The sequence below is a fragment of the Vanellus vanellus genome, assembly GCF_965231255.1.
Source record: "Vanellus vanellus genome assembly, chromosome: 2".
Classification (NCBI taxonomy): Eukaryota; Metazoa; Chordata; class Aves; order Charadriiformes; family Charadriidae; genus Vanellus; species Vanellus vanellus.
In genome coordinates, this window is record NC_138906.1 from 17,000,853 (window position 1) to 17,264,765 (window position 263,913).

Below are 263,913 nucleotides of genomic sequence, written 5' to 3' on the forward strand. Positions count from 1 at the left end.
GCCAGGGCTTTGTCTGTGAGCGGTGGCTGCTTGGCACCACTGGAATGCCTGGGGAATTTCTGCCTTAAAACCCACCCTGGCTCCAACGCAACCAAATGCCGGGAGGAGAGGGACCAATTAGAGGGGTCCATGGAGAGCAGGAGAGGCTGCAACACTATTCACTCGCTGTCACTTCAAAAAGGTTTTCTTTTCTCTATGTTTAATATGCAAATATTTAATGGGGTGTATTAGAGCATAACAGCCATAACTTGAGACCTTTCAGTCAAGATTAAACAGGTGCTGAGTCTTTCTTTTCAAGGCCCGGCACAGCTGCGAGCCTGCCCTCCCCGGTACGTGATTATGGGATGCTGCTGGGGCCTTTTCCACATCCCTCCCCCACGATGTCTTACCCACTCCCGCAAAGACCCCTTTTTTTGTCTTTCTGCAAGAGACTGTCCTCGCTGTTCAAAAGGAGCAGGAAAAAAGAATCGTGATTTATTAGCTCTGGCATAGAGGGCAAGGTTTTGACCTCAGGTGTGAATCTGAGAAAAATATTATTTTCCTGACAGCCAGCCCTCTCGGAGTGAATTAAAACTGCTATTGTGCGGAAATGGATTAAAGCCATTTCAGCTTTTATGACAATATCAAGGCGGTTACTTTATAGAGCATCTAGGATGTAGGCTCGCCCCAAGGTGCTTTATAATCATCGGTTTAAAGGGAGAGAATTTGCCTGCAGAGATGAATCAATGGGCATGTTTTATGAAACATTAATGACTGCTTTTGTAGATGTAAATTTGGGGGTATGTGCCTGCATCTCTCCGTGCTGTCCTGCAGCTGCAACTTAAGCTCCTTTACTGTTAGTGAGGATCATAATCCAGCAGCGCAGTTTTGCTGGAGGAGCTTTACATCATCTTCTAATGTAAACAATATTGTAAGAGAGCCCGACAGCCCCACAGGATTTTCATTGAGCGATGATTGATGTGGAAAGGGATGGAACTGCAGTGATTCTACATCAGTCACAGCTCTCGCTTGGCTCTAAAACTGACCCTGTTAGCACAGCCTGACTTGGATCATTTGTCTCAGAAGTACCAAGGGATTTTAAAACAGCTGTGGATTCAACCATTTCAAATGGGAACATATTTTTGGTTTGTGGTAAGAACAACATAAACCGTATGTGTTTCAGAACTCGGGCCTCAGCATTCCTGGCTTGTTTTGTCAGCGCGTCTTTGCTCTCCTCGGCAGCATTCGCACATGCAGCTCCACGGCAGCTTTTTTTTGTTTGTTTTGTTTTTCCACTTCAGCTCTTCCTCCCTTTTTTTTTTTCCCTCCCGTCCCCAAAGAAAGACAGAAAGAAAGAAAGAAAATGCATCACCTTTGCCTTTTACAGCTGGGCAAGATATAAGCTGCAGGAATGCTAAAGCAAAGGAAGTATTTGTTTTTCAGCCTTTGATGTATCCCCCATCTGATGTGTTTTCTCCTAAATGCTATTGATCATACAAGTGCCAACTGGTAAAAGCAAGTACCAGACGTCATGGCAGAGCCCTGTGCAGTAACTGTGCTGCCAGCTCTCTCTCTGTGTCCAGATGGGGTTCCTATTTCACTAATGCAAAATTACTCTGATTTTCTGCTCCTCTCCCCAGCCCTTTCCATCACTCTTCCCCTTCTCCTTCAGCAGGTTCCTTCCCCACTGACATCTGTTCCAAGGAATGATGAACGGAGCTTTGGAGCAATTACCACAGTTTGCATTTCCCGAACCAGCTTGCAGCGTGTGTATTAAAAACACCGGCACTAAAAGTCAACAGGGTGTAAAAGGTAACAGAGTCTCCCACCTCAAAGCTAATGATGTTTTGCCGTGTGAACGAGAGCTGTGGATCTTAATTTGCCACCTTCTTTCTCATTTGTACACTTTTCAGCCGTTGCTTAATGAAGCCCGCCTGGTTCCCATGATGCGATATTATATTATCACGATGCTCATGTTAAAGGCCTTATATTTCACCCCAAGCACCTGTGGCTGCTCAGCAAGGATGAAAGCTCTAATGTGCCAAGTTGGATTCAGATTTTGCAGCAGGAAAAGCCTGATTTTGGCAGTGCTCCTCCTCCTTCCTTGTGGCCGAGCACAGCAGGGGTTGGGGAGCCGACGGGCTGCTCGGGGTGCCTGCTGTCCGAGGCAGGCTCTGTGCTACAGCCAGCGGCTGGGGATTAATATCACAGAGAGAGTGAGCGCCGAGTTATTTCCGCAATCCGTTCACATAATGGATGTGAATGTCAAGATGCCGCCATCTGAAGTATGAGCACCTTGGAACAAAACAAAAAATTACTGGCGGTGTCAGCTTTCAGGAATGCTTTTCAGAGGTGGTGGAAAGCTGCACATACAGAACCGACTTTCTTCAGCATCTTCCTTTCTGAATAAAAGGTGACCTCAGGCCCTCTCCTCTTCCTCCACAGGCAGTCATGCACAGATCTGTTATAAACTAAACCCTGTGCACACTTACCACAATGCGAGCAGCTTTTCGGCAGGCAGTTTCTCTGGCAGGCACCCTGCCCGGGGTGGATTTGCGGCTCTAGTGTGTGTGGACTCTGCCAAAGGGATGCGAACAGACCAGAGCATCTACAGACCCTGTCTGAGGTTTTATCCTCCTCATTGCTGCAGACTGCCCAGAGCTCGTGTCGGACATGAGACATGGGATGATTTGGCAGTGTCCCCTGTGCAAACACCACCTCTGGATCTGGAGCTCCAGGACCAAACTGAAGCTGGAGCAGGGTTTAGTGTTAACCAGGAGATGGCTGTAATCACCCTGGTACTGAGCTGTGCTCATGAGCTTCCTGGCTGGAGGTTTAAGTACTGTCCACGTCATCACCATCACCACGGTTGGTCAGAATAACTTACTCTTAATGTGAGCTCTGATTACACTGGAGAGCCGTTTGCTCTCAAGCTGTTAAAATACTTCTGTCTCAACCTGGGGACACAAGTAGAGAAAGCTGCGTCGCTCACATCTTGGCCTTGGATGTCCAGCAAGCCTCAGCCCGCAGGGTTGTAGCACTGCTATATGGCATTTTGACCTGTATTTTCCCTAGAAAAATGCTACTGACTGTGCAGTGGGTCAGCATGTGGGAGATCGCTGCTCCCTGTTTGGAAGAATCCCAGCCCAAACCCTCTAAGAGCTTTGTAGTAAGGCCATGGAGGCCAGAAAGGGAGTTTTCCCAAGAGTTCCTATATTTGGTGCCTAAACTGCCCAGTGACTGATGTCTTGGAAATTAAATAGCCTGGCTGTTACATCAAAATAGCTGTGAAAATGATAATTTTCTCCCATATAGGCACTCCCACCCAACAGTGTCGCCTAAAAATTTTGTTGGTAGAGAACCCTCAAAGCCTAGATATCACTCCTTCCCTGCCTCAAGTCAGCTGCAAGGTGATCAGCGATATCGAAAATGCAAAATAAGTATTAGATTCTTGGATCAGACCCTACCCATGGCCTCTCAGAGTACTTCAAAGGCTGACCAGCATTTCCAGTCTCCCACCCCATGTCACCAACTTTCCCATCATGTAATGAAGTTTCATTTCTAGGAGAATGGGAGTACCCTGGCATTCAGACCCGATTGCCTGATTTGAATTTAGATTATTCCATCAAGGTAATAACACGATTCGGGATCACAATCTGCTGGAATAATTTAGTAAGCCATGTGAGGTCACTATTGCTTCTTACAAATATGGCTCAGACACAATTTACCTGGCAGTAACTTGACCTGGAAGAGAGAGGTTTATCTTCTTGGCATGCTGTGTCTGGGTAGCTCGACAATCTTTACATAAATTTGAGATCTTTCATTCTCCAGCTGGTTGTTATTACTTATAATCTCTTAATGCAAAAAGTATTCCTTCCAGAGGCCCCTTTCCTTGCCTTTCTTACTTTTTTTTTTTTTTTTTTAAAAAAAGATTTATTGCCTGTTATTTTGTCTTAGGATCTTCGGCCCACACCCTTGCAGCCATTATAATTTGGCCATTGCACCAAAAAATCTTTGTTATGTTTTAGGTGCCTCTTCATGTCTAAATATTACGCTATATTATAACATACAATTTTCAAGAAATACTGATTAAAGGACCTATGTTGAAAACCTTTCCTTGTGGACGTATCCCATAGCATTGCTTAGAATCCCTTTTGGGGGGAGATTAAAAGCAGAACATGGGAATTACAGGATTACACTGGAAATGGTGGAAAATTCCTGCAGGGATTCCTGAGGGAGGTCTGATCCTGGTCTCTCTTGGGGTGGTTACTGTGCAGCTCTTACGCATCCCGCTCCACCCCTCCCTGGGCATCTGAGACGGGCAGCGGGTCAGTTTCTGCCTGCACGGTGCAAGTGCACTGCCCTTCTCTGTGTCTTGGGACAGCCTCCCCATCCCTTGTCCCCTTCCTTGGTGCCAGCAGGGACTAAGCGGCTCCTCATCATGGCCTCAGCCTCCTGCCAGCTGCTTTCTTCTGGTGTCTGCAGTGCAGTCCCTTCTCCCACACCTACCGCTGCTCTTAGCTGAAGCACCGGGGGATTTCTGCTGCCCTTTGAACCTCTCTGGCTGCTGGAGCATGAAACACCCCCTCAGCATTTCCATGTTCTAGAAAGGGTGGTTTCACTTCTCTTTTGGGCTTTTGGGTTTTTGAACCCCAGGAGGCAGCCCACTGCAGGTTCCGCTTCCTGCTCCTTTACCAGAAAGAGCCAGCGCTGAAGAGCTGCCCCGTCCTCGTGACCAAGTGCTGTGGAAAGCCCTGCACTGCCTTCAGCACCGTAAGGGGAGGGAGGGAGGGAGGGACAAAGCACAGCTGGAAGCGAGTTGTGCCTCTGGTATCTGCCCATCGCTGGCACGACACGCTGTGTGAACTGACTGACTGTCCGTCTGTCTTGGTCACCGATGGTCCCACCAGCACGTGGTGGCTGCTCCTGTCTGGGCACCAGTGCTTCCCTGGGGGAATAATGGAGGCGTGGCCCACGGCCAGGGCACATGCAGGGTGAGTGCCCAGGGACCAGGATGCTGGGGAGCACTGCGGGGCCAGCCTGCCCTGCTCCACAGACACAGCCCCGGAGAGCTGGAAGGTGGCAGACCCTTGGGGTTTGGGCTCAGCTTTGCTGCCAGAATAGAGGGTCTGCGCCTTGACATGTCCAGCACCAGCGCTGGGCTTAGAGGACGGTCACCAAAATGCAGTGACACTAGAAGGCAAGAAGAAGGTCTCTGGAAATAGTACTGTTCGTTTGGCAGAATATATATGCCGTCAATTAAAATATATTGCAATGCAAACATCCAGTTTGACAGAGACATTATAGTTGTTGTCTTGGTCTATGCAGTTTCTCTCAACAATCTTTTACCTTTTCTGCTATGATTATCTGGACCCCAATCATTACCAGTGCCTCCTTCTCATTATTGCTGTACCGCATTTTAGCAATGTGATGAACAGCGGCAGCCTCAGAAATGCCAGTTTTAAAGAGTGACTAAACCCTCACCCACACTTTTAAATTGGGACAGATGAGAAAGAGCTTTTATGTAAGACGATGCAGAGCATTACAGCCATCCCCATCGGGTTGGATTTTTTTTCTCTCCCCCCTCGCCTCAAGACGCTGCAATTTTAGCTTGTATTTGCTTTTTTTCCAGCTCATGACTCCACTTCTGACTGGAAGGCACAGCCTCCGAGCAGGGCTCTGCTGATGTCTGTAACATTAGCGCAAGGCTGTCAGGGAGCAGACAGCATGTGATCAGGAGAGGCTAAACTGGGACGCTGTGATTCAGATAACCGGCTTCCCTATTTCTGGCGCTGCATCGAGGTCCAGGTTCTGCTGCTCCTCATCTCACAGGCAGGTGTGCAGGCCCACCGCAGCCCACCACAGCCAGCAGCCGGTGCCCAGGACCATGTAGAAGCAGCATGTGCATGAAGCAGGGCATTGGCTATGGAAGAAGAACCAGCAAGGGGAGTGGGCTGGAAATGCCCCAAGAAACAAACATTTTTAGTAATCCCATTGCAGAAGCTGAAGCATTTCCCGATTCTCCAGCAGCGAGGAACACTCAGCCCCGCGTGAGGGAGCTGCTCTGTTCCCTCTGGCTCCTCTCCCACTGCTTTTGCTTTTCTGTGTGTTTCTCAGCAACTCTCCCAACAGACTGTCATCCCCAGCCCTTCCTCCCGCTGCTTAGTCAAGTGCCTGTGACGGAAGGGAGGTGGAGGGGAGGGCTCCTGGGGGATTTATCCAGCCACCTTCGAACTACACAGAAGTATACAACTTCAGCAAAATTTTAATCTGCCCCTGGAAATTGTAGGTTATTTTTTACTGAAAGAGAGATTCAATTGAAAATTCAGGGCTATGCCTCCCGTTGGGCTATTACTTATGATAAGTGTAATCACTTAAAGTGAATTTTACTTTTAAATTATGGGGCAATGTCATAGGAAAGGAGCATAATTTCATTCCCGTAAGAGGGATGCCCACACACATCTGAGAGAGATGCTGTTCCTGCACAGCCTGCCAGAGGCCGGCACCTGGAGCGCATAAACCTACAAGAGGCAGAAAGCAGAAACAAAACTGTTGCTCACCAATCTGCGCTGCTCAAAGTGCTAAGAAAAAAGGGTTACTTAACACAAAACACCTATTTGAGTCTCATCTGCCATTGTAAATATTACCAAAACACCTATTTAAGGCCATTCTGCTACTTCATGATGGCTGATGACAAAAAATGGAGTGGGATTAAAACTATTCTCATTTGATGTTCAGTAGGTGGCTTTGGAAGAAGCAGCTGCTGCTCCATTCCCACAGGTACATCATAAAAGCTTTAATGGGGCAAAAACCAGCGGCAGCCCTGTGCCATGGTGTTGGTTGCAGGTGGTCTCTCCCTGCCCCAGCCAGCAAGCCCACAGCACAGGCAGACTCTCGGGGTACAACGTCTGCCTGAACTTCGCAGCTTCTTTAGCCCAAAGCCTCAGCCTAAAGCCTGTGCTCAAAGACCACACCAGCCCTGTCTCTCTTCCCAGACCTCTCTCCCTGCTGGTCTCAGTCTGCTCCTGGCACAGGCCTCGTTCCCTTTCCCCCCTCTTTTCTTCACAATTTCTGTCTCTCTTGCTGTCTGTGCCCTGCCAGAGGTGTCTTCTCTGCAGCATCTCTCCCCTTTTCCTCCATCCCCTCACCAAATTTCTGTGCCCAAGGAAATGGCACTTGCTGTGGCTGGGCTGCTTCATGCCCTCCCCATCAGCTCTGCCCAAATTCTGTTGCTTCTTCCCTTTCATTCTGCCCTGTGACCTCCCACATTGAAGACCAGCCTCACCACTGCCTCCCTGTGTCTGCATTTGCCTCAGGGAATCCTCCTGCTTCCTGGGGGCAGTATCAAACTCGAGAAGACCCAAAAAGTGGACATTTGGGTATCCCTCCTCTATGAGCAGATGAGAAGAAGTTTCCTAGCTTGACCTGTGAGGACTCCTCTACTGCCTTCACCGTGGACATTTGCTCTAGCAGAAATGGCTTTCTCTCCTGGCTGCTTCTCCCCCCGGCTCTCTTCAGTTGTGCTCGTTGCCTGTGGTTTATCATATTCTTCCCTATCATCCCCTCATCCACCAGCTCCTTCCCCACTGACAGCCTCCGTGGACCACCGTATGGTTTAACAGTAACAGCATCGATTGCACTGCTGCCTCTCAGTCACAGTCATGCTGTGCCATGTGTCCTCTGCACCTGCCCAGCATCACCCCATGCCTGATAAACGCGTTTGCCTCCTGCTGTCGCTCTTTGACTCAGACCAGCCACCCATCAAGGTGGCAGGATAAGCCCCGAAAAACAGGGGGAAGGAGCTTACCCTCAGGCCCCACCTGGCCTTCTCTTTGCCGGGCTTTCCTTTTCGCCCACTCCATCACAGACTGTGTGTATTAACGTGCCCTGTTTTGATTTTTCAGTCCTCTCTGAGGGGTAGCTGTTCAGTCCTCTTCTTGATCTGGGCTGACTATATATTCTCAGGAATTTTTGTTGCCTTTTTAGCAACCTTTCTAGCTCTCTCCAGCTCGTGCTTTCCTGTCTGCCTCTACCCCTGCCTCAAAGATCTTCTCCCATTTTTTTTTCCCCTCCCTCTGGCATCTTATGCTCAAAGGCATATTTAGATTAGAAGAATTGGGGAAGCTTGTGCTTTTTAATTTTCCAGCAATGCTCTGGTCTTGGCAGATTTCAGTGATGTTGTAACAGATTAATCTATTGCCTGGGAAACCGAAGCACCCCACCTGCGTCCTGTCCTGCCCTTGGTGGTGACATGCACTTGGACTTGGCTGGGTTTGATGTAATTATTCCTTCAATATGTCTCTCTGGGCTTGTTATTTATCCCATGTAAGATCTACTCTTACCTTTTTACTTCTGACACTGACCACATCTCTCCTGCCATGCCCTCTTCCTTACCCCCACGTCAGCAGATCATTCCAGTTCATTTCTTAGCAAAAATTATGTGTCTTCATAAGTCTCCACCATTCTGCTTCTCTTTCCAGTCAAAAGAAAACAGAGGTGAAATGAAACTGAATTACTTTGGGTGTTTTCCTCTGCACATTTGTAATCTCATACTGAGGAGCACTTAAAAAAAGTTACAGAAGAGCTTGTGTTGTCTAATACAGACAATTAGCACCATACTCATTTAATACTCTGTTTTAGGAAAGAAATTGCCACTATATCAAGCAAATTTACCAAAACTCCCAAAACACTAATCATCCCGACATCAAGATATCAGTTGACCTTTTCTCTCCACTCACTTCCTGCTATATAACCTGGTTATATGCAGCAAGTCTGCACTTGTGAGCCTTTTTCTTAACCAGAAATAATGGTTTGCCACACCATTCATGAAGAACAACCCAGTCCAGGAGCTTTTCTCCAGCCATATTTGGTGTTAGAAGGATTCAGAGGAACGTCTAAGCTTCCTTTGCATGAAAGAAGGCAATTTTTTCCTGCCTCTACCTGGTAATGAAGTTAGTTACATGCTTAAGGAGGAAGATTGCCTCTTGTGTAGTTTTACAGTCCCTAGTGTAACTAGAGGTACAAATCTTATTGTTACCAGTACATGGACTCCGTGCTTTTGGTTTGACTGTCGAAAAAACCGCTAAAGCCTTATCTGAGTGGAAAGCTTTCCCTTGTCCCTGTGGTTTCGGGTGCTGTCTGTCTTCCATCTTTCTCCATTTCCCCACACAGTGCGAGGTGGGGGTGAGCCGGGCATGCTCTGCCGTGCCTGCAGCACGGAAAACCCATTTTTAATTCATCTTGCACCAGCGCGGTGGTGAGGAGTCAGCTGAAGCTATATCGGGAATGGCAATGATTTTATGTACTGTGACTCCAGAGGAGAAACACATGCTCCAGCAAGTACAGGGTCTAAAATACTAGACACTAGGGGGAAATAAAAGCATGTCAGTAGGTGGACCATTAAGCCCACACAGCCAAAGCCTGAGAGGTCCTAAGTCCTCACAAGTAACTCCTGTTGGATTCAAGAGGACTTCAGGTGCTCACCTCCCTTCAGGATCCGGCCAGAGGTATTTTACTTAATAAAAAGGTCTCCACTGACTGGATGGAGAGCAAAAGGTTTTTGAGCACAACAAAATTATTTTTCTGGATTTGTGGAGCAGGCAGCATGGATTGGGGTTTGTAACGGCAGTACCTGTTCCCCTGGAAATGGTGGTCATGACTTCTGGTGCTGGGAACACCTTGCTGCTTCTGGACTCGCTGCAGCAAAACAGCGTGTAAAATGGGGAACAAAAAGAGCTGCTGTCAGAAAGGCTCATAGGTAGCAGATGCTTGTGTGGCTCTCTGGAGGGAGGAAAATCTCTTAATTCAGATGGCTTCGGACTCCTGACTCTTCAACAAACCGCTTATTTTACACAACAAAACTTATATTTAAACAGAAGAGACTTCTTTGTTTCCACATGTTGTGGAGGGCTCCCCACATGACTCTTCCCAGGGATGAAAAGCCATTGCTAATAAAACAGCATTTTAGTGCTCATGCATCCCCCAAAGGGCAAATCTTTACCCCGAGACTGTCTTAATATTATTGTTATAATTTAAAGACACTGAACAGAATTCCACTAACTTGAAGTATTATTTTCAGTAGTTCCAACAATGTCTGCAGCACACCTGTTCTCTGTGGTCATTTCAAGCCAGCTCCTGCTCTGTTGTTATTGGCTCCTCACCAAGAGCCAGCAAAGCAAAAAATTTTTCACTTAAGCCCAAACTTACTGTTCTCCCGTCAGCTTCCCCGTAATGTATTACTTCACCATGTCCTTTGACCTCTTGCATTTCTTTGTAGAGAAATATAATTAATTGTGAGCCGCAGCTTAGCTCTGGGGGTTCGAAACAGTTTCACGTATTTACTCAAAACATTAACTTTTTTACTTCTTTTTTAATTTCCAGGCAGAAAAGGTGATGAGGGTTAAACAAAGCATCGCTCCTTCCAAGAGCTCCAAACCCCAGCAGGGCTGCAAAGAGCTGATGGGAGGGAGGAGAGTGGGAGGGATGGACAAGAGGGTTTCTCAGCCAGACCCCAGCAGGCAGAGTTGTGCCTGGGAGCTCAGGTACAGGAAGGAGAGAGGGACAGCTCTGCTGCACAAATAGCCTCAGCCGCAGAGCAATAAAAAGGAAAAGATGATGCTCGAGAACAAACACATACCATTCTATGGTCATCTAGTATGTAACTACCTAGGCTCTTAAATGGGTATGGGTACAATGCTGCAGGCCTGCAAGAAGCTCTCACCATGCAGGACGGACAGTGTGGTTCGAGATCCCACCGAGAGAACCATAGGGGACCAGCCAAGGTGTGCAGCACCAAGCAGCCCTGGGAGCTCATGGTTCAGGTGTACGGCAGTAGCAAACTTGTCTCCTGGGCTTCAGTGCGCAGCCTTTGCCTTCTGGCTCCAGAGGGTTGCGAGCAGGAGACCCAAGACCAAGCTTGCAATAGCAATAACCTTAGATGTATACTGCCCAGTTAGGCTGCAAACATCATCATGGTTTTCTGTGCCAGCCTGGGGACCTGGCAGCTGAAGGCTGGGGCAGCTGAGGGCTGGGATAAGGCTGCTGCATCCGAGCTGCTGATTTTCCTTCTCTTAGCACCATGGGGGTGTAGGTGATGGTGGATCTCTGCAGATCTTTCTGTGTTTTGAGGGAATATAATAAGCTACTGCTGCCAACAGCAGCATCATCACTTGTCCTTCTCGTGTGGGCTCCCTCATGGGGAGAGCTCAGCTAATACAGTGACAGGTCCCAGGGAGCCAGGCCGACACCAGTGTCTTTGCTTCTCACTGAGAAGTCAGGACACAGAGGAGGTGTTAAAGTGACCTGCCACTTTCCTTATTTGCACATTAATTCCTGAGGATTTGTGATACAAATGATGATAAACTTCACCAGTGGAGGAAGATCTTATTTACTCAACACACCGATAGGACCTCTCTAGCAACTCTATGATACTGTAGGAATCCTGCTTCATTTGTGGATTATCGTCAGAAGACCCAAGGTGTTTCTAGAAGCCTTGAAAGACTCAATTAAGCAACTTTTTCAATCCTCTTTCTGCTGTAGAATCATTTCTTACGTTGCGGGACATGCTCACAGCCCATCTGAGGGCAGCTGCTGCAAATCCAACACGTGGGTGCTGTTAATCCCACAGGAATTTTCTTAGGAAATGGAGGGGGAAGGGAAGTTGCATATAGATACAAGAATAAACACAAAAAAAAACTCTTATAAAGCTTCAGCAGATTTCTGTTTTTCAGGCACCCAGAGCCATCCAGCACTGTAAGCAACCAATAACTGGAAAGAGAGATATTCAGCAATGAGAGATGCACTTTCAAAGGGATGTGAAGTTTCTAGTCCTTATGAGCTTAACAGTAGTCTCCTAGCTGCTAGTCCACAGAAAGCCCTGATAACCCTTGGCAAGCCCAGTCAGTACCTTTGAAGTCAATGGCAACATTGCCACAATAATAGCTCTAAAAAGCTATGTTGGCTCTTAGATTGCTGAAAGACCAACTGGTTTGTACCACTCAGGTTCTTTGAACACCACTCCCCAGGCTTACAGCACCTGACACGTCTGCCATCAACCTTCTTCACTTCTTTCTTACTGCTTCTCCCAAACAAGCTCTCCTATAACTTCATTTTTTTACTGCTTTTAATAGAAAAAAAATTGGTTCCATAATAAACTCAATGTCTAACTTTGCAGGAATGTTATACAAACAGCCCTGCTGGGATTGAAGCAGCAAGCAATTGCTGGAAATCCGTGTTTCTACATCCTCTTACTCGAACTCCTTTTCCTCAATGCAGTACTGAAAATGCTCTTGCATGGAAACTAGCAGAAAAAAAGGTGTAGATTTAATATCAAGAAAGGTGCAAAACTAGTTGGAAAACAGACTGTGTGTTGCTTCTTTAAAAAATCAGCCTTTAATTGTCATATTGGGAGGATTTAGTAATGTCCCAATAAGGTTTGTCACAAAACTGGCGCAGAGTAGGCAAAGGCGGCAGCCAGACACTACTCTGAAAGCCAAAGCTGGCATGTAACATTGTGCATCAGCTAAAAAAACATGAAATCTCACATCACAACTTGAATCTAATCATGATACATTTGACAGCTGGATGCCAGAAAGTTCTTTGCAGCTTACCTAATGGCGTGACGGAGTACCAAACTGGCAGGGTGATGCCCTGCCCTGCCAGGCCTGGCATGGTGCGCTCAGCCTCGAGTCTACGGCAGAAACCAAACATTCAAGGTTAATGCATGATGCTTCCCACAGGGAGGATGTAGTAAGCTGTATAAGATTGCATACCCGAGGGTGATCTTGCCCTTGATCATTTTCTGTGCACATAATGAGAAGCCGAGTGCTCAGTCCTGGGCCCTAGACTCGATCCCACTGCACCTTGGCTGCTGCTCACCACATACCATACTGCCTCAGTAACCTGAATGGCAAACCCAGTACCAAACCCAGCTTCGAGGACACATCACACCTGCTCCTTAGCAGGAGTGGAATAAAAACCAGTTCTGGAGTAACTGGTTGTAGCCAGGGACCAGGAGGAGCAGCTCAGGAGGCAGCAAGCAACCTGTACTATTTCTTTTATCTGAGAATTGTCTGCTAAACATCCAAACCTTTATGATATCTAATAAGGATACAAAACAAATATTAATTTAGCTGAAGCATTATGGTCTCTTGGGTAAACTAATTCTCCCTGACTCTCAAACACAAGTCTATACAGCTAATGGAGATTGGCTACTCTTTTAGAACACAAACTAAGATAACTGATCATCTTGTCCGTGAGTCACCTCTACCATTTCCCAAGGAAGACAAGGTTTGGATTCAAATTGATCCTGAAAAGCACAAAGGAATGGCCAGAAATCAAATAGATGACAGTAAAAAACACTTAAGAGGGAAATGTCAAATGCAAAAGTCCCCAACAAGCCCAACCCGCGGCACCTGCCAGGCAGCAGTGTGCAGAGAGGGACCCACAGCCTTTAGAGATCCAGAAAATGTGGAGTCCTTGGTCTTGTCTGCCCACAACACAAGGAAAGGCAAATGTCGCCCCGGGACACACCTGCAAGAGTGTTTTATGTAAGACAGAAGAAATTATTGTGCTCTACTTGGCGCCAGTGTGGTCTCAGCTGGAGTTTGTTGTCCATTTCTCGGCACCATGCGTTAAGGAAAATGGAAGTTGGATAAGGTCCAAAGGAACTCATATGAAAGACAAAAGGTTTAGAAAATGCAGCCCGAGACAAAAGGCTGATGGAGTGGGCGTCTTCTGTGTGGAAATGGGAAGATGAGGGAAACCTAACAACACTTAACTGTCATGCAGAAACCTGGCTTCTTTCTGCCTAAACTGGTGATGCGAAGTGTGATGTCTTCCACTCTCTGCTTTCATTTGATAGGTATGGTACAGCAGGACTGCTTTTGCAGTGAAAATTTACACCACCTGTTAGAGCATTTTCAGGCTTTTAATATGTCCTTAGAGGAACCAGACCTTCCTCAGATCAAAGTCCCTCAAGATTCCCTGCAGGATCCAGTTTTGTGGCCGGCGTTCATCACCACCACCTGCTTTTGAAGACATCCAGTTGTCTGGAAGATTGTATGGCGTAGCCCTGCCTTAGTCCTACGATTAGGCTGAGACAAGCTCTGGGACACGATGGTTCTTACTGAGCAGCATCAGTCTGCCCAGTGACTTCTTGCTCTAGGAAACACAACCTGCACAGACAGAGCTTGAGTCTTTTCCAACATGGGCATCTCCAGTGGTGTACCTGCCAAGGCTGGCGGGTACGACACAGGACCTACAGAAGACCTGCATGTTTCTGGACCAGCAGTTGGACTCAGGTGGCGCTTCCTAGGGGAAAATGGCAACTAGCCTGGACTCAAGCAGCTGAATTGTGCCCGCTATCCAAGCAGAGGAAGAAGCATTGGAACAGCAGTGTGTTTATTAAATCACATATAATGAGCACCCAGTGCACGGGTAAAAAATTACACAATGCTGCAGTGACACTACTGGGCAGGAGATGGGGTTTCTGTCCATCCTACAACAGAGGCTCCCAAACTGAAGCCTGAGGCATCCACAAGCACAACTTGTCCAAGGACCAACTGCAACGCAGTGCCCAGCGGGGCGCACATGTGAAAGCCAAGGAAGGCAGCAGGACAAGGGGAATGGCTGGGACAGGGGCTATTTCCCCAGCACGTTCCTGCAGCCGCGTACCCCTGCTGGACCCCTTCCTTTGCTGGAGCCGTTACTCCCAAACCCGCTGCTTGCCCAGGGTGTGGAGCTGGCACAGACCCCCATCGACCCCAGATCCTGTTTCTGGGCCACGCTGACCAAGAGTGCAATCATGCACACTTCCTTCCACATTTATGCAAAAAGCATCCACCCCACACGTATCTCCACTGTATTTGAGGCCTTGTGTAGTCTTGGCAGAAGTGGATGGATTTTGCCCAGAATACACAATTTAGTGCTAATTATCCCTTCCTGCTGGGCTTTAGAGGACAGAGCTTTCAGTTCAAGAACAACAACCACAAGAGCTAATAGATTGCTCTGTTACCAGGAAGCAAACCCTTTGCAGAGCACGGAGGATCCTGCCCCACCGAAGGTCCCAGGGAAAGCTCAGCTCTGCAACAATAGGAGGACGGAATTTGTTAACTCTTCAGGGAAGGAGAGAGCGTTGCCAGTGTTGTAATTGCCTTCCGCCAGTGCTGCTGGGGGGAACACCCCAACGCAAAAGAGCATCTCACCCCTCCCAAGGCACAGCAAATTATGTGGTAAAAGTAAGAGAAGAAAACTCGCCTTGTCAGGTCAGTGAGAGGGTGTAGAAGAGGAAAGGAAGAAAAACCTGTGGCTGAGATTCATTCCCTTCCATGTCACATAGAGTAAAAGTCCGTATTTTCTGCTCTCATTTGGGTTGACCTTATAGGACGTGGATTCAGCTGTTGCTTTCCGAAACCCACTTCTCATGGGCATTTATCCTACGTCCGGGATGGCCTATGGGCTTTGCTGCCAGGGCTCCACTGACAAACCACTTCTTTTTTGGTGATACTCCGAGATGAAAAAGAGCTTTGCACCACTCTGCTGGCAATTCAGCCGCAGGTAATGAATTAACAGCATATGGTAGTCACACTTGGAGCCAATAATAATTTCATTCACCTGCATTGGCACTTAACCATCCAGCAATAACCATTGCAGAACTGCTCTCTGCACAGCTAATTTAGGAGCTTTATGGACCTACATGTGGTGATCATTTGATTCTAACGCTGACATGTTACCTGAAGGAGAGTCCAAAGTACCTCCTCGCATAGTGAGTATTTTGGATGGTGGTGACCACATCTTAGCTGCTCTTTCAAATGCAGTCTTTTAGGTGTAGCTGCTCACCTACTTGAATATCCTTACAAGTGTAAGAAATAAAGTACTGAAATATAGAGCAGATGCTTCAGTACCTTGGACTAAATCCATTATTGACACAGGACCAGCGCTGCACCCTTCTCAAAGACGCTTTCTCACTTGCTCATATGGTGCACAGATGTAGGTTGCTGGCAGTGATCTCCAAGGCAATGCGGGCAACTTCCAGATATTCAGCTACCCTTTGTCTCCATCTCTTGTGCAAGATTCTGGACAGTTTATTCTCATTTGGGCCTCTGTAGTTATCACAATAAAATAGCCTCATATTGCTGTATTTTGGCTCCCTCTTGAAAACAGGGTAAGGGAAACACTGCTGGATGAATGGAACAACACCCAGCACTGGAGGTGAGGGATGGTGTCCATCCCTGGCAGCGTTACTGCAGATCACTGAGATAATCCTGTGACCTGCCTGCCAACCTGCATAGGTTTTAGTGGCAGCTCTTCCAGAGAGCTTGTTACTACCGGTAGCAAAGGTCTTCATGGCTTGGAATTGTCACTATCGGCACCGAAAAGTAAAAGGCTGTAAGGAGAGAGAATCCTTCTTCCCGAGTCAGTTGAGGAAACAGCTGCACGAAGCCCGATGCCCCTTTGCCGAGATGGTCGCGAGCACCCTCCATCGCCTTCAGACACAGTTTCCTGCCTCTAGAACAAGTTGTCCAGCAGCGGCTCGCTGGGGAACACCAGAAGAAGAAAAGAGAAATACCAGACTGATCCCAGGGAAGATTTCTTTTCTGTGAAACGAAGGTAAATAATTGTGCTGCTTTATGACTGGTGGTTTTACTGTGAGGTATTGCACAACAGGCTTAAATAATGCTGAAGCATGACTGCCTCCACTTTTATCTGGTTATAGTGTTTCTCCTTCGCTCATTGTGTCTCAGAGAAGGTTGGTTATGAACAACAAAAGGCTTTCAGGGCTGCAGGCTGCGTGCACGTGAACCTTTCTCGCCCGACCGCAGTAATAAGCATGTGAAGTACATACTGAAGTCATTCTTCATAATGTTTTGTCTCATAACATTCGAAATCGAAGTAAGCTTTTTACTTTTACAAATAAATATTGAGCTAATTGCATTAATAAACATAAATCAAGCCTGTATATTTTGGCCACTAAAAGGCAGAACGTACTCTTCCTACCCTGCATGTGGATAGCCCCGGTTTCCAGCATGAGCAGATCCGTGGGGGACCAGCACAGGCAGCTGCCGCGGGGGAAATCAAAGCGATTGGACACCCTGTCCCCAAGCCCCCCGGGCCCCCAGCAGGGTGGTCAGACAGTCAATGCTGAGCGGGCCCAGAGACATATGTCTGCTTTTGTGCCACCTCTTCAAGTCCGATGCCCTGGGTGTGCTGCAGCCATGGCAGAGTCGCATCGCACATGGGGGATATAACACGTTGCAGCAAAAGTGCAGGAAAGCTATGGACTGTCTTCCCTTCAGATGAGGTGTGGGATGTGAGCGGTAAGTACAGGGCAGCCCATATTGCACAGGGCATCTGGCGACTGAACGCCAGGCGACCTCCATGCAGCAGGTGATGCTCCATCCCCACCCGCATGGCTACAGCTTTGTTCTCCTGGAGCTCCTACGCTTCACCGGCTAGACATTACCGAAATTAGATCCCACAGCATGCCTGTGGATAATGATTTATACTTATCTTTCCTCTAAAGACAGGGAAACTGGAACAGATACAGGGATTTTTTCCTGCTATATAGATGTTTCAGTTGTTTCCATCGTATCTGACATTTGCGATCCAGGATTTCTGTCTCCCACCCCACTCATTCCTGCACTGAGATAGGATGCGGGCACCTGCCTGTCCCCTGCAGGCAGATCTGCCACCTGGCTTTGAGAGAAAGGGATAACATAAGGCAGGAAGACCCTCTCAGACCCGTACAAAAAATATGTTGGGGTTTTTATTCAATAGGGCAGTACACTGCTTGCCTGGGGGCAGGGGGAATGAGGCTGATTTGGGGAAGTTTTTGGAAGATTGGCTGATCATCAGCTGAATAGCTATAAAAACACTTATATGGGTTCAGGTCTGAAAACACTGCAGGGCCATCCTCTTTGCTGGAGAGATTTTGTACAGAAACTGGGTGAAAACCAGTGAGGCAACACACATTGATGCATTTCTTTTTCATAGTCACAGCTGGTAGAAAGTGATGGTTTATGTATTTGCTGATACGATGTAGACAGCAAAAGCTAGATCTAATGTAAGCATCTGTAATAGCCCTTGGCCCCTCTGGCAGGCACCCAGAGGTCCCTGCTGCCCAGGCACCCAGGGCCACCCCAGAGCTAGTGGGTCAGTGCTTCTCTCCTGCCCAAGGCAACAAGGTGAAGGACACCTAGTTTTTAGGAGATCCCAAAATCTGCTGAGGAGCCTGACCTGCTGGCTGTGCCCAGAGCCCATCTCATACGTACTGATGATTTCTACCCCTTGTGAAACACAGGCACAGCCAATGTTTTCTTCTAAAGCTTGGGCAGAGGAGGGACCCATCCCTTACACAGCAGCTTGTAGGGAAAGCACTCACCAAGGATGCTGTGTTGTGCTCAGGCTGGTACTTGTCATCTGCTCCATCAAGGTGGCTGAACATGCACGGACCAGTTCTTGGAACACAGTGATCAGCACAGGGGCATCTTCTCCACCAAGGGACTGCTGTTCCCATGGGATCAAAGACAGGTTCCCTCTGGCACCTGTGCTTGTTTGTATGACTCTTGTCTCCTTTCTCCATCTTGTCCTTTCACCCAGGTCCTGAAATACTGTCTAAAGAGGAAAACATCCTCAGTAAAAGGAAAGGCAGCACCCCAGCCCTGCTCTGAAATAGCCTGTATCCACTGGGTTACAGTTTTCAATCACTGAGGTGATTGAAAATGGATGGGTGGATTAAATAGGATATTGGGTTCCTTCTCCTGGCATGAATAATTTTACTGTTTGGGTGTGAGCAGGAGCGGGGTATGAAGGAGCACAACGAGCCCTGCCCAGCACTGGTCCAGGAAAATGCAGATGCTCAGGGAGAAACCTGTGTTTTGGAGCATGTGCAGACAGAAGGACCCGAGTGTATCGCCGAGCCAAGGCGGTACCAGCTGATTTACACCACATTTTGGTGCACCCAATTTTCACTTTGCACTTTGTAGCTTCCCAGCAGAGATCTCTGGACTTCATTCCAAGGTTAGGCCCTCAAGCCCTTTCTTATGCCCAGCCTGCGGTCTCAGCGTGATGACATCCAGCTGCCAGTGGCTCATTTGTAAGCAAGGGAAAACCCAGCCCATTCTAATTTTGAATATGCTAAATGACTAATAATTGTGACCTCTGCTCTCCTAACAGCTTGAAAGTGAAAAAGAGATGTTGACGCAATAGGGCAAAGGACATTTTCCAGCTCTGACAATACCTCAGCAGCCCTGACTAAAGCAGCCCTGTGCCTTTGCAGAGAAGGCCCCGTGCCGCCAGCGGCCCACTCTCACTGAGGTCTTGCTCGCCTTCGTAATTTACTTCAGTTTTTGGCCATCAGTACATCATCATTCCTGGCTTCACTCTGGTACCTACCAGAACATACAGAAACCCTGTGATGGTTAAAGCAAACCCAGAAGAGTACAATACCTGTAAACTGGCCCCTACTTATTATATTTACCAAAAGCAGCAGCATGCAGAGCTCAGACACAGGAGTGGAGAAGAACTATTTTAAGGCAACCAGCACAGGAGATGGTTCTTAGCTCAAAATCAAGATGACCTGCTTGCATCAGAAAATAAATGAAGTTTTTAGCAATAGCCGGAAGTCTGTGCAGCCACATGTACAAGGAACAAAAAAAGTTCGTTTACACAACGCTGGTTACACTGCATTTCAGGGTAACAAATGTCAGTGCAGTACTAGGAGCCGAGCAAACCCAGTAGTTTGGGTTTAACTGCGAGCTGTTAGTGCTACAGGTTGCAATGAGAGATCCTTTCCGAAATTGTTTCCCTCCTGGGAAACAGGCACACACTGGGGCATGTGTCTTGGCCGAATATACTGTATAAGTTGTTGCTCTTTGGCAAGCCAGCTTTAAATTAAAGTGGAGAACAATTCAGAAGGGCAAAATCAAAGGAAAGTAGAAGCTGCTGAATCTTATAAGTAAGTGAAAAAACAGCTTGAAAAAGCATTTCAGCTAGATCCGCTACCGGGACCAAACTTCTCCATCCGAGCTAAGTCTTACTTTCAGCAGCTGTATCCCAAACCGCGGCCCTCAGGAGCACCAGCCAGGCGGTGGGTCCTCGGGAGGCAGGGGTGCCCTGCGCAGCTCAGACTGTAGCTCAGCATGTGCTCAGTGCCCACTTCACACCAGTGTCAAAGGAGCAACCCCATGCCCCAACCTTCTTTTGTCTTTCTCCAGCAAAAGCTTTTGTGTTACTCGGTGAACTGATCCAGCTGAAAAATAACCAGGAAAAATGACTGGTTACTTGTTAACTGGATCAGTCCTGATGGGGCTGTACCAACCTGGGAGAGGGCAAAGGATGAGAGGGGGCCGGATTCTCCCTTCCAGCAGCAGCAGCCCTTGCTAATAATGGCTGCGATGGTCGCTGAATTGCAGGCTCAGGGTTGGAAACAGAGTTCTCTGGAGGTTTAAACACCTGCATCAATGTGCTGACTAATCGACCAGAGACCACAGACCGGGTCTTCTTTCACCTGTATCGCTTGGGGACCATGGTGAAACAGGCTTAAACCCACTTAAACCGTTTGGACTGAGCAACACACTGGTGTGGAAATAACAGGATGATCCATCATTATGTCCTTGTTACAGCACTCATGAGGGATACATGGAACTTGTACTCAGTTTTTCCATCTACACGAGAAGGTTTAAAGGCAGCATGCTCTGTTCTGTCCCTTCTAGAAGACAAAGACTGCATTAACTGGATTACTTCTATTTTGCATGCCAGAATTTCATATGTTTGGCTGTAGAGTGAACAAATAAATGTGATTCTTAACCTGTGATGGAGACAAGGGTGTCAGACCTGTTGGCAATGTCCCATATGAATAGTGGCCAGACACTGTAGTTAGTACCATAATTCAAGTCTCTTTTTTAAAGAAAGTGCAACAGTCAAGGGCTAATTAGAAATTCATGCTTGCTTTTATTTATTTTTTCTTTTCTCTTTTGTCCTCTCAAATAACATCATTAACAACAGAGCGACTGAACTGACACCTCTGTCACCTTCCCTACCTTTCTCATCTGGAGCAGCAGTGGCACATGCTGGGGGTGGTTCCGAACTGCCCTTAGGATAGTAAGGGATTGAATAATACCTGCCTTTGCCTAGCAAGGACATTAGTTTGGTCCTCTGCCCTAGGCAGCCAAGATTCACAAGTCACACAAGGATTTTGCGTCTCTGACACATCACCTTTTCTGTCAAAGTTGGCCAGGAATAGTCATCAGGTCAAAATGTATTGTAAAATGAAAGAAGGGAACACGCAGCACAGGCTCACAAATCCCATTGCTTAGGAGATCAAGGCCAAAACCAAGGTAGGTGGTTACAAGCTATTTATAGCAAGGGAATGGTATTTTGCAAGGATACTTCATTTATTGCTGCCATTTTTTTGATTGAGAAATATGCTATTGTCCCAAATTTAGAGCATCCCAGAGATTAAGAGACTCTACAGCTGCATTCTTCCAGCCCTTACCACCGGTGGTCATTCAGCAGAGCACCTCTGCGTGCTGCGGGACGCTGCTGGGTAGCACGTACCTTTTGGGGCAGCAAAGGCGCTGCTTTCCCCAAGGAGAGCTGGGTAACAGCATGCACTCGGCAAACTCCACATCAGCAAACACCACACATCTAAACACCTAGGTAGAAAAAGTGGGCAAAATGCACTTCAGAAGCTACAGAAGGCAGCTCATTTAGTAGAATTATGGGACAAGATAATTTGTGAAATATGAAGGTATTAACCATGAGAAATCCCGCAGAAGGTTAAAATTGGTGTTTAGAAGGAAGACTGTGACTAGACTATGGTGAATGAGGTGCAATGGTCTGGTTGACTGCATAAGCCAGTTCTGCTGTGACAAAGAAGCCTCCTGTTTCGGCGTTTTCAAGGGCTTGCTTTTCCAGCCCTGGAGACAGTCACTGGAACATGCCACGACATGAGGAGAATCTTATTTCCCTACCACAGTCACAAGGGGTGCACACGTGTTTGGGGTCTACAGGGCAAAACTGAGAGCTGCTGGGTAGAAAGTGGGTAGCAGGAGGAGCAGAAGGTGGACTTGAACAGTGCTTTTCAACATGCAGTTTAAAAAATCAGGAACATAAATGGTCTTTCACCTATACATGGTTCTGGTCATGAAATATTTGCATTTTTTAGCATCAGATTCTCCAGCTATTTTCAATTAGTTTTAGATACAGTGAGCTGAACAGGTGCAGATTTCACTGATCCAAATACATTTCAATATCAGAGAGTAAGCACTGCAGTACTGCCCTTCTTAAACAGAGATGGCGAGGCAACAGTTCGGAACTAGATTAAATAATAAACTATAGTAAAGAAGGATTTAAGATTTTGTTTTACTTAACATTAAAAAAACCCAGAATATTTTAACTGCAAAGGAGAAAAAGCAGATCCGACAATGTATTTGCTTACATAGGTAGTCACGAGTTGAGCAATTTCTGTAAAGGAGGCTTATTCATGCATGGAACAATTTACTGCACCGAGGTCATTTTTCCTCTCTACTCCTCTCCTTTGGGGGTTACAGCTGGAGCCCCCACTGGGGAGCCATCAGCACCCAGACAACATGTCCCTGATGGGTGGCCTTTACAAAAAAAACCTACAGGGAACAAGATGATGTATTGGGCCAGCAGGAGCCGTAGAGAATCACCAAAGCTTTCATTCTTTCCCCTCCATCAGCGTCACGGGCAAAACCTGAACTCCCCCCAGACCGAGAGCACACTCGCCACTCCGCTTAGAGCAGCCATCCCGGCATCGGCCCGTGCAGGGAGCAACGAAGCACAAATATTACTGGTTGCTGGAAACAGTTCTGGGATTAAATTGCTAGTGGCAACCTAGCCAAATGTCCCTTTTTTTTGGCATCTGCTGGCCCTGAATAAGATGCTCTTATTGTATGCAAAGCCTGAGTCTTTGCTGCTTGAGCTGAAGAACCGTCCTCTTGACTGCAGCGTAAGAGGATAAGCCTGTCGAGCTGTGTAGCTGCTAAAGGGTGAGCTCCACTGAGCCGCTGAAAATCACAGAAATGCTCCAATTACCATATTCCTTCAGAACAAACGGCATGCTAACAGAAAAGGCAGATGGCTTGCCCATGTTAGCGACCTCAGTTCTGTTCCCACCTGTCTGAATAACCCTGTGCAAGCTATATTATCATTCCTCAATTATTTTTTTTTTTTATCTGTGGGTTGTTTTTTCCCCCCCTAAGACATGAAAACTGGCCTTATAATCAGGGTTGGAGGAGATACAGAAATTGTGATAACATTCATCACAAGTGCCAATGCTAGAATTCCTTGTTCCTTGGTTTATAGAGTGCCTCTCACTAAGCTTCAGGACTCTTTAAGAGCACTTGACACAAGAGAATGTCTTGGAGACCAGGATGCCAATAAGAAGCAGCCTGATTAAAAAGATGAAAAAAAGATTCTAAAGACAATGCCATGTTTTGGGGAACATGAGTCACTCTCAAGAGTTTGTAATTTACAGACTGAGGGGTGGCTCTTCTCCGGCCTTAGGCGATGCAGGCCAGCACCTCCTCCAAAGCATGGCTGCGGGCTCCTGCCAGAGGCATTCTTTGGAGTTGGTCTAAATGGGGAAAAAAGCTGACTCGAGGTCAACTTAGTCAGCCGGTCTTGATCAGAGCCCCTGTTATCTCTGCAACCACAGCTGAGATCATTTGACCTGGTCAGGCTGTAACCATGACCACTTCAAACACTCCCTGGCCGGTAGCAGCAGCTGGCGGAAAGGTGCCGCTGGCAGGACAACCGGCCCCAACCCTCGGAAAGGTTAAATATTCCTCCCCCTCACTCCGACACTTACTGCTCACAAGGACTCAAAATGAAGCATGTAAGAGTCAGACAGCTGTTGGCCTCCCGGTTTGGAGGACACCAGTCGCAGCATTACGTTCAGCCTGAGCAAAAGAAATGGAGGACTGCTGTCCACCGAAACGTTGTCCCATTATTAGGGTGATTTGATTGCAGGGGGTGGGGTGGGAATTCCAAGTATCCTTTTTTTTGTATAGCAACATGGCCTTTCAAAGCTGTTGGAAGCCCTTGCTATTTTCAGAATTTTGCATGATTTTCCAATGAACTTGTTTCTTCAACAATTCGGTCCAGCTTCGAACAATTTGGTCCAAGAAATTTTATTCTTGCACACTGAAAGAGCAAAATGCTCCTTCTACACCTCTTCAATAGCTTACCTGTCATTAAAAATTCAGAAAGCTTCACAGAATTCAAGTGTTCCAGTGATATTCATCAACAGTCATGTGGGATTTGGCCTAAAGAGAGAGCTCCTGAACAGTCGGGGATGGAAAGTGGACCCGGTCATGCAAAGTGCTGTCAGACTTACGGTGTCTTTGGGCCCAGGGTGTGCTAGCAGTGAGCAGACTTTCCAGGCAGAAGAGCAACAGAAATTCATGAGAAATGACACAAAGTTAGTGTAGGGTTTCAGGGGTTTTTAGGGTTTAATTCATTTATCCCCTTAATTCCCGAATTAACACGCAACACAAATCTTGTGATTATTACCCAAACCCTAGTTTACACAAAGATGAGCCAAACCCGCGCACAGTCCCCAATACAGAAATGTTAAAATCTAAAAGCAGAATTGGAGACTCGAGACTTCCCCAAAAAGCACGGGGAAGAGCAAAATGGCATTCTCAATATATTTATTTTAAAGATTACTTCCCACCATCCTCATCATTTTTAAAGGTCTTTTGGGAGATCTGCTAGTGTAGAGGTGAGGTCTTGGAGAACTTTACCTAGTTGTAGATGAATACTACGTGACTTTCACATTCGGCAAGCTACTAGGACAAACTTTGCCACAAAAGTGCTCCTGAAATCAGCACATTTCATGTTTAACCCCAACTATCAGTTTATTTTTGAATTACGGTTTAAAAGAAGAGCAGATTTTTTTTTTTTTTTGTGAAACAATGGAATATATCATAACACATTGTTTCCCCTAGAGTCAATATATATACAATGTGTTTGATAGGCATAATACAAACAATTAAGACGACTGTATGACAGATTAGTGACCAGAGCTCATGAAAGAGCAGAGGGCTAAAACAAACAAATTGTTTATAAATTATTATTTGATCATTTTTAAGAGTTAATTTGATCATCATAGCCCTACTGCATTCTTTTTTTTTTTTTGGTGAAAATCAAGACTGTGCAAATATCATTAGAACAACTGCCCAAGCAAAACATGACCAATAAACGATAACATACAGACTTGAAAGATACTCTAATATTGAATTTCCATTATGAAATTTAGAGATTACTCCAGTGACAATTAAACAAGCTATTCTGCTAAGGAAAGAGAACAAAAATTCTTTTGTGTTTAAGTACCAGAATGTGAATTGCAAAACATACAATGAAATCCAAGCAAAGAACTGTGTACGGACTTACACACCGGTAGTAAATAAATTAAAAAGACCACACTTTCAAGAAGGGCTCAGGACAGCACAGATTATGCATTTCTTCTCTCCTCCTCTGCTCAAAAGCCATCCTCTATCTTCACTACAGCTTCCATGAGCAAACCTGACTTTTCTCATCCTCAAATCCTTACCTTCACCTCTACTGGTCTTCTGTACACCAGCAAAGTATTTTCATTTCTCCGCTATAGACTTCTATGTTGCTTTGGAGTGTGAACTCCTGATCTTTCATCACTTTGATGATAAAAGCCCCAATATAGCATTTTGCTGTGGCAAAAACTATGCTTTTAGTAGTGTCATATTTTGTCTGCTGTAAATGACTTTGCTCTCAAATTGCCACTCAGGCTTGTGGCCACCACCACCCCGGGCACGCTTTGCCAGCACAGTGAAGTGCTGCTTGTACAGACACTGACTGTGGCTTTACCGGCAATAATTGCATTAGAATAATTTTACTCAAGAGTGCAAACACACCACTTGTTGCCTGCTTAAGCAATTTTTAACCTAATCTGTCCGAAGAATAGTCCCTTTTAGGATGACTATACTGCATTCTGGGTGGATATGCCACGGTGCACTCTTTTTCTACTAAAATTTAAAATACCTATTGAAACACACTGGCACTCGGAGATTGGCCAAACTAACAAAACTTCCTGATTTCTTTTTGAGTACCCATTAATTTATCTGATTACTTTTAATTCAATACAATTAAAAAAAACCCCAAACTTTCAAGCATACAGCATTGCTGAGCATTGCCGCGCTACGAATTACACATATGGAGAGGCCGCTCCAGAGAACCAGCAAGTAGACAGCAACACGGCTACGGAGAATTTGAGAATGCCACGAGTCACCACTGGGATGCCACACGGATACTGCTAGCTTAGCTAGGATGAACCACACATGGTGACCACGAGGAAGAAGCAGCCACAGACAACAGCCTGGGCACGCAGAGCGACTGATGCACTCTTCATCTTCTGACCAAAGAAGAGGTCACAGGACAGTGAAGTTTTATTAAACCTAATAGAGCATTTTAATATCAAATATTAATATTAATTATTTATTAAACCTAAAAGAGCATTTTTTTACTGCTCTTTTCAACTTTTATTTATCATCAAAAGACAAAACAAAGGCTTTAAACTTCTGCTTTCATTTTATTTAACGTGTGAAACTTGAAACTCCTCGAAACTGCTTTGCTCTTAACTTACAGAGAAGGTCCACGTGGCTGCAGCTGGACTGCTTCTGGTACCTTGGTGGACTCCTTCACAGGCTGTTCTACACCGGAGGCATCTCACTGATGGGGCTGGAAATAAAGCCTATATCTCCTAAGCACCTCTTTGTTCCAGCTGAGTTTACTCTGCTAAATTAAGATGCATCACAGTTTTTGTGTTTTTCAAATGGATAATAAATGATGTTGTAAGGTCAAAAACATCAGCGGCATCTCTGAGCTTAACAGATGCAAAATTCAATACACCAATCCATTTTGAAGATAAAAATGTTAATAATGGTTTCATAGTCTAAGTAATGGATATAAATTTTCTCCCCCAGACCTATGACATTTCCTGAATCGGAACTGCTTGGACTTTGCTCTCTATCCAAGCACAGTTTTCTCTGGCTTCATTTAAGGTTCTGGAAATGGAAGTTACTGGCCTTTCACGCGCAGCTGTCACTTATGTGAGTAGCCTTGGATTTATTAAAATTCTTTGTTCTATTAATGAAGACAGTAAAATATTATTTCCATCCCATTTTCAACAAATGTCTCACAGGGTTTATTACTATAGACAAGCATGATGTTCCTGGAATATGAAAAATGAAATATCTTAAAATAGTTTCAGAAAGATGCATTTTGTTACCTAGAACAGAGCAGAGCCAGTTTTACCAGTGAGAGATCCTGAACTACCTGACCAATTCTGTTATAATAATTAAAAGGCAACATTCTCGATGCAATATAAATGGTTATTTGTTTGAAAACAGCTTTCTCATGTTTACCTTAATGATGCTACTGAGTCAGGACCTTACGCCACTTAAAAGCGCATATATATTTGGTATACTGTACAGCAAAATACAAAGTAGAACAAGTAATATATGGCATTAATGTTGAGATAGTGAGATTAAGAATTACTGAAAACTTAGATACGTGAATTTAAAATAACTTACATGGTGTTCCACTAAAAAACCCCAAATTAACAACTGAAATCCCCTTTTAGGGATCGTTAAAAGAACAGAACTTCGCTTAAAGAACAGTCTCTAAACTTTGCTTAAACTGCAAAACATTGTAAACACGCACATGTAATACAACTTTCAAGCCTTCATACTTACATTTCTGATATTATATATATATCCGTAATGCTGGTGCCGTATCTTTGGGAAGTTCAACAGCAATATATGTATCAATCTCTGCACTAGCTTACTGCTAAATCAAGAAAACAGTTATAGACTTCCTTCCTTGAAAAGCATTCTTATTGAAAGACAGCATTAAACTGTATATTAGACAGATACGAGAGAACATGAATAAATCACAAAACCACGTGGTTCGTTTTGAAAACGCAATTGTTCTACTAAGGTTTGTAGAATCCATAAAGTCGGGTAGCAATCCCTTTGCCTGCGCACAGTCAACCCTTTCTTTCGCTTATGTGCTGCTTACATACAATCGGAACTGAGCATCGACACCGAAGCAGGAACCGTGTCCGAATAACATCTCGTAGAAATAATTTAAAACCATTTTCAAAATTACCAGAATAATGACAGTAAGTCAGACTTGTTGACGCATTTTATTGTGAGATGGGGAGTCTGGTAAAAAACTAGAAAATGACCATGATGTAACAAGGAACTTAAAAATGAAGTTTCAGATTTGTAACATACATACATGAATACAGGAACAAATTGGCACAAAAATGTTAAACATTGTTCCCAACACTGTTTATAAGATTATTCTAATTTGGCTTACTAAGGAAATGAGAGTTTTATGGTTAGACTAATCTCTTAATAAAACTGCAGAGCATCATGCTATTAGTCACACAGTGAATTTCAAAATTTAAGAGCTTTATATTAAAAACTGGGTAAAGGTAAAATGAATTGATTGCAATTGTAAAATTAATACATTCCCATTTTAATTCTTCTGTTCTACAGTCCAAGGCAAGTATAAATGTTAACATAACACTGTTAAATCAAATCTCAATGCAAGAGAACCGATTGCATCTCTACTTTAAATCTTATCAACTTTCCAAATTTTCATACTAAAATATATTATTGTATTAATACAAACTACAGTATTATACACTACACTGTGTAATAAATAAAGAAATATAAAAATAAGACACATAAATATAAAAGTTTTCTAAAACTAAAAAGGTACATATGTCAGTAAGAAGGGTATTAATACTGCCAGGTTTGAAGACATACAGTACAAAATGTTGCACAGATCTATAAACTAAAAGAAATAAAATAATACTGATAGGTAAAAATCAGCTAACATTGTTAATAAATGGGGTCCATAATAACTAACATTTGAAAATACTTATGAGCCAGATAACATGTCATGTATGTGTCTGAAATTAAAGTAAACCAATAAAGCAATAAAGCAGATTAGAAAATTTCCCTTGTAATTATTGTAGAGAAATTCTGCAAGTCAGGTATTAACCCAAAATACCACCAAATAATTAAATAATGAAACATACCAGTGTTCTTACTTCTCTGATGGCTGAGTGTTTTTTTCCCCATGATTAGTTTAGAAGTTTGATACAAATCAACAAATGCTAGTTATTGTAGGCCACACATTGGATAAAGGCTGCTCAGAGCCTCTGTAATACTGATAAATGGCACTTACAGCACACAGGTCTTGCATAAGGCCAAAGGAGATACAAAGCTTCATATCATATCCTTCATATTGTTACTACATACTCAAAACACAATTACAAACACTGATTTTGACGACTTTGCTGTCCTTACCAGTATTAACACTGTTAGTCCCTGCAATCAGAACTCAACGACAATCTTTTCAACTACATTTTTAATCACATGAGTAAGAAACTTCAGTTCTTCTATCATCTGCTTTCTTAAGGCTAACAATACACTTTAAATGATAATATGCTCTACTACAACATCTAATGTCATAAATCGCTACCTTCTAGGTTGAATTTACAAAGGTAGCCAAGCACTGTTTGCAACTGCATTACAGGTTTCTGCAAAAGGGAATTTTGTAGTGCAGAAGTTCTCACATTTTAAAACATAGGAAAATACTGAAGCGGATTTAGGAAATGTTTTACCATTAAAAAAAAAAAAAATCATATAAATCTCTCCCAATTGTACAGCTTAAAAATTAATCAACTTAAGAATGAAAATTAATACTGATAAAACAAACAATGCCAGATGCTTGTCTAATAAATCAGGTTTCTTACAACCTGTTAAATCTTTGCTTCCAGAGTCACTGTATTTTTCTAATCTGCTTCATGTTATAAACTTGTTCCTAACTTTGAAAACTGTGTGAAAAATTACTAAGTTTGAGGTTCAGGCACACCTGGATTTCTTTTTTTTTTTTTTCTTTTTCTTTTTTTTATATATATATTTTTTTACACAGTAGTGAACAGAAATCACAGTATGCAGGCTACTGTGTTTCCATGAAAAGCATGTATAATATAGAACGAACTTCATTACCAATTTTTTTTTTCCTTATAGAAAAAACTATCATTTAAGCTTTATTCTTTTTTTTCTTCCGACACCTGCCCGTTATTCTGTGTAACTTCTGGTTCTGCATTGCTTGCTTGATTTACAGCTTCATCATTCTTGTTACCTTCAGTTTTGCCTTCTTTTTCTTCTTCTTCTTCTTCTTCTTCTTCATCCTCTACTTCTTGTAGTTTTCTACATTCTTTTTCTTCCTGAAGTCCTTCTACCTCTTTTTCTTCCTCTTCCTCTTCCTCTTTTTCACTGTCTTCCTCTTCTTCCCTGGTTAGACTCTCTCTCTCATCCGAGTCGATCTGCGATGGAGATGCCCTGGCACCTGCATGCTCGTTATTGAGGACCTCCTGGCCCGTCTCCTCCTGTTCCGTGCTGTCACGCTCTTCCGCCTCTCTTTTGCAATAGGAGTAGCGATGATTCATGTGTTGAGAGTAAGACCCCGAGTGTGAAAACCGCTTTCCACATTTGTCACATTGGTAGGGTTTCTCCCCAGAATGCAGTCGCATGTGTTCGATCAAATGGTGTTTGTGTTTAAATGCTTTTTTACAGATTCCACACTCGTGAGGCCTTTTACCTACAAAATAAAGCACAGACAATTGGGCATCTGGTAGCTGAAGTTTTAAAAATGTATACTGTGGGTTTCATCATAAAATGCTGGTGGTGAACATATTGGTAATAAACAACAGTTAATAATTTTATTTAACAAGACGTTCTACTCCACGCACCCTCAGCCTGGGTTTCTCGCCTGAGGCCAAAGGACAAGGGCGCGAGGGTACATTCTCACAATTACAAGGGTAATTTGTAAGTTCTTTGGGAAAACTGAACATAGAAGGACAAACATATTCTCAGATGTAACTTTTAGCACAAAAAAAAGTGCAAATATAAGTAAATTAGAAAAGGAGACATTTTTCTTCCAGTAAACGCCATTTTGACTCAATACCATTTTAACTTTTCTATGTTGATGGAAATTTTAAATCAATGAAGCTTTTGTGTTGTTTTTTTTTTTTGTGTACCAAGTCCTTCTTCCATGTTATAGGTAAAAAGAAAATAATTCTAAAATCAAAGGTTGGCACGAATAAGTGCCTTATGCACAAAACTTGCTGACTACACATGTATTAACTAGAAAAATCTGCTTTGTTTCACTTATCTCTCTTTCTGCTCTGTTTTCCAGCTTTCTACTTTCTTGCCTTGTTTTTCGAGTCTCTTATAAAGACAGCACGAGCCTAGTAACGTTATTTTGATTTCAACACTCAAAGTGGTTACGCAAAACAACTTTACACAGGCTTAGTCCTGGCATAAAAGACACAGACAATAAGACAGCAGTTTTCTGGTCACACTATACAGGTGATCAACACATCCGTGTCAACTTCTGCCAAACAAGCAGCGAGGTGGATGTTGGTCTCTTCTGCCAAGTAACAAGTGACAGGACAAGAGGAAACGGCCTCAAGTTGCACCAGTGGAGGTTTAGATTAGATATTAGGAAAAATTCCTTCACAGAAAGGGTTATCAAGCATTGGAACAGGCTGCCCAGGGAAGTGGGTGAGTCACCATCCCTGGAGGTATTTAAAAGATGGGTAGACGTGGTGCTGAGGGATGTGGTTTAGTGGTGGACTTGGCAGTGCCAGGTTAACGGCGGGACTCGATCGTCTTAAGGGTCTTTTCCAACCTAAATGATTCTAGGATGCTATGATTCTGAACACTGCAGTTAATTGAAAAGCAGAATGGAAAGAACAATTGTGTTATGAAAAAGAGGAGTTAAAAGAGTCTCAGGACAGGAAAGATATGCAAATAGATAGTTTTAATGAATACAACTTGAGAAACTTGATCAAATGGTAAAGACAAAAGGGGTTTTTTAATCTTCTAAATTCTATATGTAGGCCGAAATTAAAACATTAATATGCAGACTATATAAAAAAATAATTAAGAAAAGAATTGTTTTAAAGACATCACAGAAGAAATAAGAGACCAACAGTTATTAAAAAAAGACTAAAGATACCAGAACAGGAGCCAAAAGGAACAACTATGAGAAATTAAAAATAAAAATCGAAGCCAAAGGGATGTTCTTTTGGGGTTAGATTCCACGTCTAATGAATGGTTGTTAACTTCAGACAATTATAAATGTGGCTCGATTTGAAAATCCTTCATGCTAGATAGGTACACTGCCTTTCAGGTAAAGAAAGTATCATACACATACATGATCCTTTTTTCTTCATTTATCATTTTAATTTTTAATTTTGCTTAATTTATAACAAGGCAAGGTAAATTAGAAGTAATAAATCCTTTATTACAGGTTGTGGCTCGTAGATGATTGTCCATGAGCCAGATGGAAGAAACTCCCCTTTTTCTATTCAGGGTTTAGGTCTTACAAATTTAAAGAAACACAGAATTGCAGTTCTGTCAAACAAATATACAAAACATAGGTTTCTAAAGAGAGCTGAGCACAGATGATAAGGAGGACTATGACACCTCCCTACGCTTTCTGAGAACCAGATTCCAGCTGAGATTACTGGTTACACACTACCAATGAAATAACGATCTGAAACTGCTTTTCCTAGTACATACCTGTGTGTTCATACTTATGTCTCAATAACGAGCTGCTCTTCTGAAATATTTTGTCACATAAATCACACGCATACATCCCATTTTCTGTCTTTCTCATCTTTTTCTTTGGGGGTGTTGAATCAGAATCATTTTGATCTTCTACATTCGATACTCCTTCCGAGCTAGTGTCTTGCCTTTCATCCTTTAGAAAATCATGAAAAAGATTGAGTTCAACAAAAAATGCACTGATGCAGCCCACCATTTATAAAATATAAGCTGAAGCTGCACTGTTATTTTCATTCAATTCCATAAAGAGCCAAACAAAATTGTTTAGACTTACAGAGTCAAAAAAAATCTTCCACTGCAGCGCTCTGCTTTGCAGTCCCTGCCACCATACAGATGCCGAATTCTCACTGGGACTGACTTTAATCACATCCAAATTTGACTGTTGGCCGGGTCTAAGCTACACTGACGCATCATGTTTTAGGGCCCATAACATAAATGCAATGTTAGGAAGGAAAAGAAGATTACAGACCTATAAAGTACCTCAGTAAGTTGGAAGAGCAAATTTGAAATCTAACTCCATTTTTCCACTAACGTTTGTCACCCGCATTTTGCTACCTCATGGATTTTATGGAAGTTAAGACTGTATTTTCTGATGAAGTTTTCACAAAAAGCTACTTAAGTTATCATTTGAATTTGCATATTTGACTACCCTCTTCCTTATAACACTACCACAAACACTACCTAACTCAAAATTTCGGGAATTTCAAATGTTTTATTAACACATTTTTTTTTTTTAAATCATAACTGTAGTCTATTTCTAAGCATTTCAAGCCCTGAAGCTCACCTGTAAGCAGCACAGTATTTTCTACTGGTATCAGCAGTATCCCTACGTATGGAATTACTTTCATCATGTATTATCAAATCTGGATATAGAAATGCACGTTAGCTACCTCAAATGTCATCTGTCTGATGAACTTTAACATATAAGTAACCCTGTAACTCTTCAAGGCTCCTCAGCCTCTGGCTATAGAGAAGCCTGCATAAAATGCTACACAGCCAATTTCTAAGATTTAATTAGAAACGCCAAGTCTTTATGCGAACCACTTGTCTGTTCTGCTCTGTCGCTACACGCACAGGTGTTTCTCAGCAGGACTGACAACGCTTAGATCACATCTGGACATACCCAGGGAGGAACAGGGCAGGATACAGGAATGGCAGATGAAGGTAAATACCTGCCCAACTTTCAACTGAGAATACATCTGAATTTTGTTTAAAGTGCCGTTCTGGTGCAGGATGAATTCAGTTATTCTGCAAGCCAAGAAAGCAGAGCAGATGGAAGGGAGTAGCCAGAAGTTCCAAATAGTCTATTTTCTGGGTGTGGGGCAAGAGGAGATATGGAGCCAGCAAGAAAGACAAGCCACGGCCTTACTTTGCTTTTCGATCAGAAGAATTAAACTATCTTTAAAACACTGAGCACTAGTGTCCTAGAAGACACTTCTGAATGACCGAACATAGTGAAGAACTGACTCATCCATGCGCAGAACTGTATAGTTTCCGGCAGGTTGGACTCGGGCTGCCCAAGCTAGTTACCTTTGCAGAGGAGTCAACAGTAACTTCTATTACCCGTTAACAATCAAGCTGAATAAACCTGATAGTTCATATTTACATTTTATTTATCTTGACAGCTTTGTTAGTTCAGTACAGATACGGAATAAACACGTCATACACAACATACAGGAATACCGGGACCGAAGTACCTGATTTCCATTGGCTTGGGTCTGTTTTGGTGGTGTTTCTTGAACTGCAGGACTAACTGTAGTAGAGTATGTATAAGCCACCTGTGGAATCAAAATGGTTTGCTTATTGGCAGCAAGAGCTCTCAAGCATGGAACACTGTTCTGGTCAGCAATGGCAACAATTGTAGGTAACTGGGCAGTGACCGTAGGTATAGCAATATTTATGGGATTGGCACTTGGTGGGATTACATTTACAATAGGATCAGAGTCTGTAATATTGTTGTCCTTTTGTGGTTCTTTTTTTGCACAAGTTAAGTTCAAAGGTTCTTCTTGGACAGAATAAACACTGTTCTGGTAAACACTAGTTATGGTAGATCTCTCCAACAGTTCTCCATGTTGCTTTGGTAGCGAAAGGTCAAGAGGTTCAATTTGTGGCTCTTCTTGTACACCCTCTGCTGTGTACGTATAACCCTGTGAATTTCTTGATGAAGAAAGGTTTAGTGGTGATGGGGATGGTGTACTACTGCGTGAACCATTCAGAGTTGATCCCCCTGGTAAAGTCTGGGATTTTGTTGTACTGACAGGATTTTGTGAATTATTTGTGCTGTTCTGGGGTTCGCTCACATTTGTAGTTGCTGCTTGATCATCATTATCTGCAAGACTGCTTAATTTAACTTGCTCAGGAGAAGATGGTCCAGAAGATTGCACAGAAATTTGTCCAGCTTGCATTTTTTCAAACCACTTTTTTACCACATCCAGTGGTAGGTTTACTGAATCAGCTATTTTTGAAAGCTCTTCTGCACTCGGTTGGGCATTTAATGCATAATACGCTTTTAGGAGCGATAAAAGGTTCTTTAAAGGTGGCTGACCAGGAGATAAGTTGTTCTCCCCAGTTTCTGATGGGACAGGGGAGTCGGGCTTCTCAGCTTCTGTTCCACTGGGCTGAGGAAGCTGAGGAGGATTTTTCGTTTCATAGTGCTTTAATTCTTGAAGTGCATTAAGATCTCCTGGACAGTCATCACAAAGAAGACAAGTGCTATCATTGGTCTCTCCTTCAAAGTTCTTTTCTTTCTCAGACTTCACCGTCAGATCTTCTGGTAATTTTTCATTTTTGCAACTATTTGTAGGAACAGAGTTTTCTTTTTTTAGATTTTGTGGAACAACCTGAAGTTGACTTGGCTGCTCCAAGCTGTAGTTGATGATAATTTTGGTTGTCCCATCTTGGTCAACCAAAGGAAGACTGATAGCTGAAATGAGGGAATGGCCAGCTTGTGGTATAGATGCATTGCTGATTGTTTCTTGTTCTTTGGATGCAAGATTAGCATGATTGTTTTCCAATACTTGCCTTATTACATTACCATCCACTGCCACTTTAAGTACATTTTGAATGTCACTTAAGTTGATGCTTATGGGAGACACCAGACCTACTGTTGGTAGAACAACAGCTTGCACCACACCCTGAGGAGAACTGGTTGCCTGCAAAGGGCTACCACCACTAAAAACCCCATTCTGCAAAGGGGTTGAACAATTAATTCCTGAAGCAACCACTATGGGCTTGAATTCATAATCCACAGGTTCAGTTTTAATTTGGTTAACAGGAAGTTGCTCTTGCAAGGGTTTATTTTCTATCTTTTGTCGTATCTGTGGTCTTGCTGGGCTACCTGGTGATGCAGAAAGGGAAGGGGAGGAGCACTGAGACGTCTTGAGCCCTGACCGAGCTCGACCATTCACGGGCATCAAACCAATACACTTCTTACTGCTTATGTGTGAACTGTATGAACCAGAATGGGAAAAACGTTTCTTGCAGTTTGGGCATTCATATGGCTTCTCTCCTAAAGATAAAAAAAAAAAAAAAGAAGAAAAAAGGCATATGCAAGAGTTTACTAGGTTACAGAGTAACTTCTTCAAGTAACAGCAACTAGAAAAGAATACATCAAAATGACCTCTCAAAGAGTCCTAGGGGAAAAAAAATCTTATACAGTGAATTGAACAGTAACAGTAATTGTGTCATCTATACCTCTGACCCTACGGTCCTTTAATAAGTTTGTGATCCACTAGTAGATATAGGATGGAGCCCACATGATCGTGATACATTCAAGCATTTCCCAGCAACTGTCTACGTATCACATAAATGAGTCTATATGATATTTCCAGATTTCATTGAACTCCATTCAAGTAGTACCACTACTAACTTCAGAAACGGCATAAACTACTTCAGAATGAAAAAAAAATTAGAATATGATTAACCAAAGAAAAAATACAAAAGCCATTAATGCAAGCCATAATTATATAAGGAGCTATGCACATTGTACTGTGGCAAACTCAAATACGATATATCTGTATCTTCCTACAATACTTATCAGCTGAATAAAACCAGGTAAAGCTTAAGTACAGGGAAACGAGACGCATGCAGAAGACAGATGTATGTTTGCCTTCAGAGATGAACGTCAGGTTGAATGGCCAGGAAGATGCACACAACTATGCAATTGTTATACTCATAGCCAGAGTTGGCTTTTCAGGGAATCTGTGCTATAGAGGAAAAGGAAAGAGCCGAAACAGCTGGCTTGCTTCAGATTGAAAAGTATGTTGACTGAGGCTTTCTCACTCACAGGCACAGTGCCACTACCCTCTGGAAATAAAATTGTTTGCTGAAGGAGGACTTCTAAGTGAGGTGCCTTTAATTGTGGTTATCATGGCTGAGCAACTGATAGGAAAGGAAAAGATGGCCTAAAACTTTGTTTTCAGACTTTCTGTCAATAGCTAAATTTGAGTTAAAGAGAAAAATTGAGAATCTCTTTTGAGTGAACACATATTACTTACTCTTATATATTTATATATATTATATATTAAATTACTTACAAATTGGAACTTTTCTTATAAAGTGAAACTTTCGTGACAGTATATCACAATTCCAGACCTGTGTCCTGAGGCTATTTTAATATTCTAATATGATTTTTTAATAAAATCACAGCCACAGACAGTAGGAAGCATAGTTGTTACGTCCCGATTATTATAAATTAAAATTTTCTAGCAAGGCTCCCAACATGCCGAGTGGTCTGCAAACACTGAGAAGAAACAGCCAACTGAAAAAGGACCAGAAGGATGCCCCATTTCTTCTGCCACAAGTGAAGTTTTCCTTAACTGTCAGAGCTTAAGCTGCAACTGTAAATCCTCTTAGGTTATCCTACCTATTTCCTGCACACAGCTGAAGGCTGCAGTCGGTGCTTAAGGAGCCCCAGAAGAAGAAAAAAGAAGACACTAGTATTTTAAACTTAGACTTACAAGACTGATATCACATCAAAGTTATAAAGAGTAGAAATGGAAACAGTAGTACATAATTCAATGCTTGGTTTATTTACCACTGTGGATTCGTAGGTGCTCCTTTAGGTGATGTTTATATTTAAAAGCTTTTCCACATTCAGTGCACTTGAATTTTCTGTTACCACTGGACTGCGTCACATGTCTCTGTAAGAAAGAATTCATAATTATTGCATAGGAGAGCATGATGGAAAAACATCTTGTATTTTCACATTGTAACAGAGAAACTGCCACACAAAACTGAAGAGAATCAATCATAATTTTAAGAGACTGAAGGTGGTATGTGTTATGCATGAAAAAGAAACAAATTAGAAATCAGGTTAAAACTGAGCCATGTGTATTTTCTGAACAAATCTGGCACAGTAAAAACAAAAAACCAAAACAAACCCAAAATACATTTGCCCCTTCTCCTAACTTCAGATGAAGCTTGCACTGACATGTTATGTGAGTAAGAAGTTCCAGGACGCATGCTAATTCTACTTGTGAAAAAACAAAAAAACCAAGAAAAACCCCAAGCCCACCACCCACAGAGTATGTCAGGCAGGACAGAGAAACATTAAAGCACATAAAAGCCTGTTTAAAGTTTAATCAGTTGACTTGATTTTTCCATTTACATGCTTCCAGCGCTTACTGTTGGCCTTGGATTCCTCTATGTAATGATGCCCCAGGATTGCTCAAGAGAAGATGGCCCAGTGACAACAAAGGCACTCTCAGTCACAATTAATTCTCAAAATAAATGCAAAAAACTAAATTAAGATAAATAATATGGAGGGATTTCCCAAGTACACTTCTCCACTACTTGCATTGAAGCTCTGTGGTTATTTTTGTTATATTTTGCCTTGTGAGGGCATTTATTGTTAAATTCCAAATAATTTTTAATTTATCTTATTCTTATACTAGTTTAAAAAAAAGAAAAAGCTAAAACAGACATGTAAACATATGAAGTATATATGTGATATGTATATGCAAGATATATAATTTTATTACAAACTGCGTAGATCTATGAATGTGTATTTTTAAAGACTAAAATGACATACATTTTAGAAGTTGGAGTAGCTTAACTACCAACACGAAATGGAGAAATAAGAATTTTTTCTGTTCAAACAAATTGTTTATTATAAAAGCAGCAGCTCCTTTTTAAGTAGAGCTCACTTTGCAAACAGATACTCCACCACCATTTGGATGCAGCTGCAGATTTTTGGTAACCGGGGCAGGTATTTTCATAAACTCATTAATAGAGCTACCCACAGCATCTGGGGAAACAACCTGCCTACGGGCAGCTACCACAGACCTGCTGACCTGCGTTAACCTCCTCCGGTGTCAAACCCTGGTGGGGAGCTCCTACACCTACTTCTGGTCTCCTGTGGTCGGCTGTGGTGGGCGCAGAGATCCGCGCTGGAGAAGCGGGGATGAATAGAAAGGCAGGATGATGTTCCTGTTCTGATTTATGGCTTTAGATGTGAAGAACCCGCAGCCATGCTATTTGCTGGATGAAAGTCTGAGCACTCTGCTATGAGCTACGCTGTCCAAATTATCAACCCTCCCCGTTCCACACCCCGTCCTCCTTTATTCGATACAGATGCTAACAGAAGACAAATTGAAACAAGATAATCTAAATTACTTCCAAGTACTCTAATTTGACAGTTCCCTTGGGATAAGCTTTTGGTTAAGCTGCAGTTTTCACCTCTCAGCAGATACTGCTCCCACCCTCCTCGAGGTGGGCTCCTTCCCGCCTCCTCCCAGGCTCTGCAGTGAGGTCTCCGCTCTGATTTATCCTGATTAGCACTTGACCCTTATTCCCGGGTTTGTCAGCTGTCTTTTGCTAGTCTACACAGCTTTTCAGCTTTGTTTAACTAAGTCCCTTGAAGATGATGTTCTAGATGATTGTGCCTGACTTGCTGCATTTCACTTTAATGATCCAACTTCACTGAGTCTAGAGGACCGTGTCAGGATTTACTTAAGCCTGCGGAGAGTCAGTTACTACTGTTTGACTTGAGATTATACAAGTTAAAGGATCTCAGCAGATATACAGCTACTGCAGATGCTGGACTACATAAATATTCATACAAAATATTACTGCGTGTATTCCATCTGTCAGAAATGTTTCTGCTCCAGTCTTTAGAATTTAACGTTCTGCTTCCAAGGCATGGAAGCTTACATTTCTTTTACCAAATTTTTAATGGGTTCTCCTGTTTTCCTGGTCATAGGTATAAGATGCCTTGAACTTTATGCTAGGCAGTGTTTCCACCCATTTGGCCTTACCTTCTTATATTTGTAATTCTTTATTCAGCTTTCTTGCTGTCTGTCCTATCCTTTTTTTTTTTTTTTGTAAATCTGAGACAAATTGAAACAAAGGCTGAGGGGAAACCTTATTATGGCATACAAGTATCTAAAGGGTGGGTTGAAGGAGGATGGAGCCGGGCTCTTTTCAATGGTTCCAAGTGACAGGACGAGGGGTAATGGGCACAAGTTAGAACACAGGAAGTTCCGTTCAAATACACGGAAAAACTTCTTTACGGTGAGGGTGACGGAGCACTGGCACAGGCTGCCCAGGGAGGTTGTGGAGTCCCCTTCCCTGGAGATTTTCAAGACCCGCCTGGATGCAGTCCTGAGTAATGTGCTCTGGGCAACCCTGCTTTAGCAGGGGAGTTGGGCTGGATGATCTCTAGAGGTCCCTTCCAACTCTGAAAATCCCGTGATTCCATGAGACATCCTCAGAGTCACTCTCTAAGAACTTCTTTAAAACTAACAGAAATCATAACTCTCTCTAAAGTACCGCCTTTGATATCCTTTCACCTCCGTTTTCTCACATATAAATGCTTTTCCCCTTTCAGTACTGTTAAATCCACTTTTTTTGTCTCTGATGTGTGATATATTTTTTAATGCACTGTACAAAACTGCTGCTTTCCGCTCATTAAAGAATTAACCGCAGCATTCAAAGAATACTCCTCTGCATTCCTTTTATGACTGAAACAAGAAACATCAGCATTAAGGTCTGTAACTAGCCACTAATTCATCCCTGCATCAAATATTTACTGTGCTTAGGACTAAAGTCCACTCTTTTCATAACAGAGAACTGAAACTAATTAATGGAAATCCTCACAAGTTATTTGGAGAACAGGAATTACAGGTACATCAGTGATTTTTCACAGCCAGTTTGACCATGGTCTTCAAGAACTGCCGTTTCTCAGCGGTGTCCATGGCAATATGAAATTTTAACAGACTACATACAGGTGCTGTGTAAGTTGTTGAGAAGAAAAATAAAACAAACATATGAAAGCACTTATTCATACTTCAGTATCTTTTTTGGTGCTTCACATGTGAAAGCAGACAAAACATAGGCAGCATTGCTTCCTACCAACCGTTAGTGGAGCAGGAGCAGCCAGGGGAGCCGTGAGGGATGCCGGGGATGGGGAGGAGAGGGGGATGAAGGAGAAGGTGCCGGGATGGCTGTCAGCTCTCTGCTCTCCGCTGGAGCAGAAGCAGCCGCAGTTTGGTATATTTCCCCCTTCCCGAGATGGAGGCACAGTGTACACATACCTCTTCCACTGCCTTCACTATGCCAGAAATTATCTTTACTCATCGCTTCCTTGTACAGAACAATTACAAAATTGTCATATACTGGCCATTAACCAGCTAACAAAGTTATCCAAATAATCTACTTCCAGGTGAAGTCCTTTAAGATAAGACATTATGTTTTGAAGATGCAGCTGCTTAAGATCCACAACCAGGAGGTCTATACTTTAGTATAAAAAAAAAATTAATTTTCCATTATGCAAACGATGTAATCGTTTATATGCACATGAAGCCAATTTTGAATACATGACAACTTTGTGACAGTAACATAAACAAATACACATTTCAAATTTACCAAATATCTAATCTACTGTAGTTTTGATTCTGGCTATGGCTCTAGAGAAAAAGCACACCTAAACAGGCATAATATTGAGTTCCAGATACTTCATAGTAACAACATTCATCAAATGCAATTGTGCCTTCCAAAGTATAAGCCCATTAAAAGATATCTTCAAGAATACAATTTGAGTTTGTAGCAGTTCTTCTGAGATTGTTTACTCGCTTGGTATTTTTTCTCTTTCCATTCAAACGTCACGCAAATATGGGAAAGGCTTCCAGCCCTTCCAACTACTTTATTTTTCTTCATGCAAATATGGGGAAGGCTTCTAGACCTTCCAACTACTTTATTCTTCTGCTTTTAGGCTTCTAGCTGGAAAAAAATCGAAAATAAATGTGGTAGCTCACAAAAAAGCATTATACAAAAAGGACTCATAGATTTTATAGTTAGAAATATAAGATGTATATAAGACGATAGTAATTTTAAAGTGAAGCCAAGTCAATAAGAGAGCAATACAGAAATGTGTTGTTCATGGGAAATACATTTGAATAAACAGGAACTGCCACGCCAGCATATGCTGGTGAGGTTATTCCAAACCCAGTGAGATAGTAAAATCCCTCTAGCAGGACGGCTGATATTTCTTGTAACAATTTTTCCTATTTAATTTACCCATGAATGTAAACACTCAGGTTTGTAAGCCTGTTAAATTCTTGGACTTAGTGACACTTTATAGAATGGAGGTTAATATGCAATGTCTAAAAAATCATCTCCTTTACTCTGTATTTCAGTCTTTCAGTCTTTACTCAGCCTTTCAGTCTTCTGCAAATTCTTTTGGTATGGAGCTGCAAGAAGTTCTGAAGTACCTTTCCCTTTGCATTCTTTTCACTATTCACTGTTTTGCATCTTTCTGTGATGTTTCTCTCCTGTTTCCTCTCTGAAAAGTACCAATCTTTTTAGTCTGTCCTCAGAGGGGTACACCTCCACGCCCCCCTCTCTCTAACCTGCTGGTTAGATACAAATCTGTATCTTTTTCCTTGGATAATTCCTGACTCTTTCAGTGAGTTTTAGTTGTTCCCTGAGCCTCAGAGTGCCTCTGGTAAGCTATGGAAGCATGTAACTGGGGAGAGATGACAGGAAATTGTGGGGATAAAAGAAAAAAGGAAAACGATGGAGAGGGGAACCTCTACAGGACCTTCTGTAGTGACGAGATAGCTAACTCATGGAAGGCATTTCAAGGAACCGTGCCCTCATGTCAGCCCACGAACCACAGAAAACAAGCTCAGAATATCTTCAGCCCTTTTTTAGTACTGAAACATTGTATTTTATGCACAAATTATTTGTATGTTGTCTTATAGCATGGATTGCATTTAAAAACTGTCTCACAGTTCAAGCAAATGACTCAACACAATGATTTGTTTCTTAAGGGCAAAAATCAGTATAGTAAATTTTGAATTAGCCAAACAGGATTTATGAAAGAAAAAATTAAGTGCTTCACTAATTTTGCGATTAGATTTGAGTCACAATTTTTATGTAATGTTAGCCAACGAGCAGAAAAAAACTAATTACCTATAAATGCAATAAAGCACTTCTGAAAATTAAAGTTTAAACCCAACCTAGATACATGAAAGCACAGGAATTCAGTCTCATCCTTTGACAGTTATGGAAAAGGTCTAACTTGAGCAGGCTGTTTAAGCGCGTACTCCAGGGCTGGGACTTCAGCATATAGATAATCTGATATGAACAGCTTACTTGCTCTGTACATTTTTCTTCATATAACTAATCACAGCTTGTTACAGAGGACAACAAATCCTTCATTCAAAAGCCACTTACTTGATCTCTTCCTGATTTGTGTGATGTCATGTGGCGGTCGAGCTGCGTTCTGTACGCAAACGTGTAACTGCACAAGGAGCAACTAAAGTTATCTTCATTTTTTTCATGGCGATATTTAATGTGTTCCTTCAGAGAGGTAAAACGCTTGTACCCTCGATCACAGTACGGGCAAGTAAGCAGTTGGGAAAACGCATCGGGCGTTCCTACACAGGAGAGACAATACACCATATTTAAATAAATGTAAGCTCCTGGTGTGGTTTAAGCCCAGCCGGCAGCTACAACCACACAGCCGCTTGCTCACCCCCTGCCCCCTCCTCCCCCGCCAGTTGCAATGGTGGAGAGAATCGGAAGAGTAAAAGTGAGAAAAAACCTCACGGGTTGAGATAAAGACAGCTTAATAGGTAGAGTAAAAGTCACACAGGCAAGCAAAGCAAAACAAGGAATTCATTCCCTGCTTCCCACGGGCAGGCAGGCGTTCAGCCATCTCCAGGAACACAGGGCACCAACACGCATAGCGGTTACTTGGGAAGACAAACACCATCGCTCCGAATGTGCCCCCCCTTTTTATTCTTCCCCCAGCTTTATATACTGAGCATGACGCCACACGGTACGGAACAGCCCTTTGGTCAGTTGGGGTCGGCCGTCCCAGCTGTGTCTCCTCCCAACTTCCTGGGCGCCCCCAGCCCTTGCCGGCAGTGCACGGTGAGGAGCAGAAAAGGCCTTGAGAGCTTAGCAACAACTCAAAACACCAGCACACTATCAGAAGTATTTCTCATCCCAAATCCAAAACACAGCACTACATCAGCTGCTAATAAAAGAAGTTAACTCCATCCCAGCTGAACCCACCACAGCTCCAAACTTATTAAAATCAACAAACATGCTTTACGTTTCCATATATTACTGTAAGGAAACATGCAGCTGCTAGAAGCTCCATTTGTTTTAGAAAAGGAATAATGGTAATTTCCCCCCCCCCCCCCCCAGGTATTACGTTACTAATTATAGTACGGTACGGCTGACCCAGCGCACACTGGAGAGAGTCAGCACAATATGATTACCCAAACCCACACCTCTCACAGCGAGTCTGTGGGACTTCCCAATACAGCACTAGAGCTTCTCTCTCTATATTTCTGTTTAAAAAGTGGTCTGAAAATGATGAAACATGGTTTAAGATCTAGTAATCTTTGTAGATCTCATTAGCTCAATCACAGACAATCCTCAAATCCTGTTTACAAATTTAAGTCTATTATTGAAACATTTAATGGTCATCCTGTTTTCAGCTCCTAAGGAATTAATAGTATTTGCAAGCTCCAGAGAATATTTTCCTTTCTCTTTACCTAACACAGAATTCTAAGGAAAAAAAGGAAAAAAGAACTGAAAAAAAAGTTATTAGAAATGTGGTTTACAATCTTTTATCTGGACCAGTTGGAGCGGGTCCAGAGGAGAGCCACAAAAATGATCCGAGGGCTGGAGCACCTCTGCTGTGGGGACAGGCCTGAGGGAGTTGGGGTTGTTCAGCCTGGAGTAAGAAGGCTCCGGGGAGACCTTATTGTGGCCTTTCAGTACTTAAAGGGGTCTTATAAGGAAGATGGGGACAAACTTTTTAATAGGGCTTGTTGCGGTAGGACAAGGGGTAATGGCTTTAAACTAAAAGAGGGTAGATTCAGACTAGATATAAAGAAGAAATTTGTTATGCTGAAGGTGGTGGAACACTGGCCCAGGTTGCCCAGAGAGGTGGTAGATGCCCCATCCCTGGAAACATTCCAGGTCAGGTCGGACGGGGCTCTGAGCAACCTGATCTAGTGGAAGACGTCCCTGCTCATTTCAGGGAGGGTTGGACTAGATGACCTTTGAAGGTCCCTTCCAACCCAAACTGTTCTAAGATTTTGTGATACACAGATATGTACCTGTTAGTAGGGCATACTGTCTGCAGGACAGAAAGGAGAGAGGACATACTGAGTGACAGAAGGGAGAGAGATCAATTATGAGGCCATAAATATGACTCTAATGTGATCTACAGAATCTATTCTGCTGGCTTTCATGAACTTACTTCTGTATCAGCACAGGACAAAGAGAAATTAGACTGAAGCTGAAGATTAATTTCACAAGTCTAGTTCTGAGGAGTCACCATTTATGAAGTTTTCATCTCTTCTTATCAGCATATATTTATCCCCCATATATAGTAACTTATTATATCTTCGAAAAATTAATTTTTTAAAGGATTGAAAAAAAAATCTGTCTTTATAGATTGATAAAAGTGTGTTTAAATAAATGTAGGGGTTGCAGTATTTGATCAAACTATCAATTTTTAAGGTGCGGTATCCTCCAATGACTATAGCACTCCTCCATGCTTCAAGGGAAATGGGAAGAAAATTTTGCAAGGATGCACCTATCCACTGTACTGAGTGAGAGCAGGAGAGAAAGGTGGATTATCATTTTATGCTCTGAAGCACGAGGGGCAAATTTGTACACACTGTCATTTTACGTTGCAGAATTATGAGCATTATTAATACTCATAAAATTAACCAGTACTTGAGAAAGTACTTCTGAATTATTGATCTTCATGACCTCTCCCAGCAGTTATCACCATAGATTGATTATATGCTCTATAAAGTAGCAATTTGTTCTGTTTGTGTGGGATTTACTAACTTTATTTTTACTGAACATGCCATTGTTCTTGCAACAGTGGAAAAGAAGAGTCAGACCAGTTTTCAGTATTACTAAAAAATAACACCTTCTCTGTCACATAGATTCCCTTACACTCGTTATGGTAATAGGCAACGTAACGCTCATATTGCACTGGTTGTCCTGTTGCTCCACCCCTTTCTGCTTTTCCTGGATTGGCGCGGTTGTTAAAAAATGAACCCATCCCCACATGTGTAGACACGGTATGCTTCCCTTCAATTCCCTTTTTTCCATCTACAATTCAATTCACCTGACAGAAAGAACAGTCCAGTTCAGCACAAATACAACTCAGTGGAAACATCAGAAGCACCTTAACTTAAATTCTGTTTCCACTGGAGCAAATGGCTTCACAATGGTTTCCCAAAGCCACTAAAGACTCTAATTCTCTGTCACTTCTCTTGTCCAGCCCCCCAGTTTGGAAGCACGTATCTTTAGCAAATATCACTGTATTTTTGGCATTTTCTGTTCCAAATGATAAAAATAACGAACATTATTGTTCGGTATCGTGATTTTCAGAATACTTCCCTGTGAACTTACTGGGGTAGGTAGTTGTAAAGTTTAGGATGCTGCTGTTAAGCATATATCTCCATTGAATTTTGCAAAACTTGTAAACTACAAAATATTAGTAATTCAGGTCCTATTTCTGTATATAAATAGGCATGTACACAGCTTAAATTTCTCAAATATTTTAATTTACTTATTTTTTTGCTAAAATTTCTAATAACATGAAATCTCTGGAAAAGCAGAACAAAATTGTTAGCGTTACCCCTTTCACTGCTCTCGCTTAGACTCCAGTACAGTAAAACAGCTACAACAACATTTTTTGTTCAATTACATACATTGTTTTAAATGACTGGAGCACAACATCTCCTATACCTTTAGGTAGGATGTTATTTTCTTTTAAAAAAACTTAAATACTCTAATAAAGGCACACAATCTGGTTGAAATGCCATTTTCACACGTTAAGAAAGTGGAACGCTTCAGAAAGCGGTGCAGACGCAAAACCAAACTGAACAGGTTTTGTCTTCAAATATTTCATGATGAAGATGCCTTCATTGTTTCCTGATGAGGAAATGAACTATGACTTCTCATCCCACTGAGAAGAACATCTTTAGCATGAAGTTTACTTAGAGAAAAAAGACATCTACTTAAACGTAACAACAGGTCATTCGTTTTTTCACATAAACATTTTCCTATAAACAATGCCTCTTTTATCTCCACTGTTGTCTTTTAAGAAAAAAAAAAAAAAGCCTATCATAGACTGGCTACCTAGTAAAAGAACTCCTACCTAACAGCTCCTTTTGTGGGTTTTGTTTAGAAATATAAAAAGAAAAGAAATATGTTGTAGCTCCCCCTAAGTTATTCTTACATAAACCCATACTATCTTACTTCATTCCCATTGTATTTAATAAATGTTTGTTCTGTTCATTTCATATAATGCTACTGAATGGATTTATGAGAGCCTGAATTTTTATTTCCAGCTACTTGAGGTTTATCATTTAGGTACCCATACAACTGAATCCCAGTGCATGTCTTGTTTCACAAAATCAAGTACTGATGTTTTTTGCATGATGATCCCATCCCCTCTTAATTATTTAACTAAGATTTAATAATTTCTTTTCCCAAAGCTACACATATATACACTGTTGTCTTCCAAACAACAGAACTTTTGGGTCAAGTAGTTAGTACAACTTATTTCATAAGAACTGAACTGGTGGCAGGTTTACCATTTTCATCCTGACCACTAGCTTCTGGCGTGCCTTGCCTCTGGTCCTCCTCAGGTGCTTCAGGGTAAATGACAGCTGTATCTTCTTGTTGAAGGAATTCTTCAACATTAGGGTCATGGTTTTGTTCATTTTCTGCATCAGAATCACATTCATCTTCTTTTACTAAGCGTGAAAAACAAGATACAAGATATGAGATGAAGAGTTTAAAAAGAACATAAATGAGATTCAGTAATCCACACAGTCAAACCACCCTCTATCCAAGGATTTCAAAACTCTTTACAAAGACTAGTATAGGTCAAGCCCTTTAAGATGCAGGAATAGGCCAAGTTTCAAAACAAAGAACCAATGGCATAATGACATTTAAAAATTTGATTAAAAACACAGTTTGCCTCTTTAACTCAGTGCATTTTTATCATTTTAGATTTATCTGTTCCCTTCAACTTCCCTAAAAATCTTAAACACAACATTAATTATGATTTTGCCCTTGTAGTTTGAAGGCCAGATTACAGTCTTGGCTCCTATGTTTGCAAAAGTCACTTTGTTGCCTTCAAGACATAATCTTTAATGTTATTTAAGACCTGTTCATTAGTGCAAACCCAGAAGATGTTTAAACTCTGAATAACAAGTTTGCCATCTGAAATGAAGTGAACTTGAACTCCGAGCAGCTTGCTCTCTGGCGTCAGATACGGGTATCAAAAAGGTTTCAGATCTAGTTAACAACCTCCAACATTTTCCAGTTTGAAACTTAAGAAAACAATCAATGAACAGTAACTGTATTTACAAGTTAACGAATAATAAATTACATATTTTACTTAATGTTTGTAGGATAAATATTTGCTACCAACTATTTGCCTAAATACATTATGAATAGAGTTTACTTTTACCATGGTGGAACATTCTGAGAGAGCTCTGCCTACGGCACATTAATCATGACAGATCTCCTCCACTATTAATAATGTGAGGTATACTTTTAATAGGAAGAAGTTTTACGATTCATCTTTCAGCGTGAAGTCACACGCTCAATTTACAATTTGACACAATCTTTTTATGATGTGAGACAGCCTTTCTCATATATAGACTGTCATGTAATACATAATGTAATTCTTTGTACTTGTTTCAGGAAACCCGACTTTATAGCCACTAAAAAGAATGCGTGAACCTAGTTTTAAAAGTATCAGTTTGGGGTTTTTTTTTTTTTAATAAAAACGTTACATTTAAAATAAATTTTAAATATCAAACATTAAAAACAGAAGTATAAAAGTCTTTAAAAAAGCTGGATGGTAAATTTTTTGTCAACCAGTGAAATAACAAAATAACAAAGCATCCGTTTTGGCTTGATTCTGAAGCCAAAGAGACATGTTTTATTTTGCCTTCTGTATAATCAGTAGAGAGGAGCTGATAAGACGACACAGGATTAGCTCAAGTTTATTTTGGTATAGTCATTATTAGTTTTAAACACTATCTATTGACCTGTACTTGTATTCTCTACAACTGCGCATAAGATCAGCGCTATTCCTCGTTTTGCTCTCTTTCCTGAAGTCATTAGGAGATGTGGTGCCGCAGCGGCACTGCGGTCAGTGCCGAGGGGACTGCTCGGTGCCACTGGCCAGCTACGCCTCCGGACCCAGGACACCCGAAAGGAGCCCAGGCAGCCCTTCCTCAGCTAAAACACTTTGCAGTTTAAGACCTCTAGCATGGAAGGGTAAAGCCGTTTATAAAGAGAGGTGGGACAACTTCAAAGATTTCCGAAGGATACTCACCCAGCCAAAATTCAATAGCACTTTATGAATAAGGGACTCAGATTAACAAAGAAATACCTGTACATCCAACTTCATCTGTCTGAGCTTCAGGCCCCAGGATTTCCTTTGTTTCTTTTCCAGCTAAAACAGTACATTTCACAAAAAGAAGAATAAATATTAAAAAAAAGCCACACAGACAACAACTTAATATATTTGAGTGATTTCCTCGGCAATTCTTTCCATTTCTGTATTGTTTAGAAGAACTGCATTTAAACACAACGTTCTTCCAAAAATATGGATTCCACGTTATTTCAGCATTGTGTAATTGGTTGAAGCACAAAGATATTCCATGGTTAAAGAAACAGAATCTTAAAAGGAAGCAATACTAAACACTAGCCATTATTTGAAGACAGGTAAAGACGGGGATGGTGTGTTTCTCCAGCAAATATAGAGTCAGCTACTTAAATAACCCTATCTACAAATGCAGCTACCTGATACATAGGAATATTATTTCTAGAAACCAGAGTATCATAAAACAAATATGTTTACATTCTTTTCTCCAATTAGCGGTTTTCAGAAACGCCCGAAGATTTGCTGGTAACGTTTGCAAACAGCTACCTCATGCGCTCTCGTTCTTGTAAATCATCTAGAAACCACTTATAGGCTGCCATTGCTTAAAGAAACATGGATTTTAAACACACGCTCCCCACTTCAGATCAACTCTGCACTACAAAAATGCTTCACCTTTCAATTCCAATATCCAGCATGAGTTTGCAGGTTCCAGACGTCCGTAGAACCAACGCCACAGAGCCCACCTGCCTCCGAAGCGCCACCAGCCCCTGCCGAGCTGCAGCGTTCAAGGGTGGATGTTTTAACTCATTACAGGTTGTTGGTTCGAATCAATAACTGGCTAAAATCGTTCCTAATTTACATACGTTGGTTAGCCTCGACTGGGAAGTTCCTACTGGAAAGGCCACTGCTGTCATTTCTGCCAGTAACTGGCTTACAGCAGGGGTGCGTAGGAAACCTATGTGGGTTTTTTCACTCCTTTATCAGTAGTATGCTATGCCAATATGTGTGAAGTTAAAGCATTATTTCATAGTTTAATTACAAAAACTTAGATGCTTCAGAGCTACACAGCAGAAAAAGACTCTGATGATAGAGGAGGTCAGACTACACAACTGCTACGGCCTGAAACCGCAACTGTTAACTTTTATTTACCTCACTTCACTCTACTTCAGTGCAGGGAAAAATCCTTTGCTTTGGCTAGTCAAAACCTCAAAACATTCCAGCTTTTTAATTAAAGGAGAACTCAATTTCTCCTTTATAGGGAAGATGATAAATTCCAGGACAACCTTAAATTCTCATATTAAAATGGCTTCCTCAAAGGAAAAGACTCTTAATTCTGTCTACCTTGATAAAATCCCACACGCCCAAATATGTGGAAGCTGTATCTGCGAATAGTCACCAACAAGAAATATGCTTAAAAGGAAAAGTAACATTTAAGTGTTACAGTTTATTTTAGTTGCCATCTAAAAAACCCTCCAAAACAGTCCATATATTATTGGTCAATATTGGAATATGAACTAATTATATTTTTGGCTCATGATTTCAGAAACTTGGTTCAGAATCTGTAAGATGGATCACTGCATGCAATGCAAATTTAAACTCAAAATTTAATTTCTTAAAAACAATGATGCAAATACACTACTTTTCTTTAAAAAGGGTTTGTGATTTTTCTCCGTTATGAAATAGCCTCTGCAGAACAGGGGGAATATCAGTAAGTTATTACTCATAGGAATTTAAATTACAGTGTCTCTAGCAAATTCCATTGCCTTCAGTACAAATAAAAGATATGCTTCCCAAGGGAATGTCAAGGAATTGATGGCATTATAGATTAACCTCAGTGAAGTTAAAAACCTTCTCAGTTCTAGTAATCAGAAGCTCTGTTTGATACCGTCTCTACCCAATATCTAAAAGTGGGGTATGAGACAGGGAGAAACCCTCTTCCACAGGGGGTGATCTTCCTTAATGCTGCAGGAATAATTAACAATTTGAAAAATGTTAAGTCATAATGTTAGCTATGACTGGTCAGCATGGGAAGGCAACCTTGCAATTGTGCCCTCAGAAGCCCAACCACCATGCTGCAAGTACAGCTGCCGGGAAGCAACGGGAAGGGATGCGATGATGGGGGAACTGATCTTAAGACACTGTTACACCAAAGAGAAATCACAGCCCTGGATTCCAGAAGAAATGTGAGCTACCTGCTGAATGACTGCTTAAATACAGCTCTCCACGACTAGCATCTAGGGCATAAATATCAATCCTGGCATTACATCTGGGCATACCAGATAATTGTAAAACATGTTCTTGGACTTCTGTATCTCATCATTGCTTATGAGCACCTGCTTAGAGATACGGTGGGACTTCCTAGGGTTAAATGCTAATGATATTCAGACCACAGGCAATAGCGTGTACTGGCAGTGAACGTGCATGACACAATCACTGTGTCATCGGCTGACTGTAAAGATCTCTGCATGGGTAAGATAACTGATCAAATTTAAACCACTAGCAAAATGGAAATTTTGGTTGCAAGCAGAAAGACAAACTTCACGGAAATTTCCACCGCAGTCTTATCTCCAGAGAAGGGAATAAATTCCAAAGCCCATCAAAAGAGTTTCTAATTTAAATTCTTTAGAGCTAATTTTCTGATATACAACTTGCATGCAGCAAGCACTATTTACAGCTTACAGTATTGCCTGGTTGATCAAAAACATGCCATGCTTTTCTAGCCTTCCTCCCAAAAGAAATCAATACAAAATAATGCAGCAATCTTCCTCAGCAACCCACCACACTGAAAGAACACAAGCCATCTTACAGCACACAAACTCAACCTAAAATTTTATAAGTTAAAGGAATTTCTGAGTTCCAGGAGGAGCTTAAACATAAAACGTAACTTCATTAATTAATTTTAAAAGTTATTTCAATGTCTGGACACTTTTATAACATTTTCAGTTTTTCAAAGATATTTTAGTTCCAGGTCTGAGATCTCTAGATTTGCTAAACACTTATAATACATAATAATGCTTTTTAAGTCTATTAATATAATAAGTCATGAAGTTTAACCTTTGCTTTATTTTTTTTAAGTTGTAGCATAGGTTTTACTTTAAAGCAAAAAAATTAAAATCGTATTACAGAATCATTGCACACATGAATGCTGGCACCCTGCCAACAACTTGTGCAGGATACACGTGGTTCACTTTTTCTAACTCGTATGACTGTTTCAGTTAAACCTCTTGAGATACACACCTTATATTTAAAACACCTGTTCCGAAGGTCTTTTAGAAATTCAGTTAGAATGACTGGAAACGGAAGGAAACTAATCTGATAAAGAAACGTTACGTGTGTTGTTTCTATTCTTGGGCATTCGTGAACAGAATAAATATGTAAAAAACTCATTCTGTCAAGTTCAACTAAATCCAGGAACTTTCAGTACTACTCTACCAATGAAACACAACTTCACAACTTACTAAAACTCCTGCCGTGCGTGTGTTCTAAAAATAGTCACCAGTCCTTAAGACGGTATTAGTGTTGCACGGACACCTACCCCAGTACTTTTTCCTGTACGAGAGATCATGTATTCAGTACCCCTCTCTTTGGATTTCTAATGTGCAGCTGAGACTGATGATATGATTTTCAGCTCACGCCTTTCCTTCTAGGAATGCTATAACAAAGTAAATAGTATTTTACCATAGCAAATCAAAGCTCCATAAGACCTAACGTAGCCTTCATTTTTCTCACGTAGTCATCACCAGAAATTCAAACAATTTATTTAAAGAAACCTTACTATCAAATGAAAAACCCTCCAGATTGCTACAAGAGAGTCTTCTGAATACATGAGTTTTACAGAAGAAATTTAGGGGAGTTTGAGCAAGCCTGTACGACACTTGTTTAATCTTTTGTCTGGCTCAACACTGATGAAAGCCCGTCTTCATCAGCACTAACCAAGGCAGAGGAGACATTGCCTACACTGTGACTCTACAATCACAGTAGAATTTGGTTCAAAGGCTTCACTTCAGCAAACAAATTTTAAAAGGTTAGAAATGGCACATTTGAAATAAGGAGGCAAAAAAGATGTCATCACACGTCTAGAGCTCTGAAAAACCCCAGAAGGTTGTCTGAGGCAAGATGCTGTGTCATGACTACCTGTAGGTACATCTCCAGGAAATGTTCTGCCTAAAGGGCCTTGACTCAGCTCCTCTGTGAGCCAGGGCTCTTCTTCGCTCTGTATTTCAGGGTTCCTACACCCCTGCTTGAAGGGTTCAAGAAACAGTCTACACACAGCCCATTTTTATGTAACTGCAATTTCTGATAGACATAGCCTGCAGTAGAACAAAGATATTCTAGGAGAACTAAGAAAATTACCTACCTAATAATTTAGCTCCAAAATACTCATTTCCCTGCACAGCATCCCTTGGCAATAGCAGCTATGTAAAAACAGGCTGAGTTGATGCTATTCTTTGAACTCTCAGCTGCTCTCTCTCAGCTGGATCGCAGTTAGGGACCATATGACTGCTTTCTGTTATTTTAGATGTGAGGTCATGCAATTTGTCTTAAATCACCAGGTTTAACAAGGTGGATGCTAAAGAATTGCGGCTGGAGCTCAGACACAAACAAGGATATGTCGGAAAATATTCTGTATCTTTCAGGGGATTAAGGCCAAATTCCACAATAAATTCCACTAATTTATGCATTTATCCCAATTTGGCTCAAATGTAAGCATGCTGTGTGATATTATGAAACTCAGTATCTGATTCCACAGTAAAAAAGGCCCATTTCCTGATTGCTTCAAATTTTCAGCTTCTAAAGCTGCTGCATAATATGTACAACATTTACCGCCTTCCAGTGTTTTCAAAATAGAGATTCATTATGAGTACAATAGTAAATTCTAAAACTAATAATCTAAACATTACTTTTTCTGGCTATATTTTACAAGGGAAAAGGCAGAAGCAGCTCACAGGCAGTAACTTACATCTGAATATTATTTTGTTTCATGTTTTTGGCTTACTGCTCACTCCCCAAGCTGAGAACACCTTGAACCTTACCGGGAGCTATAGCAGAGACCTGTGATGCAAAAAGACTTGGAAAAACTAAAAGCAAGTAACTAGTCTCCGATCTCCCTCGAGAATGCTGTGTCCACAGATTTGAAGCTCCTGTTTAACTGTGCAAGTGGAATTAATGCACCTTCAGATCCGCCTCAAATATTAAATAAAGAACATAAAATATATTACAATAAATACATTAGAAACCCTCTTTTTTGATTGTGAATATCACGTTATTTCAGTAACAAAGTGACCAAACCAAGTTCTATCAAGTTTTTGCTTTAGAAAACTTTGCTACATTGCATCAGCAGTGAAAATGAACATACCTTCATCTTCCCAGCAACTGTTTGTACTCCCTTCTCTTTCGCTGTTTTCTGGTAATACTGTATGGTCTGTTGGCAAGTCATCTTCTGGCACACTAGCCTCACAGTCTGCTGCATCAGTTACACTTTCTTCTTCCACTATATGCAATTTATCTTCATCGTCTGAATCTGAGTTTGCTTCTACCACGTTATTATAATTGGTGACTGTGGACAGACAAAAAGCAAAATACTGATCAATATACTCTTAATTTACAGCATGGAGGTCCAAAGCTTTCAGTACGGGGGCCAGCTGCTTTATCTGGGGCATCTCTATGGAGTCACGTTATTACTTCTTCTTTGCACATGGGGATGGCAGTGGTTTGTGAACGACCTGGATGCAATGGCGGCACACAAGGAGGCATCTGACAGCTGCTGGGCTTCCACCACTGCTAGGAACCACGGCACCTCTCGTTTCTGCACACCCAGCGTAAGGCCGCACAAGAAGAGGCAGTGGACAACTCCAGAGTTGTCTTCTGGGCACACCGAAGCATCAGGCTTCCCTCCAATTTGGATACCAGCGTGCTTCCTTTAAGAATACTATCGCCCGGCCAACCGTCTGTGGAACACTTAATGCTCATAAATATTTTGTTACAGACAGATGCGTGTACTGAGGATAGGCTGCGCGCACATAGCAATCAGTGGGGTACAGCAGGAACAAAACCGCAGGGAAACCACTGGCACCGAGGACCAGGCGGCCGCAGGCTGAGTGCGCTCCAGAGAGGGCGGCTCAGTCGCTCTTCTCTGGTCCCACGGAGCAATGCCCTGTCTGCAGCTACGCACGCTAGCTCGGCTCACCCTGCCCGGCCTCTCGCTGGCTTTTCTCTAATCGATGCCAGCCCCACGCTCCGAGTATGTGAATTGAGGGGCAATAAATGGGAACAATACAGAGATTTGATTCAGAAGGGCTGAAGCGCTCCTGATCCAAGCTAAGATGCTCTTGTAGTTACAGCCGAAGATCACACTAAAGATTCAGCAGGATAAACGTGAAAGGAAAATCTCAGAGGTGACTTAGAAAGGAAGTCTCACATAACATTTTGCCCAGCCACCATGAAAAGGTAACAACTCTACTTTTCCAGCCTGGAGACCATACTGTAAGAGTCTTGTGGACGAAGGATTACAGGATGATATATATGTTTCTCTCACATGGGAAGAGATTATTATTAAAACAGCCTTAATTTGTAAGCACAAAAGATCAGTTATGGCCATTTCAATTCCAACTGTAAGGATTGTGTATTAAGAAAAAAAATTACTTTCCCAACCTGCTGAAATGTCTTGTTAGTCATACTGAAGTTAAACTATTAAACATTTATGGAAGATCTATATACGTATTACTTCTTTACTGCCAAGTTTGAACTTCTTACTGAAATGTTTCATAATACAGTTCAAGAAAGAGAATAAATGTATCAATGAATAAACTAACAAGACTTGTCTTGGCCACGGTACTCCTTCAGCGGTTATCAGAATGATACCTGGGAGGCACATAATCATGCTACTTTATGATACCCGCATCCTGTCACTGTTAGCACACGAGAAGCCAGACTGATTCTTTCATGTCAAATCCTACCTATTAAGGTAGATAAATAGCAAACTAGACTGCTGCTCTTCTGAAGTTAGCTTTTTTTTTTTTTTTTAAGTAGATATTCTAGTCATTTAAAAATGCATTTAAGCAGGGAAAGTGAGTAACATCACGAATTGGCAAGCTACTATCTCACTTCCTCCCAATTCAGGAGAAAAATGTCTCATCTAAACCATGCAGAAGCATGACAAAGGAACCTTCTCAATTTAAAACAATCACTCCATGTTTCCATATTTTCTACACATAGCATTGTTTGAAAATTGTAGTACACCCTGCTACTCGTGGTATCAACATCTAAGACAACAAATTTAGGCAACTAGCCTAAATACTAGTTTCTGGTCCATTGCAATTGATAAATTGATATTCACTTTATATTCCGTTACTGCAAAGTAATACAGTTACCGAAAGGGATGCTGTAACACGTGAAAGAGAAGACATACATGTACACCCTCACCAAAGCAGAAGAGATTTATGAATTTCTTTGCTTGCGCAAAGGTAAACACAACTTTTAAAAGAGTTTAAGAACAGACACAAAACAGGAGGAAGTGGAAAAGTTATTTTAGCCTCTTACCTTAGCTGGGGTTTTGTGTAACGCTCAGATGTAGAAGATTATTAATATTAAACACCAACGTATTTACCTTTGCCACACGCAAAGGAGATCAGTAAGAGCAGGGATCGAAATTTAACCACTATATAAAGCCATACATTCAGATTTCAGTAACTTAGATAATTAATACTTGATTTTTAAAAAATAAATCTCCCGTTTAGTTTGAGAAATTAAGTGGAATCCCTTATATTAGAGTGGTTTTTTATGGAAAATGAAAAAATAACGAGAAAGTTTGTCCTGAAGAATTACACTTACAGAGAAAACCTCTCTTCCTCATCATGTATTTTTTAATTTTAAATGTAATCTAATTATTATGGCTCTATTTTCTTTCATACTTTCTCACTACACTGATTCCTGGGCTAACTCAGCAAAATTTAAAAACTCCTCGTCCTCCATAAAAAGTGAGAAACAAATGGTCTTTGGGATTTCGCTTCCTTCTGCTGCAGATCAGTTGTCAACAAGGCAACACAATAAAATCAGCATGAAATCTGGCTCTAACATTCCCATTTTCCTCTTCTGGAGAGCTTTGGGTAATCTGGGGGAAATAAACTGCCAAACCTGCATCTAAAAGGGCTCGGCACGTTTGGGATGCCCAGGCAACCCACACACCAAACGCAGCAGAAAGTCGAGCACTGAAACGATGGAAACATCCACATCCACATAGCTGTACACAATTCTAACTAAATGATTACATGCTGTTTTGCCTCTACAGGATCCACGCATCATCTAGTGCAGTGACGGCAAATATGCAGGGAATGCTCAGATTTTTGGAGTGAACCGAGTATTTGTAGGATCCTGCCTCGTTTTTTCAGATTGCAAAGTAATTACACATTCTTCTTATCCCCATCAGCCAGCAGCGTTCCCAAAGCCTCATTTATAGGATGTTAGCCAAAATGGGATTCCTTATTATATATCATATAAGTTATTACGGATTATATACATTTATATGGTTGGCTGCGGGACAGAACTCAGAGGGTTGTGATCAGCGGCACAGAGTCTAGTTGGAGGCCTGTAACCAGTGGTGTCCCCCAGGGGTCAATACTTGGTCCAATTCTATTTAATATATTCATAATGACCTGGATGAGGGGACAGAGTGTATCCTCAGCAATTTCGCTGATGATACCAAACTAGGTGGGGTGGCTGACACCCCAGAGGGCCGTGCTGCCATCCAGCGTGACCTGGACAGGCTGGAGAGCTGGGCAGAGAAGAACCTAATGAGGTTCAACAAAAGCAAGTGCAAGGTCCTGCACCTGGGGAGGAAGAATGCTAGGCACCAGTGTAGGTTAGGGGCGGACCTGCTGGGAAGTAGCTCTGAGGAGAAGGATCTGGGGGTCCTAGTAGACAGTAAATTATCCATGGCCCAGCAATGTGCCCTTGTTGCCAAAAAGGCCAATGGAATCCTGGGCTGCATAGGGAAGAGTGTGGCCAGTAGGTCGAGGGAGGTCATTTTCCCCCTCTACTCTGCACTGGTGAGGCCACAACTGGAATACTGTGTCCAGTTTTGGGCTCCCCAGTTCAAGAGGGACGGGGAACTGCTGGAGCGAGTCCAGCGAAGGGCAACTAAGATGATTAAGGGATTGGAGCATCTCCCTTATGAGGAAAGACTGCGAGAGTTGGGACTCTTTAGCCTGGAGAAGAGAAGGCTGAGGGGAGGCCTTATTATGGCGTACAATACCTAAAGGGTGGGTTGAAGGAGGATGGAGCCGGGCTCTTTTCAATGGTTCCCAGTGACAGGACGAGGGGCAATGGGCACAAGTTAGAACACAGGAAGTTCCGTTCAAATACACGGAAACACTTCTTTTCAGTGAGGGTGACAGAGCACTGGCACAGGCTGCCCAGGGAGGTTGTGGAGTCCCCTTCTCTGGAGATTTTCAAGACCTGCCTGGATGCAGTCCTGAGTAATGTGCTCTGGGCAATCCTGCTTTAGCAGGGGAGTTGGACTAGATGATCTCTAGAGGTCCCTTCCAACTCTGAAAATTCCGGGATTCCGTGATATACAATAGATTATAACCATATAATATATAGTTACATGATTATATATAAAATATATAATTTCCCTACATGGCATTCAGCAGGAATGCTTCAAAACATATAATTAACCATAGTAGGGAGATGGTATCTCCATTTTACAGCGAAGAAACGGGCTACTTAAAAACCAGAGGATTCTTTCGGCAACCGTGGCATCGCCACGTCAGCATAAGGCATTTTGGGCTTTACTTTTCAGAGGACTTCGCATTTCTGCAGCACGTTACATATTCAAAGCACGCTTGCGTTCATTCCACAAGCAGCCGTGCTCCGAGCCCAGGTACATGGGCCTGCGTGCCACAGCAACTCAAAACACAGAGATCACCTCCAAAATAAGTGACCTTCCAGAATCACATAAAAACTCCTTGAAAGAGAGAGAATAAAATCCGGTCCTTCAGCGGAGCTTTCAAATGCCTTAGAGAGCACCCTTTTGATTCCTGCGGCCCTCTACTTAAATTACTACGCTTTTCAGCAATTAAGGAACGGGTTCTGGAGGCAACAGCTGCCTTTAATAAACACCCCTGATTCATTCTCTGGGCACCGTTCCTTCTGTGAAAAAATTATGTGATCCCATAATTAAAGATCTTATCATTATGCATACATGCAAGGGACAAATTGAAACAGTTTGAACAATCTTCATTCTGACATTTTCCAACTTTTCTTTGAATGCTTGACTTTCAAAGTCAAGTGTTTGATTTCAAAGAACGTATTAATATTCTTTAATAGAAATGATGCTTAAAAAAACAATCAAACCCTGTAATTTACCGTACTTTTAGCTAATTAAAATTAAAAACCCATTACATGGTACCATACTGATGCCTGCATGGCTACAAAGCTTAGCTTCCCCAATGCAGATCTGCTCCCAGTGCCCTACGAGACTAAGGGGCGGCAGTAGCAGGCTGCTATCTTCATTTGCTTCACACACCTTTTGGCTACATGTTTCACAGCTCTTAGAAGACATTAAAGAAACCCTGGAACTATGGCACCCGGCATCCAACTCCAGGGGTAACCATCCTCCTCCTCTTCCTTCTCCAGTTCTATCCTAGAGCCAAATGTAGACCTTCCCTATCTCCACACCATTTGGGGGTTTTCTCCTCTTGTCCTCGATGTTTCCTCAGAATAGTCACCACTGAAAGAAGAGGACAACAAGCTCACGAGCCTCGCTTGATGCTTGGCACCACAGCAACTGCTGAAGTTGGGAGGAATAAATTTAATTAAACCTTTTTGGATAGAGATTGAAATATACTCAATACAAACCCATATGTAGAGACTACTGCTTACAAACTCAAAAAGAAATTCAACTGAATATACATAAATGACGACTTCAAAGGGCGTCTAATTTGGTCAAATATTCCTTGCAGGAAAAAAAAACCAAAAACCACATGTAAAACCTCGCTTAGAAGAACAGTTACAGCTTTCCAATGAAGTAACTACAAATATTTCAAACTTCAGTAATATTTACTTTTAATAAATGTCATTTAAAAGTAGCAACTACGTCAGTAAAATAATTCAGCCTGGATCACAGCAAACTGGCACAAACAGCAGTCAGTGTCTCCATGATGAGATGCTGCGCTGTGAAAAGCAAGGACAGCTAGAGAGGTTACGTCACCCTCGGCCACCACCGCTCCAGGGATGGCCATCAGCAGCAGGGGAGAAGCAGCAGACCACTGAAGGGAATCTTATCTTCAACTGTAAAAGCTAAGTCTGACTCGGATCATGAACCATGGCTGTAAGCCTCTGAAAACAGGTCACCAGACAAGCACCTACAACAGACATACAGACCTATTCTCTCCACCATACAGTACGTAAACGTAGCATAAAAATGTACATTCTTATATTAAAGTTTCATAATTGAATTCAGCTTTACTTTCACAGATGCATATAAAAAAGGCCCCATTTTCAACATATGTATTGCAAATAACACTGAAGACTGAATATTTATTCAATAAAAATAATTTTTATATCATTACTGTATGTCTTCTGAAATACTCATTAAAAAACTATACATGAAAAATACATCTCATGAACTTACTTTCCTGTTGATCACTTTCTTGCTACAGTATCCTGATTCTTAAAGAATAAATGAGTATTTGTAATTGAAACTTTCATTGCTCTAAGAGTAAATGACTGCAAAATGAATTGCAGAAAATAAGCTTTGCTTTCTGGATTTTTACAGTCCTAAATGCAGAGAAGATGTATGATGTCGTGCAATTCTAATTAAAAAAGAAATATGTCCAAATGGAATTAGCAATTAAACAGCTAAATCTGAGAAATATATTATTTTGCTGGTTGAGTATAGCTATGAAACCACAATACAATGTCTAGTCAAATTCCAACATGGTATTTAAAAGAAAAAGAATCTTTAGTTCTCTGATTTAAAACCAACGAACCCTGGAAATTTAAGGTGAACACTAATCTTGTGGTGATGAAAGACTGTAGGACTTGCTGTTTCCATAGCATATAATCTAACGGGAGAGTCCCCAAACAGGCGAGTGAGCTGGGTGGCAATAGAAGGAAAGCTTCTCAAAAAGCTGGCAGCAGGTACCTGCTTACCGCTCCCCCATCCACATCTGCTGTCTGAATCATTAGATGACATGAAAGATGACATTCCCAACACAAAGAATGACCCAATCGAGTTCATATCACGCAAATACTGATAGGAATTTACTCAACAAGAAAAAAAAGCATGTGGTAGAATATCTACTGGAATAATTTGAAATCAGGTGGCAACAGCAGAGAACTGCACTAAAAAGAGGACAGGCTTCAAGAGAACTAATCCGTAATCTCTAATACGTATTACCAGGACCTGGAAGCGTACAGATGGAAGGATGCTTTCAAACTGATCTGTTACAATCTTTTCTTCAACACTTGCCAGCAGTCACTGTCTTTTACATAGACTCTGGTCCAACTTCCTACTACCTCTCTCTTTTATAGCTCTCCACGCTTAATCCAAAACCCTACCTACTTCCATTGAAAAAATAACCTTTTAGGAATTTCTGAGTTAACACAAATACCTTTGAATTTGTCAAGATGTTGGACACGTAACCAACACATTTGAGCTGTGTGGGCTCAGGATGTCAACTCTGAAAAGGCTGGAGATCTAGAACAGGTGTGAGGGATTCTGATCTTTTAGAAATCCTACTTCTAACAGCTCTTCCAAGCTCTAATAGAAAAAAACGAAAGCTTATTCATGAATACTGTTAGAAAAGAAACCTTTGATTCTACAAACTGGAACAGCCCCTGTGCTCTGTGAAGTGCATTCTTGGTTCATGGATTTCTGCTCTGACAGCCTACAATCATCTCTTTGAAACCCTTTGCTCTCTTGTCGGCTCAGCTGAAAATCGGCACCCATGTATTATTTTGCTTTAGTCTTAAAAATTTTTTAAGCAAAACATATTGCAAAGGCAGAAACCTGACAATTTAGCATTCAGTATTTTATATTTAGATTTTAGGGTATGCTATTAATTTTGTTACTACCCCTGAATGAAACGCTGTACTTCCACCTCTCTACTGATAAGCTGCCCAGTATCTTTAGTCAAGTTAGACCTTTATGTTCTTTTCCTATTTTTCCTCCCAGTTTAATACATACACTTGACATTAATAAGTACTTTCCATGCAATAATATATACAGACCCATGTTACCATCTGAAGTAGAAACACAGAGAAGAGCTTCAGAAAAGGGAAGGCGTATGTTGATGCTTCTCCTAAAATTCTCTGCCTGTTTTCAGTAGTTTTTTTGGCTCCTGGAATTCCTAAATGAGACCTGTTGTCTTCATACCTAATAGCCTCATTTTCTGTGAATTTGTCTGGTTACTGTTTGAATTCATGAGAATTTAGGTATCCACGTTATTCTGAGGTAAGCAGTTTCACAGCTCTGCGTTGTGGAAAGAGTAAGTTTCTTCTGCTGATTTTGAACCTGCTCTGCACTAGATTCAGTGGGTGTCCCCTAAATCCTCCCGATTTGTGCCCTCTGTGCTGTTCATGACTTGATACACTTCATTGCACAGCCCTCCCTTCCAACATGAGGAGTCCTTGTCCACTTGTTACTCGTAGAGAAGTTGTTCCACTGAACATTTTTGCTGCACCTCTCTGGACCTTCTGCTGTTCTGCTGTGTTTACAGGGGGGAGAGATGACAACCTAGAACTGCACCCAGCATTCAGGATGTACATACATCACGGGGCAGAACAGCAGCATGACGATGTGCTGTTTTCTCCTTTGTCCCTTTTTCTAATATTGCAAGGCATATTCCCGGACTTTTCTTGACTGATACAAGTAATTGAACTGACACTACTACAGGTTTATTTTCTGTAACCCCAGAAGCGCTGTTCCTGAATGGTAACAATCAGCTCAGAACCCATGATGGGACCCTGCTCCTCCCTCCACATACATTCCTTCACTTTTATCCGCCGAGAATTTTATTTGCCTGACTGCTGCTTGGCTATTTGGAAACACCATCATTACTTCCCAAACAAGTACAAGGAAGCCCTAGTGAAAATATTAGTTGCTTCCCCACTCATGTCCTAGCCTCCATCGGGCAGCAGGGCGACTGCCCCGGGCATGGGGACAGCCGGCAGCACTACACTGAGATCTTGTTATGTGGAAAGTGTGAGGAAACTGTATTATACTCTCATTAAATCGTTCAAAATAAAACTACAACCCTGCCAGAGATTAGTTCCTGAAATAATCCGTTTTAAATTTAGTTTAGAAACACGCTTGTAATTTTCAGAAAAGTCATTCTGCTTTTAAGAACAGTATATGTGCTATCACTGGAGAACAGAACTATATTTTATATATAAAAGGTTGACTCACTGTTTCTTGAGACACATACACAGGTGAGTGTGCTCACACAGGAGAAGAGGAACTGGATTTAGTCCTTCCTCTGCTTGAAGGGATCAAACTTACATCTCCCACATGTGTTTATATAAATATATGAATAGCTGTAAAAACATAAGTCTAAATATTTACATGTACCAAGAACATTTCTGATAGTTTTGTTTAACTAATAAAAATCTCTTTCAAAATGTTTTTACGCCTCTTAACTGAATATTAATGTCCAGTCAAATGCAGCTTGACACACATTTGATTGAATGTTCCGACAGAATAAAACTCATAAAATTCAAGAATATTAATATGCACTAAGGTATATAAATCATCTCAATACTCATGTACTGGATTATTTGGTCTTCTGGTCAACTGAAAGAAACTCTGAATTTAAAATAAATGCTTTGAAAGTGGACTGCATACTAAAACGTGCTCTAAATGCTGTACCAAAAGCGAGACTGAACGTTTGGCTTGGCTTCCACAACACACATTAAAATCAATGGTGTAAATACAAATTTTCTGCTTGTCAATGTTAAATCATGGTTTTAAAATCAATCGGTATTTGCCATTAAAAGTAAACTGCCCCTCAGCGTTGAATTTTTCTATTGATATGGCAAAGTCTGGAGCAAAGCCTGATGATCTAAGTCAGGAGCAGCTCCCCAGCATTAGGCTAATGGCTACAGCTCTGGCACTACGCTCAGAGATGACATAAGCGATACTTGGAGCAAATCTGGCAAATATTCCAGCCTCAGTGAATAAATTTTTTTGCTGCTTGCCTTTCTTCATCTGATCATTAGCTTGATTCAGGGTTAACTTGGTCCCACATGCACAATTATATCAGAACAGGACACTTTGGTTGTGTACTATTTAGAAACCCAGAAGCAGAAGCAGCTCCAGGTTTCCCCATGGGGAAGACATGGTGGAGTTTCTGCCACAAAGGTGAATAAAAGCAGGAAGCAGAGAGCAGCAGCGGGGGATTCGGCTGCTTTGGCTGCCCCTGGCAGGCAGCTGCTTTAGCCAACGACCTGCTTTGCCTATGACTAAGATGAGTGCTGGGCAGGAGAATATACGCATTTCCCCCATTACTCCCAAACTATTCAAACTACATACCTAAGACATTACATTTTACTTCTGTATCATTTCTGGGATGCTGAGCCCAACACCAAGTCAGGAGAGGGGTCTGAAAACAAGTCCCACTGATTGTAAAAGATTTGCAAGAGTTGCTGGTTCTGATGCAAGGACAGCGAGCTTGTACCCACGCTAGCAGGCAGGGTGGTGGAAAAGAAGCAGAAATATCTGGTGAAATTGCTGACATTGAGGACCTAATGTTCACACTCTGGGTTTCGGAGCTGTCTCTTAATAGAACTAGCTCTAGTCTGATCTCCTGGAGTGAATTTTCTTTAGCGGCTGCAACACACTTAAGAGTGCTCCCAGAGCCTACCTTCTAATTTCGTATGAAGAGAAGGCATGCTCCCATGCACAGTGAGTGAGGACAATCAGGAGATTCACTTCAAAAATACAATCCTCATCTGAATTACAACACTGAAGGATGTGCACCTACAGCCAAACACTTTTGGAAGGGACACACACTTCTTGCCTGCAGAGTCTGAAGGATACAACTTGCCATTTCTCATTCCATTACAAAAATGATTAAATGCGACTGGCAGCAAAATCTCAGCCTGTAGAGGGGAGGAAACCTCTTGGGCCATCTACCCTGTTCCTCCTTCCTACAAGCAAACAGTTCATATGCTCCCTTTCACAACTTCCTTTTTGAAGGGATCAGTCAGATTCTTGACAGACTCCTGCACGCAGGACATACCAGCAATCAAAAGGAAAGCTATCCGTGGCCTTTTCCAGACAGCCAAAAGCTCGTGGTGACAGATGCTGGCCAGAACCGGTAACCACTGTCTGTTAGAGATGGAAGTGGATGAGGCTGTGTGACACGGATTGAATCCCATACTCCTTAAAGAGTCTGGATCTATACCGCTAACAAACATCTTGACAGAGAAGCTGCAATAGCAACACAGGAAAGCTTGAAAAGGACCTTTGGGAGATAGAAGAAAGATGGTGCAGAAGACGTAGATGACAGTGAGTACCCAAATCACTCAGCACTGCAATGCGGGGTTATAAATGAGTGAACGGCAATGGAGCTCCAGGACTGGTAACAAGTTGTCACATGCAGTACATAAAGTCCAGTAAAAGAGAGACCACCACCACCTCCTCCCTTTGGGTTGCTCCTTGAATGAAAACGTCTTCTTCCACTCACTTGATATATCTTAAGATCACAGGCATGGTTGTGCCCGTCTGCAGTGTTGATTGGCCTCAACTCTGAACCAAGTATCATCTAGCAAGATGGCCTGACCACAGCAACCGTATGGGTTTAGGTAACTCCTGAGATTGCAGACGAGAAGCTCAATCAGGGACACCGGTTTCACACTCATCAGAAAGGTCACCAAAACTACGCAGGCAGACCTCGCAACAAGAGGCCTTAGTACAGAGGACTGTTGGGTGACCATGTGGGACCAAGCTCTTAAGGTAGCCCACAGGCCTTACAGTTTTAACTGTCCATCACCTGAGCAATACAGTCACAGCAGTCGTACACTGGGATACGCTATAAGCCTTTCCTAGAAACACGAGACTCTGCCACTTTCCATGGCTTTCCAGATGCTGTATGGAGCCTTAATGTTACGTGTTAAAAATCTATAGAACTTACAAGGATGGGAAACAACTTTAAAAATCAACTCCAGCGCTCACATGAGAATTTACTGGCATGTAGAATTGAAATGAGTCCAGAGATGAGAAGTAGAGAGTACACAGACAAGTATTACAAGTACTTAGTCTTGGCCCAGTAGTAATTTTAAAATACAGGAAAGCATATTTTTATGTATTTATACATACATATACATACTTACATACATATTTTTCAGGTTTGATAGCCTAAAATTAGATTTGAAAATGTATATCTACATATGTATACCTATACCATCATATAAAAAGAATCTGATTTTGAACTATTTCTCTTATTAGGGCTACTTGAGAAAAGTAACTTAAGAAATGTGATTTTCAGCATGCTTTTTTGAGACTTTTCATTACTCTGCAGCTCTTCTGTGCTAAAAATGGAAGCTTTGTAGCTTTGCAAAACAAACGCTTTCAGTCTTCCAGTGAGACAGAGGGACTTGCAATGGTAATTTCTCTATTGGATTTGCAAATGACGGTCGTTTCTCTAATGAAAAAACTAACTATTGTCCAAATATTCTCTCTCTCTAGTCTCTGGACTGATGTAAATCATGCAAATATGAAAATTCTCTGTGGCAGCATAATTTGAAAAATGGTATTATTACAAGGTGCTTATAGGTTTGGAAGTAGTAAAAATGGCCCCGTAAGAAAAAAATTAACATTCAGAAACAACACAGCCGAAAGCGTATGAGAAAATTAACTGCACCCTTTGCCTGTTATCACCACCGTACAAGCAAGGTTGCAGAGCTTTCTACAAATAAGAACTTAACTCCTCTGTGTAATTCCATGTCATCTGCCGCTGTCAGGAAGTTTTACAAAACCTTAAAGTAAGTTTAATACTTTAAGAAAGCATTTACAAAAACTTAGAGTAGTGAACAAAATGAACCATATCTCCTCCCAGCATATCTTTTTTTAAATCTACTGGCACAAAATAATTCCAATACTTTCATTGCAGTTTTAAACATTTGGCAGGGGAGAAGCCAACCTTGGTTCATTTTTCTGTCTCGCAGCTCTCCCATTCTATATGCTGTTCCTCAGGTAGCCTCATGAAATGCAGAAAAGTGTTCACTCATTATAGGTGACAAAACGTCTCCTGTGCAACATGGAAGTTTTCACAAGTATTTAGATTTGTGAATGCATGTGGACAAAATAAGTATCGACTAGAAGGTGGGGATAGCCACGTAACACACAGGTTGGAACTTTTGACTAAATCTCCTTCTCTCTGCCCATTTGTCTCTTTCTAAAGAACACTCGCAATTTTCCCATAAAATTATACTGACATAAATATCAAATCGATAAAACCTGATGTTTATGATTTTTTTCAAAATATGAATTTTCAAAGAATATACTGCGGGGACCAATTCTGCGTAGGCAGCAATGATCTAGTCATTCTCTGCTCCAAATTAAAGAGGCGAACAGTAGAAACCTTTCCCTCGTGTCCTATTTCATCCCAGGTAAGTTTGCATTTGTGTCACCAGTATTAGTTTTATAGTCTATCATTTTACTCAGAAGACTGGAAAAACCAATCTACGCAGGCGACTGGTGTCCCTCGCAGCTAAGTACAGTCTGAGGGCCGCAATGGTTTACTGCCTCTGAGACAACTCAGCATGGTGATCATTAAAATTAAGCATGAGATGTCAAAATATCTGAGAAGCCTTCACCTTTTAGTACCTCCAATTATTGAGCAACTGGAACAGTAAACTAAACTGAGGAGAGGCTGAGAGGAAGAGGGATATTTCCATGGGTTAAATAGTCTGTTTTACTCTTCAAAAACTATCTGTCCACTGGAGACTGTACTACTCCTTTGAATGCTCAAGATGCTCTATTTATAAGATAACCACATTGTTTCTACACGTTCTACTCCAGATGCTTGACAATTTTTTCCGTTATAAAACTTCTCACATATAAAAAAAAAAAGCTAAGAGAAGAATTTAAAAGGCAAGATCATGAATTACTTTCTCAGAGACAGATTTTTGAAAATAGGTGATTTATTACTACAGCAAAAATTAACTCTTGCACACAGAAGAATGTAATCAAGTTTAAGATGAGCCACAGAAAACTCATCATTAATTGCTACTAGGTACCAATGGCTACTGCTACTAGGTCCCAATGGGTATTGGTACTGGGTACCAATGAGTACCAATCATTTGGGAGAATGTGGTCAGTTACAGGAATTTCCTTGACTGCAGCAAGATGGAGATACTCATTGTAAGAGACCTATAGGCATAAACCACAGACACACACCATAGTAACATGCTTCAAAATTACATACAAGTTCCCTCATACTGACCAACTTGGTAAAAAATGCACGATATCCTGTTTCTGTTCATAACGGTAACATAAATTGAATACAACTGTAATGCAATTGCTTTAGATTTATCCTCATTAAAGACAATCTGAATTACAGTTTGATAGTTACCTGAATCCCTACTCAAAATCTTGACAGCTGTGTTTTAGCATTATACATAAAGACTCAGGTTAGTACAAATTATCAATTGTAACCAAAATCACTCCATGATACTAACTCAATCACTGTGTATATAATTCTCCTCCTGTGGCACTCTTGCATGGGTATCAGTTCCAGAACATCCACTCGTGCCTGAATCGGCCTGAAGCTTGTGCCATTTATTCAGGTATCATTAGGCCAGGTTAATTCTTCAGGAAAACACAGCTGACATATTTACAGAAATGTATATCATATATTTCATAATACCGGTGATTTTATATAACATCATTTCCTAGGTTTATAGACAGTATAAATTTATTTCACAGATAATAAAATGACGTAACACAGGAGTACCGGTTTGGCTTCTAAAGTTTGGAGATCCTCTTAGATAGAAGGCAGAAGAATGACACTGCAAGTGCCCCATTTTATATACAGGAATAGCCTATTACAGCAATTCTTTCTTGCCCCCCAAGTTTTATGACTACCATAAGGTGCCATCAGAAAAGTCTTCAGCATATAGAAAATTATACACATAGTAGAAATACCACCATAATGAATCATACGCCTCATGAAGCCCTGACATTTTCCTTTACTCATTCCTAAGTTAACAGAACAATGAATTATGCAACTTTGAACAGCTACTGCATAAATATAATCTAAATTAATAAATTATCAAAATAAATTTATTTAGAAAGTATGATTATATTTTCATTTCATATTTCACAACATTTTTTCTTAACGTCTAAGTAATTTCCTAAATATATGTCTTGAAAGAGAGCTAGTTTGTCAAATGCATAATGGTCAGCTATTTATTGGGACTATAGGTTTAAAAACTCCAGTATTCAAGTAACTCCCCTGGCTGTCCCCTGCTTAGAGAAGGGGCTTTTTTTTTTTAAAAAAATTGTCTTATAATTTGACACGCTACATTTTGGCTTCACTCTGATTTCCCATAGTAACAGAAGAACATTTTTAATGGTGTTCTAGGTTGCAGTTTTCAAAATATGAGTCCTGACTTTTTGGATTGAGGCTAAGTACTTTGTAGAGATTACACATTATTGTCACGACAGATTGTTGTATCAAATATTCATAATTCACTTTTCCTGAAAATAAGGATTATAAAGTCATGTTAGAGTACCAAAATGTAGATGAACACAGTTTTAGTATGTAATTTGGATGATCTGGTTTTCTTCATGTAGCTTCGCATCTTGAATAACACGAGTTTATTACGCATATTCATATATGACATGCACATAATTTTTTTGCATTTATATTCACAGCTAATCAACCAAAACATTGGCAGTAGAAAATTACTGTCTGGGAGTGGTATGACAAGTTCCAAGTCTCTCCAATTTTTAATTAGCTACTACATTTTTACAACAGTCATTTTTACATTACAGATTTTGCACACTACTGATTTTCAATTCTTTTAGAATACTAAATCACTGACCATTTATATAATTTATTTGTGTGAAGTGGGAAATAAAGCGCCACCTAAATTCTATGTGCGACTTCCGCATTTTGCAAGATAATGAACAGCTATCATTCCCAGAAACCTCCTGCAGTCTAGGAGCATGAATAAAGAGACAGTCAAAAAATACGCAATGGATTTAGAGCGTTTTACTGGATTTCAAGGGTAGACATTCCCTGCTGTTCTATTTAAACAGGTAGCTACCTGAGATCATGAGAGGTCTCATCCTGTTTAATGGAAGTACCAACCTTAAGGAAAAGCTTAGTTTTCAGAAGATGCATTCCATAGGATATCATACATTGGTAAAATGACAATGGGAAATTATGCATTAATGAATTTTTAAATTTAAACATTTAAATAAAACTTTGTGTATTTATACAAATCGGAATGAAACTTAATGGCTATTTCTGACCTTATATTAAGGAAACAAACATGTTTTGCCATACTAACCTCTGTGCTTTGAAAGGCTGTGAATGTAGTCCACAGCACAATTTAGCAAGATCTTGTTTTTCTCTGAAGATCAAGTAATTTATGACAGATGCTTCCAAAAGGCAGGGTTGTTAACTTCTTTAGAACTGTAATCTGGATTTGCACTGTTCCATGCCTGTACACAAATTGTTCACAAATATCTACTGAATCTCCCTGCAAAGGCAACTGCACCCAGTTTTTTGGACTGAGAACTGGACAAACCAGCTCTTCAGCCCCCATGTCGAAGAACAACCCTCATCTAGCCATTACAAAATTTCAGAGACATAGCAAATGCTTCAAAAGAAGTCAGGTTCATGGAGAAGGTGTGCGAAGAGAATGCCATGAGCTTCCAGGATTGCACAGCCGTGCTGACTCTGCCACACCACAGCAGCTCCCCACCAGAGAGAGACGGAGATTGAAGCCAGCGTTGAGAAAGTGCTGCACGAATGAAGAGGAGAATATACAAGACCCTCTTGTTGGAATACAGACTCACAAATGCACTCTAACACAAAGGAATACTAAATTTAGGCGCTAGCCTAAATTAAAAAATTATCTCATTCATTTCTCAACAGAACTGTTTAGACGAACTAGCAAACTAATAGATGTACTAGAAAACTATTTCAGACTGTTTTCCTTAAGAAGTGGAACAACATCCTGAAAAAACAGCACTGTTGGCCTTGAAGAATGATAGTCTATCTCTCCAAAATAGTCTTAATGAATAAGAAAATATCTTGCAAAGCCAGGAACTTCAGAGCAGACGTAACACGATGACATGATATTATCTGTCTGAACCACTCTGTAGAAGAAAATGCCATCATTAAGGAAAAAAGCATCTTACAATCTTAAAACTATTTGAGTAGTGAAAATATTGAGTATATACATGATTCCTAGTATTTTTTTTTAACCACCGAATTCAACACAGAGCTACTGAAAAAAGCATGCCACCAAACAGCACGCAGTTCTACTTAAAGACCTCTAATGCTTTAGCCCTACCTAAAGAATTTATCTAGTTTAAAGAAGCAACAGCCAAGAAAGCGTTTTCCAGCAGAAGAGAAATAGCTTTCCTTACTGAACAAAACTACAGTAATTGGCTCTGTAATGTGATGGAGTTTCAGAAAAAGCCGTTCTGTCCATTGTCATCTGCTGGGCCTCTGGTGAAGCTCCCTCAGCTGCTTTGTTTCATTAAGCCTCACATTTCTTTCTTTATAAACTCCAAAGTAAATTATTCCTTAAACTATTTCAGATTTTCCTGTCACAAAAAAAAACCAACCAACCAACCAACAGGCAAAAATATTTCTAATATTTTGTTAATTTTTTTTTTTTTTTAAATATAAAAGACAGACTGAAGATTATCTATAATTATTATTTGGAGGGACAAATGATGTGTTGGCACAACACAACAGAAGTGCAAACCAAGAGCTTTCTGGACAGGACTTTGAGCAACCTGGTCTAGTGTAAGGCATTGCTGCCCAGGGCAGGGGGCTTGGAACTAGATGATCTTTAAGGTCCCTTCCAACCTAAACCATTCTATGATTCTATGACATTCTTCAGTTAGTGTAACATTGTGTAATATAAGCTGAAGGAATAGTAGCTAATAAGCTAATGATAACACTTTTCTTAGATATTCGTAATTACTTTTTATAATACGCAACTACATGATACACTGAATTGCCGAGAAAATATGCACTCATGTTTGTACAGGATCAACACATGGCACAGGAAAGCTTGTAAAAGGTTCCCAACAAATAAATACTTTAAAAAAGAGTCCAGCAAATGAAGATGATTTATAATATCAGTCCATAAAAGACAACTGTGAGATTTTAACTATGATATTGGAATTTACTGCGCAGCAGGTATGTTTCAAGACTTGTTAATGGTGATGAATAACTGCATTCAATTTAGTCCAACACCTCCAAATTCTCACTGTCTACAGAAGGATGAAGTTAAACATTTTGAGACTTTAATTTAAAAGAGCTTATCTGTTCCATTTGACATTGAAATTCATTGTAAGGTGAATGAACAGCGATAAAGACGACTCTAACAAAGGATCAACTATAGGGTAGCTTAAATAAAGAGATCAGTTTCTAAAAAAAAGGAGAAAATATCCAACCCCATATTTATTCATGTAAATGACCTGATATGCATTACAGGCATCCTTAAACCAGCCTTTTGTAACTGAATGGAAGAGACAGTAAGAAAGTAACAAAGTCATACCTGATTTCAGATAAATACTGAGGAGGACAGTAAGAAACATCTATGAGTCACTTCAAGACAGAGACTTTCTCTTTGTAAAGACTATGACAAAACCAACTGAGCACTAAACAAACCACAATGGGAGTGTCTGGCTTAAAAATAAAATATTTTGTTGAGGAGGCAAATGATTTTCAAGCTTACTGTATCTGGTCTCTTACGAAGAGACAGAATTTCTAAAAGGGGAGAAAAACTTTCAAATGCCTTGCAAATTGTTTTTTACTGCTTCACAGCCAGTCTCTTAGAAATTTCTCAAGAGCTATCTGGTTAAAATTACAAGCCAGAGAGATACTGAAGATAGCAAAGGCACAGTGTTAGCTGTAGCTATTTTAGCTATGATTTTATATTAGCTAATAATTTTATATGCAGTATTTCTATAGGAGATTTTAGTTTTTAAGAATGTTACTTGCTCTAACAGACCAGTCCAATTGCAATTCACTGATATGCTACAGAAAGGAAGAACAGCAACAACAATAATGCTAATAAATATAAAACATTTCAACCAGTTACTCCATTTGTGAATCTTAATAATGGCTGTTAATATCTTAGATATTACACATCTCTTGGCTCCCAAGCATTTATTTCCTAGGGGAAAAAGAACAAGGAAACACAGGATCTGAGAAGAATGAAGCATTAAAGTGTGATCAGACCTGACTTTTGGATCTTCTGAAATGAGAAATGTGTTTTCTAATCTCTGATAACTTTTCCGAGAAGATACTCACACCCATTTTTAAGATCCATCTAATCTTCTACTTCTCCTAAAAATAGTTGAGACATCTTTATGGTTATAAGTGTAACTAAAACAATCAGGATCAGGGAAGGTGCTAAGTCAACCCCTGATTACTTCTGGAGGAGAATTTAGTTTTTTGAAAGCCGCGATGCCACTAGAGAATGGGAGGTGTAGAGAAGTGTATTGAGGATTACGACGCAAGCACAGTCAGTGAGCAGAAGGCTACTGAGAAGTCATCACTGAATAGGAAATCAATATGCCCATGAGAGAGAAACAGCCAAAATGAAGGTGGAAGGATGAGATGAGCAATGTTTAAAAAGAAAAAAAACCCATAATGCTGCAAGGTAGCCTGACAGAAATAGCACTTCTGGGAAAGGCAGGAGCACAGGGAAAGAGATCCATTTCCATCGTGCTGAGGACTGTATGGAAAGACTCCGCGTCTAACAGTTGTGCTAACTTTCCTTCCCAGCAGAGAGTACAACACTCAAAGGTGTCACAGCCAGTATGAAGCACTGCCTGGGAAAAAGTCTAATGAAAAAGTTGAAAATGTGATGGTAAGAGCTGAGTAATAGCCAAGTACGTCCATACTGCTCTTGGGATCCAAACTCAGATGAACAACTGTTCTCAACTTCCATAATTTTAAGAAAGAAAATTATTAGGATGGACCTTTATGGTTAAAGACACTGTGTACAAGCTTGAGACATCTGTTGTGGCCTGGTAAGAACTGAGAGACACACCTCAAAAATCTACTCCCACAATTTTTTTTTTTTTTAAAGCCCAACACGAGACGTATGAGGCGAAATAAATATTCCTCCCTGAAAATACGAGTCAGTAAATTTACCCTTGCCTTCAGAACACCCATCTTTTTGCAAGCTGATATAAATGACATATTGGTTGTTTTTTGAGGATGAGGAAACTAGAAAGATAAAGAGCAAAAAATTAAGAACAGACTTACAAGGATTCACTTTACAATTTAAATACCACATGACTTTAAAAAACTCTTCCATGTACAAATGAAAATCAACTTTGTTTTACCAGCTGAATTTAAATCAATTTGTAATCACTGTACTCTAATAGGAAGCAACTAGTTTTGGCCACTGCAGGTAATCACTGTATTCCGGAAACCAGCAGCTGTAAAAGGTACTGTAACAATACATCATCTGGCTCACTTATGAGGTCTGTTGATTAACAAACTCAAGGCCACACAAGTATTCAGTAAGGAAAGAGGAAAAAAAAAAAGAGGGAGTAGAATGGCTAATTAAACTTTTCCAACCTCAGCGTTACTACACAGTGCATAGAAACACATGTGAATGTTCCCCATGTTGGCTTCAGTCCAGGTTCCTTCTCTGACTTATTACAATGTCGTACTACCACTCCTATCAACTTAAAGCCATTAAAAGGAACCAAACTTCCTTAACAGAAAAACTGTTTGTGACGAGGCGTTTTGAACAATGACAGGTGATTTTTGAGATGCAAAACTTTCAGGCTGACCAAGACGATGAAGAATTTCAGATAATGCCACCCAAGAGTTAGTCAAATCATAATATGCCTGCTGATCATCAATAAATAGCGTACTGAAAAGACAGCAGTACTGCATTCCCCAGTAACATAGAAGTGACGTTAAACATACAAGAGGAGGTCAGAGAAGTTAGAAACCTTGAAGAAATAAAAAAATGAGACATGACAGTACATATTAAAGCCTATCCTACGATGTTCATTTCAACAGCAAGTTCAGGTAATATTTTTTTAGATGAAAAAGTACAATCTTAGGGCATTTTCATGAGAATAAGCCATAAATAAACAATAGACATTCAATAGAAAGCATTTTCAGTACTTGGAAAAACTTACATAGTTCCACAATTTTGTTATTCCAATTTAAAAAAAAAACAAACCAGACAGACATTCTGCCTGTTTGGCAAAGCTCTTTTCTTCAAGCCATAGGATATTCAGATTCCTTTCTCCAGGAGAATTCCCAGGCATTTTGACTGACTACCTACAATGAAAACACTCAACACTACAACCCAGACAAGTCCCGAGTGGAACATCACATTCATTTTGGGCCAGCTAAAGCAAAGCAGCGTTTTGAGGAAGCTGTGTGAAAAGTGGTTTTATCAACTAGAATGGCTGAAAGAATATATTACCATAATTTGAACACATCTATGAAACAGCATCCCTGTTCTGTAAAAAGCACAATCTAGTTCTTAAAAACAGAAGTAATGCAGATTAATTTTACAATATAATTATTTAAACAATATCTAGATCTTAGAGTAGCCCATTAACTCAATGCACTCAGAATACTGATTCTGCACTCTCTCATTTTAGTGCCTTATGGGCCTGTGAAATTATGAGCTAACACTTCTGAAAAGATATCCTGTATGATAGCATTGTTCGTAGCCACTTATTCTATTAAGAATTTTTAAAGGATCTAGCAAAATTATGAATTCTTTCTGTAATCCTACTGTGAACTGTACCATGAAGCATGACAGTGCAGTAGTATCAGTAATACATTCTTAGTAGTAAGCCAATATGAAAACATAAACCGATGAATTTCTGCACCACTCACTAAACACTTTGAATAAACAGTTCTGATGTGCACAGTAAGATTTAAAGTACGTTCAGGTCACTGCTAAGAGAAAATACTGTAGTGAAGAAAAATGACGACCAATTTTTGGCTGCAAGACACTCAAGATGCACATGAAAGTCCTTGGAAACGTCTGACATTGCCTCTCCAACATAAGTCAAAATGTCTGATGTTTTACACTGTCACCATGGGGTGTACAGACCTGCAAGGAACTGCTTATTCCCATAAGCCAAGACACAAGAGTGAACAGGGGCTTTTAATTACTGTTCACCTTTAAAATGGGTCCACTAGGTCAAATGAGATACTAGTAACGGCAGAGCATAAGCCGACAAGTTATTTGTGCTTATCAGCTGTATGCCTAAACACTGAGTATTATCTGATTACCAATCTTGTCTACAAGCTCATTGGTATCTATGTATGTTGTTACAAAAACCTGAATCACTTCAACGTGATTTGCAACTGAGTAAGTCACAGTCCTTTTTTCCTTGATTCTTATTTTTGAATGGCAATGAAAAAAATACCTGATCAGCTTCCTGGGGTTAGAGTTATTTAGAATCCTAAGCTAAGATCAAAACCATCAGAGACCAGTCTTACTCTCATCAGAAAGACAGACGTCTGACTGCTTGATCAAATTCGTTTGGAGCTACTATTCCTATTCAGGAAGAATAACATCTGATTCTTCCAAGTAAAAATTGATTTGTTCACTCTTATTTTAATAATACACTATAGACAGATCATTAGACCCAGAGTAAGCAATTAATTAACCTTATGCAGTTAAAGAAATGCAAAAAAAATGGGTTTCATAATAATAAAAATGTCAGCCACATATACCTGTTCTATGCACTTGTCAAAATGCAGCTTCCCCTCAGAAAAATGAGGTACAACTGAGCAGCATAAACGTTCTAACAGCAGTTTAGCAAACAAGGAGCTGTCAACTTCCAATAAGCTATTATTCACACCTCTTTAATCACTGCCACAGAGTCGATTATAAATAGGCTCATACATTTTTAAATAAGGTCATTCTGAAATGAAACAACAAAGAGGGTAGTAAATATTCCAGTACATAAGCAATTTAAATTCTACAGCATAACAGAACTGTGCGTTCTCAAATACTCGGTTTAAAGAAAGCCAACAAAACCGTTTATTAACTGGTGCAAACAGTGTCAGATGCGTAATCTCTCTGAGATCAATAAACCAGCCCAATTATGTGATAGTTTGCAAACAGATCTGAAAGAAAAGAAACTATTAAGACTTGCTCATAAAATCCAGCTCCAACAGTATTATTTACAAATATACAGTGATACAAATTAAGTTAGCACAATACATGCATTGCATGACTAAATCTCCTACGCAAAGATTTTACGTGAATACGAAACAGCTCCTCTTTGCTTTCCCAGATGCAGAACACAAATAAACAACTTCCGCAGAACCCTGATTCATGAGACCCCGTTTTCTACTCTTCTTGAGATTTTAAATAATTAGAAATGAATACATAAAGAAATACAAGAAAAGAACCGCACAAGTAAGAGCGAGTTCTTTTTTCTTCCTTCTTCAGTTTTTCTTAGGTTCAAGACTACTTGATAAAATGATACGACAAAATAATGCTAATATAAAGTCTTTACAAATTAGCTTAGGGAGAAGAGATAAAAATTAGAAATATTTACAATTATGTGGATTTTTTCTCAGAAACATTATAATAATTGCAAACGTTGACAGCAATTTAAAGAAGTTAATTTAGCACTACCAGAAAAAGAAAGAATTAGAAGAAAAAAGTAACCAAACAGTTCCCATCTTACTGATCCCTTACTGAATTGTTACTGGGATAAGTACTGGAAAGCTCCTTCCTGTTTCAGGTTTTGTTCTTCTAACTTGATACTCATCTTTGTAGACAGACACCGTGTTTTTTCAAAATCATGAAAGAAACGCCTACTGATGCATTGTGCTGCACCCGCCCGAATAACAGTAGTCCTTAATGCTCCATTGGGGATAGTTCATTCCAGAAAACGGGTTCCATGAGCAGGGAACTCCAATACACCCTCCACCTCCCGATCCCTTTCTGAGGTATTAACAATTTGAGCCTCACTTATTTCTTAGATGTAGCCGAAAGGCATTTTGAGCGTGAGGCGAAGTTTATTTAGTTCACAGGCTGTTGTGCATTTGATTCTTAAAAAAAAAAATAACATTTCACACGAGCAGCAAACACACCTAAATCTTCCTGGCTCGAAACATACCTTAATATTACATGTGACAATGTCATGTTTAAGCATTCGTGCATCTGGACAGGCACGGGAGCTATGAGTTCATTCTGCCTATACTCCGCGTTGGCCATGCCCAGACCTGTACCCCCACGGCAGCCCAACAGCGGCTTCTTGCCTTTTCATGTTCTCACCACAAAGTGAGAGTGACCTCCCAGGTACAGGGCATTCAGATCAGTTAAGAACTTCATCATTATCAAAACCTTTACCTACACCCATAAACACCGAAGAAATCGGCGTAAAGGATCCCCTGATGGTTTGTTCTGTCTTTTCCCACCGTAAGGCAGTACTGCTATTCTACGCGGCTATACCTTCTAACTGGATTCCCATGTCCTAAATAAAGCATATTACAGCAGCTTACGCAGTGAAGGGATAAAATTGCAGCTGACCACAGCAAGATCTACATAAAAGCAAGGCATGACTTCAAGGAACAAACTTTGCTATTTCAGTTCCCAGATAATACAGAAGTAGAAAAGGTTCAGATGTCAAAAAGCATCTCAGAATATGTTCCTTTCCACAGTAGGCATGTTACTTTTCCCTCTGTTTGGTGTTATTTCCCTCAGAACAGCCCCTACTGAATACTTAGAAAAGGAAAGACACCAACAAGAAGCTGGCAAATAGTTTATACAAAGAAACACTCCTTCTCAACTTTAATACCACCAAATCTGGTTCGTGCCCCAAAGCTTGAAAACTGTTTTCTTAGGTGTACACCCTCCATCCACCTCAAGTTCTGTAATTTGTTTCTAATAGTTAGGACAGTATTCCAGATAGCTGTAAGTTTTATTAATTGCCCTTTTCTTTTTTTACCTATGTCAGGGACATGGATGAATGACTGTATAGAAATGTTTTTTTTTCCCTCCAAAAAAGATGCACTGTCTTACGTGCTTTAAGTGCATCATCTTCTGTCGTTCTACATTCATTGACAAACCACTCTTGATTTTCTCATTCGTTCTGTAGAAGACACTTTTTCTATACTCCCATCCTAGCAGCTTTTGGTAATGACAAAGTCTGTTACATACTGTTTACAGTATATTCACAACCAGAGTTTTCTGGAAGAAACACAGCGTCAACTATACCTGATTCCTTACTTGGAGGAGCATTTGGGGCGGGGGGGGGGGGGCTGTTCAAACTCTTCTTAATATTGAGAGGACAACTTCATTGAACTATCTGCAACAAAACAGAAACCTTTCTTCTCATTCAATATAGAACAAGGTTTATAACCTGGTAATTGTGAGAAGTAGAGCGTACAGCAGTTGCAGTAGTTGCTGAGAGTCCCAAGACAGTTTGCTTTCAGCTGCTTCACAACCTTGGAGAAGCCATGGAGGAATATTAAGTTCGGATAAGCAGAAGACAGAAATATGACACATTTCCCGCCACAGTGAGAAGAGTATAGTTCAGATCCACAAAATACAACGAACTGGAGAAGTGACAAGTCTGAACGGTGAATATCTTTGAGGGCAAAGCTACACAGCACCATCGTCAGAGATCAAGAAAGTTTCAGTCCCATAGTGACACTCCACAAGAAAGTATGAAAGGATCATGCAAATGAAACTGGTCAAATCCCATGACCTTTGGGTACTGATACGATGCTACATATTTCCAACACCAAAAAAAAAGCAAGTGCACCCCAAAGTACAAAAGGGCCTAGAGCAAGATGAACCCCCAAACCAAGGAAAAGCAGTAAAGACATAAAACATAAAACTATACCTGTTATTTGTATTCATTAGTATCAGAGGTGACCTCTATGAAGAGTAAAAAAGAAAAATACATTTTGAATTTTATAAAATATATATATAAAGTATACACATATATATTTGCACACACATATATACATATAAATAACTACAACTATTTACGAAGTGCCTAACATCCTTGAAAAGCATTGCAACCTATTTGACAGTCAGCTAACCTACAGGGGACACAGTATTATTGTAAATCCTGCAAGGAGGGACCCCTCCCCACTGCGTTTGCACTCCAACCATCTGAGCTGAGAAAAGAAACAGGAATGGAAAAGGGAAGAATGAAACAGAAAAGATTCAAGTCAGCTAAGAACCAAAAGAGTTAAAAAGAAACCCAGCTCTCATGGGATAGAAGAATATTACTCAATATGTTCAGAACATGACATAGTAAGTGCAGAAGAAAGTGATACATATGCACAGATGAAAGTAGCACAATGGCTATGCCTATATGAACTGTAAATGAGAATGAAAACCAATACTTACACAGTAAAAACTTTAAAAACTAGCAGGTGGGCAGCCCACATGGGATGAAATCTCATCTAACTCAATTCAAGTTTAGAGATAACATTCCAAAGAAGATCTTGGGGCACACACGGACACAACCTGCACATGAACGTGAGTTCACTGCAACAGGATCACTGCCCAAAAGCACAGGCCTCCTTTTATCATGCTATAATAAAATTATTTTTAACTATATAAATCAATGCTACTAAATTACCCTCAGCTATTCAAGATAAACTTAAAAAACACACGAGCTGGTCTGTGGACCTCCTTATGAAGAGCCCTGCTTCATTTCTCACTTCTGACTCTCCTCGCTTCAAACCTTTCCCGGTCACCTTACCCGCTGATAGCACAGTTCAAGCCAAACTCTTAGTATTATCAATAGCATATACCTATTCCTTGCTCAATACCTATGTACATTATCACGACTCACTTGGTACAGTTTTGTAGAGATACTAATGCAAATTACATGGAATGAAATAGTTTAAGGGGAGGCATACGTCTCCCAGTCACGATGCAATGCCTGGATTGAGAAACAGTACGTTATCAATTCCACCTTAACGCACTCATGCTCCACTGGATACAGCATCGCAGGAATCGGTAGTAAACAACATCTAAAATTATGTTTTGTTGTTTTATTTTCCTCTTCGGTGGCTATGCCAAGAATTGCACACTTTTTATATAGAATATATTTGGTGTTTCCAGTGGATGCCTGGTGCACTCTGACAGCCGCCCACCGCAGGAGAGGTGGGCTGCCCTGTAGAAGTGCTTATTTCTCTCCAAGACTAAGTGGAATGAATGCAGCAGGACTAGCTCAGATTTCAGTGCCTAAAGTGCTGACAACTAATTAACACAGGTGACTCTCGCCCAGTGTGACAAGGTACCTAAGGAAGACGGTAACTAGGAGAAGATCCTTGGCAACCTGAAAGGAAAGAGATGCTTTTAGGGTTAAGGTGTACCTGAACCTCCACCCTGGACTTAGCAGGTAAAGAATCTGTATTAGCAAACTGAGATAACTTCCCTTGCACAAAATCCATTGGGCTTTCACTTTTACCCCTGGTTTTCTCTGACGTTCTAATTTAAATATATTTGGGAAGAGATATCTGAACTTCCATAATCGTGCAGAAATCGTGAGTCCCAGCTGCAGAAAGTATGAGGGGGGACACAGCATCACAGGAGAGCAATCCTGGCCCAGTTGAACTCATTAGGAGCTATCACCAAAGGCTGTATTACCGTGACTGACCTAGCCTCGCAGAAACCTACGGCATGCTGTATGCTGCACAGAGGAGCCCACCTTTGTACACAGACCCTTCTGCAAGCAGAAGCGAGCTCCATCTGCCCGCGTTCCCGCTTGGCCTGATGGAAGCCAGCGTCAAACCAAAGCCCTCTGAGGTGTCACAGCGCCGTGCCAAGCCCAAGCAAACCCATCCTGCTATTTAGCCTGGCTTATTAGTGCAGGTGTGCTGCCACAGAGATACAGATCACCTATTTCAAGCTAATTCAGAGCAGTAGTGCTGGCAAACTGGAATCCAAAAAATAATACGTAACTAAGAATAAACTTAAGGGGAAAAAGAAAAAGGCAGCCAGATCAGCTAGGAGCTCCTAAAGCTTGCAAACAGCAGCCGCTCTTTTGCTGCAGGTGCCATACGCTGGGCAGAGAGCTCTCTTGGTAAGCCAAGCTTTGCCGCTCAAACCCTCTGCAGACAAATTTACAGCCTGAAAGAGATGAAAACAGTGTCAAGGGAGTGTTCAGACTTATTTCTTTCAAAAAGCCATTGACAGTGTAGGAGAAAGCTTAATTTTGTCCAGCTTTTCTACCCCCATCATCCCTCATGAGTATATTAATGCTTAGGTCCCTAACCCAGTCACAGACTGCTAGGAAAAAAAAAAAAAAACCAACGTGGGAGAAGCAACATAAGGTCTAAAACATATTTAAGATTGAAAGAAGGTTTGAGCATCCTAACGAGCATAATAAAGGACACCATTTTTCTCATGTTTCTTTGACACTGTTGCAGAACTATGAATGAAGACTTGAAAAGAAACTTTTATTTAGAAATTATGACACTGATCAGAAATAACATTTTATAAAGCCATTTTCCTCAATTTGACAAGATCACACAGATATGAGTTTTACAATCCTATTACACCTACTCAAACTGTAGAAGTTCTCTTCAAAAGCACAGGCCTTGTTTGTAATCTCTAGCTAGAGTAAAATCAGAAAATAGATGTTTGGAAATATTCATTTAGATGAGCCTTCGGTCCCCGTATGATCTGCGAGATCTCTGCTAAACAGACTTGCACGGACCTGTGACCATAATTTAGTTTTTCCTACACATATGAAATGTTTCCTCATCATTGGTCACTGCCGCACAACATTTCTCTTCAAGAAGCCTGTAGTGCCTTCTTACCGCATTTTGCATCAGTGATTCCAGGAGGACTCAGGTACAGCGACAGCTGCTGATGTGCTCAAACAGAAATACACGGTGCAATATAGCTGAAGAACTAAGTAGTGCAGCACCAAGGGAAAGGGAACCTTCTCAAGCTCAAAATACCACCTTAATCACAGTTTCTTGTTTTCTAAAGCTTAATTTGCTTGCTTTTGGTGTTCCCAACTGCAACTAAGAAGTGCTCAAATTCCTTCCAGATTTAGAGTATGCCGCTTTCCTTGTTTTAGTGTCTACGTCTACGCCGCTGATGTCAGATGATACACCAGGCACAATGGACGCTTTATCAAATCCCTGGAGAAATGTATCAGGATAACCAAATGATATATTTATTTTATGATGACTTTAACGAAACAAAAAGGTGGCACCTAATCTTCAGTTCTGAATTTCGCTCTTCTACCCTGAGCACAGGCTGATCTGGGCTACTCAGAAGCCATCCTGCATGACCGGCTGCGTTGTGGACGTGTCAGCCCACGTTCAGCTGTCCTGTCACACGGAGGACATCTTCTCTCAGCTTACCGGCGGGGAATTTCCAAGAGAATTTGTAGTTTACCCTGCTGAGCAAAGGAATTAGAACGATGAAAAAAGGATCAGTGACAGAATGGCTTAATGTGGTTCTTGCCAATAATCTGAAAAGATGAGCCAGTTGTCAGAAAGTATCTATGGGAAGGTACGTTTTGCTTTCTAAAGTCATTCCGAATTAGCTACACGCTGCTGCAGCTGGTAGGTCTGTCGAGAAGGAATATGACAGGACAGTTTTTTCCTACTCTATATCTTAAAAGTTATGTATACTCAGGTCCATATTTCAATCACCCTCACTGCCTAAGATGCAAATACATCAAAGGGTGATTTGTATACCTATTTTAATTTTTTTAACTCATTATTACCTCATACACCGAAGACAGTCTACAAAAAGCTTACTATTAGTAGGAAAATGTCAGTGAATTAATACAGTACTCTTGAATTTAACATAGAGCTTCCTGGAGAAAAGCTGAACACCCTCAGCAAGTGTTTTCGGCTCCATACAACCTGACTGCACGAGGAACATAAAACATTGCACTGTTATGAATAAAAAAAGCACTACAATATTAATAGTAGTGCCTTTAGATGAAGGTTCAACTCTACACCCATCCCAGAGATTCAACTAATCTATCGAAAAAATATTTCCGTTCAGTAAACCCAATAAAACATTTCAGACAGTAAATGCCATCACAACTTTTAACAAATCAACTACGTTTGAAATGACTCCGTATGAGTAGAATGTCACCGGTTCCTTCTGTGTTAGGCTTGCAAGGCATAATGAGAAGCTGCATTTATTTTCAGAACATAGAAAAGCATGTTTCAGAGAAAGACAACTTTTCCCGTCTTTGTTTTTTTTTAATTATTCTAACGTTTATAAGTAGTGTTCTCCGACTGATGCCAAAGAAAAGCATACATCTAGAAGATAACTGGGAGCGAGTCTCTAACCTCCCCTCCCAGCTGGAAGGGAGAACCTCACACAGCACAAGGTAGGCGAGGGGTGCCGAGACAGAACACAAAGTTCCCCAGATCTCTGCCAGCTTTGTGCAAGGTGAGAGCCCGGGGCTCCAGCTTCCCGGAGCTCCTGGCCTTCAGCTGACCACACGAGAACAAGAAGAGAGAGTGGGAGGAGGCAGTTTTCTCAATTAAGAAATTAAGAGCTCGAGAAATCCCAGGACAGGTGGAAATGGCAGTGTGAGAGAGGCTTATGCGGGAAGAAAAAGTCTGGAAGCCATGTCTGCAGATGCACACTTATGTTTAATTTATTAATTAGCAGCTCAGCGTTTGTTTTGTACGCATCTGGTAGCTTTGTACGCTTAGGCTAAAAATTGTTCTTAAGACTATCCTTTTACTTCCTCTGGTGAAGCTTCTTCTGGTCGTACTTACATGGCAACTCCTCCTCCCCCAGGTCAGTTAACCAACATCTGTGTACCGAAAAACCTCATTTAAAATGTTCTCTAAAAGCAAATTTGAAATAGTCACATTTAAGCAGATGACAAGTAGACACGATTGAAGGTAAGAAAAAAATTCTCACAACACAAAGTCAATTTTAAACTTGAAACTAAGAATTGATCTCAGAGATCAGAAAAGAGGAAGTGGAAAGGTAAAGGGAAAGTTATTTTTGCATGGTACCATGTGAAATTAAAGGGTTTATTTATGAAATGCTTATACATTAACTTCAGCTCTTAAAAAACCAACAATTATTTTCTCACTTCAGAGAATTTCTAAAAATAGATTAATGATAAGAAATGCCACCAAATAAATTCTTCCTCCAGAATCAGTGACAAGCAGTTAACAGAGCAGCACCCAGAAACGTGCCATCTGCAAGTTGTGCCAATTAGGTTATTTCCAGTAACATAATATCTTCTATACCCCAATCATTAGATCTTTCTTATTTCATCTAACTTTGAACAGTATCTCAATAACACATTATAGTCACAAATCAGTATCGACTCCACGACTCGGAGCGGCTCAGCAGGAGTGGCTGAGTGCTGTACGCTGCACACCCTCTCCTTGCCGTGCCGTCCGCCTACGGAAGACACAACACATGTGCACGCATGCGCTCGTAAATTTAGAAAGCAAATCATGATAGCACTTACAATTTTGAAATCACAGGTAAGAGACCACAAGAAATATTTACATTTGCAATAGGTAAGGAAAACTAAACTCTCCACAATACTGCGCTTTAGGTGTGATAGCGATTTCAAAGCAAAGTGAAATCACGACTGTCACTTCAGCACACGAAGATACAGTCTTTACAGCACTTGCTAGGACTAATTGCATTCAGTAACACAGAAGTCATTTCACAACTGAGAAAAGTTTTCTGGAAGAGTAAAGGAGAAACAGAAAAGGTAAAGTGTTAGCATATGCATGACTAAAATAAGAAAATTTAACATTTTGTCAAGGATGTCTTTAAGCTTCAAGCAGAACAGGAGAGTCACCAGGAATTTTTACTTGTGCATATCTTCAAAAATGCAGTATTCATATGAAAGTCTTCTAATACTCAATATTTTTAGCTACATTAGAATACACATTCATGAGCTTCAAAGAAATTAATGTTACAGAAGTTTTACACCTTCTGTTCCAATGTTAAATCGTGAGAGACATTTGGTTAATGTATACACTAATTGCAGTTGTCTCACCCCATCTGGATGCAATATCCTTAAGATGATTTCATGATATAATCTGACATCGGGTGGGAGGGGGGAAAAAAGCAAACACTTGTATATCGAAACCCTGAGACTTAGCTCATTGACTGTCCTCTGACACGTTTGGTAAGAGTACACTGGTACAGTGTGTGGCTCTTGATGTGACACTATGACCTCACATCAGCATATCTGGGAAGAAATCAAGGTTTCAGCCATTTTATTCAATTCCAATAAAAAGTTCCAAGTGACAGGCCTAATAGCCAGTTAGAGAGTTCACTGATAACAGAATTAAATTTGACCTAGTGAAGTTAAAGAGTAAAAAAACCATGCTGGCTGATTGTAGGTCCTACACTCTATATGCGCACCACCATCATGACAACAAACCATAACAGACTTGAGAAACCCCCTTAAAGCAATAGTTTCTTCTACCACTTATGTTTAATATCTTAAAGCCAAACCATAAAGCATCACAAAACATACTTGAAAAATAATGTTGCATTAGATACTTGAGAGGGAAACTGACCACCCAACTGATGACATTGCAAAGCACAAAATGATGGAGTTTGTTGGAATGATGGGTGGACTGGAAACAGAAAGGGTTTCTTGAGGCACTGCTCTGCCAGTTCCCCCACCCTCTTCCACGGGTCTGCCAGCCTCCCACCTCTGACAGCAAAAGACTCGTTTCCTCTCAAACCTTTAAAGTTTAGGGTCATATTTGTTGCTGGAGTTTTATATGAGAATAGGAAATTGATACAGCCTGAGCGAAGTCTGAGACACGTTACTCTCCTTCAAAGCAGAAGCACATAAAGACTATAGGTGAAGAAGTAGCCGGACAAACCCCCCTGATTATGGAGTAGGCAGTATGCTAGGACAGAGAAAGTAAGCTCTTTACTTCTACTTCTTCCAGGCCTCTGGCTAAATGAATATCTTCTCCAAGACAATGAGTGGCTCTCAGCAGCAAGATGGGTATCACCTTCAAATGCAAGCAGCTTTTCATTGTTTCATTATTCATTCAATGAAATTTATGCTGTCCTGCCCATTGATATTCTGGCCAATTTCTAAGGTTTTGATTAAATTAAAAATTACTTTCAAAATCTATTACATCCAAAAAAATGTGTTCAACAGCCTTGGCTGAGCCAACAAAATTGCTATAAATATATGGGTCCTCATTTTTGGAATGAAGAGAGAACTCCATGTCAGAAGAAAGAAGAAACTACATGCCAGCTCCAAGGAGTGGCTGACAGAAGTGGTCCTGGAGTTTTCAACATTATTAATATCCTGTTTTCAAACCAGCAAGATATAATTCTTATGCTGTACCTTTTCACATACGACGCTATTTTCACATTTCCTGGTTTATTATAGCAATACATTAATGTCCTAGATACTTATTAAAAGCAAAATCCTGTAACCTCTTGCTATGCTGTAGCTATTGGGTGAGCAAGCTGTACCTCAGAAGGACACGAAACGGTCTGAAATTTCAGAAGCTAAAAATACTTGGCAGCTTAAAGCAAAACCAAAATTAATGCTATTGAGCAATTTTTAGCATGTGAAGAAAAAACTGTCATATCTAGAAACATGTATTCTAATTTGGATACAGTACTAAATTCCCAGTTTTAAAAGACATGCGACCAGGCATAACTGCTGGCTTTGAGATGAAGAGCAGAAAATCATGCGCGTGAAAGGAAAAGAAAGTTCAAGCAGGTCCAAGTTTTTGCTTTGTTTTGTTTTTTTTTTTGAGACTCAAAATCTACCTTCAACATTTTTTCTTTAGGTCAGTGCTTTACTTCCCTGTTTAGTTAACATAACTTTAGAAGTTGATTTTTTGAGCTTTTCTGCTGTACAGATTAAACTACTGTTTTCAATACAAGAAAACTATATTGCTACAAGTGTACAACTTCTGGGGTGTATAGGATGGAAACAGGACAATTAGAATAATTATTTTTAAGAACCCTGCTAACGGTATCTAGGAAAACATACTAATGAACTTGAATTCATAATACAGTCATCCGCATCATCTTCAGAAGGATTTACAATCTGAACGTTGAAAGCCACTGGCAGATACCCTTTGCGTGGCATGTGATACATCAATGTTCTGACTAATATGCAGTTCTAGGGATTAATCTGAAAAGCATTGAGACTTGTAGAAGAGATAATAGCAGACTCGGCATACAAAAATAGCACAGATTAAAATAGCATAGATTTAAACAAACACAAACATAATTAGAAGTTAAGTAAAGAAGACTGCACAGCTGAGGGGAAAACAATGGCTCCTTCTGCACCTTCAGGTTGAGTCGCTAAGACAATTTACTACAGAGGTTTCACTTACATGACCACTTGCTATTTTTCCGCGTGACTTCTGTCTCATTCAGCATACAGGACAGGCCATGCTCTCTCACTAGGCAGGCAGTCAGATTTAATTTGCACAGGGATCAGCAAGTGATCACTCAATCCAAAGTTTCTCGCATTCCTTCTTTGTGTCCATGTGCTTAAACATCTTCACTACATCCCTCTGACAATAGGAAGACTTGGCTCCACTTGACAGAGAAAGTAAAACCAGATTAAAAAAAAAAAAAAGCCACAAAACAAAGTGCTCAATAATTTGAAAGTTCTATTTGAAGTACTTAAGTCCAAGTTTTTAAAAGTATTTGTCATTTTGACAGCCACGTATATATGCAGATGAGAACTTCAACAGAGTGCAGCTGCTCCTGTGAACACCAAGTGCTTCTACTGAAGTGACCTGAGCAGCAGCTACACAGCCAGAGCAACCTCTGTTCACTGACCACTGAAGGAGAAACAGATGTGACGGGAAGTACACAGCTGTAATTAAAGACCAGCGTAACCACTACAGTTCAAGTACGGAGTGGCCACGCTTCATATTTTACTTATGCTCTTCTCCTTCAGCTGGTGACCGGGCTGATCTCCTGGATATTGGCTGCTCCGCCCAACGACTGCAATAACTCAATGCTCAGACGGGATCTCAGACTCGCACCCTTCCTTTCTTCTCAACACTGCAAGTAAAGTTGGCAATTTTATTTTGGCTCTCGAGTTACCAATCAGAGAGCTGAAATAACCTGGCATTGAAATCTTCAGAAGATACTATTAATTAAGTTCAAGAGAGAGGTGAATGAAAGGAAAAGTTTGAAAGACAAAGCTTTACCTGTACAGGATTCTCTGGTACCTTAAAACCCTCTGCAAACACTCATGGTCCTCCTGTCCACCCAAGCTTGGCCGATACCAGCCCTGGCAAGAAGCCACAGCCTGCTCCGTGATTGTTTCCTTAGAGCCTTCTCTTCCCCATCGGTTAGCTTGCGGGTTTCCTCTTTCCAGTTCCTTTTCATTTTAATCCACAGAATTCAAAGAGGTTAACGCAATATCAAAGTAATGTGAGAGGCACACATAATTTAATATTCCATTAAAAAATACTACACCAAGACTTTTCTCAAGTGCGCGCGTCATTGCCTGAATAAAGGTTTTGCAGGCAGTTTTCCCACAATTTTAAAACCTTTATTGTTTTATTATTTTTCTTTTTAGATGATATCCCGAGATTATAAGCAGTTAAGGAAATAATGTTGAATGGAACCACACTCATCTCTGAGGGTCAGCAGCAAAATCTTGCTGAGCAGAGTGGTTTTTCAGCTATGGATTCAATTTGAGAGATACTAAGGGCACCTAAAAATGATCATTTGGGGGACTACTGAAATTAGTAGAGCTATTATGATTAGTATCAAATCATACTTCATACATCAAAGCATTACACAAAAAAATTTGTATCATTTAGCTATTTAAGATGGAACATACCATATTGAACAACTCTCTGATGATAACTAAATCTTAACAACAGTACACATTTATAAACTGCACTTGGGGACTCCGAATTTCAAATACAGCATCATCCAGGGCACATTACTAGCCATATTAGAACCTTCTTTCCTGACTCTGAATTTGTCTTCCCTTTGTAACTTCCTTTTGTAACATTTTTTCCATTAAAAAGCAAATGAAAATCCTTAATCAAACCTTACAGAACACTACATTCCGAGCTTAAGACAAATAACTTGCTCAAATTTCACTTCATCAAACTTTGCGAAGTTGTTCCACAGCAAAAAGGAATTTTTAATAGACATGCAGACTAAGGTGGAAACGTAGCAGAAACTCCAGCATGAATACTGAAGTTTTTGCAAAGCAATAAGCAACCAAAAAAACGTATCTTGTTTTTACAAGGTGAAGAGTTACCCAGGTGCTGTATATACTTAATACATATTTTAAACTATTAGTCAGATGTTGGTTCTAAGATTAAATCTCAGAGTCTGGAACTGCCGTTATGAGGAAAAGCTGGTGAACCAGATGTTTAAGAATTGAAAGGAAAAGAACAGATGAGGGCAGTATAGATTTTTGTCAATTAATACTTTAGAAGATAAGGAAATATTTACAGCTATTTTTAGCTACTGCTTCCTGCTTTTTTCCAGACTTACAGTGTTTAAATCAAAGTGCCACTTGCAGGGTAAAGCTGCAACTATGACAACTTTCATAAGCTGAAGCTGTTCCAAGAAAAGGGAAAAAAAAAGCCCAAACAGGATCCTTCTAACTCCTCTTGCCTGAGTGATCTGTGCCATTATCAGCCTATGTTAGCCAGGAAGGATCTCAAAGGGTCATGGTTTTAGTGCTGTAACGTAAAACTAAACACTCAAAAAAAGGGAAAAGGGAGTATCGATTTCTATAGGTTAAAGAGGAGCAAACAAAAAAGTAAAAATAAATGTGTTAAGAAAAAAGTAAATTAGCAAAATTTCCAAGCAGAACAAATTGACTAGTCACCACACTACTCAGTTAAAAATGCTCTATATTTGTCTAAGGAAGTGCAGTGAAATATATTCCGTTTCAGTTTTACAGGTGTATCTAATTTAAAACAGCATGAAACTGATAAATAGGCAAAATCAAATAATCAATTTCCTCAAGACTGTTTGTTACTCCAGTTGTCACATCCAGTTCCAGCTCATGTGTCATGTTAGGAAATCCTAAGCTACTGCCATCAAGACAAGTGTTGTTTTTTTTTTCTCCTGGATTCATTGGAACCAGAAACACAGAGTATTTTTTTTTAAGTCTTAAGAGACAAGAGAAATCCAGAAAAGGAATAATTCTTACATTAGCAAAGGCAGAAGACACAAAGTTTTGCCAAAGTATCTTCTATGTAGTGGCACGTGTTACTGCCTTTTTCCTCCGTGTCACAGGAGGATGGCTTTACTTACCAAAATCAGGTCTTTACAGAGCCATAATTATAAAAAAAATGACATACACAAATACAAACACCTGTGCATCTGTGCCTTTAAGGGGATAAAACTAAAAATCAGTGCACTGAAACGCTAAATTAGTTTTGCACATAGTGAAACCTGGGTAAAAGCAAGTGTAACTCAAATAAAGGTATATGGAAACAACCACATCAAATGCGTTTCTAGTACTGCTACGGGCTGTTGGTAAAAAGCAAAACTATGTTAATGAAGTTTCTAAAACAAAAGTTAAACATGGAAATCAACTTTCATACACCCACATTAATATAGAAAATGAAAATCTTTGCAAGCATCCACATATTCAGTGCTTGATTCATTGAGAATATTTTCAGTGCATTTCATAATAGCTGTTTCACATTTACAGAGCTCTAACTCAAAACAGATGTAAAAATCACTACTCATTTTAACACACTAAACAAAACAATTATGAAGTGTGTGACAGTTCAGGTAGAAATATCGGTTGTTATCCATTATAAACAAAGTAAGTGGCATTTTGGGTAATTTACTACTATACAAAATAGCTGCTATTACCGTTGGTTTGCCACTACAAAATCTCTCCCTACGAGCAAACCCAAACAATTTAGAAAAAGCAGAGCGAAATGCAGGGAGAAAATCAGAAGATCTAAATAGAAAGGCAACACCTTTACACAGGGATGATGAGAAAACTTTGTAGAGTGACACAATATAGCATATTAGATCATACAGAAGACATTCCATAGAGCAAAGATATATAAATCCTTCTAGCTTGACTTTTAATATATGCAGAGATTTTGATTCAGGAAGTTACTGGAGCCACATACTGCTGAATTTGGATGATTCGCTGTTCTCATTTTTTCCTGCTGTTCCCTTAGCATCTGCTATTAGTCCCTATCTTTTGTGTTTTTCTCCATTTATGGTTGGGTATTAGCGTCACCGTAGCAAAATTAAACAGCCCAACTGTTGTAGAGGAACAATAAATTCAGTAATTGACAGGGTTTGGAGGCTAAAATGATCTGGAAGGAGATACCAAGCAGAGCAGCCCTGCCTATGCCCACTGATCCTTGAAGGTGACCAAGGAGATGATCGATGATGTCCAGTGGTGCTCTGCCCAGAAATGTGAGTCCAGGAGGACTTGCTTGAGATAGAAGATTGCGAGAAGGCAGCGCTCAACTTCTGCAGCAGAAGGAGATGCAGCAGGTGGCCTAGACAAGCAGCACGCGATCCACCAAGGCTAGCTAACTATAGTCCATGAGCTCTCTACCCTTGGTGCTACCTGCCAGAACAAGCAGACAGCATGGTGAGGGGGCCTTCAGGCCTGCATGCAGGGATGGGGATTGTGCAGCACGTTCTCACCAAGGTTTCTCCCTGCTCTCTCACTCAATGACCAAGGGAGGTCTAGTTGTTCTGAGAAGCTTTCAGTTTCTAAAGTGGTTTTGGTGGAAGAGCTCAGAATAGTCTTGGAAAAGATCTTTTGATAAGAGGGTAAAGAGCTGCTGGTCATAAATTGAAATGCTCAGACATGACAGTGGAAAGCCCATGCCAGAATGCTGCACGCAATAAAGCCTCCACCACACAGGAGTCTCTGTGGAATCTGGAAGTAGAAGGTATAAACCCAAATGCAGACGCAGACCAGGTCCTGTTCCCACCATCCATTCAGGGGGGAACTCAAAAACCATACAGAGAACCAGCGCAGGACACTCACTAGCTAGATCCTTAGTCTGACTCACTGCAGACAGCCCTTATAATCAGATTTGATGACTGAGTAGCAGAAAAAGAGGCAACAGTTTTGATGAGCAATTTTTATCTTAGAAGACACTAAAAATCCAAGTCGCAGACCAGACTTTACTAGTTTGGCTCTGATTGAACTGCACTCTCTCACCACTAAGGGCGCAAGAACAAAAGGACAGCTGAGGTCAAGAGGCAGAAGAGAGGCTTCAATTATCTTGTCATCATGGTTGAGGGATAGCTCCCTCTTCTAACAGACCAGCGGGGAACCAAGGCATTTGTTGTTATTCCAAGAGAACTGGTTAAAATTGTGCAGGATAGAATGAAACTTGAAGATTTCTCAATACTCAGGTTGCTATTAGAATACTGTATTTTCACTTGCTTATAAAAATGACATCAGCCAACTTTGTTAGAGTTTTGACATATAATCTAATTTGAGGCAAATAGTCAACATGGAGCTTATCTGTCATAAAACAGCCCCAATCATTTCAAGAAACTTGGACAAAAAATTTTAAAACCCGAGCAAAATGCATGTGCACACACACACACACAGAGAAACCTCATCTCTGAGCATGGTGGGTCCTCTACATTTAGTAGAAGGAACTTGGTATGTTTAACAATGTGAAATTTATAGGGTAGGAATTTGCCTTTTACTGGTTTTGTCCCCCAGAGTTTGCCTAAAATACATCTTCAAGAATAGGAAATTTGTGGGAATAGGAAATTTGTACACACTAATGACAAAAAAAAAAAAAAAAAAAAAAAAGCTGAGATCCACAATACCTCATAGCAAGCCTCAATAGGTTTTTTCAACTTTATCAGCTCAGGTGTCTAAAAACTGTGGACACCCCCCAATATTTTCAGGGGTCTCCATGCTCCATTTTCCCCAGAGTAAAAGTTTCCAAGTTACAGCACCCAAACAGTTTTATACAGCACACAGACACAGCCCCAACAACTGAGTACCTTTTGTGCATTGGCATTATCTGAAAGAGTACTGCCACAGTGGCACTAGAAAAAGTTTTGGAACTTTACCAAGGAAAATTTTTACAATCTATCTTTAACAAACATGACTTCAAGGATAAAGTTTGTCTTTTAAAAAAGCGATTCCGCCCCCAGTTTTAGCCATTTGGTTAGGTAAGCCAGAAAGTTTGTCCTGTGCTTTCAACTACTCTGTGCTGACACCTAGGCAACACAGAAAGGAAAATGTGACTAGAATGCAAAGGGCATGAATGAAGTGAGGAAAAGGAAAAAAGTAGCTTGTAACAGATCTGGTGAGTGGGAAGCTGCAGAAAGCTGGCAAGGGAGGATTTGAGCCTACTTGGCAAGGCCAGTGGGAACTGGAGGGAGGGTCAGTGGAAAGCCAAATCATTTGGGCAAAGAAGATGAAAGACAGAGGAGGTGATTGACTAAAAGTCAGTAAGAAATATGGTAGATAAAGGACTAACAGGCAGTTGGATGAACACAGAGAATGGGGACGCTGAAAAGGTGGGAAAATTCTGGGAACAGAAAGAGAGTCACAAGCAGGGACAACCACCAGCGCTGGAAAACTCTGGGAATGCAAGGAAAGGGACATGGAGACGCTATCGCTGGTGCTGAAAGGCAGCGGAAAGAAGACAGATTCATGTAGTTCTTTTCCAGTTCTCCTGATAGACACAGGTGAGGTGAGGGCACAACAAAAGGAACAGAGCTGGCCAGCAGGTCGAGGGAGGTCATCCTTCCCCTCTACTCTGCCCTGCTGAGGCCACATCTGGAGTATTGCATTCAGTTCTGGGCTCCCTGGGTCAAGAAGGACAGGGTCCAGCAAAGGGCTACAAAGATGATTAGGGGATTGTGACATCTCTCTTTTGAGGAAAGGCTGAGGGACTTGGGTCTTCTTAGTCTAGAGAAAAGAAGACTTAGGGGCGATCTTAACAATACTTATAAATACATAATGGGAGGGTGCCAGGTATATGGGAACAGTCTTTTTTCAGTGGTGCCCGGTGATAGAACAAGAGGTAATGGGCACAAACTTGAACACAAGAAGTTCCATCTTAACATGAAGAGGAACTTCTTGACTTTGAGGGTGGCAGAGCACTGGCACAGGCTGCCCAGAGAGGGTGTGGAGTCTCCCACTCTGGAGACATTCAAAACCCACCTGGACGCCGTCCTGTGCAACCTGTTGTAGGTGACCCCGCTCTGGCAGGGGGGTTGGTCTAGATGATCTCCAGAGGTCCCTTCCAACCCTGACCATTCTGTGATTCTGTAAAAAGGGGGAAAAAACTTAAAAAAGAGCTCCAGGGAAGGAAATAAAGAATGGTAGCTAGAAAAAGAGAGAAGGGAGAAGGGAACCAGGTAAGCTTCCACGAAGATACTAATATAGACTGAACAAGAGTGTGATTGATACAGGAACTCTGAATAATGCAGCTGGATATCATGAACAAGACTAAGACAAGCACCAAAAAATGGAGCAGGGGTAGGGGGGATGAAAGCAAGATAGAAAGGAGAAATTTTCATGCTCAGAGCTCCAGGGAAAGGAGCAGAAGCATCTATGCTTTCTAGAAAGACTTCTCCAAAGTTTCTACTGGAACGCGTAAATCCTATACCTTTCTTCTCTTCTAGCGAACACTATACAGCTTGCTAAAAAAACATGCCTTCTCCTACTCTAGGGTGGTGGTCAGTATAACTAGTAGCAACAGCCCAAGAGGTAGAATTTCTTGTGGAATTTAAGGGTTCACAAGCTGCTGATGAACTGCATACAGCCTGACAGAATGAAACTGAAAGTGAAAAGGTAACAGTTGAGGCTGGTGAACTCCACTTCTCCCACTCCACGTGAAAATAAAGTCATATGAAACCATTATTTATGCGGCCCTTCCCACCAAAACTGCATTACTGTTCAGTGTAGAGGATGCCCCTCCACAGGGGAAGAACGAGGATCTGTACGGAACTTTAGCGTCTTTGGCTCATTTACTGCAGAATTCGCAAAGCTGTGAATGACACAAGGATTGCAGTAAGTCAGCCTCTTAGCTGAGATTCCTGCCTTTGCTACGGAGTCTCTGTTAACACCATGCAGGCCCTTCAGATCAAATTTCTTGGACCCTACTAATTATGCTACTTTCGCCACTTTTCAGATATCCAACTTAAATTGCTTTTAAAGCAAACAGCTACTAAATAACCAGCTGTAACTACAGCCAGCGGGAGCTGTTCTTGGTATTACACAGTATTTCTGTGCTTAAGTCACAAGTTAAGCAGGTTGAAGCATTGAAGGATTTAAGAATGCAAGAAGTCACCCAAAATTGATGGAAAACCTTCCCCTTACAATCCCACCTCAAAGGAGCACTGTGAAAAGAGACAACAATTGCGAACGTTTACTAACACCCATTTAGAAATCACTTTTATTTGAGAATAGCATTGAACATTATACTGGAAGACACAAAGCAACACACGGACCAATAAGGTGGAAAACAGTTGCGACTAGCTTTTGCTTAAATATATACCACACATCTGCACTGACACTGGAGTTCTGTGGAAAAAACGCAAGTGATCAGGAAATTAACTGCAATTATTCGTACACATCTATGCACACACATTCACTGAAGAATAGGTGCATCTGTGTTTGGAGGAGAAAGACAGAACAGAGAGGAAAAGCAGTGAGACACAAATTAACTGTGTAGTTTGCCGTTTTTTAACCTCTGAATGCTGACTTAAAGCCATAATAATGTTTAAGATGTAAGAGCGCGTAGATAAAGAAGAACAGGAATTTAGAGGGGTCTCGCTTCAAGGGTGTTTTTTTTTTTTTTTCTTTTTAATAGAACGCGGCTCTCAAGTGCTAGAATACAGACTCCAGGTACTCCATTTGCTGCCGTGCTTCTTTCAAAGCAAATTACATTTGACAAGATTTGGATATCAACAATTAATTAAACCCAAAGTGGTAAATTATGTTCACAGCCCACTTAAAACATTAAAAGCTTCTTTTGATGCTAAAGTTTAATAAGTAAAATTACCAGGAAAAAGCCACCGGTTTTTAAAAGCTATCCTTTTCTGGTCGGGTGCAGGTGTTTGTTTCTTGGTTAGAATATCCACAGATCTGTCAAAGGCTGAGAAGAAACTAATGCTACGCAGGGAACAGGTCATCTCTACCTCTACACTGTGAATAAAGAACGGGTGACGGTGACTCACTTTATATGCATATCAAAGGCATGAGTAAGGATGAATCTCCCTGCAAAATATAGTAACCCTTTGTCCAAAATAAACTTCAGCACCTGTCAATCATTTCTTGAGAATAAATATAAATGAACAGAATTGCTGACACGTTCTCTCCTTTGCTACACGCATTCTTGTGGGCTATATTGGAAAAGCTTGGTCTTAAAGGTTTGACCTAGGATAAAAAAGAAACTCGGAGAAAGATTGGAATCCCACACGTAGTGCGTATTTAGAGTGAGCGTGCTTCATTTGAAACAAGAATTTCCTCTCCTGCAGTTGAAGACCAAACAGAGAATATACTTTAAAAGAAGTTTTCTCATGTGAGAGATAACAGAAAAGGGAATGTTGAAGAACGGTATGCCTCGTACTGGTCTTGAAAAAGAAAGAATTTATGGCAACTAGATGGACTCTCTGGAGTCTGCAGTACTCTGGTTCAGACAGGAGTTGCTAAAAATCCACTGTTCCCATTTTTAATGTTATGTGAAGTCTCAAGGGGAAAATTTGATTTGACAGTGAATTAATCTGTTCTCGGGTTGTTCTTAAAAGAAGTAGTTCTGTGGTAGCAGCAACTGTGTAAAGCAACTATATTGCAGGATTTTTCTTCCTTCTTGCATTACACTTGCCTCTTAGATTGTAATTCTCCTTTTATTGTTTTTGCCCGTTCTGCACTGTTTTTTGTATCATACTCATTTTAAATTAGATTATGCTGGCTACAAACTTGATGAAATGTTGTTGATATTTTCCCTTTGTGTAATTTGGTAAATATGATAATCCGATATATAATGAACTATATAAACCCTTTCAGTGTGCCAGTATCACAATTTTCGCTCAGTTTCATGGTGTGTTATGGTATGCATATCCTCGGAGACGGAGACTAATCACTACTGTAGTAATCAGAACCATTTGCCCCAAATACATGTTTAAAACGTAAATCAAGACTCTAAGAGAAGTCAGGAGTTTTCCTACCACAATTTCTATCATGTTTCACTCCAGTTCCCTCTCTCTAATTCTCACTTTCTATGCTTATGAAATTTTTCTTAACACTGGCAACAGCCATACAGTGTATGTCAGCTGATTTTGTACTTTTGAAAAAATTGATTTTACATACTTGATCTCACAATCAGCTGTTAGAACGCAGTAACATTTAGTTCCAAAACTTAGAGCAAAAAACAACTTGGATGAAACGTCAATTTTGCTTGGGTCTAAATCCAACTGTTTTCCAATTCTGCTTTCTACTTTAGTCTGTGTCTCTATTCTATTTGCCATTTTTAATTTTCAGATTGTCATTCCACTTCTTTTGAACTGTGATTCTACTTCCCATACATTTCTTGCTTAAAACAGTGCCTAATTTGTAAGAAGAAAAAACCACCAGTTTTACTAGTACTACATGTAATATTTATTTTTGTGATGTAGCTGCTACAGCACTTGACTCTTTTTATTCCATGAACATCTGTTGAGAAATATGTTATTTATCATGTTAGATTTTAGTCTCTCTGAAAGATGAGACAACTACCTGTTCTTTTGATGCATGTATTCGGAATCACAGATCAGCTGCTTGTCCTTTATAGCAGGACAAATACTCTGCTTCAGTATTAGAGCTTTTAAATATACTGAATGTCATTTGTCCTTTTTGCCTTTCTAGCATGAAATCTCTGCAACTCCATGTCACCCTTGGTTCTATGACCCTGAATAATGTTACACCGTTAGCAGAAGTTACTCTTTTTACCATCCACTTCCTTTTTCAGATCATTTATAACATTAGCAGTATATTGAATAGCACAGATTCCAGAACTCAGACAAATGCAGACTATTTTATCACCACTCCCTTTTTTCTGGTACTCTCAATTTTAAATGAATTTCTCTATCCGAAGACCTTCCTTATCTTCCTGCAGACGGGGATTTGAGAACCGTTAACAAGGGGTTTGGTTGACCATGTCAACTGCAATCCCCTTGTCCACCTGCTCTGTGACTCCTTTGGAGAAAGCAGGAGTGTGCCATCAAGTCTGCTGGTCTGGAGCTCTCCAGACTCACCCTGGAGCCGCACACTCCTTCCCAACTGTCCCACACTGAAGCAGTCCTGGGCAGTACATTATATGCCACAAATAGCTCAGCCATTTCATTCTTATGCCATTCATGAAGACGACTACATTTGATCTGGTGATTTGTTCCTTTTGTTCACTTTTCCCACCTCCAGACTTCTAACAACCCATTTTAAAGCAGTTTCCTTCTGCCAGGGAGCAGTGCCGGACTGAAGTGAACGTGCTCTACCTCCTACACTGTGAACACAGTTACCTAAAAGCATCGTTGTTTTTTTTTTTTTTTTTCCTGTGACTGTTTTCTTTACGTGCTGCTTCTATACATTAATCAGTTCCTAGTATTGCAGCAAGCTTCTTGTTTCTGATGCTTGAAAAAACAGACTTTAATAGTTTTCATGCACCTTGTAAATTGTGTTCCCCAAACTCTTCTTTTGGACTTCTCTTTGGTATTTTTAGATTAAGCCTACCAGAACCTAACATACTTTCTATTTTCTATACTGGGCACTATTTCAACTTTATGAGAGAAGGTTATCTTCCTCCTTCTGTAGTTCCATTTATTGCACCATCTAATCATACAAACTCTCTTGATCTTTCACAAAAGTCAACCGCTGGCAAGTTACAGGGCAATTTCAAGGCTTAAAAAAAAAAAAAAAAAAAAAAAATCACACCACTTGCAGTTCCCCTTTTTCATTTCTTTTCAGGGTTAAGGAATATTCTTACAGACCTCCCAGTTAGGGGGTCTTCAACACAATGACAAAGGACTTGTTTTGGCCAGTTGCAACATCTCTGCAGGAATGCAGTAAGTCTGATTGCTTAGAACAATTCCTCAGTAGCAGCATTCCCAGTATCTTAACTTGGGTTCAGCACATATTTTAGGACAAGTCAAAACCAGTTTTCCTTGCAAGCTCCCCAACAATCTGGTTCATGATATTTTTGCTGTCTGATGAAAGTGTCAAACTGTGTACTGGGATACTGACAACTTCTTGCACAAACTCACCATCCTCTAAACAGAGGACCAAGCGTGTCTGTGGTCTTTCTGGAATCTGACAGTCTTACAATTTTAACTTAAAATACATCTCCAGATCCTTCAAATTATATTATCTAAAATAAAATCACTGTGGGCAATGATTTTATTGTGACCTTGAGGGGACAACAAAGTTCAACTGGGGACGATGTTATTGTGTGTATGTGCATGTATTTACATACTAATGCCAGAGAATGACAGCAGCCTGAACTGAAAGCTCTATCACCCCCCTTCAGCAATCACAGCTTTTATTTTTGCACTTCTGCAGCTCACTTGTGTACTGCATTCTCCACTGTAAGTACCTAATTAAATACGTAATAATTTTCCCCACTGTATACCATGCTAAAAGATTTTTCAGTTTGTGAGAACTCAGTAATGTTTACAACTAAATTAAACATACCTTTTAAAAACAAATTGGTTTGGGTTAAGTTTGGGCATTAATAAAATTAATTTATTTTATTCAATAAAAGCACAGAAAATGTATGAATACGATGACTCAGGTGCCTCAACGCTGCATTTTCCTTATGTTATTTTTTTAAAAATCATGTCTCCTGTTGAGATATGCAACTAGAATCAGCTTTCACATCAGAAATACCTATGGGAAGGTCCATCTGCATTCAATATTATCCAGGTCAGTACTGACTGATGGGAAGTCACGATTGAAACAGAATTTTTGGAAGTAATAAGCTCCTTATGTCATATTATCATATACATAAGTGATTTCAAGATCAATACATTGCAAACACATTTAACCTTAATCCTACACGTCAGGCTGCACGGTCAAAAGAAGTATAAGGTCATGTCACCTAGCAGAGGTGATATGCAAGTGTCTGTTTACACATGAAAAAAATTCCTTAGGGACAGCTGTATAGAAAAAGAATTCTTACCAATAGCCACAGTCATAAAACAAAAATTACTTTTATGCATCTCAATAGTGTTCACTGAGATTAAACTGTAACTAAAATAGCCTGCTAGCTTTTCTTAAAAAAAGTTCAGAGTAAGTGAAAAAAAAAATCTATTGTCTACTGTAATTTTTACAGAACTTCATTTCCAGACTTGTTATTCATATATATTTAATCTTTTCCTTCAGTTTCTTCAAGCCGTGAGGTAGAATTTGAAGAGATTAGTTGCATGCAGAAAACAAAACAAAACAAACACCTAAATCAAAGCAATTTTAGGACAAATTGACACTAAAATTAAAATTGACAGGCAAATCTTGACGTTTTTTATACACCAAAGGTAATAAAAATACAAATACTTTGCACCTATTTTGACAGGATATCTTGAAGGAGAAGAAACTGTATTCCGTATTTTCAACTACCTGAATCATCAAGGCTTGAACACTGTACTGAACTCTCAGACAGGTAAACACTTTCAGTAGCGGTATGAATGTAAAATATAAAGAACTATAATGTATTCATTAAATCCCATAATCTTTATCAGAACTCCTATTCATCAATTCTGTATTAGCAGCAGGAAATGTTTGCCATACAGAAAAGTCTAATATGCTTTCCAAATGAAGAAAAATATTTTCTTGATTAACCAGTAAACAAGTTAGGAGAACATTATTCTATTAGACTTTCAAGTTGCCTTGATACTACCATGTTGCATTGCTTTTTTCATCCCACTTCTGAAGCGCGTATTTTCATTTAGGGCATTTCTAAACTTCATATTGATTAAAAGAAAATTCCATTAGACTTACAGCTAAGTCACTAAATAAGGAAGCTGATTCTGCTTGATGATAAACACTGGTAATTATATCAGCTTCAATGGAATTTATAGATGAAAATGAAAATTAGAGGGCATCTTTAGAGACAAAAAAAAGGTTAAAAAAAAGTTTGAAAGTTGACCAAAGTTCATCTCTTCTGCTGCATATCTTTATTTGCTTTTGAAGGATCTTGCCGCTAACGTATCTTTTTCTTTTCCTATCAGGATAAAGTTTTGTTTTTGTTTTTTTTTTTTTTTTTTTTTTTTTTTTCTCATTTTAGACTAATGTTTTAATCTGAGTTTACCATGCATTCTTCAACATGACGTGCAAGAGTTCACCAGCCACTGCAGGGAGGAAGCAGAAAGGCTGCCAAAGGCCGGTTCATTGGAAATTACCGAGCATCGGGCGGGGGGCGGGCATGGGAAGGACAGGAGATCCATCTGTGATGGGGGAAGAGTCTCAGTGGCTGGTTAGTAGGGGAAAAGTTGTTGCAGAGCACAGACCAATGGGTGCGCCGCTCTGACACAGCAAAGCGCTATCAGAACAAGAAGATAGCGGAGAACGTTTGGCCAGGTCCAAGGTCTTGCCACAAGTCCTATACAAAACCATCCTGCGGTCTTTCTGCACAACTAATCATACGATCCCAGCTCTGAGGTTTTCAATGTAGGCCACAGGACACTTGATATCGTACTAAGAATAGCTGAAACTATTTATTACGCACACACCCTCAAAAACCAAACCACAAAAAACCCGAACCCCTAAAAACTACAAGACTGTAGCTGATTCACGCGCTTAAGAGGATTAGTTGGAGTTTGTAGTTCGGGACAGAATACCGAAAGCCTCTTGTTAATTTCTAGTGGGCTTAAGTATAGAATTTAGTACTATTGAAAAATAGAAATAGACAAGAGTACGGACGGAAATTTAGCATACAGGAGTAAACACTATGGGCAGCTTATTTTAACTTCACTGTGTTTCAGGGGTTAAGTAACCAGGAGACAGTGAAGATGTAGGACAAAAGAGATTTTCTGTTGACAAAAAGTCCACAGAACCCCTCTTAATCATAAATAGGCAATAAATATGTATTTTACCTTATAACCATTCCATCGGATTAAGACACTATGATCATACTCTATTACCTTTCTTTTTTCAATATAAATTATCCTAAGTAGTTTGGCACTGAACCTTTGCTCATGCAGATGTTCTTATTCACAGATGTTTCAAACCCTCCTTGAAACTTTCATGTCCAAGTTCAGATTAACAGGTCAGTTCTTTTAATATTTTTTTTTAACTTAATTCAGATTTTGTTATCTAGTCTTCCTGCCTATTTACATTTAATTTTAATTTACTAGCCACTCAATTGCAGACAGTCATATCACCAGAAAATTCATGCAATATATGCATCAGCTGTATTGTACTGGGTTTTGCTATTCATTATAGTGCATGTTTTGGTACCTAGATCTAACTATTTAAACAGACAGACATATTTAGTCATACTTCTTTACCTACTGCCAGGAACACCCAGTCTCTTTGATAATGGTTTTTTAAAATGCTGCTGGTTCCTATCTAAACACCTGGAAGCCATCGATATGCCATAACTGTGCAAAATTACTTTTCATCTTTAATCTGAAAGCTAGAAGGACATAAAAACAATGGGGTTAAAATCAAAATTGTTAGTTATCAGGATTTGCTCTGGATTATGTCAAAGGAGGAGGAGGAGAAAAAAATGATCCTTTTTCAGTGCTTGGGGGGTTTTCTCCTTCAACTTGCACGGAAGGAATACAGAGATCTTTTGCAGTATCAAAAGTAGTAACTGGACATTTTATAAAACCAATTTATAAAGACCTAAGAACAAGTTAATAATAGAAAAGTATGTTACAACTGGGGGTTAGGAACAGCTTCATAAAGGGCACAGGAGGGAGGGGAAAGGGTAGGAGATAAAAACCGCTTTAAAAAATGCATTTGGCTAAGGGGACCAAAGAAAACCATCTAGGTGCTACAGTGGCATCTGCATCTTCATAAGTAAAAGGATTTTTGATGGGCTAGCATTCCTTACCTATAAAGTATGCTAAGTGCCTTTTTCTACCTGACCTTTCTAATTTCCTTTGAATTGCCTTATTTAACTTACTATAGCTTCTGCACAAACATGCGTGCGGAGGAAGTATGTAGGTCACAGAAACGTACTGATGTGTAGCTTCAGTACTCAAATACTGAAATACTTGAAGTACTACATTTTTTTACTTGCCTTTAATAATAAAAATGTAGGACGACAATTAGAATAAAATCTGTTCATGTTCATATTATACACAGGTAAGTGTGTAATTAAATTTTGATTTGACAATTAAAATACAAGTACTATGCATATACAAGCTTTTCTCCTAAAGGACTATATATTTGGTAACACAAACCAAGCAAGAATTCATAGGAAAACCAGGATACACAAAGTATTTTAAAGCAAATGGGGTATACAGAGTTCTAAGGTGCAGAATCCCAAACTGCAATATTTATAAGTTTTATAGAAATTCAGAGAAAACATATAGATATCACCTGTGAGTTCTCAGTTATAACACGGCAATTACTACTCACGGCAGCAGAATGTCTGAATACCACCCAGGTATTTATAGGCATATGCACGTTTATATATGGTGCATTTACATCAGGTATTGGCCTCAACAGCATAGCTCTTGAAATTACATTATACAAGCAATATCATGTGCATTTCTAGAAGGCTGAACTCTTAAAAGAAAAATGAAGGTTTTTTATTTTTAATATTAAAATATTAAAGCTCAGCCAGGGCCTGATGAACTTGAATGCTTTTCCAATATGGCTATTACAGGTTGCTTAATTACCGAGAATAAACAACATTTGCTTAAAGAATCGCCTTACTTACACTCAATAAACACCACTGTTGCTTAAGTTTATAATTCCCAGTTCTTAAGCATTACACACTGCTCACATACTCGAAACTGTAAAACAGTCCCATCACTGAAGTTCTCAAAGTAACAACCGCATAAAAGATCCAGACTACTAGTTTAAATAAAGAGATGAGACAAGCACTTTTAAACCACATCCTAGTTTTAGGAAGAAAACCAACAAATCTTAAAAAAAAGAAGAGAATTTGCTTGGCATGCAATTAAAGGGCCAACATGAGAAAGAGACCTTCTTAAGGGTGGCATCGGACTCCCAGGAAGCAGCACCCCAATACAGATACAAGCACATACAACAGCAAAGTTCACTATATTTCTGCATAGGCTGAGGAAAGACTTGCATAAATATTTCCATACAATTCTCTAGGTAGGTCAAGACAGTACAGTTATGTATAATTACTCTTTGAAAAAGCTTGAAACTTCCTGAAGAATCAGAATTGAATTTCCTTAAGCACCTTGAAACAATGAACACAACTTGCACCCAAACCAAATCCAAAAATATAAATCTGAAAGCGAGCTAGAAAATGTTTGAGATCGTTACTAACAAGTAAGCTGTTGACTAACAAATTCCCAAAAGCCACACAAGCACAAAAACTTCTCCTTCAGTGTAAGATCAGGACGTGAACAGCTCTACAGCTCTGAATCTGACCAAAAGAGCTAAGTTACCTCTCCCCCCGCACTGTAGCGTGTACCTTACTAATGACATATCATAAAGATAAATGGAAAGACTATATAGCGTTTGAAGGTTAAAAGTACTGTTTACAAAAAAAACCCCTCCACCTGAGAACTGATGTAGGCATTATTCCTGCAGAACTTTCAGGGATAAAGCTTTCATCCTTGCAGAGATGGCTTAGGCATCTAGTAGTGCAAATTTTAAATCTGTTGTTAAAAAACAGTTTTCTAACATCTCCCAATCCCTTAAAACGCATAAGCCATGCAGAAAAATTAACATGCAGAAATGACGAGCTACAAGGTTTGTCTGTGAGTGTGTGTGTGCTTGGGGGGGGGGGACTGGGGAGGAGGGGAGCACAAGAGAAGTTATTTTAACGTTAATCTGGAGAATATTATGTCAAACTTGGAACAGACAAAAAGATCTAAACATCAGTAAAAAGAACAACAACAGCCTTCCCTTAAAATGGATGAAGTGGAGAACCAGTGTCAGGCTTCAGACATTCTGACGTTGCAAGGGACGTTGCTTTGTGTTTATTCCAGTTTCAGTTGTTCTTCCCAAACCCTGTGTAAAGGGGTTATTGCCTGGATCAAGTTTGTGGCCATCAATTAACACTTGTAAGAAAACGGATTATGAAGTTGTAAAGACTTTCATCTATGGAGCAACATAAAAACAAACTAGAATTTTCTCACACACAAAAAAGATTTTAAACACTAGATACCACAACAAGTAACTGGGGGGAATGTGGGTGGAGGATAAGCAGTAATGAACTTGTTCTGAGTAAAGGACAGATTCTTGTCACAAAATCTTTCTGTTACTTGAAAATGAAGATGCTCATCATACAAAGTTAAGACTGGGAAAGCACCACATCTCCATTTAAATGTCACCCCAAAACATTATTCCTTCACATAAGTTCATCCTCCAGTAATTTTCCTATCTCAAGGAGTACAGAGAACATCAAGAACTATGCTCTCTATACAACTCCAGGAGAAACTCCGGTTCACAATCACCAACAGCTTAGTTTTGCACTGAATGCCAATGCCATCAGCTTCTTACAACACCTACTTACTGCTGAAACTTAGTTAGCAGATATGTAGGACATCCTAAAATGACAAGTTTTCTGAGTTTTATTTTATTTACTCAAACTTAGACATGTCTTATTAAAAAAAAAAAAAAGAGGAGCAAAAAGACTTTTTTTATGGGTAAGTGTATGTGTGGGATTAAATAAATAAATTCACATAGTGCAACCTGCATCAGTACAAATGGCAAGTCATAGGTTCTGTATCTCCTAATGTAACCCACAAGAAACACGCTTTCAGTAGGCTTCCTCCTGAAACACTGATAGCAGGGAGGAGACTTCCAAAAAAAAAAAAAAATAATAAAAAAAAAGGGATTCTGCCTGTACCTGTTCATTCAAATGCTGCTGAAAGCGCCCCTGCATGTTTCTTCTATAAAATGCCAGTGCCAGGTGAGATTGTATTGATTTATGAAGCTTATGCCTAGAAACCATAAGACCATTAACACTTCAACTAAATAGCATACAATTGATAATTTTGGGAACATTGCTAAGATTTCTCTTTATAAAATTGTTTTCAGTTTGTAATATCAAAATATCAAGCATAAAAACTCAAGATTTGTACTTTGTTAGGTTTTTAGTGTAGACTTTTCAGTTTATTTTGGTTCTTACAGGCACAGAGATAGACAACAGCTGCGAGGAAAGGTCTGCGAGTAGTGTCTCGTTTCCAACTTATGGTAACGAGGTGCCCACAGACTCCAGAGATGGTAACTCGTATATTAAACCTACACACAGAGTACACACAAAACTCTTTCACAAGAAAGTTGTATCTAGAATGAGAGGGCAGAAGGTTAATGCTTTACAGCTCCTTTTTGGACAGCTGCGTATTATGAAATAGTATTTAGGGAAAATTGATATTCCCTTACAAGATATTACAGATGAAGTGACCAAAAGGGAAAAACAAGAAGTAATTAAAAAAAATTTACACTGACAGTTTGGAGCAGAAAGACCTCCCCTGACTCTGAGAAATTTATGATCTCCGAGAAGCCAATCCAAGAAAAAACAGAGCTCTCTTAATCAGAAAATCAGAAAAGAAGTTTTACCGTGGTTTACAGCGGTTGCTCGCAGTCCTGTCCCATCCCATTGTCTCCTCCCCTCCCCCCATCTTCTGGCTTAGTCGACACATGCAGCCTTCTGGCAATTCTGTTTATTACATTTGTACATGAGCTTCATAAATCTGAAATCTTCTCGTATTCAGTGGTATCACTCTATCCAGGCATTCGCCTACTATTTTTCCTCTCCTACAGAGGGTAAAAGCCTATCTCCCAAACCCTAAATCCATTAGATAAATAAGAAATTTCTTTAAGCAACAGTTTCATTTGAAGTTTTCTTACAAATACATTAATCTTTATAAGAGCGTATCTATACATACACATCTGTATGTATGTACATATAGATGTGTATGTATTTTATAAACCAGCAAGCGTATGGAGCTCTTGTTTAGGTTGCAAGTTATTCTGTGAGGAAGGGTGAAATGACTTATTGCACACACTTTGCACTATGACCCAAAACTGCAGACTTAATAGGATGCTTATCTGGTTTTTTTACCTCTTCAGTGTAGCAGTAGAAAACTAAGAGACAAGAGAGAAGGTGTTAGCCCATCGTTCAGCAGTTACCCACTTTCCCAAAAACAGAACCTGTGGTGAAGCAGGTATATCACTCCTCCTCACATGTTTATGGAGTAACTATTTCTGGCTACACAGTCAGAATCCACTGAATGTTTAATGTTCTTAAGGAAAGCTGCATGGCTTAATGGCAGTAACATAAGAGAAGGTCCATCCTCACTGACTAAGGCACTGCTGCCACTGACATGCTGTCCTTAGCCCAGAAACATTTATTTGGAGTTGGAAGATGTAGCTAGAACACCACAAATAGGAGGAAAAAGGAGGAAGAAAGTTCAGGACCTGTATCATCTAACAACGATCCTAGTCTTTTTTCTGTTTATTCTCCCTAGCCAAATCACCCAGAATTTTAATCTGAAATGATCCTGGTTCCAAGCCTTTTATAGACCCATAAAATTACCAATTAGGGGTGCCAGGAGCTGAGGGGAAAGGAAAGCCCTTAACAACAATGCTAATATGAAAAACACTTGTGGAATTACGGTTTTAAACGTAGTCTGTTCATCTTAACGTGTTCAACATGCAATATGAAAAGCCATCAGGATCACGAAACATGGGAGTTATCTTTCTGACCCACTTCTGTGTAACTTAGCATTACATAATGGCACAAGGGCAACAAAAGGAGTCAAGCCCTCTCTTTGACAAGGACTATGGCTCATTTTGTATTTGTTAGCGGGCTCAATAAATATCTGAAACAGGGCTGGAAAGCTATGTTAACAGTCTGACATTCTTCTCCACCCTTTCGTCCCTCCCAAAGAGAGGAGATTGGCATGGTTTATTGTTGTTCTGCACAGTAGAGCAATAGGAATTAATGCCATCATTGCACTGGACTTGGAACAACTTTATTTCAACACAGTTTTTAACATCAGTGTGACAACAGTATTGCAGAATCTCTTTACTTAGCGTACAAAACTTTAGCCAAATATTCTCATTTATTACCATCAGTTATTTTCAGCTATGGACAATTAAAGCCACAGATATAAAATATGAACTTTTGCGTCTCTATTAACAGCGAATTTAGAACATATTTTACTTTCTACAAGATTATGCTTTTAAAATATTTTTATATGCCAAACACAAATGCAATAACTGCATCCAAGCCTGTTCCATAGAAGAATGAATGATTTGCTACAAGTGTTCACAAGTTCAGTTCAAAATATGTAGGTTTTAAAAACACTATGTCGGTGGCGGCAGTCTGAATTTGAGACCATCTAGAGGAATGCGTGTTCAAGCTGTACATCTGATCCATTCCCAGACAATGACAACCAATTATAAACAAATAAAATTCCACAAGCAGAAATGCATCAACCTTCTCTTGTGGAAGTCCCACAGCAATGGGCAGATTACAAAGCAAGACCCATGAGCTGCTGTGCCAGGTGGCCCAGGGCAGAAAGCATGATGCAGCAGTTTCCATTAGCACCAATGCTTGCACACATCTTGCAAGAGCAGAGCCTCTTTAAATAGTTTACAAGGACATTCTGTAACTCGTTCAGCAACTGAGATACATCCAGCTTCCTTTCCTCCTTCTTCCTGCTGCTGTTCTACATGCTGACAAGGAAGAAACAAATAAAAAATGGAAGCTAGTACAAGCGATGTTAGCTAACACCGAGAAATACAGTTCATAAGCTGAAAGGACTTTTTTTTTGGTTTTTTTTTTTTTTTTTTTTTTTTTTTTTTTTTTTAAAATCCCTCATAGTCCCAAACTGACAGTGAATATACATAGTGCAGACTTACATCACTAATTCAGAGCACTATTCAGCTGTAGCCTTCAACTGACTTCCATAAGGAGGGAGGAAGCTTATGGAAGTCAGGGAAAAAAATGTTTTAAATTGGCCAAGTAGCTTTACATTTTACACGCTATGCATTTGTACTAGTAATAGACTGAGGAGAAAAAAAACCACAACATTTAAACCTACATTAGACTGTTACATTAGATTAATTGTTTGTGCCCCTTAAAATGAAGCATGAGAAGTTGCATACAAGCAGAACAAGTACCATTTTCCCAGCTTTCTTTCAATCTCTTCTTCATTCTTAACCAAATCTTCTTTTATTTTCTAAGCAATTTAATTGTAAGCACTTTTTCTTCTTTAAACTTGCCTTTTATGTGTTCTTCTAACAATATGTTTTGTTTAATGCAGCTGCTAATTAGTAACTAGACAGTATCTGGAAATGTTACAAGTGAGCAGCAGCTTAGTTGAAAGAAGCACAAACATATGGACCAGGAAAGATTACAATAGAGACACCTAAAGAGTGAAGAGAGAGAATGACTCAAAATTTGTAAGAACAAAAAAAGAAAACCAACACCAAACCCAAGCCCCATTAATCTTACCACAGGAGTACCTTCACAAGCTATAGGACCGCAAACTATTATACTAATATGAAATGCTTGTAAAGCTTAAATATCTACTTCATGCTGCGCTTTGTCACCCATTGATCAGCTGGATTGAAAATAAAAGATGTAAAATTTAAGATTTAGCCAATCTGCAACAGTTTATGTTTTTCTGTTACGGTGGGAGCTAGTCATGCTTTTTTACAAATAGTTTTGAATAATTTCAACTTCTCCATTCAACTAAGAGAAGTGCAACAGCACTTGCTCGTGTACGGTGAGCGCAAGCGCTCAGGAAGGATACCAAAATGTCTGTTCTGCATTGCTTTTTAAGTTTTTCCCTGAAATATAAACACTTTTTGTGGCTCGTGATAAATTCTTCAGAAACTTGATTTGCAGCTGTTATCCGAGATAAGTATGTAGTTCTACACTTCTCTCTGCAAGGAAAATTGCCTTTTTAAGAAATAAAATTCCTACAGCAGGCTACAGGAGACACTGTTCTCATCATGATGGTCTAAACTTTAAATGACTGCAAAAAGACACCTAATGGTAGCACTTTTCAAGAAGATAAACGGAATAAGCTAAATAGTTAAAGATACTACTGTAGGTTACCTAAGCCAAAATGATGCCCAGGAAGATGATGAAAGGCAACAAGCATTACATATATAAGCCTGTAATAAAACATCTCCCCCTGCTCTCCCTGCCTGCAGCCACTGAACAGCCTCCCAAATAGATTGTATATTTAGCTTTATTCAACAATTTAGAAATTTAGACACCAACCGACAGTAAATACCATCACTTGAAGATCAAAATCCCATTGTGAATTGATTAGATGTTGGAAGGATCATCTTTTATCCTGTTAATTCCCAACTTCCCCACAAACAATGCAACTTAGTTAAATCCATGGGTGGGCATACCAGGTTGACCACTAATGCCCATGGATACTAACAGAAGTATCACAGACAGCGTTTGACAAATATTAACTGATATGAGGAGATTTTTACAGAGAATCCAGCATCAGTTTTATGGAAATGCTCTCCCCTTCCAACTTAAAAAAAAATTTCCCTTAAACCTCAAAACACCACCACAAAACTAATGTTAAAATTGAGATCAATACAGCTCAACTTTGAAGAAAGACAAATAGAAGGCTGCAGTTTAAAAAAAGAAAAAAAAAAAGAAAGGTCAAGTATCAGTCTGAATTTCAGTATCTAAATTTAAGTATTAACCTTCATTCTACCCTGTCATTCCTGCATCTCATCTAAATTAGGAGACACAGATCATCACTATTTAAAATGGAGATACCAAGTCCAAAACCAGTTAATTATTTCAGACTGCAAAACACATGCTCTTCTGTGCTAACTAAATAGCATAAGGACTCTTTTACTGGCATTTACACACAACCCTATCAGTTACCAGACCTCTCAGATAAGCACCCAGCACAATGCTGTTACAGATCAAGGCCATCTCCACACGTAACCACAAAAGTGGTCCAACGCCATTACACTTCTACACCTCGCATTTGAAACTTCCCTCACTTTCAGTGTAGTGTAAATACACACCACTCTGCCAACAAGGGTTTAAGGGTCATTAGAAACGAAACATTTTCAGCAAAAGGGGCTGTTATGAATGCCCTTGGCCCACTGGAAGGATAAGCGAGGCAGTGTTAGTGTTGCTGGGAGGCCTTTTCCTCAACAGAATCCCCGCAACAGAATGACCGTCTATTCAATACTGCTTAAAGTCAGGCCCTTCCTCTCTTCAAACTTCCCTCAAGAAACATCCCAAGATCTATGGGAATGCTATTTCAACTTTAATAGGGGGCCTATCTTCCCAGAACACAAAGATGCTCTAATGTATTAGGACACAGACTAGTGTAATTAGTTCAGCAACCTCCTTGCCCTTTCAGAATAGGGGACACGCCTAATTTGTCCTGCTTCCCAGCTCCACTCCCATCTTCGATGGGTAATCACTTACTTACTCTTTCTGCCTCTTCAGTTAATAAGACGACCCCTTAAACTGTAGAAACTATTACTTTGGCTGCTTGTCACCTGGGAGTTCAAAAGCAGGCTCCCAAGCGCAACTGCAACTTCAGTGAACAGAAGACCAGCTGGTAGAAAAAACATGAATTAGTTCCAAACCTTCCTTTGAGGACTGCTAGCGTTAACTTAATTCACGAGCTGGAGTCTTAGGGACACGCAGAAACTGGTGGACACAAAGGGCTGAGGAATCTCTGCAGGCATGGGTGCTAGCAGGTACGTCAAGTGAGCACGGTTCTGCTGTGAGACTACAGAGTCTCCTGCAGAAGTATTTTTCTTTCACTTATTGAAGTGCCTTAGGATGATACTTGAAAGCTTGACAAACACAAACTATTACAGCTTGAAGAACTTGGATAAGCAGAGTATTTCTTTTAAGTTTCTGAACAACTACACTGCATAGCTCTCAGTGACCTTTACGTGTACTAAAAGCTTTATAGCTGACAGACTTCACAGTACAAGTATCTCAAGTTATTAATCATTATTATCATCTCAATAATTTGTCTGTTTGGGTATGCTGTCATTATTTGTCATCCTGCACAGTGTGAGAAAAGGTTATTAATAAAAATAGACACAAAAAAGGTTCATACATTTCTGCATGTGCCTATTTTCATATTCCTCCAGCCAGAGCATTTCTGGATGTGGTCTCGCTATGAAGGTCTCAATTTAAAATCTTGATAGGTATGATTTAGATATATTAATACCATAAAAGCCTTAACTATACTGACAAAAGCTGCCTTTCGAATTTACTTTGTTCAGGAAATACTGTAACATGTACTACCATAAATTATTATTTTGCTAATAGAAACTGAATTTCATTTAGAAGCATCTGCAGTTATTAATAACACCACTTCTAGTTATGCCCCCAGTGTACAGTTGTTCTCCATCAAGAGTATTACTCTGAGTTACACAGTACTTCACAAAACATCTGCAAAACATTCAGGACTCACTCCAGCTCAGTATTTACTCAAACCATGAATGTAAGTTGTTCTGACTTCTCTTCTGAAACTGCATTCATACAGTTAGTCTGACAACTTGTGTCCTTCTTATATCAGGCACCTCTAGAGTGTTGCAGTTGAACTTAATCTAGTAAAAACTATCATTCAAATTCTTATTTTGCGTTTCATTTGGTACATAACCTGGTTCAAGTGCTTTAACCTTAATTTTTTAGGTAAACAAAATAAACTTAAGACCAGTCTTGGCAAAAAGCTTAAAATAATTATAATCAATTTTCAAAATGGCTCTGCTTGAGAAATTGCTCTCAATGGCTCCAGTCCATCACTACCCTTAGATAAACAGCAAAGTTTAATTTCCCCATCACTTTATGGCAGCTTGAGTTGAACTTAACAGTACATTTACTGTATGCAGTTAGCATTTTCTCTACAGCCTGGGAAGATTTTACCATCTTTTGCACATGCTTTCTTGCATAGATTAAAGTTATAACACATCCTACAACTTTTCTCTGAACTTTCAACAAGGAATCCATACACTGAGAAGGAATCAGGGTAGCCTAGAAAGCGCCGTTCACCAAAACCAAGTTTTAACTTCTGATCCTGTATTTACCTAAAAGGAACCTGAAGTCAGAAATGAAGAGTGTCTGAAATTTTTAGAAACTGCTTAGCAGTATTTAGCTTCTGATGCCTTTTTGTTCATTTCTAACTTAAATAGACACATGGAACTTCCTCAAATATCTCTACTGCAGGAAGCTGGCGACTATCTTTGTTTACCAACAAAACAAGTAAGTGATTCCACATTAACCTACACGGTACTTTTAAAGATTATATAGAAATGGCAGTCAAAAGCAGCAACCAATATCCTAAACATTAGACAGGTATGTTCTTGATAAGTACAGAATGCAGATTATCATTATTGTACAGATTTTTCCATAGTAACCTAATGCCTAACAGCCATCTGCTGTAAAGAGTTGGATGTTGCTGACAATACTCAGGGGCTGCAAATTAGCTAAGTTACAGAGTTATATCGAAAGGCATGCTAAATGGGAGATGGTCTACATAAAGTGTTGGTCAAATTGAAAAAACAAAACACAAACAAACAAACAAAAAAACTCAAACAAACAAACAAAAAAACCAAACCCCAAACCAAATACACACTCTTTATTCACCATCAAGCAACCTTAAAGCCAGTGTCTACCGTTATCCTGGAAAATTATTAATTCAGAAGAGGAAGACTTTGATTACCAGAGCCAGATAGTACCAAAACCTGAACACAACTACTCCATTTGAATCTGCTGACAGCCAAGGAGTCAAAGACACTAGGAAAAACTGAAGATGAGATTTATTTTGCCTCCATAGGGTGGACAGATTCTTCCTCATTACTGTTCTTTCAGGGTAGCAAGGAAGAGCAAGTATGTAACTTGTGAGGAAACGGTGAGTGTTTATTACAAGGAGGACACACACCAAACCTCCAAATCCTTCAAAACTGGACAGTTCCAGTAAGGCTAAAAGCAGTCACCTGTTTCACTTTGTCAGCAAGTTCTTTACCCACTCTCACACTCTAGCGGAGAAAGACAAAAAAAACCAAAAAGGTGGAAAAATGACTAACAGAAACAGTAGTGAGATTCAGTGTGAAAATATTGAAGTGGTTAGCTAGAGAAAGCCGGGCTTCCTTACAGCTCAACTTCTGCACCTTGTGAAATTTCTTGAAGAGAGTAATACAAGATAGGCATTAATGTCTTTGACCAGGTAGATCAAGGTTATTAAACACAGGTTGGTTATGATTACTTTAAGAGAACGCTTTCCTTCAATACCACACCTACTCTTCAATACCCTGAGGCAGGATTATACAATGAAAGAAACCCCCCTACTTTAAGTCCTCCTCATGATTTGACCACACATTACATTTGATGCTTCCACAAAACTCTGGCTGTGGTATGCTTCATCCTTTAACTTAGCAGTTTTCATTGTTCAATGTTAGGTAAGACATGAATTTACCCTTTTTCAACATAAAAAAACATGTCTTATTTCTTTCAACTTGAGAACAAAGGTAACTTAATTGAGAATTTTCTGAGACACGGCCATTTCTTTCCTATATCCTTGCTCAAGATGCAAAGGCAGTTCTGCCTAAAGCATTTGAAAGAGCCACTGTAAACTTAAACTCAGGCTTAAGTAAGCCATTGTAAACAAACTCAGGTGTAAATGGCTGTCTAGCCTAACTGAGAGAGGCTTCTAACCAAATCAGATGCTAACAAGCAATAGAAGTGTAATCCTCCGTCCGCAGGAGCTGCTGAGGAGCAGCAACCACGTAGCCAACCTGAATGATTAGAGGTAGACTCAAAGAAGCACACAGATTAAAGCAGTATCATTCCTTCCTAAACAATTGCAGGCCCATACATTAAGACAGATAACACAAAAACCCCTCAGGCTACAATTATTCAGTCCCAGAAGCACCTGATGGACACAGCAGTATGTGAGGAACACCACCAAGAACTCCAGGCAAAAAATACTAAGTCTCATTTTAGCCATAGAAGACTGAGTTCTTCAGTGCACCTGGAACCAACTCTTCTAAACAGGCTGAAAGCTGCTTTAACAAGTATTCAAGCGCTGTACATCTTACATCTTGTGCAATGAAAGTGATAAACAGAATACATATTTCAGCTATTTACTGAAAACATCTGTTTAATCCAAAGACTCAGTTAAACCATACCGCACAAGTAGTTTGCCTGACAGCTTAAAATGATTTACACCTTCCGTAGTTATGCAGAAGTTCTGGACAGATGAGAGCAATGCACCTCTGCCCCTTTAATTCCACAGTAAAGCCCATTCAACATATATACATATACCGCACAGGGAATTCCCGTTCTCAATACACATTAATACATCTGCACAATTTGTGTGTAGATGCTACCTCATGTTGTACAGAAAACAGAAAAAACTCTGTTCTAGTTTTCTAAATTCAATCCTAAAACTTACAGACCCAGAACTCCAAGTTCAGTATTTAAGTGAAGAGAAAAATTACTATCAGGTTAAATTCTGCAGCTGGCGCACAAAGAGGTATCCAGATAAAACATTGTGTATCTTATATGGAAATATGGACCTTATGGTTAAATATACATGAGGTTTTAGATTCAGAAGAAAGCATTATTAGCTTTCTTCTGCTGAGAAACAGAAAATTAAGTAGAAACAGAAAAAAAAAAACCAAAAAAACCCAGGAAAACTCCAATTGTCTGAAGATGCTGATCTCTGTCCACCAGACAGAAGTTCCTAACCTGAATTTCTTCCTCTGATGAGTTCATTTAGATAAATTCTGTGAGATGAAGATGTAGTTTACATGCAAAAAGACAAAAGTTTAATTGTTTCCAGATTCCCTATTCATGACCTCCTGTGAAATTTTGAACAAGGCCATTTCTTCAGGAAACGGTACAACAACTCAACATGTGCAGAAGTGGTTCTGGACACATCCCATCCCCTTTCAGGGGCATCACTGTTCTAAAGTAAAAAGCTTTCAGCAAGGTGGGAGTACTCAACAATCCTACTAAAAGTTTTTAACAGACAATGGATACAGCAGTAGCAGCCAAAAAAGCCTAACAAACAGCCTCACAAATCTCATTTTTATACAAAGTCAGAAATACTCTGGGACTTTACTACCCCCCAACTTTTTTTCTTTCCTATCACAGTCAGAGAACTCTCCCTACTTCTTGTAGGTCTGTTTCATACTTTCTAGATCTTTAGTGATAAAAAAAATATACTAAAGACTGTAAATTAAAGGAACAAGTCTCAACTTCCTCAAGATGTGATGCTATCTTCAATTTACCTTTTTAGCCTGAAGGTATTAATCTTCAGAGTTTAAAACACAGTGAAGAAAGGGCAAAAATCACGCTTTTAAAAAGTTTCCTACTATTCTCTTGGGGTAACCCAAATAACAGGCCAATGTCTAACAGAAATTATCTCTTTAATGATACTCAGTCTCATAAATAGTTTCCTCCAGCACCCCTTGCTCCCATATTCTTAGATGCTTTGCATGGTTTTGTTCACAGAGATATAAAAAGGACTTTACTCCCCAGCATACATGAAGAAGCATGCTCTTCTGGAGTCTGGACCGCTAGGCTTCTAGATCTTGTCTGCTTTACTTGGATGCAAGATGAGGCCTTGCACTATTCTCTGGAAGAGAACAAAGGCTTCAACATGAAGTCTGTCACAAGCTGAACAGAAGGATTACAATAGTGAAGAGGCAGAAGGGGTACAAATATCCCATATACTTAATTTTCCCATCATGATTTGTTTTGCTATACAAAGATCCTCAGTGCAATGGAAAATACAAAAGTCCTTTGTGCAAAGGGCTAGGGTAGCTGAAATAGTGCCAAAAAGACTGACATGCTTTTTGCTCCATCTGCCTGCTAAAGACCACACGAGCAACCAGCCAGCTGTCTCTACTGTCAATCTCTAATATACAGAAGTTCCTGAAAGACACACAAAAGTCCACAAAACCCTACGCACACGCAAAACCACAGCAAAGAAAACGTAATGCTGCTCTCCAGAAGAGACTGGGAAACAGAGGAATCAATGGGAAGATGGCAAGGAACCCCAAGCAACTATTATTTTTGTTTAGCGAGGATGAGAGGGAGCCTTACATCACGCTCCAGCAGCAAGTAACGGTCCCAGCAGTAACTCGGTGTTTGTAACTCAGTGCAGTGGCAGTACTCTTACAATCAAGGAGACTCGGCGTAACTCCAGCACGACATTAAGAAAACAGTACATGCAAGCCACTGTTTAAAAAAGCAGTTATCTCACAGGCTTTTAGTAAATGCTGAGACTTTTATCAACAAACCCTAAAACAAACAAAAAAATACAGGGGGTGGGGAGGGGGGGGGAGATGCCCACAACAAAAATCCTACTGCCACCTTTTCCTTTTGCGAAACAACAGGGCATTAAATAGGATAAAACCTAAACAGACATAAATGTAAAGGAAATCTTACAAATGTATTTAGTCCCACCTCTATAAAACCATATTAGTCCACACTGTTTTCTTCTGCATAAGAGAAAGATATACGTAGCCACTGGAGGGCTCTTAAATCTGAAGACGTACATATTGGTGCTCTACTTCAAGTACTTTTTACTTACCTTTACAGACTTGAGAAGCACAAACTGTGACACTTCAGAATTTACTTAACATTACACTTTCATCTCAAATTTATGTGCATGCTTTGTTTTAAAATTAATATTATCCCCTACCCCCAAAAAGGGTTTTTTTAATAAGGCAGGAGTAGAAGAGTGATCCAGGGTGCTGAACGTTAATGAAGCTGGAATTATGTCTCAGGGCTTGGGGAACAAAAAAAAGCTTTACTTTTTCCAAATTTACACTCAGTTCTTGGCAAAAGAATATTTAAAAAGGAATATCAAGATATAACCCTGTCTGCTTTCTTCATCCCCTCAGGTTCTTTATTTTTTACCTGTAGTGGCTTCAGACTCTTTCTTTGCCACCCAGTTACTAAAAATCAGATTTCTTCTGGGCAGTATGTGCCACAATTCCATGTTCCAACACTTCAGGTGGTGCAAGCTTGCCCATTATATTAGTGATTAGAACTGACTCTCCAATATTTAATATAGACAGATAGCTTGGGAAAACCTCACAAGAAGCTCTAAATTATACGTTCTAAACAGACATTGAGACAGGGGAAAGAAGACTTAAGGAATCCTTGATGTTGATATTAAAAGTAATTTTCAGGCATTCATTAGGCAATGGATTGCCCAAAAGGAAAGAATGACGGTTTTAGATAAAGAAACTGAAGGTATCTATTTTTATACTGCTCTTGAAATGTTACGCATGACTTGCAAAATGATCAGTATAAGAAATAAGCCAAAATACAGGTTAAAAAACCCAAAGCATCAAAACAAGAAAGCAAAAAATTAGAACCCCACCAACTGTGATTTCAAGTTTGATAGTAATACTTAATTTACTTTTTGCTGCAAATTAAGTTTCTTTATACCACTAAATGTGATGAAAATCTCTCAACTAAAGAGCAGCACAACCCAATTGTATCATGATTTAAAGTACTTGATACTTTTTTCCTCCTCTTTTCTAAGTTCTCTGCAGGGTTTTTTTGGGGGTGGGACACTCAGAATCCACCTACTAAATAATTTAGAAGTGCATAAAAGTCTTCAGAAGACTTAACTTCCATAGAAGCGTTATTCAACAGTTAAAGAGGTAATTTTTAATCATATGTTTAAATTAGTCAAGCGCAACTTTTTCAGATTCATGACTTTGGAAGAAGTATGGCTAACTAAATCACATTATGAATGCAGAAGTATGGAAAGTCTATATAATATTGAGTTGTTTACAGTTTAAGCCTTCCAACTTTAGAGTATGAATGAGAATTTTATTTGGACATGAATTATGAAGCAGCACTGTATATGCTTCTGCCCCAAAACTTAGAATCATAGAATACTTTGGGTTGGAAGAGACCTTTAAAGGTCACACTTCCACATGTGCTGCTATTGCCATCCCTCACATGGTTGAACATAATAAAGTATTTTATTGTGACTGGCCGCAACTGAGAAAAAAGGATGAATAAAATAAGAGAGAAAAGTAGAGGGTATTGGTTTCATACTTCTGCTTTAGAAAATTTCCTCTGCATCAGACTGAAGTCTGAAGGAGTTTAGCTCTTGCCGGAGGTTTTTTTTTTGTTCAAAGTCAAAACTCACAAGTTGCTTCCAGCAAGCATGGCGTGTTAATTAGTCTTAAACAGGTCATAAAAGAGTCATAGTTCACATACAAAGCAATTTAACCATTCACTAAAATCCTATTCAATAGGCAATGAAGCTTAACAAATGCTTCTTCCAGAGGTCTAGCAAAGACAAGTTGCAAACACTCCTGAAGTGAAAACATACATATTGACCTCTGTTAGCAAAACACATCCAACATGGAACTCGCAGCCAAACTGATTTCCCCTCTTTGGCTGCCCACCCCCCCAGCAAATGGAGCATTAAAAATCACTGTCAGAAAACTTAAATGAATTTTTCCACAAGTTGCCCAACCATAAAATGTATTTTCAGGAGGAGGAGGAAACTATCATTAACAGTTAACATTTACAAAAAGTTACTGCAAAGCTACGTGTATTAAGGCAGTCTCAAATTCATAAAAGTCATGTAACATCTCCCTCCCCCAAAAGCGGGGAAGCAAATGGATGGAAGACGAAAGAATGGGAGTACAGAAGACACATAGGGAGAGACTCCCTTGAACATAACAGACAGTTCTTAGACTTTTGAATCATACAAATCCAGGTGCTTTAATACAGCTGACACTGATAAGTGTTAGTTGTGTTAAATCTCAAAGTTGTCTGCTTGCTGAAAATCTCATCTTAATATTTTATTCTGTTACATAACGCTTCCTTCACACAAAGCTAAGTTCCAGAATCTTATACCTTTATGTAATAGAGAGCTTACAACCCCCCTCCACAACCTTCCCCCACATTTCACATTAAATTCAGATGAAACCAGTGCACCTCATCCCTCATCCCAGAGGACAGTCTGCCATGTCTCCTTTCACACCTGCTTCCCCGTACACCCCTCTCACTGCAGCCCACCTCCCTAGAACAGGCGCAGCAGCTCTGAAACACAACCCAAAGCTGCTCCTGGCTGCGTCTACCCCACACACTGGAAAATATTCCTACTTTTCTTCACCCGCAGCACGACACAGAATGAGATAAGCAGTTGAGGAGAAGACCCATGGTGGTTGGTAGGGAATGAACAAACCAGCAGCTACACAGAAAATCCTTCAGCCCAGGTAAGTACAAGGGAAATGGTAGTAAAATGCACACAGTAAATGTTTGAGAACATGGCTCCTTCTTCCAGTGCTTTTCTGGTCACATCCTAATACAGTCATCCCCTTCACTGCTCTTTGACTAGCATGATGGCAAACAAGACTATCAGAGAAACACTGAGACTTCAATAAAGCCTACAGCCTCTCAAGACTGTTTATTGGCAGTTGCATACATACTTTCCTTTAGGGTTTTTATGTTCCCATAATGTCTGGGATCATTTCTTCAATATGCATCATGGAGGCAGGAGGTCTTTAGGAAAGACTTAAGAGCAGGAATCTGCTTGGCTTGAGTTCGTCTTACTATTAGCTGACAACGAATGACAGTATTTGAATATTAAACTGTGAGGTTTACTAGGGAAAAATACAAAACCAAGTTGGGCCAAGAAGCATAAAACATCTTATTCCAACACTTTCAATTCTTGCTCAGGGTTGCTCTTCCACATCCAGGCTTTGTAGTGTATGCCCAAACCCATTATGAGCCCCCCCCATTTGTATGGGAGTGTTTTTGTTCTGCTTTTATCAGTCACTATTCCCTCAGAAAAAGCACCACACCAACTACCTGTACTTAAAGTATGACTTCTGATCATTCTTCCTGTTTTTCTCAAGCTCCTTTAAAAAAAAAAACAAAACCAAAAAACAGAAAACAAACCACCTTAGAAGTCATTTTCTTCCCTTGAATTAAATAAAGCACAGCCTTAAGTCCCGTCAGCTCTCCTGCAACAAGCCCGGTTCCCAGCAGCCTGAAGCTTCAGGCCCGCGACATCCCAACCCCACAAACGCCCCTTATATTAGCCATGCTGCCAGCTGCTCTTCTCTTTGCAGATATAAAATAATCTTTAAGCAGCATATGGCCTTGGCTATGTGCGTTATGTTCTGGCAGGTTGAGGCTAGCCGGGTTACCGGCCATTTGTCAAGCCGTATCACATTTCCTCCACGCCCTTCCTCTCGTGAGTAACCCAACGCCGCGCACAGCCACAGCTCGATGCAGGAGCGCGGCCATGACCGAGGGAAGGCTATTATTTGAACCTAGCAAAATATGCTACAGCAAATCGTGGCTATTAAAATAAAGGGCATGACACAGCAGAAGGCAAATTGATGAGACGTTAACGGTTAATCAGGCTTGAGGAGAAAAGCCCGGTTCTGCAAAATCGCAGTTTTATTGGGGTACGGCCCTCAGTTCCCGCGTTCAGCTAGTGGGTTCGACAACCGCTGGAGCTGCTGTACACCAGCACAAAAGGGAGGTCACCCTACGCCGTCCTTCAGACCCACGGGCAAGGAAGGCCGTGCTCCAGGTGCTCAAGAATCCTGTTCCACTCTGTGCAGCATGAGATCTGTAACTGAAAGGCTTTGCCAGTATAATACAACCAGCCAAGGGATGACACACACACAGTCCGCTTAAGAAAAGGACAGTTCTAATAACATTTACTGGCTTATCTTAGTATCTCCAAATGTGTTAGGGGAAAAAATCAGAGTTTTGTCAATAAAAACTCCTATGTGATTTAGGGAACTTTTACTGCCATAGCTGTTTCACTGCCACACCTCTTACCAACACCATTGAAACCACTGTGACCGGGATGAGTTTTCAGTACACTACTATTTCGGCTTTGGTGTCCTACTTGCTTTGAAGTACAGTAACACTTTGGGACAAGGTATCAACGAATGGCTGGAACGTCAACTTCATTTCCCCATCCACAGCTTCACAGACAAGTTTTCTGTACTTCACAGTTAAATCCATCTACTAAGCCAAACTTTTTCCCATCTAAATAGTGCATTTAAAGTGAGTTAATTGCATAGAACAACAGAAATTTCTTTTCTTATTCAAAACAAACACAATAAATCTTTATATTAACAGAACAGGGATGACAATCGTGAGAGATCACACCAAAAGCTTTACCAAGAGAATCATTCTGTTTCACATAGATCAGTGAACAAGTATTTTACAATAAAAACTTCAGTAACGGGACTTTTTCCACCTCTAGGCCAGATACCTTTGGAGAAAAACAATAAATGACTTTTTAGTATATTTAATTATGGTTGAGGAAAGTCTGTGGATGCTATCATACTGGGGATAAAGGCCAATAGGTTTCAGAACTTGAAAAGTACAGGTATTGCAACACTACAGGAATGAGGAAATCCATCTTGTTTACTTAATGTCTCTGAATTTGTTCATTCCTAGATGACCTAGAGGAACACTGAATCAGTGAATCACTGACTGAATCCAAGTTCATCATAACGATTAGGTACTACACAGTGTAAGAATACGCTGTATAAGTCTGCTTAGATATCTACATGGGTAAATATGAAATAAATGTGAGCAGGTGGCTGTGTTTCAAAGTTTTTTGTCCAAATACAGTGGTGGCCTAATGCTTGAGAAACAGTAAAAACCCTTCTGTTTTGAAAACCCTGAGAACACACACCTATATGAGACCACACAGCATATGGCAATATACATGCTGAACAATGAGACACATCAGCACACAGCAGTAGATTCTGGATTTACAATCTATTCCATCAAGTATGGCCTTATTTCTTATTCCAAGTGACTACATAACACTACTTGGACAATGAGAATACATCACAATGTCTAATTTCCTGATCTTGCTGAAAGTTAGTTCTGAGATGCCCTAAAAGAAGGGGTTCCTGTCCTTACACAGGACCAAGCAGTTTTCTGTAGGAAATACTCTCAACCTTGGGATGTGCTACTTTTGGAATTGCTCACCCTATTTCTAATGGAAAGGTTTGAGTTTAAATAACATGATTGAATTACAAAACTTGGCTTCTGAAGACATTTCTGTGCAGAAAGTTTGTGATGAATTGTTAAGTATGCCATTAAAAGCATTTAGAGCACAATAAAAGAACCACAGGAATGCTCACTCAAGATAAGGCTAAGTATCATTCCTACACCTCAAGAAGTTGAGAGTTCAACAGCTAAAGCAGATATAACTTCACTTCCTTGCAGCCCTCTCTGCTTCCTCCACTAACATTCATAAAAGCAGATTAAGTTGGGGGAAGAGCAGAAAACATTAAGAGGCCACCCATGTCCAGATTAGTATTGTCTGGAAAATACAGTCCTTTGGTGCCTTTTGTGTATGCCAAAGAGGCATCCATATAAATACTACAGAAGTACCGAAACACAACCAATTCAACTTCTCAGGACTGCAGTAGTCCTCTCTACTGAGACTACTGATGGCACAGTATCGTAGAAGACAATTACTGATTTTGCCTGTCTCACTCCAGGGGTAGACAAGAAGAAAGGGACAGCAAGTTTTTATAGTTCAATACACAGCAAGTTTTTATAGTTCAATAACACAGGAGCATCACAACATTTCAAGAAGTTTGGTCATTTTAAACATAGTTTATTAGCAAGCTGCACTACAGTCCCCAAAAAGCTGCTAACTCAACAAGGCAAAAGTTTTCAGGTTTAGATCACTGAAAGTACAGCAGCAAAGTTGTGTTCCCCAATACAAAACACAAGTTAAGCTCTTCATTTACAGCTCATGTCCATGGCTAACAGCGGAAGCCTTTAATAGTGCCTCTTGCCATACCTAATATATTTTGTTGGCTGTGCTACTTATTAATATAACAATACCACGTGGCAACCTGGAATCAGAAATAGCAAAACTAATACCAGTGACATTTATTTCAAAATGTGAATATCTAGTTTCTGAAACCCTGAATTACTGAATTGGTGCCTGAACAGCTTCTTACTATCAGCTAAATGCCACATGTTTTGCCTGGAAATGAGCTGCAAAACAGACTGTCAGACATCTTTGCATTAGTTTGCTTCATGGTTTGTTTCGTCTATCCCAACCATATTTTAAATTGGGTTTGGGGTTTTTTTTTGAAGCTCAAAGGTATAGAAATACTCTTTACGGGACTTCTCCCAAACCTCTACACATTGTGAGCTTGGGGGGAAAAGCTGCATTTGTTCCACACTTCTCATACTGGTTACACAGTGGGCTGGATCTATGGTAGTGATAACAGCTTTCGGATAAGAAGTTCTCATCTGAACAGAACTTCTTCCTCTCCCTTAACATTTACTAACTTTCCAAACTATGCTTGACAGTCGCCTGCTTTCTATACTGAAAAACTGTTACAGCTTAGGGTATCAAAAATGTTGTTAAGCATTTAAAAGAAATTCCTTATGGGTCCTTTTCAGAAGTTACTCCCCAGGAAATGCTTTGAACCTACCCCAAAACTGTTCAACTTATTTGAAGTTGCTTCACTTGACTAAACAGCTCTACTAAAGTAAGTGCAGACCATACAGGTTTTAAATGGTGCCTTATCACCTAACTGCCGCTTTTGTGGTTCAAAATAGCCACTGGAAAATAGTGACCAGCTCTCCAGACTCCAGTAGACACCACAGCAGGCGTCTTACTTTAACAAAAATTGCTTGATATACCTTAAAGGAAATCACTGACCAATATGATAATGTTGTTAGCAATTAATCCAGTCACAGGACAAGAGATGTCTATCAGTTACGAAGACTGTTGTTATTTAATATGTTGATTCCACAGCAGCAGGAACTTGCTGCTGTTACTTGGCAGCAAGGGAACTACTAAAATACTGAAGTTGTAAGCAACGGGTTTGCTTTTTACTTTAAAAAAAAACATACATTTTCCTGACTTGTTCAAAGTAATGAGAAGGTACTTAACTCGTTCAAATAAACTCCCATTACAACCTACAGTTATTTAACACAGATGTCCTTGTCTCTAGCCCTTCACACACAGATACAATACAAATCTTCATTATTATGACAGGAATGTACTGGGCCATTACTGACCTCACCGAAAACGTTACAAGTTTAACTCCTGAGCACCATCCTAAAACAAAACCAAGACTTGCTTTCATATTTGTGTATTTGGTATATTCATCACATTCAGCAGTTTATATTGACCTACACTTGCATAGCTGGCAGAAGCTTTATCCTACTTTACCAGAAATTAGGTTTAGACCACAGCTAGTGCTAAACACCCCAGTTAGGCTGGGGAGGGGAGGAGGGGGGAAGATTGGGGAGAAGAGGAAAGAAAAAGGAAAAAAACCCCACACAGTTCCAGAACTGGTAAGGTCCTCTTGAGCCCCAAACACAAAATGCATCCACATTTCATTATCGTTGCAATATAAACAGAAAAAACAGTGAAAGAGCATAGCAAGAACGCCAAAACTGGGAGGAAAAAAAAAAAAAAAAAGAGGAAAAGAGGACACAAGGAACCCTTTAGTTAACTCAAGAAGTAGTTTGGGATGAAATGGATGCAGCATGGTCTCAGCCTGAGTTGAGTTCTTCTAGCATAGATCATGGATTTTTTTTTCCATGTACCTGATCAACGTCTAAGTGCTGAAGTTAGACCAACAGAGACTGTTAGCATTGATGGAGTTCAACTACTGTTACACACTACTGCAACAAGAACAATCACATCCTCCAAAAGTAGGAATAAGTCTAACCAATTTACAAAACCAAAATATTTTCCTATCATGTACGTCCCCACACTTGGGACAGAACAAATACATTAAAATCCCTACAACATTCAGAACTTGACGATATTTTTGGTTTATACTGTTGAAAGCACACATCTTTAGCTGAGAAGGTAAAAGAACATGCTCCCAAAACTAAAAAACAAGCAAACAAAAAAAAATTCAAGTAGGAAACACCTCCTACAGAAATTCCAACTTAGACAAGATGCAGTTGTGGAAAGCCAATGGCACACATGGTGTGTGCTAGTCTAGACCTATGTAAATTTGTTCTTTTCAAGAGTTTATCAAGTTAGGAAAGGACCCGATTTCCTGAACTATAACTCTGTTGCTTGCGGCAAAGTAATTTGTAGAGGTGCAACCAATGACGGAGATTGTAACTTTTCACTGACTTCTGCAAAAAACTACATTCTACATGGAGCAGAATTGAACTGCATGATGATATTCCTCATCCGGTAACTCTTCCTCCCCCTCAAAAAAAACCCCACCTCTGTTCTGTTTCATTTACAGGAGGATGTTATTAAGTAAAGTTATGAAATATTTCTTGTTCATAACCAGTAAAGCAGCCATTGGTTGATCTGTGGGGAGTACTCTCATACAGTATTACTGTCACCAAGTAGAGTCCCCCAGACGACTCCCGCACAATACAGAAAGCAGACAGGCTCCTGGGGCTGGCAGCATTTCAAAGCTGATGCTGGCCAACACCAGTGCCATTTGCCAGCTGTGCTTGCTGTTAAGGGTCATGTTGGGCTGTGCTTCCAGAAGGCCAGGCACCTTAGGTATGCTGAAGCACTGAGTACGTAACAAGAGAGCACACGCATGCAGCAGAAAACCAGCTCAGAGAAAAAGCAAGCATGTTGGATCTGCTGCACTGCAGGTTATATCCATTATATACCGGCTACCAACTGCATTAGCAAGAGCCTATAGAAGACTGCTTCACAAGACGAACGGCAAAAAAATGATGATTTCACATCATCATCAACACTTTGCAAAATAGTTGGCAACTACAGAGTTGCAGAGATGCTGGCTACAAGCAAGCTCCCTTCTCCTTGCTCATCCATTTGAAGCACAGTAACTGCTTTTCTTCCCTTCTGGAAATCTAGCTGGTTTGGGGGGGGGGGGGGGGGGGGGAGGGGGGGGGGGGGAGGGGGAGGAGCAGTGTTGGTGTTTGCTTTAAAATCTAGTACTAGATCTGCACGGTGCTATAAAAAGTGAAATTGCAGCCTTTCTTGCTAATGACAGAGGTTTAAGGTGCGTTGGCACGAGCAATGATCAAACAATCACCTTCAACAGTTATTCCACTCAAACAGCAGAAAAGATCTGCAGTATTAGCAATGCACGCTTTCCCCTTCCGCCCCAGTCAACAGCATGTCATGTTTAAAGTTTTAAAAAAATACTCAAACATCTAGGGGAAAAATAATCTTGTAACAGAGGGACGTTAACAGTACACTCCTTGCTGAGTTTTTACAGCCAACAGCAACTAATACATTGTCCAGTGGGACTATCCATTTTTCTTCCCAATACAACAATCTGGTTGAAAGAAATCTGGGATACCAGGTGTAGACCAAGAGCATCTACAGCTTACTGTGGGCAGTCTGCTGCACATGTGACCGAGAAAGTCAATCTGGCAGCATCCAGCCCCTAGAGAAAGTATGGCCAGGTGCATTACTCAGAAAATCAGAGGTCTGATATCTGAACAGACAAATAATGCAAATAATCTACAGTTCTACTTGAGCAAAACTTTTACTTGCTGTTCTCCTGATATAACCCCAAGAATCCGGACATCCTCCTAAAACCCTTTAGACATCATACACAACTCGATAGTGGAAGTGGTGTAAGAATCAGCTATTGATTCACTTCTCAATTTGCCTGTTGGGGCAAATAACAACCCTTAACATCTCCTAGATTTCCCCAGTACCACCTGTGGAAAGCCCTCACGATACCAGCATTACTTATCAACTCTTTCACAGCAATGCACTTTTGCCACGGGAGAGGGATGCAGGCATATTCATTTTAAGCAAAGACATAGCGTAGAAGATATCCAGTCAAGTTATCATCTAAAATAATATTTAAGAAAAAGGCTGCATATATTCTCCAAACTTGGAGATGAATTACATGGGTGTTGTCTTAACTAAACTGCATCTGAGTAAGTTTTTATTAACTTTTCTTAAGCAACCAGTATTTGGAAAAGTTTCTCAGAACACCAATACTGGAAATTTTGTCATGTAATTCTACACTGTAATTCATTCACAAATGTGTAAAGAACTGTGTTCCCCCTACCCCTGGTTAAAAAACAGATACCAGTGTGATGAGCTAGTCTGATATCTTAAGTAGCACAGATCACAGAAGTTTCACCCACCAACTTGAGAAGTTCACAGTTTCTGGTTAATCTAGAACTTACTATTTAGAAAGGCTTTTTTTTTTAAGCCCATTTAAGAAATTCACTCAGGGACATCACAAGCCAACTTTTGGCAAATTCCCCAATTGTAACTGTCTTTTAAGATCTGGCATGTAGAAGCAGAAGCTATGCTAAAAGTAACTACTGAGAAGCAATATGTACCTACCTTTGCCTGCTAGAACTACCCTACTTCAGCTTTCACATCTTCCTTCCTTTGAGCTATAAGACTTACCACAACACTTCCTAACCTTCTTTCGGGTAAACTCAAACTATGCTTCTTTATTCTCAGCACTAATAGTTCTACTGCAATTTTTATGTAAGTTTTGTTTGTTGGTGCTGGTTTTGGTTTTTTGTCGTTGTTTGGTTGGTTTTGGTTTTATTGTGAACACAGACACAATCTTTCCTGTATATCACGCTTTGCTGGCAACCATTCTGAAGAACGGGCACAAGAAGCAGGCATGATATCCTAGCTCTGGTCTTCACTGGTGACATATACAACTGCAGCACCATTTTCTTGGCATTTTCCTGCAGACAAGGAGCCGCTTCTGAGAGTCCTGGAAGCTCACAACCAGCTAGCCACCATGAACCTCAACATCGTTCAGGACCACCCTTTCTAAGGTATGCACACGTGCAGTGAGCAACTACAGTGTGAAGAACTTTCCAGTGTTTTCTGTAATTACACTCTAGCCGAAGCTAGCTATTCAAGACTGAAATCCCCAAAAGGTCAATATGAAAAGTTAGTGAGCGAAGAATCCTTCTGAGTAGATAATCTCACTTACTGCTATATATTGGACAAATTATTTTCAGGCCAACAGTTTGTTTTATATTACATTTCATAAGTTTAGCTATCAAACATGTGGATTTGAGTTCTTCAAAAGCATATTTGGAACAGCTAAAAATGTTTTTGAAAAAAAAAAAAGGCATTTCCTAAATTAATGTAAATTTTAAGAAGTCTTTAAGAAGATCAGAAGAGAACATTGCAGAGACAATTTTCACTCAAACATCACATTTTCAGGCTACCGAAGGAATGTAGTGACTTCTAATAGATCTTGTATAACTTTAAGAGATTTTGATTTCTACAGAGATAGATTAATATAATGTTTAGTCCATAAAATTAAACTAGTTCATTTCAGTGGCAATTTGGAGAAATTAATGTAGAACTTCCAATATAGTTGTCTAGACAGACTTAGCTCCTGTGTAACTTTAAATCACCTGACAATTCTCAAGTAAAAGTCACAAGGGAAGAAACAGATACAAATCACTGTTTCAAAGTAGGCAGATACTTCTCCGATACAGTTATGGAAAGGAAGAGCAGGAAGCGCAAGGATACTTGTCAGGCTGCATGAATTTGTATCTGCTGAACAAGACACTGAAAAAAAAACCAAAAAACCAGCATGAAGTTTGAGAGAGAAGGGAGTTACAGTCCCCTCTTAGTCTCCTCCAGGGAAACTTACACCTGGAAGGGATGGCTCAAACAATCCCATCACTTGACCTCAGAATCTGAGATTTTTACAAGAGATGGTTACAAGCTGAATTCCTACAGGATACCTACTGTGTGTTTCACCACTCCACTAACTTATTGCAATGGTGCAAGTCTACTCCTGTCATAAAATAAATCTCTTCATCTCTGTAAATAAAATCAAAGAGACTGTAAAAAACGCTGTATGGTATGAACATTAAAAATGGAGGAATTTCAGCTAGAGCTTTGCACAATGTGGGAGACTTAACTAAATCCATGTATTTGTTTCAGCACCATTCTTCAGGTTCTTGTCTGAGTACCCACCCCCTGTCACTTCCTAATTAAGTACAGAATGTATCTGGTGGTTAGTGAGCGCTCTCAATATTGAGGACATGGCAAAATCCAAGCTGTCTGCATATCCAGAGAGATGGCCTCTGGCTACGAAGAAACCTTTAAAAATGAAGTATTAATATAACAGGAAGAAAGAACAAGGGAGTAAGAAAAGACACTTTTGTGTCCAAGTTGCTCAGTTAGACAATTGACTCTTCCTTGATCTGAAACAACTAGAAATTACTCTAACCACATTGGACTCGATGCCATTGCACTGAAAAATCCACTGCTGTTAAAAAAAATAAAATCTTAGTTCTTCATAGTGACATCTCACACTCGAAGCAGCTTTTTGCATTACCAAACCTTCCCGCTCCAATGCCCCACACATCAGTTTCACTTGTGATCATCAATTCAGTATAAAAGCACTATTTAAGTAATCAACAGAAATTAACATTTTAAGTTAAAAGCTAGTTGTGACCAAATGTGCTAGCACATGCAACTGAGTAAGAGAAAACCGAACAATTTCATTGCTGTTTCCTAGCAAGACTTCAAGATAGCATACCGACTGCAAGCAGCTCATTTGTTTCCCGTTATGAGATATGAGAAACCTCACTTGAGTCAGATGGGTCCAGCTACAGCTCAACACCAAGATGTTCTACAGGGAGGTGCATGGGGCAGGGGGACGGCAGGATGCCCGCTTTCCAGCTGAACTGAGATACCAGTCTACGAGTCCCAGAGAACTGAAAGATACTTAAGCTCATATTGTTAGAGAAAGCATTGAGACATGTATCATCTTCGAGATGTAGCTTTTAGCACGCAGGAATTTCAACCATGACTATAATTTTCAAAAGAAAGCAACACAAGAAAGAACTCTCAAGGGGAGCTTTAATAGCAAAAAGAATATCGGTTTTTCAGCTGTTAGAGATAAAAACAGCATTAGGGTAAAAAACAGCTCACAGATAACAAAACCTGGATTTAGGAATTTCTACATCCACTAGCTGCCTAACTTCCTACTATAATCAATGCTATCTAAAGAACTCTTCTCATCCTAAAGCAGATACCTATGTTCAGTCAGCTGAACAGCTCGTCAGGTTCACTGACTAGGTCTCTGCAGACTATAATGGGAGCGCGGGCAATGAGCTCACACCCTGGCATCTAAATTTAGGTACTCCAGTCTGTGAGCCAGCCCTACAGTTTATAAAGCCAAAGTACATAGGCACGCTGACAGGCCAAACATACACATGCTGTAAGCAACTGCTGGGAGAACGGTCCTTTAAAAAACCCTTTTATGAACAAGGACTCTCATGAGAAAATGCTAGCCAGTATAATAAGAAAGCCTGCTAATAGAGCACAAGTTGAGTTCCTGAACTACGTTCCACACGAGTTTCAGTCTTCATGAAAAGCAAATGGTTTCTAGATATACTTAAGGAGGGAGAGATTCTGCCCTACAAAAGTTGTCTTCAAAAATAGCAACACATCCGAATGATTTCCAGCACACAACTGGTCAGGAAAAATATTCCTCATTCATGAACTGTATGAGCAGGGAAGGGCTGACAAGGATTTTGCTTTTTAATAAACAGGCATTATAGTTGTGCTACATTTTTCACCAGCTGCTATATAAATGTACATAGGGCTGGACTTACAAATTAGAAAACTAAATAAATAAAGGTTGAGCCAAAGAAAACAATCTATTATTTAAAATAAGAAAAAACCCTACACCACAAAAGCCAGGAGAAATTGAGTTAGGGCATGCTCAGACACTACAATATGACAACAAAGTACCACTTCCCTGAATTGCTGTAAATTGACCACTTGTTCTTAATCTGTCCCATTTGCGAGATAAAATAAATACAGAGGATAATCTCTGCATCCTACACCTTCCACAGATCCACTTGTTGACAGAGCCAAGGACCGCATCAATTGATTGCCCGTAGAATAATGCTGGGACCACACGTTCGACAGTTCTGCAGGCTAACATCCTTCTCTTAGTCCCTCAATATCACACAGTCACAGAAAAGGACAGAAGAGCAAGAGCACAGGCTACGTTCTTGACCCATGAGATGCCAACAGTTGGCCTACTAAGGTGTTCCTCTGCACCCAGCTTTCTTGGTGAGCAGGATTCTCCAGGGTAGAGGATGACTGACACCTCTCTCTACAATTTATTAGTTCTTTCTCCTTTGGGGTGCCTGCCAGCTTGACCAGGAATGATTTTCGGTCAACTACCAGGATGTAAAAGCACAGATTCAAGCAGCAGTTACAGGGAGATTTGAGTGAAATATTGCTGTAAATAACATGACCTTGATTCTGCATTGTTCTGTCTTCTTGAAGTCTCACAAAATCTACCTTTTCCACACTTTTACTAAGATTTCATCATGACCACCAGAGCTAACACTTTCCCTAAACCTTTGCTTAACAGAATTTTAGTTCCTTCATCTAATACTTTGTCAAGTCATTCCCAGTAGTATCCTTTCTATTATTTCGTCTGAGCACATAAATTTGCAATTATTTTGATTGCCTTGTACTCCTTCTTAGCTACTGGGATGGCATTGGCTCCAAGAAAAAAGCCAAACCAACCAACAAATAAAAACCCGAGAAAACACTTTGACAATACTAGCAGTGCAGAGCTGCCAACTCGTTTAAGTCTTTAGTAGCTGCTACTTAAATGGAATCAAAGTCTGTTTTAAATGAACAGGTGAGGTAGCTTATAGATTTCCTTTTGGAATGAAGTATTCTGCAACATAACCAAATGATAACATTTAGATAAAGCTCACAGTAAGAGCAAAAACCTTGGGGCTGTCAGTAGCCAGACATACTAGAGGGCTCAACTCCACTGCCCCCACACAGCGGGAAACCCGGAGCCAAACCCACTTCTTTCACAGTTTAAGATGAGGCCCTTCACATGTTCAACACACTTACCTTCTTTAAGAGCTCAAAACGATACAGCGGGGCATAGTGGCATTACTGTAAATATAGATTTCAGCACAGTTTGAAGGAACGCTTTACACCAGCAGGCTCCAGGCCTCAGAAGGCAGGCTTTCCAAATTAGCGAGAAGATGCTGCAGTGTGGCAAGTTGCAGGGGCAGGTGAGCTGAAGGACCCCCACATGGCGGGCTTCTGGTCAGCTATTCCGCCAGGAACTGTGGCTCTGAATGCGCTTCTGCCCCTGTCTTTATAGTCTAAACTATTCCAAATTAGATAGCCTTTAAGGAACATTAAAGGTCATTTATTCCCCCAGGAACCTGTGTTTAGGACAGTAAGAGAAATGCAAGATCAGACATGTTAAGTTTATATTTCTGAATTATCAACTGTTGGTATTACTGAAGCATATAGCTGCCACTTTAAACTAAACTGCATTTGTGATCAACTGTGAAATTAGATCAGCAGCACACAGCTAGACTGCTTTGCTGTTTCTGTGACGGATTTTTAGCATTGTATAAGTTCTAAAAACAAGAGTGCTGTTACCTCCTTAATATTCATGCCACTTAAGAAATGCTGCTTAATAGGAGGTTTAACTGGCTGTTTCCTAATCTGCCACTAATTTACTCCCTTGCTTCATCTCTCTATGGCATGTCTTCCCGCCTGAAGCTAGCAGAAGAAGAACAGTTATTCTGATCTTCTTGAAAGACCCCAAGAGCAATTAGGAGATGTACTACTACGCAACTTGGTAGCGTAGCTACCAACAGCAGGTTTGCTTCCTTCGGCATTGCTCCTCCAGTTCAGCCTTTTCACTTCACAGCTGGTAGAGCTGCTTCTCCAAATCCCACCTTCACACCACTAGAAGTTCAAAAATGCCCAAGAGAACACAGCAGATTTGGCAGCGAATAGACTAACCATGGGAGCACTAGTTACTAGAAAACCTCCCTTAACATCTCAAGATTGATACAGTCTTGAAAAGGAGAACACAAAGAAAAGAGGAACTCTTACACAGCATGTAGTTTCAGAGCCTGACAGAAGAGGATGGAAGCAGAAATAAGAGAAGGAAAGCTGCCATTATGCAACAGTATAAATGGCACTTTAAGAAAGGGAGGTTTGATGTACCAATTAAAAAAACTTGATATTGCAAAAGCGAACATTTGACTGTTGCCTTTTTGTTCTGATTAATATAAGCGAAGGATTTTCTGGTATTATTTACAAGTACCCAAGATTAGTAGATGAGAGCTCATAAACAGCTCTGAAAAACATGTATCAGTTTCACTCAACCATTCAGAGTTTTGCTATACTGTGAAACAGTAAACATTATGGCATATATTTGTAGGTGGATATTTTAGAGAAAACGTACTAGTTTACAGCCTGCAAGAGTAAAGGAATTTTAAGATGCAAGTTCTCGCTGCCATTAATGTTCTACAATTAAACTAAGCATGCAATAAAGATGCAAAGATCAGATACATAGGCTTCTGGATGCAGGTTGGTGACACTCAGGTATGTAAGTGCAACATCCAAAGGAGAAGAGTACAGCAGACTGTGACAGTAAAGGACAGGGTGAACAAACTGGGGGGGGGGGGAGGGAAGGGGGGGGGGAAGGGGGGAGGCGGGAACTCATACAAAAAAAGCACAAAGCACACCATGCTCCTCATCCTGTCTGAGATTTTAAGCAAAATTGTCTTGGCAGCACTGAACAAAGGCACTAAACTTATTCCTTAAAGCACCAAGCGATGATGATGATGGTAGGGTCCCCCAAATTACTCTCCTTGGGAGAGTTCTTGGTAGGACTAAGCACACTGAAGGCTGAACATGTCTGTCTCCAACACATGCAAAACTTGAAAGGATGCAGCTAACAAGGAATGAAAGCCATTGCTGAAGCCCTATCAGACTGCATCCTAACCCCAAATACCTCTTTCTGCCTTCCTGCCAGTGGCTACTGCCTCCACAGCACAGGCAGCTAACGCGGGCATAGGTCCAGGCCTCCGGTACTTCATTTTAAAACTGCTCTGCTGGGCTGGAGCCTGTTAGTTCCAGCTCATGTGCCGGGCTGTGACCTGCGAGGCTGAGGACTCCTTCAGTCGCTTCTGCGAAGGAAGCAGGAGCCTGCTCTGGGTGTTCGTGCCCAGCAGCTCAGCCCTGCTCTCCCCAGAGCACTCCTCCTTCTCTCTCCCAAGGTGGACAGAAATAACTCAATTCTCCTTTCAGAAAAACAAACCCCCAAACCATCCAGCTCATCAGCAAGTCTTTGTGTGAAAGCGTTGTAAATCCGAAAATTGGGTGCGGAGTGAAGCACATTTGTTTTCAAGCAGAATGAACAGGTTTTTAAGCACTTAACCACTGAGCTATGAAAAGAGAAAGTAAACAGTGAAACACGTGGAAGAAGCTGAAGGGAAGGGCAGATCTAACACAGAGAGCATCCAGTTTCAAAGTTTAGTTTAAAAAAATAAAAAGCACACTCACGCTTTCAAAATTACTCTGATTAGGCTTAGTTTAAAAAAAAAAAAAAAGAGAGATCTTGTTGTTTAATGTTGCTTTTAATCTCTGAAGTTAATGAGGGCGAGTTATTTCCTGGTTTGGAAGCCCTTAAAAACCAACAACCCCCCTCTTTACTTAAAAATAAACTTTGCAAGGTTTGATTAAAAAGCAAACAGAAGAAACCCAAACAAGTGCACACGTGAGGTGGAAAATACTGGCCGAAGTGTCAGATTAGGAAGCGCTCACCCCGTGAGGTGCGGGGGGCTCAGAGCCGCATTAAGCCCTTTCGGGCAAAGCCTCAGAAGGTGCAGGGTAAATCTACACAAGCTGAAAACCCACAAGTCAGAGAGAAATTTCCCACAAGCCTCGTGTGAAAGACTGCCTCCTTATACTCAAGTCTTTGAATAGTGCTTTTCTTCTGAAACAAAGTGTATGAGGTACAGCGAACAAACTGTAAAGGTAACTAGGCCTTTTGTCATATAGTTCCTCCACCCACTTGTACTTTACCACACAATAGCTCGTTTACAGATTCAGACCACTCCAGCTCCACACAGAAACAATCCTGTATTGTGAAGTGAAGCTACCACAGGAGTAAAATCTAAAAATACTGCAAAAAGTCTATAACAATCATTTAGTAGAACTCTACGGTTCTTCCCTTAGAGACAAAGGCCTTCCCAATTTGAATGGGTAATAACAGACTTAGTCACTCCTTACTTGAGTGTGACTAACAGTCCGCAAAAGCAAAAAATACATATGTACCCTACAGTATATTAAGCTGTTCATCTCTTAAAATAAAATGATCATTTGCACTGAAGCAGAAGTAGTTGTAGTATAAAAATCCATGTTATTTCCCACCCCATCTTCACTGGGGAGAACAAAGCACTGCATAAAACAGAACCCGTTTCTGCATTTGCTACCCAAGATAAGCTATATGTGTCTGTTTATATCAGCAGATAGGTGCGGCAATTACAAAATAGCTGTTGGTAGAACAAATAGCGGATCACATGGATCAACCAGCAATCTGCCTAGTCAGCCGTACATTAATGCAAGTAAATCATGGGAGACCAGCTAGGTTGTTGGGAAAGTCTGGAAGAAAAGACGGATAGCCTACCTACACTCTACTTGCACTTTCACCTCATAGAGAATAGTTACTCCATCCCCCACAAGCCACTATAATAGAATAAAGATAAACGCAGGGATTATGCCAAGTTGACCCCAGGCTTTGTTCTTTCCCTCCAAGCACATTCAGTGAAAAGGTCTAAACACACATCTGATTTGACAAGCATTCAGATTCACAAAGAACGTGGTGAAAGTGAAATCATACTTGGGGCATTCATGGGTCCCTATGTCAAAGGTCACTCAGCAGCGTTTCAGCTGCTGCTTGCTAGGATTTAAAATGAACTAGTTTAAACCCCCATTGCCACAGACAGCAACATATAGTTTGTGCCAGCCAAGAATATTTTATAGCATGTTTATCAAGATTTAGCTCAAAGATAATATATTGTCTGGACAAACATTTAATCCTCAGAACTGGCACCATCTCATCTAGAAAAGACGAATAATTTTTCTTTTTAGCCAGATTCTTGATGTCAACTCTCATAACTCATCTGCAGAATACTGAATTATTATTAGAATGAAGGTCTGAACAAAGCATTTATATGCCTTCTCCCTTTAAAATAAAAAGCCCACAGTTTTTTCTACCTAACTAAAGGTTGATCAGTTGATTCAAGCAGGAAAAAAAAAGTCACATTTAAATCACTTAGCTAAACCAGAAAGCTCAAACAGCTTTATTAAATAACTTTTCATTGATTTTCTCAGTTTATCAAATATTATTCGAGTCTTCCAACCTTCATTAAGAATATTTAAGGAAGATGTATTAGAAACTAACTTCAAACAGTAGCAAGCTGGGCAGCTTCAAGGCTACGAAAAATGGGGGAGCAGCAACTGAAAACCTGCTGAGAAATAACAGCAGCACAGGAAAACAAATGTATTCTTCCAAAGCCTTTGTGAAGCGCGCTCTCAGCTACGGGCAGCACAGTGGTAAGCCCAGCTGTCGATTCAGCAAGCTGCAAGACTGTCACTCCAAAACAGGTCACAGTTCAGCAAACAAGTTGTTATTTGTTTTTATTGCAGATGAAGAGGTCTACTCACTAAAAAGCTGCATTTCTGAGGCAATGTTCTTCTAGGAACAACTACATGCCTTTATGTATTACATACAATATAGCATGTTGCCACCAGTAAACATCAGTAGATTCCTTTACTGGAGAAAATATCAAACCTCAACTCATTACATGAGATGGTTTCACATAAGGATGCTGGTTTGCCGTAGCTGGCAAACAGACAGGTTTCTGTCACTTTGTTCGCAAGCTAGACTTCCCCAAAGTTGAATGGTAGGGCAACAACATCATCTACTACTACCCAACTCCTATGCTGAGGCATTTTAACTGCACCTGCCAAAAAGCAGCCTCTATTCCTTGAGGTTTCCACCAAAGGCACACAATTTGGTAGCGAAAGACATAGGACCCACAACTGGCTGCTTCTCAAGGAAGTAGCATGATGGCCCATGTTTAGCAGGATACGTGCCATTAGCCAACAGGAATTAGTTGCATTACATGCTCTCATCTCATACATTCAGGCATCAATTTAAATAACCTTTGGTGAGAAGACAGCCTTTATCCTTTTGACAAATGGGAAAAAAACCCAAACTCTCAAGGAAGCACAAAACATGCTTGTTCTTTTTGGCTAAGGAAATAGACCCTCTCAAACCTCCAGATGCCCGACAGGACTTCCTCATCTGCACCCTTCCCCCATGAATAACTAAGAATCCAATTTAAATAGAAGATGGACATCATCTCAAAGACTGAATATTTTGTTCCAGAGCTCTCATGCCTATATGGAAATCCACATATAACAGGCTTTCCACAAGTGATCTGCTTGCAGAAACGGAGAAAAACATCAAAAATAAGAACGCGCTTCTAAAGTGTTTGGGACAGGAGAGATGACTAAAAAAAATAATCTTGTTCTTCCTCACATGATACTACGAGGATGACAACACAGACATCCCAAGGCAAGGCAGGCCTCCCTTCTCTCCAGATCCCTTCTGTCCCCCAGTGGGAACAAAGCACATTGCTTTCCTAATGACTGGCAGGTCGTGTTCAGGACAGTGTTGAAATCCCTCCTATTCTATCATGCTGCGTAAGCCAACAGCTTTGTCATGTTGGTGCAGTTGCTTATTAGTTTTAGAATATTCTGAATTTTCTAGATGGCTCTGATGGCTATCAGATAGTTTAGGAATCTGTGAGGTACAGAGGAATAAGATTCAATAAAAAAAAAAAAAAAAACAAAAAAAAAACCAACCAACACACAACCATACATCAGAGGTATTGCTTAGATATCAACACCATCCAAGGCAGTAATATCAACAAGCTTTTGGCTGTGCGATTTTCCAGAACGCCCTCACGTATCAGAAGGAAAGCTAAGGGCAAGCACATGTGAATGAATCTCATTTTGAACCCGTGCTTCCTCCAAAAAAGAGCTTGACACTCATTCTTCTCATGCAGCAGATCAGCCTGTAGTGTAAGTCTTTGCAAGTTACTCAAATTAAAGAATTCCTGACTATAACAGACAGTGCCCACTGAAGTACTCTGCAATAGTCACATAAGTTCTGCAGAATTGCATTAATTGCTCCAAGAAATTTAAACCACCTATTATTAGAGCAGAGACAAGCCTTATTTAAGCTCAAAAACATTGATTTGGTTTTTTCGTTGGGTTTGGGGTTTTTTGGTAGCATTTTTTTCCCTTCTCTAAAATAAACTTGCTTTGAAGAAGAGAAGGGGGAAGAAAGGAGATGAATATACACTGTAGTTCTGCATATCTTAAAATCTTGAAGTTCTTGGACAGCTGGATGAGATAGCATGACAGAGTTCACTACCTCATCCAGGAAGGAGAGTAACATTGTACTGATGCCTTTAACTTCTCATAAGAACTACTAGATTTTAAGATAAGGAAAAAACATGAGGCTTTTTAACATTTGTCTCTGAAGCACAACTAAAGAGAATCTTCTTTCTATTCACAAAAAAGAAATCCCACAAAACTGGAGTCACCAGGATTCACATAGGGCCTACAGCACATATAAAAGACGGTAACAAACAATATCTCAGTCAGATAACAAAATCACACACTCTAATTCTTCTACTGCAGAAACACACTTCTGTTCCACCCACGGAAAACAGCAGACAAATATAACCGAGGTAACTACATGGTTCTGGGATGAACTAGGGAATAACAGCAAGTCACTGTAAAACCTATGAGTTTCCACATATTAACAGCACTGAGTTTGTCAAAGCTTAAGGCAAGGGTTGGCCATCAGGATTCAAGAAAGCAGAACTGGGGGGAGGATACAAGAAGACATCTTCCAGGCCTGTATCCTCCAGGCATCTCATTTCGTGTCAAGCATTGCATCTTCATTTGTACAAGGCCTTCTGTAATTTCATAGTTTATACATTAGATACTTTACAGAGGAGACGTTAAGATCCTGCCTCCCTGTCCTCGCTTCAATCAGCAAACATAAGGCAAAAGTTTTAAAGTACATTGTACTTTCAGTTAAATCTAGTGATAAATACTCCAAATTGGTTACCTTTTAAGCCTGAAAATATGAATTTCCAGGTTTGAGATTTCTCCCCCACACCACCTCAGGCACTCCATAGCTCTGTGGCTGGTGGCCATAATTATTGCATCCAAAACTCAGGATTCCAACTCTGCTACACTAGTACTTGCCAATGAGAAATAACAAAGCAATCTTAAGTATAAACCCCAAAGCTGTTAAAACTGAAAGATAATCCTGTTTATTAGTACTAGGACTATATTTTAATAGTGTATTTTTAAATACAGAACCTCAACCACACTAGTCAACTAAATGTTTATTTTCAAACTAGCAGGTTCAAGACCCAGTTAAAGTTCTCAAAAATTCCTTGTTGCGGTGAATTTGTCCAAAACGGGCATTTGGAAATGGTCTACAGCTTGGTCAGAGAGACTGACATACTGTATCACTTGACACTGATTAAGAGCAATCATGCAACTTTAGGAAGCAAGAACAGTAGGTTTCCCCCACCCTTCATGGTATACCCCATCACAAGACTTTTTATTAACATTTGGAATAATTTAGCACAGATCCTTTCATACCTACAAACTTCCCTCACATGTGGTATTTTAACCAGCTATTCAACTGTTATAGCCAAAATACCATCTAAGACAGCAAGTAAAACTTTCTGCCAAAAGAATAATTTTGCTCTGTTATCTAAATACCTTTAAGACAACAAAAATTGTATTTCCTACGTTTCCTTCCAGTTAACTGAAATTGAGCTTTCAACTCTTTTATTATTTTGTCTTGGGTATTCTGCAACTTCCCAAATCTGTTCTGAAAACCAGCCATGACACAACACCGTAGTCGTGTCAGGCCAAGGCAGCAGTACCTTTCTCAGTATGATTTATGATTATAAAAATCATATGAAAGACAGGAATACTTCTACATTTTTTATTCATATTCATAAATGCAATTTCCCTAAGCTGCTTTAATGTGCAACATACTGCTTTCAGTAGTGCCAATTAAGTTACAGATGTTCAAAGATTTGTAAAATGTGTAGCTACCTCCTTCCGCCATAAGAGAGTTCACTTTCTTATTTTTACTCAAATGTCTTACCTACCAGTGACTACCTCCATTTCCACCTGTGACTGCAGAAACTAGTGGCTTCTCACTGTAAACCACAGCAATCACATGGGGCATGGAAAGAGGAGAGGAGAAAACCCCCACAGATCCTCTCTTAATAAACTAGCCTCAAACATATTTTCGTTGTCATCTTCTACAGACTAGCCCCTGGCAGAGACAGTTAACTAAGCTTCTGTTTTATCACCAGCTTTCTTCATAAGCAGCTACAGTCTTCAGCACCATAAAAAGCTCATATGATCACAAACAATTCTGAACTGCAAAATAAAAATGCATGTGAAGTGAATTAATACTGCTGTCAAAGTAGCAGCATCTGTAGGCTCTGCGGTATGATGGGTCCCAAAATCACTCGTTTCCTCCTTCTTCTTGGGGGGGAGAGGAAACTTTATTGAGGGAGGGAAAGGGAGAGAAAGAAGTACACATGAAGTACATATTGTGAGGAGGGGTTTTCCTGAAGGAAAAAATCAATCCAAGAGACCGGGGAAAAGTTAGTGTGTGAAGTGCAGCTAAAAGGAGATCTTCAAGGGACACGGCCCATATAACAGATGGAATATACATGCAGAACAGCCACAATGAGACCTGGCAGCAGCTGACAGAATGAGAAAAATAACACAAAGGTTACTCAAACAGTATTCCCATTTTATTTATTACAGGTTGTAATTTGTACATTTTGTTGCTAAAGTACAGATTTCCAGAGTCCACTTCGGTTGTATCCACAATGACACATTGAACAGACTCCCACAAATCAGACAGACTAGAACAAGTATCTGTCAAGAGGTTTCTTTAAAATTAAGCATTATAGGACAAGTTTTTCATGTTTTAATAATTCCTCCTTATCCTATACACTGAATTGTTTTTATGCTGACTTGCCAGTTAGTTTGGAAGCCCACATTTATCAGAAGCTGTCTCCATTTCCCAAGTAGCCGCAATCCAGGAAGATTTACCATAAATGGAAGGAGTGCACCTTTTTGGGGGGCAGAGCACCTTTTAGAGCTTGCATGCCATAAAACAAAGAGAAAACTCTTTTTGAAAGCTGTAACTGGAAGTTAGGAGGGCAAAAGCAGCCACTATGGCTCACAGATACAGTAAACTGTAGTTAATTTAGAGGACTGGATTTTTTGTTGTTGGGTTTTTTTGTTAAATACCAGATTATTACAGAGGGTAAGTATAGCTGTCAAAGCCTTGATAGCTATTTTGCCTGCTACTGCTTCTGCACATAGGCTTGTGCCTCTGCTTGATCCAGCTCACTACATCTTTATATTTTATATCCTCCTCCAACATCTGGATTCCCTCTGTCTCAGTAAGCCATGTTTCTGGCCCAATTTCCTTCCAATCTGTATTAGAACGTCTTCCAAAAGACTTAATAAACCCTACACACTTCTGCAGGGCAGATTATGTAATCCTGTAACTAATCAAAACACGAGAAATAGAAAATTGAAAAGAAAGAAAAATAAATATACCTGCATAGTGAAAATGAAACTGAGCCATCATGCTATTACTCTTGTCCTTCCCCCAGACGTACATAGCAAGCAGGAACAACAAGTAGTACATCATCCATTTAGCTCATCTGTATTTTCCTGCTAGAAGGATCTTCAACACTACTCAGTAAAGCACCTAGGAATACCTTTGACAGTTGAAAAAAATTGTTTATTTTACACCCATTAACGTGATCATAAACCAAAGGCTACTCTCTCCATCTCCCCAATACAGATATCCTCCATGGCAGGCTTGTCATTTTTTGCTTTATAATGGAGTCATTTTATTGTATGCAAGAAGCCTCAGGCATTTTGTGCAGCCCATTACTCTTTGCTGCCCACATTCAGATGGCTAATCTGCTATCAGCCAGAAGCTTGACAGACAAAAGGAAAAGGCAGGAAAACAGCACACATGGTTGCGCACGCGCACGCACACTTCAGCTACAAAATGTTTTGACAGTAGACCCAAGAACCAACAAGACACACATTTGATTGCAGTCCTACTTAATGTTTCTGTGGTTGAAGGAAGACATGCGAGTTCTTTAAAGGTAGATAGGCAAGCGAAGACATTAAAAAAGAAGCAGCCGCTTAAGTAGGATGCCTATTAAGAAACATTAAAGCACAAACCTGGAAGGTTTTACTTAGCAAGTGAGCATCTTGGAACTTGAAAAGTCACATCTTTCTCTTCTGAGGATTTGCTATACAAGACCTTCAAAATGCTTAAAATATACCAGCAAAAGTTAGTAAGATGAAATAAGGGCTAAATATAAGCAATTATAAGCTATTAGAACAAGACATTCAGCAAGTTTTCAATTTCAGCACTTCTGTTTTCTTACCTGCTCAGAAAAGAACTCTGATTTAGAAAGTTGTATATTCCTTCCTATATCCCAAACTACTGTGACACCATACAGAAGCAAATCACCTCACTGCGTTTTTGCATATCGTACTGCATAACAAGGAGCTTTTTAATTATTTTTTTTTTAAAGAGGTTGGGGTAATTAAATGGAGAAGGCTTGCCACTTCATACCAAAATAAAGAAAAGAACTCCAGCAAATACAGGAACTAACGACCTCACTTATTTTGTTTCTGAAGGAAAGCATCTCACCAGACTCAGGGGCAGTACTGGCAAAAATATTTTTTTTTTTTTTTTTTTTTTTTTTTTTTTTTTTTTAGAACCAGACATACAGGCAGCAGTTTTCATCAGATACCTTGTAGGATTTTTCTTTCAGGACCACAAACCTCCGTTGTGTGTCATGACTTTTATTCAACTAAATCTATTTGTATCCTTTGCAGCTGGAAAGCTAAAATTGTCCCTCTTGTGTGAACTAGCTTAGCTCACGGAAACAGAAAGTCTGCCACTAGTTTTAGTCACTCACGTGCTGAGGTACAAACCAGGCTCATCCTTTTAAGAAGTCATTCTCCATCCTGTAACTACTACATCAGCTATGCAGGCTGATCCCTGAAGGCATGATTAATCACATGGTGAAATACAGAGAACTACGGCATGTTATACTGCGTTATGTGTCATTGGAACTATTTCCTTTTTCCTATGCTACAACTACCAATTCAGTTTTGCCTCTCATTTCTGTTTAAGTTATTATTCCACTTCTGTGCAGAAAGAGTCTCCCAGAATTTTGATTGCAATATAGAATTGATTCTATCTTACTTCCACTATTTGTTGTAAGATATATTTAGGGTTTCTGGAATACAGTATGTCAGTCAATTTAAAATCTGGAAAAAGTACAAGGTAAGCCTTACCACGAAGCGCAGAAGTTGTCAGAATAGTCTTTTCCACTGAATTAGTCCATGGTTTTAGTATCATTACAACACTGTTACCTTGTGTTACTACAGGGAGCATTCAAGACAGCTTAATAGATTAATTATTGGATATAACTATACACGTATGTCTACAAATCAAATTCTTGTTGTAAATGCAACTTCACTCTCAGCCCTCAGTAGCTAGTAAGTATCAAAATAGCTTATTACAACAAGTCATCCAACAATCTGCTCCTGTTTAAAGCTGGTAAGAACAGTGTTTTCTTGTTGCCTTTGAGTCACAGAAGTTCTGAAATCCCCCGTGAGTCTTGTCCTGCAGGACGAGTACTTCTCTTCTTCCGTGGCCATCTGCAACACCTCCTCAACAGCAGCACCATCCCTGGCGGTACTCTGCAACCTTATCTTTCTCTCCCACATGTATAAGGTAAGAGGGGGGAAAAAATACTACATTTGCATATGTAATTACACTGTAGCTCAGCAGTGAGCAAAAAATTACTGGAAGTCGAGAACAGATATGCCCAATGACCACACCTTAGTTTTTCAAATGAAAACGCCTTGCAAGGAAGGGGAAGGGACAGCAGCAGGGAAGGAAGCCAGTCATTACAGCTCCAAATCTGCCTCAAAGTCCTTATTCACCACCTCATGCTCTTTGTGGGCCCAACTGTACCTAGGTCCTTCCTGAGAACAATAACATAAGAATGAATCCGGCAGTGTGTGACTAGTTCTATTTCACTTGAATTTACTGTATAGCTGTACCAGGAATACTAGGAAGAAAGGAAAGGCTATGGAAAGACATACAAATCAGGATAGAAGAATAAATAGGTTACAGATTCTGAATAGTACCTCCTTTTCCACTCTAGAACTTCACACGACTTACAGTAGACAGCGTACAGGAACTTAAGAGAAAGAATAAAATGGACTAGACGGTGGAAAGAAGGAAATCTGATGCATACCTGAAAGGACACAAGGCAGAAATTCCTCAAAGCATTCAGAAAAACTGTTTAAAAACAAGTGTGTTTAGGGAAAAAGGGACAACTCATCTTCCTTAGTTTTCGAGCTTTAAGAAAAATAATTATGTTAGATTGAGGGAGGGAGAAGTTGTTAGGAAAACAAACAAAAAACCCAACCTGCTTCTTTAGGTCAGATCTGCCAGTTTAGCAAAAAGCAACCTAATCCTTGTAATTAAGGTCTGATTTTTCTGTTCTTTAGTTTACACTTTTTCAGATGGAATAGATTTCCCCAGGCTTGTTTCAGTCATGCCACATTTGTGATGTTTTGCAATTTCATTTTGCTTTCTCCCATACACACTCTGTGGACAGATGTCTCTACAAAATGGAACAGAAAATTGCCCTCAGTGTCCGTCAGTTGTCTGACAGAATTTGAAGAGGGATGTTTGCCGAAATAATAAAAACATTTCATATCACAGTAACTCAAGGTGCTCCCTAGTGTCACTGGCCCAAGTAGCATTTGATCCTAACAAGGACAGGCACACTAGTTCATAGGTAAAAATACTCTCTACCACATCAGACTCTTTTAACCCCCTTATTTCAAGTGTCATCCATGAAAGTCACTCTCAAGATCAAGGTAAAAAGCCAGGTTTATAATCCATTTATCTCCAGCACTCTTGCCAGCTCCTCCAATGTTCCTGATCTAATGCTTGACTTGTGAGAAGCCAAAAAACAGAATACTTGCAGAAAGACAGAGGATATCCACATCAAATCCAAAAACATACTTAAAAGAAGTACATAAGATGTATTTAAGGAAGAGTTGTTCCTTTTCCTTCTGAGACACTGCAATATCATATGGGGTTCCTGGTGATTAAAGAAGTAATTTTACATGTCCTTTCACTCAAGAAGGACTACTACTCATACTTACAGATCCTAATTGAATAGGATGGAATATCATCTCAGCACAGGATAGAATTATTTTTTTTTTACTCTCTCTCCTCAGTCATAATTGAGCCCCTAACACATCCAGAAGAATACATTCATCATTAGACATGTTCATTTGCTTTACATAGTTCCCCAAAAATAGGATAGATGGAATATATTTAAAGCAGAGAAATGAGGGAGATGCTACCAAATGGAAAGCAAACATTTGTAAGAGAAGCAACAAAGGATGCCAGTTTTCAGGTTTTAACCTTTGGGTGACAGCAGTTGTTAACCAAACTGCTTTGCAACAACAGGGGTAAAGTCCTCACATCAAGGAGACTGTGACAGCTGGGAATGACAGCTGAAAAGGAGAGAACTGAAACAGACTGCTTTCAAACAGTACTGACTTCTCAAAGATGAGAAAGCATATTTTTAGTTAACTTCTGTTCCTCTGAAAAAGCACATTAAAATAAAAGACACAGTTACATTACAGTAATGGCATCAGAAACAAGCACAGAGAGAGACAAACTTAAAGACACTCCTTTCTTCTGTATCTGAGGTTCCTTTAGGGACAAATGTACAAGTCTAAAGAACCCTGGTTGATATGTTCACCACTAACCAACTGAAACATTTGAATCACTGCCCGCCTGCTCCACATGAAAAGATGCAAACTTAACAAGTTTCTTCCTTCTGCTCTACCACCACCTATCCTCCTTACGTGTAAATGTAAGCTGTCGGGTACTCACGCAAGGAATCAGATACACAGGCCCAGATATAGGAAGAGAAGACTCAGGACATGTATTTTTACTGCCTGAAAGTTCCTTACATACTGTGGTGATGGGGGTAGTATTTTTGTCAGAAGTACTGAAATAAATTTATAAAGCTATGCTGCATTTAACTGTAGTCAGTATTTTATCCACCAAGTCTCACTCTTCTTGACTGGGCTTCCCGTTTTCCTCAACTGCCACACAGGACTTCTACTTACCTATGCAAGAAAGGGACAAATAGATTATTTAATAAACAAACCGAGGCTCAGTACAAGAGGAAAACTGAACATAACCCTAGTCCCTCTTTAAAAAGGGAGGACAAGCAAAGATTAAAAAGCTACAACTGTGAACAGTTTTTAAAAATATCCAACTTCTGTTACTGTTTCCAATAACTTAAAAATAAGGCCCTAGGAATTAGCCAGAAAAGACTGTGAGAAATACCTGTGCACTTGACAATGAGCTCAAGAAATTGACTCAATCAGAATATCAGAGGCAATGGTTTATTGAGAGGTTTAAAAAAATGTACCAATGTAACACAGAAGCAGAAAACATTACAGAAAACTACACACACAAAATTCCCTATAGAATCCCCCAACAATTCCAGTGCATCAAGGCATCATCTAGCCAACGGAGGTCAAAGCTACTTCCCACTGTGGTCTTCTCACACAGCCGACCAGGGACCAGATTCATCGCTCCCTGGAAGGCCACCAAGGTGCATCAGAAATAAGGTATCAGACCTTCAGTGAGAAGCAGACTACTCCCTTCCCTATCCTGTCCTCCCTCCCACACACGGCTCTTCGCCTGGCCCGTGCACCCTGCCCACTCATACATACATCCCTCTGCTCTCCGTGGTGTGCTTGGGTTTTCGGTTGATCTTTATATATATATATTTTTTTTTTTTTTTTGAAGATTTCAAACAGCATTTCCCTCAACAAGAAAGAGTCCCTATCATAACCGATCTATCGCACCATTTCGTGACTAGAGCCAACCACACATCTTCACTAACAAAGATACCAGACTGCTCTGCACACCTGCCTTGTCTCTTGCTGCCTAGCCCCCCCCTCCCCCCCCCCCCCCCCGGCAAGAGCAGCACCCACCTGCATCCATAGCCACTTCCCACACAGCTCTACCTTGGCAGCGGCAGCCCCCAGTGACAAGTGCTAGTGGTGGTAAAACCTAGACTTGGTGTGTGTTTGTCCCAGTCAAGACAACTTTCCAGTCCTGACTTTTATTATGCGCTTCTGGGGAATTTTTGTTTTAAGGAGGACTTATGCTTTTTAATTTACCTAGCAATCATTTTCAAATATTAGAAATACCCACTACATGCTGAGACTTTTCTTTAGTCGTTACTGTCCCAACAAAACCGATACCTGATTAAGTCACCTCTGCCCAGACACTAACCTCTTAAGAAAAGTCTTCTAAACACCCCGTACATTGGGGTAGGGGCATTGATGTTAACAGTGTAGGTAAGCTAATTCCTTCTTGTTGTGTTTTCCATTCGTCTACCTACAGATCACTGAACTTAAGACTTGGGAATACAAACAACATCAGAAGACAAAATTCTACTTCTCTGGCACATCATTACATCGACATTGACTATGCAGACAGGAAACATCACCAGTGAAGATACTATCTTAATATCATCTAAAAATGACTCAAGAGAAAATTGAGTTTTGCGTATTGCCACTTGTTTGCTGAAAGTACAAGTACTTCAAGACAATAAATATGAGAGAGTTTAAATACTTAAACTGAAAGGAATAGTAACTGCTAGATGATAAAACTGTTCTTTCTCTTTAAGGCTCTAGATCAAGCCAAACGCAAGGGTAGTCCCAAAGATTAAAAATGGATTGAGACACAGTCTTGCTATGGACTTCCTGTGTGACCTTGGGTAAGTCACTTGAGAATTTAGTTCTCAAAAATAACAGGCATATCATAGCTGCCAGAATGAAGCACCAAAGTTTCTGAGACCTCAGATGCAAGCCAGGTCCTGCTTACTTGGCCGTAACAGAGAAGATCCTACCTGGTGAGTGCTTTTGAAAAATGTAAGTACGACCAGAACTTCAGGAATATTGATATTAAGCACTTGAAAGTTCACCTGGAACTGTACTTTGAAAATTGGTATGAAAGCCTACATAAACCCCAAATTATTTCCATTTTTCAAGCTGCTCTTTTGTGTATTTGTATGAAACCTATCACAAGTAGAATCTTTATGGTCTCCAGAGATGTAGTACGTACTGTTAAATATTGGATTTACAGTCAACAAAGCACACCATATTCTAATCAGCTTGCAATATCAATTAGCTAGAGTTTTTGAAATGACTACAAACAGCTAATGAGTTGAAAGCAATGAGCTTATATTTCAGGTAAATAATAATGACTGGATTTAGAAGTAGGGATTCTTAAGAGCCATTTGGCTAGATACTGTAGTTCTAGCCATTTCCCTACAATAACAAGCAGTTGCTCAAAAATCAGTTAAAAAACAAACAAGCAAAACCCCCACAACCCAAGCTTCACAGAAGTTGGTTTTATTTCTTTAACATAGTTAGAGAGTCCCATGCATGTTAAAAATGTCTGTCATCCCTCGCTGGCATTTTAAACCCTATTAAAACAGAAGTTTCCACACAAAGAAAGGCATTGCACTGATATTTTTACTTTCGTTTACTCCAGCCTCTCCAGCCCACCGTAAAAATTCTATAGCCAGAAATAACAGGTTAATACCACCACCTGAGTCCCGGGGGGAAGGAGGCAGAGGATGGCTGTAGAACCCCTTCCTCCTGCACTACTGATGGAGGAGCTCGCTTACAGAGAGCAAGGGCCTAACTGAAGTCTGTAACGCTGCTACTAATGGGACCTGTAATAAAGCCCAAAGTCGACGGAAAAACTCAATGGTGAGGAATATCGGATATAACAGAAAACGTTCAACAGAAAATTTGGGCTCAGTTCACAAGAGTTAAATCCCCAGACTTTTAACTAGGAAATTTAAACTGAGTGTCTTCTGACAGGGAAGCCCACGTCACATGTAAATTTTCCTCTACTTGCTACTTTTCATCAAGTGTTTCAGCAGCCTGTTTACCAGAGTCTCCTAAGCAAGGAGAAGTTTTTCAGGCGAATCACCTTAGAAAACTCTGCCTCAGGTAGCTAATTACCTTAAAACACCCTGCTTCACAACTGTTAAAATAACAAGCACCAATTACTGAGAGAAAAATGAAGAGATAATGACACGTTTAAGTGTATTCCCATAATATTTCAGTAGTTAACATGAAAACAGAAGTATTACTTGTTTATGTGAAGGAAGATTTCCCTGGATTCAAACAGTTAATTCAGTTGTCCATGTAGACCTGTTCACTGTGCCTGGAATTTTAACTCGGGGAAACATTCCTCAATTCCCAAATTGCAAATTTAAATTAATGCTGGAGTGAAAACATGATACCTAGTGAAAAAGAAGGGGAGGGGGGCGAGAGAAGAAAGGCATGACAAGGAATGTTGTATCCCCAGCGTCACTAACACCTGACATCCTGCCAGTAGTTGACACCTTGGAGCTAACAGAAACACGCCGTGCTTTTGCCTGATTCAAAGGCACTTATGATCTTCTTGCAGCCCTTAGCTTTTTAACAAAACTTTATATGAAATGATTATCTAATAAGAGAGGAAATCCAACTGTAAAGCAACTGAAACAGCACTCTAACAAGTCAATCTATATAACCTTTTACTCAGTTACCAGGGACTAAAAAAAAAAAAAAAAAAAGCCTGCCTCATATATACCTGATAGGAGGCAGAATTTACTCTGTTTCATACATTCTTCTTTTTACCATTAAATATGCATCTGAAGAATGGAAGGCATACTTACGTTATTTTGAGAACATCAATATAAAAGGTTGATATATTTTTAACCCTCTAAGGTTAAGGTAAGTTTTAAATATTTTGCTTGTTTTACTTGTCTTGCAGCATTGCTGAAGAACAAGATCGTTACTTTTAGTTTTGCTGTTTAATAAGAATTAAGACAATCCTATAATATATATGAGAAACGCTAAGAAAGCAACTAATCTTGCAAGCCAACTCCAAATAAGAAAACCTTTGCCGATACTGAATCTATTTAAAGTCCACACAGGATTTGCATAGTGTGGCAATGCAGATGACTAGCAAAATCACATCCCTCTCTTCTCCTCCCCATTTCTATATCAAAAGAGGGGTAGAAGGGGAAAAGATAGATAAGAAGAGAGGCTCCCATCAGCACGATGTTCCTGCTTTATCAGAATGGTGCTATCGTCCCAATACTTTGATAACTCTTTTGCTGTAGCAGGTATTTTTGTATACTGGCCAGAAGTAAGCACAATGACACAGGATAGTTTTCTTCAGGTATGAAGCGCCAGATTTTCTTGTAATTGGAGGCTTTAATGGCAGCGCCAATCAGCTCTTTTGCTGATCTCCTGTAGGGACCAATAAACAAGGTAGAAAAGGAACCAGCTCCAGAGTTAAGAAGATAAGACTGTCATTCCAGCTACAGTTAATGCATCAGGATGGGAGCCGTAAGTTCTGGCTCACAAACGGGAGAGGAAGGGGAGGGGGGATACAAACAAACAGACAGAAACAAAATTTACACTACAAGTATAGATGTGTTAAGTTTATCAACAAACAAACAAAAGGAAAGTATACAGTAATAACTAAATGACATAACCAAGTATTATTAACTATAGTATACTGGATGCCAAGTGCAATAGAATCATCGAATCATTTTTGTTGGAAGAGACCTTTAAGATCATCAGGTCCAATCTCTCCCTAATAAACTCCCATTTGGTGGGAAAGAGGGGAGAAAAAAAAGCAACTGGAAGAGCATAAAATTGGTTTAGCGTATACTATGAACAAGTCAGCTGCTGAAGCATCTCCTGTAGGCTGATGTCTCATTAACAGACAATACTCACTTATAAGAACAGAGTGCATTTAGAGATTTAGAAGAAAAAACAGTTCTCCTACCTATTTATTGTAAAGGTTAAAGGGTTAACCTTTTTCTAGCCTTTTTATTTAGTAAACATTTGCAAGTCAAACATATACCCACTGCTGAGAAATCTCTATTATCCAGAATCTATTATCTAACCGATCCTGACGCTTCAATGCACAATGACCTAAGTTGGTTTTAATTCCTCAAAAAAAGGAACCAAAACCAGCCTAAAACAAGACATACTACAATTATATCTTGCAGAACTAGTTGATAAAGACTCAGAGGCTTTTTGTAATAAAATGGGTGCAGTGATGAGGTCCAAAAGTGATGAAGATGAAAGATACCTGGAATGATACCATGTCTGATACACCTTTTGTTTTCTGTGAGTGATACATGCTGCAGACAAAACGTTTTGTGCTAAACAGCCTCAAATCTGGTTTTCTAATATTAAGCACAAAGGAAAAACACTGACAGCAAGCTTGGTAAATAAATCCCTCCCTTGAGAATGAAAGCAGCAGACAGGAGGGGGCTGACATGCATGCAGGAGAAAACTAAACACCATCTTTTTTTCTACCTGCACAAGTTGCCATTTGCTGCAGCGATCAAGAATCTCTTTTCCCCGTTGATTTCAAAAGCTAGGTTTTCAGAAAATTCCTCTCTCAAGTCATCTGTTGATATGCCATAAGAGTACGATATTCATATCACTGGATCTTTAAGAGAAAAATCCATTTTTTTTCCTGTTCAGGTAAACATGTTTACAGCTCCTGCACAGACGCTGGGTGGTTCAGACTCACATGTCACACACATGTCGTCAGCAACAAGAAAAGCCCCTTTCTCTGATCATCAACATTTTTAATAAGGTAAAGAGAAAAGCACTTTCCAAACTTACCTTTAGCACAGCCAAATCATGAGCTAAATATAAATATTTACACTAGGACAAGAAATTAATAACGAGAGCATGCAAACAAAAATACTTGCTAGAAAACGCACACAGCAAAAATAAGAAAACCCTCGTAAGTTCAAAGCAATCAAATCAACTCGTTAGCCCCTGGAAAGGCCGTTATTTATCACCACGTTACGCCCGCACCAGTCGGGATTAGAGAGGAGAAGCACCGATCGCGCCTCTGATCTATTTCGGAGCCCGTTCACTGCGTACGAAAACATCTCGGATCGCAGGCGAAAGCCTTCCTATCTGTGACCCTGCACAGGAAATGCCACATAAAACCTAAAATTGCCAAGGAAGGTTACAAAATCTCCTGCTTTACATCCTACTGCGAAGAGTCGCTAAGAGAACCGAACTACTTCTCCATTTTCCAGAAAACAAGTAGAGAGTGGGTGTTACGAGCGTTTATTCCCCCCACCGTGTACCTTCCAATGCATCTTAAAGTAACACACGTACCAAGGGGGAGGGGGGGGGAACCACAACACAAACCACCCAACCCCACAGCTGCCCTTAAGTCTGAAATGTAAATGTAATTCCTTATATAGACTGCAGCAGTTGGTCACACACGCACGGAGAGCGGAGCGGGGGCCCCCGGCCAAACCGTTACCACCCATTATTATACAAACAGGTACCTCCGAAGCCAGAGGGAAGGGAAGAAACTTCGCCGCCCGCCCCCGCCGCCCGGGAGCAGCCCTCCCTTCCCCACCGCCCCGCCGAGACTCGGGGCGGGGAGGCGCCGCGGCCGCGGGGCGCCGCCGGGGACCAACTCTCGGTGGGGAAGAGAACGAGGAGGAGGAGGAGGAGGAGGCGGCGGCGAAAGCGGCGAGCGGGCGGCGGGGGCGCCGGACCCCTCCCGCCGGCCCGGGGCGGCCGCGCCGCTCTGCCCCCGCGCGAATCGCTGCCCGCTGTGGCGACGGTGCCTCCCCCGCCGCCGGCGGCCGGCTGTGCCCCCCCCTCCGACACACACACCACCACCCCTCCCGGTCCTCCACCGCCGCCCCCCGAAAGGCGAACGCCAGCCCGCCCCGCGGCGCCGGCCGGCTGCCGGGCGAGCGAGGGGAACTCCGGGGCGGGCGGCGGGGGGATCCCGCCCGCGGGGCCAGGGGGGCTGGTGGTGGTGGTCGGGGACGGGGCGGGGGGGGCGAAGGCGGGCGGGGAGGCCCCGCTCCGCCGGGGCGCGCAGGTAACAAGTTTCGGAGTTGGGGCTGCCGAGGCCGTCCGGGCGGCGGAGCCTCCCCCGCCGCTCCCCGCGGGGATCGGCGTCCCCGCCCGGGCCCGGAGGGCGGCGGCGCGGCCCGGAGGGGGGTCCCCCGAGCCCGCTCCCCGCAGCGGCGGCGGGGCGGTCGCGGGGCGTGTGGGGGAAGGCAGCGTGTAACGGTCCCGGACAGGCGGCGGAGTGCGGCGGCACCGCTAGGCGGAGGAGGGAGGCGGGCGGCGAGGCGAGGGAGGCACCAGGTAGCGGATATAACGGTGCGGAGGGAGCCGGGCTCCCGGCGAGGAGCGGCGGGGGAATTACTTTCGCGCCCGCCCGACCTCCCCCCTCCGCGCTCGGGACGGCTCTGCCCGGCCCCCGCCCCGGCCCCACCGCCGCCCCGGCGCGGCCGGGCCGCTGCCCCGCGGGCTGACTGACCGTTATTGCGCCTCGGGTTCGCCTGCTTCCTGCGCTTACACCTGGGGCCATCCGCCATGATCCTCTCGCTTGTGTCTAAATGCTCCAGTCACCTCCTCCCCCGCCCTCCCCCCTCCCTCCCCTCCCCTCCCCCCCGGACCTGGTTTACGACACTGGGTGGTTTTACTTTTACATCACCTTCCTACACCTAGTGCTCGGCCGGAACCTTGTTGCCAGGGGAGACGGGCGCTTTACGGCAGGACGTTTGAACGGCGGCGGGGGAAAAGTTGCGGCCGCAGGTAGCGGGAGCGGCGGCCGCGGCTGGGGGGGGGCTTCGCGGGGCGGCTGCGGCGCTGCCCGGGGACCCCCGACCCGCAGGGGGGTGCCCCCCCCGGCCCCGTCCATCCGCCGGCGGCAGCAGGGGGGGATCCCCGCGGGGCGGGGCGGGCCGAGGGGGCGGGAGCCCGGGGTGGGGTGGGGAGAACGGGGAGGGGGGGCGCCGGCAGCCGGGGCGGCGGAGGGGGATCCCCGGCGTCGGCGCAGCCCCGCGGGGGTGTTCTGCCCTCCCCACATCGCCGCGTTGAGGGACCGGTCTGCCGCCCGCCCCGCTGCCAGGTGCCGCCCGCCCCGCTGCCCCGCGGCCTGCTCGGCTCAAGCCACCGGCGGCCGCCCCCAGGTACTGCGGGGGCGGGCGGGCCTGGCGGGGCTGAGCCTGTGCCGGCCCCGCTTCCTCTCGCCCTCGCTGCAGGGCACCTGCGTTAGAGCAGCGATGGGGCTGTCGGGGCCGCGGGGTCCTCTCTGCCCCCGGCTTCTGCGACCTGACACCCCCCCCCCCCCCCCCCGCGGGCTCACTTACCGTGACCCGGCCGGGGAAGGGAGGGCGGCGCAGCGGTGTTAGCGGGGGCTGATTCCCGTCGTGACGATTATCTTGCGTTACAGGTCTCGTCGAGAAACGAACAGCTGGACGAGAGCGACGCTGTTCCCACCGTATGTGAGATCTGTCATTCTTGGGCTTTCCTTACTCATACTTCCCGCTTTTACGAAGAGGAGGAGAGGTAGAAAATTCTGTGCCCTAAAAAAATAAAAAGGGAAGGGAGCCATTTTCATGGGTAATTAACAACCAACCTCGTTTGGGCTTAGTAAACATATTTAATGTATTAAAAATGAAAACAATACCATCAAACACTCGTACTATTTGTTTACTCTTGCTTTTCACTTCAGGCAATAAATCAATTTATTAAGTTTCCATGTAGTTCTAGGCTTTCTTATTTCCTTTTTTTTTTTTCCTTATCCTGGGATGATTCTGTAGAATTTATAGTTCTGTGCTTCTGGGGAATTCTTTTATCCAAACAAATTAAATTTCAGTGAAACCATTTCTGTTAATGGGATACTTTTAATAAGTAATTGATTACTGAATTTGAGGCCTTTAGCTATTCTACGTTGTCTCCATGTGCTATATGTTCACACTCTGTAACATATCACTTCATTTCATGGAAGCAGCATAACATGTCTCTAAAAAATGAACTGTTGAACACTGGCAGTTGTGGAAGTACCTTGTATCTGAAGCTTCCCCAGGAGTCAGTACAATCAGAAATGCTTAGAAAAGAGGTATAGGGCTAAAATGGATGTGGAGTTAGGTAAAGATCTAGAGGGATTTTTTCAAAATTATTGTGCTCTCAGAAAGGTACATGAGTCATGGATTTAGGTACTCACATGAAAACAGTTGTTGCCCTTCTTTACGGGTACAAATAATTTGTCTAATATTTCTCAAAAATTGGTAAATTTAAGTGTAGTGTTTTTACATATGTATCTTTACCCAGTGTGAGTTGGCTTCAGCAATTTAATGAGTATCTACCTGAGAGTTGGTAAAGAATGATAACAAATCAAACAACAAAGTGTTTGATGGACTCACAGAAGTCATTTAAAAGCATTAGATTTGGTGTTAGCTGGGAGTACTGAACCCCAAATACAAAGGTAGCTAAGAACCACAACAAGAAACCAACTACAAGATAAAAATGAAACTTGTAGCAAAATTCTGAGTGAGTGAATTGCAAAGTTTAGGCAGAATCTCATTTTTGTCCTGCTCTAATAGTTCAACATCCTTGCTTGTCAAGTTTTTTTTTTTTTTAATGGTATCTTTTACAGAAGATACCTGTGGCTGTGAAACTGCTTGCAAATGGGGACTTAAGGTGTTTTGGAATTCTTGGATGTTTTTATCATTCTGTGGATTAATTTAACCAAAATGTCATGTACAGGTTTTCATGCTAAGTTTTCAGTTCCTTAAAATTTGTCATGTTTTAGAAGGTAGTTGCAAAAATAAAAATAACAAGGTACCTGTAAGTATATTTGTAGATTTGTAACAATATTCCTCTGCATACCCACACAAAATTCCAGGCCCCTCTTTAAACGGCTTTCAAGTAGCTTGTTTTCATTGAGTTTTGTCACTTTTCACCTCTGGATAAGAATTCTTGTCTCTTCATTTTGAGCAATTTATGTTTCCTAAGAGAATGAGGAGAGAAACAGTCTCCTGGTGTTTGTTATTGCTTTTTTTCAAATAGTCATAGTGTCTGTTTGAGCATTGGTCTCTTGAGATTTCCAAGCAGCTAGGAGAAACCAGTGACAACTCTTGCTGCCCATTAGTTTCTGAAGAGCAGAACTGAAACTGGCAGGAGCATTGCTAGCTCTACACTGCTGTAGTTTTGATAAACGAGAAGAGAAAACCAAAGCAATCTTTGTATACGTTGTCTTTGTTACCAAGGAGGTCTAGAAACTAAAAAAGCAGAGGATGGTATTTTGCATCAAGTTACTGATTACCCCAATCACTATTCATTGAGGAAAGCATCTCATTCACAACTTGCAAATAGATATGTGGATGGGTTGGTCTTTTGGTTTATGGTTTTTAAACTTTAATACATTTGATCCAAGCAACTGGGCATTTCACATCTTTGTATACAAAGTTCCCATTATTTAGTGTGCTAAAAAGCATCACAATTAAGGATGCAGCCACTGACAAAGTGTTTTGACCTAATACATTCTTCTAATCCTTCAAACCCACTAGTTAAAATTCCTGTTACCTTTGTAGTGTTCTGCAATATATGAGCACATTGTATATGTAATTTAATCTGTTTTGTGCTGCAAGAATGGAAAATCCTGGTTTTCTTTGTGGTGCACGGCTTTCAGTCTGACTTTTCAGTCAAGGTTGCAGGAATTAATTAATGTACTAATTTGCAAAATCTCAGCAAAGCAGTATGTTTTCTGCATCCTCCTAAATGCGGCAGGCTTGAGAATGTATTTCTTTAAAGGAGGAATTCTAAGACAATGGTCATCCATAAAAATTAGTTTGTCTCTAGTGACATAACTCGTGTGGGAATTTAGGCAACCTAAATAGGCATAATGTAGTTGAAATGTCAGATTGCATAGCTGCTGTACTTCAGCTTTTTTGACATTTATTTCCATTGTCTGAAGACAGGAATTAAAATACTTCAGTAGTCACACTGGAGTATGGATGCTCGAAAACCAGCTAATGATTATTACAGACAGTTTTTGCCATTTTGAAAATAGTCATGTATGTTGTGTTATGGTTTATGATCATAAAACCACACATCATCTTATGGTTTATGAGTATATATTATTAAATAAAAGCATTCATTCCTCTGTTTGTGTGCTTACTCCTTACTCATGTTTATGAAATGAAGTTTCACATCCTATCTTGAGTATTCTAGATTTAATGGTGTTCATTTAGTTGAATGAATTCAGAATTAGAGTGGAAAATCACTCAGTGAATTGTTTCTTGTTTAATTTCTGTTTTCTGGAGATTCTTTTTTCCTTTTTTTTTTTTTTTTTCTGGTTTCCATTAGTGAAACTTTATTTTCACTTCCATGTATTTTCTTGGAATGTCAGTTCCTAAAATGTACTCTTCAACTGATGATTTTTTTTCTTTTTTGGAAATATGCTTTTTCTCCTCTATAGAAATTGTAGTTGAAAGATTTACTAGAACAATGACCCAGAAATACGCAGCTTGACGGCAGCTAGCTGAGGAACTGATCTTGAATAAAACGTGGATTTTAGAGATATCAACATACGGTTTTAGTGCCCTTCCAGATGGTCTTTCAATTTCTGGTTTTGCTTCCAAGTGAATCTAATAAGTTTCAAAGGTGTACCCTGGGATGTTGTACAGTCTCAAAAAATGAAAGTGGAGTTTGTAAATATTTGTCAAGAGAAATTATCCCTTTTTCACTTTCCTCAGCTTCTAATTTTTTTTTCTGTTTCTGTACTTTACCATGAATTTATTTCTTCATTTAAAGCTCGAAGCTATGATTCCTAATAAATTGTCGTGTCTTGCACGACTTGAGAAGGCTGTGCCTGCTTGAAAGATTGAAGTATAAGGATGTAAAGTGCCATAAAGCATTAATGGGTACATAGCTATAATGACTTGCATATATGCAATTGACTTTTCAAAAATCTTCCTCATTAAGAAAAAGTGTTTGTGAAGACCACAAAGGCCTTCAAAACCATTTTGTTTCTCTTGCTCTCCTTTTGCCCTACTTGTTGCATATTGTTTTTCCCTTGAAAGCAATTAACCTGTGCTGATACCTATGTCAGTTTGGTACACTGTGTAAAGTAAACGTATGAAAACATAACCAGGACCTACAATTCCATTCTTATGCTAATTTTAACTTTAGATGTGTTCTCTGTTTCAGAGCCTTCACACAAGCAAAAAATGATTTTAGAAAAGGAAAAAAATTTGAAAAGGTCATTCCACATTCTTCATCCAAAAGGCAAATCTTGCATGTTCAAAATGGAATTGGAATGCAAATTTAGGTACAAGCGTTGGGTTATGAACAGTTGTGAGATTTTTTTTTTTGCTTTCAAATTACCTGGAACTTCAGTTGAGAAAGTCTACTTCAATACTTTATTTTCTACTACTAGATGCAGTAGCAAAATAATGTATCAAAATATTATTTTTTGTTTTAAATTACATCTGAACTTGTGACTGATCAAATTACAGTTGTAGAGCAGTTAGATTTCCCGGTTTTATTAGTAGCACATTTTCCATTTATCTTTGTTTATGATGACTCTGCATAAGTGTCCTTATCCATTATATTATCTAATTAAACACTAATGTATTGTGAATATTTTCCCATATGGTTCATGTTTGTTTCCTTCTGTAACTTACACTCTGTTTCTGATTTAGTTCTACTCCACAGCCCTCTTGCTGTTTGCTGTCTCACAGTTTTGTGCAATTGCTCATTTGGCTCTCATTTGGAGTTACTCTCTTTGTTATGATATCTGTACAGCTGGCTCACTCAGCTCTTTAAATCCCAACTTCAAATTGATTTCTTAATTATTTCATTGCATATTCTTCTAATTTATATTTGGGGTTTTTAATTGCTGGAGCACATTCTAATGTCAGATGTTATTCATTTGTTATATCTAATTTGTCTTTTGTTTTTTTTCCTCACTGCAAAGTGCATAATACTTCTGCAGGAAATGTTTGTTAAGACATAAAGGAAAGCTGTTGTTTTGGAGCTGCTCTAGTTTTGGAGCTTGTACTGTGTATTCTGAATATACAGAATTAACATAACGAAAACCAGGAAAAAAAAGAATATGAGTCTACCAAAACAAACCAAATGACTATAATTAAAAGTCTAATTTTGCTTAAGAGACCTCAACAAATCATCAGTTAATGCCATAAGGAGAAACACAGAAACTGTAATGGTTGTCTGAGGTGTGAACTGAAGATTTAGCGTACACAGCATAGTTGGTCTGATTCTTGCATTTGGCAAGGTAAGGGTCTGTCTGGTAGACACAAACATATGGTATTAAAATGGACAATAGTATGTTTGAAACTCAGATGCACAGACCAAATTTGTTGGCACTATAGAGCCGTGTAAAATCTAGTGCAATTATATCTGAGTTTAGTTTACCGGAGCAGGGAACAGCAGTTCCATGCAAGAATGGTCATGTGCTGATAAAGAATTGGAAAGGGATTAGGATTCTCATGTAAGGCTGTGCATATCAGGAATTTTTGTTTGCAAGATCAAACAAGGAAAGCCTAGTTTGGATCCATCCAAATAATAAACTTCTCTTTTTTTCCCTTGTGGAAATAAAAGCCTAAGAAGATTTTATGTGGGATCAAATAGAAAATGTCTTTTTTTACCCAAGTATTAAAAGCTTGGATTAGAGCATTTGTTACAAGCAGAGCAGGTGCTCCAGGTGTTTCCATGAACCAAATGATTTGAAAATTCCCTTTTTCAGGTTCCCTCTTCTTACTGGGGTGTTTTGAACAGAGATGTCTATGGTGGGTAGTGCCCTAAATCACTGGGCTTTCTGAAGAACTCTCATTTTCTCTTATTCTTAATAATATTATATATTCTCTTGTTTTACCTCAAACCAGGACACTGACTAACTGTGTAAGTACTGGAGGAAGGACAAGAGCTCCTGTGTCATCTTAAAAGAAGCACTTTGAAATACTTTTTACTCCTCTCATCACTTAGATAAATGTTCTGGCTGTTAGGTTATGATCTTTAGTTCAATGACTATTTTAAGTATTTTATAGCAACAAAAAACATTCATCAGTACAGATAAAGACGACCGGAACTGTTGTCTTTAGGAAGGTGAATTGGCATCACTGGTGAATGATGATGATTCAGATTTCTTTGAGGAGAGGATAGAATCAAATCTTGTTTTTTAATGTCCTGGAGGAACTCAGCAACTACTGGGATTTCATATTAAGGATGGATTACAGCCAACATTTCATGCACGAGGACATGTTCTGAATGACACAAATCAGTTTCAGCAGAGCAGCCAGGTAGAGAAAAGCCGAGCTTGAAGAGCTGCAGGTGGTTAGGTAGAGTGAAGAGCTAGGCAGCTGTAGGGATGACCAGAAGCAGATCTTCACAGGCATGGAGAATTTAACTGAAAAATCCTGAGTAACTGGGATTAGCTAGAAGCTGAAAGTGGTAATGGAAAGCTTTGTTTGTATTTAGGTGCCTGCAGGATCTGTTTTGCAAATACAAAAGCTATCTGGAGTAATAAAATTAAAATTTGATGTGGTTTAGGTAATTTTGTTTCTATTTAAAAGATTCATTACCTATTTCAGGAGCTGTTGGTAGGCATTCATTGAAGCAGTTGATTTCTTGCAGGCGATGACTAATTCATGTTTGGTAACCGTAGTAGGTGATCATGCGTGGGACTTAGCTGCCTTATGTAGAGTTTTACGTCTGGGCTAGTTCCTCCAGACTGCCTTTGTAGTTAGTGGAGATCTAGTCTGTAGAGCCTGGTATACCTCACAGGCATCTAAAGCTAAGTGAGACGAATCCCACCCCATCTCTTACTCTTTACATCAGTCCAGTCAGTGAGATACGTTTTCCCGTCGTGAGGTTGTTGGGGTTTATGGACATGACTTCATCTCTCTGCTCTATATTTTACTTCCATTTTTTTTTAGGTGAAAAGTCCTAGAATTTGCTGCCTCACCTGCAACTGGTGTCTTTTATGCCAGCTATCTTTAGACACCATTCCCTGATAAGGCCATACCAGCTCTGTGGGTTTTTGCATAATGTGCTATATATCACACAACACCCAAAGGCAACAAAAGCATTTGTTATGGCATGAATGGTTGTTGGTTTTTTTTAAGAACATTTGTAATCTAGCCAAATGTTTATAAAACATTTGGGCCCTCTTAGCATAGAGAGGACAACTGTGAAAACTTTATTCTGCAAAGATGAATTAGCTCAAAAGCTCAAAGTTTGTTCCTGCAGCCAGGTGTGCTTCTATTTGGATTCATCATTGCAGCACCTTGAAGAAGAGGACAGAATAAATTTGCCTAATTGTTATTAATAATAGTACTTTGGTGCCATTCCATTTATTCTAAATAACATAAAAAACTCCATGGGATTTGTGAAGTTGTAATTTTAAGTGTAAGCTTAATTTGCAAAATGGAAAAGCTTCTCACCGCAATAGCATTCTTCACCGTGAATCCATGACTATACTTACTTGCATGCTTCACCTTAGGCTGCTTTATCTTTAGTTGGTGATTGCTTCATAAACACTGCTCTGCTCCTAAATAGTATTTATAGGTTCTGTGATGTTTTTATCTTAACGTTGTTGCTCACTTAAATGTTTATTCCAGAAGGTCTGAAAAATTACGTTTGCAACTACTGTTAATTTCCCCTATGAAAGGTAGCTTATGCACAACTATTTTTCAGAGTCTGTTTCAAGACATTTTAACTACAGTATAGTCTTAATCTGAGTCAGACTAAATCACAGTCACATTTTCTCCTGAATAATAACGCATCACGTTAGTTTTGCGACCTCTGAAACTGCATTTTAAGGACATATGTATTGCTTGGGTCTCCATTCTCCTCATAGTGATGCATACTGATATGAATCTAAGCAAACGGTTTTGGTGCTCTTTTCCCAGCCTGTTTTTCCTGTGATATAGTGATGGATAACCCTTTCTGTTGACTTGGGCAAGACTGAAGAAAAAAAAGCAAACAGACCGACCTGTCCATTGCTGTGACTACCTAGAGTGAAATGCCAAACTCAGCAAACAGGCCATTCTTCATGCAGAGAAGAAAATGCTAGACAGACTATCCAGCCAACCAGGGATCAGCAAACGTACCAGAGCAAAATCCATGGCTAAACTGAAAGGGAAACGTTTTACGTAAATTCATCTGTGTGTTCTTTTTCTTGCTTGCTACTCGATGCTGTCTCTCACATTCTACTTCACAAGAGCTCAGGGTGCCTTTCTTCAGTAGCTTTTCTTACCTTTCACAGTATTAAAAATATGCAAAACAATTGTAGATAACATTTATGATGTATATCTGTTACTACATTGCATCTGTTGTATACACACACACATGCATAAAGCTGTTTTTAAAGATTAGGAAGGTCACAAAGTCATGGGCTTGCCCTAGATTCGTGATCCCCTGGTTATACCCACATCTGCCTGCCCCATCCCTCCCCAAGAGATTACTGCCACCACAGCCCAGGCTGCTGTTCCCTGCGTACACAAATCCCCATGTATTAGCAAACTGAAAACAGCGGTAGTTCAAATTAAAAGTACTACACTGGACTAGCAGCTTCAGACTCAGTCTTTCTCCCATTTATTTGAAGTGGCTGAAGCGGTTACCATTTTCAGTTGTATGATCAATATTGTTTTCAGCTGCTGCAGCTATTTCGAGCATGGGTGGCTACATTACAGAATGCAAATATTAATGCTTCCCTTTTCAGTCAGAGTTTTAATTTTTATCCCATATTATGTTAGCTCTATTACCCCATCTCTTGCTGTGACTTGAGAAGATGTGCCACTTGGCAGTGTATTAATATATCTTTCCTCCCTGTTCAAAATAGTTCCCAAATCCTAATCAGGCAGGTTATGCAAGCCCCACTCTGAAGACAATCTTGGAATTTCCATAGAAGACAGTTCCAGGCAGATGCTGTCATTTGATTTTGACTTACATGACATGCATTATATGGAAGGTCATACATCATGTCAGACACATTTCATTCATTGGAGTTGGCTTCCCAAGTGCTTTGAGAAACTAGCCAAAATCACAACATGGGAAATTCCTAAACCAAGAATAGCGTTTGAGGATTCATTTGGACTTTCTTGTTCTAACAGCATCTACTATAATCATTTGTGCCCAGTTGGGGGTATACATCGCTGTAGTGCAGTAGCATGGGGGAGTAGGTAACAGAAAAGCTCCAAGTACTTTTTATTCCACATTCCTGCTGGGAAAAGATCGAGATTTCTCCAAACCTTTTGTTCTTCCCCATCAGAATCTCAACAAACTCATCAGGAAGCTCTTTGTTCCTCACTTAAAAGAGTGTCAAAAACTCTTAATTTCCCTTTTGCAGTCCTACTTGGATCTAAATATGCATTTGACATTTCATGCTACGCCCAGTTCCAACAGATGTAAGCTCTGTGGCCTTACAATTAGGTACTATGTTAAGTGATATCTAATTTTAGGAGATGCCATATGGCTTTCCCCGTATTTTCCTAGATAGTTTATGAAAGGTAAGCATGCTGTTTCATTAGAGAGATCCATCACTTCCTGAAGTCATGGGAAGGCTCATGCTTCCTCCAGACTTTGCAGAGCCCTTCCTACCTCCTAGTTAGAGATATGATCTCAAAAATAAAACATTCATTTCAGGACATTGATCTGGAGCCCGAGAATATAAGTTTCAGGATGCTGATGATGTAACGGTCATTTTTCTGGTTTTCCCATTAGAAGATGCCATTTGATTTTAGGGACTAGTATTCTCCAATTTTTAAGTTACTGTTCATTTCGGTGTAAGAGACCTGTCTTCTGTTATCTGACCATCTGGGATCCTTTCATAAGAAAAACATCATTCCAGTATTAGAAAGAATATTTCAGCTTGCCGTATTTAATCGGAACATATTGAAGCAAGATGCAAAGCAGTATCAGATGAAAGCTACACTCCTCTGTTAGATGCTAAGTGAGTATAAGCTGCCTGTCTAAAGAGAGTCAAAGAGTTTAAGAAATTACTGGCTTAGTGTTATGAAGAAAATAATGAGGAGCAGTCATTTAATAATAATAATGGCATAGTTAAATATAATTATAATAATAAGCCACACCAAATTAAGATATGTTGATTACAATATATGTTAAGACACCTTAGGGGTTAAGATATACATTGAAGAGAGTGTCAAGTTTTCTCCATGCCTCTCCCATTAGGGATTAGATCACATTCCACAAGGCTAAAGGTAATCTCCTTGTTATCATTTTCCATTATGAAAATTTTGGTGCTGCTCTGTCAAGCTTTAACCACGTGTTTCCTAAACGGAGCCCATCTGACCAGTTGTCAGCCGCTGTGCTTGCTGGCGGTGCATCCGTCTCTCGGAGCGTGTTCCCTCCTCACCTGGATAAGCGCTGCTTATCCAACTGTTCCCGGGGTGGGAATATACAGAAGGCATTTAAAGAAGAGACAGTGGAGGCTGTTCCCCGGAAAGCAGCACTCTTTGAGATGAACACAAGGAGGTTTTTTGCCGGTGTCTCACCACATTCTGCTGAGTCAAGTCAGCATTAAGTGAATACAAATTCTCCCTTGGGAGTCCTAATTGCAGCTGAGGATCTCAGGAAGTCATGGAAGGAAACAGGAGGGCTGGAATGGTTTCATAGCCTGTTCTTTTGAATATCCAGGAAAAATACAAGGAGGGACTCATGACCCACGGCACTCGAGAACTGCGATTGCAGGCCATACCCAGCTTCACCCCTAATGATTTCATCCACAGGGCTCCTATTGGAGAAGGATTTTGGGGGTGACCGATTAATCCATAGCAAGTCCTTACAGAGCTGTCTGTAGCGGGCATTACCATAAGATTTGCCAGCATCAGTGCTCTATCTTTTGTACACAGCTGCTGGTGCTTAGTGTCCATTTGGCCTAGCTTAAATTGATGTACATGGCATCTCATTATTTTTTTAGTGTATTTAGTATTTTGTAGCAATTTGTAATGTTATGAGAGTGCTTCAATGCAACTTGTTGAGAGTAATCACCATGTAGTTGCCCTTCATTCATCTAAGGGCAGTGAAAAATACAAAGCAGTTATCGTCCTTTCTTGGAGTGGCACAGCTGAAATAACTCAATTGCCCAAAACTTAACGGTAGGCGATATTGTCTGGAGTCAGCCATGCAGGTGGCAGGAGGGTTGGGTGGAAGTGGGTGTGAGCCTGCCAAGCTGCTCGTGAAAAGGCAGAGAGAAGCAACAAGAGAAGTAAAATGTGCTTTGGGGAGAAAGTCCAGCAAAAGAACTTTTTTGGTGAAGTGCTGGCTAAAACCAGGCTTGAAAAGGCAAGCAAAGAAACTGCCTTCCGGTGTTTAATTCCTGCTTGGTTAGAGGAGCCATAAACCAGAGGTTTCTGAAAACTCTTTTGATTTGCATTTGGTAGCCAACAATTTGGTAGCTTCAAGAGCAGATCCGGGCACGGAGGGGGTTAGGTCAGCCCATCTGGTGGAGGCCCAGGACACCCCTCTGCCACGGTGCTCTGCTGCCTGGGGAAAGCACCCATCAGCAGAACAAAGCAGCAAGATCAGGTTGGAAGACCTCCTAAAGCATCAGCCGGCAATTAAGGATCCTCAATTAGGAAGAGCCTTGAGGCAGGATGATGACCTATGTCTGGGAAGAAAAGGTTGGGATTTAAGTCAGTGTCAGTAGCTTGAGAAGTCTTAGGTTTTGTTTGGGTTTGTTTTTTTGGATTTTGGAGGATTTTTCCTTTTGTGGTTTGTGTTTGGTTTTTTGGTGATTTTTTGTTGTATTTTTTTGTTTGTTTGTTTTTTTGTTGTTGTTGTTTGGTTGGTTTTTTTGTGTGCATCTCTGTGTACGTGGTTTTTGTTTTCTTGCTCATTTTAAATATCCTTACTTTATATTCCTAAGTGTTTTAGAATGAAGTGCTTCAAAATAGTGAAGCACAGCTAAAAAAAAAGAGAATTTCCAAATATTTGAACTTGTAATCATCACCAGTATTTTGAGTATGATTTTTTGATACACATTTTTGTTACAAAAAAATAACAAAGGTACCTGTAGTGGCACATCAGGGAGACCTCCTAGAAAATTCTCTGAAAATGAGCAGTGTCTTGAATCTGTCGAAGTGAAGGTCCAATAGAGTATGATCTTCATTTTCTGGCGCACAGTGCCTTGCTTTCAGCCATTTTTTACACTTCATTTTTGTCCATCCACTCTCAGATGTAACTAATCTCCCCTGGGTGGTGATTCCAGTATTGCTGCAGAAAACGTCCCCACTGCACATTCTGTCATAAAAAATACACCACAACAGGTTATATTTAACAAAGAAAAGAGGAATAGAAAGTGGTACATCTGCACAATGAATATAATATAGCATTGACTTGGAATTTCCTGACTTCAGCAGTCCCTCCAAAATAATAATGCATTAATAGAATTACACTTAGGTTTCTGCTTTTAAAAGGAAAATATTTGAAAGCAAAAGTCTTTTCATCTTCCAAGTTCTTCTGGCTCCGTGTGTGAGATAGTGGAAATAACACAGGACTGTGTAACCACAGCAAACAAGTGGGGTGGGAATTCTGTAGCTGCTCGGCTGGCCCGAAGCAGAGTGGTAGTGAAGGAGCAGCCTGGATTTTGGATTTAATAGGTGGAATTTTTTCCCCCTAAACTCCATTCATTTCTATGGATGAAAATAAAATTACTCACTTGTAGGCAGAACTGGTGGTGAACTATAATTAAGGATGTCTGACATTCCCATTATAAGAGGCAGGTTTTAGTTGGCTATAATTTCAGCTGTTGGTTGGTTTAAATTTTAACAGATTAGGCAGGAGTTTCCTTTTCAGGATATCTAATGCAATATGACTTTTTTTGAGAGGGATGTGGTAGAGAAAGAGTGAGAAGTTCAGCAAATTATTCATCAGTATCTATAAAGCAATTAAGCAAAAAGACATTATTTTGACCATGTAGAGAAGCTCTAAACGTCTTGCTTAAAATTTGGCAAAGATGTCACCCTCTTGTTGGAATGTCTTTTCTGCTTTCTGTGGAAAATTTCAGCTGATACATAGGCAGTAAAAATTTGTTCAAATTTAGCACATGGATGTGCAAAAAGAAAAATAAATCCATCTAGTCCAAGCATGCTCCAAAGCAGGGACAGAATTAGCTCACTGAGGAACACTTGATTGATCCACCAGTAAAAATGCTGAAAGGCAACAGAAATATGTACATATTTAACCTCCCAGCAGTTTTAACTTTAGAGGGGCTTAGCTGGTGGAATGTATAAAGTTATTTTGCTTCCCTGATTTACCAGTAAATTTCCCTAATATAGGCAAAACTTCAGAAATGTAGACTTTATTCTCTTTCTTATAAAGGAATTTTGCCTTAGCATCGCTGTAAAAGCAAAAACATGACCCTCTGATTCTCTGGCTTCTTCCTAGGTGTTTTTCTAGAAGGCATTAGCAAATGCTCTTTGGGTACCAACATTTTTAATCACATCAATAAAAATATCTATGATGTGTAAAGATGACATAATTTTGGGATCTTGGTCAGTGAAGAACAATCGACATTGTCTGTATATAGCTCTACTTCTTAGCTCCCTTATCCATTAAATCTGGTTTTAATGTCCAGCCCCCTGCTACCAAACAGGGATGTTATTGATGTGCTGTAGTCAGAGGCTCTGGTTCTGAAGCTGTTTCAGTGCTCTACCAAAGTAAAAATCCCTTCTGCTCTTCATTGTTCATGTATCCTCCATCTATTAGTTTGGGGTTTTTTCTGTCATCAATAAAATCATCTAAGAAATAAAAAGGCATAGAACCTGCATTATTACTGGTAAAAAAAAGCGGCCTTACTATTGTTTACAGAAGCAGTGCCAATCTTTTGTTTTCATGGTAAGAGAGCAAATGTGTTTGTTTTCCCTTTCAGGTTATTCCATATGTCAATAATTTAAGATATTGGGTTTTGACACTTCACTGTTTTCCCGTGGGAGTATTTGGAGATAAGTTCACATACCAAGAAGTTTTAAATGAGGCATTTTGCTCCTGGTTTGGAAACAGCTCTTAGACCTGGGTGTACAGTACAGCGAAGGCTAAGGCTCCTGACCGATGGGCTAATGCCATCATTGCCAAGACTCCTTGAGATGCCGGTGGATATTGGGTCAGGCCCTAGAGGTTATCTGTCTTCTTCCATTTAACTGCAGGCTTAGAGCAAGCCTGAGCAGCTTTTCCTGCGGTGAGCTTAAGCGTGGGATCAGTGAAAACACATATGTTCTTGTGGCTTCGTTGGACCTAGAAAACCTGGTGGGAGTACGTATGCAACTTAGTTGTGATCGCTGCAAGCTGTGAGCGTGACCAGGGACGCTGCAGAGCTTCAAAACCTTGTTGAAGACTATGTTACAGTTAATGACATTGGATAGAAAACTGATTTTCAGCGTGCTGAAAGCATCCCTTCTATGTAAGGTAAAGAAGAGTAAACAATGTGAAGGGGGACTTTTTTGATGTGCAAGTTTAGCACGTTGCTGCATCCTAAAATAATCCAGGAAGTTTTGCTTGCCTTTTTTCCAGACTAAAGACATAATACTGATTTTCAGGAATTAAAAATCACAATGTGTATGATGTTTACAAGTTCTAGAAGCTAAATCAAGGTTTTGACTACCACTTACATGGTATCTACCTATTGCATGTCCTATTATTTAGCTTAAGGGGAAAAAATGTGCTGGCATAATTTTTTTCCATCTGTTTCATAACCTCTGATATGGAGCTTCTAAAAAGCTCAAAGCAGACTAAACAGGTCACAGTCAAAACAGTAAGGTTGCTTTTCATGCATTCTTTAAATCAGATGTTTTAATTATAGTTTTCCAGTTTGTTTTCTAATTAGAAAACAGGTCCACAATGTGGTATCTATCTTCTTCCATTTGAATCAATAAACAGAGAAGTCATGAGAAAGGGACCTCTTCCCTTCAGGGAGTCTTTTCTTGTTAATGTTGACTCAGGTTGTTAGTGCTTATTCTTGTGTTCTTTCCTCTTCTGCCTACTTCCCACTCTTTTCTCTTTCAGTTCCTCCTCTTGTTTCCCAATGTGAGATCTGTTGCCTCGCACATAGCGTGGATGCATTTGTCCTTCATATTTACCTGCTGCATCACGAGCATGCTGTATTTTTCAGTCTGCATTGCAAAAGTAAGCTCTTTCACTGGGCTGAATGATGCTTTTTAAGCCTATAAAAATTTCAAATGTGAGTTTCATTGAAAGTGAAACAAGAGAAATACTTCAGCTATAAATAATGGATATGGACTTTTAAATAACTTGTGAGACCTGTTTGGAATTATCCCGAAGGTTTGCCTCCCACCTGAAAATCACAGTGCCGGTGGATAAATGAGCACTTCATGTGCTTGCAGCTTGATTAAATTGAGATAAGTTACTAAATGGTCTCACTTTTTCGGTTTGCTCCGTGCTTTGGATGGCATAATCAGATTTTATACCTCATCTTTTATGGTTAGCTGAGTCCGATTCCTGCCAAGACTTTACATGTATAGTTAACTTTATTTTGGTTAACTGTCTGTGTAAAGACTTTAGATTTGGGACCCTGATTACTTTCTTCCTTGCTGAAAAGACCACTGTAAATTTCAATAGGGAAACAGAAAAGTCCCTTAACAGTTTTTAAGGAAGCTTTTAACACAATAATTTGAGGATGTACTATTTACAGTGAATTGCATCAAATACCGGGTTATTTTGAAATAAAAAATGTCCAAATAACAGTGACCTGCTTTTTGTGTGTACAGGCTTGCTCCTGCTCACTGGGAAATTCAGAAACTATTTGTTAAGGAGCGAATAATCATAAATTCAAGAGTAACTAAATGCTGTGGGGTCCGAGGGCTGCAGTTTCTACTCGTTTAACCATGAGTGCAGGACATATTGGGTCCCTGCAGAGTCGAGGTGCACCTTGTTCGTACTCCGTATTGCTCCTGTGTGTCCGCGCTGAAGGGCTTCTCCTGTGATCTAGGAACAAAGAAAGGTCAGTTAAAACAAATACCATAAAAGGACACAGTAGAATTTTTCAAATTTTAGAGACGTTATCTATCTTCAAATCCCCTCACTAGACCTACATTAAAATAATGATCGCGACCCAAATCCAGAACATTTGAACTGTCCTTTTCCAGGCCAGATGTGCTGTGTTATGCAATGCCATTTTAGGGTGATTGCTGGAGCTTGGAGTAAAAGGAAAACAAACATATTGTAGATATTGTTCCGAAGACCAATCGTCATAAAAAAATGTTATAAAACTCAAGGCCCTGAGCAAAAAATTCTAGCAAACACAAGTTCTACAGAGAGCCTGGCCTACATAGGGGCTGCAACCTCCCTCAAGGTGCAATCCAGCCGCAGGCCGCAGAGGTTACAAGAAAACGACAGCCCAAATGCACACCCCTACACCAGCATGCTTTACCCAGATACGAAAGCATTGTAACTCCTAAAAGCTTATTCCTCCAGGCACAGCACATTTCTAAGTTGAATGCACCACAGCAGAAATTTTCTCCATATGCTTTTCAAAACCCTATTAAATAAAAACCATCCAAGCAAGTAGTTGTTGATATGTATGTGCAACAGGCTTCCCAGAAATTCTTCGTAAATAGAGCATCAATGTTTTCCACCGTTCGCAGGGAGGAAATCTGCTGAGTTCAGACCGCTGTAATCAAATCCACATTGCAAAGTCACAAACAGAGACACAAAGGACAATCACTGTCCATTTTTTGCGCTGCAGATGCATTAATCAGACTCCATTTTCTTCACTGCCTTGGATTGTGTTCTCGGGGTGGCGTGCCAGCCTCCTGCCTCCGTCGGTTACGTAGCTGTCCCCTCCGTCACTGCGGCCAGAGCTGGGACAGCACACTTGCCACTCGCAGCATTTCATGGTTGTGATCCCAAGCAGATGACCAACGTCTACACAGCGCATTAGAGAGGCAGATATACCAGGAGGACGGCTTGGAGCATCTACATTAAGCGTCTAAACACGTACAGGGAACATACCACGAGGGTGACTGAGCCCAGTCGACTCAGGGAGCATTTCTTCTCTTTCAAATCTCTTTTCACTGTGAAGAAAATTTTCTTCCTTTTCAGGCATTCTGTAGCAAGAGCAAAAATAGGAACCCAATTACGCCCGGCCTCTCTGCAGGGAGGTGAGAGCGGGTGAGGACAGAGGGTGCTGTGCTGCGGTTATGCCTAAGGCGCAACCTGCACAGGAACTCACTGTCCCTGACGAGAAACGTGACCTTTCGCGACTCATTTGTTCTGGGAGGGGATGGCAGAGCAGCCACCCTCGGCAAGAGCAGCAGGGGAGGCTCTATCCGGGCTCTGTTCCCTGAAGGGCTTGGGGTGTTTGTATTTTAGGCACCCTTTACCTCCACCTCATGGACTCATGATGCAAGAAGGGATCGATAAATAGTCTTTCCCAGGGCTGTTTAAGAGAAACCTGCTTCCCTCTGGGAGAGGGACTCTGCAGTAAATGGGCAGCGTCTGCAGACTGTTGAAGTACCGTCATGGGTTGAAACTCTTTGCGAGACTGACTGAGGGGCAGGAATAGGCAGAAATGGGTGGGTAGTTTGGGCACAGCAGGCACCGGCCATCTGCCAGCTCCTTTTGCCCTACGCTGTCTCTGGACCCAGGTAACAGGGCCTGTCTGTGCCCGGTCTGAGCGCTCTGCCTTGGGAGCCTGCACAGCCCTCGAGCAATGTTCAGAAAAGCCAGCGTGGGTTTCCAAACCCATTTAGTTCTGCAAATGTGTTGCATTGCCCCAGTATTTCTAGATCTGTGCCCTTTTTTTCCTTCAGCGTCAATAACTTTAAGGAGTCATAGAACAGTGTGGGTTGGGAGGGACCTAAAGGCAGCAATCATATCTCCTCTCTGGCTTCATTTAGCAGCTTTTTTAGTCTCATAAGGTAGTTTACTCATAAAATAAACTGCTTAACCTTGTGACCTTCTTCTGCACCTATCCCAATTTGACTTTGTCTCTTCCGAATGTGAGCAACCCAGTTGTTCAAAAGGTTTCAGGAGAGGTGTCACCAATGCTCTGGGCAAGAGCCTGAATTCTCCTTATGCTCTGCCAACACTTCTTTGTGTCCTATGATCATGTTTGTCATTTCTCAGGACTGCACTGACTGGTAGGCTATGGTAATCCTGTGATCAACCCGCACGTTCAAATTTATCTCCCTCCTCTGTTGCTTCTGTTTCATTCTTGTTGTTAGTTGAAGCTCTTTATCTCACACTTTCAGCTTTTAAGTTCCAGCTCAGTTTTATTACCTCACTCCCCCTTTCTGACTCTGACAAAAAAAAATAATACTACATAGATGATGCCAGTTTATCCTCATTATTATCTATTCATTTTCTTCGAGGCACTGGTATTTTATGTAAAATGATAATGTAAAAAAAAGTAGGAGAATTAGGAGGCCTTGTTTGGTTTTTTTTTTTTTTGAGTTGCATCGATTCAAATAATCTTAGACACGGTGTGCCTGCACGCTACACCGGGACTGGTAGCTTGTGGAAAGCAAGTGTTGCAGTAGCTGGCAATACACACAGAGTCTGCAGCTCACAGGGAATCACTGTAGGGTTTTTACGCAATTGATTAAAGGATATTGTGCACAGTCATCAAAAATGGAGCGTCACAATATATGTAATGATGTGCTTTGTTCTAATCCTCGCCTGCATAATATCAGAGGAACATCTATTTCTAGATAAAAATAAATATAAATGAATATAACCAAGCCTGACAAACTTATCAGACTTTTCAATTGCTGGAGGTAAGCTGAGAGAATATAATTTTCCCATCCTGTTCCCAATAAAATATTTTAAAAACTCACAGGTGGAGGATTTGCTGCTTTAGGGGGGCTGTACAGCAGGTCTGCGAGTGGTCAGGCAGCAGAAACAGCAGTGATCCGCGTGTCCTGCAAAAGTGGGTTTGATGAAGCGGTGGGGATTTTATAGTAGCTGAAATATAAATAAAGGAGAAAGGCAAATGTCTGAGGATGAGTCAGCCAAGAGGTGAATGCATTTTCTCATAAGTGGGCTGTTTTGTAGATCACACCGAGACTTAGAAACCAAGATAAGGCTGCAGAGTCAGTGCCTGAACTTTTTAGAAATCTTTGATTAATTGCTAGAGGATGACATCTAAAATGTCCCTGCTCCTTTCCTTCTTTCTCTTATTCAGCTCCTATTTCTTTAGCTTTCTCTTCTCTTGCCTTTTCCTTTTCCTCTTTAATTTTTTTCTCTAATTAAATATAAATAAAAAGGACTGCATGTTCTGTGTTGTCAGTCACGACATATAACTTCTCACCAGCAATCCCAGATCCAGTAGTGATTTTAACTGACAGTTTGTAATTAAATAAAGATAGAAGGTTTATAGGTTTCAACTGCGTATGTGTATTTCTTGTCTTCTGGGTGTTTTTTGCAAACTTAACAGTGTGTAAATCAGGACTTTTTTACATGTGTACATGTATAAATTTTTCTGCTTTTATATCTGATCAGATTAGTATTATTTAGGTCACCTCTAGTCAAGAAAGCTGTGCTGGTATAGCAATATCAGCTAGGGGAGTGATTGTTTTTTTCTTTTTTTTTCCTTTCTGGCTGGGGAAAATCTGAGTTTAATGTGCAGTGAAACTAGAAGGATCCCCACAAGGACATAACAAAAATTCACGCTTTTCCTGGGAGATCTTATTTTCCTTCGGGTAAAGGTCTACAGGTAAGATTTTTTCTTTTTTTTTTTTTCTTTTTTTTTTTTTCCCCCTTTCCAATCGTCTGTACGCTGCTTCTAAATGAGGCGAGGCTGCCAGCATGGCTGCGGCAGCGTGGCTCTGTCAGCAAACTTCCTGCCAGAGCCAGAGACGACACTTCTCCGGTGCAGTGCTGCCATGGGTTGGACTTTCGGTATGAGCCGGGTCCTTCCACCGCCGCTCAGGCTGGGAGCGGTGGGTCAGCCGGGGGTGAGGGTGGCAGGAGCCGGCTCTCCGTGCCTGGGGAGGCTCGGCGACCTCCGGCAGCGGTCCTGGCTCCTTGGCGGCCGCCGAGCCGATGTGTTTCCCCGCGTCCTGCCAGCTCCAGGCAGACAGACCGGCTGGGAGAACAGCTGCAGAGCAGGAAGCCAACCCAGAAAGAGCTGAAAACTGATTTGGAGCAGCAGCAGTCAGGACGGAGGATGCCTGATGCAGCTCTGCTCCCTCGACCGTGTAACAGATTCCCAGCGGGACAGTGCCTGCACCACCACGGCAGCGTATAGCCCTCCTGCAGGCACGCTTCTGTCCTAAATGTCAGGAAGCAAACCTGAGTGCATCCACCTACACTCGAACAGGCGAAAAACCTCTGGGCACCTCGCGTCATTTAAAAAAAGTTAATACTATAATTTTGACAATATAAAACCCAATGATCTGAAGGTGAAAGTATTTTCTTCTTTAGCCTTGTAGCGAGCTGACTTTTGGAGGAGAGGCCCCTTCTTTTATCATCATTCTTCAGTGAGATAGCTGGGATTTCTTTATGGAGGTGATCTGCATTGCCTCCTCGGGAGACCTGAAACAGCCTCCCCCAGTTCTGCTTGGAAAGCTGTGCCGCGAGGCGATCTCACCTCCAGGTACACCTTCCATAGAAGAGGGTGCCGTGAAACAGGAAAATTGATTCCATCCTGGGTCCTATTCACACCTCCCTTGCCAATCCCACTTCATGTTAGAAGAAGTACTAAAGACTGGGAAAACTTAGTTTATGCTGCCCTGCTACAGCGCTCGCTGCAGCCTTCCTATTTTGTCTGTATTTACTCCCTTTTAGTATCAGTATTGCTCACTGGGAATTTGTTATGAAGTAAAAGCCTTAAATGCAAACTACTTCCCAGGCCAGTAAAGAAATATTTAAACACTTCAGGCATTCAGTCTGTGATTCAGAGATTTATTTATAAAACTGTTGATTTTGGGACACTAAACCATTGCATTTAAACTGCAGAAGTGAGTCATATTTGTGGGAGGTAATTACTACCAGAAAGTACAACTAACTTTTGTAGGTTTCTCTGTAAAATGTCCACTTATGATCTGCAACTACTAAAAATAACATGCTTTGTTGAATTGCAGCACAAGTTATCTTTACAGAATTATGTGGCTTTATACGTATATTCTGTTTTCCTGACATACGATAAAATAAATGACTACATGCCTGAGAATTTATCTGGGTGTTTTATGTGGACTGTCCTGACCAGGTAACTTGTTCTGTTTATGTACTTTTCAAGAAAACCAAAGACTTGTGGTAACTACTAGAGAACATGGGAACAGTGATTGTAGCTAGCACTTGCAAACAGTGTTTGTTCATCAGAAAGGTCTCTGGATTTCTTGTATCATCCAAACCAACAATAATCTACTCAATCTGTTCTCTTCTCTGTAGTTAATAGATCCTGGGAGCAGGGAGTTCCAGATGTCCAACACCTGCAGATGCTACTTGCAGAGCAGGAGGGAACTTTCCTCATTATCCCTCAGTCATGGCTGAGGAATTCAAGTTTATTTAACTTGTGGTCACTTAGCAGCACTCCTTACCAGCAGATGAGTCAGATGCTATGCCACCTATCCCAAGAGAATACCCTGCAACTGGGTTCAGAAAAATAATGTCATCCATCCTGGCATACTAGGCTTTAAACAGTTTTTCCCATGTCAATCAGGAAGAACTTAAGGTGCACCATAACACCAAGAAACCTTTCATTGCTAGCAGACCAAAAATGGAGTTGCTATCTAGAATTTAAACCACAGTCCTCTGAATATCTTCTTCCCTTTCAAAATGTGCAGTTATAGAAGAGGCCTTCCTTTACAAACAGCAATTATCTCTGTCTGTCATTTTGTCATTTGCTGGGAATCAGGTAGTCTCTGCTACAGTTCCCAGGAATCTCATGACCAGATCATGCTCAGGAAGTCTTTTCCCTATTTTCCCTGCTCCTCCAAAATGAATCCAGCTCCCATCAACTGCATAGCCTCCATGAGGTGGTGGGGGTCAGAGATGGGGAGGATAGGACTCGCACTTGCCTTTTCATGGCTTTCTAAGAAAAACTAAATATTATCATCCTTAACTATGCCTCTGAGCACCTCCACCCTATTCTACCCATGGTTCTTGGACAATCAAACGAGCAGTTTATTTTTCCTGGCTTTCCCCCCGCCCCCCTCTTTCCTCAGATCAGGTTTTAGTTACCTGCAGCAAATGTGCTGCACTTGGCCATGCCCTTTGGTTGTCCTCCCTTTCAGTGAGGCTGGCTGGCACGCACACTAAGGGAGCTTCCCATGCTGCTGGGGTGCCACTCGGATGTGCCCACTCAGGTGGAGCACTGGGTGAGGGCCAACCCACACTTTGAGACACCACACAAAGCAGCATGTCAGCTGGTGGTCAGGGAAGGTCAGGACTGTCTCTCATCAGCATTCAAGTGGACTTGGGTATACTTTACATTAAGTTATAAATTGCGTCTTTGAGGTGTTGTATCAGTACTACTTGCTACAGCAGAGTAGGGTGGGAAGGCAAATTGCCTTCTCCCTTCAGCTCACTCCACAGGAAAGTAGAAATTATGATTTCAGTCTGATTAATGGCCTACTCACTTTAGCGTCTTCAGCCAAGGAGCACGAGTTACCAAAGCTTCAGAGAAAGACATAAAACCTAGTAATAAATATTTATATAATAAGATGGGTTTTAGGTAAAATTCTCCCTAATATCAAAATTATTTTTGCATGAGAGGTTCATGAAAAATGAGCACAAATCTCTTCTTCTGATGCCTTCTTTGGTGGCTTTAAAAAAGGAAAGAGTTGCATCCCCCCAAAATGCAGTGATGGCCTTGAAATCAGAAAAATATTTCACAAGATAGCCATATGTTATGGCTATTATTTCACAGGATTGTAACTATCAAAATGGGCTGAAGCCAGAGCTAAGAATAGGTTTCTTCTGTTTCCATAGATATTTTAACGTTTTCAGCGTTCATATTGGATGGAGGACAAGATGGTCCCTACCATACAATTGGCAAAGCCGTTTCATGGCTGTGAGCCTTTATAAAGCAGTGTCTTAGGGATTCAGTGGTCAATGGTAATAAAGGTAAACACACCTGCACCGAAATTAAGCATTTTTTATATGTAACTTAATTTCATCATCTCAAATCAGATAATTTTTGTCAACAGTTTTTAAACTTCCGGATTTGAGAAGTTAAGCCTGACAGTACCCCTTGCATACGTTGAGGAGGGGGTGTCTGTTAATTCCTCAGCACTCCCTCAAGCCTTTCAGAAACCCTCCGAACGGCTGCAGGCTGTTGGGAAAGCCAGTGATCACCACTGAGCGTTGGGCTGAACCGTGAGCTGAGTGCTTTGAGGTAGGCTCTGTGTTCGTTAAAGTGGGTCTACTTTTGTGACTCATAATTTCTCCTGCAGCAGTGAAAGAGCAACATATTCTGCTTCACTTATGCATTTGCCCAGCAATTGCCTCGAGCCAAATTCCCATATTTACATAATACTGTTCTCCCTGCACTGGAACCCGATGGGTGTTCGCCTGCAAGAGCTGTGTCCCAGTGACATCTCCTGTAATGGTCCTGTACCATATTGTCAGTTTTTTGCTGTTATTTCACAGGAGGGAGAAATATGAGGGAAGAGAATCTTATTAAAATTGTTCATACTTCTTGAGCCTGATGCACGTCCTGTTAAAATAAATTTCTGTGTTATAATGACTCGGTCTTCTTCACAATATCACTATTGCTTAAAAAAAAAAAAAAAGCCAGGGATGGAAACGCTGCTGAGACTGTGCTGCTAGCCCTCGATCACCAGAAGAGATTTACTAAGTGCCTTCTTTCTTCTCTGCCCTTCCGACTTTGGTAAAGGCTCTCTACCTTGCAGCTTCTGCCGCGAGACTTTTGCCTGATATGGAGAAGTGTAAGAAAGGCCGCCTGCAGACAGACAGACAGACAGAATGATAACTGCATTTTGGTACAGAGCTTGGGCTCTGCAGTCTCTGGTTTAAGTTTCATAAGGGGAATCAGCAGCATTTTCAAGCCAGTGGCTTCCAGTGATTCACCTTCAGGGGACCTAGAAGTGTAGTGGGCATTGCAGAGATAAAGACTGGTCATAGGTTACTCATAAAAAGAAAGAAATTTTCGTAGAACAATTTAAATGCTAGCTGACAATTTGTTTGCCAGGTTTTAGTTCAGTAGAGTTGAAATGGCCAAATTTTTAATGCCAACAATTGAGGTTTGTAAAGGAAATACCAAACCAACCTTGGCGGAAAAAGAGGCGGACATTAAATTACAGAGCAAAGACTGCATTTGCTTTGTAGGCGGAGAAATAAACAAGTTACAAAAAAGAAAATCAGTTTGAGCTTTTCTGTTTGAGTCCTGTGCCTAAGCAAAAAGGGGCTGAAGTGAAAAAGTGCAGGATTTACTGGTAGCTGTTGAGCTCAAGCAAATGCTCAGCAAGCTGTACAGAATCGTTGGCGAGGGGAGCAGGGAAGGGGACCCACACAGGGAAGTACTGCAAAAATGCTCAGTTACTCGGTCTCATCATATAAAGATTTAAAAAGAACCCAGACCGCAAATTCTTGACTGTTCTTATTTCAGCGAGTGCCAAAAAGACACATTCTTTAATGTATACAGTGGTTTTTCTTGGATACAATGTCGACAATATACACTTGTCATTGGACATTTGTGTAATTTTTCCTGTATAATGTGTAACAGCATGCCCCTGAATTCCTGCAGCAGCAGCGGGCCAGCTACATTCACCGTGAGCCCTATCTTCCATCCAAGAGGCATTCCGCTGAAGCTGGAGAAAGTATTCACGGCGTGGGGACTGCCAAGGCACACTGCTGCTAGCAAGGATAGCAAAATCTTCTCTTGAAATATTATTTCATTCGTTTCAGTTTTGTAAAGGACAAAAGAAAACATTACACATTGCGTGGGTAGACTTATTTGTCCACTCTACGAGGTCGAATGTATTTCATCCAGAAGTGACAGCGGTGCCTGAAAAACCACTTCTCAGAATTACAGAATCACAGAATCACAGAATTTTCAGAGTTGGAAGGGACCTCTAGAGATCATCTAGTCCAACTCCCCTGCTAAAGCAGGATTGCCCAGAGCACATTACTCAGGACTGCATCCAGGCGGGTCTTGAAAATCTCCAGGGAAGGGGACTCCACAACCTCCCTGGGCAGCCTGTGCCAGTGCTCTGTCACCCTCACCGTAAAGAAGTGTTTCTGTGTATTTGAACGGAACTTCCTGTGTTCTAACTTGTGCCCATTACCCCTCGTCCTGTCACTGGGAACCATTGAAAAGAGCCCGGCTCCATCCTCCTTCAACCCACCCTTTAGATACTTGTATGCCATAATAAGGTCTCCCCTCAGCCTTCTCTTCTCCAGGCTAAAGAGTCCCAGCTCTCGCAGCCTTTCCTCATAAGGCAGATGCTCCAATCCCTTAATCATCTTAGTTGCCCTTCGCTGGACTCGCTCCAGCAGTTCCCTGTCCCTCTTGAACTGGGGAGCCCAAAACTGGACACAGTATTCCAGTTGTGGCCTCACCAGTGCAGAGTAGAGGGGGAGAATGACCTCCCTCGACCTACTGGCCACACTCTTCCCTATGCAGCCCAGGATTCCATTGGCTTTTTTGGCAACAAGGGCACATTGCTGGGCCATGGATAATTTACTGTCTACTAGGACCCCCAGATCCTTCTCCTCCGAGCTACTTCCCAGCAGGTCCACCCCTAACCTATACTGGTGCCTAGCATTCTTCCTCCCCAGGTGCAGGACCTTGCACTTGCATTAATAGGTGTATTTTGTAGCACAGCTTGCCAAGCCCAGGTTTCCAGGCCCAGTAATGGACATCAGCGAGGTCACAGTGCAGAAATGCCAGAGCATAGACGCTGGTTCTTGTACAAGACCAACCTAGAAAGAACTTGATCGAGCAAGTTCTGCACCGTGTACATCCCTAACCAACGTGCTGTATGTGTGTTAGCAGCAGGGACTGGCAGTCAGCGGTCATGATTTGCAGACTGCTTTCTTCAGATTGCCTGTGAATGTCCGTCCTCCTGTTTTTAACTTGCTAGCTCAATGCAATGCTTTCCTGTTCAGTTAAGCAGATGTCACACTACAGCAGAGTATTTCTGGGGTTTCTGCTGTAAGTTATTCATACCCGGAAAAAAAGCAGCACCAGCTAATATTTGGGTACTCAATCACATACAGCAGTCACCTATACGTCCCTTTTGTAATGGTTGTAGTCATTTGCAACAAGCTGCTGCAGTTTTGCTTACTCTGTGCTACGCTTCTCTGTTCTTTCTGAATTGTCCTTTTCTGTAAAATAGTGCTTAATAAATTTTAAGTAAATGTGGGAGTGCTTTATCACATGCAGATTTGTAAATTTTGCAATGCATAGGAATATACAGACTATCATCACTCTTCCTTAATCAATGCACGAACTTTGTAGTTTTAACCTACCAAATAAAATCAGAGATCAGTTTTACTGATGAAATGATCTGTAGCAGCAGGAATACATTATTTAGTTTTCTTTATATGCTCCTTGCTAGAGGTAAATAAGATATCATTGCAATACCGTTCGCTCTGTTATAGCTCTGGCTGTGTCAGCATTTACGTTATAAACCTCTTCTTCCAGGGGTTTATAACTCAGCCATAAACTGCACTCCAGTCTGAAAGTTGGCACACAAGGTCTCAGTCTGGCAATGAATTTGTTTTACAAAAAGTGAGAACAATGCAATATCTGTTTGGCCATTTCCAAGTTAATATTGTTTAGGTTCTTAGCCACAGAGTGGGCCTACATAGAGAAGCCCGCAAAGTATCCACCTGCCCGACACGTCGCTCCAGCCTCTCCTTTTTAAGATCACCATAAAATCCTAGTGTGTCAAAGCCTAAAACGTTCCATGAAGTTTTGCACACTGCAGCGAGCTTAATTCCAAAGGTAAAATTTCAGAAGTGTTGGGCATTGCACCTCCCAGGTAGCGATCCCATCGCTCCCGCTGGTCCCGCTGCGAGCAGAGCCCAGCTCAGCTCCTGGGCGGCTTGCCGTCGGTTCATAACCAAACCCTGGACCTGCGCTGATGGTGAGGAACGATGCTGGTTTCACTTACACTTGTGCCTTTGTTTCCCAGAGCGTGAGTGTCGCCTCTCACAGCCCCTGCCGGGGGCTGACTCCTCTCTCCCCTTCGCTTCTCACGCCGCAGCCGGAGCCCGGGCATCCCTGCGGACACCGCTCCCCACAGCCCCGCGCCGGGCAGAGAGCCGGGCTGCCTTCCACTCGGGGGGCCCCACGGCCACTGCCGGCCTTTGATTTCCTATCAGTCACATAGGAAAAGGTCTCATAAACAGTGGAGCTGTTAAAGTCATCGGGTTTCACGTTCAGAGACTGAATTTGCCATGCCCTCCCCTTGGGCTTGTTGGGAATTTATAGTGTTAGAGTCCCCGAGGCCAGGTGTCCTTCCTCAGACGCAGCCCTCGGCGGGCGATGGGGAAGCGGCGTCTCCACCACGCAGCCACAAACCTCCTCCGCCGCAGCAGGAGTTACGTACCCAAAGTCCCCACCCGAAGTTTCCAGGAGACCACCGGGAGTTATCACAAGGCCTTCTTCTCCCACTAGTACTGGAACATAACTTGCATAAATTTACATTCTCAGATTTAGCACAAAATTACCATTTCCAAAGACGTCACTGTGTTAAAAGATGAATACTATTGGAAGAGCAGGCGAAGCGCCTTTTTATGAAGCACATCTACTCCCTGCTCTTGCCCCGTGCCACACCTCAAGCTTTCTCCTCTGGTTTCAAGAATGTGTTTTGTCTCTCTTTTCATCCCCAGCCGAACTGAGGACTGAGTGAGCACTAGCCGAGTTGGCCAGGTTTGATATATACACTCATCAACAGGCAATTATAAAAACTATTTAAAGCGTATAGCATATAAGAACATACAGATTCTGAGCGATACTGTTTAAAGAACATGCTTTATTTAAATAAAAATAGAAAGGCTGATGAGATTTTATCTAGAATCCATCTTTAGGGCAAAGATACGAGGTGTAGTTTCCAAAGATTAATTCATTCTTATCTTGTGATATTTCCTTTTGGAATTAAAAGGATCAACCCTCCAGGTTCTCTCCATTTCTGCACTGCAGATGGTGGAAGATCATGATATTGATTGCATGTGTTTAAAAATGACCTGTTTGCTCCTGTATCTTTAATCCAAGTAATACAAGACTACGCTTCGGAAAAAAAACCAAACATGAATGTGGTTTTGAGCATATATGTGCAAAAGCAGATTAGTAATAATGCCGTCATCTTAAAATATAACTCAGATAGACACCTAGTATTCTAGAAAAATCAATTTAAAGAAAAACAGACACAGTGTTCTGCCTTGTTTAAGCCAAAGTTTGCATTGGATGTACATTCAGGGCATATTTTGCCTGTATTGTTCAACTATTTATGTCATTTGGAAGGGGATTATTTTTAGTATCCAGCAATGTAACTGATCTTCCAAATTCACTGACAATCTGTATCACAGAATTAGAATCCCAGCAATTAGGTGATTAAGTCACTGACACAATCAATTCAATTAAATATTTGGACTCCATTTTACAATTTATGTTACCTGATAATCAAGCTGTTTTGCTGTCTCCAGGGAACACTGAGAAATGGGAAGGAAATAAATATTAATAATAAAATATGAAAGCTGTCATAAGAAGGATTTGGGGAGAAAAAGAGGCAAATAAAAAAATGTGATTCTAATTTTTTAAAAATAAGCCACAACTGCGCACTGCGTACTTACAGAACTCAGCAAAGTTACAGTGATGTACAACCTTCCTCCTGAGTGCAAGATAAGACTTTGTTTCTTTTTTTTTTTTTTCTGGCCAGGGAAGGCACATACATTTTGGGAGAATAGTAAAGGCATACATTAAGCAAGCATGTTCACCCCTACATTGGAAAAGCAGGACAGATTTTTCTAAAGTGGACCGTACTGTCACTAACTTCCATTCCTGAAAGAAAAAGATAGCAGAAGCATCCACCTAGCAGATAGTGTCTGAAATGCAACATTAGTAGAAATGTTGAACCTGTGAATCTAAGTAAGAAAATACTTTCATGGCAGCAAAACCAAATCACTCAGAAATCTTTTAACAGATTTGATCTGATAAATTGTTACACTGAGTCTGAAATTGGAAGAGGTATCTCCTTTGTTGTGATATTATTTGTTTGTGGTTATGGAGACAAGATGTTTTTTGCTGTGCTGAAGCCCTTGAAATGACTGGCAAAATTCAAAGAATGAAAATATAGGTCTCAAGTGACAAATTGTATAAAAATATCTCATCGGCTTTCTTGGAAATTTTTCGTTGAACGTATGAGTTCAGGAAGCAGTCTGACATTTTGAAGAAAACAGACTGGACAATATTTCTTTTTCTATGTAAGTCTTTCCCCTTGTTGGACTTAATGCCCATGTAAAACTGAGCTGGAACGAGCAGGCTGAGGGACAGGTTTTTCTGCCCGTCCACCGAGCAGCTGCAGCGGGGGCCCAGCCTTTTCCTCCCTGTCCCACAAGCAGTGCATCAGCTCCAGCCCAAAGAACCAGTATCATCAGGATAAAGCCTTATGGCTTCTGGGGCCTAACAAGTCCTTGGTTTTATCCAGACACCCAAAAGAAAGCCATCTGCGCTGCAACTCTCGTGTGCCATTAAATGAGCACAGCCATCAGCTGAGAACAGCTTTTGATTGCTGCCAGTCCTCGATATGCGAAAGGTTTTCTCTTTCCTTAACGGTTCTCCAAATCTTTCAATTCTTCTACTTTGTCTTTGGCCCTATTTAGGAGTGGTGTATGTAAACCAGATTAATTTATCTTGCAGAGGTTGGCTCTCTCCGTAACATCTGTAGACCCGGTTTAACACCTTGAAAATCATGTTGGCTAACTCACGTTGAGTGCCTCTACCAGGATCAAAAGCTGTCACAATTTGGTAACACAATTTGATCCATCACCTACACGTGATCTCTCGTTTGCTTTCTGGTCCATGATTTCCAGAAGCTATTTTTGTCACACAACTGCTGTCTGAACCATGGTCTGACCTGACCGAAAGACAGCACTGGTTTACAAATGATTTTATGCATCAAAACCAAACATATGTCAGACAAGAGAAAAGAGCTTCCAATTATTATTTCCAAAGTCGAAAACCAACTTTGAAGTCTAAGCGGGCAAGTTTTTATTTTAAAGGCAGATCTCAACCAAAGATTGCTTCGTGGCAATGTTTGGTGAAGCAAACTTAAGCAGACACTTTGTGGTATATGAACCACGCAAATCATCAGCACGTTCTCTGAAAAAGTTTGGGTCATCAGGTAGGTGAAGGTAATACGTATCTATCAAAAAGATATCATCATCGCAGTTCACTATTTAGACAAGAGTGAATTAAGCCGAGTTTGAAGGCAATTATTCCCCATGAAGGGTAGCGTTCACATGCCCAGCAATCGGGCCTGGTGGTGTGGGGGGACCAGCTGCGAGGACGGGCCAGCCCTCCTCTCCCTCCAAGCTCCTTCTTCAAACCTCTAAGCTCACGATGACTGTAGTCTGTATGTCCATATTTTGACCATGAAGATGCTCACACGGTGGCATACCAAGTGACCACTTGCCTGTAACTCTCTTAAGAATATGAAAACTAGCAAATTGGATCGGACTCAGCCCCTTCAGCCCCCAGTCCTGTTCCTAGTGTGTCTACGAGCCACGTTATTGCCCCGTGTAGGAAGGGAAAACCACAGAATGAGCCTTCTTGGTACCCTCCCACTTTATAAAGTCAGTATTTTAAGGAATTTTACTGTAGGAAGTTCAGTCTAGAGTGCTGGGCTCATCACCCATAGATCGACATATGCTCTATGATAGCATTTAATTACAAACCACAAATCACATTTTTGCACTCAGCTATACTTTCAGCTGTATCCCATGACAATTCATTTCAGAGCTTAATTATTAATTGCAGGAAAAAAGGACTCATTTCTGATTGTTTAAAACTTACTGTTGGAAAAACACATTGGCAGCCCCCAATCCTATTATGACAGATGGCATCTAATTGTTCCCTTTTCCCTTTTCTTTCATTTCTACAAACCATTCATGATTTCATAGATTTCCATTACAACCCTCTACAAGAGGAGTCATCTAATTTCTGACCTTGAAAGTCCTAGCTGCTGCAGGTTCTCTGCACAAATGTGGTTCCCTACTACTGATCCTCATCCCACAGCCTTTATTCTTTGCAATTCCACTGTATACTGTCTGAAATGAGACAACCGGACCCGCATGCAGCATTTAAGAGGCAGGAGCACTGAGGACTGACGCGGCGGCACACCGGTCTCCGGTCAGCTTGTTGTTTCTCTCCTGGTAACCCTTACAGGCTGCTTGTCTCTTTGCCTGTTGCGGAGCATTGAGCCGGTGCGTTCAGACTCAGCTGTCTCAGAAACACCCCTGGTTTGGAGAGACACGGACCCGCTCTTTCTAGACAGTGGAGAGCTCTCTGCTTGTAGATCTGCCCATAAACTTACCCTGCTAATTTCAACCAAAAAGCACGAGGCTTACTCGGCAGCCAATACAGCTTCCTCTTGTCGCATTGAGACTAGAGCGAGCGTCTTGCTAATATAGTCGTAGCTGCAATACACAGCTGTCACAATTAATCCCTGCGCACTAGCGGGTAGCTCTGACCTCCTGGCTGGGACGGGAAGGCCCACGGGAGAGAAAGATGCCAAAGGAAAAGTCCATTTAAAATTTTTATGTCGGTTTGCACTGTAAAGCAAGCGTGTTCTGGTTCTTACTTGCTTTAACAAGTAAACATGTGTTTTCTGGGAGAAATGACTTCAGATTACAATGAGAATTTGATCCTGTGAAAACATTTTATTAATTTTATTTGTTCAGAAAGCTTTGGAAAGGTGATGGAGCCCATACTCTCGACCAAATCAGCCTATCGTTAACCAAATTTAACCCTTCACCCCAGTAAAAAAGAAAGGGTAATGTAAATATTGCTTAGTCTCCTTTTCCATATTCCCAGTGTTATTATTTCGGTGTCACATGGGCCTCCCCATATATTTAAAGTCCATATGCTGAGAGGAGCCCTTTGACTCTGCCCTTTTTGTTATTTCAATGTCCAGGAATGAAATACACTGTTTATGTGACTCCAGGCTTTGCACTTGTTCATATGTTGCGTATACTGTTCATAAGCTGGGTTTATAAAACAGAATGACCTCAGCCACCTAGTTTTCAAGCCCCAGGTCCAGATGTTGACGCAAACCCTTCAGTCTGAAGCTCATTTCTTTCTTTATGTTATTGTTAGTTTTTATTTTAATTTGGCGTTTTTTTCTTGCTACTTAGAAAAGTACATAATTAAAATTAAAGAATCTCAGTATCCAGCCCTCTCCTTCCCTGAAACTTCCTTAGAGGCCACAGCTTCTTCCTTCCTTATTTATTTACTTTTCCAAAATACGTTTCTGAGAAGTTGTGGTTTCTCCTCATCGCAAAAGAGGAGAAAATCTATCAGTTCAAGATCCCAGCCAGATTCTGCCCTAATACAAGACATGCAACGTGTTTGGAGCGGGACCTGCAACCACCTGTATCTCCTAGATGGGGCAAACAGAAGAGCCTCGTGGAAGTAACTTTTACTCTATAAAATGCTTTATATTTACAAAGTCCAAATGTCATGATGTCCCTGAATTCCCTTCCTACCCCCCACCCCTCCACTCCCAATAAGGAAACATTGTTATCCTTGTTTTATAGTAAAACAATTATATTACGACATTTGGTCTTAGCTTGGGATGAATTAGAAATCAGAAATGTCTGATTTTCTAATCTGCCATTGCACCAGACCATCTAAAGCTTTCTCTTCTCTGCTCTTATATCATTATATAGGAATAAAATCTTCTTTGCCTCTTTCTTATAACTTGCTTTTATTCAAATAAACCTTCTGTTTCTTTTTTTTTCTTCCAAGAAAAGAGTTGAACTTCTATAATTTTTGATTCCCCTTTTGTGAAATAGACCCAGACTACCTTGGAGGAATGTTTTCATAAAATGAGTGATTTCAAGGTAGGAGGTCATGCTGGCAGGAGGTCTTGAGCTAGACTCTGGATATATGAACCTGCACGGAAGCTGGGGGAGGAAAACAGCCTGCAAGGCGGAGTATTTTGGAGAAGGCAGTAAAAGGTCAATCCACGTGCACATGGCTCCGTGTTTGCCACAGGTGCAACATCTTTGTATATCATCATCTTTATTTTCCCAGCTTTGGCCCCAACACTTGATACATGCTGTTAGCAGGTTGTGGGATTAACAAAGAGACTCCAGGAGGAGATAAAACAGTATAAACTGGCAGAATGAGAGTCAGAACACACCAGTGCTGGATTTAAAGGGCTCTTTTGAGTAAGGGGCAAGTGAGAGCAAAACCCGAATGCTTGCACAGGGCCATGGCCATAGTCTTGAAAAGAAGAAATCAAAGGTAAAGCTTTTAAATTTATTTCCTTTCTCTTTCTCTCAACACACATGTGAAATTACAAGGTGTGAGTGAGAATTCAGCAAAAAATAATGCCCAGAACATGAAAAGAGTGCATATCAGCGTTGGATGAATAGCCTATTCAAAGGCTGCCCAAGAGGAAAATCGAGATTTATACTACGCAAATGAGAAATCTGGCATCCTCTATGAATTTGGAGGCATTAAAGATTCTCCAGTTAATGGTGGGGTCATTTGTGAGACATGGGCTTCCAGCTTTCAGGAGCGATTGTAGAAAGAAGCAGTTCTAAAACACAGATAAATGCCTCAAAATAGCGAGGGCCACTAAACTTTCCTGGGAAAAAATTGAAGACACCAGGGCAGAACAGATATGGGACAGCAGTGAAAGCTGCCTGCCCTCTCCTGCACTGTCACAATAAACGTTGATTCCGGCTGTGTGTGCAGCCAGGTGAAGGGGGCACTGCTGAGCAGCAGGATTAGGTGGGGAAAAGCCCCCAAGAACTGGGCCGTACCACAGACCCATTCCGTGGCCAGTAAGGAGATGCAGGTGGCTCTTGAGAGCCGGAGCTGTCGTCACCAGGATTGCTCACTGCTTCTGCTGGAGGAGAAAGGCTGGGTGGATCGCTGGGCATTATTGAAACGATCCTCCTGGGAAGAAGCACCTGGGGGACCGCAGCCTCCGAGAGCCTGAGATGTGGCTGAAGCTAGAAATAGTGTCCCCAGCCCTGTTCCACAGGGTGCACCCGTGACTGCCAAGCTGCAGATCATTTGTGTTGGTGAGGCGGTGATAAAGGACAGGCAGGTCTGCAAAAACAGGCATCATTCATCCTCTAATCCCGGCGCAGAGCGGGTCTGCCTGTGGCTGGGAGAGAACCGTCAGGTAACCAAAGCATCTGCACCAGCCGAAAGCGGTTAAACTGAATATTGAAAAAAATTATTTATGGCTGAGGAAATGCTACCTAATAGTGCACGGAATAGCGTGCACCACTTGCGGCACAGTAACGGGTCCTGGCTTTCCGAGACAGATGAGCCATTCAGCCACCTACCAAGGCCGGACGCAGCTCCTGGCAAGTAAAGCTTGGCAGAAAAGCCCCTGGGCATCAGGCCAGGCAGAGGGGGGCTGCAGCACGAACTGACCCGTACCAGCGACTCCCAGGCGTTGTGGGGGTATTGCAGGCGGAGACATGTCCCGGAGGAAGCAGGCAGGAACGTGTCACTGCACTCTGCCACCTCACTACAAAGGTCAGAAGGAGACTATTAGGGCAAAATTAGCTCAATGCTAATCCTCTACGTCTGGCGTCTGTTGCTTTCTGGAGAATGTTGATTGACAAGCCCCAAGCCAAAGAAGAAATCTGGCCATTTGTGCAGATAGGCAGCTGTCTCTCCTCACTCTGGGAAGCCCAGGAACAGGAACGAGGCGGTCTTGGGGGCCTCCTCAGTGAACTGCCAGCCTCAGTCCCTATGAGACAACCAGAGCTCCAGCCTGCTGCCTCAGGAGGACAACTGTGAATGAGGCAGAGCAAAATCCAGCAGCCCTGGGCATTTGCCAGCAGAGTCCAAGTATAGTCAATGAGAGAGCAAGACCAAGAGAAGAGTTCCTCTCCTCTATTTTATTTGGGTCCATTAGTTTAGCTTTGAGTTTTTGATCATTATTAGTGTCCCAGAGAGGTCCTGATGACACGTGTAATTACATGAAGCAACTGCATGGACTCTTTTTTTTAGTACTACAATGGAAAATAAGGTACTGCCCTTACAACAACATCCAAACTGCATCTCTCTGAGGAAAGTAAATTGTATTTAACACACAATGACACTGTGTTGGGAATGTCTAGGCATCTACCAAAGCACTGAGGAACCCCGGGTTCTATAGAGAGGAAGGCAGCTTCTGGCCGCTTGTAAAGGGATATTGCCAAAGAAACTACCCCTGCTGCTTGGTAAGACACCATCTGTGATCACGGCAATAGGCAGAGCAGTAGCCCCAGCAGACTGTCACCAGGAGATGGTCATGCAGGCAAGCCAGTGAGTATCACTGCCAGCCAGACGGGGATGCTCAGCTAATGCACATCAAACAGCGTGAGCTGTGTGAGCACTGAGTGATGAGTCCAGGAAAACACCAGCCCTAAAACAGAGTCAGAACTGACTTGCTCCATTTTAAAGACAGGAACTACGTGGCCATATTAAATTGTTACTTCTCTTTCTAAAAAGTAGGCTATGTGGAGGGCATTCAAGCAAGAAGTGAGATCATGAAACGCAAGGTACATTTTCTCAGACAGTAGGTTGTAATGCACTGCAGCAAAATTCAAATGATTCAGTACCACGGGAATCTGAGCACAAGACCTCTTCCCCTGGGTACCTACAAAACAAGCGAAAGGCAGGGATGACAGTAAAGAGCCAGGAGCAAAAACTGCACAGACAAGAAGAGATGTCTGCTTGGAAATGCTGTGCTCTCACAGCAACCCTCCCAGGGACTAAACACCAGCTCAGCAAGAGGCCGATGAGTAGGAAAATCAAGACCCCAGGGTAAGCTGGCAGACAGGCTGTCAGCAGCCACAGGCACGACGACGCTGGGATAGACCAGTGGCTCACAACAATAAAAAGAGATGAGGGTAAAGCCACTATAGGACAGTGACTGAGTGGAAGACCAACCATCAGGCAAAAGGCAACAGCGTGATATGGGGCATAGCTGGTACTCAGGGCAGCAGTGGAGGTAACACTGAAGACAGATCAGCAGAAGGCAGCTGGAAAGCACGCAGGAGAGCAGGGAAGACATAGCAAGATCTCAGGAATTAACTGATTCGACACAGGAGTGCTGGGGAAATGAGCAACCCAGGAAGCCAGTGGAGCAGCAGGGCGCTCAAGGAGCCAAAGAGGCTTGTAAAGCCCCACCAGTAGCAATAACACAAACAAGATGTGGAAGGCTGGACTGAAGGGGAGCACACTTGAAAGACAACAATGCTCAATGTACTGGGAGGCAGTAGCAGTAAAAGTCAGAGCCTGGTTCAGGCAATGCAGAGGTAACTACGCGCTCAGCAATAGCTGCCAACATGGCGACAATAAACAGCTAAGAGGAGAGATTAACGACCTTCACAGGTCTTGGAAGGAGCATGCGTGGCCACAGAGAGGGACTTGGAGGGGGCACCAGGAACTGCATCTGCGTTTGCTTGGCTCAAATGGCTGTGGTGGTTCAGGTTTTACAAGTGTGGAGTCCTTTCATGTTGTTGTCCAGCGCTCAGAACATGAAACACTTGAGGTGAAATCCTGCCCCCACTGAAGTTAATGGGAATTTCACCTCGAGTCTGGTTTCTCTCTGCTCACACTATCTGGTATAAGGAAAGACAGATCCCACCTCAAGAGAGAGGGAGGGGGGGAAAAAGTAGGCAAAGAAAAGCATTAGTGCAAATTTGCTGGTGAGTGTGCGCCGGGGGCGAGGGAACAGGGCTGGTGTCCCTTACTGCTGGGGAGTGAGGCGGGTTCAGGGCTTGCTGAGCTGAACAGAGACAGGGAGCAGGGCTGAGAGGGCAGGAAAACCCTCCGCAGAGGGAAGGAGATGGAGGGGGGGCTGGCAGGAGAACAAAAGAGCAAACTCATTTAAAAGCTGCGGCAAGAAGCTCCCCAATGGCAAGGGGGGACCACCCCCATAGGGCAGGAGGGCAGGCAGGAGCAGGCCACCAAAAAGGCACCTCAGCAGCACCAGCAAACACACAACAGGGTTGGGAAAAGCACGGGGACAGGTTTCCCGCAATGCCTCGCTAGTGTCTTAGTTTTGCTGCTGCATCAGCAGGGCAAAACACACTCCGGCTATACTGCTGGGGTGGGTAACTTCAGGGCTTTGGAAAATGGGACACGGGTAAGTTTATTTCTTCAGAATTATCATAGAGGGAAGGCAATGACATTACTGTCAGGTGTCTGTGTATTTCAGCAGGAGACCTGAATCCTATGGGTTAGTAAAAAGCAAGTGGCAGAAGCAAGGAGATGGGAAGATCACACGCAAAAGGTAGTTCAGTATCTGTATTAGTTGTGTAAGATGCTGCCAGAGGAAAAGTGGCAGCTGCATGCCTCTGAGCTGTGCCAATTCCTTTGACTCAAGCAAGTAGTTTTCATTATATCTTTGGAAGAGACACTATGGAAGACACAATGAAAGACCTTGCAGAAGAGGTCCTTTCCTTTAGCTGAAAGCTACAATTGTGATACATACAATTCCTGATTGTCACAGTGCTGAAAGTGCTACAAAAAAAAATCAGAGAGAAAGGAAATTCCCACAGTAGAGCTGCCAGTGACAGATGACAGCAGTGCTGAGAAAGGTAGAAAAAAAGCCAGAGCAAGAGAAGTCTGCGGGAAGACCTGCTTAGGGCTTTATTTTTTCCCTTTGGCTGGAATGTTTTCTGATGGGAAATGCCCACTTGACCATATCGACATTTCCCTTTTTCATTTCCCTCAAGAATGCATGTTGGAAGCTGGTTGCTTGCCTAGAAACGTCTTATCCCTCTTCGGCCAAAATGGACATGAATTTCCCAGGAAGCTGTGATGACTGAGTCCAGCATCTGCCCCACAGGACCTGGCAGCGGTGCCAGGGCCCCCGTCCCACCACAAGCAGCACCAACGCTGGGGCAAGGGGTTGGGCTGGGCCACCACGAGCTCCTGGCAGAGGGAGTAGGCAGGCACTGAGGAAGCAGAAACCTTTCAGTTTTCACTCTCCTTGTTCACATGGAAAGTAATTTCTGGGAAAAAGACTGGTTTCTACGCTCTTTTCTCCTGGACATAAGGGGAACCATCCTCAATGCAGACCCAGCTCCCAGTGCCTTGTGGCCAGCACATCCAGCTGGTAGACTGAACCCTGCCTGTCTCTGCACAGCCTCAGCTCATTCCTCTGCACCACCACAAAGAGTTGTTCCCAGCTCGTCGGGCTGTTGTGAGGCCTAATTACCGAGTGTTTCTGAAGAACCTCATTCATTAGAGGAGCTTGAGCTATATAAGTGCATATTATCATTTAGGATACTTCAAGATGAAAGGCACTTAAGTGCTTGACAAACTGAGAAAGCAAATGTATACAGGAATCACACCATTCGCCTCTGAAATGAAGCATCTGGGCTGAGACGCAGCAACTGTTTCAGGCGGTGGTGTGAGGCGAGAATGGCAAACCCCTGAGGTTCAGCTAAATGTCCCAAAGCAGCAGCAATGCCACTGCTTGGGAGTCTGGCTGGGGGCAGGGGGGGGGCTTCCAGAGGGACCTCAGCACTGGGTATGGTGTCCCCATGCACAGAGTCTGTGCTGAGCAGTGAGATGGCTCTGGACGGGCGCTGCTGGGCCACTGGGCCCCTGCTGGAGGCTTGCGCATCCCAAAAGATATGGCCAGCGGGTTGGCAGCTGAACGCTTCCCCTCATGGTTCTTTTCCCCAGGAGAAGAGGAGAAGGGATGGGAGAGGTCGTGCGCCATGAGTCTGCGCCAGAGCAGGTCACCTGGGAGGGGCAGAGCAAGTTCAGGGCAGGAAAGATTCATCGAGCCGCCCTTTTTATGGCTATTGTGCATGCATAACTTCGAGCTGAAATAAATACCAGCAAATGATTTAAGTCCCCTCCAACAGGCCCTGTAGCCTTTCAGAGGTATTAGCAGTGTGCCTCCAAAAAGGAGTGCTCTGTTTTTCTGTGATAAATCCGTGCTACACCATGCCTCCCACGTACACAAGTACTCGATTTCTGCAGCAAGCGGAGATAGCAATGAAGAGGCCTGGAAGGAAACCAGAAAGTAGATTACTGAGTATTATAGGCCATTTAAAACACATGCTGTAGTGAGAATGAAGCTTTTTAGAGTGTGTTCAGGAGCTACATCCTTGGTTTTGCTTTGGCCAAGCTAGGAGTCTTGAAAAGTATATATTCAATAGCATTTTTGCCGAGCTCCTAAACAGCATAGGATTAGTATGTATTACTGAATTTCCTCTTTTTGTTCAGTTTCTTAAACTGTGTACAACACCCTGAAGTCAAAGAAGTGAGTGAAAAATATACCAGACTTTATTTTGAAGACTCATTAAAGGAAAAAAAAAAGCCGAAGGGAGACTTCTTAGCTACTTTCTAAGTCACTGAGCCCTAAAGTATTTGTGAGTGTATACAAAGGACTCCAATCAGTTGACTTGTATATTGTTTCTTAAGATATGGGACAAACTGTTCCATATTTGCCACCTAATAATCATGGGGGTCTTTGTTTCCCACATGTCAGTGCTCCTATTTATGTTTTAATTCTGAGGTTATCCATTTTTCTCTCACTAATTGGACTCCCAGAGGAGATTGCTCATTTTTTTGCATCCTCTGCTCTGCTTTCCTCTCCCCTCCTACTGACCTCTTGGCTTGAATCACATTATTACCAGAACTTCTAAGAACATGTATGGTCAAATCCAAACACCTTCACGGTTCTTTTTAGCCAGGCTGTAACGTATTTTGGGCTGTGTCTCTATTTTACTTTTTTATCATTCCTGTGGCATCCTCTGCTGCCTCTGACATGCTCTCCCCAGCCATCGCTGTTATCTTCCCCTATAGATGTAACACAGAGGGGCTCCGTTTCTGCTTTGTGCCCACAGGGGCTGGGGCCGTTAGTTATCTACAGGACCATACACAAGCAAGACAGCAGTTATCGGCAGGTCACCTTGCAGCTTACCAGCCAAACAGAACTTAAGCCTAAAACAATAGTTAGCATTTGCTGGCATTTGTGGGCTACTTACATCCATCTGTCTTGAAAGAGACCCTCAACTGGGAGTCTGAGGAGTCTTAAAACTTCCTGAGTCCTTGTACTACTGGACATCACTCCAGGTGGCTCCCAGGAGAGGCATTTTGCTCTCTGCACCTCTAAAAGTGAAACTGTTTTTACTCATATCATTGCATTTGGGACCAAAAGCATTGGCCCATGCTGATAAAGACACACTGAGCTGTTCCGATACAGACATGACAGTATATATAACAATAAGAAATCAATATTACTAAATGCCACTTTTACATGAATTTAAGGTTGCAGAAAAAGTGAACCAACTTTATGCTGTGCTGTATAAAACCAGACTATTTTTTTACAATGGAAGCGTAGCACAACACAAGGAGGCAGAGTATTGTCAAATTTGTTCAAGCATATCAATGTATCTTTTATATTTTATTCATATTTTCTTATGAAAAAACAGTGATTTGGAGGATCTATAATAGAAAGGATCCTGTGATGCAACTGGTACATTGAGCTCCCTGGGGCAGAACTGCAGCACCTCTCCCATCAATGCCCTACACAGGCACGGACTTGTTGTGAAGAAGACTGAGCTCCCTCCAGCATCATTGACATCAAGCTTAATCCAAAGGATTCTCAGATAAAGGTTAATTTCAGCAATGTAGGATTTCTTGCAGCCCCAGGTTGAGGCTTTTGAGAACTTCAGCATCATGTAGAACAGTTCCTGAATACATACAAGGTGGACGTAGAGGAAATATGATGCCCCCTTCAAATATGTAGACATTAGCAATCGGGTGTCTGTGAACAAAAAACAAAGTAGAGGAAGAAAGGATGGGAGGAAAAATCAGACAAAAGGCAAAACCCAGGCAAGATAATAGGGCCAAGGCAAATTCCCAATTAGCTTATGATGCAGTATAAGAACCCTTAAAGCTCTATAAAGTCCTGAAAGTCTGAAAGTATACAGCTGAAGGCACAGGCTGAGCAGACTCTTGTTAGCACTGCTGAGGCTGGAAGATATCTAACTCAGCCTTTAAACGTTGACTATTCTGAATGGAGATATGAGAAACACACTTTATCTAACACAGAGCTTGATCTGGTGTGCCAGCTTCAAAAGAACAGCTGCTGCAAGTGCGTTTCCCAAGGGTTGATTAAACATTGCAAGGAAATTTCCAGAGTCAGAATTTACATTGTGGAGAAGTATCTTTAAAACTAAAACACAGCCTAAGTTTAACAGAATGTTTCTGTACCAGCTGCTTCTGGAAACAGTCACTCCAATGCAGAAAATATTTCTTAATAATATGCTGTGCTGTTGCATAAGAACAGGAGAGGGATATTAAGTAGGCAGAAAGTCAAAACGAAGCAGTCTTTCTTTCTCTACCCAACTTCACAGATACACAGGAGGGAAACAAGCACCAAAAATTACCCATGAGTGAATGAAATGTTAAAAGTTTTTCTTCAGTGGTATTAAAAGAAATGTTATTCCATGCTTTTCATAGCGGTGGGAGTAAGGATGGATGAAGAAGGGACGGGGTCAATATAAAAACCATTCTGCATCCCTCAGGGAAGCCAAAGAAACCCAGAAGTGACAATGGGACTAGGTCTGCTAGAGAGGGCAGGGAGGTGTCATGTCGTAGTGAGGGAAGGGATGGAGAGGACCTTCATCCTGCTGCACCCTCAAAGGTTTCCCTCCTTTGCCAGGACCGAGACTAGTAGGACAAATTCATGTACAAGTTGGTGAAAGCTGTATGCTTTTCGAGTTTCCTTCAATCCACCTCCATATACTTTATTTTTCATGGATTTAAATGTGCATATGTCTTACATGTTGTGGTTTAACCCCCACCATGCAGCCGCTCGCTCACCCCTGCTCCTCCCCACAAGAGAGAAGAGGGAGAAAAGGAGGGAAAAGGAAAAAAGCTCGTAGGTTGAGATAAAGACAGTTTAATAGAACAATATCAGAAAGGGAAAAATAACAGTAATAGTAATAAAAATAAAAATAATAACACCAGACACTCTCACCACCTGGTGAATTGGCACCATCCTGAGCAGTGATCATGGATTTCCACCCTGCAGCTAACCCCCATTTATATGCGAAGCATTACGTCTATGGTATGGAATATTTCACTGGCCATTCCATCATTCTATCTGTTCTTCTATGGGAAGCTGAAAAAAAGTCCTTGAATATTGTAAACATCACTTAGCAACAACTAAAACCAACAGGTATTATTGACATTCCTTTCACAGCATTACTACAAAGAGAAATTAACTCTTTCCCAACTGAAAACAGGACACATGTCAAGAGGCTGAAAGATGGTATGAGCCAAAGCAGCATGTAAATCACAGCAATTCATTTTCTTTTTGTCAGGTGAGCCCAAGAAGTAAAGAGGAGTCTAATTTAATTTAATGGGGAGTCTAATTTAATTTAATGGGGTCTAGGCTACGCTGCTATCTTACAGACATGGTCTAATCCTGCCCAATGTTTCTCCAATCAGTGTCAGTACAAGGACTCTTCGGGCACCTCTCCTCAGCACAAGCAAAGCTGATAGGTCTTAAAAGTAACAGAAAGGGACACTTTTCCTAAAGAAAAGGATTTTTAACCTTTACTGCAAAATCTGCTCCAGTGTATTGCAATAGAAAATCTGTGAAAATATTCAGTGAAAACAGGAGCTAGAAACTAGCCTCCCTTTAACCTGAACGAGACCCTTTTCTAGTAGATTAACAGAGCAGTTTGCCTTTCTACCACAGGGTCAGAGCTTGTCAACTCATTTATAGAGTGACTCCAAGAAAGTAGACCTTCCTGCCTTACACACACACAGATTTTAAAAAAAAAATCAAAAAGGAAAAGAAAAAAATAAAAGACATTTGTCAGGCTGTGCTCAAGGGCAGGCCATTTTCCGTGCTGCAGCCTCCTTGAGCGCTGAAAGCCTGCGGAGGGTTCAGTCACAGCAGAGAAGAGTCAGAGGCTCCCAGTGGCAGGAGAGGGACTGGAAGAAATTACTCTTCTCCTCCGGGGGAGAGAGAGAGACCTTTCCAGGGACATCCTGTGGGCTGGGGGAGCTGTGCCCACTTGCTGGGAAGCGGTTGATGCTGTGTTTTCCATTCAAGGCAGCTTCACCCTCCACTGGCCGCATACCTGCAGAGCACCGGGGCCCCACTCCGGCTCTGGCCACCAAGTCCTCCGGCAGGACCCCACTCGCCACTGCGGGCAGCTGGCATGGGACACACGTGGGAGGTGGAAGCGCTTTACCAGCTGCCCCTGAGGCAGGCAACAAATATTAATTGTTTGGAGTCCGTCAGCAGAGCTCCTTCCATGGTATGTGGGAAACAGCCAAAAAGGAAAGGGTTTGCAAAGCCCACTTGGCAGTTTAGTGGGTTCATCCTCAGTTTTTGCAGCTGAGAAAATGTGTGGGATTTTCTGTGCAGCTGGGAGAAGCTCAGTCACACCAGGTGGAAAGCCATGCTGGGGTGTTTCCCAACTTTTCTTAAAAATTACACAGCGAATAAAGCCATTATGGTGATGGAAAGGGTTATAGTCACAGTAGAAACCACTCCTTCAGGAAAACACTAAGATTTTTCCTGTATGTTTCTGGGAAGAATTTTAGGGCCTATGTTGAGGCTCCCATATATCAAGGTCATTCCTTTGGTTTCATGATGAAACGAAAAAACTCTCCGAGTCCATACCTGCAGCCAAAGGGCACTGGGAACGTTTACCACAGAGGAGATGTTCTTAGCATCCCAGGTGATTAGGTTCAAATATTGCAGATCTTTCAAAGATTAATGAAAAGCTTTGCACCCTGTTCTTTTCACACTTTCTTTGGGTGTGAAGAAAAAGTAACTTCATTAAAGTCAGTGAATTACAACAATTACCAGTATGGGAGAAGAATGGGCTCTCTGGATAGACCCCAGGGTTTCAACACACGGGTTTGCACTCTGTTTTCTCACTATGATCCCCTTTTTTTGTTATTTTGTCAAGTCAGGTCGAAAGAGATTAAATCCCAGCTCCAATAACTGTTCAATAGTTTAAGGTCTATAAAATATTTATGCACTCAGCAGTTTGCTTCTGCATAATAACTTTCAAAGATTGATAATGTTCCATCTCTGAGGTTTTTAGCTGATGGCGTTAACTTTTAACGTGCACTTATTTACTGCCCCTAATGCTTTCCTTCTCTTTGGCTACCTCCAGCCCGGCAGAGCCTGTGCTACCGGTGCACTGCAAGGAGAGGGAGAAAGTGCGATGAGGAAAGACCTCGGGAGGGACGTGCAGTGAAAGGGAGCCTTTCCGGCTCCTGTCATTTGGGTGACTAATAAGCCGTAATCCTGGGACTGGCCTAACCCAAAATGCTGTGGATGTGGGGTCTGCTCCCTGGAGGGCAGCAATCCGCCTGCCACTGGAGATGGCCGCCAGCTCTGGCGAGGCTGGGAAAGCAAGCGTGAGATTTTCCTTTCGCTTGACAAGCCTCCTGCCCCTGCAGTTTCAGAGCCCCCTTCTTCCCCCCCGGGTTTCCTTTCACATTAGGGAACAAATCAGCATCGCATACGGGTACAAAACATGGTCAGGAAAAGAAGAGAACCCCTATTTTGAGGGAAAAGAACCAACAATGGGCTCAGCAAATCATTTGTGGTCTTCTTGGCAGGACCCAGATTGCTTTTCTTCCCCGGCTCCGCACAGCGAGAAGCAGGGCTGCAGCACTTAAGGCCTTGGCACCGTCATCTCAGTTGGGATTTGGAGTTACTCCAGGAGGCCCAAGAAACCCGCACCTCATGCCAAAAACTGGAGGCTGGGAGTATGCGGGGCTGTTCTGGAGGCTGGATGATTTAAGGTAGATAGCAGCAATTTGAAAACCCCTATTGCCTGGCTACTCCTTTGGTCTGTGAAAATGTTTGCGGATGGCTCCAAGGCTTCAGCTGCTGCAACAGTGTGCTTACTTCTCTTTAGGAGTCTTGTTTTTCCTGGGAAACATTCCCACCTGCAAAAAGCTCAAAGTAAAAAATCAGGAAATTCAAAGGAAAATCTGCAGAGGCATTTGACCCCCTCTGTTAAGAAGGAGCATGAAAGCTCCTCACTCGGATCGTTTCTTCCGAGAGATTCATTATATTGGTTATTTCCCAATTTCATGTTGGGATAATGACAAGATCAATAAAGGATAGGAATGTCTTTGACCCATTTCCAGGAACAAAGCGTATCAAGCTCAGCTATGTCCTTGGACTCACACAGTATCATCTCTCGTTTGTCACAGTGTTTTCACGGTCATGACAGGGTTGTCTGCATGAGGTTCAAGTGAAGTATTTAACCTCAGGTGGCTCCTAGCAAAACTACTGTGCTTAAGGTGTTTGCTCATCCTGATTACTCAGTCTTGGGTTGCTTATTCCCAGAAAATTATGAATCATTATGGGTCACTTTGCATTCGGCACATTCATTTTTAGAATAGACTATTAGTTTTTGAAGAACAGAGGTGTAGAGCAGCATCTTCCTGGTGGGTTCTATGGGAAAACCACCACACTAACAGATGTATTCTTCAAGCAATAAATAAATTCACCTGCCTGAACAACATTTTCCCATGCAAAATTCCCAGTGCTGCTGTAATTTCCAAATAATCAGCATGTGGAAGACTATGGGAAAATCTTCAGGATTAAGGGAGTCATTACTTTGCATGTGAAACGGAAACTCTGAAATCTGCAGAGTTCAGCTTGCAGATCCCAGAGTCACAGCGTCTTGAATCCCCATCTTTCCCATATATATGGGAAAAGCAAGGCAGGTATCCCAAGATATTATCTGCCTTATTCTGATACATTCTGCTGATGCTGATTCTTAAAAGCTCCAATCTAATGTCTGCCATATAGACAGGTTGGTCTTAAATGAAATTCTTTAGAAAATACATTATGGAGAAATGTGTTGGTATTCCACTGATGGGCAAGGACATTTTAAAACCACCCCACACCCAGGCCATGTTGATGTTTGAAGATGGAAACAGAGAGGTAATGAAAGGAAGATATGATGTAAAGGGAAGATTTGGGACATGGTGGAAGCTACGGCATCAAGGCTGCGGTGCTCTCAGGCTTATTCCAGTGAAGACCTTCATGTCTGGATCTGCTTGTTTAGTCTACAACATTTACCAATCACACATTCCAGGTAAATCCTGGACTGCCAATCCTCTGAAAACATTATACTGGGGGCTTTAACTGTGAGATAAAAGTGATCTTCTTCAGATAGAAAATACAGCATTATACTAATGGAGTTGCCTAGAAGGGAAAGAGTTAAGTGTGATGGCTAGTAGCACCAGCACTGACACTGTCAATGTGCAGAAATCCAGCTCTGGTACTAGGAGGAGGAGATCTGTGTCTCAGCACAAATGGCTTTGGGGGTATGTGTTATCTGGGATATTTTAAGTTACAGCGAGTGAGAGCTCGCTGAAGAGGCTGCCAGTCTCTTACCGCAATCTCCATGTCCACCTTCTTCCACTGTGGCACTCATGGTCAGTGCTCGGCAAATCTGAAGCTGTTCCTGCCTGTTTTCAGTCCAACATTTTTATAGTTCTGGGCAATTTCTAAACTCTCAGTTATGGTGCTGTAATTTTCTTGACATTCACTATAAACGTGTGTGCATGAGAGAAATGGAAAGAGAACAGGGAATATTTCTCTTCTGGCAACACTGCTATGCCACTCCCCAGCAAAAAAAAGGGAAAATACATGATGTTTATAAGTCATGGCTGCTGTAAATGTCCTATTTTATGTACCATGTAAAAAAAAAATCTTAATTTATATTATTTCAATAACAAGATTCCTACTAAATTCAAAGGTGCAGACTCAGGCCCTAAATAGGAAAATATCTTGCAGGTTTTGTGGATAAATGAAAAGAAAAACAATGTTCAGAATAACGCTCTAACACGTATTGGAAAAATAATAGTCTTTAGAGAATTTCTTCAATAATTTCAGGATTAGCATTTGGACAAGTTGCTGATGTTCAGAAAAACCCTCTTTAGAACAACGAGACTGTGCGTCAGTGGAGAATGTGCTCCACTCCTACGGGGACAAGGCAAACATATGTTCATCCAGAGCAATGACTGTACCCACTTCAGAGAGGTTTGCTTCAAGTGACTGTCATGACTCTCAGTGAATGATGCTTTTCAAATCCTACCAGACTCTTCTACTAGCTTTAATTTCAGCCATGGCTCCTATATGGATTTCATAAAATATTTGAAGATACAGCAAACTTCAGCAGACAGCTATTTTCAGATCTGTACAGCAGCAGCACTGCTGGACTCCAGAAAGTCTCCAGAGTAAAATTAAAGAGTACTGTAGTAAAGCTACAGTAAAGAGTATCATCATCTCTGTATATGGCCCTCATGGTCAGAGAGAGCATTACCTGAAGCCCAGGGAAGAGACACAAGCTGTTTCACAAAAGCTAATTATTTTGAACACAAACCAGACACCTATTGCATTAAGAGATGGTTGTAGCTACAACTGAAGAGCATAGCTCTGGCTCAAATAGGTAGAGGAGTAGAGTTCAGTTCTTATAAGGCCGATCAATTACCTTATTTAGGGAAATAAGGAAGACCCAGGGAACTACAGGCCAGTCAGTCTCACCTCTGTGCCTGGCAAGATCATGGAGCAGATCCTCCTGGAAACTCTGCTGAGGCACGTAGAAAACAAGGAGGTGATTGTTGACAGCCAGCATGGCTTCACCAAGGGCAAGTCAGGCCTGACAAATTTGGTGGGGTTAAAGCAGCAGTGGACAAGGGAAGATCAACTGATGTCATCTACTTGGACTTGTGCAAAGCATTTGACACTGTCCCACATGATATCCTGGTCTCTAATTTGAAGAGACATGGATTCGACAAATGGACCACTCAGTGGATAAAGAACTAGCTGGACAGTTGCACTCAAAGAGTTGGGGTGAACGGCTCAATGTCCAAGTGGAGAGCAGTGACGAGTGGTGTTCCTCAGGGGTCGGTACTGGGACCTGTACTGTTCAACATCTTTGTCAGAGATATGGACAGTGGGGTTGAGTGCACCCTCAGCAAGTTTGCTGATGATACCAAGCTGTTTGGCGAGGTAGACACGCTGGAGGGGAGGGATGCCATCCAGAGGGACCCGGACAGGCTGGGCAGGTGGGCCCAAGCCAATCTCATGCAGTTCAACAAGGCCAAGTGCAAAGTCTTACATCTGGGTCGGGGCAATCCCAGCACAAATACAGGCTTGGTGGGGAATGGCTGGAGAGCAGCCCTGAGGAGAAGGACCTGGGTGTGCTGATTGACGAGAAGCTCAACATGAGCCAGCAGTGTGCGATCGCAGCCCAGAAGGCCAACCGTATCCTGGGCTGCATCAAAAGAAGTGTGGCCAGCAGGTCAAAGGAGGTGATTCTGCCCCTCTAGTCCACTCTCATGAGACCTCACCTGGAGTACTGCATCCAGCTCTGGAGTTCCGAACATAAGAAGGACATGGGCCTTCTGGAGCCTGTCCAGAGGAGAGCCACGAGGATGATCTGAGGGCTAGAGCACCTCCTCTATGAGGAGAGGCTGAAAGAGTTGGGGCTGTTCAACCTGGAGAAGAGAAGGCTCCAGGTAGATCTTATTGCGGCCTTCCAGTACCTAAAGGGGGCCTACAGGAGAGCTGGGGAAGGACTTTTTACTCGGGCATGTAGTGATAGGACGAGGGGGAATGGCTTTAAACTGGAAGAGGGCAGGTGCAGATTGAACATTAGGAAGACATTTTTCACTTTGAGGGTGGTAAGGCACTGGAACAGGTTCTCTAGAGAAGTTATGGATGCCCCATCCCTGGAGGTGTTCAAGGCCAGGCTGGACGTGGCCTTGGGCAACCTGGTCTAGTGGGAGGTGTCCCTGCCTATGGCAGGGGGGTTGGAACTCGATGATCTTCAAGGTCCTTTCCAGCGTAAACCATTCTATGATTCTATGACTCTGTGAAACCCTGGTAGATACAAAAGGCTATGTGGTTCAGTGACGTGTTATGGTGCCAGCCAAAAAAAGCCATTTTAGGTGGTCTCCAGTTCAGGCAATACTTTAAAATAAGGTGTTTGAGACTCAGATGCAGAAGCAAGAGTCAGATCTAGCTTGCAAGATTTAGATGTAGCCTGCTTACACCTATAGAGTGTGTGAGAGGTTTAGGTCCTCAGAAAACCCCGGTTGTTGCTGAGGGAGCTGCCTAGAACAAGGTAATAGAAAATATTAGAGGTGCCACTGCTCTCTAGGAGTAAGCTGACTCAGAGCTTCATGTTGCTAGTCTCTGCCCAGGCACGGGCTGGAGGTGGAAGCCTTCTCCTGAGGCTAAGCACCCAGCTGGGCAGGGCTTGAAAACCATGTGGCTGTGTTACCCTGTGACACCTGGTTTTACTTGGTGGGAGGACCTTCTAGGATGGAGAATAGAGGAATCTGGTTTCAGATGCTCTCACTGCCTGAAGGGGTTCTGGCCATCATCTCCTTTTTTGAAGTCTACACAGCTGACTAACTTAGGGTAATGGGTTACAGGGAATATCAGGGATGCTGCAGAGTAGAAGTGGGGTGCAGAGCATTCCAGTGGCCATACTCCACTGTGGATTTACCCCTCAATCACATGGGATAAGAGCCTTGGTTTAGGGAATGTTGTTGAAAATGTTTTTCTCTCAAACCTATCAGAAGTTAGCAGAATTATTCCTCTAGTTGCATGGGTTTGAACAACATGGGAATCTGGCCCTGTGGCAGTGAGAGATTGTTCCCTGCAGGTTACAGTCTGGAACTAATGCAATTTTCCTGCATGTTTGAATGAGACGCTATTAATATGTATTGACTGCTCACTTAGCAATAATTGTATCTACTTCATTACTAATGACAGTAATGTTGCCATTTAGAAATTTCATTAAAAATTTGCAGCTAAGCGGGGATCCCGGTTTGAATACTGGATTCCTATTAACAGAGAGTAGATCAGAGGCAGCCTCTTTAATGGTGCTTGAATGCAATGGAAGAAGTTGGATGCTTGCAAATCATTAACATTCGAAAATCCCATCTGAGGTGCTTTAATGATTGATCCATCCAACAATGACAATAGCAAGAGTAAAGGTGAAACTCTTTTAGTTATCCTGTGCATTGGCTTTGCTGCTCCACAGAGCTCCATCTAAATTGCAGGACCAAGGGCACTTTACACCTCTCATATCTAGCTACACAGCCTGTTGACATGCTAAAACCATACAGGGGTGAGACCTGGATGCACTCGTTGTCTGCTGTGGTTTCAAAAAAAAGGAAAAGGTAAAGGAAAACTGGTTCTCATTGCTCTGGATGACAGATCAGGAGTGCACCAGGGAGTACGCCTGCCTAATCTAGATGCAGTTGCTGAGCTCGTCAGATGTGTGTCCAACCTCGTAAGTGAGAGATCAAACTGTTAGTCTGCTACTCCTCATACTTCTCCAGAGCTACATGGTCAAGTGTGTCTTGCAGGTGTGGTCACAAGAAGTAAAACACCTCAAGCCCTGCCAGAATAGTCTTTGGAAATTAAGATGTGTTCTCTTATCTGGTTCTTTTTTGATGAGTTTTGCTACAGGGGTCATTGGCCAAAGCAGCAGAAAGGTGCTGCCCACTGTCTGCATGTCCCTTCCCACAAAAGGTGGCCAGTCCCACCTCAATTTTTGTGGCCCTCCACCTTCAAAGAGCATCTATGCTCCTGCTAATAATAGCCTTCCTCTGGCTGACAGAGCCTCACAATGTGCTCTGAAATTTTAAGTAACATCTCACATGCCTATTAATCTCCTGACAAATCAAATAAATTAATGGTGAAATGAAATCTTGTGCCATAAGTGGATGGGCCTTGTAAGGCTTAACTCAGCAAAAATACATCGAGATGTCACTCAGGCAGGCATTGCCAGGATAATAGGGGACTTTCTAATAGGATTTCTTTCCCTCTTCAGAGTTTCCTCCAGCACTGGAGTAAGCATTTTATTGGTCTTGCTGACTCACACCTTTAATTAGGAAAGAGCAATGTTTTCTATTCTCTGAATAATATGCTTAAGTAAAATGCTACAAGTACTCAAATGTATTAAAATATTTAACAAAATATTCCATAATTTAATGTCATATATATTTCTTGGCAGCAGTGAACTCCAAGAGCCTGAAGCTGTAATTGAACAATAAATTTAAACCATGATTTCAGCCCATGTATTATAGATGTGTTTGGGGTCTTTACCAGGCTCCTTGCTGATACCATGTCATCAGAATTCCCGTTCTTCAGACAAACTCTTTCTGTGCATTTTTTATAGACAAGTCCTGATATTGCAGCAGTAATGCCTGCAAAGTCATATTTGACTGCAATTTTGAGGTCTTGACACGTGGAAATTGGATAAAGCTATGACGCTTTTTCCTTCAAAGCTGAAAAATAGCCACTAGATTTATTTTTCTAACCTGAGAGATTTTGGGGTAGGTTATTTTCTGGCTTTTCACAAATACCTTAATAGTTTATTCACATACAGAACTGGCCCTCTGCACGCCTTGCTAGACTTGTTATTTAGAATATTTACCTTTTCAATCCTTCAGAGACCTTTATCCACTGCTTATAGAATCAGATTTAATCATTACAGATGGTCTGTAAAGATTATTGAAAATACTATTCAGCAGCTATTCAGCAAGCTAAAAGAAGGCTGCTTTTCCTCTAGCCTACTGCGTGTGAAGACACAAATTCTGGCTCTGCGCTGGATCTATAGCCAAGTTAATCCAAACTGCCTCCATTCAGTTTATGCAAAGTATCTCTAGCTGTGGGAAACGCAGTTGTTATTTTGCAAACATGTATGCTTATATCTGGATTCAATTGCTTGCCTCTGTGGTGGCGGAGCAATATGGCAACGGAACAAATTCAGAGTCTGCTTCTGCTTGCGTTTTGGCTAGTGCTTCTCCTTGAGGCTTTGCAGGGCCTCAAGAGACACTGCTCTGCGAAAAGTCATCCGTGCCCATGCCCTCCATGGCACGTGAAAACTGAACAAAAAAGTGCCAAGCGATGAAGGTTGCCATGTCCACATCAGGGGAAAAAAATAGCTACCGCTATTTCTTACTGAGGGATTTGGGAGTGCTCTGCTCCAAACCCTGTCCCTTGAGGCTGACCATCTGTTGTTACTGAACCTGCTCCAACCCCCTTGTTCCTGAGTACGTCTGTCGAGAAACTTGTGGTAAGACAGTCCTTGCAGCTTGGACACCTTCAAGTCTCCTGTGACCCCACAGTGCCGGGTGCCCAGCCGGTGAGTGGTGACAGACTGCCCTACTTGGGTAGCCAGTAGGCAGCAGCAGGGTACCTGCCAGCACAGGGAGCTCCAGTGGCCATGCCAATCTTGTGTGTGAGGCTGTGATTCACAGGGGGGTTTTATGAAGGTGCTGCTCACGGGGCTCCCGTTCATCCTAGAGCAGAGTGTAACACCTTACTTCTTCTTGCTTTGCCCACGCAATGTGAATTTTGCCAGGAAAAGGACTGGTATCTGATGTCTGTATCTGCTTTATGTTCCATAATTTAAGGGTGCTTTGGAGACTCCTTCCCACTGCAATCAATGAGAATTAGATAACCCTTGTGTTAGGCTGGTGTGACTGAGCAAATTCCTTAGTTTGAAGCTAGCACTGGGTCTGTGTGAAGACCTTTTGTTCCCAAGTGCATGAGCTCATTTTTGTACTGTAGGATTTCATCCCTTCCCTTTACTCCAGCCCCGAGGGCCATTTGCTTCTTCTTGTATGGTATTCTGCTGTTCCTCTGTATTCATGATGTTCCTTAACATTAGGTCACCAGCTAATTTATCAGCACAGTTCTAATGGTTTTGACAAGGTCATTATCAAAATATTAAGACTTTGGAGTCTCGCCTAGTAACCTCCCTCCAGCCACATGCTTCTTGCAGGATTACTCATTGCCTCCTTTTCCTTCCACACTCCTATCTCTAAGCCAGCTTCTTACGCACCTTTCACTTTCCCAATTGACCCCAGCTTTTCCAGTTTAAAGAAAGGATTTCCATATGACCTATAACAAAATATCCTACTAAAGTCCAGAGAGTTTGACTGGAACATTTTCTTTCTTAGATACATTTAATGTGTTATCAAAGGCAATCTGGCAGAAGCTACCTTCAGCTACCTTCAAATCACTCCTGTTGAGTTTTATCACATTTTCCCTTCACATTTATATCTTTAATTATGATTTTCTTCAGAATCTGTTTTAAACCATGAATACCGCTGAGACAGACTAATGAGTCTAGACTTGATCTGAGCACTTTGTTTTCCTTCTGAAGCACCCGTCTTGCCATTTTTTGTGCCAGTTTTTTTCAGAACGCAGGGATGAGATCATCCAGTCTCTCTGAACCAAGTGCATTGAACTCCTTGAGTTTTGTTTCCACCATGATTTCCAGCTCTTGTTCCCATCGTCTGTCTTCTCCTCTCACGATTGAGACCATGAGCCTTGTGGGAAACTGAGGCAAAGTCTGGATCCATAGTGCCTCACTTCTACTTTCCTTGTGGTTTATGCTGCTGAAGATCTTTTGCTCTTTTGCCTCAGGCTTTGTGAGATCAATCTCAGTTTTCCTTTGGCAGAACTAAGGTTACCTCTGTTCCTCTCCTTTTGCATATCAGTCCTCTTTCCAACCTTTGTACAGATTTATTCTCTTTCTTATGGCTCTCCCTCCAGGCTAGTCTGGAGTGGAAATCTGTCTTCTCGCACTTCACCTTGTTTGGGATACAGGTTTCTGATCCAGCGTTTGACATGCTTGTCCTGAAAGTATATCCTTCACCTTCATGTTCAGTACTCAGCCTTAAACCCCAGCCCATCGGACTGCTGGAGGATGTGGGATGCAGCTGCAGCAGACAGAGGTGTGTGTTTCAGCTCTGCTGAGCACCCAGATTTCTCTGTTGGGGTTGCAAGCTGCAGGCTGGAGGATCAGCTGGAGAACGAGACAATTGCTGCAGGTGCCTGCTGGAGGAACCAGCCCTCGCTGTGATCCTGCCATGCTCCCAGGTGCACACGCGCTGTCCTGGTCGGTCCTTTGCTTTGAAATGAAGGCAGAAGCCCTCCAGAGCATTTTCTCAGCCATTGGTGTTTGGACATGACAGAAAGTGAGAACCGGGCAGAGAACACAAGGTCCACCCAGCTGTGGGTTGGGCACGAGACACAAAAGTCATGAACCAGGCTTTTAAGCCCCACGTTGTCTGCAAGGGTTTTTGCAGACAATTATCTCAAGCTTCCCGACGGAAAACAGCAGGAGTTCATGCCGAATCAGCACTCCATAGGCTGCAGGCCAAAGTTCAGCAATGGCCAAGGTCCATCCAGCATAGCTCAGGATGAGGAGGAAAATAATGGACTGGTGCCATTCTTGATGCATGTAAAAGTAATCCTGAGACTGTCTCAGGATTTGAATGTCCCAAGGCCTGTGGCAGGGGCAGGACATTGGAGGGATTATAAATACATTCTCGAGACTTTTCTTCGTTAATCATCATCCCTGTTTTGGGATTGGCAGTGGAGGTGGTAAAGAAGCAGCTTTTACTACTAAATGACTCCCCTACTGAAGGGACCCCCGGAGACACTGGAGAAAGTTTTCCCCCAGTAAAGCAGCACAAACTGTCCCATCAGTGTGATGAATCCGATCCTTTCCAGGATTTTTATTCCAGCATTTGAGTCATTTATGCCACAGCTGAGGGCTGGGATGACTTTAATACTGGGGTTTTGGTCTGTCTGGGTGTCTAGCAGTGTACGGTAAACAAACGGAGGTGGGAGGCAGGCTGTGCTGGGGTGGCGGCAGGCACCCGGCGCTGCGCGGGGCTCAGACGCTCTGCAGTCAGCACCCGCCATTCCCTCAATGCAGCCCTTGTTTAGAACTGAAAAATAGTTTCCCATTGAAGGAGTGACACCTGAGCAGTCAGGAGCTTCTGCAGAATCTCTGATTGTGTCACTTGGTGTAAGCGCAGCTTTACTAGGTCTTGGGTCTAAGGGTTGCTGGGTCATCCTTGTGCTCCAGATAGGGTTGCTGTAGGTGCCGGTCCATGTGCCCTGGTCCTGCGCTGTCGGTCCCAGCCGGTGTGCCCTGGTCCTGCACACCCACAGAAGAGCTACACCTGAGCGAGCATGGGGAAAATGCGTATGCAGGGAGCAAGGCAGGCAACCCCCAGGCCCCGCGCATGAGGCTTAGATACTCTTAGGTAAGTGAGTCTTGAGAAAGCAAAACTACTACATCCATGCAGCCCTGCAGTGGTCCTTCTGTCAGTGGTCACCACAGTGGCCAAACAGGGGGAAACAGCTGTTCTGTAGACAACGTATTTGTGTTTCAACACCAGGGAGTTTGGAAACATTCAGGTACCCAATAAAACTAAAAGTATTTCTAATCTGTAACCCTCAGTACAGTACAGAGACTTCATTAAAATCATGAAAGCTGAAGTCCCAACTGATATGAACTGGCACTGAAGCCAGTGGGGCCATGTTGACCTATCCCAGGTGAGGGTCTGACTCTCAAGCCTTTAAAACACGTGATAGCATCTCTACCTGCGAGCCATGCAGCACTGAGCACTCCTTTCTTTGTATCTATTATTTTGGGAAAAGGCATTTTTCTACAAAGGCAGTATTGCCAAAAGGAATAAAAAAGTACAGCATGCCATTCTTCACCAGGAAAATCTTACACTGAGCCCTTAAATTGTTTCCGCATCTTCTGTGATCTTTGGATGCATATTTACTGATAGGGTAATTCCCAGACCATTGCTGCTCTGATGGAAAGTGAATTTTTTTATTAAAGCATCTGTGGTTTTATTTCAGCAAATGAAACTTTATGTGTGTCATTGGTGTGTTTTGATCACAGTATCGTTTTTGTAACACAGTGGAAAGTCTGAGATCTTTTAATGGGGAAAAAAATTCTCAAAGAAGAATGAATGATAAAATGATTTTAAAAAGTACTTTATATAAGAGAGAAAACATAAACCTCACAGCAGTGTCTTATATAAAGTAGCAGCAGGAAATTCCATGACAGTTTCCCTGGGAGGGAGAAGTGAAAAAAACCCAGTTGCATAAAAATGGTTTGCTGTTTATTAGGTTATTATTTCTTTGTCTAGTGCAATACCAGGCCCTGTTTGATAGCTAACACAGACTGAGAGCTGTGAAGATGACAGAGTTCAAATTCTCTGAAATAAAAAACAAATAAAATTCTTTTGTTGTTCAGAGCCATTGGACTAGAACATCACAGGACAGAATATTACATTCTATCACAATTTATCTACCTTTTAAGCAAATTTATGGTTCTGTTTATAAAAAACCTCAAGTCCTCTACTTGTCATATTTGATCATACACTGTATTCTTTAATGCCAAGTGCATCGCTGTGAGTGCCTGTAATTTGCCATCATCCCTGAAAATGTTCTTGAAAATGAGATGTTTCATCTCAGTGGTCATACCCTGCTGACATTTTTAAAATAAATAAATTATCAGTTCTGTAGTACTGTTGTCAAGGTTTAAGAGGAATTTACATAGAATGCTGTGCTTCTGTGGGAATTGTCAAATCTTAATCTTCCAGTAAGCTACAAAACTATTATTAACATATCTCTAGGTAATGTTGTTTAGTGTTAATACTCAGTGGAATATACTTTTCATTAAAATATGAAAGCAGTCCAAATATGTTTTACCCCCAGGCATAATATTACCTATGCTGTTTCTTGGAATGACTGCAATATAGAAATTAATCTAGTCTTACTTCAAATGACTTTTGTGTCACTGTATGAACTCTGGATTCTTTTCTGTGTGGCAAGACGGGCCGAGACGGGGGAAAAAAACCCTCACAAGTGAAGCCAATAAAAATGTGTATTAAAGCCAGAAGTTTCAAAGCAATGAGGTCTTCCCAGTGATGTGCAAAGCAGCTCCTCTGCTCTCTATGGCACATTTCATCTGATCTAGACTTGCTCTCTAACACATCCTGTTTGGTGAATGTTTCCCTCAGCTTCATCACATGAATGAGCTATGAGAGCATAAATATGAAGCTCAAGTTGGCTCCGGGACAGGGCAGGGTGATTCCCACTGTGAGCAGAGCAGGCACCGTATTTGTCAGCGTATGAGCAGAGAGTCCAGAGCTGGGTCCCTGCAGCTCCCTCTGCCAGATGGCTAAGCAGAAAGACCGAACAGGTTGTTGGAGCCATCCAGTTATCCTTTAGAAAATGGAAATCCCTCCTTCGTGTATCCACAGGAAGAAATAGAAACAGTCTCACATTAAAAAATGCAGTAAATATGAAATGATTGTAGGGTGTGTTTGCAGCAAAAGTAGCCCTAGAAAGAATAATAATAATTAAAACAAAACCAACAACATAGACAAAAGAAAAGATTTTTTTCCGGGCGTTGGCAAGAGGCTGCCTTCAAGGGATTCAGTGAATTAATTGGGAAGTGAACAGAATAGCTTATTACCATGTGGATAGAGAAAGGATAAATTACAGTATAACACCACTTTAAGTTAGGAAAAGTTTCTCCCTAGCTGACAGTTTTATCAGTGCAAAACTGGTGTGTGTGAATTCAGCCTAATCAAAAATAACAATTGGGAGTAAATGGTTAATTTTCACCTGGGCAAAAATTCATTTGATGGGTTAAATCAAAATAGTGTTTTAGAAAAAGGGACGCTTAAAATCTGCGTTAATGATGTGATTGAAGAGATGGCAAAAAGTAAAAGGCAGGCAGGGTGCAAATGAGATTGCAAGGAGCTCAAAATACCTGAAGGCAGCATGGGCAATCCTACAGAGGAGGAAAGTTGTTCCCAATAAACCCAAGGCCAAGCAGTGTTAACAGTAGACTTATCGATAGGCTCTAAATGACCATAACCAGTCAGAAAATAAAACCTGAAGTGAGGGAGAAACTGGTTAAATCTCTGTAAGAAGAGTAAATTTACATGGAATGTAATGTTGAATGTCCCGATACTATTTGTGAGTTCAGCTTGAGGCACTCAAATAGTTTCGCTTTGTTTCTTTCTTTTTTTTGGCAAGAAGGTAGAGAAAAGGAAGGAAGGAAGGAAGGAGCCAGAAGGGGAAGTGTCATTTCATCCTCCTTTGTCTTCTACCTCACCTTGGCCTTTGTCTGGGACATGGGAAACCCAGCGCTAAATCCCTTCTCCTTCTGAAAGGACTAGACCTTTCAGGAATGCCCAAAGAGACGGCCATAAAGTACTCAAGGGGACTCCCAGCTTCTTGCATTGAAAGTTCAGTGAGACTGAGGGCTCAGGAAGGTGTCTGACCAGAGGGCTGGTGGGCCTCCTCACACTGTCTCTGTGATGATTTAAAACTTTTGCACAAAGCAGAGCTGTTTCAGCAGCAGAGGAGCCCCGGAGAAGGTTTCAGGCCACCAGGTAGGAGACTTCCTTCATGTTGCTCCTGTAGATCAGGCCGTGAGCTGAGCTGATGCAAGTCTTCCTTCTGTCCTGTGACCCCTCTGCTCCCAGGCGATGGCTAGGGCAGGATGCTTTTGACCCCCTGGGTTAGTACTTTCACTATGCGCAAAACACACAAACGACCTTGTCTCATGGTGGGAGGACAAGCCAGTACCCATCACCTTCCAGCGAAAGCTTATTTATACATGCTGGGAAATGGTGCAAACTACATGGCTCCTCTTTTGTAAACTGCTCACGGAGGAGTTTATGGGACTAAGTAATAAATGCAGTCTCTCGGCAGCTCCAGAAAGAGAACCAGGATGGCCAGGGTGACCACTCTGAGGAAAGTGCAACCAGAAGTGACTGGATGTTACCTGGAGGGAGTACCTGAGGCTCGGGGTCAGGATACTCTGGGTCCTCTGTACCATTTTCTCTGCCCAGAGCCAGCCGGGGCACGGCGGAACTGTTGGGCATCCTTCTAGGCAATGGGAACGCGGATCCCGGGTGGGGGTCAGGACTGCCTGGCAATTGTCTTGGCACTGCCTGAATGTGGCATTCCTGGAGGTTTGATAAAGAATTGCTTTGTGTTGTGTGGGATAAAAGTGAAGGAAAGGGTCCATTTCTGCAGGGAAGAAAAAATTAGGAGTTTTGTGTCCGAGGGCTAGTTTATATTCCAGCCTCTCAACAGTCCAGTTTCACACATGGACTGGTTTTCATCACAGTCTTTGGGAAGAAGATCACTATCCTCAGATGTTGATCAATACCTTTCCGAAACTAACCTAAACGACAAATTAAATATTTGACAAAAGAAAATGCCAGTCTTCCTTTTTCCATATTTTTTCCTCCACTGCTTTGAGTGAACACTTTCAGCTTTTCTTTTTAAATCTCACAGCCTACAGCATGCAGTAATAGCTCATTCATTATTCAAGTAACTGTTTCTGTAACTGGGTTAATAATAGTCCTCATAGCTAAGTACAGTAGTCTAGCTGGTGGAGTTAAAGTTCCCACAGAGCTTTTGTTTTCCTCAGTTTGCAATAATATTCCCAATAAAACCATTCATGAAAACGACTGTGCCACAGCAGCTTGTGCATAACACCCAGTGAATTATTATAACAAGATTTGTTAAAACTGTGAAGGACGTTTGTAGTAAGATACTTATCTGTAAATGATCTTTTTTAAAAAAATTGTTGAAAGCTCTCATTTCAAGCTATGCTGTTTTCTCCACTGCAGTCAATTCCAAGAGCTGACCAGGTTACTGTAATATCTGAAGGTAGTTTGTGATTAAAAAGCTTAGGGAATTTTCCCTCACTTGAAGCAGAAGCTGAGGCACAAATACAGGTAGAAGCGCTCAATATGGAGCCCCATTTAAAAGAGGAGCTAAGGATAATTTTTGAATCAAATACTTCAGCGCACAGAAAATTGAGAAAATCATTAGAGTAATAACGCACAAGAATCTTTATAATTTGATAAGGACATATCAGCGTGACATACATAGAAGTAAATTATGCTTCTCCTAAACTCCTAGAGTACTTTGAGTTGAAAAAAAAATAGTACATTAAGGCAAGATGATGGATATAATTTATTTAGAGTGTTGAAAAGCTTTCAATAGGATTCTGCCCATGAGACTACGAAAGAAGTCCGGTAACAAGAAGGTGAGGTAAAATCTTGTCCTGGATTAACAACTGCTGAAGAGACAAGCTGGCAGTGGGAATAGATGTCTGAAGTCTGAGGTTGAAAAATATGAAAAGTGAAGTGCCCTAAGAATGTCTATAAGGACTATTTTTTTATCTGTCCATGTGCAGGTGACTATGTTGTACATATATTACACTGATTTCCTTCAGTTCCTATGAGGAGCTTTTTACAACAGATAGGAGACAAATATGGGCTTTCAGATAAGAAATGTACCCATTAGGTTTTTTAGAGATTTTTAGAATTATTTCCTATGTCTTAAGACTGTGATCATAGTTTCAGTGGATTTGCTAAGTACTCCATTTCCTAATAACACTAAGAATTAGATGAACAATGAATTGTCGAAATATGCTGCTGATAAAAGCTTGATCAGAAAGGGAAAGCTGCAAAGGATTGTTTGAAACACCAGACAACTCTAATACTACCAGTGGTTGTCCTAACGTGATAGCAGATGAACTTGAACTAAAAGGTAATGCATTTGAAAGAAATAATTTAAACTACTCTGACACACTGATGGCTTCTGAATTAACTGTAATCTCTGGGGAAAAGAACTGAGCATTATTGTGAACAGCTCAGTGAAGATACTAAGCGGCAGAAGCAAAAAAATGTGCCTGAGATGCTGAAGTGGGGGGATGCATTAAGAAGAGAATAAGAACGTACCTACCCTGGTGCGCAGATGTGGCTGCACGTGGAGCCACATGTGCAGAGAGAGGGGTGGCTCATCAGCCTCATTAGTGCATGTGACTTCAGATGTCACATGTAAAATGTGAACTTGATACAAGAATATCGTTTCTCAAGCGAGTAGATGGGCAGAGGACGATGAAGTTGGTCACTCACACCTAGGAGTCAGCCAGTCCCTCTGGCAATGCACCGAAAGCTGGGAGCCTGGAAAGATTCGGGTTGGCATAAGGGGTGTCTGGGCAATCAGACTCCTCATTAGCATTGGCTCTGCTGCTCCTTTTCAGGATATTTCCAATTGCTTCTGCCAAAGTTTCCCCTTCCATCCTTTTCCAACCAGGATCGTGGCCTATCTTGCCTCTCACTTTTATTAACTATTGTCATACTTATGGTCTGGGTTCATAAACCCCTATGGAAAAGTGAAACGGTGTCAGCCAGGACTCATGCAGGAACCACGCAAGGAAGGGCTGAGGGACAAAGCCAGAGGAGAGTGATGCCAGTGAGCGCTAAGGAGCAGAGGTGGTAGGCAGGAGACGGCAGAACAGCACGGGAACTCCCGTCCAGGCTGGACCAACCTCTCAGTCAGTCTCTCTTCAGCAAAGTTTTTCTCTGTCTCCAGGTCTCCAGGGCACCAACATCCCTGACGCACCATCTTACAGTTAGCTCCCTTTTAAGATAAATAGAGGAAGCTCATAACTCCGTGGTTTAGTTGCAGTTTGTCTGGCTTTGACGCAACAAGATAACCTCCTCAAAAAGCAGATTGAAGCATGGTTATCTTTGCAACCAGAAGGGCTAAACACTTCATTAGCTTTTTAAATGAAAGCTTAGTTTCTGAAGAATGCAGTCAAATCTGCAGGAAGGGTCTAATTCCTCCCACATTTTCACGAGCACAGAGGATCAACATCTTTGCCCGTCAGACGCTCTTGTTCTGCCTGTCCCAGAAAACAAGGAAAAGGGGATGCTCGCATTTACAAGGCGATAGGTTTAAAGCAGATAAAGAGAACCATGAATAAGTAAGGTAGAGCAAACCTGTAGAATCCACTGATGAAAGTTTTTACTGGATTCTGCAGGATTAGAAAAGCACCATCTTTACAAGCGATGTTTGCAGCTGCACTAGCTACAGTGGCTGCAAATGATGAGGGAAACAATGCTTTCTCCTGGCGGCGGCACAGGCCTGGCTTGGCATGGTGGGTCGGGTTCAGTTCGAGCGAGGGGCGCACTAGGAGGTAGACGCTGCTGTGCGACCCTCCTCTTTTATTATGAAGCTCACCCCAGTGCTGTTTGTTGTGGCCTTTCCCAGTGGCGGTAATACTGTGTGAAAAAGGAAGTTTTCATTAAAAGAAAGAAATGCATTGCTTCCATACCTGTAGAAACAAGCTTAAAAATCTGACTCTTGAAGTCTCAGAAAAGCGAAAAGAAAAAAAAAAATAATGAAATCCACACGTGTTTGGTTTTGATAGGTCACGATATCTGAGCGGTTGGTGTCGGCAATACTCAGAATAGCTCCTGGTGCTGGCGGGAGTTGCGAGGAATGTTTCAACAGGCATGAAGAGGTACAAATAGCAGAGAAATTTTTTTTTTTCTGAGATTCTTTTTCTCTGAGAAAAAGAGAGACTGAGAAAACAGAGGGAAGAGCTAGGAAAGACAAAGTAGCTCTATATGTCCCTATTCTAAAATTCTCTGAAAAAGGCAGTGAAAAGGCTCTGGAAGAAGCTTAAATAACCCAGCAGACAAAGGAGGCTGGATTTCAAAGGACTGATGAGAGTGAAGATCAATAGGCCCAAGAAGGAGGACTCAGTCCTGCAGAAGAGCAGGTGAAGGCTTCAGCCAGCTGGATTTTTTTTATGTTTTGAGTGTGTTCATTTGGAGCGCATGGAGTTTCTCATTTAGTGGGACAACTGAAATATCCAAATAGTGGGAAAACAGTAGTCATTGGCCAAGTTATCACCATAAAGAACATTCTTGTGTCAAGGCTATGAGCTCTTCTCTTCCAGAATTGCCACTCAGGAACCAGTAATACGTGTTTTTTCATTATTGTGGCAGGAGAATGCTGGAGACTGTGTTAGATTAGAGGCACCTATGTCCTCATGGACCATCAACAAGGAGATCTGAGACCTTTGAAATCTGAAACATCATAACTGAGGAGCTGGATGTGTCCTTTCCTATTAAAGCAAGTGAGGACCAAGGGGAAAATGCTTGCTTTCTCCTTTAAGTTTTCAGCAAAAAGCTAATGAGGAATTGACATAGGACCCCATTTTGAAGCGTAACTCAGATAAAACCCTGTAATTGAAGCTGAGTCAATGGGAAATGTCATGCTGGTTTTCATAATGCAAACCATGCACCTGTCTCTATAATGCCATACCCCATCAGAAGATACAGTGGTGGAGTCTGATAATGAGCCAACATCACAGAGCCACTTTGCCGCTGGATGTACTGCACAAGGTGTCAGCATCCTGCCAGACTTATTCCCTGAATAGGCATGGATGATGTTTCCAGGAGCTGTAAGACATCTAGGAGAATCGCCAACGGGGAGCAAACCCAGTGCTGCCAGTAGCAGGATGGGATAGTGCCAAATTAGTACAGAAGTTCCTGTATGTGCCAAATAGCTTTCTAATTGCATTGCGATCAGCAAGACAAAACTGTGTCTCTTTAAAAACATATGTCTGTATTCACAGTGGATCTTCAATGCAGAAGGGGAATTTAGAGGCAAAATGGCAGATAAGAAGGGCTTGTTTGTTTTCATATGTGTCTGGGCTTCCACGATGCCAGTCCATAGGACTGACCCCCTCCACTCCAGGGAGAGGAAATGAGAAGACAAAGAGGAGGTGGGATCTAGCAGATTAGAAAGTGGCGGGACTAATTCAGTGTATGGGCACGCATTGAAACGTATGCGACTCTAGCAGGTATTTTCTCATTTAACATCAAACAAAAACCTTTAGGGTTCTGTTTGGCTGCTTTTAGGTTGAATAGCGTCTTATCCCAAACACAGCACTGGGCCACTGGGCCCAGTTCTTTTTGTGCTTTTGATTTCAGTGTCATTTTTTTCCCCAAATGAATGTAGAACACATTTCTAAGAGTTGGGCTGCAGCAGCCTGAACTTGAATAAGCTGGTCCAAATTACAAGGATGCGTCTGATACTCATTAAAAAGAGGATACAACAGCTTTTGGAACAGATAGTGACTCCTAGGAGTACATCATGGAGGAATTTACAAAGAATGAAAAGTGAATCATGTTGCTGTAGAAATAATTATTCAAATATGTGGTAAGTAAAATTTCATCTGGATGCTTTGTATTGTCTCAGACCTTCCTTGAGCTCCTCTAACTGGCAATGTAGCCACCATGCAACAGAGTAATGATGGGGTTGACGTGCACATGGGCTTAACCATCCGCCTCTTCTCCCCTTGGGGGCCAAGTACATTTTGTATCTAGAAGAGAAGAACATGTGAAAATATTGTCTGCTCTGTTGATCCGATGGGTGGCTATACCACTGTTGACTCAGGGAGGGTAAGGTTACAGTGAGCTGTGGTGTAGATCTATGTTACAGTAGCTACACTAACTCCCTTTCCAGACTCCTGGAAGTCACACTAAGGCAGAACAGCTTTCTCCACTTTCAGTGCCCCATAAATTAATATAGGACAGGCCTAACTAGAGCTATGACATGGTCAGGGATGCACAGCTGAGTAGCTGCGTAGCTGCTCCTGCCCCATGTACCTCCGTGGGGTTTTGGGCAGTGCTGGCCAGCTGGCTTACAGCACATGGGCACCACCCTGAGATGGACATGCAGGTTCCCTCTGTGAATAGAAGTCTTTTAAGAATCAGCAGTACCTAACCGTGCTGGAGCTTCAGTCTTTTCCCACTCCTCCCCACAACCTTGGTTGAAGTGGCCTGTCCCCCCTTATCATGTGCAATGACTACACTACTGCCTCCCCAAAACCTCTTCAGAGCAGGCTGTGTTTGCCCTGAAACGCAGAGAGACAGTCCTTATGGACAGAGGTATCAAACACCAAAGGGAGGAATGCTCAACAGTGGGTTTTGTTAAGATAAAACAATAACTGTGCCTTTAGAAATAACACTAATAAATGCATTCAGTATGGCCATTGCTGTCTCCGGGCACACAGGGTTTGTACAGGACTGCTTGAATGTAGGTAACATCTACCATACCCAAAGCAACGGTTCTCCGGTTCCCAGTATGCTCTTTATAGTGCAAGGCACCTACGTAGATCCAGCACCTTGCACCAGATCCATGCATACAAAATAGGAGACAGTTCATTTTGTTTTATTTACTTTTTGTGGGTTTTGTCAAATTTATCACTAACAGTTACTGTGAACCTGCAGTACAAAGTTCTGGGTCCTCCATTATTAGGGAGGGCTAATTCAGCAGCCGCTTGCTCCCCGGACCCAACGTGTAGTGCCCCGACAACCTGTTTTCTTTGAGATTTCAGGCATTCCAATATTTCAGGCCATTTATTGTAGAAGTCTCCTGGCTTCTGTTCGAGAAAAAAAACAATTTACTCCAACAGGAGGTAGTCCCTTATGAGATACATCCAGCTGGCCACAGCGGGGGCTGGCCTTGTCGTCTTTACAAGCAGGATATGTTCACATGCCAAAGTCAGCAGAAACAAAATAGATGACACATCCACAGTCTGAAGGTTTGTATTCCCAACAAACCCCAGCAGAAATAAGACAGGATGGGGAGCCAGGTCCAAATCAAGCATTTAGTTCAAACATTTACATGCCTGACATCAAACTCTTGGATTATGGATTAAATCCATAAAATGTGTAGGAAGGAGGGAGCTGCCTGTGAATTGTCTCTTAGACATGTCTGGGGACGTTTTGTGACATCTGTTGTACAAGCTTGGGTTTGTAAAACCCACATGCAAAACAGTGGGTTTAGACCAAACTGCTGATGTCTGAAATTTTCACTCTGCTTGATACGAGACACTGCCAAATCTCCAGCAGTATCTGCGTCTGAGGCTCTTTTTCCTCTCATCCCACACACCTTGAGCTGATTGTTAGTTGTGCAACCTCTTGCTCTTCATACTTTGGGATCCATATATCAAGGAGAGACCCGTTTGGGAGGAGACAACGGGGATTCTGACTGTTCTCTGATCCTTAATGCGGTTTTCAGCTTGACATGATTTAAGTCTTTCCGTTCAAAAAAATACGACATCACTCATGCACTTCCAGCCATGTGAGGTTACTCAAGATTTACAACTTTCTGTTGTGTGACCATTCAATTTGGAGTACTTTTGTTAGGATGATGTTTGCTGTTGTGATCCAGGGATACTTTTGGATCACCCTTTTTCTTAGGATGTGGTGTCCCCACTTCCCCACACAGAAAGCAGAAAAGCAACATAGCTCAATAGTACTTTGCAATACATGACCCCAGAACCTGCTGGTGAAATCACTACAGAGCCCCAGGCCACCTTCTCTGTGTTCTCCTGGGTATTTTTGGTGAGGAACATGCTCATCACAGGTAATTTCAGAATTTCTACTGAAGTTTCTTGCAACTTTGTGAAGGCTGGAGCACTGACCAGAGAAAGCCCTCATGAGGCTCACGCCTACCGATGGGTGCCTGACTGTAGGGCATGTCCCAACCCTTCCTCTGGCCCTCACACAGCACTAGGGTGACAGCCCTGAGGATACGAAACTAGAAGGTGCTGGAAGGAGAGAGCCGCTTTCAGTGGCACCTGAAGGAGATCACTGCTAAGGGCTCTTTGTTCTTTCTATTTTGAACTAACGGGAGTTTCTCTTTTACCACACAGTTGGGTTTGAGGAGACAGTGTCAGCAGCTGTCCATCACTGAGAGACAGAAAGTGCCAGATCAGGGCCTAAAATGGACCTCTGTGCAGACCTGGAATTTCAGCTCTGAATTCAGTGGGGAACAATTTGGGGCTTCTGCACGTTCAGTGAAATACAGCATGAGAGAAGGTGTCCTAGCCCAGGCAACTCCGTGCTTCTGTCTCGTTTGAAAACTGGCTAGCAGGGGGTTGATATCTTTCAGAGCAGCTACGCACCTTTGGGAAATCTTGTGCGATATAAAAGTCCAGAGGGAAGAAAATATTATACTGTTATTGCTGGGGGACTGGGGTAAGGCTGCTTGCGACAGTCCTGAAAGGTGTCCATGCTGGGCTGCTACAGACAGTTCCCGTGCCACACAAACTCTCTGAAAACAAGGGAACTTGGGGCTAAGAGTTGCAGAGCTCCATGAACACCAGTTTTATTGCCTGGAAATAAAAAGACTGTTGATTAAAGGGACCTATTTTATATGTTTTTGACAGGTTGAGCTCCTCTTTTTTTCCATGCTCGCTATTTTTTTAACCTTCACTACATACACTCCAAGTATTTGTTAACACTCTTTCCTTTGGATTACCTAGCAATAAAACCTCTTCTCTGAATTTCTCCTAAAATCTATGTAGTTGCATTCCACCTTGACCTGATAGAACTCCAAGACACCATCCCGCAGATAACTTGCCATGCAACATCCGGCTGTGTGTATATAAACGTGTGTATGTAGTCTATATGGCATCCTGTATAAAGGCAGGACTGTATACATTAGAGCTGTTTACCATTACTGTGAACTTGGGCAAGAGGTGTTTCTTGCATTTCATTTTCTCCCTCACTTCTTCACTAGAAAGAGACTAAGTGGAAATTGCTCAGCTGAGCAAGGATCATCCCTGTTGGATCAGTTCTTTACTCTGGGGGTGCCTGAACTGCAAGTGAGTTAGGGAAACTAAGATGATTAAGGGAGTGGAGCATCTCCCTTATGAGGAAAGACTGAGGGAGCTGGGTCTCTTTAGTTTGGAGAAGAGGAGACTGAGGGGTGATCTTATTAGCGTTTATAAATATATAAAGGGGGAATGTCATGAGGATGGAGCCAGGCTCTTCTCAGTAGCGACCAATGATAGGACAAGGGGTAATGGATTCAAGCTGGAACACAAGAGGTTCCACTTAAATTTGAGAAGAAACTTCTTCTCAGTGAGGGTGACAGAGCACTGGAACAGGCTGCCCAGGGAGGTTGTGGAGTCTCCTTCTCTGGAGACATTCAAAACTTGCCTGGACGCCTTCCTGTGCAACCTCATCTAGGTGTTCCTGCTCCGACAGGGGGATTGGACTAGATGATCTTTTGAGGTCCCTTCCAATCCCTAGCATACTGTGATACTGTGATACTGTGATAGCACAGACCTGAGGTTGCTGCGTTTGTGTAAATTAGGCAACATGTGCAAGACGGCCAAAATGCCAGGCCAGCAGGTCTGGGTGGTGAGCTCCGGTAGAAGTAGGGAAAGTTGGCTGAGGTTGTATGTGGAGCCGTTCTGGCAGCATTGGTGGCTGAATGCTGCCTGGAAGGGTGAGCTGCAGGCAAGGACCACGCAGGAGTGGAGTCTGTGGCTGAGCCCCACCAATACCCAGCAACGGGTGGAGGAGTGGTGCAATGTCTGCCTAGGGGCAAGAGAGCCGGCAGCATCCTCCCCCAGGCGGGATGAGGCTGGCTGGTGCCCAGAGGGAAGTACAGCTCTGCACTACCTCCCCTGCACCTTGGGGCTCACAGCACCAAGAAGAACTTGCACCTAAGAGGTCTTTTTAACAACATGCAGCCAATAGAGAATAGAGTGAAGGGTGAATTCTCAACGTACACATCTCACATCTAACTACTTGTTCCCAGCCCTGATACTGCTTTCTGTCTGCCTTCCTTCCCCCTTCCCAATCCTCTGAAAGTTTCTCCAGACTTCACAGCAGGGCAGAGCAGCCAGCTCCAGCGTCTGCTCCGTGGTCACCCAGAGGTGCGTGGGGCCAGGGCTGAGCTAAGAGCCCCGGCTCGGCTGAGCTGCACGGAGCTGGCTCAGCTGGCTCAGGCCCAGGATGCAGCTTATCTGCCAACGGAGAAGCCACCCATGGATAATGGAAAGTGACTGTAGCAATGGAACGTGTTACAAAACTCCTATTGACTTCATGGGAGCCGGCGGACAGAAATCACTGTGTACTTACACTAAGGAAGTAATCTGGGACAGTAAATTAATCTCAGCAGTCTTAGCTTCAGGGGTTCTTGAAGCTATTTTGTGCAGTTTTGGTTTGCATGGATTTGTTCCCTATTAAATTCATAAGGACGCAGCCAAACTTCTCTCAAACTGCCGAGCTGTGCTTTGTTTTGGGATTTTCAGAAAAACACACAAAGCCAGAGTTTTGTCTGACTCCCACCTGGAAGCAGAAATTGGTCCACGTCTGCTGAAAGGCTTGTGACTCTCTTCAAACTTGAGTCAAACTTGGCCTGGGTTCTGTGTCTGCGTCCACCTGGCTCCATGTCTCATTACAGAAGATCCACCCAGCTGTAGCTCAAGGGGTAGAAGAAATCAAGCTTCATGTCTGAGCTGGACCACCCGTGACATTGGTTGAGTCAAAATGCAGAAATAATAGCCATAATCACAGCAAATAGTGGAACTTCTGTTCTCGTCTTTAATAAGAGATGTGTGAAATTCAGGGGGGGGGAAGAGTAGTATGCCTACATGATGTAGGGAACACACATTTACTCATTTTACTCTTTGCAGTTAAAAATGGGCCCAGCCCAAGCATCTCCAGGGAAGATCAGATTTGTGTCCAGACCAATGTTGGTATTCCATTTTTGAATGTCAGTGGAACAGAAAACAATGTTTTTCTTTCAAAGTTGAATTTCCAGCTGCGGTGCTGTGAGGAGCAACTCTGTGGTGAGCAAGAGAAGAGAGAGGAAATCTCTTGAGTTGCTGTGGATTATCATGCAGCGCAGGGAGGCAGCGGATGAATGCTCTCTTTATAAAGGTGCCTGGGCATGGGGGAAACGGCTTCCCTCCGTGGGTGCAGGAGCTGTCTCGACTGCAGCGTTAGCTGGGCTGCTTCTTAACTGTTGCCCCTCACCTCCTTCCTGCCTACCCACACAAACCTCTTGCCTGGGGCACCCTCCAGCCCGACAGGGAACATGGGCTAGAGAGAAGATGCTGCTCTGCCTCTACCCTGCCTGCTGTACGGAGCAACACAGCCCCTCGCAGCGCAGTGACCGAGGTGGGGAGCATGGCCACAACAGGGACACTATCACCCAAGTGAGATGCTGCTGGGGCGGCTTCAAGTCACCTGAAATAATCCTGCTCTGGAGCCACAGCTTGGCGGACACAGCCCTACCTGCAAGAGCCACCAAAGGCAGCAGCAGCACCACCACGGGGAACAGCATCTCCATCGTTGCCACTTGTGTGAGCACTCAAGAAGCAAGCCTACGCAGCCTTCCTTCCTCTGCCCCAAGTCACCCCTCTGCGCTGCCAGCTTGGACACTGCCCACCTCCCTCTGGGTCACCAAGAGCCCTCCGGCTTTCAGGAGCGCAGCTGCTGAGTGACCTGACAAAGAAGCAACAAATCTGTTACGCCCGTTTTATAATTTCATTGGCACTAGAAGTTCTGTGACAGGAGAAAGGGAAGGTCACACCTTCAAAGAGACTGAGAAGTGAAGGACATACTCATATATCATTGCTAGTAATGGTGGAAGATGGCCATAAGAAGGGTCTTCACTCTCTATGAAGCTGCCCTGTAACTTGTAGAGGAAACAAAATGCACTTTGCTAGAAACTCCTGTTTGCTTTCACTTGAGAACTAGCAGCAAGGCAAAGACACTCTGCCAGGTTTTTATTGCTTGTAGAATTACATATAGGTTTCAGATCCCTTTTCTTAAAGCAGTCTTTTCCCCTTCTACTTTCTCAGCTGCTCTTAGAACGGTGCTGCCGGTTGGATGTGCACATTGCAACAAGCCTGAAGGTTTGTAACCTTCTGTGAGCTGAGAAACTTTCTTTTCTCTTCAAAGGTTCCCACAGCCGATGCTCAGTGGCTTCCCCTCTGTATTCCTGCACCAGTGAGTCATTTCCCTGTCTACCTTCTGCCTACACAGAGTCCAGGTGCTGATGGCTTCACTGGGATGCTGAGCATGAAACCAAAGTGATCTGCTGAATCAAGACTACATTAAAGTATTTCCTTTTTGCTGACTTTTTCAAAGTTCTCCTTTTTTTTTTTTTTTCCCCCCTCTCTCTTATTGTAATGGTTCATCTCATCTACAAATTAGCTTGGTCTGCCCAGAGAGGTGCTTTCAAATAGATTTTTTTCTTCTCTCTGCAGTGGGAGACAGTGATGTCAGCTGGGGACCAAGAGGACTATATTCAAACTGCTGCAGGGAAGACAAGGAAGGAGTTCATTTAATCACGTCTATGAATAGGTTATCAAAAGATAAGGTTTGGAAACACCCTGTTGTGAAGTCTGTGCACTTAAATGGAGGATTCAAAGGAACCGTGACAATAAGGTCCAAACTTGAACACTTTGGCACATCTACATCAGCGTCTTAGTTTGGTCCAGGAGCCAACTTCCACAGCCAGTCTCCCAGTTGTCCCCACTTACTGATTTTCCTTTTGACTTGTGGAGCTGTTCTAGAAGAGATGAACCTGAAGTCTTTCAGATGAAACACAAGCTTGAAAAGATGCTCTGGGATCCCACCTGGTGCACTCCATGTACAAACACATATTCAGTCCACACCATGCTTCAGGTAGCATGCCATTCCCATGGGGTGGCTGCTGAGGGGCTGCTGAAGGGCTGCTGAATTTTAGTCTTAGAATAATAAAAAATCAAACCTTCAACAAGAACAAAGGAGCTGTGGCCACTGCTCCACTGTGCATCATACACAGAAAATCTAATTATATTTGGGAATAAGACCATCTATGGCCAATAACTGTGTTTAGAAAAATGTTTGTGAAGTGACAGATCCCTCATGAGAGACTTATCAGTACAAACAGAGCCATCTAAAAGATGCTACGTACATTGGATATGAAGCCCTTCTACACATTTGAGAAACCTTTTAGTCTTCCTGAAAATATATATATTAAAATCTATGTAATACATAGATAATAAGTATTTTTTTACATATATATACACACACATAAAATAGTCTCCCTGTGTCTGTTGTGATTTTCAACACAGTGGATCTATTCTTCACTCATGCTAATCTCTGTAAGGGAATACATAGGTTCTTTAACATGTTGTTTTGTCCCATTCCTTCCTTTGTATACAGAAACTCTAAAATTACTGATATATAACCTGAAAGCAAAGAAATCTTAATATCTGGAACATAAACTTGGCTGCTGCTGTTGTATCTTGCTTTACAGGATACAAGGATCATGAAAAGCAGTTACAGTAGTGAAAGCTTAATTATTCTTTACTAATTACTGGCTGAAATAAATTAAATGTCAAGGGTGTCTGTAGTAAAAAATGACATCATGTATGATATAATTAAATACACAAAACTATGTTTAAATAGCTGTAAGTGTCTGGCTAAACCAAATCAACCAAAATATTCAAAGACAATATTGACAAAGGCCCTTACATCACACTGTTGTGAATAAAAGTTCGTCACAGAAATTGTGTTAGCTTTAGTTATGAATGTTCTGGTAGAGTAATGTTTATTTTGCATTTTTATGATTATTAATTTTTATTTGTAATGTAATAAAAGCCAATGAGAATGTTATATTGAACAGTTGGCATATTCGAAGGGGGGATCAAAATGAGTTGATAAATGTATAATATCACCTTAGGTACAGGTATAGAGATACAGGTGGAGATAGAGACAGAGATATAGAAAGTTACCTAAAGGTTCTGGGAAGAGCTACCTAAATCTGTAGCGTGACTGCTACCAAGTTTTGTGCCTTCAGCAATTTTGACCTCACGTGACCACAACAAAATGTCTTAAACTGGATGTTCCTGATGTCAGCATGACTTGAAAGTGTCCGTGCGGTCTGACCAAGGCGTACGAAAACCTGCGGCGGAGCAGGAATTTGCACTGGCTCCAGGGGGAAGTTTGATGATCAGCTGGGGCTTCTCCCTTCCTGCAGCTCCGGAGAGTCTCAGCGTTGTTCTTGCCGACAACTTTTATCCTAGGTTTCAGGATGAAGCAGACATTACCGACATTAAAAGAGGAACTTACATAGTGTAAATGCTGACAGAGATCAAACAGGAGCAGCACGAGTGGTTACTGTAATGAAAATCCTTTAAAAAAAGTGTCATAACCCTACATCATTTAGTACCACAAACCTCAATTAGCCATTGACACATTTAATTTTTAATACCAGGTGCTTTCAGCCGATTTGAGATGAGGAAGCGCAGCCACCCCAGCTCTTCGGCCGAGGTCGCGGCGGCAGAAAGGCGGTGGTGCCGGCGCGTCCGGCGGCGCTGGGGCAGCAGGCTGGCTGCCGGCGATCTTTGTTCCTTTGTTCCCCCCGGCCCCGCTTCCCCATCCAGACCGACCTCCGTGCAGCCTGGTCCTGGCTTTGCTTTCCCCCCCCCCCCCCTCTTGCTCACCTGCAGTCTCTGTTCATATTGTTTTATGGTACTTTAGACAACGGGTTTTAACAGCTAAACATAAAAGCCACTGAGAGCATAAACAGGAAACTTGTGTTTAGGTGGGAGTGCCTAGGAATTTTATACTGCTGACCACAGAGGCCATGGGAGAAAGGAAATAGGAAAAACACTGTAAATACCTGGGTGACTAATGACTTGTGCTGCTCATCTGGCTTTTCAGAACATGAAAAGTTCAGCCTCTTCCAGGCAAAACAGCGCAGGGCAGGCAGGGTTGCTCAGGATGATACTCTCCATGTCCCTCTGCCGCCTGTTTCCCCACTCCGCTCCCACCACGGAAAGCGTCTCCTTCCTATAAAGCCAAATAAACCCACAATAAACCGTCACCCGACCCTGGAGGCTGCGCACATTGACAGCAGAGAGAGGGAGTGTGACATGCGAGGGTGCGCACCCGCTCTCCGCTTTCACACCGCCTAAGAGGATTTAGATGCAAGAAACCAAATTTGCACCCCCCGGCTTTGTGCTGAGGCAGCAGCTGGAGTTTGGGGACAGCGCGTGCCTTTGTCCAGCCTTCCGTCGCCAGCTCCCAAAAGGATTGCCATTGTTCCCGAGGGGCCTCCGCGGGGCCGCTCCTGCGCCCGCTCCCTTTTATCGGCAGCCGCACGGCTTGCGAGAGGTTTTGTCTTTTGATGACGGTAGCAGATTTGGCTGATTGGCATCTCCCACGCGACAGCACCGGGGCGGCATTTCCAAGTTGGCCATCTGCACCGGGTGGGCTGGCGGAGCGGGGCGTTTCGGTGGCGTGGCGATTGCCCCCCCAGGGCCGGTGTGGTCAGACCGCAACATCTGGTCACCTTCACCGGGAGCGCGAGGTCCAATTTCACGCAAAAGCCAGGGTGGTTTCTCACCCTGAGGTTGCGACCCGGCAGAGAAGGGGTGAAAGCAGACGAGGACCCTCCCCAGGTGTCGCGTTTCTTTGCGGGGAGCGGCAGCCCCACGAAAGGCGCAGCCCCCCGGGGACCGCAGGGGCCCACCTGTAGCACTGGCCGAAGGATGCCCCTTGCTGTCCTTGCTGCTTCTGTTCCTCACAGCACAAACTCTGACACAGAAGCACTAGTCCACTTTTCATCAAGCTCCTGTACAAAACCAATAACCTGCAAGTAGTACCGGTGCGCCCAGGCTGCTGCAGAGAAGGACCAGCGTGACCAGGGGTGAGGGTCCTGATTCAGCAGCTGGGTCTTGCCGAAAGCAAGCATGTTACTAAACAGGGGTGGGATTTCACTCATGGAAAGTTAAGCACGTCTGTAAGCATTTCTCTGAATCCAGGCTGGGGTTTCATCCATAACGAACTTTTTGTTTCACTGCCGAAGTGATACGATAAGCTATGGCAATGTTTGGCAGGGAGCTGGGGAGGACATCTTTGTTCATGTCCAGGCATGATCACTTCCAGACTGTGCAAGCACCAAAGTTTTATTGATGCAGTTGCAAAGATACACTTGTATGTACAGGTTACTTGTATGTATACTTGTATCTCTAGGTTACATAGATAGAGGTGTAGATACAAATTGATTCCGTCTGTAATAGCACAGTTACCATCTCCTATGCAGTTATAAAAATACATAGGGAAGATTGTTGTGATCACAGAACAGGAGGCCAAATATCCACAGTTAGACTCCTTCATTTTTCCATTAATATTGTACTGATGAAAGATGCTGGGCTTGTTAAAGTCTCCTCTTTTCCGAAGGACACATACAAACCAAGAATAGAGCAGTACAAGTTGACCAACACTGTTTCCACCCCGATCTGAGAGGACCCCCTCAGACTCCGTCTTCTCAGCAAGCAGTGCCTCACCTGAAGCAAGCATGCAACCTCACCGCTGTCGAGGGAAACAGCTAAACGCTTGTCAGGCAGGTGAAAAATGACACTGGTAAGAGACAGCCCCTATGTAGAAGTCACAGAGGGACTCAGCAGTACTGAGAACTACCGGAGAGAGTCCAGCGAAGGTCAGCTAAGATGACTGAGGGATTGGAGCATCTCCCTTATGAGGAAAGGCTGCGAGAGCTGGGACTCTTTAGCCTGGAGAAGAGAAGGCTGAGGGGAGACCTTATTATTGTATACAAGTATCTAAAGGGTGGGTTGAAGGAGGATGGAGCCAGGCTCTTTTCAATGGTTCCCAGTGACAGGACGAGGGGCAACGGGCTCAAGTTGGAACATAGGAAGTTCCATTCAAATACACGGAAACATTTCTTTACGGTGAGGGTGACAGAGCACTGGCACAGGCTGCCCAGGGAGGTGGTGGAGTCCCCTTCTCTGGAGATTTTCAAGACGCGCCTGGCTGCAGTCCTGAGTAATGTGCTCTGGGCAATCCTGCTTTAGCAGGGGAGTTGGACTAGATGATCTCTAGAGGTCCCTTCCAACTCTGAAAACTCCATGATTCCGTGATTCCGAGATGGCGAAGTTCCGGCTCCCCGCTGCAGCCCGTGTGATGCAGGTGCCTTGCCTTCCTCACACGTTGGGATGGCAGTGCTTGGAGGCCAGGGCAGCACGCACGGCACTGCCTGCACCGGCCTGCGGGAGACGTGCTGTGATGCATGGCTGATTCGGGGTGGGAAAGACATCCCTCCTTCCACTCAGCTGAGTACCTAAGCCAGCTCTCACACACCGACCCTGAAGCTGTGTCCAGAAGACCGTAGTGGCCAAAGCACTTCTCTTCTAAATCCCTTCTCCTGCATAATACTGAAAAGGCGCTCTGGCCCAAGACTCTCCTCGGTTAAATACCCGAGCTGCCAAGCTACAGAATTCAGGGATTGCTTTTGAAACTCCTCCACTTTGTACAAAGCGATTAAATATTCATTGGCGCGGGGACTAGGAGCCGGCCTCCTGGATGAGCACCCCCACCCCAAGCCGCAGAGCCCTTTTCACTCCCATCCTCTGAATGTTTAATCAGCTTGTACAAAGCAGAGCGGTTTCAGCAGGGGAGCCTGGGAGAGACCCGGGCAGTGAGACCCACTGACGGCGGTACGCAGCAGAAGGACCCGATCCCAGGACCCAGCTCCAAAGCAGGCAGTTGAAGGGTTTAAGCATTCGGCTCAGCACGGCTGCGAGCACGTTAGCTAGTCACAAGGGAGGGTGTGACGCCTCCTTTCTCTTCTCTCCCCCACCCCGTCTTTCGTGCTCATTAGATGTGGTTTAACCACCTCGGAGTCCAGCAGGAAGACAGGTTGAGGAATGCTTCGTTTGTGTCCTGAAAACTGTACAAAATGAATGGATGAAAATTTGATGAGAAGTTTTTCAACCATTCAAGCACCTCTCTTAATAATTCAGTTGTTTGATTTTCTTCTTCAGTATGCAGTAAGGATTAATGCACTTTGGAGATGATATAAAAACTTTAGTTTTCACAAAAGAAAAAAGCCTCAGATTTAAAAAGAAAATCCCACATAGGAGTATGACACTATTATGTGAGCTTCTGTCCTCCTGATTCTCTTAACCGGTGACTGGCACAGGCTTTGCGCTGAAATTTCAGCATAGAGAGATCTTTTGCAGCCAACCTCTAATAAACAAAGTTCACAGCGGAAATGCTGACAAGCTGTGATCAAAGCAGCACCCTCAGGTGTTGCTGTGATATACTGCTTGCTTACTAAAACACAGCAGTTCAAACAGCCTGGCTGTATTTAATTGGGATATACAGTATTTCCAACTCAGAGAGCTCAACACCAAAGAGGGTTTCTCTTAGATCTCTCACTCTGCCATTGTTCTGCTATTTACTCAGAAGAAAGACATTTAGGACACCAAGTTTTGGTGTTTCATCTGGAACAAGGACTCTAGGACTATCCACAGCATCACCTTGAACTTTACAGGAGGCTGCCCTGTGAGCACTCATCTGCTGTTTCCACCCAGAAGACCATGCTGTCCTCTTCACAGCTGCGTGAAGCAGCTCTTCCCCAGTGGCGGCTGAACGTTGTTACTTCAGTCACATCAATTGCATATGTAAAAAAGTGACACTAACAGTACATCATCATGTAGTTTTGGTGTCTTTAAGTATTTGTGTCTTAAGTATTACAACAGAGAAGGAGAAAACCATCCAGACTATCAGTTCTTGGAATTACCAACACAGCCTCTACCAGTCACTATTCAGGACTTGCTAGAGTCTGGAGCAGTGCTTGGGTCTGTACTTGAAGTCCACAACTCATTCTCTGAAATTCAGATATCTGTCTAAAACTTTGGCCTTGCCTGACTGTTGGAGATGTAAGCTATGTTGCAAGGATGCCAGCTGGATCTGAATTTCCCTAACCCTCAACGTGGAATCAGAGCAGAGAGATTTCTTTAGGGACACTTCTTTCAAGAGACCTCTGCAGCAGTTAGAGAGAATGGAAGGGAAGTCTTTCAGGCAGTAGGATTTGCTCCCATCTTCGGGAACGCAAGGGAAACCTTGCCTGCTAAGTGCTATATACTAAGCGTGGTGCACCCAGGTTTGGGGTGAAGTCAACTCATTTGGGGTATGGTCATCTCTACTCTTAATACCATTCCCTTGAATGCTGCACATGGAGCAGCGTTCTTCAGATGAGTAGAGCACAAGCCAAATGGAGCTTGTAGGACAAATGTAGAGCACAGGACTGTGGGTCATCATGGTTTTCTCCACAATCTTTCACCATTGAGTTTGGGCAGGGGACAGGCTTTGACATCTGAAAGGAAAGTCTTGGGCAAGATGACACTGATGTTGCATGAAGGAAATGTCAGAGAGAACAAGAAAGAATTCTCAAGAAAGAATATTTGTTTCTTGCCCAGTTGTCTCACAATATCCACCACAGTCTTGGATCCTGGCTCTCAGCCTCGGTCTTCTTAATCGAGTAGTCCAGACCCCACCACTGTCACCTCCTTCCATCTTTGGTCAGTGAATTCCCATTCCTAACCAGTTTCTAATTCTTGGTCCCATCATCTATTTGTGTTTTTCCTTTAATCAAGTTTTTGCCTCCTTTCCCGTTGCTCTGAAGAATTCCTTGTTGACACTGCCTCGATGCCAGCAAGGATATTTCTGAGAGCTCCCATCCCTGACTTTTACTCGGAGCGACCCTTACTGGAGGAATCCACTTTCTTTGACTTTGGATGGAGTACATTCAGCCCGGGGTAAAGATGGTGCACACATTGTCTTGGTCCCAGGCAGGAGCTGTGAAGGGACAGAACATGTGCAGTCACTCTGTGTGGATGAACAGCATCTTCTCCACTTCAGTAAAGCAGCCTTGAGAAACCTGCCCGTGAACCTCAGAGATGGGTTGTATGGAGATATTAGTTCCTAAAATAAAAATGTCTCTACTTAGCATGGGCAAAGTAGGTGTTATTTCAAAAGTTTCTAACTGGACCTAAATGAGAGACTTCTATAAAAACAGCAACAGGCATTTCACAACTGAAAAGACCGCTTTGCCTCCACTCCTGCACTTCGAAACACTGCTACAAACCCTGAAGAAATTAGACTTTTTTGCAAAGCAGTTTGTTAGCATTTTTTTGTAATATGAACAAAACAAAATGTTTTCTCAATTCCTCTGCCCAGAATCTGCTAAACTGTTTCCACAAAAATTTTTCCAAAAATTCAGCCTTAGGCATACACCTGGAATATAAAATATCAGCCCAAATGGTTAAAGTTTGTCAAAGTGTCAAAGTGCAGTTTTATAATAGGAAATATTGGGCAAACTTCACATTATGCACTATTAGCCCCGCCTATTAAAAATATTTCCTTATGTGTAGCTAGAGCTTTATACAAACTAGCATTTGCAGACGTAGTCACTATTTCCTAGTGTGCAATACCTCAGTAATTTTGACTTTTTCAAAATTACCAAGTGCAACAAGACAACATTAATGGAATAATCCCTTGATGAATTTATTCTTTAATAAAAGATTGCTTCAAATCATGCTGAAGAAAAATGCATCCTTAAATCAACTGATTTCCATTTAATTACACGGATATTAGTTAAAAACAGCTGAACGGGCTTTTTATTTTTTTAATTGCGAAAATTCTCTCCCAGGCTGAACTCTTCTATGCCAAGTTTCTGTGCCGAGCACATTTTTACGGTCTAGTTATAAACCCTAGAAAAACAACGTTTATAGGAAATGTTGACACAACCTTAACTAAAGTGGTGCTAGCTGACACCTCTATATTTTCAATTTGGGGATTTCTACTGGGAAAATATAAACGCTAATGCAGTAAAGGAAGCCAACTATAATAAAACCCTCATAGTCTTCCTGTTCACCCCATGAAGACCTACTTCAAAAAGCACCAACTCAGACTGGAGATGAGTTGAAGTTAACTGCATTCCTCTGAGGATACTAAAAATTACCTGCAGGTAGTTCAGCCTTACAGTTACTTGCGAGACTTCAGTTTGGTCAAAGCCACGTGAATATCCATTAAAAAATCCTGAGAAGAAAATGAGAATGTGCATAAGCTTAAAAAAAGGGTGCTAGTCCATTTACATCCTTCCTAGCACAACATAAAAAGAGGAAAAAAGACTTTATGGATTCTAGTGAAACAAATATAAGTACACACAGGGGAAAAATACAAAGACGGAAAGTGAAAAGTGAATTTAGCTTTCCTACTTGTATCTTTTAAATCTGGCTCGCCTAAAATGAATTAATAAAGGAAGGGCTGGGGCCTCTGCTTAGCCTTCTTTTTAAAGGTGTTTGCACAGATTCATGAGCCAAGTGATCAGGATGATTGTCAGGACAGCTTCTGAGTCTTGGTGTCAAGGTTTAGGCTGGGCTGGCCACTAAACGAACGACAGATGTTTTCTTAACCCCTCCCCACAAGGGGAAGGCAGAGAGAGTAAGGGAGAGAGGCACTTCCGGGTTGAAAAGAAAACTAAAAGACCCTTAATGAAATAGTAACAATAAAAAGAAAAAAGAATAATATTAATAAGAAAATAATGAAATATATACAAATATATACAAACCCAATATCGAGCTCCCAGGATGACGATCATGTCACCATCCAGCACTGGAACTGGACTCGCTGGCAGATGGGAACTGGATTCAAATACGTGATTCAGGAACACACAGATCAGGATCAAAGGCAGAAGAATGGACAGAGTTTGAAGTGACTTCACTGAAAAGTAAAATTACTGAAAAGGAAATTTGTTCTTTCTCAGTCCAGGACACTTGGTGAAAGAGATCTGAAAGTCTTGGGTAGCTGATCCTGCCTCAAGAACAAAAACCGATCGTGTTAGTGATATACTGGAAGCGATATACAGTGAGATAGTGTTGGAGGGAGGGTGCTGGAAAAGGTGGTAGAGTAATTTCAGAACCTAAATATGAAATTCAGAATGAAAAAGGAATTATATCATTTAAGAGCAAATTGTGTTGAACTAGCCTGATTGCCTTCTGTGATGAAATGGCGGGCTCCGTACATGAGGGGAGTACAACGGATGGCATTTCCCTTGATTTTAGCAAGACTTTGAAGATCATTTCCCATAGAATCCTTGTAGCCAAACTGGGGAGATATGGACTGGATGGCTGCACTTGAAGACGTGCGGGCAGCCAATGGTTCACGGTCTAACTGGTAACCAGTTGAGTGGTTTTCTGGATTTAACAGTGGGGCTGATACTGTTTAATGTCTTCCTTAGTTACTTGGACAATAATCTATAATGCACTCTCAGCAAATTTGCAGATGATATCAAACTGGGGGGGTGGACAATATGCCGGAGGGCAGTGCTGCCATTCAGGAGGACCTTGACAAAGCTGGAGAAATGGGCCATAAGGAAACTCTTGAAGTTCAACAAAGGGAAATACAAGTTCTGTACCTGGGCTAAATTAACCCCACGCAGCAGAACAGGCCGGAGTCAGCTGGCTTGGTGGTGGCTCGCAGGCAAAGGAGACGGCAGTCCTGGTTTACAACATGTTGAACATGTCAGTAGTGTGCACTGTGGCAACAAAGGTCCATCTGCATACTGGGCTGTTTTAGGAAGAGTAAAACCGGCAGTCAAAGGAAGTGACTATTCTCCTCTCCTTGACACACATGAGAGCTTGTATGAAATAATGTGTCCAGTTTGGAGTCCCCTGGTACAATAGAGACACTTATAAATGGTAGAGAGTCCAGAAAGCCAGCAAGGTGCTCAAGGGGCTGCAACACAAGGCACATAAGGTGAGATTGAGAGAACTGGCTTTGCTGAGCCTGGGGAAGAGAATGATATGGAGAAATCTCACTGTTTTCTTCAACTACCTGAGGGGTGGCTGTAGAGAAGATGAGACTGACTCTTCCTGAAGCTGCACAGCAGAAAAATAAGAGGTAAGACAAACAACAGAATGGGAAATTCCAATTGAACATAGGGGAGAAAAAATCCCAGTGAGAATAGTTGAGCAATGGCCAGGTTTCCCAGAGAAGCTGCGATAACTCTGTCCTTAGAGATACTCAAAACTCAGCTGGACGAGTTAACCGTGCTTTGAAGAGCAGGTTGGGTAAGGTGACCTCTGGAAGAACTTTTCAAGCTGAACGGTTCTGTTTCTATTTGCTCTGTAGAAACCATCCTGACCTGCCCGTTCAAGAGCTGGGTGGGGAAACCAAGACTTTCCAATGTCACTTCTGGCATTTACTTGCTCAACAGAAAAGGAGCAAGTGGGACGGTGGCACTCTGAGCAGCAGCCCGCTGGGTTTCACATGCTGTTCAGATTCCTCCTTTAGACAAACTGGCTGCTGATGGAGCTGGATACTTGCCCGCTTCTGGGAGCCCAGCCTTCTCTGTTTTTAAAGAAAGGCACGCTGAACTCTCTAGCAACATTAGAAAGTATTGGTCTGACTTTTCCTTTAGTTGATATCATACCTAACCTTCACCTCTTCAGAGGTGAACACTAAAAAGTTATGTAAAAAGCCAAACTGAATCATCCCGGTAAACAAATGCAAAACATGTTGACCTTGTCTTAGACCTGTAACGACCTACCCTTATATAGCTGTAACCCACTCCATTTCATGCAGTTAACAAACTGTAGTCCTTTGATTCAGTGAGACACTTGCTGCTTTTATCATTACTTTCGTGTTAAGTCTAATTGTCTATTAAGAAGGTAATTCGGGTTACACCCCAATTAAAGTCAGACATACCTAACCTTCTGCAGCTCCCAAGAGACCTTTCACTAAGGTATCTCCATGAGCAGAAGAGCTTTGGATGATGTTTTTTTTTAACCTTGCTAACATTTCAGCCGTGCTGGCAGCAATTCATATAGTTTCTGCCTGCTGCCTCCTCCTTCTGTTTTCCTCAAAAGGTTTCGCAAGATATCACAGTAACCTTGGCAAAAATGTGAAGTCTACTTTAAGGTTAATGCTAAACTTCTGTAGTACATTATTTTAAGGTTTAAAAGAAAGATAGTAAGTTCCAGTATGTACCTGTCAGTACTAAATGATTGTTCATTTCCTGTGAATTGGGAATAAAGTAATAACATACATCTGGCGAGCTAAGACATGTTGCTTATTTCTTTTTCTTCTCTGAGCCATATCCTTTACCAGCTGTGAGACATCACCATGCAGAATCTCCAAATACCTTTGAGGAAAATTAAAACAAAGGAACAGAGGGCTGGAAGGGACCCCCTGTGTCTCCGAGCCCAGTCCCCCACTAGCCCCAGGCCACATCACACAATGCCTTTCATCAGCTGTTCGCGCTCCATCTTACAACCCTTCTTGAGCCCCCACACTTGCATTGGAAGTCTGCTCTCTCCATCGTTGATTGCTCAACTGGCTACATAAGTCTTTCAGTTTCCAGTTAAAACGCATTCATGGGCAGTTGATGCCCATTTGTTCTTGTGCCAATGCTGTACTTTATCTTCAAAAGATGTTTTCTTTCCTTGATGTTTTACCTCCTGGTGTATTTATAGAGAGCAATGACATTCCATATCAACTTTTATTTTGCTACACTAAATAAGTCAAGCTCTTCTGGCCTCCTTATGCAAAGCAGGCTTTCCATTCCCCATCATCACAGTACCCCTCTGCTGCCCTTGTTTCCAGGTCACCTTTGGCCCAGGAGGCTATTGCTGGACACAGTGTTCCTGATAAGGTCTCACCAACTTATTTCATTAGTCGCTAACCATTTTCTCATGTGAATCATGCCAGAAGATGACATGCTAAAAGGATATGCATCACCAAATGTACAAAATACGTTGAGAAAAATCCAATTATAAACCTCCTTCCCTTCTTTAATGTAATATTTCTAAATGTTAGGTGCTTGTGGGCTTTGCAAGTCAGCGGAGTTCTGACGACAGATCCTGAAGCACACATTAGAGCCTAGAAAAGGAGTCTGAGGTATGAAAACAACAGCCATCGAAGCACAGTGACCAGAACGAAAAGAGTCCAAGGGAGAGGTGAAGTAGGATTTATTACTGCACTGCAATGGATGATAAAGGAGGTGATTAGAAATTAACTGTCAAACTCAATTCTTTGTACTCTCCTGGCATGATAAACACTTGAAACATAACGATACATATTTACATGAATACAAATCTCAGCCTGTGGCATTTTTACAATATCTTCCATTTGAAAGCATAAAGGATGGCAGGTGAAATTACTTTACGCTATAAATACAGTTTGCTTCCTGCATATCTCCAAGTCAGAACAATAGAAAAATGTAACTTGCATGATTAAGTGGAGAAAAGAAGATCCTTTGCATTTTTCTCCACCTGCACTCAGTCTGCTCAGCTCTTAAGTAACTTAATGTAAAAGTTTAAATTTTATGTTCTCATTCTTCATTTCCAAGGTGTGATCTGAATAAAATCCTTGGGGGAAAAAAACACAAAACAAAAGGTCTTACTGATTGAATGTTAGTATATGGTCTTTTATGAAATAAAATTTACATGTCTATATTGTTTATTATGATACTAAAATAACAAATTTCTTCAGTCTTTCACAGCAGTTCCCGAAATTAAGAGCCTCTTTCATGATTCTGGCCAGCACTGAGCTGTGCCCCAGTAGAATAATTTTCTGTAGTATCATACACCTCATAAATATCATAGTTTTATCTGATGGTAATGAATCTTAGAGGCAAATAGTTCTTTTTCCAGCCCTTTTATATTATATTCATAAAGGTATGAGGGCAGCTTGAATCATTAAACATTAAGCTGAAGGCAGCCTTCGGAAGAGACCTGAATGGGGACCTCCCCGCTAGATTAACTGCAATGTTCTCCTTGCAGAAAATAGCTCACTTGGCTGCACGCAGGAGGTGAGCTCAACTGCTCTGTTAGTTCCCAGAGAGAAGAAACTGTGGTTTGTGCAATTTTGCTTTATGTAAGAAGCGGATTCCCAGTCATTGTTCAGCTGCAGTTGCATTAGGCAAAGACTTCCTACCTCTTCTGCCCGTTGTGGTTCTCTAGGCACATGAGCGTTGGCTTTCTACATGTAAATCTCTGTGTGTTTTGCAGATGCTTTCGCTCTGTGACCTGCCTATTGGACTGGCTAAGGCTCAGATTACAGTGGTTTTCAATGGACATTAAGCACATGCTGGTACTTTTTCAGGCAGGAGTGACCTCTTGAATTCCGAGCTGTAAAATGCAGCTACTGTGTTTACTCAGTTGAGGGACAAATCGTGCTCCACAGGTCTCATATTCTCAGGTTGGTTGTAAACCTTTTTGTTTTGCTTATACTATGTTCTGGGACTCGAATTTCTCACCCTCCTGGGGTCGCTGCCTGTACAGGACTCTCTTGAAAAACGCGACGGGTTCAGTCCTACCTCTGTGTCAGCCACACATCCAAACCCCTATGTCAGCTTAAGCGTAACGCCCAATAATGGAGAAAACTCAGCTGCAGTGAAAGAAAGTTGCTACAGGCGATTGTCTTTTTTATTCTAATATCTTCAAATGAGGCTATTTCAGGAATTGAGAATAATTCTCTTGGAGCAACAAAGTTTATATAGCCAACATAAACAAACCTACGCCTGCTTCATGCCAGGGGAGGAGAGAGGGGGTGATATTTCTTTTGCTACCAACATAGGCTCTTTTGCTTGCATAGTATTTTTGGCAGATGCCACCATATTTAACTTCCCACAATGGCACTGTTTATTTAAGGCCAATATAAAATATGCCTGGCCCTTCTCTTAGATTTTTCAGTTCCTTGGTTGACTTGCACGTATCCTTTTAAGCACATTTTTTGTGGTGCCTTTGGAATCACTACTCGGTGCCTTTACACTAAATACTTCCAAACAATGAGAACTCCATCTTAGCAGGGCGAGGGAATCAGCTGTACCAGCTACACCACTGCTCATGGATTTCACCTCTTTCTGTACACCCTGTTCTCACGAGTACTTCAGAGGAAGAAAATAACTGCCAGACCAGACCAGAGGACTACCTAGCCAAGTACCTCGTCACCAACAAAGTTCAATTGTGATTACTTAGAGAAGAGTGTGAAAAAAGTATAGTGGTGCTTTGCCCAAGATGTGCTTGAGCGTCTGGCGATCATTTTGCCCAAGGCGGTGCTGCTTTGTTTTATCAGACTGATGTAGGAGAAACTGACTTCAGGTTTTTGCTCTCTGCATTTTTGTGGTATAGAAAATGTATTTGCAGCTATAAATCTTTCTCAGCTTTGCATTTGATTTTAAATCAGATAACTGTAGCTGTAAAAATAGGTTTCAAATCCTTACAGGAAGTTTACTAGGTCCTTACAGATAATGGTTTACGGGCAGCCAGCACACCCTCAGCTTTCTACAGAACACAGTTATTGTTCACCCTTGATTTCAAGCTGAAGCCTCCTTCTCTATGTGAGCGCAGTGACACCACTTCTGTTCATAGTGTTACGTGCAAGTCGGTGGTCAGCGGCTGCAACCAAAGCCACTGCTCTGCAAGCTGCCACAGCTGCTGCTAAGCCACCACGGGCTGCCCCCCCTGTGCGTCACTGTGGCCACAGTCATAGGACCTTTCTGCCCGGGAGCACCCCGCGGGTCTGGGGTTGGGCAGTGCTTCCCCTGCCGGCCAGGGACAGCTGGGGAGTGCAGCCTTTACCCTTCTCGTCTACTGAAGCAAATGTGTCGGGGACGGCCTTAGAGTGGCCCATCTGCATCCCGCCTAATGTTTCTCCCAGATGTGTTGTTTCTGCTAAACGGTATTTACTGTTGGTATTTAGGTAAAGCTCTGGCTCTGGATGCTCGGAGCTTCTGGGCATGCTCTCCTACTGTTTTCCCCGGGTAAAAATATCACCTACTACTTTAGTTCCCTCACCACCACCATTGCTTTTTTTCCGTGTTGTCCTGTGAAATACTGTGGGTGCCAAACACAGTCGTCTGCAGAAACAGTGTCTCCCAGAGGAGGTGCAGAATGTGCACAAACGTGTGCTCTGTTTTCCTAAGGACACCTGCCAGAATCCTGCTGATGCATCAAGCGTAGGAAAATATTTGGCACGAGCCGTGCCTCCAAAGATTTCTCTCCTTGTAGGTAGTGGAAAATAATTCCTTTTTTTAACATACTTATTTCTTTTTTTTTTTTTTTGGTTCTCTCTATATAAGTGAATGCTTCTGTCTTTCCCTGCTGCAGTGTCCGATAAGCACAGCCACTCGTGGTTTCTCAGATCTCTCAGAACACTTATCCAGTCCCATTTTAGCTCCTGCCTCAAGGTGAGTGGTGTGAACTGTGGTCGTGCTGCAGTCTCTCTGCTCTGTCCTGTGCTTCTGAGAGTTTCCTTTTTCCCCAGATGACTTCGCCTAATTATTTTTCAGTTTTTTAAGTCCTCGGACTTTCCAACAAATGCATCTTCTTAATGCCACTAAGATGTTTTTAACCCATTAATGGGTACTGCTTTCACCGGCAAATTGTGCTGAAGTGGTGGCATGAATAGAATATTAATAATCATAGAATCATAGAATGGTTTAGGTTGGAAGAGATCTTGAAGATCATCGAGTTCCAACTCCCCCTGCCATAGGCAGGGACACCTCCCACTAGACCAGGTTGCCCAAGGCCACGTCCAGCCTGGCCTTGAACACCTCCAGGCATGGGGCCTCAACAACCTCTCTGGGCAACCTCTTCCAGTGCATTACCACCCTCAAAGTTAAAAACGTCTTCCTAATGTTCAATCTGCACCTGCCCTCTTCCAGTTTCAAGCCATTCCCCCTCGTCCTATCTTGCTCAGGAAGGACAGGCAAGATTAGACAGAATGAGATATAGTACTCTGCATCCAAGGGTACATACATGTGCTGGGAGATCCAGAACGTGGAGGAAGTTACAATCTCTGAGAAGGTAAAAGGTGAAAAGAATCTGAGGGCTTTGATTGTGGGGAATGTGAAATATCAAACAAGGAAGACCAGAGGCTTTCCGTGTCCAAAAAGCAGAACTGGCCCAAGGACAGGATTTTACGTTAATGAAGGATTTTAGCAATCTAGGTATTCATTGGTGAAAGAATGCAACAAAACACCGATGTCCAGTGAGTTCCTGGAATTACTGGCAATATTGTTAAAAGAAGTGGAGGAAGGAGTCAGAAAGTGGACTTTTCCAGGTTTGATGCTAAGCAGTAAAGAATTATGGGAGAGCATGAAGGTGAAAGACAACATGTGTAAGAGCAATCTTGGAGTCACAGGGTATATGATCCTTGGAAAGGAAAGGAAGAAGAGCGAAAAAAGGTGATGGACTAGAAGTGCAGAAGCTTCAATAAACTACTAGATAGCTGGTAGCTACGTGAATGTAAGCATTAAAGACAGCTGTAAATTCCTCAAAGAACTGTTTCTAAAGAGAATAGTATACATTATTCCACATCAGAGAAACTATAGACAGTGTAAAGAGACCAATCGGTTAAGCTATGATTGTTCATAATATATGCCCCAAAGAAGTAAAATGAAACCAAGTCAGATTACTCAGGGCACTGAAAAAAAAAGTAGCTTGATCAGTAGGACCAAAATCTGTGCTTTGTCTTTCCTGATTCTGTTTTTTTCTGATCCAAATTAGATGCAAAAAGCAACAGACATGAGGCTAACAAGTTCAGCAGTAATGAGGGTGAATCCAAGGAAAGTGATTGTTTCTACTTAAAAATGAAGGAAAGCCATAAAGCCAAACAGGCTGAAGGAGATCATTTTGCGTCAGTTTTCAACTCAAATGATCAGCTCTAACCAGCTGTCTGGCACAATTAAGATTGATAATCTCAGGGCTTAGACCAGAGAACAGGTTAAGGAATCCTTAGACAAGGCTGGGTGCTTTCAGATCATTTGCACCTGTTTGATAAACGCCATCTGTGGATGGCACAAACCCATGATTAGAAAACAGTATCCAGAAAAAAAAACCCTACCAGCAGTTCTCTGTTACAGTACATGTACATTTCTGGAGGACTTCCACAGGAATCCGTTCTGGCTCATTTTCTGCTTGATGTCTTTCCCGAGGACCTGAATAATGCAATATATTTAATAAGTTTGCAGATGACATGGAGCTGGAGGGACTGCAGATGGACTGCACAACGGGATTAGAATTCAAAATTATCTTGAAGAGATTTATTGAAGAAATGACCTGAAAAAAAACACAGAATGAAAATGAAGAGGGACAAATGTAAAGCGCTACACTTGTGCAAGGATGACCACCCGAACAAATGTGGGTTGTGGGGGCAGCTGGCTACCTGGCAGCTCTTCCAGAAGAAGGCTGGAGTTGGAGTGGGACATGAGCTGAGCAGGATTCAACACAGTCATGCTGTTTCAAAAAGGTGGACTCAATACTGGACTGCGTAAGGAGGAGTGTAAGTTAGAAGGCCCAGGAAGGTTTTCACCTGCTGTAGTGAGCATTGCAAGGGCATCAGCTGGAGCATCGTAGCCAGTTTTAACCAACACCCTTCAAAAAGCACGGAAACTAGTTCAGAACAACCCAACAGAGACCAACATGAATGATCAGCAGAAGGAAACATGACCTGGGAGGAAAGCACAGCCTAAACAACACGGAGGGAAGATAGAGGGAAAAGCAGCTACGCAGGATAACTATTCTCAAATAGATAAAAGGTCCCATAAAAAAAATACGTCATTCTTTTTTTTGCAGAACCACAAGCTTAGATTATAGCAAAATTTTTAATTTCAGCATTAGGTAAAACTTTCTGTTGGTAAAGTAGTAGAGAGCTAGGTTAGATTGTTTGTGAGTAGGAAATCGCAGAATTTCCATCACTGGAGGTTTTTAGGAACAGGGAAGACAGACAACTGTCAAAATTCATCTGGAAATAGTTTTTCCTATTAGTGGTTAAAGTGGTGGGCTACATGATCTCTTGACTATCTTTCCAGCCGTATATTCGGTTTTATGGAACTGTGCTCCATTCATCATTCAATTTTGCACTTTGTTCACGCGGTCCCTTTGGGGGGAGTTCATTACATAGAGGCCTAAATCTTACTTGTTTATCACTTCTTTTCTGTGGATTTTTAGTATTAAAATGCATGATAGTCCTGCTTTGGCTAGTATACCTCTGTCCTCCTTAAAATTTGGAACTGTCTCACTTGCTTTCAGGTTTATAGTCCCTGCATTTTTGACGACAACATTTTCCAGTGATCCTACAAAAAAAAAAATAAAAATCTTCTGAACTGGAAGTTCTGCTATTGCCCTTTTCATTCCTGCTGGGCACACTTTGCTGCCACTGGGAAACTCTTACGCAGTGACGCTGTCCTTTAGGTCTTGCATCTTATTCCATGGATCAGCATTATTTCCCCCACGTTGGCTGCAGAGAATACAGATCCATAGACTGTTTTGAAGAACACTAATTCTTAGCATCAGTCAAGACTATGTAACCCCTTTCACACGGTCAAACCTATTCTAACTACTAAATAAAATTAGGAAGGACAAACTGGATCACTGCTTCTATCCTATCTCTGCTATCGTTCCCAGATAGATGATATTGAACAGGTACTTGAAAAAAAAAGAGAGTATTTTGAGACTAGATTAATGGTAAGCACATTAAAAATCTTCAGGTGACGGGTGTTTCCCCTTCAAAATATAAAGAGGAGAATGATTAGAAGAATGAACGGTGGTGGCAGGAGCACATGATTTGAATATAAATTCATGGTCCAGGGGCAGATTTTGTTCATCTTCAAGATTTTCACTTGAGCAAGTTGCAAGGTAAGAAAGAATCAGGAGGACCTGGTGACTGAGGGCAGCTCCTCCTCTTTTCGTTAACCCCACTCTTCTTAGCAATTCATTCTTAGGGATTTTGACTTGTGCTCAATTTCCCTAGCAGCAAAGTTCATATGTACTTGATTACCTACACAGGAGACAATTTAACCATGAAAACCTCATATGTGAGGGATTAGCTGAGGGCAAAGTAGGGCTCTTAAACTCTTAACGTGAATATAGTCATGACAGCACAGTTTGATTAAATTGAAACATTTCACTTAGCAAAGTATAGACTTAATTCTAATAATTTCAAAGGTGTCAAAAAGGAAGAGGTACTCGTTTCACTCAGCGCATACTGTCTGCACATCTGTCTCCCTGAGGGGAATGACGAACAAACCCTGCATGGAAAAAAATAATAAACAATTACTTTTCCTGTACATCATTCATCTTCTGGTACTTGCAATCATCATGGACACATCTGCATGATTTCTACAAATCCTATTACACCTCATATAGAGAAATGAGGTTAGCGATACAAAGTTTTATTTGAGAGACAGAACCCAGTGTCTGTCTGTATTAAGATAAAATATACTTATAAAAGTGTTACAAGTCCTCTCTTTTATTTTCTGCAGATATAAAAAATAACTTATTTGTAATGTCATGCAAATGTTCTTCAAGATACCACTGCCATCTTTTTCACGTTGTAACAGTTTCTCCACTGACCGTGGTTTTCATGCTTAATTTTTATGTTTACCATCAGTCAAGCAATTCCAACTGACATATGATTTGATTGTTCTGCTACATAAACCAATTTTACATCAGTGTAGTTCCAGTAACTGGGGCTACTCACGCCACAAGAAAAGCACCAAGCCCTTTTTTATTTCCTTTAGTTTTTCTTTCCTAAAGTTCTTGGGCCAGATTCTTAGCTGATTTAATTTTTCTCTGTTGTCTTCTGCGCGGCTCTGCTGACTTAATCTATTGGCAAAATCTGCCCTTCATCATTACAAGTCAACTTTGAAGTGAGTCAGTTAAAATTTCTGCGGTTCTGTTTTACTGAAATCTTTCCTCTGGGCTGAACATTTTGAGCTCATGGGCACCCATGTGATTTGCTAAAATAATTCCTGTGAAATTGCTGGCCCGACTTGCAAGATAGGTGCCTAAAAATAACCGCCTCGAAATCAATGGCTGGTCCGAAGAAATCTGCTTTATACGTTTTACGTGATACGATAAATTACTGCTGCACTGTATTAAGAGTTTACACTGAGTGACTCGGGTGGACGGTACGAAGTGCTTTATCCACCAGCTAAAAACCCGTTCTCTTCTGCCTCACGCTGCCTCGTAGAGAGGGGAGAAAAGCAAAGCAGATTCCTGACTGGTTCCGACTTCAGTAACACAGCGAACAAGCCCCAGGTGCGCGCGGAGACTGAGAAAGTGCGCAACCCTCACCCTTTTACTATTGCTCACAATTGAAAAGCCAGTCAGCGGCAGGAACAGGAAGAGAAAAGGTCACAAGAGGACAGTGTCCATGGCCAGCATCAAGTTTCACAGCAAGGACCATAAGGGAGAAAATGAAAAACATTTGGACTTAATTAAGGCACTAATCTGGAAAAATAAGGAACAGTTGAAAGCTGCAGAGTTGGGGCATTGTACAAACTTCTTTTTTTGATTGCAAAGTGACCCTGCGGTAGCTTCTGCTACTGAGAATAAGGAAGGAAGAGGTTGGTAGAAACTGCGGCTCCGAGGTCTACCCTAGAGCACTGGTTTTTTATAGTGCAGTAGCATCAATAAAGGCAGAGGAGGGAGTACAATAGGAAAGGGGTCTGCGAGAAAATGACATACATTGCTTAGAGCTGTGCTCCTCAGCAGACGGCGCTTTCACATCTTTGGAAATATGTATTTCTCCTAGAAGTAGCTTTTCAGTTGTCATCTTAAATTTTCTGCCAGAAAATTCTCCTTGTGCTTATATGTAGTATATAAATAGCAGGTAAATCTTGAGTTATATAAAATAACATCGTGGATAATATGCACATATATTTGCTTGTATATGTCCCCCCAAAAATAGTGGTGAGGACAGCTGCACAAAATTAGATGAGAGAAGACAAGATGCTGGAGTTTCTTCTATCCTTTGCAAGGCCTATGTACGTGACAGCTCTAACTAGCTAAGGGCAGAGGTATCCAGCTTGGTTCCAGTCCTCTGTGTTAGGATATCCACTAGTTAGGATACAACAGTGCGGAAGAGCAAAATTAGGGGACTTTCTTACCCTCAGTGGCCTGCTCATACTTCAACATGAAAAGCACATTAGAAAAACGATAGTTCTGGGCATCCCAGACAGGCAGACACTGAAAATGCTCGACCTCAAAGGCTGTTCTTTCAACTGCTGTAAACTGGCACAGCTATTCATCCCAGAAATGCAGTGCTGCTCCATATGGCAGTGGTATAGATGTACCCATTAGAAGCTGTATGCACATGTATGAGGTTATTGAATAGGCAGGGATTCCAGTTAGATGAGGGTCAAAATGGATGTTGTGTGTCTAAATGCATAATTTCTTTTTTTCTTTATAGTCAAAACACAGACTAAGAAGAAGTATGTTTTGTTCATGTGCAGAGACTAAGGCAGATTTGCTACAAGACCAGGTAAGCGTGTCTTATTCAAACCTTCCTATGGAAAGACAGATTTCTAGCTGAGGATTCAGGAGAGAGGGATGCTTATGACTAGGAAAAAATGGATGCAGCAATTATTATTTTACATCGGCTGTCTCCTACCCTTTAGAATGCCATTTAACGAAGGGAGACCATTAATTTTCAGTATAATCAAATGAAAAGTGGGACATTAAATTGTTTTTCCCATTCTAGTTTCCAGTGGCAATTTCTCAGCTTTACCAGTTTGAGGACCCCTATGGCCACATCCTATCTACAGAAAACTGACTCCATTAAGCACAGAGTGATGTTGACTTACATCATACAGGGGTATCGCCCTCAGTCCAGGTATGTCTTCAGTTGAGTGTGGGGCCCTGATTCTCCCACGCGGTGCTTCGTATGCAGCTGTCTGGGCAAACCAGTTGCAAACTGTGCACAGAAAGCTGCTCAAATACCTGATTGTAGCCTGCATCTATTTTGCATGATAAGTATAATACATAGAGACAAGGAAATGCAAAATCAAAGCAACCTCTCGTTCCCTCCCATAACATACAGGAAAAGGATGGAGCATTCATTGATGTCTACTGAGGTAAAGAATTATGTAATAATATTATTATTGAGAAAAATGAAATATAGCTTGTATTTGGCAGAAATGTGTACTACTCGGTAAGGAGATTTAGAAGTTTGTGGGTCTCACACGAAAGTCCTTTTAAAATTACGTTTTGAGGCAACTCTTTCTAAAAGTGGCTGTGGTATGCAGTAAATAGTACAGTTGTTGCTTTGAAAAAGTCTGCGTCTGCAGTGGTATGAAAATAAAATCCCACATCAAAGAGTACAGTACAAGTTAGCCCTGACCCACAGACAAAGGATATTTATGCAAGGATGTGTGTGGGTTTTTTTCTAAGCGATGCTTTTCCATTTTGTTCTTTCTGAATTGCAAATATTTTTCTTTTCTCTTGTTTTCCCATCACTGGTGAAATGTGTTCCCTTCCAACTTTAGCAAAGTACAGGACAGGTGTACTGAAAGCCCCAAACTTGCAATTTAAAGGATGCTTACATGGTTCACTAGAAGCTGGTAGAGTTTATTCTGGTATCATTTAAGCCAGATTTATGCTGATGGAACACTTCCGGGTGAAATCCACGTCTTTTTTGAACTCAGGCTCCAAGGACGGCCAAATGAAATCACCTTACAGAGAAAGCACTGGAAATAACTTTGTTATTTATACATTTGACGTAAGCCAAGTGATCTAACTGTTGATGAATTTCAGTAATGTAAGTCCCAACTGATGCAATTAAAGTCAACCAAGTTCATCTTGTTTTACTTACGTGGGATTGAGATCTGGCTTTGTCTAAAATTTTTTTTCATTCATTTAAGTGGGAGAAGTGGAACTGAAGGTTCTTATTTACAGCTGAATAAGGATGTAAAAACAAGAGTATATATGGGGGGAAAGGAGGATTACAGTGAAGTTCTCTAAAGTGTGCGGCCTACCAGGGAGCAGCTTCTGCTGCCGCTCCCTCTGCCAGCCTGTAGGGTTACACGCCATCCTTATGTTTCTTTTCCAAAAGCCTCATCAAGGAAGTTTCTGCCTTTTCTTATGTTACCCTGCTCACCTAGAAAATCACCAAGCAGCTTTTCTATTCCTTTTTAGCTCTTGAAAGGGTTGGCATCATTTTAATGCTTGCAAGTGGCTTCTGTGTAAGACAGCTAGTGGGAAGTCCATTCCTTCTTTTCAGCCTCTACTGCTGTCTGAGGCAAATTTAGCCATAGGTGCCAGGAGGTAATCATTAATGTCCTGCCATGCATGTGTGTAGACTGTGGCAGAGGTCCTGGCCTCAGTCCTGTCCTTGAGAAGTGGTACATTTAGTTCCATCTAGGAGGCACTGATCACAAACATCTAGAAGGCACTGTCAGAGCAAACGAAGCAGAAAAGGTGCTCCCAAAAATCAGTGGACACAAATATCTCCCCTCTGCTTTCTGAAGAGATGCCAGTTCCTCCTGTGTATACACCTGGTAGAGCAGCACTACTCAAAGAAACATCTCAATCTTCCATGGCAACAAGCCCAGAAGTAACCAGCCCCAACCTGGTTACTAGGAGCAGGCAGTAAGCGGGGACAGCCTGCTTCCCAAAGAGCATGTGCAACCTATTTCTTCTGCATTGTGGCTAACTTTCACACTGCTGCTCTGGTGCTGCAACTCCTTGGTGACTTTTAGGACACACAGTTCTAGGAAATGCCCTCTGTCTTTCAGACAATCTGCTATGACCCCCAGTCACCTGAGTTTTGCTTCACCACCTATCCCAGGAGACCTGCTACCTGGCTGAGTCCACAAGCACGTCTCGTATCATGTGCTGTGATTCCAAACAAATAGCTCTTGAGCCTTCATCCTCTGGCTCCTTCTTTATTAGGCATATTCCCGTGTCCTCAGAAGCCCTATGAAACTGCACTGCCAAAACGTGTCCGCCTGCCAATGCGGGGATGCTCTGATAGACGGGCTCATGGCACGCAGCAGCATCCCCTGCGCTGCCTGTCAGCAGGTCAAAAGCAGCACAGGCAAAATCATGAGATGCCAGCAGAAGAATCACAGGAGCTCTTAGTTTTAAGACCAGTCTCTAAATTCCTGCAGTTTCTGGTAGGCATCCTAGAATTCACCATTAGTAAAACTACTATGGAATAGCATGCAACACTATATGGAACACTGAAGGATTTATTCATATAGATGTAGAGCTGTGGAGATTGTATGATTAATAAGAAAAGCACTTTGACTGTGGGGAAAAAAAAAGTGATATGGGTGCACTTCCGTTTAATATGGTTGAATTACTGCACTTTTAATGAATGAATAAACTATTCCAAGGAAAGAACCCCAAGTAGACATATCCAGGAGTTTCCCAATGACGTCCCCCATGGCATAGCCACTCTTTGCATCTTTCCTGTCCACTGTTTAGTAAAAAGGACTTCTAATTTTGTACACCTCGTTCTTCAGCATGTTCCAATTAAGAGTACCCCTACAATGACTTTGTTTCATTCTCTCTTCTGTAGAGAGAAAAGCTTTTATGATAAAAATCAAAACAGCCCTTCTCCCATATTCTAATTTTGTATTGTGTATATTCTGGCATCCTGAATTTTACCAATGCAAATTCAGAGACATGATCTCTCTGCATGGGGGCAATGATGTATTTATTTATACATAACATAGAACATGATTTGGTGTGTGTTCCTAGCTAAATATATATAAAAAAAGACAACTACGAACTCAACATCTCCTGAAAAATTAACATTCTCAATTCAGTGACATTTTTCATTGTGCACCTTCATTTGGCTTAGTACACTATGCATGAAAGCATCAGATCTAGAATCGTTAGTGACAGTAAATAAACTTCAGCTTTTACCTCCTGTTTTATGTGGGGTTTTTTATTTCAACATAATTCTGACTACATTTTCAAGATTAAATCATATAATTCATAAAAATATTAAGCCATTCACATACATTAGAACCTTTGTTTTCTTCTCAGATTCACTCATTCAAGCTATCTAGGACTACACTTATGTCTTAAAAGCTTGAAAATTTTGTACTAAGTGTAAACATCAATTAATTAGTGATGCTTTAAATAACCTTTTTATATGACATTTGGGAAAAACCTGGTGTGAGCAAAAACTTACATTTTCTCCTTCCTTCCAGGTGTAAATCAAACTGACTCCCTCATACTCAGTCTCTTTATCATCAGATGCGTATCTTATATCCGTTACAATTCATCTCTAAATATGATGCTCTGACTCTCAGAAATGCATGCTCACGAAACAAAAGTTGTTTTTTTAAAGGAAATAAAGACCAGGGTGTACGTTATCATTGCTATCAAAGAGGGCTTTATTGAATTATTCCTTTGACTAAAGTATGAAACATTCATCTTTAAATCTCAGTAACTTAAGTATAAACAAATGGACTAGAGCACTTTTCTGACCAAAGTTTCATCTATTCCAGTACCCTACCTCCTAGCAGATAAGCAGGGAAGAGTATTACAAGAAAAGCGTATTTCGGTACTTCTTTGGAATAATCTCCCACCTTCCTTTGTTTGCAGCCCTGGATCTACCTAACCCAGAGCTCATTTCCTTGCGGGTACCAGCCTACCGTGGACTTTTCTACCAAGAATTTTTCCACTTGCTCTTTGAAGCCAGGTAAGCATCTGAATGCACCTGAAAGTATAATCAATAGAAGACACAGCGAGCCAAACGAACTGGCAGCCCATTGAATGCTGGCGGTAAGATTGCTTTCTATGTTCATTGTAGCTCTTAACTGATGCTGCTTTTCTGCACTCCTTCCCGCACGCTAACTGAAAGACGGTTGCTCCTACACACCTTATGACTGAAATACATCGGCTTTTGGATCTGCTCAGTACTCCATTCTTCTCTGTCTCTCATACGCCTTATGTTTCTACAGAGAAATTTAGTTAGTTAATATATCTATCTATATTATATTATTGTATATTAATATGATATTATTAAACATTTATTGTTAAACATGTTGAGGAACAGGAAGTTATTGGAAGCGGTCAACATGGATTTACCAAGGGTAAATCGTGCTTGACCAATCTGATAGCTTTCTATGATGTTATAACTGGTTGGCTGGATGAGGGGAGAGTCATAGATGTCATCTACCTTGACTTTGGCAAGGCTTTTGACACTGTCTCCCATGACATCCTCATTAGGAAGCTGAGGAAGTATGGGCTAGATGAGGTGACAGTGAGGTGGATTGAGAGTTGGCTGCAGGACACAACTCAGAGGGTTGTGATCAGCGGCACAGAGTCTAGTTGGAGGCCTGTAACCAGTGGTGTCTCCCAAGGGTCAATACTTGGTCCAATTTTGTTTAATATATTCATTAATGACCTGGATGAGGGGACAGAGTGTATCCTCAGCAATTTCGCTGATGATACCAAACTGGGTGGGATGGCTGACACCCCAGAGGGCCGTGCTGCCATCCAGCGTGACCTGGACAGGCTGGAGAGCTGGGCAGAGAAGAACCTAATGAGGTTCAACAAAAGCAAGTGCAAGGTCCTGCACCTGGGGAGGAAGAATGCTAGGCACCAGTATAGGTTAGGGGCGGACCTGCTGGGAAGTAGCTCTGAGGAGAAGGATCTGGGGGTCGTGGTAGACAGTAAATTATCCATGGCCCAGCAATGTGTTCTTGTTGCCAAAAAGGCCAATGGAATCCTGGGCTGCATAGGGAAGAGTGTGACCAGTAGGTCGAGGGAGGTCATTCTCCCCCTCTACTCTGCACTGGTGAGGCCACAACTGGAATACTGTGTCCAGTTTTGGGCTCCCCAGTTCAAGAGGGACAGGGAACTGCTGGAGCGAGTCCAGCAAAGGGCAACTAAGATGATTGAGGGATTGGAGCATCTGCCTTATGAGGAAAGGCTGAGAGAGCTGGGACTCTTGAGCCTGGAGAAGAGAAGGCTGAGGGGAGACCTTATTATGGCATACAAGTATCTAAAGGGTAGGTTGAAGGAGGATGGAGCCAGGCTCTTTTCAATGGTTCCCAGTGACAGGACGAGGGGTAATGAGCACAAGTTAGAACATAGGAAGTTCCGTTCAAATACACGGAAACACTTCTTTACGGTGAGGGTGACAGAGCACTGGCACAGGCTGCCCAGGGAGGTTGTGGAGTCCCCTTCTCTGGAGATTTTCAAGACCCGCCTGGATGCAGTCCTGAGTAATGTGCTCTGGGCAATCCTGCTTTAGCAGGGGAGTTGGACTAGATGATCTCTAGAGGTCCCTTCCAACTCCGAAAATTCCGTGATTCCGTGATTATTATTAGAATATAATAATGTAATAAGTTCTATATAGTATGAGATATATTATATATAATATACTTGTCATTATTAGGCTAACACTTTTCTTTAGCTTTACTCCACGGGCTGGAAATCCCGGCTAGATTGCTTGTGCCAAACAAAAGTGCCCTCCTCACTTTTTCCCCGACTGGCCCTGCTGCTCCGGAACCTGGCGCGGGGGGAAGCAGCAGTGGGAGACGTGAGGTCCCAACAAGGCCCCAGCACGAAACAATCCCAGTAGCTTTGAAACTGGTCGGATCCTTCTCACACCCCTGGTGTATCTGTCACATAATGACCAGGATCTGTCTTACTCCTTTTCTGTCCTCTGTACCAGAGATATCACGAGGTTCCTGAGACCAGGCATCTCCTTTCGTCTCTCTTACATCTGCTAAGTAATTCAGTGAGTATATGAAATGGCTCTTCATTTGTGTTCTTGTTACTATGTGGACTATAATTGGTAGGAATTCCCTAGGATATCCTGCATCCTTCTCGTGACATATTTTGCCCTTAACCCAGGAGACAAATTACCAAAATGGTTCCATTTCTTTCTATTCAGGACACAGATGTCTTGGCACAGGATTTGCACTGAAGGATCACAGCTCAGTATTACCGCTCTTTTCCTTCCTCTCACTGCGAGGCTGCTCATGGCCAAGAGTTGGACTGTCACAGCCCGTATAAGCTTCTTTTCTTAACCTGGCTGCTTAAGGAAATGAGACATTTGCAATACTGCTTTTCATCTGTTTTTTTTTCTGCCTGCCAGTGCCCTGGTAGTAACACAGGAATCCACCGAGAAACTTTGTCTACATCTGAAAGAGTTAGAGTTTCAAAAGAAAAGGACGTTCTTACTGGTTTCGCAGCAATAAGCAGGTAGGGGAGATCAGCGAGCTAAATTACTGCCATTGTGTGGGACTATTGGACTTAAATTGTGACATATTTTAGGTGGCAGCAGCTGGCTGACGTGGCAGCAAGCTCAGAGCATCCTAGCTGCAGTAGTGGTGCCCCTTGCAAAACTGTGAGCTTCAGGATGGTTCTGAATGAGGCTGAGGTGGACAAATGTATAGGAAATCACAAATGTACACGAAACCAAGGTTCAGGAATTTTAAGACTATCGGAACAACTTCTTTTCTTGCCATACGCTATCCTTTTAAGAACATACTGCTTATGGTTTTAAAGCTAAAATCGGGTTTGGTGCTTGTATAACTTTTCTATTTGAGGATCACAATGTACTATATGAGCATTAGATTACTTTCACACGCACCCCTTCTGAACTTAGGCACTCGCTGTATTAATAAGTAAAACATGTAAACTGGCTTCGCTCATTTAAAGTACAGCTCAAGCTTTTTCTTGGTGGACCTTATTCACTAATATTCGCACTTGTTCACAATTATTCACACTTTTTAATATAACTATGTACAAATAATACATATGAAAAAATAGTAAATGTGTCAACTACGTAAAATACTCAGATAATAAGCTATTAAAAGGCTTCTTCACCATCGATTAAAAACTGTATTAGTTGGTTTCATATGGTATTCGTATGGTATTAATCCTGAAAAGAGCAAGTATAAAGCATAAATTTGGAATGCTTTTAAACATACTGATTTTCGGGGGATTTCAGTGGACAGACTTTTGTTTAATCGTATTTCTGGGCCGTTGCCAGGCTGTCAGTATACCCTAGAGCTGAATCTCTGGACATTAGAGGTTCTCCCCTGGAGCTGCATCTATAGACATTAAAGATTCAGAGTCGTTACATACCTTAAACTAGGAGAGACGGGGGACTAGGTCCTAATTACAGCTTATGCCCATTTAAGGTTCTTTAAGCTTAATGCAGAAGCCTTGATGCAAATGAAAATCAGGTCTTCAGTCACTTCAAATGCACTCACAAAAAAAGGTTAAAATTCTGTTTAACTTCCTCTTCTTATCAAAGTCTTGGAAAAAGAGAGCCTTTTCACAGCCACTGAGGCACTGTGTGTTTTATCTGAAGTCTGCCGTTTAAAAGGGGTGATTGATTTTTCCACATTAAGGGCAAAATAGCAGGAGATCTGTGCCTCACTAACTCTTACACACATACCCGCTAGCAACAGAGAAGCTCACTATTCAAATCAAAACAGGGTTTCTGGGTTTTTACTGTAGGACTTGCAGGGCTCAATTCCTTTGGCCTCGTCTTAAATTAAGAGGCAGAAATTGTTTCCCCGTGAGACTTCAAGTTAGACCTTTGCCAAGGCCATGGGTCACTTGATTGCATCCAGAAGTTTACTCTAAACTTAGCTGGTGATGTGTCGATGTGATGAGGTCTCAGCACATGATACTTCATAGTGACCGAAGCTGGTTCCCATGATTTTTTAATTCAGTTGGGGAATAGGAGCACATAAAATCAGAATATAATTTTCAGGGTTTTAATCCGTGTTCTATTTCTCCAGAAACTCAAGCATTTATGAGGACCTTTGATTTCTCACTTCCATCTGCAGGCCATAGAGTTACCCACGGTAACGAAAAATAAAACTGCCATGTAGATGCGCTGCTGTGAAAAAAATATTACTAATTAAATATGGAGTAAGTGACTACGATAAAACCTCTTGGTAATATGCCTGGCCACTGTGGGACAAGAGGTCACGCTTCACGTGCCAAGAATGACAGCGTGATGCTACAGGGGTTTGAGAACCGGCCGGAGAGTCAATTCTCGAGTTCAGTGACCTCACTTCAGTGGGAACTGTATAAACACAGAAGCCGACCAAATAAATTTAGATGTATTTATAACTCTCTCGTGAAGTACACTGAAGACAAGGGATGTAGAAATTACAGATTGCCAGTAATGGTAAAAGAAAATAACAACAAACACAGCTTTAAAGATATAATATATAGAGCAGACAAGAAAAACAACAACCCCAAACTTTCCAGAGAAGACTGCCAAGAGCTCGGTGACACTCAGCTTTTCCATGCCAGGATCCTTTTCCTATCTGGTTTGCCTCGAAGAGAAGCCTCCATCTTATTTAATAGTCTGGGCAGAATGGATTGGCTGGGGTCCTCCAAGGAACCTTGCAATAACATTAAGGCTTCCTTGCCTCAGTGCCTAACCGGAAAAGGAGAATATCGTTTTCTTGCTCGCTGGGTACCGTACAGAAAGTATTTGAATTATTTCTTTAAAATGAAAGACAGGAAATACTAAGTAAGAACTGCTTCAAGAGGTATTAAAGAACTATTTTAAATTTCTTGAGATTAAAATGAAGAAAATTCTCCACAGTCCAGCCTCCCACACATCCCACTCCCATACATTTCGCAGAGACCTGTGGGACGATGTAAAACAAGTCCCGAAGCAACACAGGAGACTGCAATTTCCATTAAGACCATTGGTTTATCTGGTGATTCAAGAGCAATTCTCTCCCCCTCGGCCCTGCAGCTCTGCTAGACAGTGCTGCGTGTGTGCCACCTTTGCGCTCCTGTGCAAACTGTATTCTGGGACGAGCACCTGTGACAAGCGAAGACCCAGTGAGCAAGCCTTCTGCATTATGAAACCGAAACACAGATACATATCCTTGCATTACAGCACAGCCGTATTGCAAAAACACACACAAATGAATATTTTTATGAGAACACGTAATAAACCATCCAGAAAGCTAGTAGGGTACCCTGCCATGGGTCACCAGGTGTTAAAAGGAGGACTATCTGTGCAGGATTCGTGCTTTAGTCACTGCCTCGAATGGTCTCTGTGAGCCCTTATCTTCATTCAAAGGTTTATTTTTATGAAGCATCTCTTCATCGTCAGCGTAAGGGCTTCATGAACTAACTCAAAATTCTAAGCAAAAATAATTCGATCCTTCAGTCTCTGAAGCACAGCATCATCTATTGCTATACAGCATTTCTGGAATATGATATATAGGGGTAAAGTATTATTTCCTGGACTGCGGTTACAAAGGGCATTCTATGCTTTCTTTGGAAAAAGATGCCATATTTGATTTTTTTTCAGTCTTCTAGTATTTGTCCCTCTTTCCAGGCTTCATTGACGGTGCTACAGGAAGTTTTGTAGCAAATACCTTTTATCCCCTAGGATGTGTAGCAGCTGGCCTGGCTGACGGACTTACAACTCTGCACATTTTTCAAATGTTTCCTTAACTGCTTTTTAGGAACAGCTATTTTTATAAACCTTTTGTTACTTCTAAGTTGTCCAACCTTTATGGAGATTTCTTTCCAAATGAATACAAAAAAATCTCTTCACTACTTTTGAATCATTCATTTCTGTCCTTCCCTTTCAAACTTGCACTTATTTTCAGTTTCCCTTTCCCCCACTTTATTCTGTTTGTGAAAGCTTATTTTTCCCATATTTTTAAGTACCATTTCATTTTTTTTTCTATCCTCTTATTTTTAAAATATATTTATTTATGTACTTATTTCTCTTATCTTTCCATTTCCAAAAAGTTCTGCTTTTTTTTTTTTTTTTTTTGCTTCCAGTTGCTGTAGTTCTTTGTAGAGGCTTTTTAGTCCACAGCAGCAGTGAAAAATATTTTGTGATGCTGAGAGAAGTGAGTATACTTCTTCCTGCTTGTGAGCCTGCAGGCTTCCTCTCAGTCAGGCGGGTTTCCTTGGCTTCTCATTAAGAAAAACAAAAAAAGAGACAAGAACTATGTGTTCTTGGCTTGTCACAGTATTCTACTACCTTGAAGGACAGAGATCACTTGTTGGGCATGAAATAAAAAAAATTGAACAAGCAGCTTGTTTGGGTTTTTTTAAAATAATTTTTATTTGGCATCACCAATCAGGCCTTTCATGTTGCTGAAATCTATTGCTGTCTTTGAAAAATCAGTCACCCTAAGCTGGTACAAAATCAGTTCAAAGAGAGATTTTTCTTACTTTATGATTTCTTAGAAGCTTTTGAAAGTGTCACCTCAAAAGAAGGATAATAAATACTTAAAATATGTTCCTACTCTCTTCTATGAAGCAATAATAATGGACATAAATTCTGGCCTTCCGCATATCACAAACCAAAAGCTACGTTGAAAGAATATTAGGAGGTTGAGAAATCACATCCTGAGAAGTTAGGAAATGCCAACCAGCATTACTTTGGCTTTCGTGCGCTTATGCATGATGATACAGTTCTTAGCTATGTGTGTCCACCTCTTTTTTAAAAACAGAACAAAAGGTTCACTAAGTGATATTTGCTTTCTCTTTATGGCTAGGTGGGGGATGCACCATACAGACCTCTGCTGTTTTGGCTACTGGGCTAACTACTGACGGTGATGGATTGTCACCTTCTGTGGAAATGAAGTTATATGTTTTTGACCTTTAGTCTGCAAAGATATGTTATTGTAAGGGGAAATACGAAAACTCAGCATCTTGGATCCATTCCAGGATTTGGAATGGGATGTGTTCTTGTGTGCAACACTATTCTGCTTGATGTCCCTAAATTTGATCCTTCCTCCTTCCACCTACTCTTGCAAGTCTATTTTCTCCCACTTCAGCAGAGTCAAGTCTATCATCCACCTCACTTACAGACCTCTGTCCAGGCTGTCTTCTTGAGCAGTCGGTTTTAAGATTAGATCAAAATTGTTATCAGAAAACCTCCATTCAGCCATCCTCTAACACTGGAAGTACCTGAACTCTGAAGAGGTGCGATTCATCTATTTGAGGTAGTTGCCGTAGGCTCCTCTTAGTCAGAGGAGAAGAAATGGGAACTCACAGGAACTTCCACTGGTGCATTTGAGACTTTACGAGATAAATTGCTGCCCAGACTTCTCTGACACATTAACACTCAGTGAATCTGAATTTTATGCCAAGGTGCCTCTTAGTAACACACTATCTGCCCTTCCAATTGCTGGCAGCATTTGTTTCAGATTTTCTTCTCATTTTTATGAGTTGTATCTTTTTAGATCTGCTCTGTTCCTTGGATTTTTTCCCTATGTTTATTTCACTTGTTTGTTCTGCTTAGTTGATCTGGATCTTGGCTTCTTTATTATCTTAATTGGCATTTCTGCTTTTTCATTTCCAAGAGCAGAGTTTCAGCAGTTAAAGCTTTGACAGGTTAATGATGACAAAAAGGAATATACTTTAAACCTCATTATATTTTTCAACTTCAAAGAGTTTTCCTCATATTTATTAATGTATCTTCACAATATTTAAGTCAGAATTATCACTGCTGTTTCAAAGCTAGGGGAATGGAGGTGCAGACATTAAAGCCTAACCGTCTTATATATTTAACAGGTACAAATAGCCAGCAGGAGGTCTAATCTGTGGGACGCGGGAGAAGTCTGGTACTCAGAGGCTTTTCAAAGCTTGTGTTTGGTCTTTTCCAAGTTCCTCAAATTCTTTGAGTCTGTGCTCTAGAGCAGTGAATTTGAATACCTTAATCATCTTTAGAAAAACATAGTATTCTCAAAGGCTGCTGTAGTACTCCAAACTTTACTATCTAAACCAAAACTAACCTAAAGCATTCTCTACCTGGTCTAAACCAAACTAGTACTATGCAGTAATACGTTACTGCATGTGGGTGGATTTTCTCTAAATGTGATGTAAAATTCCTCCATGTAAAGGAGAATAGCAGACTAACAATTAATGTTCCACAACCTCACCGATTGTGGGAGGGAGGGAAGCATTACAGTTGTCTGTTCAAACTGCTCTACCCGTAAAGGCTTCATTTCAAAGCACTACTGAAGTGCCAATGTATTGGCATTTCCACTTGCACTGATATATGGCAAAAGCATTACTGTGCAAATTTCTCTATTGATTTAATTCTGAAAATATACTACATTGCTAATATGAAAAAATTAATGTGGGCTTTAAGACTATGAAAAATTTTAGCCCGTTTAGTACCCAAAACTACTAATACTCTTCTAAGTAGTGCATGTAAATACCATACACCATAAAATACTTAATCGTGTAGGTATACACTTCAGTTTACCCTATGTGATAGTCCACTACCACTCATAATTTACAGATGATGGAGGAAGAATGTTCCCTATGTAATATTCATTCTAAATCATTGCCAATGCAATCTTTAAAATGTTATCTCTTTGTTCATTGTAGGTTGTAAACAGAGAAAGTAATATCGTCACAGGTATCATAGATTTAATTTTTTTCCATTGTATTGGTTGTTCACTGGTTACTAAATTCTGTTTACTTTCAATTCTAAGTATAAACTCATCCTATCACTTTGTTTTAAGAAAAACTCATTCACAAAAGCCTGTAAAATAGAATTCAGATCACTGACACACTTTTCCATGAAACATTCAAGAAACAGTACTTCAGAATATCATCACCTAGGATGCTGAGGTGCTACTCCACACAAAACATTATCTTCAACAAGTTACAATGAATTCTTTTTCCCAGTATTGTTTTAAAACTTGATATTCCAAATTGACATTAATTTCCGCTGCTACAAAGTTTCTATCTATTGTGAATGATGTTTGAGGAAAATTAATATACTCTCTATTAGAAATAACTGATCTTTCTATGAACGCTGAAAACAGCCTATAATGGAAGTTTATATTGTCATCAGATCTCTTTTCTTTTTCACCAGCAACAGATAAATCCATCACAGTATTTTATTGTATTTTTAAATGAAAACTAATAGCTGGTAAAGGCACGAACACATTTGCACATCAGAATGAATATTTTGTGTCTCTCCAAGTGGCATGTAATACATCAAGAACCATCTTATGCTAATTATGCCTCATTTGTGGTTCAGAAAGGCAGTACACATACTGAATATAGTAATGGTTTTGTTTAAGCAACAGTTAAGACTTGTACAACTTCAAAAGGAATTATAATTATTTAAGACCACTTGAAGGATTCACCTTCAAATTCATTGTATTTTATAGGTTCTGTAACTGCAAAGCACTTCAGCTTTAGTAGGCACAAAAAGGCAAAGAATAAGTGTGTTTATTTTTAAACTTCAGTTCCTGCTGAAATTGTAAATGACTTTTAAATGAAGTATTCTGAAGCACAGGAACAGTTATTTCAGATCCAGAGCCTCCAAGTGGAACACGCAACTGAAGGACAGTACCATATCATAATGTACCTTGGTTCTGAAATGACTTTGAGCCAGTCTGGCTGTTTTATCACCTCACATTTCATTTGCCACGATGAAGTTGCTGTATGAATATTGTGTTTATGTTCAAAATAACTAATTCTAATTCCCATATATTTTCATGACATCTGAGTTAAAAAAGAGCCTAGACTTTTAATCTCTTTTTTACTGTTTGTTTACACAGGAAAAACAGTTTTCAAGGCCAAAGACTGCTGGATATCTTCTTCCTTAGCTGTCACTTTGAAGTGAGCTGCAGAAACAGATTTTCAGAAAACTGCACATACATTTTAGACATATTTCTAATTGTTAGCATACTGTGTAAACCTACACAGTTTAAATTTCAGCCTTAGGTACATGTAGAGAAATGTGGATATTTGGAAGGCATTGCATATTCCTTGTATCTTCTCCCACAGTGACCTGTTTGGTTTTTTTGCTTGTTTGTTGTTTTTTTTTTTGTTTGCCATTTTTGGTGCTTTCAG

At 41.6% G+C, this 263,913-nt stretch overlaps 1 protein-coding gene across 1 annotated transcript; it reads right to left on the minus strand.

Annotated features, from left to right (window-relative positions):
• Positions 1 to 28,167: 28,167 nt before the first annotated feature.
• Positions 28,168 to 156,425, minus strand: ZEB1 (zinc finger E-box binding homeobox 1). Its single transcript, XM_082499330.1, has 9 exons — positions 156,320 to 156,425; positions 54,950 to 55,150; positions 49,600 to 49,662; positions 47,783 to 47,944; positions 43,374 to 43,576; positions 37,732 to 37,837; positions 34,394 to 36,204; positions 32,652 to 32,832; positions 28,168 to 30,663 (listed from the first exon to the last, which is right to left on the minus strand). Exons 1-9 carry the CDS (start codon positions 156,375 to 156,377, stop codon positions 30,110 to 30,112), a joined length of 3,339 nt encoding a protein of 1,112 aa, XP_082355456.1. The 5' UTR covers positions 156,378 to 156,425; the 3' UTR covers positions 28,168 to 30,109.
• Between the last annotated feature and the right edge of the window lie 107,488 nt (positions 156,426 to 263,913).

Excerpts from the sequence above, each read along its gene's own strand:
- ZEB1 (XM_082499330.1), bottom strand. The coding sequence starts at position 156,377 with ATGGCGGATGGCCCCAGGTGTAAGCGCAGGAAGCAGGCGAACCCGAGG. Across the intron at positions 55,151-156,319 it reads GAACCCGAGGCGCAATAACG|TCACCAATTATAATAACGTG; the intron begins GTCAGTCAGCCC and ends GTCTGTCCACAG. Across the intron at positions 43,577-47,782 it reads TAGTGGTCAGGATGAAAATG|GAACGCCCGATGCGTTTTCC; the intron begins GTAAACCTGCCA and ends TCTCCTGTGTAG.